Source organism: Engystomops pustulosus, chromosome 1 (assembly GCF_040894005.1).
Source record: "Engystomops pustulosus chromosome 1, aEngPut4.maternal, whole genome shotgun sequence".
NCBI lineage: Eukaryota > Metazoa > Chordata > Amphibia > Anura > Leptodactylidae > Engystomops > Engystomops pustulosus.
The window spans coordinates 148009006-148222048 of NC_092411.1; the positions used below are offsets into that span (position 1 = coordinate 148009006).

At 41.1% G+C, this 213043-nt stretch overlaps 4 protein-coding genes across 5 annotated transcripts in view; 2 read left to right on the forward strand and 2 right to left on the reverse strand.

Annotated features, from left to right (window-relative positions):
* Nucleotides 1-5525: 5525 nt before the first annotated feature.
* On the forward strand, nt 5526-39057 carry SIN3B (SIN3 transcription regulator family member B). Its single transcript, XM_072156615.1, has 20 exons — nt 5526-5786; nt 14369-14551; nt 15072-15178; nt 17339-17492; nt 17573-17821; nt 18141-18284; nt 18725-18844; nt 18928-19017; nt 19943-20061; nt 20786-20996; nt 21125-21241; nt 23081-23319; nt 25621-25804; nt 28935-29532; nt 30899-31068; nt 31335-31508; nt 33654-33746; nt 37228-37319; nt 37415-37619; nt 38060-39057. Exons 2-20 carry the CDS (start codon nt 14468-14470, stop codon nt 38288-38290), a joined length of 3381 nt encoding a protein of 1126 aa, XP_072012716.1. The 5' UTR covers nt 5526-5786; nt 14369-14467; the 3' UTR covers nt 38291-39057.
* Nucleotides 39058-53269: 14212 nt separating this feature from the next.
* F2RL3 (F2R like thrombin or trypsin receptor 3) lies at nt 53270-67623 on the forward strand. 2 transcript variants are annotated; one of them, XM_072156648.1, is made up of 2 exons: nt 53270-53318; nt 65563-67623. In XM_072156648.1, exon 2 carries the CDS (start codon nt 65652-65654, stop codon nt 66624-66626), a length of 975 nt encoding a protein of 324 aa, XP_072012749.1. In that variant the 5' UTR covers nt 53270-53318; nt 65563-65651; the 3' UTR covers nt 66627-67623. The 2 variants fall into 2 exon arrangements, with proteins under 2 accessions (XP_072012749.1, XP_072012742.1); XM_072156641.1 differs by lacking the exon at nt 53270-53318 and adding an exon at nt 63137-63274.
* Nucleotides 67624-69642: 2019 nt separating this feature from the next.
* On the reverse strand, nt 69643-172573 carry CPAMD8 (C3 and PZP like alpha-2-macroglobulin domain containing 8). Its single transcript, XM_072156629.1, has 43 exons — nt 171965-172573; nt 149459-149610; nt 141018-141040; nt 140006-140171; nt 139866-139918; nt 139208-139225; nt 136387-136441; nt 134138-134251; nt 133618-133702; nt 133334-133442; nt 131989-132216; nt 131671-131841; nt 131437-131565; nt 126969-127161; nt 123913-124076; nt 123096-123245; nt 122682-122843; nt 121183-121325; nt 119467-119529; nt 119127-119358; nt 118348-118501; nt 117676-117818; nt 115931-115982; nt 114231-114529; nt 113191-113416; nt 110776-110952; nt 108375-108456; nt 108132-108288; nt 107239-107313; nt 106927-107092; nt 106761-106847; nt 98930-99066; nt 98563-98718; nt 98406-98468; nt 92273-92481; nt 87926-88013; nt 81411-81485; nt 81073-81178; nt 76499-76609; nt 75370-75582; nt 73853-73927; nt 71763-71928; nt 69643-71151 (listed from the first exon to the last, which is right to left on the reverse strand). Coding segments are annotated over exons 1-43 (5487 nt in total). The 5' UTR covers nt 172024-172573; the 3' UTR covers nt 69643-71150.
* A 28671-nt stretch (nt 172574-201244) lies between these two features.
* HAUS8 (HAUS augmin like complex subunit 8) overlaps nt 201245-213043 on the reverse strand; it is a 59088-nt gene continuing 47289 nt past the window's right edge. Inside the window, 5 exon segments of the mRNA XM_072156749.1 lie at nt 201245-201618; nt 203933-204074; nt 207050-207191; nt 210961-211119; nt 212846-212920. Coding sequence (XP_072012850.1) covers nt 201489-201618; nt 203933-204074; nt 207050-207191; nt 210961-211119; nt 212846-212920 — 648 coding nt within the window. The 3' untranslated portion in view covers nt 201245-201488.

Genomic DNA, 213043 nt, shown 5'->3' on the forward strand with positions numbered 1-213043 from the left:
GGTTGGACTTGCTGCGGCAGGATACCACTAGGTCGCTCCCAGGTGTGACTAGCCCGCGGTGGCAGCCGAGGTCGAGGTACCTTAGCGGATGACAATCTCGTAGTCAGGTTCAGGCACAGGGTCAGGGCAGGCGGCAGAGATGCAACGTCAAGTCCAAGTCCGGGGTCAGCAACAGGAGGTCCAGGCAGGTGGGAACGGGAACACAGGCACACGGAACACTATGGGGCACAAAGATCCGGCAGGGGACACAGGAAGAGGCAGGATTCTTAAAGGTGAGGTGTTCAGCCAGTGCATCAATTAGCGGTGCGCTGGCCCTTTAAATTTTAGACAGGAGCCGCGCGCGCCCTAGGAGGCGGGGACGCATGCGCACGGCAGTCCGGGGAAGAGCAGGAGCCGGGAGAGGTGAGTGAGGAGACCAGGCTGCAGCGGGGGCACACGGGGGAGCACCCGTGACAGCCCAGAGCCCCTCAAGTTCATTAGCAAAATTTAAAAACAAGGGTATAAGAAGCTAAAAGAAGAGGATCCTGCCAGAGGAGGCACACACCAGTATGTCAGTGTGCTTAGTTTACAATTCTTCACCCTGGTGGTAGATCCCCTGAAAATTAAAAAAAAAAATAATAATATGCAGACTTTAGAGGAGACAGTAATCAGACCTCAGACCACACAATAAATCTTAAGACCCCACATCAGACAACAAATAAAGTTCCAGACCCCAGATGAGACAAAAATATAATGTAGACCCCAAACCAGACAATTAATAATAAAGCAGACCCAGAACAAATGATAATAAAGCTAACCTCATAGTATGCAATTAAAAATAATACATACACCAGGCAAAATGCACACCTTGTCAGAATTTAGGGGTAATGGACCCACTGTACCCCCGTGAGCAATGATGTAAGCCAACACCTGGTAGCGGAGTGTAAGTGGTAGCTGGTTTTCACCAGAGCCCGCCACAAAGTGCTTCTGGTGGCAGCCAAGGCGAGGTATAGAATCATGAGGTAGAATTGTGGTCAGGGACAGGCAGGAGGTCAGGACAGGCAGCAAGGGATTAAAGTCAATAGCAGAGCAGTAGGTCAGGGCTGGCAGAAGAGGAACGTAGTCAGGAACAGAACCGGGCCACAACAGCACAGAGATCCAGCAGGGGACACAGGGAGGGGCCGGGAATTTGACTGGAAAGGCCGTCCAGCGGCAATTGTTGGCATGCTGGCCCTTTAAATCTCAGAAAGCCACCACGTGCATGCCCTGGGGAGAATGGGACCGCCGCAGGAGCCAGGGAAGGTAAGCACTGCTGCTGGCTTGGATGGGTACAGATAGGAACATGGGTGCGCCTGTGACCCTAGGCATGGATCACAGGAGCACCCGTGACACACCTCTTCTTTCTTCAGACCCTTGCTCCACTTCTTTACTAATGGAGATTTCTCTTCTGCTTTGAGTGCACATCTACTATGGGTTCTGATGCCGACCCTTCCAACCCAGAATGACTTAATAACTAGGCACCTGTATGCTTTTGTGTTTTCATAGTCATAGTGATAGTGCTAGTAGTAGGGTGGTGGCTGCATCTTGTGTCAGAAAGCTGCCTTTTCATATTAGTCAACTTCAGGGGTATGTATCACCATCCTTGAAGCACCATAAACAACAATATAGCACAAATTACCATGTAAAAAGAGATACCATAAGGCAACTGTGGACCCTAAGCTGTATGAAGACTGTGACCACAAATGCCCAAAACTCCAACTCTAAAAAAAAGGAAATGTGGTAATAACAGAATTACTGTTATACAGAATCAGTATTAAAACCTTGCTTTTATATCTGTGTCTTGTGAAGTTTGTACTATCATGCTGAGAAGGTACTAAATTCTATGTGGTGAATTTCAGTCAGCAGTCTGAATAGTGCTCCATTTGCTCAACTACTGGCTCTCTGCAATCCTTGCTCTGAACATGCAAAGGTTAAGGCTCGCTCACCATCAGAGCCCTATCTCTCTCACCTAGAGAACTCTGATAAACCCAATGTGCACTATTCTCATTTGCTGGTCAACCAGTTTGTATTGCTAGCTTCCTCTCAGTGCTTACATTGTTACTCTGGTTTTTAGATATTGGCTTACATTCTCCACTATTCTCCTGTTTATTCAATTTTGTAGTTTACTTGTTACTTACTCAGATTGTTGACCTCAGCTTTTTGTGTTGTTTGTCTGTCTTGTTACGTGTCTTTACTTTGGCGCTGGGAGACACCCAGTTATTGGCCAATGTTTAGGGTGCACCCAGTAAGCAGGAATGGACTATTGGAGGACTCACTGTCCTTGTCCATATCCTGCTCCTGCATATTGAACAGGACCCAATCTTACTGCATACAAGTAGATACATTATCAGACACAAGATTACTACATAGATAAGGTACCAAGGCTACCATATAAATAGAGTGTCAGAACCTAGTTTAATGCATACATATTTTACCTAATTTTGGGCTGGGTGACCATAAGAAGGATCCGCCATTGCTACACACCATAAAATTGTAGAAATGTAAATCTGAATCATCAAGCATAAATTCTGAAATCATAAACGCCACAATTTAGTGAGCAACATGTACAAAAAAATTAAAAATAAATGAAAAAAGCAAGAAGTTCTTAATTTAGTATCAGAATTAATGAGTACAGTGACACTTAGTGGCCAAAACACAGCACTGCAAGGCTCTATCAACTTTAAAACACATATACACAGTAGACCAATGACAAGTTTGGTAATACCCATAATATATCTGCAGAAATTTTAGAGGTTATTCAACTTCTCAAAGTTTCTGGCTCAATCCTTAAACAAACAAGTTAAAAAATTCACTGTTCTCCGCTCTTTCTGTCTTCAACCATCTGAATCTTTTAAAGGGAACCTGTCACCACATTTTTCGCAAGTACAGCTGGTGGCAGGTTCTCACTAGTAACTAACTAGTAACGAACCCCCTAGAAACTAACTGACACCTTTCTTTTAGCTAAAAATTGTTCCCCTCAGATTCCCATATATTCAACTTTATAATTTTACCTGGTGTCCAAGCATGTCTACAGTGAGTGGAGGAGGATGTGGCTGTCACGGGCTGAATCATGCAGCTCCTTCTCGTCCTTTCTCTGCATGCAGCAGTAGCAGTAATGTCATATGACATCATCACATGTCCTTTAGCCTCTTAACCTTAGCAAACTATACACCAAGCACACATCTTAGGAAATCACAGAAAATAATATCACATGAAATCACAGCAGCCTGCATGGAGAGGAGTAGAAGTCCATGCAGGCTGCTGTGATTGTATTATGTGTTCAGTTTGGGGTACATGGGGTACAGTTTGCTCATGTAAAGAGGCTAAAAGTACTGTGATGATGTCACTCTGGTCCCATGACATTAGGTCACGTCCCTCGACTCAAAAGATGCATAGGTACCAGACAAGTTTATAACAATTTTTTGCTAAAAGAAGGAGGTCAGATAGTTACTTGGGCTTTATAGGAACCTGTCACTAGTTGTATTTGTTAAAAATGTGGTGCCAGGCTCATTCCACAAAAAAAAAAACACTCACATGTCCAAAAAAAATAAAAACTAATTGGCTTGTAAAGTGCAGCTTGGGCTAGGAATGAAAAAAATAGAGACATGTACTTTCACTTCTAAGCTCAAAGTCAAACTGCCCCTGTGTGTTGCATGCCCAGGGTCAATTGTAGCATTTTTGCTGCATGAGGCGAAAATTGAAAATGCTGCCCCCGCCCAATGATGCTACCTCACACACTAATAGTCATGAGACAGAGACATTAGTGCCATCCAATATCTAGTACCTTACAGGTGACGATCTGCTCCATCAGGAAGAGGACTTCTTTACGATTTCTCCCGGCCATTGTTTATCTCTGCTGAATTCACAGTAAAATGTCTTCAGTTCCATGCAGCGGAGTTCGGGAATTTACTGGACAAAAACTTGAATTGCGTTTCTGTACCAATGTTTAAGCGTTCAATAGAGTGGGGACGGAATGTTCTGCATTTGGTTCTTGTAAGCTCATAAGATGACATATAGTTTGTTGGTCAATAGATAAGTCAATAACATTATCTACATTGTTAAATATAGGGATTGTATTATTATCTGACATGGTCGTTTGAAACGTGTCACCCATTTTTGCTAAAGTGATATCACTTGTTTTCATTTTTGTTATGGAATCAATAAATTTGGATATTTTTCCATTGAGCTAGTGCTTACATTTCCTTTTTTTGGATAGCCTTGGATCCGGAACAAGCAATTACTGAACAAGTCCTGCACAGCTGAGTCAACTATGTGAGGTAAGGTGGGTGAGTTACAGCACAATTTTTTTTCTTTTTGTTCATTACAATAGCCAATAGTACCAGCCCCATCCCAAAAAAGAGACACATAACTTGCCCATCTTGGGCGCAGTTTTCTCTTGGCACCTTCTTTTGTCCAGTTCTAGGTTGAAACAGGCGACAAGTGATGACAACAGGCAGCAATAGGCCCCTGCAGCCTTTGACTCGGAGTAGGTGCCTCTGTCATTCGATATTCACATGCTGTGAGATGTAGAGCACATAGTTTAAACCTTCTGTGCTATGCTATTACCCTCTACGATTTTAACAACCAAGCCTGGGAGAGCCATCCTGTTACCCACCCATGGGTATTTCTGTATTCAACTAGTGCAGACGTTCATTCTCTACAATGTGTACACCTTAGGTCTAAATTAAGGAATTATTGCAAAAATTGGAAAATTCCAAATCCTTTCAAATGCTTTCACCCAGGAGACTTTCTGGAGACCCCTGATTTCTAGCTACATGCAAAGACCGTCTCTCAGGCATGCAAGTCCAGTCTAGACCTCCAAACGGCAGCGGACATCACTCTTTTTCTGATATATATACGCTTCATGAGTTGTGGCGATCAGGTTAGCAGACACTTTTAAAACTCTGAACCTTCCCCTCTTTTATTGGTCTACATGATTGCGCTTGTTAGCCTTCCTAGCCTTAGAAAAGATTTTGAAATGCTTTAAAGGTTACAAAGCTTTCCTAATGCTGTTTTAAACTGTTTGCGACAAGCAGTTTCTAAAATGGTGTGACTTGTAGTTTTCTTTTAGAAATTAATTGTTTCTTGAATGGATTGACTGCTAACGTCCTAATAAAATAAAAGAATGTTAAAAAAAAAAATGTCAGCAGAGACAATTTTTGCTTTAAAAAAAAATTATTGATAGCTATTTGGCACTTCCATGTTAGTGGCAAGATGTGGTAACTGGTTCCCTTAGGGTCGAATGTAGGCACTAAAGTGCTGTAGGACTAGTGGAAACATAATCCACACCATAGTATGAAAAACAATATTATGATACAAAGGGAATGTGCAGATAGATATCTCAACATATAATAAATGTTTCCTATTAAAGCAGCCAATAGGACCACATCTTTTATTCCCAAACGTGCTATGGAAAGATTCAAAGTGCAGTCTGATTGGTTATTACTAAGAGCAGAAACACTCTAAACGCTTGGTCCAATGTCCGCAAGGCTGCTCGCTGAAGGTCCCGCCCCCTTCCCCGCGGATAGGCCGGCCCTTGTTACAGCGCTCTCTACCTCCCTGCGTTCTTCCGATGGAATGTGCGACGTGACGTCACGCTACGTGCACTGACGGCGGCGGTGGCGGATTTCCCGTCGTACCTTGTGTCAATTTGGAAGGCTACGGTCTATTCACGGTGGCAAAAGGGAGAGCGGTGATGACAGCGCCTCTGCTAACAAAGATGGCGGGGAAGGCCGAGAAAATATAACATCAGCCATAGGAGAGAAGAGGTAATGAAGGGTCCTTATCGGAGGCGAGTGAGACACAACAGAGAGGATGGAGATGGAGGACAGTCACAAAGCGACACAATGATGGAGCCCGAGCGGCGGAGGCTGTGTGCGTTAGATCGAGTCTGAACAAGAGCAGGGCATTGGGAGAGTGTATAGTGTAATTACAGTATTGTACTGTCACTACCGGGGAATGGAGCCGTGGAGTATCGTCCTGTATAGCGCCACAGAGGGGCAATGATGTGGCAGAGAGGGTTAATGTAAGGCAGCATAATCGCAGAGAGGGTACGTTCAGTTTTTGATGTCCAAAGCAGAAGTGGAGTGAACAAAAGAGGAGTAGTAACTCTTCTCAATATGGTCTTACCCAATATCAACCACTCCTGCTTTTGGCTTCTAAAACTGCATCTGAAACACTTAACGTGTGAATGCACCTTTAATGGGCTTCGGGGTGGGTCAATGCATCTGTGGAAATGTCCGATTGTCCCTCAAGAAATGACACCTTTAACAGCTCAGTATGAAAAAGTAATTGGATTCAGAAAATGGACTTTTGGTGAAAGTTTTTTATTTTTTTTTTTATACACAAAACCTATACAAACTTGGTATCCCCATAAGAGTAAAGATACATTCACATGAGTATGTGCTTGTCCTGGAGAGGAGGGATGAACGTTGCTCACCCCTCCCCTATCCATAGGAACTGTCGCCGCACGGTCACAAACACAGGGAAAAAGAGAGCATGCACTGTACCGCTGCTGAGTTGTCATAGCAGTCAATGGGCACGTATATATACATTGTGGGGATGTCTGTATGCCCCCCTAAAGGGGATGTGTCATTTGGCCCACACAATGAAATCCGTAAAAACCAAACCCACAGAAAATGTTTTTGTTTTTTTATCAATTTTTATGCATTTGGAATTTTTATCCAGCTTCTCAGAACATTGCACAGAATATTAAATGGTACCACTAGGAAGTACAATATGTTCCACAGATAACAAGCCCTCATATAAATAAATAGAAAAATAAATGTATGGCTCTTTGTAAGTGGGGATTAAAACAATTACAAAACTTTAAGGGGTCTTACTACCGGTAGTAACCAACACCCTAGATGCAATAACAGCAGTACAGCACCAAATGCCACCCCATAAATGGATACCAAAGTGCAACAATAACATTTACAGCAAACAATAATGGAGAGACCCCAGAGCAGATCATGACAATAATGAAGAGACCCCATAATTGAAAATAATAATAATACTGCAGAAAACTACAAATACTAGAGACCTTCAGATAAGACTCCACTCCACTATGTGTGCTGCACTGTTTGTATGCTGGTTATTTACTGCTGGGGGCGGGCTGGTTAATTACTGCTGGGGGCGGGCTGGCTAATTACTGCTGGGGGGCGGGCTGGCTAATCACTGCTGGGGGGCGGGCTGGCTAATCACTGCTGGGGGGCGGGCTGGCTAATCACTGCTGGGGGGCGGGCTGGCTAATCACTGCTGGGGGGCGGGCTGGCTAATCACTGCTGGGGGGCGGGCTGGCTAATCACTGCTGGGGGGCGGGCTGGCTAATCACTGCTGGGGGGCGGGCTGGCTAATCACTGCTGGGGGGCGGGCTGGCTAATCACTGCTGGGGGGCGGGCTGGCTAATCACTGCTGGGGGGCGGGCTGGCTAATCACTGCTGGGGGGCGGGCTGGCTAATCACTGCTGGGGGGCGGGCTGGCTAATCACTGCTGGGGGGCGGGCTGGCTAATCACTGCTGGGGGGCGGGCTGGCTAATCACTGCTGGGGGGCGGGCTGGCTAATCACTGCTGGGGGGCGGGCTGGCTAATCACTGCTGGGGGGCGGGCTGGCTAATCACTGCTGGGGGGCGGGCTGGCTAATCACTGCTGGGGGCGGGCGGGCTATTTAATGGGAAGCTGTAACCAGTGCATTTCCCACGCTAGGCTTATGCTCGGGTCAGCTTATACTTTAGTATTTATGGTATATGTATTTCAGCCAACCTTTTTGTTACACCCTGGTCTATAGAGCTGTTTAACCCCTTGTGACCAGGCCTTAAAAGGCCTTACTGACAAATTTCCATACTTATTTGTTTAAGGGCCATATTTCCTATTTTTTTGTGTGTGCAATACTGTAAACATTTGTGCTGCTTTTGTTTTTTGACACATAGCGATAGTTAAACAGTTAAAGGATCTCTTTTAATTTTTAGTTTTTTTGGGGGCAAAAAGTTTTATGTTTTCTTTTGTAATATATAGTATACCGTATATACTCGAGTATAAGTCGACCCGAATATAAGCCGAGGCCCTTATTTTACCACAAATAACTGGTAAAACTTAATGACTCGAGTATAAGCCGAGCATGGGAAATGCATTGGTCACAGCCTCCCAGTAATGTAATACCCAACGGCCTCCCCATATAATGAAATGCCCTGCAGCCTTCCCCAGTAATAAAATGCCTGATGCTGCCCTCCTCCCTGCATAAAGCCTTAAAACAGATTTTAATCTTTAATGTTTTTAGGGGAAAAAGCTATTGCTGAGGGAGAATACAGCAGATGTTAACTCTCAGTTCACATACTGTACTCACCAGGACAGCTTCTGCTCTAGCAACAGTTTTCTGGGCTTGCTTGAACAGCCAATGGTCAGCGCTATGCTGCTGATAGCTTTCCTCTGTAGTAGACTTCAAGGCTGTGTTAAAGTCTCCAATGGCGCGATCGTGGCCTGATAAAAAAAAATTCTCCTTTTGCAGTAAGGAGATGGATGGCACAGGAGGTGTGTGTGCTCTGGACACCCTTTCGATCCCATCTTCCCCCATAGTGTGAGGCTCGATTACAGCCACCTCGGACCTCCTTTCACGCTCCTGTCACACTGCTGGGCACCTGCTCCCGTAACACAGGCGCCATCCCCTTGTTCTCTTTTAGCGGTGGCACTCTGCACCTCCGCCATACTACAGACCCTGTCATGAGCGCCTAAGCCCTGCAATCATTCATCCCTCTTGTCCTTAGCGCGGGCCCGCTACAGTGCAGCCGACACGTGTTTGCTGTGTACCGGAAGCACAGAGGTGAGCAGCAAAACACTTCCCTGCTCCCTGTCTGGGGGCAACTATGGCGATGTTTTGTATAGCGTAATGGGGGATTTTTTTATTTTAACCCCTTCAGATATATCCTTCAGTGAGCTATGAATGGTGTATGGAGAGGGCTCGCGGGCCCTTTTAAAAAAAAGTCTGAAAAAATAAAATATTAATTCAAATCACCTCTCCCTAAACTAAATCAACAATTAAAATCACAAACACGTTTGGTATCGCTGTGTCCCAAAATCCCCGATCTATCAAAATATAGAAACTGTTATTGCCGGTGGTGAACCACATAATGGAGAATAGTGCCCAAATATTCGAAACGCGACTTCTATATCACTTTACATAACATTAAAAAATGTAATAAAAAGTGATCAAAAGGTTGCATAGTTTTTAAAATGGAAGCAATGAAAAAATCTTGCAAAAAATGACACCTCGGCTCCGTACACCAAAGAATTAAAACGTTATAAGCGTCAGAAGATAAACAATTTTTTTTCGTACACATTTTAATTTGTGAAAATGTATTAGCCCCTTAAAGACGACCTGTGACCCAGTAATTCGGCACTAAAACAAACCTCCGATAACGCTATCATTGTAACACTGCTACATTAGTAAGCAGCTCCTAGTGCCGAATTTCTGGGTGACAGGTCCTCTTTAAAGGAAACCTACCAGTTAGAATGGCCGGGGTAAGCTGTAAGTACCGAGCACCAGCTCAGGGTGAGCTGGTGCCGGTACTTACTTTCGTTAGTGTTATAAACCGCGGTATCGCGGTTTTAACACTTTTTAAACTTTAGAGCAGAAGGGGCTTCGGCGCTGCGTGCGCACGATCGTGCGCGCGCCTACATAGGAAATAGCGGAGATGTTGCGCGCGCACGGTCGCGCGCAGCACCGAAGCCCCTTCTGCTCTAAAGTTTAAAAAGTGTTAAAACCGCGATACTGCGGTTTATAACACTAACGAAAGTAAGCACCAGCACCAGCTCACCCTGAGCTGGTGCTCGGTACTTACAGCCTACCCCTACCATTCTAAATGGTAGGTTTCCTTTAAGGACGCAGTCTCAGTTAAGGCTCAGTCCTTTTTTTAAATTTGACCAGTGTCTCTTCCTGTGGTAATAACTTTTCAACACTTAATGATATCCCTGTGATTTTGAGACTGTTTTCTCGTGAGACATTGTAGTTTATATCAGTAGTGTCATTTTGGTGATCAGTTTCTTTTTTGGGGGGCAAAAATGCAATAATTTAGGGAAAAAAATTGAAAAAATTACATATTTCAAAGTTTCAAATGTTTTTGGTAGAAACCTTTTGCCATTGGTCTTCTTTCTAAGTTTCTAAGTGTGAGAAGGTTTCAAGTTTTAGTAGCAACTTCTGCCAGTTACCTCGGTTAGGGCAATACCCCATAGGTGGCAATAATCTTTATGGAGACACGGCAGGGCTCAGGAGGAAAGGAGCAAAATTTAGGTTTTGGAGCTCCGTTTTCACTAGATTGGTGTTGGGGGTGCCCCTGAGGTACCGATACAATAGAAACCCCCAAGTAGTGTCCCCATTATGGAAACGGCTACCCTCAAAGAATGTATGTAGGGTTGTTTGAGCGTTTTAACCCCTAAGAAGCTGGCTCAAATGTAATACAAAGTGAGTAAAGCAGAGTAAAAATTTAATTGTAATTTATCAAATATGGCATTGTAGTGACAAAAGCATTTTGCCCAACTCGTACCACTGGGGAAATACACATCAAAAATAATTCAGCGGTTTACCCCGGTTAGGCCAATACCCCATAGGCGGCAATAATCTGTAGGATGGAGACACGGCAGGGCTCAAAAGGGAATAACTTGCATTTGGATCACAGGCATCGTTCCCATTGTGCCCAGCTCCTGCCACGAGACACAAACATCCCAAAAATTCATGATCTGCGTTTTCCCGGGTACAGCAATACCCCATATGTGGCAGTAATCTACAGGCTGTGCACGTATAAGGTATGCATAGTACATCAGGATAACAACATGGTAAACTAAAAATCCAGGGATGTATGATGATTTCTGAAGCAATCTTTCATACATAGTCCTGGTTTTTCTGGGCATATCTGACAGTGATAAATGGTGTCCTTCCGAATGCCTTTTTTGGAGCACATCCTGCACCTTTTCTGTGTCTTTCTCTTCTTGGCAGTTTAAGGAACTTCTTCTGGAAAGTGCTGCCCTGGTACAATCCGTGATGTGGCCTCGCTTCCAGCAGTGCTAGCACTCCCCCCTTCCTGTTCTCCAAAAAGAAAGTTTTTTTTTATTACCACCTCTTGAAATTCCAGGAAAGTTCCCCTCTGTCCTGCAAATTGATGTAGCACATAAGAATTATTTAGTGCTATGCGTGATGTGCACGGCCATCTTCTTGTACCACTCCCTTGACTTCGCATAGCGTTGCATGGCTGAAGCACCAGGTTCGACAAGTCCACCCCACCCATGTACTTGTTATAATCTAAAATACAGTCCGGCTTGGGGGTTTTTGTACTGGTACCTCGTACTGGGACAGTGGTGGTGGTGTGCCCATGTCTTGTGGCTACTACAAGGACCTCTCTCTTGTGCTTGTACTTAACAGACAATACAGAGTCGCTGCATAGTGCCCTGCTCTTGTGCCTTTTAAGTTTTTGCCTAAGCAGTGACTTATGGAGACCTCTCTGATTTCTGCCGCATGCTACAGTATTTCTGGAAGCAAGGCACTTGAACAGGATAGTGCTGGTGTAGAAATTGTCCAGGTAGAGGTAGTAGCCCTGGTCCAGTAGTCGGGGCACCAAATCTCACACTATCTTCCCTGTAACACCCAGGACGGAGGTGGGGGTCATTCTGGGAGCACTATAGTGAAGTCCTTCCCTTCATATACCCTGAACTTGTAGGTATACCTTGATATACTTTCTCACAGCTTATACATCTTCACGCCATACCTTGGCCTCTTATTGGGCAGGTACTGGCGGAATTAAAGTCTCCCTTTGAATTGTACCAGGGACTCGTCTATGCTCACTTGTCTAGCAGGGGTATATGCCTGGGCAAACTTGACACTAAAATCATCTAATATGGGCCTGACCTTAAATTAATGATTATAACTGGGGTCATCTCTGAGTGGGCACTGTGTGTTGTCGTCTAATGCAGAAACTTATGGATGGCTTTGAAGTCCCAGGCACAGAAACCCTATCTATTTTTCATATCTCAAGTGTAAGCAGAGTTGGGATACATTGTGTTGAAAAACTCCCCCTCCTTTTTTTAGAACACCTGAAGATGAACAGAAAAAATAGAAATGTGTAGGCTATCACAAAATCCAAAAATGACGATCTATTAAAATAATTATCCCATTTGGTAATGCCATAATGGAATTTCAAAAATAAAAATCCAAATGGACGCTTAATTTGTGCAGTTTTCACCCATAAACATTTGGAATGTTTTTCTTTGGGAATTTTTAGGATTATTAAATGCTGCTACTAGGAGTTACAATTTGTTTTACTGAAAACAAACCCTCATATGGCTTGGTAAATGGCAAAAATAAAATTGTGGGTTTCTAAGTTGAAAGGGAAAAAGGGGAGAGGGTTATGGTATAATTAAGACAGTAGAGAGTTGAGCTTCTGCAGAATTTATTATGGAAGCTGCTAAAATATCTAATGATGTCTTTTCAGAGCTGCAGGAGGAACCTTAATCTACCTGTTCACACTCATGGCAGCATCTTATTCCCATCTGCGTTGTGGCTTTTATAACATTCTAGACAGTGCCAGCAATGGACTCCTTTTAGTCTTTATTGGGTCTTTATAGGGCTCCACATATCTGTGCATTGTTTTGATGTTCTTGCGTTGGATGTCGTGTGCCTGGGGATGAATAAATCCTTCAGGTCCATACAGTTGGTACTTGCTGACATGCCATTTTTCTTTACACTGGGTAATATGTGACCTACAAACAAGCATCTGTAATGTTAAAAGATTTGATCAGCTGACAAGCAACCATTTGCCTGCCCTTAGATATGGGACGGTTATATACGTGACTCTTGTTAAATGATAGTTTAGCCTTTTTACACCCAATTGTTTTGTTCCACATGTAGGAAACATTTTGGCAAACATGGCATGTGAAAAATGGAAGTGCTGCAGATGCTTCTAATTGGAGCAACCTTTCACGCTTTTAAAGCTTTTACAAAAACAAAAATCCCAGAAGTCATTTAAGTAAATGAAACCAAATAACTACCCTCTACCAAACGCACTGCTATAGTTCATGAGTTCATTGCTTCTTGGTATTATCTAGCACAGTGATGGCGAACCTTTTTGAGCCTGAGTGCCCAAACTTCAACCAAAAGCCACTTATTTATTGCAAAGTGCCAGCGCAGCAATTTAGGCAGTAATTTATTTCTCCTTGTTCATTGACAACTTTCAATCCTTCAGCCTCCTAAAGACACCAACGCAGTTGAAAGGAGGAGGGCAAATTCATCTATCATTGTAGGAAGATTCTGCAGGAAGAGTCTTTGAGTTCTGTCTGGTGAACTTCATGCTGGAGTGATGGCCTGGGTGCCCACAGAGAGCACTCCGAGTGCCGCCTCTGGCACCCGTGCCATAGGTTCGCCATCACTGATCTAGCAGCACAGTGGGGCAGATTTATAAAGTGTCTGAAAGACAGAATATTTCTTGTTGCCATGGGCATCTGTGCCATTATGTTGCGCCTTAACAGGCTTGTCTACTTTTATAAACAAATCCGCATTTGTGGTTTTGCACTTGAGTAGAGGTAATAGCTGAAGCCACTTGCCACTCTTCTCTTAGGTAGCCCCTTTCTAGTCCACATTTTGGTATTTGCAGCTGTTCACCTTTTCAGATTAGATCAGATATAGTCCATGGTCAAGAATGCTTTTTCCCCGCTAATGTCATCTAGGCTCTGGTGTGTGTTTGCAATTCCACTGCACATTCTTGCTACACTTGTTTCAAGAATAACTTCTTCCTACTAGTAAAGTCTGTGTTCTGTAAAGTCCATAGTTCACTTCTTTACAGATCAACAGTTTCTATAAAGAATGACAAAACTAACTGCCAGAAGGCACTCTGCTTTGCTCCCTCATTCTGCATTACCTGTTCACAAACTGAATGCATTGAGGTAGATTGTAGCTTTTCTTTTACTAAGGCTATATGTGTAGGCCTCAAACAATGGACTTGTGGCTCATCCGTGTCTGAGGTCTATGGGGCAGTGGAAACCAAGGCATTGTGTATAACCCCTTTGAAATAAGTGTATCAAAAATCTACGTTTGTATACATGTAGCGTTAACCCCTTCTGGTCTAAGAAATTTTAGGTCCTTAGGACAAGGCCTGATTTTTAAAATTAACATTTACCTTCTGCTTCTAACCTAGTTGTAATGTGAAGGATTTAGTTCCCTTTCATAGGAGCAACCCATTTCCCCTTTCTTTGTATCATGTCTTCTAAGTGGTCAGTGGGCATGTAATATCTTGCTTGGTGCCACTATTTGTTTCTTATACGTTAATGAGGAGCATATTAACTAAATGTACTCTTGCCTTCTTCCTTTCTTTAGTACCATGCATTCTGATATCTGAGTGCTCCAGCTTCTTTGTGGGTCTTTGGTGAACAAGACTTTTGTTTTCGCTGCTCAGAATTGATTTGGATACCAGAAATGGCAAGTAGCAGTGGAGGCAGTGGTGGTTGCAAGCCGAGCTCGAACAGCTGGTCCAAGTCACAGGAGAAGCTTCCTGTACATGTGAGTAAATGACAAATTCTGCACCATGATGTCACCTTACAGACTTGTGTACACCCAAGCCATGACTTTCAGTAACTAAGATTATGGTTATTGCTGATATTACACTACAAATCTTTCACATTGTTGGGCTACATTCACACTGCCGCATGGGGGACGTAAATACGGCCGACGTATATACGGCCGATATACTCCCCCCATAGACTGCAATGGGCGCACGGCGCCCTACAGGAACATGCGATATCCACTCTCACACAGATGACTTAAAAAAAGACTATTTTAGCTGCAAACACCTGCATTAATAGAACCTGCTTTGAGTTTTGCGACAGTCATCTTCCACATGGGACTGTAGAAACATAGACTTGTGTATGAGCCCATAGAAATACATGGGTACATGTGCTAGCTGTGGAAACAACTTTTGTGTGCAAGAGGCCTTAGAGAGAGAGGTTTCCACTTCACTATAAGCTACTGGTAATCATTTTGTAATGCTAATAAATTCATATTTTATTTTTGTTTTCATAAGGTTGAAGATGCCTTATCCTATCTGGATCAGGTGAAAATACGCTTTGGCAGTGATCCAGCTACATATAATGGATTCCTTGAAATTATGAAGGAATTTAAATCTCAGAGGTAAGCAAACTTTAGTAAAGGTTTTTTTTATTCTAACCCTTTGCCTCACAATGATGTTCCCAGAGGTCATGGCATGGTAGCAGTTGTAAGAAGAGAGCTCATGGGCTGAGCCCTCTTCATAAACATTGGTTGTTTGTTACATAACACAGCTAACACTCGCATTTGGTGCTACCGCTCATTGTGGGTGATTACCATTTAAATGCCGCCACTGGAATTTAAATGCCTGCAGCGCCTGTTCCCTACCATATTGGACCTGATAATCATGACAGGCCTGTCCAGTGACACAATGGGGGTCATTTACTAAGCGCCCGATTCACGTTTTCCCGACGTGTTACTGGAATATTTCTGATTTGCGCCGATTTCCCCTGAATTGCCCCGAGATTTTGGCGCACACAATCGGATTGTGGCGCATCGGCGCTGGCATGCACGTGACGGAAATCGGGGGCGTGGCCGAACGAAAACCCGACGGATTCGGAAAAACCACAGCATTTAAAAAAAAAAAAAAAAAAAAAAGTGTCGCATTTACCTTCACTAGGAATAGGCCGGTGAACTTGAGGGCATTTCGACGGACCTCGGGGAACTTCAGCGCAGCAGCGCCACCTGGTGGACGTTGGAGGAACTACCTTAGTGAATCCCGGTCAGACCCGAATCCACCGCAGAGAACGCGCCGCTGTGTGCCATACATACATTGTGTAGCAGTGTATGTATGGCACACTGTTCTAGACCAGTAGTAAAATCCGTATCAAAGTGTCCCAAAAACAAATTCTAACGGATATTTACGACGGTCAACCCATAACGGAAAATAGGTGATAAAAGGTCATACAGTCCCCAGAATAGTAGCATTGAAAATGTCAACTGTTCCCGCAATAAATTGCACCTTACGTGTCGCCAGAATACAGCGAAAAGGAGAATTTTTTTTGTATGAAAGATTACATTTTTTTAATCTACTAAAACAATATAACACCTATATAAATAAGGGGCCTGAAAAAAAATGGCACAAGTGTGTTTTTCTGTTGTTTGCGATGCATTTGGATTTTTTTCCCCAGCTACACCAAATACATGGCGTTTTAATATTTAACCGGTTAAGGACCGGGCCCTTTCCCGTTTTTTCATTTCCATTTTTCACTCCCCACCTTCAAAAATCTATAACTTTTTTATTTTTACACGTAAAAAGCTATGTGACGGCTCGTTTTTTGTGTAACAAATTGCACTTCATAGTGATCGCATTGAATATTCCATGCCATGTACTGGGAAGCGGGAAAAAAATTCCAAATGCAGTGAAAATGGTGAAAAACCGCATTTGTGTCGTATTCTTGTGGGCTTGGATATTACGGCTTTCACTTCACGCCACAAATGACGCATCTAATTTATTCTTTGGGTCAGTACGATTACGATTATTTTTTATTTTTACTATTTTTCAGACTCTCTAGGGTACTTTAACCCTAGGTTGTCTTATCGATCCTACCATATACTGCCATACTACAGTATGGCAGTATATGGGGATTTTACTCCTCATACATTACAATGTGCTGATAGCACATTGTAATGAATGGGTTAACCCGAAGTAGCTTCGGGTCTTCGTGAGACCCGAAGCTACCATGGTGAAGGGGATGAGGCATAATGCTCCAAAAATGAAAAAGAAACTGGCAAATTGCTTTGAAAATATTACACCTATTTTCTCCGCCTCATCAGTTTAAAAAATGGCCTGTCATTAGTTTTTTGTGAACCCATAGACTTCTATTACCTTCCGTGATCCGCATCTGTGAAAATAAAAATCTTTATCACAGACAATGATGTGGAAACACAACCCCAATGTGAAAGAGCCTTAATACTGTCTAGTCTATAACTCTGGTCAGGAAGTAAGAGTTCTCCTTTCGGAGACTGCCAATTAAGGCCACCATGTAGTTGTTTGGAGTCTTATAGCCATGGATAGTCCACTAAGGGGATTATGGGAAAATATGCGAAGTTTTCCCGGATGGGATAAGAAAAACCACTGCACTGTCTTCTCTTTAAGACACTTTTGATATATCTACCCCGGATAATTAAAATATCTCCTTTGGGAATATAGCCTTGTTAGGTACTGTTTCTTTTTGTTACATCTGCTGCCTGAATTGTTGTCCTCTGGTTATGCTTTTAATTTTCCATTTTAAATTCCTGAAGCATTGACACACCGGGTGTAATACGCCGTGTCTCCCAGCTATTCCACGAGCACCCAGACTTGATGTTGGGCTTTAATGCTTTTCTGCCCCTGGGATATAAGATTGAGCTTCCCAAGAATGGCAAACTTGTTGTTCAGACAACACTGGCTAGCCCGGTAAGTCAGAAAACTATAGTTTCTAGTTCCCCCTTATCTCCTTGAAGTACCACCACAATAAAAATGTATCATTTCCAAAGGCATCCGCTGATTCTGCTTCAAGCAACATGCCCAGCTCTCGAATCGTGGTTCCTCCTGTGCCTGAAAATTCCCATAGTGATGTGGTGGAGGAGCCTCGCCAACAGGAAAAAGAAAAGACTACAGCCCCTCCAGAATCAGACTCACTGGAGTTTCACAATGCCATTAGTTATGTTAATAAAATAAAAACCCGCTTCCTAGACCGCCCTGAAATCTATAGGTCTTTTCTGGAAATCCTGCACACTTACCAGGTAATTACCAGGTAACTCTTTTCCTGTAGTGTAGAATATAGTTCTGGTCACACTTGATTCCAGATGCTGATTTTTTTTCAACTATCTTCCTGCAGCACTACTCTAATTATATCTATATAAACATCTTAAGCATCTGCTGTATTTCCATAAATAGTTTTTTCTTATGTGGATACAATTATGTGGGTACTATTTTTTCAGTTTCTTACCTTTTTAATTTTATAAAATGGGTAAGCAAAATCATTTTATAATGAAAATATACTGGCAAAAAATATCTTCTACTGTTCTACCATGTAATATACACTGTGTACGTTTTTGTTAGAAGGATCAGTTAAATCCAAAAAGCCGCCCCTTCCGTGGAATGTCAGAAGAAGAGGTGTTTACTGAAGTAGCTAATCTTTTCCGTGGACAAGAAGATTTGCTTTCTGAATTTGGTCAGTTCCTTCCCGAGGCAAAACGATCCTTGGTAAGTTGTTTGTCTTTTTATTTTTAACCCACCCACAATTATCAAATAAAAAGTGTTTTTCCAATTTAGCAAGTTATCCCGTCTACTGGTTAGGGATAACTTCCAAATCAGTAAGCGTCCGACAGCTGGGACCACCAATCTTGAGAAAAGGTACTCTCGGCCATTAGGGAAACGGGAATTCTGTCCTCACTAATGGGTGGAGAAGCAGGCCGAGCATTTATCTGGCTACTCCATTCAATTCTATGAGAGCAGCTAAAGATTAGCGAACACTGCGTCCCATTATTGAGAAGGCATTTTTGTGCCCATAATTGCTTGGGGTCCTGTTCTCATGATCAGTGGGGCTTCCAGCTATGGAACCCTCACCCGTTAGGTAGTTATCCCCTATCCTGTGGACAAGTTGGGACAACCCCTTTAATCTTCATCTTTTTATCTTCTATAAGTTCACAGGAAATGGCGCATGTGAGCTTGGTAGCTCAAGAAAACTTGAGTATCAACGTAACCTAGAAAGTAGAAAACGCTCCAGATCTCTACTTTTACGCCCTATGTCTTGTCCTTCCAAGGTAAAATCCCAATATTTTCTGTGTTATTTATATTAAACTTGTGCTCATCAAAAAATGGTTGATCTTCACTTATCCTTCAACAGAAAAAGATGAAGATGCGAAAGTCCAAAGACCAGTCAGTGGCAAGTGTGGGCAAGTATGGTACACTTCAAGAATTCTCCTTCTTCAACAAGGTAAGTGGACACATTTTAATTGGTAATGTTTGGCATGCTTCTATTGGCTTCTATTGGCCTTATGTATACATCTTTTGTTCCAAATATAGTGTTACTTGTATTAAAGTAGCATGGATAGCAGATAGCCTTTATAACACTTAAGGGACATATACCACCAGGATGAAGGAATGTAAACCAAGCATACTGGTGTGTTCCCCTTCTGGCAGGATCTGTTATTCTTCTAATGTGTTTATGATTTTTACTGTTTATATTTATGTCAGTTCTAGGGAAAGGGGGGTGATTTGAATTTTTAGGTTTTTTTTACTATAAATTTTTTTTTAACTTTTTTTTTTATTTTTACTATTTTTCAGACTCCCTAGGGTACTTTAACCCTAGGTTGTCTGGTCGATGCTATCATATACTGCCATACTACTGTATGGCAGTATATGGGGAATTTCCTCCTCATTCATTACAATGTGCTATCAGCGACCCAGTTAAAGAAAATTTTTAAATTTTTTTTTATTATGTTTGCATACTCAGTTCATTTTATCACAACTCCGACTTCACCAAAATTGCCTCCAACTCCACACCCTTACTCCGCACTAGATCTCTGTACAAGCACTAACACTGATTCTGTGTCCTGATTGGTTAGGCTGTTTGTTCACGTGAATTCCCTCAGTGCTCTGGCCTCATGCCCTTAGCTGATGTCACAACCAGGAACTGTCCGCCTACTGGGGCTAGGAAGAAGTCAGCATGATGTAGCCATCATTGAAATTGTTGTCAAAGGCTCTCTCCAGCTGTGCTAAAACTGCTTTTTGCCAAAGAGTAACTAAGTTACTTAAGTTATCAATGAAAATGCATTCTGGAGGCACAGGCTGCGAAAAATAAATGTGAACTTTGTTCCTTGGAGAGTATATAATGTTTGCTTTTTTTTTTTACTTTAAAGGTTCGTCGAGTTTTGAAGAGCCAGGAAGTTTATGAAAATTTTCTCCGCTGCATCTCCCTTTTTAACCAGGAACTTGTATCTGGCTCTGAGCTTTTACAGCTTGTAACACCATTTTTGGGGTAATACTACAACTGTAACAATATTATTTTTATAATAATTTTATCAAAGAGGTTGTGCCACTAATTATAGCGGGTGTGTCTGATGGGACCCCAACTCTGCTTCCCTCTCCCTGGAATATGACATTTATTTTCCATTTTGTGTGGATAGGAGATTAGTGTACTTATTGGGAAAGCTCCTTTCAGGTTGATCTTTAATTTCACCAGTTTTGTTTTTTTTCCTTCAGTTTTTGTGAGCCAATACAAGGAGTGGTCAACCATAGAAAACAGGTGCAGATCTTTCCATTATACCATATCTCTATGTAGTATCACACCTGGATTTGGTTGACATTCACTGATGCAAAAGAAGTTATGAACATTCTCCGATATTGTATACACACAATATGGCACATAATGCCTCAGACATAATTTTAATATTTTGGTGTAACTGTCCACATAATCTTAGAATTTCTATTCTATACAATGAAATTGTGGAAAGCACTAGTTATGAATACATTAAATTGTTGATCCTTGCCCCTGGCATCTAAGAGCACTGTGCCAAGTACAAATGTTTTTGTAGTACAATAGTACAATATATCTAACTGTAGACCAGAGAACCTTTTATTAAATGGGGTAGCCAGTAAAACAACCATTGTTTTTCCCATTTCTCATTTGGGGCTAGCACAAGTGTCATTTCATCTATATATAGATCTTAAACCTTTTGTGATATATTGTCTTTCTCCCACAGTAAATTCCCAGAGCTTTTTGCTCAATTTAAGTCTTTCTTGGGTGTCAAGGAACTCTCGTTTGCTTCTCCTGTAACTAATGATCGTTCTAATGAAGGGATTGGCCGGGAAATTGACTACGCCTCCTGTAAACGCATTGGTTCCAGTTACAGAGCACTTCCCAAGACCTATCAGCAGCCAAAATGCAGTGGTAGGACTGCTGTCTGCAAAGAGGTATGTACACTGTAGAAGTCTACAAGAAAGCATTAGTTGGAAAACAACTCTAAAGCCTCATATTTTGGATTCCAATATATCACTGAATTGCTTCTAAATAAATTTAAAATGTATTCAATTTTCTGCAGGTGTTAAACGATACTTGGGTATCCTTTCCTGCTTGGTCTGAAGATTCTACTTTTGTCAGCTCTAAGAAGACTCCATATGAAGAGCAGCTTCACCGTTGTGAGGATGAAAGGTTTGAGGTGAGTGAAGAATGCTAAACAGGAATATTAGTGTGAAAATTCTGTTTTTGTGTAGGGTTGGTGCTTAAGTCATGTATGATTGCTATATATCTCATTGTTTCAAGCTATAGTTTAGCAAAAGGGCAGGGATTAGTAAAATAAAAAATTTTTGTACTTGCCCTGCTCGAGGAGTGCCAGGGAAATGACCATAGCGGTTTTTAAACCAAAACACTTTTATTCCTTGAAAGCCACTTTATCTTTAGGTCAGGAGCAGTGTTAAAAAGTAGACTTGATCCTTCATGGGAACAGTACGATTCTGTAGATCGAGCTTGAGTGGAGAAACTCAGGGTCATCTTGGGGAGCTCCTAAGGCATAGTACAAATTTTGCTCTGGGGCCCACAGCTTTAAGCCTTAGTTTTGTAAGTGGGTTATACTGCACATGCGCGCCAGTGGAAGACCAGTTGAAATGAGATCCACAGCAGGCATTCTGCTGAAGAAGAACGGTTTGTATAGCCAATGAGAGGAACTTAACAAGACTGGGTGCATCATGCAACAGTCTTGTCATTCCTCTCGCTGGCCCACAATGTTATAGATTTACTGAGGGTTTGGGCACATACTTTGAACATACCAATAGTTCCTCCCTGATACTTGTTAGCTATAACCTGGGCCAGGATTCTTGGCTGCTCCCTGTCCCTCCACGCCCACTTATCAAAAAATGTTGAGCGGAAAACTCCAGAAAACTGGTGTACAAGCATGTATTTTTTTTATTTATACCCTTATTAAAGGATATTTGGAGATGCAATGCACGATAGATACAGCACATAAACAGTGGTCTTGCCGGACTCCACATAAAAGGGGAAAAGTACAGAGCAGAGTACAGTTATACAGCTTGCATACTTGGTTTGCTACCGTATCTGGATAGTCTCCACAGTGTTAAGCATGTTTATCATACATGTGCGAAATGTACCATACAACAATGGGTTAGAGTAAAATTTAGCACATGCCCTTGTAACGGCAAACAAATTGAAACATAAACAGCACAAAGCACCCACCTACGCACCTGCACCATATTCCCAGCCCAGGGTCAGGCAGTCTCTAATGGTGTAACTAGATAAGGGTGAGAAAGTCCCATACATTTGAGAGTGTGGCTAGGATGGAATTAGGGAACCGCAGTAGAGTGAGAGTCAAGCCACTTGTCGTACAAGGCATGTTTATGTTTATTTTTAATGTAGGGGAAAATGAGCCATACTTTTGGCTAGAGGCAATCCCCCTTTTAAATAAAATATGCCATCAAAATTGAGCAAGATAAACCGGGGACACTTGCTTATACAAACAGGTTCTGTGACTGTGGTAATCTTATATTTGTCACAGGGGGCGTTACTAGAGTCCCCTAATGCTGTAGCCTCACATGCTGTTACACTGTGCAGGAGAACTCCCCCTTCCCAAAACACCCCCGAACTGAAGTAATTGCATGACAGCAGTTAGTTTTAGCACACAGTGGGAGGGAAAGTGTCCCTGCACACTGAAGCAGCCTAAAAGCTGCAGTATGGATGGGCTTTGGTAATGCCCCCAAGAATACTTCTCGATCATTGACATAAAGAATTATTATTGTAAGAAAATGATGACGTGCATGGATCTACGAGTAAGTGTCAATGGTTTATCATGATGGGTTTTGATGGTAGATTTCCTTAAGATCCCTTCACTGTAAAAGTGTGTTTCCAGTAGAAGATCTAATAAGATATACTACATGACATTCCAGAAATGTTTGCTCCTCATCCATTGCACCAATAGTTTATCTGCTTTTACTATTCCTCTTGCATACTTTTGTCATTCTCATTGTGCTTTGTTGTTCTTCCACAGCTGGATGTTGTCCTAGAGACTAATTTGGCAACAATCCGTGTTCTGGAGAGTGTCCAAAAGAAACTCTCTCGTATGTCGGCTGAAGATCAGGAGAAATTTCGACTAGATGACTGTTTGGGAGGCACCTCTGAGGTTATCCAGCGGAGGGCTATCTATCGTATTTATGGGGACAAGGCTCCAGATATAATAGAAAGTCTAAAAAAAAATCCAGCCACTGCAGTACCTGTGGTACTAAAGCGGTTAGTTAATTAACAAAGTTTAATACAGATTGGCACTTGTAAATGTACACATAACTACTAAAGGTCTCCCCCCACATCTCTGGATGGAGCAGATAAGGTTCAAAGAAGACTAACATTCCACTTTTAAAGCAGTTGCATTATTCAGCTGAGCGTAAATTCACTGATGAATATCATGACATTGATCACATGGCCAATTTGTGGCTTAGCCCCTTGGATGTTAAGGGGACTGAGCTGCGATGCCAAGCCAATCTGCTATATTTTGCATGCTATTGTGCCTGGAAGCTATTGAAGAGGCTAAAGTCTGATACCCCTTCCTCGCCAGTCTTTCCTTGATATTTTTTTCCTACAGCTAGGGTCCCATCAAATAACAATTTTGTATTATAACTATATGTTGCCCATTATACTTATAATTCCTCCTATTTCAATGTCATTACTTGCTACAGCAGAAATATGTGGTATAGTGGACTTATAGTGCAGATGTATAGTGGATGTAATAATTGTGTTTGTAAATTGATGAAGCAATCAGCTACAAGTCCAGCACAAAGTGATAGGTGGTAAAATAGCTTCTCTTTATTATCCAAGGGGTGAAACCATTGTCTGGAACACACAGCTAGCGTCACAGACCGACGCGTTTCGACACCACAGTGTCTTTATCAAGGTCAGACCTTTGTGCTGGACTTGTAGCTGATTCATTAATCTACGTATATGCGGTCGGGCTCCAGACCAGTCTGCGCACTCTAGTGAGAGCCGGGATCAGAGATACCTGTTGCCTGCTGGATTTTTCTGTAATAATTGTGTTTACCAACTCTGGTGTCAGGTATCTAAAGTGTAGTAGAACATGAACAAAACAGTCCCTTACAATTTGGCGTTAACTGTACTCTCTTAAACATGCCAAGTACACTTGTATGGAATATACTTGAGGTTTACAAACCACCACCAAGAAACTCCTGCCCAAGTTCCAGACCCTATGTGATTATCATTTCTGCCTCAGCTGAAGATACTCTCCCTACACTTGAGCATGAGGGTTCATCAGAACATTAACCCCATGCTACAAATCTCCATAGTACACGGCAGGTGGCAGAGTGAGTATAAAGAAGGCTCATGGGCAGAGCCCTCTGCGTACAGCACTGGTGTTTGCTGCTTATTGTTCCCGCATCGCTGTCAGAGGAATTTAAAAGCTGGCAGCACGTGGACATTGCCCTATTGGCTCAGATCCAGAATCCCTGTGATGTCATTGGGAAGTGATGATCTGTAATCATGACAGCCTGAAGTCTATATAAGGGCAAATGACCTATCTATTATGCATATGTATAACAAAGTTCCAGTCGCACATTGATACAGATGCATAGCAAAGTTGCCATATGCTGTTATATAATAGTATTGCAGTATTTGGTAGAAACAGTGAGACCCCCAAGGGTTAAAGTATTCTGGCGCAAAAATTACACTGTGCCCAGCTTCATAATTTTATTAAAAGTTATTGAACTTGGTATTTCTATGTCATACTGAGCGACACAAAAAGGAGTTATCGTCTGGATTGCAAAAGGCTTTTTCTTTTTTTTTTTTTTTTTTACATGCCAATTCCACACATGACCCTCCATCTTCATCCATCTTAGGGATGGGTGCAGTAGCTGCTGATGAGTATGAAGGCATTTCTGAATCCGAGCCAGGGCTTCTTATTTCATGAAAATGGTGCAGAACTTCTCATGATCTGTGGGGGTCTCATCACTGACTAAGGCTGGTGCCACACACACCGCTTTGTCTGCGTTTGAAATTAAATTAATTCAAAACACCAGCGGCTCGTTCCCGATCGCAGGAGTTTCCATAGAAACGCCGATGCGATTGGGCCGTGGGCCGCCCTGGTGGGCGCGGCTTTGTTTGTGTTTTCAAACGCAGACAAAGTGGTGTGTGTGGCACCAGCCTAACTTGACCTTTATATATAATAAAAACATAATAACCTAAAGTTATCTGAAGTATCCTAATGTTACCAGATTCTGATTAGCTTCTCCCATGTTCTTGGTTGTCAAATAATAGAAACTCTGCAAGTGATCTACACATGTCATGTAATCTCTTGTCACCAATTTTACAGATATTTTACTTTTTTCCATGTCAAGCAAAGAACTCAGTTCAGTTCATGCTCAGTACAAGAACTCTTCATAAATATATTCTCATACCACTGCTTTTGTGGCCCTTCCGTAGCCTAAAGAAATGTCATTCTAGTATACCAGTGTCCAAAGATTACTATTTCACCTTTACCCGTACCAGAAAAAAAACTGTTAAACACCAACAACTCCTGTTTTACAGATTGAAAGCAAAAGAGGAGGAGTGGAGGGAGGCTCAGCAAGGATTCAATAAGACTTGGCGGGAACAGTATGAGAGGGCATATCTAAAGTCTCTGGATCATCAGGCTGTCAACTTCAAGCAGAATGACACTAAGGCTCTGCGCTCAAAGAGCCTGCTCAATGAAATTGAGAGCGTCTATGATGAGGTGACATGTTTTATTGAATTTGCCGTTGTATATTTAACTGATGGTGAAATAGGGTATCCATTTAACAGAGCCTAGTTTCTGGACAGGTGGGATTACCACAAAAACAAATGTTCCAAGTGCTTGTGCTTTGCCACTCATTTTTCACTCAACAATTATTAATTACACCATTTTTTACTCACATGGAACTCTAATATATGGATTCCCATATACAAAAATGAACAGTTGGTGAATGTATGTTATTACCCACTGAGTAGGGAACTGCATCGAGTCTGTACTATCTATCTAGGTTTTAACCCTATCTTTTGCTTTGTTTTGGGGGGGACCTTATATTTTTATCTAGTACCTAATAAAAGTTAAATTTTACTCCCGAATGAACGTCAGTGAGCTCTTCACATGGAACTCTTCAGGGGAATTGTTGAGACCCCCACCTCCAGTCCAGCAGTTATCCCAATAATGCATACCTTTTTTCTTTTTAATTTTAAAGGGGTATTCCTATTTCAGGAAATTAATACTTCGTCACATGCCTGGTGCGGGTGCATGGAGAGGGCTTACGGGCCCTCTCCAATGCTGGTAAGTCTTTGTTGCATATTGCAGCAAAGGCTTACCAGTAACACCCGCGATCGGTGCCAGCAGTGTTTTCCCGCTGATCGGTGCTGGTGAAGCCGCCGGCGGCTTCAAAAAGATGACGTCATCAGGGAGTGGCGATCCGTCGCCATGGCAGCCTCAGGTCTGCCGAAGACCCGAGGTTGCTTTGTGTTAACCCATTCATTACAATGTTCTATCAGCAAAATCCCCATATATTGCCATACCATGGTGTGTGGCAGTTTATGTTAGGATCGATCAGACAACCTAGGGTTAAAGTACCCTAGGGAGTCTGAAAAAATAGTAAAAATAAAAAATTTAAAAAAGTTTTTTTTAAACCCCTTAAGGACGCAGGGTTTTTCCGCTCATTTCTCACTCTCCAACTTCAAAAATCCATAACTTTTTCATTTTTACGTGTACAGACCTGTGTGAGGGCTTATTTTGTGCGTAACAAATTTTACTTTCCCGTGATGTTTTTTATTTTAACATTTCGTGTACTGCAAAGCTGAAAATAAATTCCAAATGTGGAAAAATCAGTTTTTTCGACTTTGACTCTGCGCTCCAAATAACACGCCTACTTTATTCTTTGGTTCGGTGCGATCGTGGTGATACATAAATTTATATAGGTTTTATTGTGTTTTAATACATTTTCAAAAATCTTCTGACGCTAATAACTTTTTCATACTTTGGCGCACGGAGCTGTTTGAGGTGTCATTTTTTGCGAAATGAGCCGACGTTTTCATTGCTACCATTCTGAGGCCTGTGCGACATTTTGATCATTTTTTATTTCATTTTTTATGTGATGTAAAAAAGTGTAAAAGTCGCATTTCGGACATTTGGGCGCCATTTCCCGCCTCGGAGGTCACCGCCGGCCCTAACAGTTTTTATATTTTGATAGATCGGGCATTTTGGGACGCGGCAATGCCTAATATGTTTGTGATTTTTACTGTTTATTATGTTTTATATCAGTTCTAGGGAAAGGGGGGCGATTTGAATTTTTAATATTTTATTTTTTAAACTTTTTTTTTTCTTTTTTTTTTCCCCACTATTTCTTAGACCATCTAGGGTACAGATCGCTCCTATCATATATTGCAATACTTCTGTATTGTAATATATGGCATTTTTGCAGCACATTCATTACAATGAGCCAATGGCTCATTGTAACGAATCTGCAGAAGCCAGATAGCCTCGGGTCAACCGATCGCCGCCGGTGACAATGAAAGGGTTAAACGCCACCGGCGACTTTGCCGGTGACAATGAAAGGGTTAATATGCAAAAACCCCCACCCTTGTAATGGAAAATAGCGCCAGAAGTCGAAAATGCCACTTTTTTGCCATTTAAAAAAATTATATAAAAAGTGATCAAAAGTTCGTGCAGTCCTAAAAATGAAAACGTCATCAAAAGTCACAAAAAACGACACCTCCCAAAGCTCTGTACACCTAAGTTATTAGCGCCAGAAGATCCAAAAAATTTTTTTGTACAGACGGTTTTAATTTTTGTGAAAACATTATAAAATTTATACAAATCCCCGTAATCGTACCAACCCAAAGAATAACGTAGACATGTCATTTGGGGCGTACAGTGAAATCCGCCCACAAGAATACGGCGCAAATGCGTTTTTTTCACCAATTTGACTGCATACCATAAATACCACGATTTTGAGGTGTAATTTGTTATGCAGAAAGTAAGCCATCACACAGCTCTGTACATGGAAAAATAAAAAAGTTTCTGTATCAATTCCTCACGGTTTTCTAGATCTCTGCTTGCTGTGATTCTATAGGAAGCTTCTATGTTTATTTCCTGTGGACAGAAATCTGACCCTAGCCACACAAGTGCACGGCTCGTTATATCACACAGCTCTGATTACTCTGTGACATAACGAGCCGTGCACCTGTGTGACCATGGTCAGATTTCTGTCCACTGGAAGTAAACATAGAAGCTTTCAATAGTGACAGAAAGCAGAGATCCAGAAAATTGAGGAATTGATAAAGAATGTATATTGGAAAATTGTATAACTTTTTATAATACAAGTACAGGCGGTCCCCTACTTAAGGACACCCGACTTACAGACAACCCATAGTTACAGACAGACCCCTCTGACCTCTGGTGAAGCTTTCTGAATGCTTTACTATAGTCCCCGGCTGCAATGATCAGCTGTAAGGTGTCTGTAATGAAGCTTTATTGATAATCCTTGGTCCCATTACAGCAAAAAATGTTTAAACTCCAATTGTCACTGGGGCCCAAATTTTTTTGTCTGGATCTACAATTATAAAATATATAGTTTCGACTTACATACAAATTCAACTTAAGAACAAACCTCCGGACCCTATCTTGTACGTAACCCGGGGACTGCCTGTAATAACATTTAATTTGCTGAACTGGGAATACCCATTTAATTGTAATGTAGCTTGTTAGTTTAGATGCCAGGAAACGTATCCATTGTATAGAAACCGGTGATTGTTGTGCGTTTTTGTTTTTAAAATCTTTTTCCTATGTCTCTAGAAGAGAATTTTGTTCACAAATCAGTAACAATTCTTCCTCTTTACAGCATCAGGAACAACAGCCAGAAGGCAGGACAGCTACATCCAGTGGGCCACATCTTATTTATACATATGAGGACTGGCAAATACTGGAGGATGCATCATCATTGATAAGCTACTATGTGAAAAGGCAGCCAGCCATCCAGAAGGAGGATAAGGATACTATCCGCCAAGTACTACATCAGTTCATCCCTGAACTTTTTTTCTCTGCTTCCTCATCCTCATGTCAGTCCTTGTTCAGCGCCACCACTGATGAAGGTCTAGCAGAAACTACTCCAGAACCCTCTGTAACTGAACTTCCTGAGCGACGAAGGAAGGCAGCAAATCCTGGGGTAACCCCAGAACCTACTACACCTACGCGTTCTCCTCCTGAGCCGCCACCGAAGATGACGGAAGAAATGTACAGCTTGTTCTTTGCTAATAATAACTGGTATTTCTTCTTTCGGCTGCATCACACACTTTGCTCTCGACTTTTGAGGATCTATCGACAGGCACAGATTCAACTTCTGGAATATCGGACTGAAAAGGAGCGAGAAAAACTACTTTGTGAAGGCAGAAAGGAGAAGTCAAATGGTCCTGCCATGGAACTCCGGCTAAAGCAGCCCAGTGAGAATCCATATTGTGTTTGTAAAAGCTGTACTGTTAGTGCACGGATGACTAGACAGATGTATAAATGCCTAGTGGCATAATATCCAAGGTTTAGTTAGTTGATCTCCCTTCTTGCTTACCCTTAGGACCTACTTATTCCACAAAAAATTTCAGCAGTTGTTTAATAGTATGAAGTCTAAATTGCTTCCATTCAAATTAATGGCTAGCAGGATTAGCCAGGAATAAAATGTCTTCCCATGAACTGTTCTTTGCCATCTTCTGCAGTCCCTTACAGTTGAATGGAGTGTGCATTCACAACCACCAACTCATTACCCAATCTTATGTATGTGGGAATCCTTTGTTTATTGGATCTGTCACTCCGGCTAAATTACCATCTAGGTTCTGTGTGTGTGTTTGGCTGTATTGGACACACCCCTCCTAATTTTATAGGGAGTGTGTACTAACACACACTCTTGTCAAAGGTTCTCTCAACTTTCAAAGAATTTGATCTGTCTTTCTCATAGATCATTCATAGGCTGTTGGGGTTTTTGATGCCCCTCCGCCTCACTACAGATGGCTCTGTGCGTAGTGAAATGCATGTGTCAGGTTACTAATTAAATTACATGGGTGTTTTGCTACCCCATACAGCCACCGCATAGCAGGGCAACATGCAATTGGCTAAAACTGATCGGTGGTGGCAGCAGCAGCAGTAATATATTACTGTAAGCCATGAAACCACTAAGGCTGGGGTCACACCTTGATTTAAAGATGTGCTCAGTGCATATGTCGGGAAAGCTCCAAGCGTATACGCTGTGTGTACACTGACATATATTACCAGATGGAGGCGTAGTTGTTCTGCTCACTTTATGAGCCATCCTTATTGGCCACATAATACTCGAAGCCTATGGGGAGCGAATGCTACGTCCGCCAGCTCCTACTAAGTGGAAACATTGCTCAGGAAGGAGTGCACTGGTGATGTCACTGTCCATATAAGGACAGTCATGTCACTGGGGAAGCACCCCTTACAGCAGCAATCACCAGCTGCTGCCGTCGTACACTCTTCCCACCCGCATTCTGGGGGGAGGTGGAGTCATTGGGCACCATATCCCACTGTATAAGCATATGTTGTAAGTACACATCTGCCAGCCGTGTCTTCAAAACGTATGTAAAAACAAAAACATTGTGAACCCAGCCTTATACTATAGGTCAGCAACCACAGTTTGGCTACAGTAGTCACATTTAGCATATCAGTATACAAAGAGTGTATTTTATTTATTTCAGAATATTCACTGATTTTGTTGTATTTTTAAACTTTTAGTTTATGTTAAATTTTAAATGTTTTTGTGCACACGTTTTTGAGTTTTCACTTAGATTTTTATTTCAGGTGAGGTGGAATTAGAGGAATATTACCCAGCATTTTTGGATATGGTGAGGAACCTTCTAGTTGGAAATCTAGACCCCACACATTATGAAGATACTCTGCGAGAGATGTTCACTATACATGCTTACATTGGCTTTACAATGGATAAACTGATCCAGAACATAACTCGACAGGTGACTGACATTAAATTTACCTGTTATGACCATTTCTCTATTAAAGGGTTGCCTGGATTAACAATAATGTGACTTTGGCTGCTGGCCTCAGATGTCCCATCCAGTACATATTTGGTTGCAGCAGTCATCTAGCATGTCCCCATTACTGGAAATCGGTCACACTGCATTAAGCCAAATTCTGGTTTATTCCAGACAACCCATTTTATATGGTAACAATGTCATGAAATTCAAATTTATGTCCATAATTCTATTTCTTTCTTTCTTAGCTCCATCATCTGGTGAGTGATGAGATCTGTTTAAAAGTGGTGGAGTTGTACTTAAGTGAGAAAAAGAGGGGTGCAGCTGGAGGTAGCTTGGTCACCCAGTGTGTCCGAACATCCAAGGAAACCAGTTACCAGTGGAAAGCAGAGCACTGTATGGCAGATGAGAATTGCTTCAAGGTAATTACAAACACCTTACATAGTACTTATTAGCTGCAAGACTGAAAATAAATTTGTATTTCAGGATTACAAAAGGCCTTGTAGTACTGGGACTGTGGCGTAGTGGAATGCAGCAATCCTGGAATAGAAATGAATGCTATTTTTCACAGACCTGCTACTTGAATAAACAGGCCGCATTCAGACGACCGTAGAGGGACGTACGTTTGTTGCCACTATTCACCATAGTAGTTCATTGGAAGAAATACGCGCACGGGATAGCGTAGTATGTTCTTTGTAACTGGAATTTTTTAATATAAAATATACTCACAAAACATGTAGTTAAAATGCACATATAAAATTGTAATCAGAACGCCAGCTTCACATATTCGCCCGACCTTGGGTTTCGCCAACCTCTTCCGGGGCATTGTAATATATGGTGTATTGTAATAATATGATGAGCAAATGATTCTCAAGATGGAAATTTCAATTATTTCTGGAAATACTCTTGTGTGGTGCCCCTTTTGTGATGCCCAGTTTGTGGCACTGTGAAATGTCGGGTCTCTGATTAGGAAGCCATGTTTCCTAACGCGAGAACCCAACATTTAATCCTAAACACTAGCCAGAAAATACAGCAGGGCTCTGCAATGATACAGCATCATGTGGATTTCAGGCAGAACTTGGAGAGTTACAAAGCATGTGCTAACAAATCTAGTGGCTTGGAGGGGAAATAGAAAACCTAAACTATTTTGCAAGTGACCCTAGTTTGCAAACTACATCCCTCAAGGAAATAATCAAGGGGTATAGTGAGCATTTTGATCTAACAGTTGTTAAAAAAAATTCCTTTTGCCAAAATGAATTCACAACACAGGTTGGACATAAATTGTGAACGTGTTGCGCATAAGGAGGTGGAATATACTAGGTGTCCAACTAAAGTGTTGTCACTCTGAAGTTCTCGGAGGTCTCGTAGTGGTATATAGTTTCCTTCCTAACCCCCTTTTGGAACAGACTCTTTTCAGAGTCTTTCCCTTAGAAGCAGACTTGAGGAATTCACTGGGAACATGTTGCCTTGGCAAAACACATGGGGAGGTACTCGGGCCCTGTCCTCATTGTCCAAATATTAGTAATATGATCTGGCATGACCTGCACATTGGAACAGCACGTAAGAGTTGTACAGTGCCACCTGTACAATGTGCACAGCCAGCGTTTTGTACCATAACTTTGTTTTCCATAGGGTGCTGTAGGGCTTCAGCACCTTCCTAAACCAAAACAAACAGCAATAAAACACTGAATCGGCTAACACTATTCAAGAACAACCAAATTAGTTTCTTACGAATATCAAACGACCTCAACTTGCATTGCCCTTATACCTAAATGATTCTTTTCCATGTCCGCAATGTAAGAAAATCAGTTTGTAAACTTGTATGCAGCTCATCTGTGTCAAATTAATAATGTAGTCCTACATATGCAGTGTTCAAATGTTTTATACAGTGCCTTGCTGGAACATTAATGGAGAGCTCAGTTACATCATTCGGCACTTGATGTCATGTGACCAGGGTGATGTCATCTGAGGTCTTTTACCCCCTAACATTTGCAAAATCATATGTATCTAATTACATGAAATCACTGCATGCCTCCATGGAAACATCCTGTGATTTCATGTGATCAGATGCATATATGTGAAGGACCTTAGATGATGACACCCTGGTCTAATGACATGAAGTGCTGAATGGTGAGAAGAGGCTTGGGACATGGTGAGGAACCACTGGATGCGGCTGAGGAGGTCATGCTCCCTATGAATAGCCGGTAATAGAACAAAGTTTATTTTATGGGCATGTGCGGGGAAACAATTTTAAGCAAAGAGAAGTTTGTCATTTAGTTAATAAGAGCCTAAGGGAACCAGTTACTAGCTGTAATTGTGAAAATTGTGGTGACAATTTTAAACTGCCCTAGAGTCTCTGGCAGGTAGCATGATATGGGCGATTCCACTTCTGGGACTGGCAAACAAGCTTTGTCATCTCAGATGGGAATAATACTTTGTTTATTATACTAGTCTTGACAGTGTGGACCCATAGAAAGTTCCAACATGCCAACTGAGTATTGAAACCTTTATTCCATGCTCTTTTTCCTTTGTAAATAACAACAGTTAACTTCTCGTTTCCTTGTTAGATGATGTTTCTTCAGAGACAGGGCCAGGTAGTCATGACAATTGAGCTGCTTGACACTGAAGATGTGCAGACAGAAGACCCCACAGAAGTACAGGTAAGAACAGTATGAGGGAAATGGTATATTATACATGCTAGGAGTGGAACAATATATGGGGATCTGAAAACAACCTCCTAGTCTAAAGCCTGTTTGTTTTGGCTGGGTAGTTATTTGTACATGCAATTAGTATGGCTATAATATTAGCAGGTAATGCTGCTAATATTTTGTATTCCACCATTCACAGAGAGTTGCATTATGAAACTCACTAGTCCCTTAGCTTACCCACATGTTTGCTTTTTTTATGGCTTAATCACATGACCCTGAGACCCTGATCTGCCCGAACAATTTGCAGACAGATCACGGCCCCCATTGAGGTTTATGGCACCACTTGTGGCACACGACCATCTGAATATGGCCTTAGGTTTATTCATGTATTTTAACCCCTTAAGGACGGAGGGTTTTCCGGCTCATTTCTCGCTCTCCAACTTCAAAAATCCATAACTTTTTCATTTTTCCGTGTACAGACCTGTGTGAGGGCTTATTTTGTGCGTAACAAATTTTACTTTCCCGTAATGTTATTTATTTTAACATGCCGTGTACTGCGAAGCTGAAAAAAAATTCCAAATGTGGAAAAATTGAAAAAAAACCGCACGTGCGTCACGTTCTTGTGGGCTCAGTTTTTACGACTTTCACTCTTCGCTCCAAATAATACGCCTACTTTATTCTTTGGTTCGGTGCGATCGCGGTGATACCAAATTTATATAGGTTTTATTGTGTTTTAATACATTTTAAAAAATTAAACGAATGTGTACAAAAAAGAAAAAATTTTTTTTGCCATCTTCTGACGCTAATAACTTTTTCATACTTTGGCGCACGGAGCTGGGGGAGGGGTCATTTTTTGCGAAATGAGGCGACGTTTTCATTGCTACCATTTTGAGGTCTGTGCGACATTTTGATCATTTTTTATTTCATTTTTTATGTTATGTAAAAAGGTGTAAAAGTCGCATTTCGGACATTTGGGCGCCATTTCCCGCCTCGGAGGTCACCGCCGGCCGTAACCGTTTTTATATTTTGATAGATCGGGCATTTTGGGACGCGGTGATACCTAATATGTTTGTGATTTTTACTAGGGAAAGGGGGGTGATTTGAACTTTTAATATTTTATTAATTTTTTTTTATTTTTTAAACTTTTTTTTTTCTTTTTTTTTTCACTATCTTTTAGACCATCTGGGTACATTAACCCTAGATAGTCAGATCGCTCCTACCATATACTGCAATACTTCTGTATTGCAATATATGGCATTTTTGCAGCACATTCATTACAATGAGCCACTGGCTCATTGTAACGAATCTGCAGCTGCCAGATAGCCTCGTGTCAAAAGAAGACACGAGGCTACCATAGCAACCGATCGCCGCCCCCCGATGACGTTCGGGGGCGTGGCGATCGAAAAAAAGATGGCGGCGCCCACGCGCCGCCGTCTTTTAAACGCCGCCCGCGACTTTGCGGGCGGCGTTTAGAGGGTTAATAGCCGCGATCGGTGCAAGCACCGACCGCGGTTATTAGCGGTGGGGGTTTTGTGCAATATGCAAAAACCCCCACCTCTGTATGAAGAGGACTCAGCCCGTGAGCCCTCTTCATACAGCCCTTATACCTCTGCGCCGTAGAGCTACGGCGCAGAGCGTTAAGGGGTTAATACATGAATTTCTCAGAATGAGGCTTACAATAATGTGCGTGGTAAAGAAATGCCCATTTGTATGTTTGAAACAGTTTAACATTCTTGGACATTCTGCAACAGCTGTATGGCAAAAATATACAAGGAGAAGGTTTAGGAAAACCATAGATAGATATTAATTTCTCCATTTATACGAGAGCGGTTCAATAAGTACCCATGTTTGACGACAGAGGGTGCTCCTGCGGGAAGTTGGTGTTATCATCGATGGCAAAACAAATTGCAAACTGATTAATTAGTTTGAATTTGGCAGCCATGTGAGTAAGACGTGTTTCCTGATTTTTGCTAAGATGGACAGAGAGCAGTATCGTTCAGTAATTTGCTTTTTGTTTTTGATTGGGAAAAAATGCGAGGAGATAAAAGCAAAGTTGGATGCTGTGTATGGGGACACTTTGCCATCTATGACCACAGTTACCAAAAGAAATAAAAGAGATGAGGCAGCACTTCTGGAAAAAGCTAGGTGTTTATTCACCCAATGTGGAAGGTGCGATGTTTCAGCCCCTCAATGGAGCTGTTTTCAAGCTTGAAAATGGCTCCATTGAGGGGCTGAAACGTTGCACCTTCCACATTGGGTGAATAAACACCTAGCTTTTTCCAGAAGTGCTGCCTCATCTCTTTTATTTCCTTTGGCAATAGTTTGCTTACCTTGAGTCCGGTCAGCGGAGGCTTGCACCCACACTGGGACCCTAGTCCCCTCCTTTACAGTGCTGCTCTACCTTCACAGTTGTATGACCACAGTTAGATATTGGTGCAACGAATATAAATGTGGGCGAAATCATTAAAAAAGTCCAGGTCATGATACTCGCTGATCGACAAACGAAAGTGCACAAAGTAGCAGAGGCCGTAGGTGTGTCAACCGGAGCGGCAATTTAATATTTTACACGATAAGTTGGCAATTGAAAAAATTGTCGGCCCAATGGGTGTCTCGATTGCTTGCGGTGGACAACAAGCGGATGCTAACTTCGAAGCAGTGTTTGTAGCAATTTAAGCGAGATCCAAAGGAGTTTTTACGTTGAATCGTCACCGTTGATGAAACCTGAATTCATCATTACACACCAGAAACCAAGCAACAATCCAAACAATGGATTTCTCCCAGTGAATCTACTGTAAAGAAGACGAAGACGGTCCCATCGGCCGAAACGGTCATGACGACGATTTTTTGAACGATCACTGGACAATACTACAGTTATTGGACCGCTTCAACAAAAGATTTCCTATCAATTAGGTTAAGAAATGTCCTTTCTAAAATTACCTACCTGAGGGAGCTAGTAGTTTTGGGGTAAAATCTGGATACAGGTTCACTTTAGTATTCCCACAGAGAAATGATTCACAAATTTACTCAGGATAACAAAATAAGGCATACAGGGGGAGGCATACAGCAGAGGTGTGTGTGTGTTATAGGTAAGTTAGCAGAGCTAAGAGTGTCATTGTGGTTTATAGCCATCTCATTGGGTGTTCTGTATTTGTCAGATACTAGCATAATGTTCAGAAGCTAAATGAATGTGTAGATATACTCTGGACCCTGATACAGCATCTCATGGCATGGATGAATTATGAAGTGTCTGCTTAGAGAGTCCCCACCCACACTCTGGAATTTTACACTGACTGTCAATCTTGTAAAATTGTGAAGTGAATGGTTAAAATGATCTTTGTGTAAACATCACTAGGCGATTCAAATTTGAGAACTTACATTAAAGGGTGCCCATGAAAGAATGTGTGACGCTTATTGCACTGACCCCTTTCTTTGATACTCAGGATCTGTCCCTAATTTGCTTTTTGTCATGTACTTTTCTTTGTATTCTTTGCAGCACTTATCCAACTATGTGGAACAATTCATTAATGTAGATGAACAAAACAGCCAGAGTGAAGGATTTCTGCTGAAGCCAGTGCTTCTACAGCGGTAAGTCATAGTTGAGCACTATGCTCATTTCTAACAATTTAGTTCACCTCCTCTTGGAGTAAGCCGTATATATTGGATTGAATTGTCCTTCACAGAAATATCAGACATTTCCAAAGATGGCAGTGTAGAACTATGCGAATGATGAAGGATGAAGTGAAAAGCTCATGGAAAAGGCTGATGGGAGTGGAAAGTGCCAACAATATGGACTGCCGCTTTAGACTTAATAGTCACAAGATGATGTTTATAGTGAACTCGGAAGATTATATGTACCGCTGGGGAACACTGACTAGAGCCAAAGAGGTATGTAAACTGGTAAAAGCCTAGGATTTAAAAAAGGTAGTTAACCCCTTAATGAAATGTGACGTATCTGTACTTCACATGTCTGTTTAGGGTATATGGAGCTGAGCCCTCTCCATATGTAGTGGGTATAACCTGCATTATGGAGCTAACACCCATAGTTGACATCAAGCGCCACCATCTAATGTGGTCATGGTGCCCCCATCTTGGGTCCAATTGGTGACTAAACAGCCTTGGCCTTTAGTTGGTTGCCAGTGAGTTATAAAAAAAGAAAGCTTCCTCCCTTTGTCAACTTTTTGTTGCTATTTCTTACGAGTAAAGGAGTAAACCCGAAACAGCATTCCAGCCATAACAGTGCTTGAGCCCAGCTATGACTTTGTGGCTTCTCCAACCTGGCAGCAGTGTTTGTTCTAACTGTAACTTTTTTGCCCCTTAATGTGTAGTTCCAGCCAATGGTCTTCCAGAAGCACCATGAAAAGTTTGCTGCTTGGCACAACAGTTGGCTTCAGGAGAACGTCAGTCCCAGAGCAGCTGAACTGGTGCAGGACTGGTTGACTGGAGAAGAAGATGAAGAGATGGTTCCTTGCAAGACTATCTGTGAAGTCTCCGAGGTTCATGGCATGACGGTCACCAGATACAGAGTGCAGTACACACGCAGAGCCTCCTCTCCCTGACATAGGCACTTGTTTTCCTGTCTGCATTTGCTGCTGAAAAACTTTTTTTTTTTTACAGGGCTTGTCTTTTGCTGTTCTTAAAGGGGGGGGGGGTGTCTGACACTAGAAGACATTTATTAAAACCAGTGCCATTACTCTGCAGTTTGTGCTTTGGACACTTTTATTGACTTTCAAGTTCTGCTTCACTGATGCCAAATGTGCGCTAAAGAGGGTCAGCAGACTGGTACTATCAGGATAATTTACATCTGGGGTTGGCTATGGTTACTGATGAATTAAGTTATGGATGGTAAGAATTTCTGGGACTGAACAATTCAATATCAATCCTAAAGGTAATGATGGTTCTAGGGGCATGGGACATTTTTGTTAAAATGATGAAAGTGGTGAATTTTTAATGGTCCAATAATTTCGAAAATAACTCCATGCATTAAATGACAGTTTCACTTGGTGGTAGTGCCTATGCATTTAATACTGCCGACTTAACAGTCTTTAATATTTAAAAAATTATGAAGCGGTGTGATTTCCTTTAAGAATGATCCAAAACGCAAGTATTAACCTTTTTTTTTAATTTAAGGTAAAGCACTTGAAATCATTCAGAATGAGAACTTTTACCCTGGTACCCATTAATCTTTGCACTTTCCAAGCCCAGTATTTCTCAGTAATAATGAAGGGTTGTGGCAGAGTATTCAATAATACAGCAAATCTATAAAAAAAATTGTCTATACTGACCTTATATAATGGTTAAAATAAATCAAGTGCTGTAAGATTAACATTGTACATGTGTGGTTAATACATTATACACTTGTAATAAAGGAAAACTTCAGTCAAGAATAAAAATTTCCTGTATGTATTGTCTACAAACTGTAGAAGGTATGTGCCCATTGTTTGTTGCAGTGTAATTGTGTGGTGTGTTTCACCTTTACAGCATAAAATGTAAATAACAGAGCTGGTACAGCTCAGATATCAGAGGAGGGGACAGCAGGGCTAGTTATCTCTAATCATTGTTTCCTGCAGTCTAGTCCCCCCCCTCCTCCAGGATAAGAAGACTGCCTAATGGTGACTATACATATGTGTGTATGAGTGTAGAAATGTGTTTATACAGTGAGTACGGAAAGTATTTAGACCGCTTTAAGTTTTTCACTCTTTATTTCATTTCAGCCAGTTGGTAAGATCCAAAATTACTTATTTTTGCTCAAGAAAATTTGAACTATAACATGGGCATAAGTGTTAAGCCTCTTTGCTCAGTATTGAGTAGAAGCACCTTCTGAACTAGTACAGCCATGAGTCTTTTTGGGAATGATGCAAAAAGTTTTTCACACCTGGTTCTGCGGATCCTCTGTCATTCTTCCTTGCAGATCCTCTCCAGTTCCCTCATGTTGGATGTTGAACATTGGTGGACAGACATTTGCTTACTGGGTTTAAGGCACAGTTGTTCTGAGGCCACTGCCTTGTTGTTTTACCTGTGTGCTTAGGGTCATTGTCTTGTTGGAAGGTGATTCTTTTGCCCAGTCTGCAAAGGTTTTCATCCAGGATATCTCTATACTTGACTGCATTCATCTTTCCTTTAATTGAAACCGGTTTTCCTGCTCCTGCAGTTGAAAAACATCCCCATAGCATGGTGCTGCCAATACCATGATTCACTGTTGAGATTGTATTTGAAAGGTGATGAGCAGTGCCTGGTTTTCTGCTAGTATACTGCTTAGAATTAAAAGAAATCTACCACTAAACAAGAGTAAAAAAACACCTACACCTACTCCCCTACCTCCAGTGCTGGTCCTTTTAATAATTTTGCAGAGGAAAAAAAAACAGGTCTATGTCGCGCTGCTTTTTGGGTACAACGATTTTATTCAAGGTACAAGAGGTGACTGGACAATGCGTTTCTGGAATGAACCATCCCCTTCATCAGGTCCAAAATGAATTTCCTGAATGTTATGCATCCCAGGGTCTTCACATAGTAATGAGTGAATTAATGTGAACGAGACCTCTAAGCTTTTCAAGACAGGAATTATAGATGTACCAATTAGCGGGCACTTCTCGTGTCACTTTTCAGAGAAATTCTAAAATTCTTAAACTTTCTGACCTCCCTGCATGGACTGACCTGTTCCTGCTGGTGCATACACTGTGGAAAGGTATTGTTTCTGCCTATTCATCCCTCCTTTGCCATGAGTGGGGACGAAAGGGGAGAGATATTGGACATCACTATGGACAACTTCATTGTATGTTTAGTCCTTGTGGTGGTGAGTAAGGCCTCAACCAGGCATTTTTAACTGGTCTGATAATTCCTTATGTTATATGTTTTCTAGAGGGAGTCCCTTGTAAGAAAGCATCTAGGAAGTAAAAGAATGTAGAGTTTGTGGGGAGAGCCTACCTGCCAACTATTCTAAACCGACATGTGAATTATGTATCCCACAGGTGGTGGTGCAGGACCACGTAGCCCTATTAGAATCTATGCACACCCTCATACAGCAGGAGGTGTGAAGATCAGTAAGGTCCTCTAGGAAAGCAAGCACCCCAGACTCCCCGTCTACCACTAGAAGGTTGAATCAGAAACTGAGTTGGGAATTATTTCTGAAGATGAAGAGGATCAGTCAGGGAGACTGTTCTTCCCTGTGGAACATCCTAAGATTGTAAGGGCCACTATGGAACTAGAAGAGGAAAAAGACCAGAGATCAGTTCAGGATATCATGTTCCAGGGATTAGGGGAGAGGAGGAGGAATGTGTTGCTGTACACGAAAATTTTTCGTCCCTCATAAAAGCTGAGTGGAAGAGGCCAGAGCAGATATTTGTACCGAGAGCAGTTAAAAGAAAATATATTTTTGTTAATAAAGATGTAGAGCACTGAGACAAGGCCCCTAAGGTGAATGTAGCCATATCTAAAGAAAAGCCAGAAAGCCTCAGCATTTCTAGCAAACGCTTCCGTGGACACGCTCAGATTATCAGCCAGTTCAACTCTCTCCAGCTCAGTTAGAAGGGCGCTATGGCTTAAGGGATGGAGTGGTGATTTAGCCTCAAAAATTCACCTCTGTAACATCCTGTGTGAAGGTGAATACATGTTTGGTAGAACAGACAAAATCCTTGAGAAAGCCAAGGGGGGGGGGGGGGGATGACTTTCAAGGTTTATAGAATAATGGGAAAAGATCTCGGGAAGTAAATTGGCCTTAAGCATGATCTGAGAAGGCCTCAAGTTGATTTTCAAGTCAATTCGCCCACCACAATTCAAGATTACCATGGGTCTAGGAAAGTTGGCTCAGGAAGCTATGGAAACAGAAATACAATCTCTAATAGCCCAAAATGAGTTCCTTTTGCAGGAAAAGATTTTATTCAACACCGTATCATGTGAAAAAGCTGGATGGTTCTCTATGAACTATAATATAATCTAAATTACTCAACAAATTTCTCAAGATAGAGAAATTTAAGATAGAATCCCTCAGGACTACTATAAACCTTCTTTACATAGATTGCTACATGGCATCAATAGACCTTTCAAATGCCTACTACCATGTCCCATCCACCCAGAATCTCAGGTGTATCTGAGGGTAGCTGTCTGGATGAAAGGATTCCTTGTACATCTCGAGTTCCGGGCCTTGCCTTTTGGGGTAGCAGTAACCCCAAAAGTTTTTACAAAAGTAGTTTCCAAGATGACGACTTTTATAGGGAGGGAACAAGGGACCTTTGTTCCATATCTCGATAACCTACAGTTGTCCAAGGTTCAGGAGACATAGAAACGTCTAGGTTGGCTTGTGAACATCCAGAAATCGTCTCTAATGCCAACAAAATCAAAGATCTTTCTGGGGCTTCAACTAGACTCTTCCTGTCAGAGATCCTTTTTACTGGAAGGGAATGTAGAAAAACTCCAGAAGACAGTTTGGTCTTTACAGTCTCCATACTTAAGTGAGGTGATGACCCTTATAGGTTCCAGCAGTCCTTGGGCTAAACTTCATACTCGTCCCCTGCAGGTGTTTGTGCTAAAGGAATTGGATGGTCGGGACTCCAGCCTGGAGCGGAAAATAGACCTTCCCAAAGACATTCGGGACTCTCTTCTCTGGTGGCTACAAGAAGTGAATCTTCTGAAAGAAATTTCGTACAACGTAACACCAGTTGCTTTCATAAACCAGAAGCCAGTCGCAGATGAACCTGACTTAAGAGATCCATGAGGTAGCGGAGCGACACATAATGGGAAAGGACAATGTGAGGGCAGATTTCCTCAGCTGTCACCAGTTGAACCTGGGGTATGTTGCCTCAGAAGAATATTTATGATGGTGAACCGTCTGTAAGGGATCTCAAGAGATCGACCTCTTTGCCACACGAGAGATTAGACAGGTCAGAAAATTCTGTTCCCTGAACAGGAAGGGCTATACATGGGCTCTGGATGCCTTGTCAGTAACCTGGAAGTTCAGTCTTGCCTATGAGTTTCCTCCCTTGATCCTGATTCCAAGAGTCTTGGAGATAATCGAGCAAGATCATGCAAGAATAATTCTTGTAGCTCCCTTCTGGACCAAACAAGCTTGGTTCTCGACTCCAAGAGACTCCAGACATACTATTTCAGCGTCCGATATTACATTCAGAAATCAACCATCTGCATTTAACTGCATGGAATTTGAGGCTAGTACTACTCAAGAAGAGGCTTACTGAAAAAGTACTATATACTCTGCAGAAGAGTAGGAAGCCAGTAACCTTGGGTATATATTTCTGAATCTGGATGGCTTTCTTCAGGTTCGGTCAGGAACAGGAAGTAGAACTAGAGCATCTAGGTATAGCCGGTATTCTAGACTTCCTCCAAGCAGGTTTAGAGAAGGGCCTTTAAGCGGCAACACTCAAGGCACTGGTTTCAGCCATGAGCTCACTGTTTGATAAATCTTTGACATCACATCCCTATACAGTAAGATTTATTAAGGCAGCTTCCTGATTAACACCATTTAAAAGTTCCTTAGTTCCCCCCATGGGATCTCACTGCAGTATCAAACCCTGTTAATGAAGCAACCCTTTGAGATTGTTCAGATAAGTGACTAACTATCAAAGCAGTATTTCTAGTTGACATCAGGTCATCCAGAAGAGTAGGGGAAATATCAGCACTATCATGTAAAGCCCCTTGCAATCATATCCTGGATAATAGAATAGTGTTATTTACTGAGCCGGCATTTCTACTAAAAGTAGCGTCAAAATTTCATAGTTCTCAGGAGATCAGGTTACCCTCCTCTTGTGCGAATCCAGTTTCAGACAGGGAAAAGGAATTCCATACATTAGATGTCAGGAGAACTGTGATGGCATACTTGGATAGGTCAGCTGAATGGAGACAGTCAGCCTATTTTTACATTATGGAAGACATAGGGGTAGAAAGGCCTCTTCAACTTCTATTTCCAGGTGGATCAAGATGGCCATTACATCAGCCTACATGGCCTCTATACTGCTGGTGCCAGAAAGTCTGAAAGCTCACTCCACCAGAGTGGTCTCTCCTCTTGGGTGGAGGTGTCCGTGAGTCAGATATGCTAGGCAGCAACCTGGTCTTCGCCACATACCTTTTTCAAGTACTACAGATTAGATGTGGCAGGTGCACATGATTTTTCTTTCGGTCACAGGGTGCTTTCTTCAGTAACTCCTCCCTAATTCTTCTGTTACTTTCTTCGGTGATGGTGCTGTCATGATGAAGGGGGAAATCGGTAATTACTTACCGTATAGGATTACTTGTATTACCTGTATAGGATTACCCTCCCCCTCCCTTTTTTTCTGGGGAAGGTTCTTTTTCTATTGTTTCACCTTCATTCATACTTCACAGGTGTAGAAAAAGAAAATAGTTAGTGTAAATAATTGCTTATATGTGTGCAAATTAAATGTTAAGTCTTGTACAGCCTCTGAAATACACTGAGGTATGGATGGAAGGTGTAGTGCTTTAAGTTTTCTGTCCCAGGGGCCGGACCCCTCTCTGCGGTGATGGTGCTGTTGTGGTTCCAAAAAATACAATTACCAGTAAGTAATTACCGATTTGTTGATGAGTCTGAAATGGGTGCCTTTCACATAGTGTGTTCTTGGACCATTCTAGAAGAGTTTTTAAACGCATTGGAAACGCATGGATTTTTGTACATGTAACCATGCGTTTGGCTGGTTAGAACCTGTTTTTCTTCATTTCTGGAAGTGTAAGTAGCTGTGAAACTGACAAAAATTGATGCGTTTTTGGTGCGTTTTTAAAGAATGATCCAAGAACGCACCATGTGACAACACCCTAAAAGTGGTCTACAATTTTAAATAAATGTGGTGCTTGCCATTTAATACGCAAATTAGATACAGATGGCCTGTTTGTGGCCACACATGCCTGCTGGTCTCAGTGGGCTCAGAAACCTAGTGCTTCTCTATGGTCACACAAAGGCAAGTTTTAGTTCCTTGTATACCAACTTTCTGTTTAAATAGAAATAGAGGCTTGCAGAAATCCTCAGAACCTCCTATTGTAGCCTGTTCCAGTTATCTTATAAGGCTGTATAAAAACAGAGTTAGGCTATATTCACACTGCCGTTGCCCGCCCGTACCGTAGCGGCCAACGGCAGTGTACGGGGAGAGGAGGAGGAGGTGAGCGCAGCTCACCCCCGCCCCTCTCCATAGCAACCTATGGCGCACGGCGCCGTATTACGGGAAAAGATAGGACAGGTCCTATGTTTTTCCCGGGTACGGAACGGTACGGTGCCGCACGTGTGCTGCACCGTACCACTCCCGTAGGGTGCCGTGCGCCCATAGAAGTGTATGGGGGACGTATATCGGTATATTGTGAGCCAATGAAACCCTGCCAGGATTAATACATTATGAAAAAAAATATGTGCTAAGTCATTGTATAGACCAAAAGGGATTCCAAAACCCCAGAATAATGACATCCTCAAGTTGGTTAGCAAGGGAAATGCAGTTCCTTTCATGTAATCTAGTTGAGAAAGTGAGGATTTGTAATGAGAAAAAAAACCTCTGGGTGGTAGTTTGGTTACATCTGTGTATGCACATGGTTAGTGTTTGTACAGAATATGGAACGCACTCAGAGTAAGGCCTCTTGCACCCTGCCTTTGTGGGGGGGATGTATATGCAACATCCCCCACTAGGGCTTAGCCTTTGGTATTCTGGGCCCCAGGTGCCTCCAGGCCCCAAGAAGAGTGGCTGGCGGTTGTGGCCTGAGGCACGCTGATGTCACGGTGCTTGGTATGGGGACCAGAGGGCTGTCCTACAGCCTGGCAGGTCTCCCGCAGGCGGTGTGTGCTAGAAATATGGAGGGAGAGGCTGATGTACTGGTTCTCCCTGGGGCAACCCCTAAGTGTAGGATGAGTAATGGATGAGCCCGTGATGGTACAGCCGTATCCAGGGATCAGGCAGAGGCAACATTGTGCAAAATAACTCACGGTTCTTTATTGAACAACAGCAGGCAACGCGCCTAAACGGTCTCACAGCAGATTCTGATTACAGGAGTGGTCACGGAGAGTGGTCCTCAGGAATAGGTCGTCAGCCTGGTGGTAGATACGGAGCTGTGTCCAAACTATGGAAGCTGCAGCTCTGCATTGGAGTCTCCTGACTCTGGTCCTTGGATTAGGTTAAAGGAAACCTACCCATTGAAGTGGCAGGTTTCGGATGGAAATACCGAGCACCAGCTCAGGGTGAGCTGGTGTCGGAGCTGATTTTTGTTAGTGTTTTAAACCGCTGTATTGCGGTTTAAGACACTTTTTTTAAACTATATAGCCGGCACAGGGAGGTACGCGCTCGGCGCTTACCATGCGCGTGACCACATAGGAAGTGAAGGAGAGCCGCGTGCATGGTAAGTGCCGAGCGCGTACCTCCCTGCGCCGGCTATAAAGTTTAAAAAGTGTTTTAAACCGCAATACAGAGGTTTAAAACACTTACAGAAATAAGCTCCGGCACCAGCTGGTGCTCGGTATTTCCATCTGAAACCTGCCACTTCAAGTGGTAGGCTTCCTTTAAGTGTCAATACTGAAGGTGTACTAAACACTGTCTCTCTCTTCACTCTGTCTCTGCAGACTGACCATGTGTTCTAAAGTCTGTAAAACAAGTGGAGTGATCACTTGCACCATATCTTGTCCAAATGGGTCTCTAATTTGGGAGAATAGCATAAACCTCTTCCTTAGTGTCCAAAGCTCAAATGAATCAATTTATCAAGCATGATAAACCAGGGGCACTTATATATCCCATTACAGTGACTGTGGTAATCTTATATTTGTTATCCATGGCCTCCTTCCTTCTAAAATCAACTTTTAAAACTGTGCTAATGAGCCAAAAAAGGCCTATGGGCTTGTTACAGTTGCGTGCTGTGCTCTGGATTCACAGGCCGTTACACTGTGCAATAGTTAGCTAGTTCTCACAGGTGAACTACAGGAGTTGGCACTTGGCTGGGAGCTATGATTAACCACACCCCTAATCATGTAGCTCTGTCCTTTATGTGATAACACCCCCTTTAAACCCCCTAAAAACTTGGGTTAATATGCAGTGGAGATTGTTGGCTTGCAGTCTAAAAACGATTCCCTATGTAATTACATAGGGAGCTGTTCAGGAACCAGAAGAGCCTCTCTCTAATGACCCAGCTCACTAAAAACAGCCGGAAGGACCACTGTTGAGTTTTGCCCCTGTTCACACAACCTCAGGTTCTCTAATTACTTTGTGGATTTTATTAGTGAGTTCAAAGAAATCACACCAAGACGAAGTATGGTATAATATCTCAATCTCTGCGGAGCAGTGTTGCGATGCAAGGCTAGGCAGATGTCAGATGCTTTATTTGCATCACAAAGGATTATACAGAAACTTTCAGTGGGGCAGGACCTGGGCTTGGTTAGTTAAAGATAAAGAAGTAATGTCCATAGTTCATTGGTTAGTAAATTATCACATGGGCATCGCAGAAACAAAAGATGTCTCTTTCCCTGGAATAGGTAGTATTGTAAATCAGCCCATGGAGTCTTACATTCTTTTTGCTGCACAGCAGTGTGTTATTACACTTATCAATCTTCATCCACAGTTGAGCGTCCTCTGAGTTTCAGAATTTAGCAAGCATATAAAAATAAAAGCATTTTTATAAATTATACAGCAAAACTTCACACCACTACTTTGCTGCAGCAGGTCTCACTCTTGCCCTCTCCCCCTGCATTGGCAGTAATCTCAGCAGTGGTGAGAATACAGAGAGGGCTTCTTCAGACTTTAACAGCATATGATACACAAGAACATGTTTTTGTTTTGTTTTTTTGACGGTGTGATTTGCCGATTTTTTTTTTTATGACTTTTGAGGTGCATTTTTAAGCAAGTATGTAAGTAAGGGATAGTTGTACCTTGACTTGCACCTAAAAAGTCTCTAATTTGTTTAATAATATGGGGTGTAATAAGGGACAAATAAAATAAAAAGCCCTGCCCTGAATCCCTGCCAGCTGTGTCCCCTGGGTGTGTTCATCTCGGAGCCAAGTCCTCCACCCCTACTGTGTAAAATACTTCACTTCCTTCACTTTGAAAAAACCCTGCATCCAGTCATTGCAGATTGCCATAAGAAGAAGCAGAGGTGGGGAGGCAATGACTAGAAGATATTTTATTTTAAAGTGAAGGAAGAGAAGCATTTTATACAGGAGGGGCGGGGGACCCAGCTTTGTCATGAACACACCCAGGGGACAGAGCTGGCAGGGAACTTGGTATACTTTAATATAATTATTATTTGATCCACACATGAAAGAATTATCATAAAAACGGTTTAGGTATATGCTATTAATAAGTCTTCATATGTTCGCATAAATGAATGTATTTTCCCCAAAAATGTAACCGTTTCTAAATGTCACTTCTATTTTGTTTTAACCCCTGTGAAAAACTTAAAGGGTTAATAGAAGTTGTTTTACATACGTTGAGGGGTATAGTTTCTATAGTGAGGTAATTTTTGGGGTTTTACTATTATTTAGGCCTTTTCAAAGTCACTTGAAAGCTGAGTTGTCCCTCAAAACGTGAGTTTTGGCTAAAGTTCTAAGCCTCATAATATCCTAGAAAAATGAGAGGATGCATAAAATATCACTCCGACATAACTAACATTTCCGGAATGTCTGCTTTATCTTATTTTTTGGGTATTTTAACTATCTGCTTGGAAAGCAGAACATTTAAAACTTTTTTCAGAATGAAACGCAAAACTTATCACTTAAATTTTACAACTAGCTTGAAGTACAACATCTCATGAGAAAACAATCTCAAAATCACCTGGATTTGTTAAAGCGTTCTGAAGTTTTAATCAATTATCGTGATACATGTCAGATTCTAAAAATCCAGTTTGGTCATTAAGCTGAAGACAAGTGCCAGTGTTAATAATATTAATCTCTATTTATGTAGCCCCATAATATTCAGCAGCGCTTTACAAATCTAGGGGATATATACAAATATAAAATATAGTGTACAGGATGTACTAAATGAGTGAGGGCCCTGCTTGCAACAGCTTACAGTCTATGAGGATGAAGGGGTACATTATTACCTTTATTGTTTCTTGCTGAACTATCATTTGAGAGAGAATTCCATTTCCATCCTTATGCAAATTTACATCTCCTATGCACTATAGACTTGCACATCAACACTACATCTGACACAATGAGGGTCATTTACTAAGGGCCCGATTCGCGGTTTCCCGACATGTTACCCGAATATTTTCGATTTGCACCTTTTTTCCCTGAATTGCCCCGAGCACCGGCGTGCACGTGACGGAAATTGGGGGCGTGGCCGAACGAAAACCCGATGGATTCGGAAAAACGCCGCATTTAAAAAAAAAAAAATTTCGCTCGACACGCACTTACCTTCACTCGGCCCGGCTTGGTGAACTCCAGTGCATTCAGCGCAGCAGCGACACCTGGTGGATGTCGGAGGAACTGCCTTAGTGAATTGCTGGAAGACCTGAATCCTCCACACAGAACACGCCGCTGGATCGCGACAGGACCAGGTAAGTAAATCTGCCCCAATGAATAGCATTCTCCCTGAAATTGCATATATCTGTAAAACATAAATAATAATATTTCTTTATTTATATAGAGTGCACACAGATTATGCAGCGCTGCACAAAGCATGTCAAATTGAACCCTGTCCCCATGGGGCTCACAATCTAATCAACCTACCAGTATGTTTTGGAGTGTGGGAGGAAACCAGAGGACCCAGAGGAAACCCACACAAACACAGAGAGAACATACAAACTCTTTGCAGATGTTGACCTGGGTGCTGCATGTTATGTGGAAATCCATCATAATGACAAAAATCTGTGAATTTCTTGTAAGATCTTTATGATCTTATGAAAAAGGCTCCTGTAGTACTTGTAACATTTCACTTTCACCAATTTACACTCTGCTTTTACGGTGCGTTCACACGTTGATGTTAAAACTGCATTGCAATCAGCTTTGAGGTGGTTTTAGGTGCAATTTTGTCAATTTAACAGGTGAAAAACATGAACTGAACGGGTGAAAGACATTTGTGGAACAGGTTTCTCCTTCAAAATCAAATTCACTCGTTCACTTCATGTCTTTCACCTGTTCAATTGACAAAACTGCACCTAAAACCACCTCAAAGCTGATTGCGATGCAGTTTTAACTGCAACGTGTGAAAGCACTCTTACTTTAATCCGTTAAAATTATTGGTAATTTAGCTCTTTCTTCTTTTGACACAAGAGGGCAGTATCTCACCAGGTCAAAGTGATGATTGTATAGTGTTATCCACAACTAGCATTACTGGAGCTCTAAAGTTTCTACAGTAGTATGTGGAATCCCAGAAAACAGAATAGAATTTACATCAGTCATCAATAAATTTATACATTGATTTATATGTTCATCAGTCCAATAAATCTGTGCCCCAGTTAATTCCTATGTGTACATCTAATGAACTGGCAATGAGATGCTAATAATAATAATAATTGTTTATTTATATAGCGCACACAGATTACACAGCGCTGCATAGAGCTTCCCAAATCAGTCCCTGTCCCCAATGGGGCTCACAATCACCTACCAGTATGTTTTGCAGTGTGGGAGGAAACCCACGCAAACACAAAGAGAACATACAAACTCTTTGCGGATGTTTACCCTGGGACTTGAACCCAGGTCCCCAGCGCTGTAATGCTAACCACTCAGCCACTGTGCTGCCCATATATCCTTGCAATGTGCTATGTTCAAGCATACATTGCTTGTTCAGCTATTTCTCTAGACTCCCCTGAATGGGATAGAAGCTGCTGCTTACAATGTCCAATATTTTAGTTAAAAGGCAATCATGCTCAGCCTCCGCTTTCTGTTGCCAATACCAAGGTGGTGTAAGAAAACTTCATAATACGCCATTAAAAGCTGCAAAGAGCACAGTCTGAAGATGAGACCACATGGATTAACTGCACGGCCATCTAGTTCCATGGTTTGAGTAGTAACTACTATAACAGTGGTGCTTCTAGTTTCTTCACCTAGTTTCTTCACCTAATTTGCAGCTATTTCCATCCATTATAGGACCTTATCTGGATTTATCTATAAGATGAAGGCCCATGGAGTAACATTAATGGTAAATTAAACTCTTTCCATTTCTAGTTATGTCCCTTCTGTGTCCGCACATTACCCTCTTCTAGTCACCAGACCTCTATGATGGCTCCTCACTGTCCCCAGGCCTGCAGGGCCATGACTCATTCAATAAACCATTTGCTTTTTAAAGGATACCATGGGATTGTTAAGTCACTGGTATCATCTGTTTCCATACACACAGGCAAGTTTTGTATACAATGTCAGTGCTTGTGAAAATGGCCCCCCTGAGACCCGGCTCATACAAACAGGCCTTTGTTAGGGGCTGTAGGGGGTGGATTTACATGCTGGTCTGGTTCACATTATAGTCTCCCTGTCATAAGCATATGTGACACTCCTTCCAACAGAGCCACTCTACACCAAAATGACCTAATTGTGAGGCTATATTTATGTAAATGTTCTTATAAAAGCAAAGAAAATTTAATGTAGTATGACTTCACAAGCACATGCCTGTACCCTGACCTTCAGCTGATAGCACTGTGGTACTTTTACACTTGATCAAAATCCCTGCATTTTCTATCCAAGCTTTTCTTTACATGCCTGATTTAGCAGGCAGAGAGGGCCTGTAAACACAATTATGTGATGCTGGCCAGGGGCCCTGGCAGCTCAAATTCTGGGCTATTTCCAGGTTACAGTGACCCAGGAATTTAACCTCTTTTTTTTTAACATAAAATAGGTTATGAGGTCCAGGTGAACAATTCCTGAATTTATTGTTGCCTTTGTAGTGCACTCTGTAGTATGGTACCTTTTGAAGTGTAGTAGCTTTTGCCCCATCGAGAGTATGAAGCTGAGTTTTAGACTTCGCTGCTTTATGCCCATGTGAGGAGAAGGGTAAACAGGAAGATGTGAGGCTTACTCCATGACTTTGATGGTTCCATGAACCATCAAAGTCTGCTGACATTCATCTGACTTGGCTGCTTCTTGGAGACACGTACATTTTTAAACTTTATTTTATACTCAATGGTACAAAAAATCTATAGGACCCTGTAGTCATGTGGCTATCTCAATACCCGATGACAGGTATTCTTTAAGTGTTAAAATTACATGAATGCCTATGTACAGTATTAATTGCTGGAATCATCTGTGGGGCCAAAGTGGTCTGATCTTGATCTAGACCTAAGCAGACCGGCATATCTTCAAATTAGCTCAACTAGTTTCCCCCCACACTCCAAAACATAATGGTAGGTTGAGTAGATTGTGACAGGGACTGATTTGGCAAGTTCTGTGCACCACTGCGTAATCAGTGTACGCTATATATTGTATATATTCGAGTATACGCCGACACAAGTATAAGCCGAGGTACCTAATTTTACCACCAAAAATAAGAAAACACTATGGACTCGAGTATAAGCCGAGGGTGGGAAATGCATTGGTCACAGTGCTCCCAGCATATAGCTCGCCAGCCCCCTGTAGTATATAGCCTGCCAGCCCCTTGAAGTATATAGCCTGCCCCCTGTAGCCTATCGCTTGTCTGTAAAAAAAATGAACTTTACCATTCCGTCGGCCCGGGCACCTCCTCTTCAATCTTCATGTGCGTGGCAGGTCCACGACAGCTCCTTGGGCAGCGCCTCTTCTTTCTTCATAGCAAACAAAAGTAAAAAAGAAAAGTAATACGGCTCACCCCGATCTTTAGCAAGTCCTCACACATGGGTGACAATCCATAAGGAAATCCTCAATCCTGCAGAGTGCTTTGCGCGTGGCCTGCCAGGACTGCAGGTGAAAGTAATCCAAAGTAACAAAGGGTCGCGGCACTTCTTAAAAAGCAATATATTCTTTATTTCTTCATTTTAAAATTGCAGGGGACATGGCAGAGGTTTTTTCTACGCGTTTCGAGCGTTAGGTGCTCTTAGTCATGGCATGCCTCTGCCATGTCCCCTGCAATTTTAAAATAAAGAAATAAAGAATATATTGCTTTTTAAGAAGGGCCGCGACCCTTTGTAACTTTGGATCTTCTTTCTTCGTGCCGGCGCCAGGTCCACGTCAGCTCTGTGCACACGGCCCGGCCGCCGCACAACTGTGATGTCAGCCTCTTTTATTAACTCTTTCCAGGAGAGAAAACGACTTCCCATGTATATATATCTTAATCTATCCATCTATATATATTTTTTTTCCTTCTACAGATCTACTACTCTTGCAAGATTACAAAACACTTTTCTCTATTCAAATAAGCTTATGCTTTTGCCATTTCCAATGAATTCAATTTTCTACTTACTGCACTTCTCATTACCACCCATTTTAACCATAGAAAAGTGTAAATAGAAGGAGCACATTTATGTCAAACTACCAATACTTTTTTTCCTCTCACTCAATGTTACTTTTGGCATGGAGTGAAGATAGTGCATGCTGTGCAGTAAAATCACAGTGGTAGACTTACATTTCATGAATCCTGTGTACAGGTCATAGACATTTAAAAGGTTCCATTGGGTGTTTGGTATCAAGTAATCATATGAACTAAGCCCATCCCTGTAGAAGAAGTAGGTGGAGGGGGATGCAGAAGTCAACAAACTGATCTGGTGAGGAATTGTTTGCATGTTTTTGGCCCTTGGATGTAATGCCTCTGGAAAATTGTCAGTGGTTTCCTGGCTGACTCATTCTGTGTTATCACTTCCGGATGTGTGCTAAAGGATGATAAAAGAAATAGCTTAGGGAAAAAAAACACAAGTCTTATTGCAGAGTGTCAGGCAGTGATCAGTCTTCTAAGTCTTAGATCATTTGTAGAAAGATCATTTAAGGTTGGTTACACACAATGACGTAAACCAAAACAAGCTTTGTGTTTTGTTTTAATAATGAATTGAAGAACGTTATGTGCTGAATAATGTCTAAATAAAGCGGTCATGGGTCTGTTTTTTTGGTACTAAAAACCTAGCTGACAAGAGACTGCTTCATAAGGTGCCCATTGGGGTTAAATGTATTGGAGAAGTTTAATGTGATAGATATACATGTGATAGAAAAAGTGTCTCACTTAATGCCTTTGGTCAAATCACCTCCCCACAGACTGGTATTATTAACCATTGTTCCCATTAAAAAATGCTAAATAAATTATACATATAGTATTATAGAATACAGCTCTCTTCATCTTACTGGAAATTCAGCCACTAAAGGGATTGCCCAGATTGTGGTCAATGAGTGGCCATTGATTGAGTGCAGTAGTCGCACAACTGCCATCAGTTCTGAGGCTACCTCTATCGTGTAATGTACACATTTACAGCCAGGGGTGAACCAAGCATGTCTGCTGCCTGAGGCGAGCCATAGAGAAATTCCCCCCCCCATATTTGTAATATATCAGGGAATGTCAGGACCAGATCCATCATATTGGTTTGGTGTAAAAATAAAGCAATCCAAAATTGATACAGCGTGCTGCCATACAGTATAAGATAGATAAGGTGTATCGTACCGCCATGTAGTATAAAATCCATACAGAGTACCGCCATGTAGTATAAAATGCATACAGCGTGCCGCCATGACGTATAGAATAGATACAGAGCACCGCCATGTAGTATAAAATAGATACAGAGTACTGTCATGTAGTATAAAGTTCCTACAGAGTGCCGCCATATAGTATAAAATGCATACAGCATACAGCTATGTAGTATAAAATAAATACAGAGTACAGCCATGTAGTATAAAATAGATACAGAGCACCGCCATGTAGTATAAAATGCATACAGTGTACCACCATGTAGTATAAAATGCATACAGCGTACCACCATGTAGTATAAAATGCATACAGCGTGCCGCCATGACATATATAAAAGATACAGAGTACTGTCATGTAGAATAAAATGCATACAGCGTACAGCCATGTACTATAAAATAGATACAGAGTACTGTCATGTAGTGTAAAATGCATACAGTGTACAGCCATGTAGTATAAAATAGATACAGTAAGACTATACAAAAAAGTTTGTTCAGCTCACCTCTTCCAAGCGATTCACTCCAGCGCACGGAGCAGCAAACAACCCCACGGACTTCGGGCAAACAACTCCAAACGAGAAAAAGGCACCAGCGCTTCAGGAGATTTGGAATATAAAATGCTTTTTTAATTCAATCCGGATAAAAGCTTACACATGGCATGGTACATAGGTGAGTGGACCAACAGGTTGTAACCGACGCGTTTCGCTCTTTACGAGCTTAGTCTTGGTTTTACAAACCTCCTGTTGTAGGAGAGCTATTTAAAGATCGCGCCTCAGGTAGGCGTGTGACGTCACCGGCACGTGATATGAATCACATGACCGGACCTGAACACTTCCTTCGGCATCTTAACTATTTCTCTTAGGACGCAATAAAGTTTAAAACATTGTTTGATAAAGATAAGAACAATATATCACACAGGGTAAGATGATTACGATGGTTAACATGTGTATACATAGTTTCAAATGGAATTGGCAATCTATGACATATGCACGTATGGCAGTAGCGATTACTATACAGAAAAGATTATGTTAAATGCTAGACAAATAATGATGGAAATAGTAATATAATAATACTACGATATTAGTCACAGAAAAAACTAAATTATTCATAGCATAAGATTAAATCTTGGCGCAGGTTCAGACCCATAGGTTGTGTTGTTTTGAGGATAAACATCCAATAGGTTTCCCTGCTCATAAGTTTTTTCCTATGGTCTCCTCCCCTATCTGGTCGTTTAACCTTTTCTATGCCTTGCCACATAAAAAATCTGGTGTCACCATTGTGCACATCTCGAAAATGTCTCGAGGCCGCAGACAAATTGGTTAAATTGCTATTTTTTACATCGGATATGTGTTTCCTTATGCGGACTTTAAGAGCATTAGTGGTGCATCCCACATATTGTTTGTTGCATGAGGTGCATTTAATGCTGTATATGGCAAATGATGTATTGCAATTCAAATAAGTAGTGATTTTGTAATTATTATCAGTGGTGCATGAGGAAAAGGAGTCAGAAACGCATGCATATTTACATGCTATACATTTTAGATGTCCACATTTGTGGCTTCCCAGATGTTGCAACCAGGTATATTTCTTGGGATTCGTGGTAACGCTCTTAAATAAACTAGGAGACAGCATAGACCCAAGGGTGGGGGCTTTTTTAGAGATGTACCTGATTCCTTTAGTGAGACACAATTTCACATCTTCGTTCTGTTCCAGGATAGGTAAATGCTTTTTAATGATTCTTTTTACATGGTGAAACTGATTACTATAAGTGGTGGTAAATGTAATAGGTTTGTCAATTAGTGTTTGGTCTTTTCTTTTAGAGGAATCAGATAAGAGTGTTTCTCTATTGACATTTGCAATTCTTTTTTTAGCGTTTATTAAAACATGTGGTTTGTATTTTCGATCCCTAAACCTCTTTTCCCAATCAAGTGTTTGTTCATTGAAAGTGGAGTCTAAGGAACTGTTCCGACGAAGTCGAAGCAATTCGCCATAGGGGATATTGTCCACTACATGCCTGGGGTGACACGATGTGGATAGTAAAATTGTGTTACCCGCGATGGATTTGCGGTATGGCGATATATGTATATTGCCATCTTTCCCCCTCAAGGTGACATCCAAGTAATTTATTTCTGTTCCTCCAAAAAAGTGTGTGAACTTTAAGTTCATATCATTATGATTTAAATAAGAAACAAAACTCTCGAATTCATGACTTGATCCTTCCCACACCCACAACAGGTCATCTATGAAGCGACCAAACCACTTCACAGACGACCTGTGTGGGTTGTGTTCTGAAAAAATATACCTCTTTTCCCACTGTATCATGAATATATTCGCAAGGGAGGGGGAAAATTTAGCTCCCATAGGGGCCCCCTCCACTTGCAAATAAAATTCTGAATCGAACATAAAAAAATTGTTGGTTAATAAAAATCTTGTAACCATAATAATGTACTCCTTAAGTTCCGGGGAGTAAGTGCAGAAATCATTAAGGTGTTGGGTGAGGTATACCAATGCCAATTCATGTGGTATAGAGGAATAGAGAGCGACTACGTCGCATGAAGTTAAACTGTAGGTGTCTTGCCACTCCATATTATCCATAATTTGTAATAAATGCTTCGTGTCTCTCAGATATGTGGGTGTGACCATTGTTAGTGGCTGTAAAAGATGGTCAAGCCAATCTCCCAGTCGTTCCCCAAGGCCCCCAATGCCCGCGACAATGGGTCGACAGGGAGGGGGAAAAACCCCTTTGTGGACCTTAGGGAGGGAGTGGAAGACCGGCATGATCGGGTGTTTGTTATAAAGATATTCTTTGAGTCTAACGTCTAGCACCCCCAAAGCTTCCCCCTCCTCTAAGAGTTTCATCAAAGTGTGCTGACAACTGGACGTGGGATCCATGGTAAGTTTACGGTACGTATTACGATCATTAAGTAAATCTTCATTAAGTTTTTTATATAACGAGGAATTCATAAGGACAATGGATCCTCCCTTGTCCGCGTTTCTAATCGTTAAATCCTGATTGTTTTTTATATCTTGTAGGGCTTGTTTTTCTACATGTGTTATGTTGGATCTAGTATGAATAGAATTACATTGTATTTTAAGTGTGGTTAGCTCCTTCTCTACCATGTCTTGGAATTTATCCATACTGCCACACCTGGAATTTACAGGGTAGAAACTAGGATTGCTGGTTAAGAAGGGTTTCATTGGTGTGTCCTTAATAGCCAACGATTCATTCTCTAAGATTTTGAGATTAAGGACATTAGTTTGATCTATAAAATCTACCAGAATATTCTCTTTTGGCTCATGTGCAACAATTGGATAATCACTGTCGAAAACATTTTCTGCAGGCTGTGTGTCTTGGGATTTGTCTAAAAAATGCATTTTAACTGTTAAGTTTCTAACAAATTTATTTACGTCTAATAAAGTCCTGTACACACACACACATATACATATACACACATATACTTATAGGCAAAGATAGATTACCTTTACCTTTCTTTTATGGTCTTGGTAAGTTCTGCCTTGTCCTGGAGCAGTTTCAGTGTTGGGGGGGGGGGACAGTCAGGACCGCAAGAGCGGGGGAGGGTCAGAGCCGGGAGCAAGGGTTTGGGGTGGAGGGGTTATTTGAGAGGCGGGACTGCGGTCGGAGCCGGGAGCGAGGGTTTGGGTGGGAGGGGGGTTTGAGAGCCGGGACCGCGGGAGTGGGGTTGGAGCCGGGAGCAGCGGGGGGAGCGGCCTGGTGTGGGGAGCGGGAGTATGCGGGGGAGGGAGTGTCGGCCAGCGACTGGAAGCATGGTGCTGGACGGAGCACTGGGGAAGGGGGGCGCATGGTGCCAGAGGGGAGCAAGGTCCCGAACGGAAGGCTGCAGCGCGGTCCTGTTCGGCGGCAGCGGGGTCGGGAGCGCGGTGCCGCCCCCTTGTCGAGCAGGAGGCGCACCGCCTGAGGTGAGCTGCTCAACTCCCCTCATGGCAGGTGCACCCCTGTCTACAGCACAATCCAGACAGTATGGGGAGGGGCGTGTGATTGACAAACAAAACAAAACATTGGGCATTTGTTACCAATTGGATGCATTTGGGCTGAGCCCCTTTCTGTTATCATCCTGGATTGCATTCTAAAACACAGCCTATAGGCTGAAATGTGGAGAAGAAGCTACTACTTTATTTGTTTCAAAAATGATTAAAAATCAAGCAGGTTGTAAAAATAATTTTTTTTTGTAAAAAAATTATTCCTCCATCATGTTAAAACATTACATAGCATATCTGTAGTTCATACATAGCAGCAAAAAATGTTTACAAAGTGATGGATTTCTAACAATTTTTGAAGCATGTAATTTGCTGTACAGCCAGAGGGCATATCCCTTGTACTTGGGCTAATCTGGGTCAGAACACAAATACTCACATGTGTGGTTGCCTTCAAGAAGCACAATACTTCATTGCTCTTTATACTTTATTTGTATCTTTATTCTTACTGTCACAGGGGCGTAACTGGTCGTCTGTGGAGGCGACCGTACCAGACTTCATCAAATACATGAATGATAATTCTTTGAACTTGTTCTTCACCCATTATTGGAATAAAGATAGTAGTACATTTTTTTGGACTTGTATATTTTCAATGTAAATTCCAAAATCTTTACTAAAACCTACCGAAAACCCACAGCAGTTAATTGGATTCTATTTGGGTCTTCTTGCCTTAGCATACATACTTTAAAGTGGGTTCCTCAAGGTGAAATGTTTTGTGCTAGACGCAATTGCTCTACCACTGAGACATTTGAAGATGAAACCAAGCTGTCCATGAGGCTCTTCTGACAGGACTACCTGGTCAGACAAAAAGGGGCTTTCCACTGTGGTGCTAATCTATGTATGTGTTGCAAATATGTTTATCAAATATGTTCTATTACTTCTAAAATAGAGATAAAGAAATATCATGTGCAAAAGTTTTTTTAACTGCAATACTCGATCAATTATTTAGAGAGTTGAATATACTATATACTGCTTGTGAACTTACCTGCGTTGGCTGTACTAGTAGGCGGTTAAAAGAAAGAATTAGGGAACATATCGGAAGATATCCAACCAATACAAATATCTCTAATGTCTAGATGTTTAGATACACTCATGCAGGAGATTTGACCAGCATGAGATTTTGTGGAAAGAGTTAATAGACCCTGAGAGGAGGATACCTTAGATGCCTACTTCCTTACAGGGAGGGATATTACAGGGAGGGATATCAGATTTTGCAAATGGACTGCATTGCTCCAAAAGGTTTAAACATATGAAATTATTTAATTTTAAATTATTACATTTTTTATTGTATTTTATCAATTCAATTTTGAATATATTATGTCTAGTTTTGGACATGTTTATCTACATGTTGTAGGCAGGTGATGGGTGGAGCTTTGCTGGGCTGGAACTTTGCCTGGAAATGTTTGGAGTCAGTTCATGGGCTGAGTCCTCTCCATACCTGGAGGGTGTTTGCTGCATATTGCAGTAAAAACCCACCGGTATCGGTATGTGTTTACACTGCCATCGCTGCCGGTGGCTTCAAAAAGATGGTGCTGCATGGTAGTCCCCTCCTCATGCTTTCTTATCTTTTTTATACTCAAGTAAAGAATGATACCCAGAAAATAATGTATTAATCTATATTCTATTCTATCTATTTCCCTCTGTTGGTTACAAAATTCTTGTCAACCCTGTTCCTAATCTGTCCCTGCATCTCTTCATTCCTTGTCTAGACCCTCCGCTACAGGACTGTTTCTAAAGATAGAACATCCTGCACCTGTACCTTACTTTCCTATTGGTGATTGATTATATTGGACTGGTTTCCTACAGATGACCGCAGCTGGTTGACACTATTAACAATAGAGACCCATGACACCAAGCTTGGAAATGAAGTATTTAGCCAAGTTTTTTAGAGCTTAGAAACCTCTAGTTTTTAGTGCGGAGATCTAGGATTTTACTGACAGAAAAAGATCTAAATGTGAGTAACTTTAGTTATAGCTAAATAATAAATAGTATAATTCATATACTAACATTAGAATATTAAACCCCCTCGCAATTGAATCAACCCCTTGAATCAACTGAGACTGTTTATCCATTAGAGCCACAACGGAGAGGGCCATATTTAAGTCAGCAGCACATCCTATTGCTCATGTAATGACAAGGAACTGGTCGTAGCATCTGGCAGTCAAGTCATCTATAGACTATAAAATACATTTTCCCTTAGGTGTAGTAAAATATTTAAGCCCCTACAAAATTAACCTGTTGTTGTAACAAGTCAAACATTTATGCTTACACCTTTCCTCAGCACTAAAAGGGATTTAAAGGTGCCGTTCAAAACTTAATCCCATGCCTAAAGAATGTGAGGCCTCAGCATCAAATGAATAGCTACATATACATATGATAATGAGGCTCTGGGACTCCTGTGGCTGCCCCAGCGCTCTCCTCTTACCCTAACTATGGACTGCTTCAGCCTTGTCCTGCCCAGCATATGCCCCAGAATACGTAATGACTGTGTTGTCTCTAACAGGCAGAAGTAATCAATCGCTGCACCAGCCCTTAGCTGCTGTGGCGGAGTCATCCAGCTTAGGTTTATTAGTCCTGTTTGGACAGTACAGGCAGCCCCTGTGTATGTGGAAGTAATGTGTTTATGTCCGGCAGCAAGGACACAAGATATGTTTCTGCATCTGTGTTGCTACAACATTCTCATGGTATGTTTGGTTCACAATTCATAAAAACAAATGGTAGATTTCCTTTAATGTACACTCTGCATCCCATATTGACAGAAAGAGATGTAGATATGTTTGCTAATTTATTAAAGAAGAAAAACTGAAAAATCACATGGTCATAAGTATTCAGACCCTTTGCTGTGACTCATATTTTACTCACATGATGTCCATTACCTTCTAATTCTCCTTAAAATGGTTCTAATCCTTCATTGGAGTCCAGGTGTGTTTAATTAAACTGATTGGAATTGATTAGGAAAGACCCACACCTGCCTATTTAAGACCTCACAGCTCACAGTGCATGTCAGAGCACATGCGTATCATGAAGTCTAAGCAACTGCCCAAGGAGCTCAGAGACAGAATTGTGGCGAGGTACGGATGTGGCTAAGGTTACAAAAGAATTTCTGCCGCATTTAAGGTTCCTAGAGCACAGTGGCCTCCATAGTCCTTAAAAGGAAGAGGTTTGGGATAACCACAACTCTTCCTTGACCTAGCAACCAGCCGAACTAGGCAATCGTGGGAAAAGAGCCTTGGTGAGAGAGGCAAAGAACCCAAGATCACTGTGGCTGAGCTCCAGAGATGCAGTAGGGAGATGGGAGAAAGTTGCACAAAGTCAACTATCACTGCAGCCCTCCACCATTTGGGGCTTTATGGCAGTGTGCGCCGATGGAAGCCTCTGCTCAGTACAATATATATGAAAGCCCACATACAGTTTGCAAAAAATCCATGAAGGACTCCAAGACTATAAGATTCTCTGGTTGCAATAAAAGAAAAGATGAATGTGGCTATCCTGGATGAAAACCTCTTCAGAGTGGTTCACCTTCCAACACGCCAATGACTCTAAGCACAAAGGTAAAATAACAAGGCAGTGGCTTCAGAACAACTCTGTGACCATTCTTGACTGGCCCAGCCAGAGCCCTGACCTCAACCCATTTCTGGAGTGAAAATGGCTGTCCACCAACGCTCACCCTCCAACCTGAGGGAACTGGAGAGACTTCAAGGAAGAATGGCAGAGGATCCCCAAATCCAGGTGTGAAAAACTTTTTGCATCATTCTCAAGAAGACTCTTGGCTGTACTAGCTCAAAAGGTGCTTTTACGCTATACTGAGAAAAGGGTCTGAATACTTCTAACCATGTGGGATTTCAGTTTTTCTTGTTTAGTAAATTACCAAAGACCTCTACATTTCAGTTTTTTTCTGTCAAGATGGGGTGCAGAGCGTACATTGATGAGCAAAAAAAAAATAACCTTTTAGATCTTACCAGTTGGCTGCAATTAAACTGTGAAAAGTTTAAAGGGGTCTGAATATTTTCTGTACCCACTGTATATGTGGACAGAAGTGCACTACTACTCCTAACCTATATATCTGGGCATAGCACACTACTACTACTCATATCCTATAAATATAAGCATAGTACTACAACTCCAATCCTGTATATAATAGCACAGCACTAATTCTCCTATCTTGTTTATATGGGTATAGCATAGTGCTACTACTCATATCCTGTATATATAGGCACAACACTAATACGACTCAAAAAAATAATAGGTTAATCAATATAAGTGGGAGACTTTCCTTTCATATCCACCAACATTTTAGCAGGGCTCCAAAAAATTCAGGGAGCAGTAGATAGAAGTCATAATGGCCCTGGTCAGATGAAAGAAACAAAATGTGGATGGCTGAAGTTACATTGTTATATATCATTATCTAGAACCGGTATCTACCATTGAATAGAACCGGTATCTACCATGTATGGTCACTGTTTGGTGGTAATATTAGCATTACTGGTTTTGGGGCCATCTCGAGAGGCTTTTGCCCCCGCTATCCTGAACCCATAGCTAGGTCACTGGGTGTGTCCAAATGCTTTTGTTTAGATAGCATATAGACACATATACTGTATACATATTCCCATGTGATACATTCTATGAAATAAAATACATTATTAGACTTTTAATTTGCATATTTCCATATAGTTGGTAAGTGATGGAGATGATTCTTGTTACTGTACTGGAACTGAAAATACAACGCAGGAATTTGTTCTCAAAGGAATAAGTAAGGAACACATTCCTTAGCTTTCACTGTTGCTCTACATCCTACTAGGATGTTCTCTACATTTGCTTCACATAGACCATTCCACCTCCCCCATATAAACACTGCTATGTTTCCTCTCCTTTTTTTTTTTATAGTACATAGGAAGTGGGTAATTGTCAGTGTAGCAAGGTCCCTTGTTTTCTCGTTTTTAGCAGATCCCTGACAGCATGGTCTTCTCTAGCTGCTTGCTCTCCAACCCCATCCTGCTCCTGGCTTTATGGGTCAGGTCTCTGGCCACACAAGATTATGATGGTATGTATGACTTTTGGTAATAGATGTCTTTGATGTAACCATGTAGTATAGCAGTGTTGTCTGGTTATGGTACCTGATTCATGAAAATAGTCTATTGCGGTAGAATAATTTTTCTGGTCAAGTCTTTTTGCAGTCTAGGCAGAAACCCGAAATTTAGGTTTTTTAACATTTAGATGTCCTCCAAATCACAAATGCTTCAAATGACCACTGCTGTCATTTCTACTGTGAGCATGCTGCTGGGAATGTACATTTCAGATATTACTTTTTGCATTATATTATTTATATTCTTAGAAAGTATCTAAGGAGTCTATAAGTTAAAGTCAAACAAAGTTTATATACATAAGATTAAGACACCTCAAAGACTCTATGAATAAGAAAAACAATAATTGCATGCAATACTTTTTGTATCCTTGCAAATCAAAAAAATATACTGCACACAAATATTGGTTCTTCACAGCGGTAATAATTGGAAAGAGATAACAACACAAAAAAAGTGGATGACACATGAACCATACACGGATTAGACACGGAACAAAACAACCGTGTGGATTTTTTTAATCTGCTACATATGGATAATATATATAAGGATAGGTCATGTTATACAAAACAACAAATAAAGTACCCGAATATACTCGAGTATAAGCCAAGTTTTTCAGCATGAAAAATGTGCTGAAAAACCCTAACTCGGCTTATACTTGAGTCGGGAAAAAAAGTGTACTCACCTTCTGAAGTCCCCCGGCAGGTCCTCCTCTATACAGCGATGTTCCGGCATCGGCTCCGTGTCCCCGCGCTGTCCGTCACAGGGATCGTGACCTCAGCGGCTCACTGACATTCTACTATGTGCACTGGCTCCTGATGTCATGGTGACTGCAACGGATAGCGCGGGGACACGGAGCCAATGCCAGAGCATCCCTGTATAGAAGAGGCGTCGGAAGGTGAGTACATTGTTTGTTTTTTTCTCACAGGCATTATATTGGGGGCAGGGGCTGGCAGGTTATATACTAAAGGGGGCTGGCAGGCTGTATACTACAAGGGCAGGCAGGCTACATACTACAGAGGCTGGTAAGCTATATACTACAGGGGCTGGCAGGCAATATACTACAGGGGCTGGCAGGTTATACTCTACAGGGGGCTGGGCTGGCTATATGCTACAGGGGCTGGTAGGCTATATACTACAAGGGGCTAACAGGCTATATACTACAGGGGACTGGCAGGTTATAAATACTACAGGGGGCTGGCTGGCTCTATACTGGGGAGGCTATGACCAATGCATTCCCCACCCTCGGTTTATACTAGAGTCAACAGGTTTTTCCATTTTTTTGTGTTAAAAAGCAAGCCTCCAAATACTGCGCTGTATTGTCCCTTCTACTAGCTTCAATGTCCCCTCCTTTGTAGCCATCTTGCAACACCTACAATGTCCATTATACCAGCAACAATTTACCATATGCCAGTCAGAATGCCCACTTGAGCCAGACGCAGAGCTTTCTTCCCTTGCCTTGGACCATTCTATGCTTGCAGTATCTATTCCAGGATTTAAAGAGGACCTGTCACCAGAATTTTACCACCCTGACTAACAATGCCTGCTGATAAATGGTTACATGTCCCCCCATATTGCCTAAAATTAGCTGCTAGTGGGGCATTGTACCTTAATTACAGCCATATTTCTGATATTCAAATTAGCGTTTGTGATTCATGTCTGGTATCTGTGACTCTTCTCCTAAGCTGCCAGTGAACCATGCCTCATATTTTAACTGTGTCTCTTCACATCACTGCCCTGCCTCCTTGTATAGGGATCGTCTGCTAATATTCAAGTACAGACATATTAAGCTCTATGTACATTTGAAAAATAGTGTCAATTTTTTTACACAATGCCTTATCTTACATTTATGACACATGGCCAGAGTTACATCATCGCAGGTGCTTTAGCCTTCTAACAATAGCAAACTGTAGATCATGTATGTGATCACATGAAATTACAGCAGCCTCCATGGAGGATGAGGAGGAGTAGAAGATGTCCATGGAGGCTGCTGTGACTTCATTTGATCACATACAATACAGTACATGTACAGTTTGCTATTGTTAAGAGGCAAAAGGACCTGAGATGCTATCACCCTGGTCACATGATATGAACAAGGAGGCATACGGTATGGGGAGGAGTATATGGGAGGAGCTGGCTGAGCAGGAAACGCCAAAATAATAGAGTGAAATTGAAATGGTCATAATATTTTGTTTCTGATATTGTAATCCATTATTTAGTGGTCTTACATTTCATTTTACATTGTTTACAGATTATTCTGATGAAACAAATATATCCGATTTTGCATCATGTCCACAACCACGCTCCTTCAAAGGTGAACTCAACGACACATTTTTAAAAATGTCTGCATCATCGAAAGATCATCTGAATAGTTCTATAACGGTTGTGCTCATACCTTCCATCTACATGGTTATATTCATGGTGGGACTACCAGCCAATGCTATTGCCCTATGGGTTTTTGCTACCAAAGTCAAAAAGATGACATCTACGGTGTTCCTCATGAATTTGGCTGTGGCCGACCTCTTGCTTATATTGGTTCTGCCCTTTAAGATACTTTACTATTATTTGGGAAACAATTGGATTTTTGGTGAGCTGATGTGCAGGGCTGTGACAAGCTTCTTTTATGGTAACATGTATTGCTCAGCCTTACTTCTGATGAGTATCAGTTTTGACCGTTACCTGGCGGTAGTGCACCCTTTTTTCTCCAGAACATTCAGAAGCAGGATTTTTGCAATTGTCATTTGTTCTACTTGCTGGCTAATAGCCATGTTAGCTACCATTCCTTTAACCACTATGCAACAATCCTACCGCCTTCTGGAAACTGATCTTACATTGTGTCATGATGCTCTTCCGCAAGATGAACAAGCAGAGTATCTGTTTTATTATTTCATGTCTGTTGTGGTCTTGTGCTTTATTTTACCTCTAGTAATTATTGTATTTAGTTACACTGCTGTAATTCGGGAACTGATACTAAGTGGAGAGAAATACACCTATGCTGTAAAACTAAGTGCATTGGTGTTATTTGTAGTGATCATTTTCTTGACCCCAAGCAATGTGGTTCTTCTAATGCATTACTCAGAGCACTGTCTTCAAAGACATGAAGACCTTTATGCAATCTATATGGTCTGCCTAACTTTGAGCACCTTAAACAGCTGTGTGGATCCTTTCATCTATTATTATGCTTCTGAGGAATTTCGTGACAAGGTGAGAAATAAGTTTAGGAAAAAATCTGCAATATCAATAACCTCAGTAAAAACGTCTAAAGAGACGCTACCACCAAGTTACCACAACTATCGGTCTCATTCTGTGCTGTGACTTGTCTTTCTGCTCAAGAAAAAGTTTTGGACAGTTGGTACATCAGTATCTGTAAAAAATAAAAAAAAGATGCACGGCATGGCCTACATACATTCATGACCTAGTGTTTCCCCTTGTATGGCAGTTCCATGTGACACAAGAACAGGAGAACATAATGAGAACATTATGCAGATGTCCTTGTGTGTTGTGTGAGGTTTTCAGCAACTGGAAATAAAAATAATGGGATGCTTTAACCCCATTCAGGACAAGATTATGGGCACCTTTTATATGCAATAATTTGTATGATTAATTAAGTTTAATGTAGATAATAGGAAAATAAAATAAAAGGTGCATTTATATTTTAAAGGGAACTTGTCACCACATTTTTTTACAAATACAGGCGGTACCCTACTTAAGAACACCCGACGTTACAAACGGAGCTCTGGATGTTGATAATTTACTGTACTTTAGCCCTAGATTACAATAAACAGATGTAACAGTTATCACAGGTGTCTGTAATGAAGCTTTATTGTTAATCCTGGTTCTTATGACAATCCAACATTTTTAGAATTCAATTGTCACAGAGACCAAAAAATGTTTTAGCTTTTGGTTTGGATTACAATTATGAAATATACAGTTCCAACTTACATACAAATTTAACTTAAGAACAAACTTACGGACACTATCTTGTACATAACATGGGGACTGCCTGTACAGCTAGTTGCATAGAACCCTATTAATTAGCTGACACCTTTCTCTTAGCTAAAATTGTTTCCCTCAGATCCCCATACAATTATACCTGGTATAATTTTACATGGTATCCAGGGATATCTGTAGCAAGTCGAGGGGGTGTGGCCTCCTCAGGCTGCATCCAGCAGTTTGCTTATGTTAGGAGACTAAAGGACCTGAGATGATGTCATCCTGGTCACATGACATCACTGCTACATGCTGAGAAAGCATGGGGATGAGTTGCTGGATTCAGCCCTAGGAGGCCATGCTCCCCTCAACTCGTTATTGATATCCCTGGATACCAGGTAAAATGATATAGTTGATTATATGGGGATCTCAGGGAAACAATTTTTAGTTAATAGGGCTCTAGGCGTACCTGACACTGTTGGAATCTGTCACCACATTTTTCACAATACAGCTAGTCAATTAGTTGGTAAAACTACAGTAGAACATGACTTTGGGGTATTGGTGGATGGTAAACTTCATTTTAGTGAGTGTTATTTTCTGACCCTACCTTCTATGAAAATATATTCTGGTGGTTACCTTGAATTAAAAAGTTGCAATAAATTTCAGGCTACAATCTCTATTTCTTCATTTATGTTAACACCCCCCTGAAGAAGTTTCTAATTGTTCATAGTTTTAGACTTTTCTTAGTTTGATTCCATAATGATGCTACCACCAATAGCTCTTATGAGACAATGTATCTTTATTCATGTATAGATTGTCACCTCCCCAAGTTTTGTGCTAATAAATACACAATGTCTTTAGAGCAGGGATTACAAACACACATATTGTCCAACTTAAACATTTCATCTTGCAACTTTACAGAGTTAATTTTTCTAAATGTTTGCACTTTAACGTCCGGAAAGTGAGAACTCTCCTTAAGGAGACTTTACACTGACGAGATGCAGAGACATTGAAAACATTTTCTACAGTTGGGAGTCTGTTCCTTATGGGAAAGATAAACTGGTTTGGCTTTTATCCAGCATTATGTCATTAGGCTTCCTAAAAATTCATGCTTAGATGTTAAAGGAAATCTACCATCAAAGTCAAGTATGGATAAACAAGGGAAACTTGCTCACAGATCCAGGCACTGGGACTGTGGTAATCTTTAATTATGGTAATTATGCTAATGTGCTATTAGGGGCATTGCTAGTGCCACTTGGTGCTGTAGCTTCATAGGCAGTTACACTGTGCAAGAGCCAATGAGTGCTAAAACTCACTGCTGTTATAAGACTACAGCAGTCAGAGAGAGAGGGAAGTGCTGACAGGACAGGTTGATACATGCTTCTGCACAGTGTAACAGCCTGTGAAGGTACAACACAGAGGGTCTCTGGTAATACCCCCAAGAGCCCTTCTGGCTCATTAGCATAATTGTAAAAATTGGTTTTAGATAGAAGGAGGTTATGAATAACATATATAAGAAGATTTCCACAGTCACAGTGTCTGGATCTATGAGTAAGTGTTCTGGGATTATACTTCAGTTTTATGGTAGATATCCTTTAAGAGGGGGCTGTCTTACAAGGTAGCCAAGAGGCAATTTTTTCCTTTTCCGATCCTGGAAAACATATTTGCACTTTATCAAGAAATTGTAGGTTTAATATACTCAGTTAAACATGGCATAAAGAGTTTGTAAACAATTTATTGTCATTGATGAAAAGATGCAAATGTGAGGACAATAAGTAATGCTGCACTAATACAATATAAAATTAAATCCATTTAATATACAAATCTACCATGAACAAACATACAAGCTTATGCATTTCAGACAGCACCAGCAGCTTCAATAATACATTGTACCAGGCCTTCCACATGTAGGTCACTGGTAGCACTCAACAATAGATGCTGCTGGACACAAGCAAATGATTAAACTACATTTTCAGTGTATAGTAAAAATTTCAAAAAAAGTTCCAATGGTTAATGCCTATTTTCTTGCCTAGTCCCTGTACCCAAAACAAGTTTTTAACAAATACATCAACTTTGGCAAGAAAGAAAGAAAAAACAGCTTATGTTTAACATTTAATTTATATACAAGTATTAAGAAAGACAGTAGAATTATATATAATTTAACATACTATTTATACATTAAGTTATGTTTAGAAGTGAATATCGTTGTAAAGTTAGAAGTCATTTAACTCAACATACCCAGATTGGCATTAGTTCTATAAGGGGTAAACTCTTCATGAGCTATTTAATGTTCTGTTCATACTTGTGTTGTGCTTTCCAACTAAAACTGATGGACTGGGTCATATTATTCAGGTTTTACTGAGGCTTTTGTTTGCAGTGCTGCCAGATTTGAGCGGGGGGGGGGGGGGGGGGGGTCAGGGGTTCTGCAGCAACGAGGGGAGTTGGGGTGAAACAATATGAGGGGGAGACGTTGGGCACAGTATGAGGCGGCCAAAATATGAGTGTGAGCTAAGGGGTGCAATCTGAGTGGAGCTGCTGAGCAAAATATGAGGGTGGCCACAATATGAAGGGAGGAAGGGGGGATTATGCTGTGTGTGGGTGAATTAAGGGGTTGGGCAAAAGGCTGGACTAAGGGGGTAAACCCAATTTATGCATCCCTTTTGTGCATGAACAGTAAATGCACCACAGAGACCCATAAAATGACCTGGAAACTGGAGTGGGAGTGATGCAAATGACGCAAAGAGTCTATGTACTATTGAAATTCATTTTATTTTATTGTTCCAACAAATCGCTCAATCTCTTCTACCTTAGTTATCTGGTTATATTCAATTCAAAGGTAGAGGGGCATATACAGTATATAACTACAGTGGAGCCTATACGGAGGAATCTGCATAGCTCTTGTATATACAAAGCATTTGGATACTGAAGCAATAAAATTGGTGTTATTTGAACATCTATGTGTACTTATCCCAAAATGTAAAATAATAAAAATGGAATGTATATTAAAAGTATAAAGCACAAAGCATTCATATACCTTTGGGCTTATCTTTGTATGACGTTTTTACTTTTATTTCTCGTAACTCCAGCACCATCACTCCCATCTGCCCTGTTTCTAGTCCCAACCAGTCCAGAAACATGTTCATGCAACTGCTACATCCAAATAGTGTCCACAGTAGTATATAAATGGCATATGGCCATTACGGACAGCGACTGTAGCATGTATTAATTACCCAAAGAATTTGCAGCTAAACACGAAAGGCAGTGTGAACTGCATTACAGAACAGAAGCTTTAATGTCATAGATCCTAACAGAAACATTTAATCTGCACATGGGATTTATATACATACACAAGAAAAAGTAAGACAAATATACAAATGCAACTCACACAAGTAAAAGGAAAGACAGATGACAGAGCTGGGACCTTATTATAGGACTGGCTGTGTCTTGTCTCTGGGGAAGACAACGTTTCTTCCTGCGATTCATGCGAGCGGTTGTGCTGATGAAGAACATCTGATGTGTTTGCTGAAACATGTTTCGGCTTAAACATGAAACTTTTAAATTTAGATTGATTCAATGGAAAATATGAAGGAGTTAGTGGCGTAAGCAGGGATCTGCTCATAACTCGAGAGGTTATAGGAGGTCTCTTGATTGTCAGTAGGGGAGAATTTCATGACATCTTACGTTCAGAATGGTCTACTTTTGTAACATCTCAGTTATTGGTGAAACTACACTTGAAAAGGTAAAAGAAAGGAATAAAAGAAAACTGAGCTGTTTTAGCGTAAATAATAGAATTCCAAGTATGTTTTATAACCAGGTAGATATTTTCTATGTCCTGTGTGCGCCTGATACTATGATGTCTACAAATAAAAACATTCTTCTTCGTTTGAAATTTTCTTGGACACTTCATGCTCTGTGTGAATAAAGAATGTGACAATAATACCAGAGAATAGTAATATAAGTATATAGCAATATAATATTCTAGAGCAGTGGTGGCGAACCTATGGCACGGGTGCCAGAGGCGGCACTCTGAGCCCTTTTTGTGGGCACCCGGGCCATCGCCCCAGCACACCAGACAGGACTCAAAGAATCTTCCTGCAGTTCCAAGCAACTTAAAAGATGCTGCTTTCAGTCATATTTTGATACTGACTTTGCTACTTGGGACTGTAGGAAGAGGGAGAATTAGACAGGGTCGAATTATCTTTGGTGGACCTCCTGTTGGCCCCATGATTCTCTATGTACAGAGGGACACTGGAAAGAAGCTAAAATTATGAAACTTTTCCATCTTTCTACTATGTTGGTGTCCTCAGGAGGCCAATATGATTGAAAGTTGTGGAACAGGGAGCAATAAGTTACTGCTTTAATTTTTGGTTGGCACCTCGCGATAAATAAGCAGGGTTTTGGGTTGCAGTTTGGGCACTCGGCCGCTAAAAGGTTCGCCAACACTGTTCTAGAGTAATAATTCCAATTATACTATTTATTCATCTATAGAAGTGATGTAGTATGCTGAATTATTGCCTTTACCATTCTGTGATCGACGAAATATCCACTTTGCCTGTGTCTTCATCCATGGTAGAGACAGTTGTGAGTTCCACGGCAATGCCATCATCATTTTCAACAGCATATGGATCTGTATCGTACTCATATGAATAATAGGAATCTTCCGGCTGGTGACTCAACATCTCTTCATCTATATAAATAAAAGAGATAGGTAGTTATTTGGTTCTTGCTTTGGTAACCAAAATTTCTGCACAATTGCTAAAGCTTTTTGGCTCATATAAGCCAGTTAACTATTAAATTTTAGAGTTGCTAGACTAGGTTTTGTTCACATGTAGCAACAAAGAGGATGAATGCTCCTTGGGTGAGGAGGGGTTCAAGGTTTGTTTTGTTTATTTATTATAGTCAGTGGTATGTATATGAAGTTGTAAGGTCACGTTTACAGCATTGCAACAGGTTTCTGTTTTGCTATTTCATTATGTAAGGGAAATGTATTCTTCAATATCGGCTGGGATTGTCAGTCTCCAAGACTGTGATAACTGTCATAACAGGACTTTTAAAACCTGGAGGGAGGGTTTAATTCAGATACAGTAGTATTGCAGTATACAGTCGGTCCCCTACTTAAGGACACCTGACTTACAGACGACCCCTAGTTAAAGACGGACCTCTCTCCCCAATGTGAGCTTTGGTGAAGCGCTTTGAATGCTTTATCAGACTGCAATGATCAGCCGTAAGGTGCCTGTGATTTATTTTTAAGCTTTATTGATAATCCTTGGTCCCATTACAGCAAAAAATTCTGAAACTCCAATTGTCACTGGGGGGAAAAAAAAGTTGTCTGGATCTACAATGATAAATTATACAGTTCCGACTTACATACAAATTTTACTTAAGAACAAGCCTATGGAACCTATCTTGTATGTAACCCAGGGACGGCCTGTACTGTATGAGGAATTGTAATGTGCTAGTGGACTGGCCTTTACTAAATTCTACACCCAGTTAGTTTATCACCTTTTGGTACATATGAGCTCAGAAAGTAGTTACATTGTGATGCTGCCTATACAGGACCAGAGTAGGATACCACACATATAATGTGAGTGATGTAGGGTTAAGGCATAGATTGCTGTAAACATATAGTGAAATCTTACGAGGTCTGAAGTAAAAGCCTAAATCAATGACACTAGAAAAGTAAAAGTCTACTTACCGACACCATCCCGACACGCGTTTTGGCTCGAATTGCCTTTGTCACCCCCAGATGAAGGCGATTCCAGCCGAAACGCGTGTGAAGGATGGTGTTATCCTCGGTATTTGAGCTCTGTGTGGTAATTTAATCGGTAAGCCTGCCTTCTCTTCCCTAAGTGTTACCGATCTAGCTCTTATTTGTGTCACAGTATGTTTTTACCTTGAGATTGTTGCAGTGTATACAATAACTCTTTGTACACCCACATGATATACAGCATGTTATTAGTACTGTCCTGTACAGGCAGCATTATTGTACAATCATCTTTGTCCTTAGATCATTTTGTACCAATAGGTAATATCTCTATAATCTATGTGTACCATCACCTATGGCCCCATATGTTTGTTGTTATTTACCTTTACCGTATGTTTGTGGTTTGTCTGGATATACCGTCACCCATATTTTTATGGACAATTTTGGTAATGCTTCACCTCCAAGTGAAGATATCTCCAGGAACACTCATTATGTTTATCTACAGCTTACTACACTAAGCTAGGTTTGAGTCATTAGCAGACCACATCTACTTTAGATAAGGTGAATTAAAAATGCTGTAACTGTTATTAACCATCTCTTACCAGACCAAGTGGCTTAGTGGTAAGGTACTAGGTTTGGTGAGCCCAAACTATTATACAGTTCCATTCTTCCATTCAGTAAAATGACCAAATTCAACCTTACGATGTAAAAAGGGACAGAATGAATTTTCCAATATCTGAATGTTGTTTCTTGCCTATGTACTAGGTTTATTCTTTCTCACATATGCCATCTAGAGTATGCAGTAATCTGGTCAGTATAACTTTTCTATTTTATACAAACATTATTAAGTACATTATGCTGTTCATTGATTTATTTTCATGTGATAAACCATACATACAACTCCAACCTGTTTTATCCTGGGATGGCTCTTGGTCTGGTATTGCCACAGTGAAAGTTTCCTCTACTGAAGTATTGTCATCTCCTTTAAACAAGAAATTATAGTGTTACGGTCATTGTAACACATATCACACAACCAAATGATGATGTGCATATATTTACCCCTGATGAAGCCTATAAGTTAGGCGATACACAAAGTTTTATTGCCTATGTGTTGTTTCCATCCATAAGTGTGTTACTGAAATTGTGTGGGGTCACCTCTAATGTACTGTTTGGCATTTATCCCTATATAATACTTACATTTATACACTTACAAGGTCTTTCCCCTCACACAATTTCAATTTTTATACCTGTTACCTTGCTTTTGTACATGGAGCACACATTTCATATTGGCTTTTTCTATCATGTACACTCGTCCATGCACAGTGGGTATTTTTATCACGATTTGTGTTTTTAATTGTTTTTAATATTCTATTTTTTGTTGCTCAATAAAATTACTTGATTACTTGTATGTATTCTCTTTTTCTTTGTTCTTTATGTACTGATGTGCATATATTTATTATCATATATTTTTCTAATATACAACCTTTTTTGTACAGATCTTTATTATATTAGTGCAGTGACCTGTGTTTTTTTTCGTTTTGAGAAAAACAACCACAGGAGACCTGCAATGGATTACATATAGCAGAAGTCATATGTCTTTCACACTTGTTATGTGACCTCTGGCATCCAGTTATCTGACCCTATTTCTTCTGTATGTACGGTAATTTTTTTGAATTTGTAATTTTGATAGTTTACATTATTTGTAACATGACATAAATACCTACAATCGGGTAGCCATGTAACAAATCAAAGAGAATCAGACAGCCATGTTAAAGATCTAGAGACAGGTAAATGAAAACATAAAAACTTTTGCGGAAGAAAAAGCTGAAAAATTTTGTAAAAATGATAATTAAAACAATTCAACTCTAACTGTATAAAAATGTAGTACCACTGAAATGGTAGGGTGAAAAAACATAAAAAAGTGCTTGGACATTTTGGTCACTAAGGGTTTTTTAAAGGTAATCTATCATCAGTTTTGACCACAATAAACTACAAACTGTGCTAAGTATTAATAACAGCATGACTGTGAAAAGTGAACTTTTAATCCAGATTTACAGCTCCTGCAAGGGCTCTGAGTGGGTCTTTCAGCATGAAGAGCTTTCTGTCCTTTGCTCTGAACTGTTCCACAGCCCTTTGCCTCTGCTCGGTGTGACTGATGTAAGTATCCAAGCAAATTCCCTTTACATCTCCTACACATAGCAGAAAGGAGGTGCTGTTGAGCAGAACAGCGCAGAGAACAGAAAGCTCTTCAGGCTGAAAGACCTGCCCAGAGCCTGTGCAAGACTTGCAGAACTGATTATAATTGTTTATTCACTTTCCACAGTCCTGCTGCTAACAACACACACAAAGGTATTGTTACACATATCTCCTGCATTGTCTGCATTTTTGTATGTACAAAACTGATTCCTTTTTATTGTAGCTTACCTGGGAGGCAATGTGACATTGCCACACGCTCTATCCTGGTGTTATTTCTGCAGGCTGTAACTTCCATTTGACATTGGTTTTGATAGAGGACACCATCAGATCCACACATTGGGTCATCATCATACCCACAGTCTCGATAACACAGGCAACGTTCAAAATGTTCTTCCTCAGGGCATGGGTATCCACTTGTACAAGGAGCAGCAGGAGTGAAACCTAGAAAGAAAATACATATTCCACATATGACCTATATAGCGCATTTGTCTGTAACATAATTTCACACATCAATTTCTTCAATAACTTTGGTAAGTGCCATTTAAATTAATCAGTAAGGTTTAAGGATGTATTCACTTAAAACCACAATAAAACCATATTATTGAAAATTGTCAATGACAAGTAATTACGGCGTTTCTCAGATACATAGGTGATTGTATATATATATATATATATATATATATATATATATATAATTTATAGCAGTACAAACATAGACATATCGCAACTAAAAGCTATGCTAACTACAAATGGGGTGCCTCATGGTATGTAACAAATTGATCAACAGATGCCAAATGAATGTAAAAAAAATTATGATAGTAAAACCATGCTTATTTTATAGATAGAACAAAGGACAATGGCCCAATTTCAGTGCTGCAGTTGAAAGGGGTTGTCCGGGTGTTTAAAAAGATATACAGGTGGCCTGGGGCGAGGGGGGGCTGTAAAAAAATGCTTTGCTCAGACTACTTCTGCCCGCTTTGCATGCCCACCCATCAGCTGCCACACCTTATACGCATTGACACTAATGCTTCATAAGGTGCCCTGGCAGTGGACAGGTGCCATGTAGGCAGAAGTAGTGCATGCCTGCCTCTGTAAACAAACAGGAACACACCACCAACTGACTACATCGAGGGACAACAGAAGCAATGGAGGAGGTTTTTTTTAAGCTCCTGTATATTTTTTTAAAACACCCGGACACCCCTTTAAGGTAATTTTGAGGACCTTTTAAAGGAACTGATGGGGCTGTTGTTTATATGTGCTAAAAATCAACACACCTTGGGCTGCTCCCTAAATCTCCCATATTATAATCAGCTATTCATGGTCATGCTTAATAGTGAATAAGATGTAGCAATCTCACCAGTCCACTGATTCATAGAGGTCTCCACTTCATTACATGTGGTACCATCGCACAGCTCTCGGGACAGTGGACTATTTTCACTGGCATTATAGAATCTGGTGGCTTCAAAAGCTGTTGGAAGGTGACATGCAAAAAAATAAAAAATAAAAAAAATAAGAATCACACATTTTATATATTTTTTGCATTCAGCTCACAATTGAAGTTTTGATAGAGTTGAACATTGTTGCTAACACTAGGCATAATGGTTTTCTTAGTGAAATTGCGGATATGGTGGGCAATAAATTCTGATTAATGTAACTTTTACAGCATATCAACTTGCCTAAAGATAGTACACATTTAATAGCTGTTGACCATACAATCACTCAGCCAACAGTTATTCCTTCCAACTCCCCTTGAAATTGTAGCTCAGACAGGAACATCAACAATTGCTTGACACCTCTTTAAAGGGAAAAAAAGGATTAGTCATTATAAAATTCCTCACGGTGGATTTCCCCTTTGCCTGACATTATTGGAGAGATTTATGAAGTGGCGGTGCTCCAATTCTAGAGTTATTTGCACAAAAAAACTGTCAGAAATGCATTGTGTCACATTTATAAAGAGGTTTGCACAATTTTTAGGCAGTTAACAACAAGTAAGAAAAGGGGCATGACCTCGAAAGCCAAAAAATGGTTGATGCGCAAGAAAATTGTACAGTGAACTAAACCAACTAATATATTGCAAAGTACTAGATTCATAATCATGCATTAGACACAATGATAAATCTGGTACAGCAGAATACTATCTAGTCATACTCTGCACCAGGGCCAGGACAAGAAATTGTGATGCAAAATTGTGCCCCCCTGTAAAATTATAGAAAAAAGGGGCAGAATCATGGCCAAATGCAATGCAATAATCTACAATTAGACCTACATATATATATGTGTGTGTGTGTGTGTGTGTGTGTGTGTGTGTGTGTGTGTGTGTGTGTGTGTGTATGTGATGCATTGTGATGAAGACACATCATATTTAACCCTTTATATTCCGTTAGCTTGCACCCAGAATTAAAGGGGTTGTCCGAGTTTAAAAAAAAATATATATGTGGCTGGGAGTGGGGTTACTAAAACAATAAAGCTGTACTTACCTCCCGGTGCCCTCCTGTATCCAGCGCTGCTGTCGCTCCGGTCCGGGGGCCATGTAAACAAACATGGCCGCCGGAGCAGCGCTGGATTCAGCTTCCGGCCGGATGCGACAACCTTCCGGTCCCCATACACAATGCAGTGTATAGGGACGGATAGGCGTACCCGGCCACGGCCGGCCGGAAGCTGAGACCAGCGCTGCTCCGGCGGCCATGTTTGTTTACATGGCCCCCGGACCGGAGCGACAGCAGCGCTGGATACGGGAGGGCACCGGGAGGTAAGTACAGCTTTATTGTTTTAGTAACCCCACTCCCAGCCACATATATTTTTTTTTTTTAAACTCGGACAACCCCTTTAAGTATTTTTGAAGTGCTTCTCTGGATTATATATATATATATATATATATATATATATATATATATATATATATATATATATATATATATATATACACATACACTGTATTCAGAAAAGTCCACAGCAGAACAGGGTTTAAAATAAGGGTGGAGCGCATGACCAGAATTATCCATGCGCATGCGAAGTAGAGCAATGGATAGCAGGGTGCCATCTTTGTAAAGGGCAATCGTGCAATAACGCCAGTAATCTATCACATCGACAGTGGGTCAATGACCCAAATACATATCTAGGGAAACTTAGAACAGCATTTACAGTGCCTAGTCAAAGTTAACTGCAGAGAAGACCGTAAGAACAGCAAGAAAGAAACAAGAATCAGAATAATAAAAAGAAACCCTTGTGGTAAATATTTCCTCTAAAAGTTTATCTGACATGGAGATATCTGTTTTTTTGATTCTCTTGCCATGGGAATAAGAATATGTTTTAACGAAAATTAAATAAAAGTTGTTTTTATCTGCAAGTATTTCAAGGAGTTGGCTGAGTGCTGAAAAAACAAATTTTTTCCCCATATCCGTATTGAGCAGGGGTTTATCCTCCAGCCCTTGTTCACATACAGATTGGTTCCAATTAGATTTGGATGTTTACAACTTAATTCGTAATTTGAAATTGAAATATTGTTTCCACACTCATCCACAAAGGCCATCAGAAAATGTACTTGACTTTGATCCCAAACGCTTTGATTTATTTTCCAAGAGTAAGTTTGTCCCAAATATAGAGATAACTGTGCAATACATACAATTTATGGGGCGGTTAAGAGAGACATAGAAGCATTGAGGGCTGAACATAATAATTTTGTGTTGAAATATCCTAATTTGACTTCTGGTGAAATCTCTGCATTGTGTGGGCTAGTCCGTGACAACAACCTCACCATCAAACTTGAAGATAAGGGTGGTGCAGTCATGGACACATGAAATCCAAAATGTGAAATAGGATGTCAAATTGACATGATTATAAACAAGGTTTTAATTGATGGTGTCATTAATGACAAAATGGCAAAGTACTTGACGGCAGAAAATCTCATTACACTGGTATTGTATACACTACCGAAAATTCATAAGTCGTTGGATACTCCACCAGGGAGACCCATGGTGTCTTGTAATTACTCCATCTTCTCCAAAATTACAGTTGTTTTGGATAGAGGATTAAGGGTGGTTGCAACGTCTGGTTCTTCTTATCTAAGGGATACCTCACATTTTTTTGTGTAAATTAGATGAGATTAAGGATATGGATTTTGAAAATATTCGGTTAGTTTCGTTTGATGTTACCTCATTGTATACATCAAATGAACATGTACATGGGTTGGAGGCCATTTCTAAAAAAAAAAAATAAGTAATTCTTCCTTTAAAGATAAAGAACAAGCTTTCCTTGTAGAATTATTAAACCTGGTTCTATATAACAACTATTTCTTATTTGGAAATGATTTTTTATGCAATTACGTGGCTAATGGGGCCAATATTGTAATGACAGTTCTAGAGGAAATCCACATGTATGTGTCCCTCCACTGGCGGGTGGCGATACATAGATGATATGTTCCTCCTCTGTGTTCCTCCTCTGCACAGACACTCAGGTACAACTTGATGAAGATATCAAATTTACAATGGTGGATTCAGAAAAAGAACTCCAATTTTTAGATTTACTTGTAAGGAACACAGGGAAAATATTACCAAAGACCTATTTATTAAATCAACAGATAGGAATAATTTGTTACATTTTCAAAGTAGTCATGTCTCTCCTTTTTAATCTTATATTATCCCAATTAGACCTCTATGAAACAGCCCCTGTAACCTTCATTCATACTCACATACCATTACTAATTCCTTTATTCCCATTTTTACATGCTGCGCCCCCTCCCTGATGTGATACTTGTGTTAAACTTCTATATAGTTTGATTAGTCTGTGTGCCTCTTCGCCACAATACAATTTTGTGTCTACTATGACCCCCTATGTTTCTGTTCCTAAAAAATATTAAAACCTGTATCACCATTTTTTTTTATTTTGATTCATTACAGATTACACTCATATACAAATGCTTATTATGTACTTATCATCTACAGTATTCTTACATCATTCCAGAATTCAGTTTATATCCCAACATTAGAACTTCAATAGAAGAAAGGAAAGGAATTGTTACACAAAATAAGTGACAAAAATAATAATAGCATTAGATAAAGGATGTTTATTATTTCAATTCATTATTATCCCCAGGATCCTGGCCAACAATTCCATATGGCTTCCAGAGTCCTAGATCTAATAACGCCTCCTTTCCACATGTACCATTTACTTCCTAACGCATTTACAACATTTATTACATTTATTACATCTCATATCTGTCTTCCAAGTTCTGCTCGTTTCTGCTTGAATAACTGAGCCAAAGCCGTCTGATATCACTGGCTGTCTGCAAAGAGCGGGGAGGCACAAAGGAGTGAATACCAAGTGGCGTACCAAGTCGGACCCCTCGTCGCTTCGGGAGAGTAATGAAGCAGACGGCCGCACATGACTGTTCAGCTCCATAGTTCTTCTTTATGGTGGAGCATCTCTTCATTAGGCTTAAAATGCTAGTATTGCACTAAAAAAGACTTAAAATATGTTAATTACCCCAGGGCGCTCCTGTGCTTGTTCCAAAGGCCACCAGGACCTGGTTCGGCTCCTAATTGTGCAGGATATCATATCCACTCACTAACTCCCATCCCCCTGCCTAAAATCCAGTCACCCGGCTCCTGGGAAACCATATACGTGCAGTCCGGCTGAGGTGGGTGCTTGATAGGAATGAGGACCACGTATGTACAACATTTCCCGAGAGCTGGGTGACGTCATCGTTTCTCAGGCAGGGGGATGAAAGGGAGTGGGTTTTTAAAAGTCATTTTTTAGAGCAGTACTGGTGTTTAAAGCCTAATGAAGAGATGTTCCACCATAAAGAAGAAAAGCCCAACCTGTAAGTGTAATTTGTTTAAATCAAGTGGTAGCTTTCTTTTAAGACACTAGTTTTTGTAGCACTTTGCTTTAGGAATAGGTAAACACTTATACTATATTGGCATTGCTACTTACTTGGCTCGTAGTAATCATATATTTTCACAGGAACTGGTGAGGTTTTTCCCACAATGTATTCCCTGAATGCTTGCATCTGTATACATGTCATACACTGACTTGGTATCTGGAGAAAAATAATAATTGTGAATAAACTGTGCACAAGTTAAGATAAATGGCTGTGGAAAAGGTTTTCCTGGTCTTATTAGACAATCCATATATTGGCTCCATATAAACGTATCATGCATGGAGCACAAATATGCTCTGTGTGCAACCCCCCTACAAAATCCCATTTTAATTCTGTAAAAGGTGTGTGTTGCAGAAGAAAGATGCATACCATGCAAATGTATTTTTCTCACCTCATCAAAATAGAATAGGACCTTTCTTCCTTCTATCTCGTAACGTTTAAGACCTATCTGTTTATTCAAGAGCAGCTGAAACATAATAATAACTGGTAAACAACAAATATGATATGCCATATAAAAGTTAAAAATAACTTTTGAAATGCCATTTAAAATATAAAAAGTACCATTATAATATGAAATGCCATGTATGAAATATCATATGTAATAACACATGGTAATAGACATTTAAAATGTTCCATGAAATATCACATGAAAATGCATGATTAACGATAGATATAAAATGGAATGCAAATAATATGCAGTGCTAGTGATAAAGATTCCTGGTATTGTGTAAACATACAGTATTGGAGTATTTGTGCAATTTGCAACCAGTAATAGATGACTAGAGCCAGCCAACAATTTCTTAAGTTCATGAGTTGAGGCATGAAAGAAATGTGATGGATTCTGCTAACTACCCCCTAAGATACCTAATGAGGCCAATAAAAAAATTCCTTTCCCTGCTGGGTCCCCTACATATTTCCCGGATAAATCTTTCCAAGAGGGCTCCGTCTGGGCTGTGGAATGCCCAGGACACATTGTGGCATGTGGAGCTGGAGACATCAGGCTGTCCCCCTCTACGTTAACAAAATCATGCTCATTTAAGCTCAACTTGTAACAATTTCAGTGCTGGTCTAAATTAGTGACACATACAAACAAATGAGAGGCAGTTTGTTCTGTACACCTTTAGAAAAGGCTCGTTGCTTTAGTGTTCAGCAGCTCAAATATATTTCATAAGAAAATCCCAACAATTACAAAACCAATAGGATAGTATTGTTATCAGGAAAATGGTATATGAGGAAATAGTGGTCTCTGACCACGCCTTAGTCATGATTATACTAAAAAACCCGGAAAGGAGCTCTAGACATATTAAACTCAACCCATACTGGATTGCGTTGTTAGAGCCTAAGCTGGATATGGTTGGGAAGTCGGAATGGTTTTGGACTATGAATTTAGGTACAGCTGACCTACTTACGGTTTGGGATGCTTACAAACTGTATTTAAGGGACATATATTCTAAACATATTAAACAGGCAAAGATTCAATTTGGGCTAGAAGAGCGGAAACTGAAAGAAGAAATGCGGGCAGCGGAGCAGGAACTACTGATATCACCAACGGAGAGTCTCAGGGAAAAAGCCTCTAATAGCAGGGAAGCCCTTAATAATTTCTTAACACAAAAAGCGCAACATAAGTCCTTTTTTAGGGACCAGAATCAATTTGTAGAACAGGGGAAATCCAGTAGAACTTTAGCTAGAATGATCCAGTATAACAGGAAAAATAATACAATATCCGTGCTCAGGGGACAGGATGGGAAAATAACTAGGGATTCATCTGAAATAATACAAATTTTGAGTAAATTCTATGAGGAATTATACCAATCCAATTCTAAAGCCCCGATTGGGAGGATTAAGGAATACCTGGGTAAGTTACAGGGCCCAAGGATTTCCCAGGAGGACAGGGAAAGCTTGGATGCCCCAATATCTGAGGACGAATTAAAGATGGCACTTTTCTCCTTTGGTAAAGATTCCTCCCCGGGATCAGACGGAATCCCATTTGCTCTATATAAGAAATATCATGGCGCTTTACTCCCTAAATTAGAGAAGGTGTGCAGGGAAATATTTCAAAGAGGGACAGTATCGGGGTCGATGGCAGAGGCAGGTATTGTATTAATACCACTACAAGATAAGGATCCTCTGTATGCAGCCTCCTACTGCCCTATCTCGTTGCTGAATACCGATGTGAAACTTTTGGCTAAAGTATTGGCGACGAGACTACAAAAGGTAATTAAGGATATTATACATAGAGATCAGAATGGTTTCATTCCTGGCAGGAGCACGGGGGACTGCATCCAGAGGATGCACTCTGTCATTGAAATGGGGGAGGGGGAGCTCCGCTCCATCCTGTCATTGGATGCTGTTAAAGCCTTTGATAGGGTGGAGTGGAGCTTCCTATGGGAGACCCTTGAGGGATTTGGAGTGGGTCCGGCCTTTATTGGATACATAAAATGTTTATATAATGCGCCTGTGACCAGAGTGAGAGCAATGGGAAAAGAATCGGAAGCTTTCCTATTATCTCGGGGAACTAGACAGGGATGCCCCCTGTCCCCCCTTCTGTTTGCCATCTATATAGAACCGCTGGCTATTAAAATCAGGAGCGAGGAGGGTGTGTGGGCAGGGGGATGTGGGGACCCCCAAGACAAAATATGTCTATATGCGGACAATCTAGTCTTGTACCTAAGCAAGTCCCCTACCTCGGTACCCAAAGCTATTCAGGTAGTGGAAGAATACGGGGGTTTATCGGGACTGGAGGTAAACTGGAGCAAATCCGTTATTATGCCCCTGGACTTAGAAACTAAAGAGTGGACGAAGGAGAGCTGTGAAATACAGTGTAAGGAAAAATTCCGCTATTTATGAGTTGAAATTTCCGGAGATACCTCAGAATTCTATAAGCTGAACCTGTATCCTTTGATTGGGTCCCTGAGGGCAAAAATTAAATGTTGGAGCAAGCTGCCATTTTCGCATGCGGACAGAATCGGGATTGTAAAGATGATAGTGTTGCCACAAGTTCTATATGTTCTGTCCTCCTCCCCTATATGGATCGAGGACTCTTACTTTAAGCTAATGGAATCCATTTTGAACGAACTTATATGGGGTAGAAAGAAGGTGAGAATGAAAATGAAATTCCTGTATAGCCCAGTTGGAGAAGGAGGGTTGGGGATCCCCTTTTTTAAAGGATATTTTATTGCTTCACAGATCGCTCGCCTTGCAAAATGGAAAGAGTCACACTGGTTAAACAAGGTGGTATTAAGTTCACAGGGCAAGGTGAAATCTATCTTTGAGTTTCTGGAAAGCTATCTGGGGATGGAAGAACCTTTTAATAGATGGGCACTTTGTGGAGCAATAACAAAATCCTGGAAGATATACAAAGAATTTTTAAATATTGTTGGCTTCACCGAAGAGGCCCCTATCTGATTTAACAGGAAATTAATAGAAGCAGACAAAATTCCGGATAGAATATTTTGGGTAAACCTGGGGATTAGACAGATAGCACAGATTTGGGAGGACGATAGGGTAAAATCATTTAGCAAATTACGGGATACATATGGTCTGAGAGACAAAGACTGGATCCGTTATTTGCAACTTTCACATGCTTTAAAAGAGGATGCACGTAGGTTCACGATAAGATACGAAATTATTTGTACACATCAGCAGATAATGTCATAGATATCATATGGGCAATGTGAAGCTTTGAAATTTTTGTATTTATATGAAAAAGTATGTGTGGAATATTTATTACCCCATCAATGATATCAAAGGGGGAATGTATTTAATGTATGTATAACTTTGACATCTGCATGTAGAAGTTTATGTGTAACTTTTAATATTTTGTATATTTTGTACAATAAAGCTTGGAATACTTATACAAAAAAAAAATAGGATAGTATTGGATAGTATAGACTCCCAAATACCGTCACCTAGATATATAATATGTAAGTACCATCAGTGACAAAAGTCTTCTATTTTTTTCTGGTTAAAAAAGATTCCTATATAGAGATAGGGAAATATCATAGATAAAAACCAATTATTGGTCCATACAAAAATTTACAATACAAAAAACAATCTCATTCACTCATCTCATACCTTAAAGCATCAGAGGCCCTTGATGTTTACACATAGAAAGAATATCAGCAAAAAAAGTCTAAATGAATGGGTAGATCAGTATGAGTGGAATATGTGAAAACATAGGGCCACATTTATTAAAAATACTGCACTATGTGCAGTTTGCCTGTGTAGTGTGCAGGGTGCGCCAGAAGCAGGATTTGTGGTGCATATTTTGCATGAATCTGGCGTTCTCTGCACTTCTCAAACAGAGTGCAAACTTTTTTTTAATGCATCTTAAACCCCATAGTGCAATAAGATGTACCCATACTCACCGGGCGTTTGATTCACAATCGCGATCAGTGTCAACTCTTTGATCGCCACCGAAAGCTGCTGGCGGCATTAAAGAGCCGGCGGCGCATGGGCGCTGCCATTTTGGCTCCAATCGTCGCTCCCCATGACATCATCAGGGAGCGGCGATTTGTTCCCATGACAGCCTCGGGTCACACAAAGATCCGAGGCTGTCATGATCTAGGCCAGTGATGGCGAACCTTTTAGAGACCGAGTGCCCAAACTACAACCAAAACACACTTATTTACCTTGATGTGCCAATGTGCCATTTTAAGCAGTAACTTATTGCTACCGGTTCTTCCACTTCTTTAATTGTATCGGCTGCCTGATGCCACCAATACAGTTGAAAGAAGGCGGGCAAATTCAGACTATGATTGTAGCTTCTATCCAGGGTGTCTCTGTTTAGGAAGAATGGTCGGGTCCAGCAGGAGGACCACAAAGATAATGCACTTCTTTTAACACCTTCTCACTTTTCAAGCAGTTCCAAACAGTCAATGAAGTGTCGCTGTAAAATAGCGCTGAGCGCAGCATCTCATAAGTTGCCTAGGACTGCAGTAAGATTTAATGGATTTTGTCCTGTTTGGTGAACTCTGTCCTAGGCTGATGGCCTGAGTGCCCAGAGAAAGGGCTCCGAGTGCCATCACTGATCTAGGCTATCTATTACAATGTGCGATTTGCACATTATAATAGATGGTGTGCAAAATCCCCATATACTGCCATACTGTAGTATGGCAATATATGGTAGGATCAGTCAGAGAACCTAGGGTTAAAGTACCCTAGGGAGTCTGAAAAATTGTAAAAAAATAAATAAATTTAAAAAAGTAATCCCCGCGTCCGAAAATACCCAATCTATCAAAATATAATAACGTTTTTTCACTGCGTTTAACCTCGTAATGGAAAATAGCACCCGATGTCGCAAATGGTATTTTTTTGCCATTTTGAAAAATATAAAAAATTCAATAAAAAGTGATCAAAAGGTCGTAAAAATAAAAATCATAGTCATAAAAATAGAATCATTGAAAACGTCAACAAAAGTCGCAAAAAATTACACCACCCACAGCTCCACACACCGAACTATGAAAAAGTTATTAGCGCCAGAAGACAACAAAATGAAGATTTTTTTTGTGTACAGGAGGTTTTAATTTTTGTAAATATATGAAAACATTATAAAACCTATATAAATGTGTTATCCCCGTGATCATATTGACCCAATGAATGAAATAGAAATGTCATTTGGGGCGCACAGTAAAAGCTGTAAAATCCAAGCCCTCAAGAAATGGCGCAAATGTTTTTTTTTCATCATTTTCACTGCATTTAGAATTTTTTTCCCGCTTCCCAGTATACGGCATAGTATATTAAATACCACCACTATGAAGTGCAATTTGTTGCAGAAAACAAGCCCATACAGAGCTCTTTACATGGAAAAATAAAAAAGTTATAGATTTTTGAAGTTGGGGAGTGAAAAATAAAGACGCAAAAACGAAAAAAGGGCCTGGTCCTTAAGGGGTTAACATAGGACATGCAACACACTTCTGTCGGACTTTGCATGATAAATATGGCACTTTCTGTGATAGTAACGGTTCATGCACCTGCGTTTGCATCACATGATCATGTGATGGCATATGTTTGCTTGCAGCCCACACCACCCACCAGATAATATCAAGAGACCTAAGCTCCTTGATGTATCTGCTGCAACAAGGGGTGTGGGGCGTAGCCGCTATCATATGCCGACACTGGGGAGATGGATGTGGAAAGTACATAAATCTCCCCCTATGAGCAAATTCTACAATATTCTTGTTATAATTCTCTGCTCTTGAGTGTCCTCCAGTTTTGTAAATGTTACTTAATGCCCTTTGAATGAACTAGCTGTTATTGAATGAACTAGCTTTATATCTTGAGTGTTCTTTTAATTCCTGGATTGTTTGCGTAATGTCATTTTCCTGGGTTAAATCAAGCAATACGAATTTACATCCAACAGAAACATACTGCAACAAACTGGTCACATATAAGATTTCCAAGGAGTGTTTAACGTAACCCAATTAAATCCAGATGTGCAAAACCATGTGCACCTCTAGGAAGTTGTAAAAGTAGCTCCCACCAGAGCAGATCATTCACCCTAATACTTCTAAAATGTACATTAAATGCCTTTTACCCAGCAGGAGACCAAGAGCTATCTGAAAAAATATCCATGCTTCTCTAAAGAATTAGCCCAATCCCCCTGGACATGATTCAGTGAATTCTCCAAATACCAGTACATTTTTCTAAACTGCAATTTAAAATCTGTTGTTTATGTTGAATGCATACTGTATTAGATAATGTTTAAAATTATTAAATCAGCAATTTGCTAAAAAAATGAAATAAAATGAAATATTGCTAATCAGATACATATCTACAAGGTACATGGTGTTCCCTTTAAGCCGCAGCACTAAAGGACTTGAAAAATGCTGCCAAAAACCCATTGTGCTATATCTAGTATATTTAGTTATGATGTTAAGACATGTTTAGGCAACTTAACTATATTACCTGTTCCAAACTCTCAATATCTGCACGAAATCCTGAAAGCAGAGACAATTCCAGAACAGCCATGTTAGAAGCACCAGAATGGAGCCATCTAGATAAAAGAGATTAGGGGTTAGTAAAACTACCAGAAACTAAAAATAACCTCATTGTCAGCAGGTTTACACGTATAAAAATCCTAACAGCTCTTTAAACATGACAAACATCAGATCTTCTTAGTTTAAAGATTTAACATGTGCATAGACAACAGGTTGACATTAGTACCGTTGCCCCACCACCACCACCTTTTTCAAATCTAACAATATTGGTATCAAACGTTTGATGATTTGTGCAGTAGAAATTTTAGTTTTTGCCACTATCATTTTTTAGATATTAATAAAAACTTCTAGAGGTCATGAGAGGTCAACTAGCCCCCTCCCCCACATTACGCAGTTCAAACAAAACTGGTGCTAATCAGTTTTGCTACATTTGTGCTGCTTTGTATGCTGAAATGTTTGTGCTGATTTTGTTTTGAAGATATTAATGAAATTGTAAAGTCAAAAGGTAAACCAGACCCTCCTGAAACAAGTTAGACCCCGATAAGGGGTCTGACTGGCAGGGGCGTTGCTAGGGTGGTAAAAGATCTGGGGCACGGGCCCCAATGCATGTGTATCAGACTTTTAGTAATGCCCCCCCTGTACATAACCCCTCACATGTGCTTGTGCCAATAACAACTTTACTGACAGTGTATACAGCTACAGAAACCACAGGGGAAACCCCTACTTTTTCCCTCCAGTGACTGCAGGTGATGCAGTCCATCTTCTCCATTAGACATCACCACATCTTATCTTCCTCATTGTCCCTATATCTTGGACAGTGTTATCCTGCTGCTGCTCCTAACAATCTCCCCCAAATACTGTAAGGCTTGCATTTAAAAACCAGGAGCTTGTTACCCATCACACTGGTCTCACTAGAAACGCAAATGAGATCAAACCGAGGCCTGTCCTAGTGCCACATGTGAACACGCCCCAAGAAATGTCCCCAACACAGCCCCCCAGTAACATGCCCCACACAGATACCCCTAGTAACATGCTACACACAGCCCCCTGGTAACGTGCTACACACAGCCCCCCAGTAACGTGCCCCACACAGGCCCCCAGTAACGTGCCCCATACATCTACCACCAGTAATGTCCGTCATACAACCACCCCCGAAATGTCCCCCATACAAACCCCCGGTATTGTTCCCCACAGCTACCCCCAGTAATGTGCCCCCACAGCTACCCCCAGTAATGTGCCCCCACACAGCTACCCCCAGTAGGTAATGTGCCCCCACACAGCTACCCTCAGTAGGTAATGTGCCCCACATAGCTCCACAGTAAGTAATGTGCCCCCACACAGCCCCCCCAGTAGGTAATGTGCCTCACACAGCCCCCCAGTAATTAATGAGCCCACACACAGACCCCCCAGTAGGTAATGTGCCTCACAAAGCCCCCTAGTAAGTAATGTCCCCCACACAGCCCCACAGTAAGTAATGTGCCCCCACAGCTCCCCCCCAGTAAGTAATGTCCCCCATACAGCCCCCCCAGTAAGTAATGTCCCCCACACAGCACCCACAGTTAGTAATGTCCCCCACACAGCCCCACAGTAAGTAATGTGCCCCACAGCCCCCCCCCAGTAAGTAATGTCCCCCACACAGCACCCACAGTAGATAATGTCTCCCACACAGCCCCACTTACCTCAATGATGCAGGTCTATGTGTTCACTGTGTGTTTCCCCGGCAGGTCATGTGACCATAACATCATCACAGGAACTTCAGAGTATTATTCCTCCAGAGGCTGCAGACCCTGCTGGGGAAAGCAGTGACTGCACTCCTTCTCATCACGATCTGTGGAGATCGTGATGAGAGAGAGGAGGATGCGCAGGGGAGATCCGGGGCTCCAGCCAAAAGATCCGGGGCACGAGCCCCGGATCTTTTGACCTAGCGACGCCCCTGCTGACTGGGGTACATTGGATCCCATTGGACACCCTGCTCTCATGATCTGAGGGGGTCTTATCACCAAGACTCCCACAGATCAGCAAGTTAGGCACTATCCTGTGTTTCATGGGAAAACCCCTTTAACCGAATCAAACAAAACTGGTGTCAAACATTTGTGCAGAAAAAATCTTAGTCATTTAGTTTGTTTTTTCCCAGTTCATCCTAAACAAGACCTGGTTTATATTTCATTTAATCCATGTTACAATTAATGTATTCATGTTTATACTTCCACAATTATTTGTAACTAATTGAACAGAAACGATCACTAAAAAAAAAGACGGTCAGAGACAGTCACTGAAAGAGACGGTCAGAGACGGTCACTGAAAGAGACGGTCAGAGACGGTCACTGAAAGAGACGGTCAGAGACGGTCACTGAAAGAGACGGTCAGAGACGGTCACTGAAAGAGACGGTCACTGAAAGAGACGGTCAGAGACAGTCAGTCACTGAGAAAGACGGTCAGAGACGGTCACTAAAAAGAGACGGTCAGAGATGGTCACTGAAAAAGAGACGTTCAGAGACGGTCACTGAAAAATGGAGAGGGTCAGAGACGTTCACTGAAAAAGAGATGGTCAGAGATGATCAGAGACGGTCACTGAAAAAGAGATGGTCAGAGACAAATAGACACAGAGACACTCAGACATAGAGACAGTCAGAGACATTCAGTCAGACAGAGAGATGCAGACACAGTCACAGAAAGACACACAGAGACTGTCAGAGAGAGACACACAGAGACTGTCAGATAGTGAGAGACAGTCAAAGAGATAGATAGACATAGATGGTCAGAGAGAGACAGTGACAGAGATGGTCAGAGACAGAGAGGGTCGGAGACTGAGACAGTCGGAGGGTCGGAGACCGAGACAGTCAGTGACAGATAGACACAGAGACTCTCAGAGACAGAGACAGCCAGAGACATTCAGGGAGACATAGAGAGACGCAGAGACAGTCAGAGAGAGACACACAGAGTTAGCCAGAGAGAGATACAGAGACTGTCAGATAGTGAGAGACAGTCAAAGAGAGAGATAGATACATTATATTTTATTATAGCTAAGAGCAGTTATTTACTATCCCAGGCAACGGCAAGAGCTACAGCTAGTATATGATAAAAAGCTTCATAACAGCTGAATTTTCAAAACAGCTGTTCTCATTCACAAATGCTTTCATCATTAAGGGGAGGAGAAAAAAAATCATAATTTGATTGAAAAGTGGTGACTTCAGATAACTGGAGAAATTGAATTTTAACTATTTTCTATTAGCGTCAGCTCAGATTGAATTTGCTAACATATTTCGTGTAAAAAAACACAAAACAATACAAAATAACTGCCAGATAATGAACATTTACTTTGATAAAGTGCATTCAGGAGTCCTTCTGCTACTTTGTCCAAGTACTGTACAGCCAAATAAACAATTGAACACAAAGGGATTTGTAAACAATTTCAGTCATGAGTTGGTAACAATTGAATAATTGAAGCTTTTTTTATTTCTCTTTGCTGTATGTCCTGCTCATAAACACATCAATAAAGGTGCAAACCCCATCTTAGTTTAACCTATTAGCTTTAAGAGTCAAGGCAGGAGCCTGCAGATAATATTCTTAAATACAAAGCAAAGCCAAAAGTGGAATAGTGAAATTTACAGCAGGATAATGCGTGAGGCTAGAAAATGCTGAAAATAGCTGAACTTTGCCAACCTCATCTGCCAGTTTATAATGAATTTTAGATACAAATGCTTAATTGCTGAAGTACGAACATGAATACTGTACATTTATTGTAACATGGATTAAATGGAATATGAACCAAGTCTTGTTTAGGAAGAACTGGGGAATAAACAAACCTAGTGACATATCTCTGGTTTGATCACCAAGGATGGCTAGCACATTGTACAGTTAAGCATGTACAGACCACTCTGATGACCTCTGGAAAAAAATATCAATACCTTAGAAATAATAGCAGCACAAAATGAAAATTTTTGCTGCACAAACCAGAACAAATATTTGACACCAGTTTTGTTTAATTCCGCTAATGTGGGGGGCTGGCTGACCTTTTGACCTTTACAATTTTATTACTATCTTCACAACAAAAGCAGCACAAACAAAAATTGGAGCAGCACAACACAGCTCAAATGTAGTATAATTTATTGGCACCAGTTGTGTTTGATTTGGGTAATGTGGGGGGAGGTAGTTGACCTCTGAAGACCTCTGGAAACTTTTAAGAATATCTTTAAAATGAAAGCGGCACAAAGAAAAATTTCTGCTACACAAACCAGCACAAATGTTTGACACTGATTTTGTTAAATTCGAACAAGGTAGGGGTCAACTTCACTCAAGTCGTTGTCATTCTTACCTTGTGCAGGCCTCCAAGGTCACTTTGTATTCCTGATGGTCCTGATGTGAACCAGGATCATCATCATCTGGAAGTGCTCCCTCTCGTAGAAGTGTTTCGGGGAGCCCAGCTTGTCTCCGATCCCTTTGTGGCTTAGGTTCTTTGAGATGGACTAAAAGCATGAATGCTGGCTTGATAACAGGGTCAGGAACATTGTAATGAACATCGATCTGTAATAAATAGATCAAGAAACTACATGAATTTCACACAATAGAAATTAAAGACAACACCATACATTGCCACTCAGAGCAGAGTTGTGGATTAAAGGGGTTGTCCACTTAGTATCTGTTAGTATCACAAAGAGTAATCAGAGATGTGTGCTAATAACAGCTTGTGCACCTGTGTGACCTCACAAGACCATATACAGATGCACTGGAAGTAAACCTAGAAGCTTCCTATAGCAGGACAGCAAGCAGAGATCTAGAAAACTGGGGAATTAATACAGAAAGCAAACTTTTCCTTACACAAAGCATATCAACTATTTGCTGAAAGTGGACAACCTCTTTATGGGGGTCCCTACATGTATCTGTGTCCCCAGATATGTCAAATCCATTCCTGGCTATTGCTGCCTTCAAACCCTTAGTCACCCTTAAAAACCAGTTAGTCATCTCAGATACTAAAACACGTGAGTAATCATTTTTCCAAAATAATTTGACTGTAATTTGACTTGCAAAATGCTTTATTCATTTTGGCATTTTCTATTCTTTTTTTTCTCAGATGTAAATACATAAATATAAATAAACAAATTACACAGCAGAAATAACATATATTACACACAGTTAACACTTAGTAATATTGCAGTCCAAAAGAATTGATTTACGTGTATCTATTTTCCAGGGGAAAAGTCAATCATGGTCTAGTCAGAATATTTACAAAGGAATTATGTAGGGTGTTTTAAGGGCCATAGTCCGCTCATAATGCATGAATGGCAGCTGTAAAGAGGCCAAGAGTGGACCCCTGAGGAAGCCGCGATACGCGGCGGAACGCGTGGGGCGACTTGTCCTGGGTCCACATCTCCACCTCACACACCTGGTAAATATTGCAGGCTAGATGGGTGTCTAGTGGGCATGCCATCCACTTTCAGCCACTCCAGCGCAGAGGATTCACATGCACTTTCGTGCTCTTATTTCTACATATCCTCGGGCTGGACTGTCTGACAGTTATTTCACCAACACCTTTTCCCACAGACGCATGCTTGGTCTACACATTATTATTCTTCAGTGGGATGGTTTATGTGAGGCCCAGGTCTGGTTAAACCCGACATTATCAGGTGTCGGGCTCCAGTGGATTTTGTATATATGGGTGCACCAGGGTGCATTCCTTTTTAAATGATTTTATGATATTTTTGTCCTGTTTACATTTGTCTTGTGTCCAAACTTCAATAAAGTTACTTTTCATTGATTTGCTACTTTACACATGTTGTTTTCTTCTCATTTAATGTAGCCTGTTTTTGCATGTGTGTAGCCCATCGATTGGGTGTTCTCCAACAGTACAGATCCCAATTCTGTATACAAGCCAAGAGTGGACTTAACCGTCCTTATAGAGGGAAAGTGTTTTTTTTTCTTTTTTTTTTTTAACTGTATTTTTATTTTTAAACACATTAAAGATACAAACATTTACAGGTTATATAACATTTCGGATTTGTAACATACCGATACAATAATAAATGCAATACAGACCTTTGAGCAATGAAAGGATTAAACTAGTTCCTCTTTTAAACATTGAAGAGTTTACAAGCAACTGTTTTGGGCTTACGGCCCCTAATAAGACATAAAACATCATAAGCACAGAACACACACATCTGGGAAGGAACAGGGGTGGGAAGGGTGGTGGCCTCAAATAATTGAAGCCTATCAGAACTTCCGTGCCCGGGGGCACAGGCAATTTTCCTATAGGTTCGTCGCCCAATACAAGTCGGAAAGTGGTTTTCTAACAGACCCCAAACTACCTCCTGAATATTCTGGACTTTCCCTGAACGTAGAAAGAACTTTTGACATCAGGAATCTAAAGAGATTCTTAAAAAAGTCTTGCACTTTGATGGAATGAGAGAAGACTTTTTTACATTTATAATCCAACCTAACTGATCGAGAATCTTCTAAACCCAGAGAAGTTGAGAGGATACTGCCTCTTCTAAATTAACAACCAGAATGAAATCGTCTGTATAAAGGACGAAAAAATACCATTTAAAAAACACCATTTTGGATAACTTTTGGGGCTATAGAGATTCTGAAGGGACATAATAGTAAGTGTCAGATAAATCTACTGACTTCATGAAACAATCTGGGAACAGTAAATTTATTGTTGACCTTAAAGTTTTCATTTTTAATTTTTCGATTAACAAAAACATGTTCTGTTTTTTTTTAATTGATTATGGTGCGGAGGAATCCGTCCGGTTTATTGGCATGTAAAAAAGTTGAGTAAAAACCCAACCCCCTTTCTTGGACAGGAACTTCCACCAACACCAACTTTAGTAGTAGAGTCTTCACTTCTGATTGTGCCTTTTGTGCCTTGAAGCTTGATGTCTCTGTGGTCTTGAACCTTTCTAGGAAGAGGGGGTGGATAGAAAATCAAGTTTCATATATTTCTTAATGATACCCAGAAGCCACTTGTTGTTGGAAACTTCCCACCATTCTGGCTAGAAATGAGAGAGTCTGTCCCCCACAGGATCTCTGGCGTCATTGCTGTCCGGATCTCTTGGAGGGGTCCTAGGGATGGTTAAACTTCTAACCTTCTTCCTTTTTATCCTGGGGCTTCTAGTTGGGAGTAAATCTTATTTGTGGATGAAAGAATCTATTCCAAAACTCCTGATTGCTTGGGAATACCTTTTTCCTATCAGCATCTCTGTCCAGAATTTTGTCTTGGGTAGAAACAAACAGGTATTCGCCCCCAGATGGAATGGCATGCTGGTGACTCTTAGATGCAACATCCCCATTCCAGCTTTTTAACCAGATGGCTCTACTAGCCGAATTAGAAGGGGCAGAGGATCTTGCTGAAAGTCTAAGCAAGACTTTTCTTGGGCTATATCCTTTTGACTCTTTCCTCCAACTGAGACAGCCACATAAGAAGCGACCTTGCAACGCATATGGCACCAATGTTGGGTTAGAAGGCCACTGATGAAACATCCCAGGATCTCTTCAGGAGGAAGTCAGCCTTCTTATCTATTGGGTCTTTAAGAGACCCAGCATCATCAAAAGGTAAAGCGGAGTTCTTTGAAATTTTAGATATTGTTATATTGCTCTAGCAATCTTCGGCAGTTTATCCAAAATCTCTGCTTCCTTATCAGAAAAAATATATTTTCTCCTTACAGCATGGGGAATAAAACCTTTTTTCTATGGTCTCTTCCACTCGGTCCAAATAAGCAACAAGATATTTTTGTGCCGCAGAAAAGGCACACTTCTGCTTCTCTCCTAGTCCCTGGAACATCACATCTTGAACGGAACGATGTTCTTTATGCTTTTCAATTTCCATAGTTGACCGACCTAATTTAATTAGATGGTCAGCATTTTTCACTCCCTCTTTAGACTTTGAGTCAGAATCCACAACAGAGTCAAGATAGATTTAATTGTTATCTGAATAGCCTGATAGATGGGCCAGGAGAATCTGAGGTCTTAGCAGTCCTCTTACTAGCTCTCTTTACTGAGTTGCGAATCTCTTCATGAATAAAGGTTCGCATGGAATCGAAAATAGCTGAAGATTCTTCTGCTACAATGTGTTGTATACAGGCATCACAAGTCGGTTTTTCATAGGACGATGGCAAACTATCCTCACAAAGCCTACAAACCTTATTCTTAGACTTTTTAGTGGCTTTTTTACTGCACACATCTTCCCTCATGGATTCATCCACTCCAGATTCCACTGGTTCCATTCTTTCTTGGTTGAACACAGAAAAAAAGCGGTCAGACACAGACACGATGGGAGTACAGGCTTGATACACAGCAGGCAGATCCAGCAGGCTAATATATACACGCAGGTCAGCATACATAAGGTATAACAGCACAAGTGTACATTTAGATCAGTACATACTGAGCTGAAGAAGCAGGAGTGGGAAGGAACAATCCTGTGGTCGGTTCCCTCCTAGGTGCCCTACATGGACAGAAAACCACACTGAGGAGAAGTAGGAGGCAGAGGACTTTTAAAGTCTGGTTTTCCTGTCCCTGGTGCTGTCCCAGTGGTGCTGTTGTGGTGAGTGGGTAAGTTAGATTTTAGTCTCATCTTTAAATTGTGCCACAGGTGCCCCTGCGACCCATGTTCCGAGTCGCAGATGCACCCGTGTGCCTCCCTGTGCCCCGGAGCACAGGGACTCTCTTACCTCGCCACTCTCCAGCGACAGTCTCCTCGCTCCGGTGCGTGCATTGCCGCCTTCTAGGGCACACGCGCCAGCCATCTAAGATTTAAAGGACCAGCAAACCAATTATTGGTGCTGGCCGACGGCCTTCCCAGATAAATTCCCGGCCTCTTCCTGTGCCCCCTGACGGATCTTCGTGCCTTAGAGAAAGCTTGCTCCTTGCGTTCATGTTGTTTTCCCGTTGTGACCATCGCTCCGTTTCTGCCAGCCCTGACCTTCTGCTATGTCCCTGACTCTGATCCTGTGCTGCCTGTCCTAAACTTCTGCCTGACCACCACTCCTTGCCCGCCTTCTGATTCTGTACCTTGTCTTGGCCACACAAAGTCGTGTCTGTGGAGCGACCTGGTTTTACCACACCACTGCAAGTCCAACCCACTTTGCGGTGGCCTCTGGTGAAAACAAGGTGCCACTCCGCTCCCAGGTGTCAGCTTACATCATTGTCCACTACCCCTGGTTCCTGACATACTTCCACAAGCTTTGTAGCTTCTTAACATGTAGTCTTGCTTTTTTGTGATTTGTTCTCAGCAATAGTTGTCTCCCATTGAATCCAGATGGTGCAATTTGACAATGATACTAATCAATCTGCTTGGAGATCTTATGACCTTTACCTTTAACATGCTTGTCTATAACTTTTTTCTTAGCTCCTGAGACAACTCCTTCGTTTCCCCTGGTCCACGTGGAGCATGGTACACACCATGCCACCAAACAGTACAGTGAGTAGCTGTAGCCCTATTTACAGGCTCACTGACGATTACAAGATTATAGAAACCTATGATGCTAATTAGCGGACACACTGAAATTCAACCTATGCTTACATTTTTTAAGGGTACCATCATCATTTTCATGAGTTTTATTTTTTTTTTGTCAAGTTATTTCTATGACCATGGGGGGCTTTTCTTTCACTAAACGAAGGGTACCGGAAATTTTGTACATGTGTGTATATAGTGTACCTAAGGCACAGAGTATTATAGCTTGCAGCTCCTTACACATTAAACACTATTTCAGAATAAAAGGCTGTGCACCACTTCTTGTAGATAATGCAATTCTTTAACGATAAACGGTGTTACAGTGGACGTTACTGTGTAATGGATATTGAGGGACGCTTAGCGTACTAGTGAGGCCGTTCCTCATATCCATTACACAGTTCTCGTTGTGTTCGAGAAAGGTCCAGGCTGGCCGAAATGTCCACCGTAACACTGTTTGTCGTAAACAAAGAATTGTATTATCTAGAAGAAGTGGTGCACAGCCTTTTATGCTGGAATTATATCTTTTAAGGAAGGAACCATCTATATAACATTAAAAGTAAATTGTCACCAGGAACCTTAGACAGCTTGCAAAAGCCTATTACAGCTGCATTGCATATTTGCCTTTCTGCCTTTTCTAAGCATTTGCATAACAATATAATTTGTGTCTTATAACTTCCATTGAACCCTAACAGAATCCTCTCTTTAGTCCCAGGGGTTGGATTTGGTTAGGATGCATTTAAAAAAACAACACGTCACTCCTCAGCTCTCAGCCCACAGCTTTGTGCTCTTGTATAGCTCCTCACTCCTTCACAGAGCTCATAGCGTGGCAAGCTGATATCAGTGGGGAGGGAGATTACATATTATATATTATATTATATATTGTAATTTAGGTGCTTATAGAAGGTAGAAAGGCATATTTACAATACAATGTAATGGGCTTCTGCAACATGTCTTTAGGTCAGGTTGCTTTAAACACCATAGGACAAAACCAATACAATTTTACCTGCATTAAACAGCAGCCCTCCCCTTTTGCACTAACAAACAGTCCAGTCGGGATAGTGGGAATCTGAAATAAAAAGAAAAACAACTCATTGGTAACAAAACAATAGTAAATGTGGCCTACACCATGTATGGAAAGAGCAATTCATGTTTTTGCTCACCACAGCTTTCTGCAGGATCCTTTTGTTCAGTCTGTGCAGCTCAAAGGTCTCTTGATAGTCCAAATTGGTTGATGCTAGCGATACTGTGAGATTGACACCACCGATATAGGAAAGGATTGCATATTCAGCAAGAGCTTGTAGCGCAACACATGTGTCCTAAACAAAAAAACATGCATACAAGTGACAAAACTTTAACCTTTCCTAAAAGATAAAGGATCTACCTCATGACCCATGGTGAATTCACAAATATTGTTTTATTTTTATGTTATCAACTTTCTTTCATTGTTCTTTCCTTTGATAGGGAAGACATTTTTTATTCTATTATAACCAAGTTAACAAATGAATTCAATAAAATTGAATGACTAACCTGTGTTGATGAGAAGCCCCCCAAAGCATTACGTTGCTGGGAAAGCCATTTCACAACTGGAAGAGCAGATGCAACATCTCCAAGAAGGGTATAAGTTAGCAAAGCATAGGCAGTCATTTCCACCTCTGCAGAGATCACTGAATGAATAAATAAAAATAATAAATTATTTTCAGACTATAAACTGGAAAAAGTACCAAACATGTCCATAGGCCTATTCACCAGACAGAGACCATTCATCAGTTTGGTATGTCTCACCCTTCAAGCTACCCTCCACTGCCGGTAGAAGGTAAATTAGGGATTGCTTAGGGATGGCTTTCATTCCTCTCCTGTGGTTTATGTGTAAAAGTAAGCTGAGATGCTTGTCAGCCAAACAATACCGTAATTTGACCGGATTTACTATTCAATGACCCTTGTGGTTACACATGCCAAGTGACAGATATAAAGGTAGACTACAACATATAATTTTACAATAATTAGCCTTTCAAACAATACTTTGGAACTATCTGACTGCAACTTACATTTCCCTACATTTTTGTCTTTAACCCGAGTCCATAGGCTAGCACAGTGATGGCAAACCTTTTGGAGACCGAGTGCCCAAGCTACAACCAAAACCCACTTATATGTCGCAAAGTGCCAACATGACAATTTAAGCAGTAACTTATTGATCCCACTGTATCACAGATTTTAATTGTATTGGCATCCTGAGGACACCAATGCAATAGAAAGATTATTTGGATTGTAACTCTCCTCCAGGGTCCCCTGAAGAGTAAGAATTAGGGGACCCAGAGCTGAAGCTTCAATGCCAATCCATCTCTATCGACACCTTCTCGCTCCTCCTGTAGTCCTGGCAGCCAAGGATGTTGCTTTGAAATTGCGCTGAGCATGGCATGTCCTGTATTGTATTGACCGCAGGAGGAAGCCTGGGCCTGGGTGCCCACAGAAAGGGCTCTGAGTGTCACCTCTGGCACCCGTGCCATAGGTTCGCCATCACTGGGCTAGCATATTCATGTCGGTTCCTCAAGCAACTGGACATGCTAAAACTCTCCAAGATCCTCCTATCACTCTATAACATATATTTATTCAATGGAGCAGAAACCAAATGGCAACCCTGAGGCAAAATTGCCAGCGTTGCTGAACAGCATTTGAATAAAAGCCTCTCCAAGGAAGACCTCCTGACTAACAAGCATGAAGTTTTCACTTTTACATCTGCACTCACTTCTGCAAAACAATACTACTTCATTTATCTCATATTTAATTCAGAACACAACCCCACCAACTTTTTCATCTCAGAAAGGGCATTGCATCAGTCTTCAAAAAACAAATAAATACCATCAGGGATAGCTTCAACTTTAAATCCCTGCACTAAGATCTGCGTCTCCTTTATGACCAATTTACATGTGTTCAAGCTTCTACCTTACCACTTGTGCTCTTGACCGATCCCATCACACTTTTCCACATGAAAGACATGGATATGTGTTAAAAGTGGAGAGAGTACTCTCCCCTAAATGTTTCTTATGGTACTTGCAGTTAGGGAATGCTTGTGGAGTAGAGTATGAAAGGAACCCGGTCACTCTATATTGTGGTCTTTAACAGACAGTGGCATGATTGGATATAACTGATGTACTCTTATTACATATGGTAGATACACATTTAAACACTGGAAGGCTGCCATCTGAAGGAGATATCTTCCTTTTGGAGACTTCAATGATTAGAGCCAAAAACCAACGTATAAAAGAAGTGGCTCCATAGAATATGTTTGGCATAGTACACCGATGAAAATATGTTGACTAGAATGTGATGCTAGATGCAATGATAGCACAGGGACTTTATTTCCTATCAGGAAACAAAATAGAACTCCAGCACACCTCCAACTCATTGTGTCTCACGCACGGAGCCGGCAACGGACCCACCTCATTTGGAAAGGTAACGTAGCAAATAAAAATAATCCAATGGTCCAGCCAGGTTCCAAGGTGTATTCAAATTTTATTCAATAATGGTATCAAAAAACATCCACAGTGTAGATTCCAAACCAACCTATAAAAGAAGTGGCTCCATAGAATATGTTTGGCATAGTACACCGATGAAAATATGTTGACTAGAATGTGATAAGTCTGCTAGATGCAATGATAGCACAGGGACTTTATTTCCTATGGTGTGCTGTGCAGATTTTTCTTTAGTAAGAGTCCTTTAGAAATACCAGATTGGTGCTGCCAAGATAATGCTCTCCAGAAGTTGGACACCTGGCGGTTAGTGCATAATTCTACAACACAGGCAGTCCCCTACTTAAGAACACCCAACTTACAGATCACCCTTAGTTACAAACGGACTTCTGGATGAACAGTAAACATCACTAGATACTTACTCCTCTCCATGTAACCCCAAAAGTGGTACTACTAATTATTGCTGTGTTACCCACAGAAAAGGAGTTGCTGGACCAATGGATTTCAGCGCCAGGGAACAATCCTGGCTTATGCAGGCGAATCAGGTGTTTGGGAGTGAGCCCATCACACTGGAAACAGAGGGTCAGAGGGATGTATGTGCATCTCAGAGTCACCTTAAATCACTACTCCACAAAAAGACACGGATATGGTGGAATAAAATATCACTGGAGAAATATATCCAACAAGGCCTAGTGCCAAGAGGTCTACGGATACAGGTTTTTCCGTCCTTTCCTGTCGAAGATGAAGATATGATCTTGAAATGGGAAGCAAGCTGTACGGAATGTTCTATGAAATTTATGGGATTACTAATCGAGTTGAACAAAAAAACACTCACAGAAATCGATGCAGAGATTGACACGGTGAGGAAAACTCTAGTTGAGTCGATGACGAAGGACTCCCTGATGGCGTTCAATCAACGCTTGGATGAAGATTTTAAAGAGTGGGAGAAAAAAATCCAAGAGACAAAAGCCAAGAAATATACAAGAGACGTAATGGACTTCCAACAAAAACGGATGTATCGCTGGCGTAAACCACATTTTACGCGCTTTAATCGAAGATCCATGAGCCGATCCTCATCCTTTTCAGCTAATGCATCTTTGAATGATCACACTGAAGGTGCAAATTACAATGGACGAGGTCGACAAGGTCAGGGTGGAAAAAGGAAACTAGTCCAAAATCAACCAGAAAGCAAACGCAAACCAGAGACACGAAGCACGACCTCTAGTACAACCATGAATACCCCAGCGAGCACCCAGTTAAAGGTAATAAATCTAACTAATCATGTACTGTCTAGGGATGAGATGCAAGTGTTAGAGAAAGGATTAACCTTCTCCCCCTGTGCCCGATTTAATGCTTTTACAGCCATAAAAGATTTGAACATCTTCGCACGGTCCCTTATTTATAAAAAATGGTTCCACCTAGAAGACCCAAAAGAGATCTTTTCAACTACTATGGAACAAGAGGCCGTGCGGATCTTAGAAGAACTGGAGGAAGAATCGAGAAACACAGGATCTATTGAGGGTAAGATTCCGACTTGCATCCGCCCCAAATCTCGCAGATTTCCAACCTTGTCCGCCTGTCCAGCTGTAGAGCTTTTTGTGAAATTAGTCTCGGAAGACTTTAAACAAATCCCGAAGGACATACAGGGATACAATCTAACCCCACAAATGCGCAAAGCTCTCAATCGCCTTAAAAAATTAGACGATACAATTATAAAACAGGCGGACAAGGGGGGAAACGTTGTATTATGGCCGAGAAATATGTATGAGGCAGAAGCCCAAAGACAGCTAAGAGATAAAATGTGCTACAAAAAACTGACCTTTAACCCGACCGGTAAGTTTGTAGAAGAATTACATAACATATTACAAAGAGCAACAAGGTCCAAGACCATATCCAAAGAGTGTGCCGAAGCCCTGTTTATCAAAGTACCGAAGACCCCAACGTTGTACCTTTTGCCAAAAGTGCACAAAAACTCAAATAATCCCCCGGGTAGACCAATTATCTCAGGGAAGGGGGGACTAACGGAGAACATTGGGAAATTTATAGATCATTATCTTAAAGATATGTCTACCATCATACATTCGCGATACATCAGAGCTCTTACAGAAGATAGAGGGAATCCACATGGACGAGGATATGATTTTAGCCACACTTGATGTGGAGTCATTATACACAAGCATCCGACATCAAGACGGCCTTAGGGCCGTACACTTTTTCTTGAGGACCACCACTTTGGAGGAGGATATGAGAAACCTGATCCTCCAGCTGCTGGAGTTCGTCCTCCTCCACAACTTGTTTGTGTTTGGGGGTTCCTTCTACCTACAGCTCCAGGGCACGGCTATGGGGGCGGCATGTGCCCCCTCATATGCCAATCTGTTCCTGGGGCTGTGGGAGAGGGACCTCCTCACGGGTGATCGGGATGTCGCCATGGACCGCGTCATATTTTGGGCGCGGTACATTGACGACATCCTGATCATCTGGAGGGGGTCGGCCCAGCAGCTCAGATCATTCGTTCAGACGTTAAATCAGAACGATCTAAATATAAAATTGACATATAAGTGTGATCAAAATAAGGTGGATTTTCTTGATGTTATTTTAGAACGTGATAACCATGGATACCTTCAGTCGGATGTATTCAGGAAGGAGACTTCGGTGAACGCCCTTTTACACGCATCATCTTCCCATCCTCCCCAAACCATTAATGCAGTACCAACGGGGCAATACCTACGAATGAAAAGAATCTGTTCTACAGAAGAAAGCTTTGAGAACCGAGCACAAGAATTGAGACAGAGATTTCGAGATCGAGGATATAGCCAAAGATCATTTAGAAAAGCTTACAATAGGGCCAAGTCCACCCCAAGGATCGAACTTCTCTACCCAGAACAAAAGAAACAGGAGAATCAAAAGGTAAGATTCATTACAGAATATCACTCCCACTGGTCACAGATGAAACAAATCCTGGATAGATACTGGCCGATTTTAGAATCAGATACCACCATACAAAAGTATATCCCACCATACCCAGGGATAGCAGCCCGTAGAGCCAGAAACCTAAAGGACATACTAGTGAAAAGTCACCACATAATGAAGAAAAATCAGACCTTTTTAGACAACAAAGGTCCGAAATGGGGCTGTAAGCCATGCGGCCGCTGTGTAGCCTGCCCCAATATCATCCGGACAGAAACATTCACAGACTCAAGAGGCGAACAACTGTACAAGATCACACATACCATAAGTTGTAATACAAAGGCAGTGGTATATCACGCCACGTGTCCATGTGGGATGATATTTGTAGGGCTAACGACAGGGGAACTGAAAACGAGAGTACGGGAACACGTCCGTGACATACGGGCCGCAAGTGATCCAGAATTCAGTACAGATGGCCTTCCGGTGGCCAGACACTTTAAGGACTTCCATGAATGTAACCCTAAACTGCTACGTGTCTGCGGCATCGATCACATCATTAGTGACATTAGGGGAGGACCAGTGGCACAGAAATTGGCACAATGTAAGGCCAAATGGATTTGGACCTTACAAACATTGAGCCCATTGGGACTCAATGAAACTCTGAGTTATGCATCATTCCTCTGACCCTTGACCTGGGCAAGACTGGGTCTTTTAACCTTTTTAAGAATTGTAATTGTTGATTTTGTTTTTAACAGGTGTTTATGTCTTCTAGATTCTTCCTGTGCTGCCTGTAGCAGGACTATGATATCCTCGAGAGAAATGTGACGCGTCCAACACTTGACACAAATACATCCTATGGACTGCATACCGTGAAGAGATGATGATACATTGATCCAATTGGCACATCGGCTTTTAATCGAAGTGATATATAGGTTCCCTGTTAGACATCAAAGTATGGGACCATACGAACTATCACCCCATTCTAGAATACCATGGCTGTCAACGAAACCAATCAAGAGAAGGTGACACTCCCTTCCACATAGACACACACTGACTAGCAACACTTTTGTTTTTTACCACAACACAACACACATTTCCCTGCCACACCCCATAGTTCACCAGTCACAGTCACATCGTCACTAATGCACACACCAGCAATCCACCCCCTCTGTGCCCCCCCCCCTTCCTTCTCACCCCACTTACCTAGTTCCACACACACACATCCCCTCCTTCTCCCCCTCTCCCCCCTCCTTTGTCACATCATAATTTTGGTTTTATACACATACACATTTTTTGATTTTGTGAGTGTTGAGTTGCCCTAAGGAGGATTAATTGCACATTTACACTTCAATACACATGATACACTCCTACACTTGACACTACATTTTTCAGAACACATACTCCTAGGTTGCGAGTCGCACCATAGAGCATACCGCAGAATGCAGACACCCGTTTTGAGTTTCGGTTCCATGATGTATATACTTGTGGCCATGGACTGTTGGTCAAATGTTGCTGATGGTAACCCATGGCAAATTGTAATAACCTCATTCTCCTATAATAACATCAACAATGTTATCATTTGCATGTATCCATTTACTTGGCACCATACTACTTTGTTAAGGTACAAATGTCAATAATTGTAATCAATATGTATTTTCCTTTATATACTTGACCATAATTGGCACGGCACTCAGTTAAACTGTTACATAGTCTCCTATATGCACAATGGGCTTGCAGGTCACCTCACCTACTTACACAATATCCCTCCGGTGTGCGCACGCGCATGGTACGATGTCCCCGTCTCTCGTCTGAGGGCTCGCCCCAGCTGACTGCCCCGGAGTGACGTCAGCGTCACGTGACGGGTCATGTGAGCGGGGACGGACCTCGGGCAGGAGGCGGCGCTTCCCCGTGCGACGTGCGCCCAATAGTTCCGCCGGGATTACATTTTGGAGTCCACAGGTGAGGGTCCGTGCAGCCCATAGGCTACAAGGCTCATATATACCCGATCTTGCCAGTAACACACACATTCCCCCAGACGAAGGCTAGCGCCGAAACGCGCGTTGGGGATCATCCGGTCCGTGGTACACTTGGGACATATCAGACACTAGGGGTAAGCAATGTTCTCTCCTGCTTTCTGAATGCACCTTGATTTAATATGGAGACATATACCTTTATTGTCTCCCAATATGCACTAGCACTTTGACTGACCTGTTGAGACACTGTGGCAATTTATCATTTGCATTGTGCACTTTACGATATTAAGTGATTGGGCTGTACATCTTAAAACAAGTACAATACCACAAACCCATGAACTTGATACCTTTGCCCCCCCACTGATGTCCCCACGGTTATCTGACCTATCCATTGTTATGAATTTCCATCTTCACTCCCATTCCGATACCTGCATTATTTTCCCTCCCCCCTTTTACCTTGTATTTTAATATATATCTGTAATGTTCATGTATATATCCAATAAAGACGTTGCTACTTTATTCTCATGTGTAAATTGGCCTAATTTCTAAATAGGTTTCTAAATGTTTGTAATTTACTATACTTTAGCCCTAGGCTACGATACACAGATGTAACAGTTATCAAAGGTGCTTGCAGTTAAGATTTATTGTTAATCCTGGTTCTCATGACAATCCAACATTGTTCTAAAATATACAGTCCCGACTTACATACAAATTCAACTTAAGAACAAACCCATAGAACCTATTTTGTATGTAAGCCTGTATATGCTAAATGATTACATAGAGTGCTTATGCTTTATGCAAGGAAGAAAATCCCCTTAACTGTAAATCCCTCTAATGGTCCCTCTGTTGCCCACTGGGCAAAGCTAATCAATACAGATATTCCTCTGTATAAGTGTCAAGTTAATCACTGCTATTATTCAAAATGGGATAGGAAAAATAAAAACTTAAAAAAGGTGAAGATGGCAATTCATAAGAATTTTGATGTGTTTATTGAAAATGTATATGTTTTACCTGACTGTGATAGCCCATCATTAAAACCCATGAAAGTGTCCTCTTCTGCTGCCAATGAGCCAGTTAAACTCCAATGAGTAAAGCCATCTTGAAACAAGAGAAGCAGATTGATTAATCATAGACTGTAATAAATAAAGTATTTCCAGAGGTACGGAGGTGCAGATACCTTTTGTTATAGCCATACTGTTAAGTCTTCTGAGAGCCACAGGAGCAAAAGTGCTACGAAGCAGTGTCAATGCATATGTAGTCAAAGCTGTGGTATAAGGGTCATTTGCAGAATATAAGTTTGTCTCCAAATATGTTTTAGCTTTTGAAACAGAAATTCTTTCTTCCTGGGAAATCAAGTAAAAAAAACACCGGGTGCTTGAAAAAAAGAACTAAAATGACTGTAGCATATTATGTGAAGCTTTACCTAAATTCTCTTCTACTCATACTCATACTTGGAAGAAATAAATAAAATGACGACTTAAGGACTTACCTCCGATGTGACCCCTGTCTCCAGAAGGGCTGCTGCAACATATGCCGTTAGAGCTATTTTCCCATGATTCCCACCCTGAGCAAATAGAAAGAAAGAAAATTTTTTTTTTTATATATATATCTGATGCTCATGCTGGGGTTGTTTTGGAAAATTTCAGTTGTTGCTTTCAATTTACTGGTCTACAGAGGAAATGCTCTGAACAGCCTTCAGGGGAGAATTAGGAGAACGTTAATGCTCTGGAACTGAACACTGAAAATGACACATTAAATTAATAAGCAGAAAGATTTGCTGAGAGAGATTTTCTACAAACTATAAAAACCATTTTTATATAACATATGATTCAGTTTTTTCCATGGTGGCTCAGACAAAACTTGTTTATTTTTTCAGTCAATTTTTCCAGAGAGAACATAGGGGCACATTTACTTACCCGGTCCAGTCGCAATCCCGCGGCGCGTTGTCCGACGCTGATTCGGGTCTGCCAGGATTCGCTAAGGTCCGTGCGGCCGATATCCGCCGGGTGTCGCTGCTGTGCCGAGGTTCGCCGGAGTTCACCTTCTTCGCCCCTGTGCATGTAAGTGCTGATCTTGCGACACAAATTCTTTTTTAAATTCTGCTTTTTTTCCGAATCCTTCGGGTTGTCTGCCGGCAACACCCCCCGATTTCTGTCGCGTGGAAGCCGGTGCCGATTTGCCAAAATCCGATTGCATGCGCCAAAATCCCGGGGAATTTCGACGCAAACCGGAAATAATCGGGGAACTCGGCGAGAGTGCGCGATTCGGACGCTTAGTAAACGAGCCCCATTGTGTTTGTTTTTATTGTCCCATTAAAATGACTTTGCTGTAGGTTTGGTATAAATAGAGATTTGAAAACTGTTTTCCTAGACATGTGCTTACCTGAATATCCTTGTTTAGAATTCGACCCATTGCTGGAAAAGATCCATCTTTCTTTTGGTGCTGGATAATCCAGTCTTTTGCTGCTAAAAGCTCCAATGGATCAATGAAGATGAAAACTCGAGATTGTGCAAATGATTTTAACACAAAAGCTGTAAGCCTGAAAAAAACGCCCGAAAAATGAACATGCGCATATAATGGTTGTAATTAGACAATTTACATGTTTCTTTGACTTCTTTTTCTTACCACATACTTCCAGATGAATCCCTCTCTCCAAATGCACTGTATGAACCATCCTGTCTCTTGTATGTCAGCTGGCGTTGATAACCTGGAAAGGAAAATAAAAGTGAAAATCACTGCAAAGTTCTATACATTTAGCTATAAATCCTGAAGGTAAATCATCTGCAATCTAAGGTTCAATCAATGAATAATAAAATTAGATAAATTAGATATTTCAGATATATAAGAAGTTGCAAATATTAGCACAATGCAATGTGACTATTCTACAACCAGTTGTCAAGCGGCTAAACTTTCTGTGTGGTCCTAGCCTTGAAGCATCATACAGTGATACCATTTTGTGTATTTGCAGTAGGCAAACTTTCTAAAATAATTCTCAAGTTTTGAAACAATAACTTTAAGAAACAAGTTATTCTAGTCTAGTTGCCCACATTGCCCAACAAAGTTAAATTATGCATATCTGATAATACATTTTTTTATATTTTTAGACAGTTCCATCTAAAATGACACCAATGATTAATGGTCTCTCTTTGAGCCAAAAATGTCAGCACTTTACACATCCTAAGCAATATCCCTTTCTGGAAGTGTACACCCTGTTAAGCCTTGCCACTGGTCAAACTTAGTGTGATGTATAGCCAGAATTTCAGCCGTTGTTGATGAGCCTCTTACCAAAGCACTTCCACTAAACACGACTAAACAATAAACAGTCAAAAAAAATTACTAAACAGTGTAAGGGGGATGAAAGTGACCTTTATGCCTTATTCACAGACTATCACAATATGGTTTATTCTACTCTGAACTGAATAGTTTGTACCTTGCAAGTTCCCATCATGTGTGTGTATCACCATGGCCGGCGTCAGCAGCCGGCTTACCCGGGCAAGTGCCGAGGCCCCAGAGCTCCAAGGGGGTCCACCACCACGATGGACCAGAAACAGTGGCATAACAACAACAGCCATATTATGTGCCCCAGGACCCATCCCACTAGCTCCCCTGATTGCAGGCCGCATAGGAGGTGGGCGGAGAGGTAGTGGGACAAGCCCAGGGGAAAAGTATTATTCAGAATCCCATCCACTCCTGTCCTGCCTGGCCCGACGTGCCCCACCCTGCCTTACCCTATCAACCTCATGTGTGGCGCAGCCGAAGCGGCAACAGGTCCGCACACCTCACAGGCCTGTCCACCCTCTCCTACCTGGTCTCCTCGCTGAGAGTGACATCCAGCGGGGGTGAGTATAATTGCTACATATGTAAATGCATGTATATGTGTATATATGCTGTATATGTGTTTGTGTGTATATATGCTGCATATGTGTTGTATATACTGGATGCATGTATATATATGCTATATATCTGTGCGTATGTGTTGAATATACTGGATGCGTGAGTATAATTGCTACATATGTACATACATGTATATGTGTATATTTGCTGTATATCTGTGTGAATGTGTTCTGTATACTGGTTGCGTGTATATATATGCTGTATATCTGTGCGTATGTGTTGAATATACTGGATGCATGTGTATATATGCTGTGTGTATGTTGTACATGTTGTAAATTTGATGTGTATATACTATATGTGTGTATAAATGTAGGAATCTGTAGACACGTGTATGAGTGTAAAAATATGCATGTGTTTTTGAGGGAAAGGTCTGCTGTGGATCCTAGCCTGGGATCAGAAAATGTAATTACATCAGCGACAGCATCCTTGTCGATGATGTAATCAAAATATATCATTGTCTCTTGTGTCCAAGCTCAGGTGACAGGGTCATGCCGCCACATGAGTTCACTTTTAAGGGGCCCACTGAGGCTCTATCGCCCAGGGGCCCACTGAAACCTGGAGCTGGCCCTGTATATCGCCTCTGTGTGTTGATTTTATCATCTTTGTAAACTGTTTAATGGATTGTATTGGAGCACAGCACAACCAAACTTAGCCAGGAAAGCTGTCAATCTTGTTAGGTCACGTTCATTACTCCTCCCTCTGGAATAAATGGCGAATGAGAATAGATGGTGAGAGAGAGAGGATGATCCTGAGGTAAAAGTTGTAGAAAAGAATAAGGACAAGGTCTAAAAATGAAAGAGAAGAAAGTTAATTTACATCAGAAGAATAAAATAGGGACAAGAGTCCTACATTAGAGATGGAAGGCCAAGTCTGCTGACAGGATTGTTAGAAGCAAAAGAGAAAGATACAGATATGTTTGAGGGAAAAGACTAATGTGCCTACACTGAGAACTGTATACAGTTGACAGAATTATTTAAACAAGTTAAAAATGGTGGAATTATTAGTCTGTTGATCTAAGTTGTCTGAATTATTACAGTGACTAGCCAGTTGAATAAAAATATAAAAAATTCATCCATCCTGATTTCATATTATTTCTATGAAAGAGTTTCTACAACAACATTTCAAAACCTACCTTGGAGCAGGTAGTCCACAGCTTCATTCTCTACCTCCTGACATAATTGCTTGGTTTTCTGGAGATACTTTAAAACAAATACATTTGGGGCAAAATGTATCATATTTTGTTCCCCACATCCAAATGGAAGACGAAGGAGGTTATCCAAGTTGCTAACAGTGGGGCCCATCACATCTCCTAAGGCAAAAATTCTGTATTAGTAAGAACCAAAGAAAATAGATTTTTTCATTATCCTCCTTTACTATTACAAGAGAGAGGCTTAATAGGCTAACCCACTGGTAATTATTCCAATGTTGTTAAAGGGGTATATTAATTTTAGCAAATTACTGTTATTTTTTGCATGATGAAAAATTATACATGTTTCCAGTATACTTTGTATCTATTCCTCTTGGTTTTCTGGATCTCTGCTTGCTGTCACTCTATAGAAAGCTTCTATGTTTAGTTCCAGTGGACAGAAATCTGACCATGGTCACACAGGTGCCCGGTTGTTATTACCAGAGAGTAAGCAGAGCAGTGCACCTGTCCTCTAGAAGTAAACATAGAAGCTTTGTATAGAATGACAGCAAGCAGAGATCTATAAAACCGTGAGGAATTGATACAGAAAGTATATTGGAAAATTTAAGAGGGATATTCCAGCACTCTATTTTCTACAAGAACGTCTCAGTCGTCCGACAGCACTGTTTGATTCCCTGCACCGGGAGCTGCACGAGGTTTTGATGTCCTACATGCTGCGAATCCATATGTGAGTGAGTGGATCCTTCTTTTTCTACACCATTGTTCATATTGGAAGATTGTATAACTTTTCATTATACAAACAATGACATTTATTTGCTGAAATGGGAATACCCCTTTAGGTTCACATTGGATTGGATTGTTTATGAAGATGCTATTTAACCCCTTAACGCTCTGCGCCGTAGCTCTACGGCGCAGAGGTATAAGGGATGTATGAAGAGGGCTCACGGGCTGAGTCCTCTTCATACAAAGGTGGGGGTTTTTGCATTTTGCACAAAACCCCCACCGCTAATAACCGCGGTCGGTGCTTGCACCGATCGCGGCTATTAACCCCCTAAACGCCGCCGGCAAAGTCGCCGGCGGCGTTTAAAAGACGGCGGCGCGTGGGCGCCGCCATCTTTTTTTCGATCGCCACGCCCCCGAACGTCATCGGGGGGTGGCGATCAGTTGCCATGGTAGCCTCGTGTCTTCTTTTGACACGAGGCTATCTGGCAGCTGCATATTCGTTACAATGAGCCAGTGGCTCATTGTAATGAATGTGCTGCAAAAATGCCATATATTGCAATACAGAAGTATTGCAGTATATGGTAGCAGCGATCTGACTATCTAGGGTTAATGTACCCTAGATGGTCTAAAAGATAGTGAAAAAAAAAAGAAAAAAAAAAGTTTAAAAAATAAAAAAAATTAATAAAATATTAAAAGTTCAAATCACCCCCCTTTCCCTAGAACGGATATAAAACATAACAAACAGTAAAAATCACAGACATATTAGGTATCGCCGCGTCCCAAAATGCCCGATCTATCAAAATATAAAAACGGTTACGGCCGGCGGTGACCTCCGAGGCGGGAAATGGCGCCCAAATGTCCGAAATGCGACTTTTACACCTTTTTACATAACATAAAAAATGAAATAAAAAATGATCAAAATGTCGCACAGACCTCAAAATGGTAGCAATGAAAACGTCGCCTCATTTCGCAAAAAATGACCTCTCACACATCTCCGTGCGCCAAAGTATGAAAAAGTTATTAGCGTCAGAAGATGGCAAAAAAATTTTTTTCTTTTTTGTACACATTCGTTTAATTTTTGAAAATGTATTAAAACACAATAAAACCTGTATAAATTTGGTATCACCGCGATCGCACCGAACCAAAGAATAAAGTAGGCGTGTTATTTGGAGCGAAGAGTGAAAGTCGTAAAAACTGAGCCCACAAGAACGTGACGCACGTGCGTTTTTTTTTCAATTTTTCCACATTTGGAATTTTTTTTCAGCTTTGCAGTACATGGCATGTTAAAATAAATAACATTACGGGAAAGTAAAATTTGTTACGCACAAAATAAGCCCTCACACAGGTCTGTACACGGAAAAATGAAAAAGTTATGGATTTTTGAAGTTGGAGAGCGAGAAATGAGGCGAAAAACCCTCCGTCCTTAAGGGGTTAAAGGGTATACATTGATGTAAAGAGTTTTGAATATAAAAACATATCTGAATGCACATTTGAATACATTTTACACTCTTCTCCCCAGAAGAAGCAGAAGAAATCATATAGATTTTTCTAAACATCTTATTCAGTAGATTAAAGTAAACTAGCTTTTAAATAATGGACTATATCTAACAGGCCCTTTGTGCTTTATGATAATACTTGTTTGGTTAAAACTCTATTAATTAAAATAAAAATATTGACCTATGATAGAAGCTGTGGCTCTCTCAGACCCTGGAATGACATTGTGTGGGATTCCAAGGGTAAAAGCCTCATTGTGGTTCTCATCTGTCTCTTCCTTCCTCCAGATCTTAAACTCCCCCATGGAACCCCATCCAGTCGAAAAGCCAATGAACTTCACATCCAACTGCTTTCCAGCTTCCCACTCCACGATAATAGAGTCATTGGAGCCTTTGGTGCCGTGTCCTACCTGAGGAAGGAGGAGACAGAGAAGAAAGGAGGTAGGTGGCCTTCAGCCACAATATTTGGCAACCATTTCAAAATAGACATTATTTTGATATCATGAAATAAAAAAAATCATACTGTACAAACTATTATTATTATTGGTAGTCAAACACAGAAACAAAACTATTATGAATATGTATAATATCAAATATGTTAAATGGACCCTTTCAATATATAATTATTTGCCATATCACAAAAATATGCCTGTCTAAGCAACAGTTAAACATAATTCAACAGTTTAACCTAATCCAAAAGCAGCAGACAACAGAAACAGAAACAATAGAATTCTATGTTGGTAAAAAATATTAACCAATTTTATTCCATGTACCAATACAATATACCAATACAATACATCAATTTGGGACAACAGTGGGACAATTCCTACTCAGGGACAAGGAAGCCCAGGGACAAGGTGAGTACAGTACAGTATACATAAGCCCCCTCTAATATCCACCCCTTTAATAACCTAAGTATAGACTAAGTAGTCACAACAGTATGTGGAATATACAAAAGGTGAGTCCAGGTATCTTAAAAAACACAGCACAACATTGGAGGTAGCTTCCACTGGATGTGGCAAGAAATGTGATTGTTAATATTAGTACACCAATAGACAAGTTTAGGGGTTAAAGATAGATCTTGGGGAGCCACTAAAACCACTACTATTGAATCAAATGTATGTATTGTATTGTGATTTTGGATTGGTACATGGAATAAAATTGGTTAATATTTTTTACCAGCTCCTAATGTTTCTGTTTGGTCTGCAATATAAAATTATTTACCTGAATAAGACCATTTTTCCAGCTAATCCAAAATGCTCGAAACTCATCCCAGGATAAAATAGCAGGAGTGTTTGCACTGGATACAGGTTCTCCCATTTTGCTGGTTGTTATCCAAGTTCTAGAGTTCTGTTGACCACCAATAACAATCTCTATCATTTCAGCCATGTCATGGGGTCCTGATGATAGCGCCACATGAGCATCATTATGTGCTTTCACGGTCAAGTCAAAGTGTGTCATTCTTTGTGGCTTTTGTACATACTGATACTCAAACTTGTTGGGAGTAGAAATCTGAATTTTCTCTAGGCCAAAAAAGACACTGCATAAATTCACAAGGAAGTGTATAAAATATAATAGTATTAAGGAAAACTAAACAGCATTCATAACAGAATTGTAATTACTTCTGCAATTGCTTCTTCACATTTCTATTGTTTAGACTTTTTATCTTATCTTGGTATTAAAACTAAAAAAAATAAAAAATAAAATCTCCCTCTTCTCTACTAAGATTGTACTAGGATAAAAAGATATTTAAATAGGCAATCCAATGATTTTTTTCCATTATATTCCTAGTTCCCCAGTACATTCAGTTCAGAGAGTATTACCTTATTTAGTTGTAGCATCCCATCTAAAAATCCCTAGTCACTTTGGTCATCTAATCTCATAGTGATCTGGTAAAAATTAACTGGATTTTTGTACATGACCAGTTGTCTCTCTTCATGTTGATTAACTATACCACACAGCCACCCAAGGTTCTAGGTGCCATATCTCATCCATTAAGGACGTAACTCCCCACTTACCAATTATGTTTCCCTCCTTTACTAACAGAAATATTTTACATAATGGTGGTGTATCAGCACATTAGCTCACATTTATCAAAACTGCACTATGTGGACTGTGAGTGCACCAGATTCATCTTCATTAATATGATGCATTAATCTGGAAGTGTGCACCACGTGCGCAGACACGTTTTAAATACATGTGCAAGCATATTGCAGGTTCTTTTCAGCGCAAAGTCAGACAGAAAACTGGTGAAAACACTTAAATAAATGTGGGCCATTGTCTGGTTTCTTGTACTACTGTTGAAAAAAAAAATGTTGTGGCAGTTGAGACAAAAAAAGTCTTAACTGTGACAAAATTTCTCCAAAACTAATACAAGAAACCAGACAACATGGAGATAAATCCTGCCAATGTCCTGTTTACAAAAAACTTGATGATTACTGGGGCCTTAGGCCTAGCCCAAACCCCATGTCTTCTTTTTGACCCTGATGTATCATTTATTTAAAGCAATATCAGCAATCACATGTCTGATCATTTAGTGGAGTAACTAGTAGAGACAGGGACACGCTACTTCTGAATGGGGTCCACTTCCCCATTACAAAAAAATATACATATTTGTATATTCACATACCATATACATAAATACAGCATAAATGTACATTTAGTATATACATATATACAGTATTTATACACACCAAACACACCCAGCATATCCAATACCACAGATGCTATGTGTGCTACCCATGTAGTTACGTCACTGTAATCGTAATTTCTCAGCAATTTCTGGGTGAGTGCTTGTTTTTCCTCAACATCACCATCATACATTTTTAAATTACAGAAAAAATGAGAAGTAACTTAGTGTTAGGTATGAAACAACACTATACATGATAGGACATAGTGATTTCAATTTCATATATTTTACTTACCATTTGGGCACAAGAAGACACTGTACGTATATTCTCGGGCTAAACCCTCTGGCTGGAACAGAAGACAAATATGTTTCTTGTGAAATTTGCAATGCTACAAACTATAAGACTTGTAAGTAAATCTAAAGACAATGGGGCAGATTTATTGAGAATATGAGAAACTCTACTAAAAGTGCTTATGCTGGGTGCGACGGATTCATTAAGAATGTGCGTCAGAAATCATGAATATGGCGCTTCCCTGTACTGGCCCGACAGAGTTCACCAGCTTTTTTGTGATGCATCTTTAATGACAGACTTGTTAAATAAGGCGCACGGTACGAGTGAGCACCGGAATGCCCCCTAAATTGTGTCACATGACTGCGCCACAAAACGATTGCGTGCAACACATTTGTGGTGACGACACTTCTTAAATACCTTTGCAAGCAGTTTACACCTAAAAGAATGTGCCAAGTTCACCAGAAAACTGGCACAAAGCCCTTAGTAAATGTGCCCCAATATTTTTGTTCTACTCAAATAATCAAGCATTGCACAAAATTTATAAGCCAACTATAGAAACAGTCAGTAAAAAAAAATTAACCAATTATTTTAAACAAAGATTAAGAATATCTACAGTTTGAAATATAACAGGCCTATTACATCCCCTAACCTTGCCTCACATTTACCCTGTTTAAATAAACCTTCTCTGTTTATTGCCCCCCCATCCTCAATGTCATTTTTTTATGTCTAAGTTTCTCTGAATGACCATGCACTTTGTACCCCATGCCTTTATTAAAGTCTGCTAGTCTTAATGAGTCACATCAAAAAATCCAAATGACGTACTAATTTGTTTAGTTCTTCACATGACTGTTCAATGACATTTACCTACAATTTTACCAAAGTCCAAGTATGGTTCCTTTTATTCACCCAAATCACAATGCTTTAAAACAAATGCTTCTTCATTATAACAGCAACAAAATCCTGTGAAATGGAGAAAACTATATAGAGATATATAAGAAGATATGAAGATGTGTAGTTATATCTTCATATATCAGTATTTTCTGCCTGTAATGAAGAAGCTTGTATGAAGATTTTAGGCAAAGCATATCCTCCTGACAGGTGAGCTGGGGCTGTTGCCTCATATACCAGGGCTCAAATCCCATCAGGGAAATATTGCCTAGAACATTTTTGGCAATTCAGGAGCATTGTGAGTGCCAGAGAGTACAGGAGACTGTCCCTATGTACAGATGAGAGGCAGAACACTTCATGTCAGAAATAAATGTCCTGTCAACAAGGAGGCTCAAAAACGTTTTGTTCATTTGCTAACATTTGTTCAATTGCAGATGTTTATTTCCTCACTAGAAAACACTTTTAGATCTCATCATGCTAAAACTCATAACAGACATGTCAATGAAAACATGCATCTGTGAGAAATTGGAGAAATAGCAGCATGCCTTTTTACATTCCCAGTATTCATGGCGTAACTTGAGGCATTATAGAGGGTCCCTCGGAAATTCTCAGTTGTCTAACCAGACCAATGGATAAGGAGCATTCACTCAGAAATAAATGAGTGCGTATTTTTGTTTTATTGGTTTATTGAGGTTCAGCTCTGTCGTTTACTGAATGAGAAAATGTTGATTTAAGAATATTAGGAAAAGAGGAGACAGCAATTATATAGTGTTTTAGGCCCTTGCTTGTAAAGTAACTGTCCTTCATTTCAGTATTTAGGTATTCAAATACTGACGACAAATAAGAAACAAGGTGCTCACCTCAACAATTACACTTCTACGGACAAAATCAACCCCAGATGGAGATTTTCTCTCACCATACACATCTTCTGAATATTTGCTGTTCTTAAGACTACTGCTCACTTCTCCAAAGCAGTTCATTCCTGCATAAGCCAGACCTCTAGCTGGGAAAAGAGATAACAAATTTTAATAACTTATTCCACTACTCAATACCTCGGGTTGCTAAATTGTACAAGAGTGATAATGTTTTGATGGCACAAGCATTTAAAGAAATTGTCTAGTATATTTTAGTTTCAGGGGTGCAGTTTTATGGCCTTTATCCCATGATTTGAAGCATAAATGCCATGAAATGTACCATATGTATATTTCCTGTTGGAGACCTGAAAGGGGAGTAGCAGCCTGTGAGAAGAAGAAATAAATGGGGCATGCTGGAGACAGAAGGAGATATGGGGGGCAGGGTGGTAAAAGAAGGGGGAAATGGAAGTGCAGGCTTGGTAACCTTTTAAAGCTGCAGCCCTTTTGTATTTTTGCTTTTCTTTTTTTTATAACCTTTTATTTTTATATTTGGAGGGCTTGTTTTGTTTTTTAAAAAAACTGTAACTTTTAGTGGCACCATTTAATAATCTTTGCTATGCACTGGGAATCTGTAAAGAAAATTCCTAATGTAGTGAATTTTGAGTCAAGTTGGATCACCTGAAATATTTGCATGTCCTAGTTCAGAAAATGAGAACACTGCTGATGTGGGTTTGGTCTCTCCTGAAGCCACACATAGCTTTCGAATCAGATGCTGTTTTCCAGGATATCCCACAAATTTTACACCCTTTGTAATAATAATCTTTATATGCACCTAATAGGAAACACAAGATTATTATTTAAATAGCAACATTAAAAGAAAATAAGATGTAAAAATTTATGTATTCAACGCAAATCTTTGTCATTTCAGGAGTACAAAATGACAGAAATAAATAGATTACGCCCACATTTATTAAAGTGTTTGCACCCGTCCTACTTTGCAATAGAAAGAACGTGCAAACTGCTTATGCATGTATTTATAAAGTGTCTGCACTATTTTTGTGTCGCGGCTGCATTGTGTCCTTCAAGATAGAAAAAATGTGCACCAAAAGGGATGTGTTAGTACTTAGTTGGACCAGGCGCCAAAATTCTATCCAACATGTGACACAATTGAGTCTACGTCACAATTCTGTAGCATGAACTAAGTGCACCAGAAAAAGATGGTACAAACTTCCCGTGCAGTTCAGTGGGCCCCAGATTCATGAAGACCGTGAACCACAATTCATCTGGCGCACCCTGCACACTTCACTTTGTTAAATGTGGGCCTATATGTTTGATGTATGAAGAATCTGTGTTATCTGATAACTTAACTATTGGATATTACTAGTAACCATAAAATTGAGATGTATTATTATTAACAGGAAATAATGACTTCCCCACACAATCAACAAATTTCTTACCTCAACAGTGATCGGAAGGTAATTGTAGACTGTAAGAGGAATCTTGACCTGCTCTCCTCGAATCACATGGTAGGGCAATGTAAAGTCGATAAAAAATGGTTTAAATGTTTTTAAATGAGCCGTCTTAGCCATTCCTAGTCCAGTTTCTTCTGAAATACCAATTACTTCACTTATCCAAGTTGTTATAGAGTCTGGGACTTCTACACGCAGTTCTCCCTCCCCTGTAATATCACTATGTGACAAAAAGGAGTTATTTGTTCAATACATTTTTCTTTTCATTTCAGATATAATGACCTAAACATTATTATGGTAATTTCTTAGCTTGATGCATTTATAGTACCTGACGTTAAAACAGTGCCAGATCCAAGTTTCAGGAAAGAAAGTCCTTTTTCTCTTCTCAAATCTAAAAATAAGAGATACATTATTTGAAAAATAATGTGTATAAAAAAGATATATAAAAATAGTATATACATGTAATAAGGTATATCTAGGGGTACTTATGTGATAAGTGACATGGTCAGAGACCTAAGGAATTTTCAATTTAGCGTTGCATGTGAATGGGCTGTAAGATCAGTATTGTACACACTGTATTCTCAACACTGAAAATGCAAAAGCAATAATAACAAGTCATGAGATTATACCATTAAAAGAAGTAGTATGTGCTACTGGCATCTACAAATTATTTCTTTTACCTTTGGGTCTGTACAGTCTAAAGGAGGCTACCTATATAGTTTTCTTGTGTTTTTATACCTTAAAAAATGTAATTTTTGGATAATAAAAATACTATTACTTTTTATACTTTGGTGTATGGTGAATTTTTTTTGGCCGGATCAGTTGATATTTTCATTGATACCAATTTGAAACAAATGATTTTTTTTCCACTACAACATTCAGAGTATGAGAGTATTATATTTTGATAGCCCAGGCCTTTTTTGGCTGTGGGAAAAGGAGGGGGAGTTAAACTTTGAGTGCTGATAACATCAGCAAATTATGTCATTTTCAAGCACCTAGCTCCAATCCATAACATGTGGCAGTTGCATAAAATTCATATCATACCTCAAAAACTGATTTGTCTTAGGATATGATTTTGCCACGCCTTTTCACATGATACTTATTGCCACTTGTCGCAAATGTAGAGGGACATAATCCTTGAATTCATAGACCTTGATCTACTATACTGGCTGATAATTATGCATGTACAGAAAGCCATAAATATTCAATGTTACATGTCCCAGCATTTATGGTAACAAGGAATACAGAGGCGGACCTTTGAGTGGATGGTCCAACATATAAGAAAAATGGAGTATAATGATCCATTCTGTACTGCAATTGGAGATAAAATACCAACCTAGGGCCCCAAATAGTGTCTACAGAAAGATCAGAAAGATCAGAAGATCTGTTCATGACACTGAGGTATAAGCCATACGACTAGCAACGGGAGATCCATTAATACTGCTCTAAAAGCCTATCATGAAGTCAAGTTGGATGGCAATGGAGCCTAGAATGAAGATTTATGTATTTCAGCCAACTTTTTTCGCAGATACAAAAGATAGCCAGAGATTCGTTTTGAGACCATGTGAACGACTCCAAGAAAAGTTTTACATGAGGGTATATTAGGCCAGTCCTACTCCCAGGAATATGACGTGGGGTGGCAAAACATATAGTAACAAAAGCCTTCTTGTCTTAATTCCAGGTCCAATAACAATTACTTTTTTGGTTGCAACCATTGGTCATGTCCCCATCAAGCATATCTAGGACTTTTGTCCTTTTGACATTTGTTGGCATTTGCAAAAGAAGTTGCCATTATCAGATCTTGATGATGTGTTTGTCCAAGTACATTAAGTATGGCAGAATTATTCAGAATACCCCTAGTGAGAGCTTTCCAAGACAAGTATGTGCGCATATTTTCACTCATAATCAATTTTTCACAAAATTTAAACTATTAAATGTCAATTAAAAGGAAACTATGTGTGGTCCAAATCCATAGCATCCGTGCATCAAAATTTGCTACAGTTTTCAGATATTTATACGCATGTTTGCACATGTGTTTACTCACCTAGGAGTATATCTTCCATGAGAAGATGCAATCAATGTTCCTGTGTGTGGCTGAAAAGCTGGAACAGCTTCATCTGTGTACATACCATCACTTTGCCGGTGATTTAGGCTGACGATGTCTGTCATTACAACCAATCCTGACTCCTGTGAGATTAACCCCAAAAAATGCCATACAGCATTACAAGATATTACCATATTTTCTAAAAATGTAACCAGTAATAGACATGATGTGTTAGAATTAGAAATAATAACATTATAACAAGTATGATATTGTATGTTTACTTTCGTGCAAGTTTAATAACATCCAGAAAAGCAAACCTTAAAGTTAACCTGTCACCAGGAATGTGATTTGTTGCTGATGACATTAGCCTATGGCATGCTGATTATAAAAATGCCTTTGTCAGCATTCTGAATCATGTCAGTACTTTATATAACTTTAATTCACATTACCTGGCTCTGAGCAGCAGTTCCAGGGAAGGAGGGGGGTCTGCAGCCTGTGTGTGCCTGTATCTCTGTCTCCTCTCCTCCACACATATGCAGCTCCCTCACCCCTCCCCACTTCCTGTCATGTGCATTGACCAGCCAGGGGAGGGACACACAGGCACACACATGACTTACCACATGCTGCTGGTAGGGTGTCAGGTAATGTAGAATAAACTATTATAAACTACTGAAATGATTCCGAATTCTAAAAATGGCACTTATAAAATCAGCATAACATAGGCTATTGAAACCTGTCACCAGCTAAAATGACATTCCTGGTAACAGGTTCCTTTTAAGATCCATCAATCTGCAATATGTTGGTGTATTTAATGCCAGATTTCTGAAAATTGTTTTTAAATGTAACTCTTATTTTAAAACTTTTTCTTTGACTAATGATTTTTTATCCATACTTAGTACAGGGGCATAACTACCAGCAAAGCAGCTGCTATGGGGCCCTTTTGGGATAGGGGCCGTCCAGTTTAGCACACAACATCCTAAACATCCTAATGTAGCAGCAGGACCTTGACTGCTTCTGTATAGAAAGCTGAAGATCATAAAGCCCAGTGGCAGGGTCGCTGTCCTATAGGGGTCCCCTGCCAGTGGACTCCCTAAAAGATTCAGATGCTGCTGACTTACTTCTGAATAAGTCTGTAGCAGCTCCGGTCCCCAGTGTCATCTCTACTTCAGTTTCATATAAGTCTGCACTATGTCCCTACTGTCTCCTCCTCCTGCAATTTGTCCTCTTTTGCTGTAGGGGGAACATCCCTGAGCATACACTCAGCAGAGGCCGAGGAAGGGGGAGGAAGTATTGCTGCATACCACTCCCATTGACATCACTGGCCTATGCTGAGTGAAAGGGAATGTAAGGAGGGTGGGAAAAATGTAAATGTTGCGCTTCATTGGAAAGAGTTTCCATTTTAAAAATTTTTTATGGGGGCCCAGAGTTACGCTACTGACTACAGATACAGATGACACTTTCTGTGATAAAATTTTTACATTTCAGGATTAGCCACTTACTGTAAAAGCAAATTGTGCATCTTTAGTAATATCCCAGTGCCATGGAAAAACTGATGAACGCCGCCGCCTTTGGGAGCCTAATCCTGGCCACCAAAAGTGTCCTTCTTCCTTCCCTGTCCCAAAAGCATCAGAGACATCAAAGGTTGCTAGCTCTTGGAATATCTGTAGCAGTCAAATGATACAATTAAAATGAATTAGTTACATGATTTCTTTTGTGAATTTTGCATACATGATGCCTGATGTGTTTTGGCCTAAATGTCAAAAGCATACATAAAAACAAATATTATGATATCAAGAATTTGGAAAACCCCCCATTAAACTAATTACGGAAAGGCATGCAAGGAAAGAAGAAAATCAAATACTGTTTGAGAGGGTTTTTTTTTTAATAAAATGAAACTATTCTTATGTACTAACCTGTTCAGGAGTAATTTGGAAACCATTACGCAAAAGGTATAAACTCTTATCCACGGTGGAGACACACACACAGCTGCCTCCAGTAGCCTTTACTTTAATATCAATCAAATCACCAGGTTTTGAGTTATTAGAAGAAAGGGCCACAGACACCTTTAATGAAATGGAAATAAATATATGTTAAGTAAACTATGTTGAAATTGTAATATAAATTGTTGATACAAAGAAATTATTATGAAAATGATGGTATCCCAGCAATAATATAGTTGTACAGTGTATACTGTGCAGATGGAGGCAAATACTATGCCTCTGCTTGCCATTATATGTCTATGGGTATGTTCAGCATTCATTTATGTGGGGAGCTTTCTCATGTCAAAAGATCTATCTAAGAGAACTATGTAACAGGGAATTTATTACTCCTATTATTTTAGAGAGTTTTGGAAGCTGTCAAAAAATTCTATATTTATACTTACATTATTGAAAAATTCAGGAGAGCCAATATCTAATAACTAAAACTTCCAAATACAGCACATAAATTAAACGATCATGTCTAACCTAGAAATCTAGCAATTTATGGTAAATATCACCACCAATGTAGATAGTAATACTAATAATTCCTTTATTTAATAATAATAATTCCTTTATTTATATAGCACACACAGATTACACAGCGTTGCATATAGCTTGGCAAATCAGTCCCTGTCCCCAGTGGGGTGGACAATCTAATCAACCTACAAGTATCTTAGATATTTAAGATTCTTAAGAATTAAAGAATTCCATTGAAATTACCTGGTTCTCAAAAGAATTCCATTGAAATTACCTGGTTCTCAAAAGCTGGTTTTATCAAAATTTGGATGCTGTCAGTTACTCCTTCTCCATTTTCCCTTACATAGTAAACCAACAAGTGGCTCAGGGGGGCCATAGTATGGGTTACAGGGAAGTGAATGTGCGTCATCCACACCTCAGAGTCACTAGATGAGAGATCTGTTGGAGATTGAAGAAATAGCAGCTAAAACATTTTTAATGGGCATTTCAAAACAATCCAACAAAATATCATGCCCTGATGACAGAAATGTCAAAAATACAGCAAAGCCTAATGACAGCAAAGGGGAAAAAAAAACAAACTGGTTATGCAAATAGATCAGAAGTAAGGATCTTTTGGAATGTAGACCTTTTTGAAAACCCTTGTGACTGCAAAAGCAGGTCAATCTATTCCATGAATTTGGTGAGAAGGTGTTGAATACTGTCACATTTCAACATATAAAAAAGACATATAATGCATGTTAGCTTTGCAAAAACACATTTCAACACAATTTTGTTACACTTTGGGTTCCCTACAAACCGCATTAATTGCCATATGGTTTTCACTAAGAAAACAAAATACTGTAACCATTTATACATGTGTTTTGTGACAACCATTTTTATGGAATAAGAAATAACATAGAATACTACAATAGTCTATGCATAGAAACTGTTAAAATCTGTCAAAATGCAAAACTATAGACCAGTGATGGCGAACCTATGGCACTAGTGCCAGACGAGGCACTCAGAGCCCTTTCTGTGGGCACTTAGACCATCAGTCCAGGACTGAGTTCACAAAACAGGAACAAATCCATTAAATCTTCCTTCAGTCTTGGCAATTTATGAGATGCAGCGCTCAGCAATATTTTACAGCAACACTTTATTGACTGTTTGGAACTGCTTGAAAATTGAGAAGGTGTTGAAAGAACTGCATTATATCTGGAGGTCCTCCTGCTGGACCCACCATTCTTCCTAAACAAAGAGACACTGGAGAGAAGCTACAATGATAGTCTGAATTTGCCCACCTTCTTTCCACTGTATTGGTGGCCTCAGCCGGCCGATACAATTAAACAAGTGGAAGAACAGGTAGCAATAAGTTACTGCTTAAAATGGCACATCAGGGTAAATAAGTGGGTTTTGGTTGTTGTTTGGGCACTCAGTCTATAAAAGGTTCGCCATCACTGCTATAGACCATTGAAACCTTTGAGTGCACCAATGTACACACATACATAGGTAAGCAAAATTATTTGTCTAAGAAAGCTCAAAACTCATTAAATAACTATGCAAAAATGATAAATTTAAAGAAGATACTGAAAGATTATCAAAGAATAGAAAATTGTATTTTTCATTCCTGGACATTACACATTTTTGTCCAATTAGTCATCTATTTTAGGACTCTCCCAATCATGGTAACATGTTACGCTGTGCTGGAGCACTCCAAAGACACTGGAGATCAAAATTAGACAACAATGTATGCTCACTAGTTTTATGATCAATATTTTTTTTTGTCACAGATCCAGGCACTAATATTTATATATAAATAATATTTGGTGTCCATGGCCTCCTTCCTTCTAAAATCAACTTTTAAAATTTTCTGTGTATGGAAATTATACCTGTTTATTTTATGATCTGCAAGTCAGATACTTACCAGATGGATCTTTTGTGTTATATGTAACTAATGGCCTGCGAGCCGTATCTATGTACAGTGAATGTTTGTATAAAATAGGAGGAGTTACCAGAGTCTTAGTATATTGTGCTGATGGTAGTTCCTTTAAAGAGGACCTTTTATCAACTTCAACCAATTTCTGTGTAATCAATGTCAGTTATTTAGACAGTGATTGCTTGTAAGCTGTGAAGGATGAAAGAAAATTGCATTCTGTGCCAGAAACAGTGGAGTGGTAGATATTAAAGGATGCAAAGCGTTGGCAAGATCGCCACTAGGAATTTTGGGCCCCATCCACACTTTTGTTCCCATCTTACACTATTATGCCCCATCGTATATAAGTGCTTCATAAATTAATTCTCCTATATATAGTTCCCTGGAATGAATTAAAGCAAGTACAGCACCCCCAATTTATTATATACACTGAACTCCCTGAATTGATTACATACAGCGCCGCTAATCCATTAATTATGGGTGTGTTCATATGACTAAGTTTTATATGCCAATGCCCTCAATAGATAGGTAGCCCCTGCACATGCCCCTTGTAGATTGGTAGCCTATGCCCCCCATACATAGGCGGCCCCTGCACATGCCGCTAGTAGATAGGTAGCCCTTCACATGCTCCAAGTAGATAGGTAGCTCCTGCACATGTCTCCCAGTAGATCAGTAGCCCTGACCCTTGCCCCAGTAGATAGGTAGCCTCTGCACATGCCTGCCTGGTTCATTAGTAGCCCCTGAAAATGTCCCCAGTACAGAGAAAGTCACAACACCTGTCCCACCGGTATGTATGCAACACAGAACAAGCCCCCTAGTATATATGTAGCGGAGCACATACCCCCCAGTATATAGTCACAGCACATCCCCCCAGTAGATGGGTAGTTTCCACACATAGGCCCTGCACATGCCCCCAGTATAAAAGGTAGCCCCTCCACATGCGCCCAGTATATACACAGCCCCTGTACATGTCTCCAGTATATAGATAGCCCCAGCACACAAAAATAAATGAACTCCTAACTAACCTTCCCATGTGCCCACAAAGTTCCTCTCCTCCACGGGATTCCTAACAAGTAGCGTGGGCATAGCCAGGTCTGTGTACTCTGCCCCAGCACACACTATGACATCATTTCACATAGTGTATATACGCAGACAGAGAATACTATGACATCGTGTTACGTCACAGTGTCCGCAGGCAGAACACACTATGCCGTCATGTCGCATCAGAGTATGTGCCCGGGCAGAGCAGATGGACCTGGCTCTGCCTGCGTTACTTCTGAGCGATCCCAAGTAGAAGAGGATCTCCCAGAAGGCAAGTCATTGATTTTGTTGGCGTTGCTGGAGGTGATGAAAAGTCATAAACATAGTAACAAAAACATAAATGCAATGAATCAAGAGTTTGCTTTCAGGAAACATACCTGCTCCATTCTCGGAAGTCTCATTGAAACCCTGGTCAAAGGTAACTGAAGATGATCTCTTTGCTCTCTGTAGTGTAAGATTTGCAGATTGTTTTCCAGAAAGCACTAAATTTCCGCGAGATGCCACCTCATAATGCAAAGTGAAATTACATGGACATGTGGACTTCAAAGTGATCAGGGCATCCTCGCCCACCTGCCATCATGAGGGGTGAAACAAGTGACAAGACTCATATTGTATTTTGTTTTCCATTGTGTGCAAAACAGTCAAATAAAAAAGCCATACACCTCTGAGTTTGATTTGTAACGATAAAATGCTCTTTACAATGATTTTTAAAGATGGCAGAATTCAGAAGCTTATAAGAAAACCACTTTGATAATGTTCTTAAACTAAATTTTTGTGTCATCTTTTAGAATATCCACAACTGAAAATTTACTTTGAAAATGTTGAGATTTTTGATTAAAGGGGTATTCTAGTCTGGGCATCACATTCAATTTAATTAATCCGCGATTTATATACATTTCTTTGATAAGATGTTATCATAAAAATGTTACCTTTGTGAAGAGAATTTCTCATAAATGTAGTTATTTGGTCCCTTAAAAACACGACTCTGTCCTTAGAAATTATCTTCACACAGGAACGTTTTTTTTTAAATAACATCCAATTGAAGAAATGTTCACATATGGCAAATGAATTAAATTACATTTAAATGCCCAGATGGGAATACCCCTTTAAACCTGCATTTACAAACATTTAGTCAACAGATTTTCTCAGTGTTTAGATGGCTTTAAAAAAATTGAATGTTGCTGTACATGTTAGTATATGCGAGAAGTCCTATCTGAACACAGACACCATCCTGTTTTCTCTACCTCTCTGCTGCCTTCTAGGTTACTAGTGCTAAAGCCATACACCTACAGACACGATCCTGTTTTCTCTACCTCTCTGCTGTCTTCTAGGTTACTAGTGCTAAATCAGAAGAACCACACATAGGCAGCTAGAGATTGGACCATCTCTTACTGCTGAAAGGACAGTATGATTATTCTTATCACTATACAGGCAGTCCCCGGGTTACATACAAGATAGGGTCTGGAGGTTTGTTCTTAAGTTGAATTTGTATGTAAGTCGAAACTGTATATTTTATAATGGAAGTTCTAGACAATTTTTTTTCTTTTGCCCCAGTGACAATTGGAGTTTCAAAATTTTAGGTGTAATTGGACCAATAATTATCAATAAAGCTTCATTACAGACACCTTACAGCTGATCATTGCAGTCTGGGACTATAGCAAAGCATCCAGAGAGCTTCACCAGAGGTCACAGTGGGCAGAGGGGTCCGTCTGTAACTATGGGTTGTCTGTAAGTCGGGTGTCCTTAAGTAGGGGACCGCCTGTATTTTATATAAATGATCATAAATGTATAGCCAGTTTTCCATCATTATAACTATCTAACCAATAATCATCAGTAGCTGTGAAATCCCCCAGTGAAAGATTTTGTAGTGCAGTCCACAAGTTGCATTATCAGGAAGTAAGAAGGTCAAATAAAGAAATCTGTAGAATTCAGAAAAAATCCCTCAATCTAACTGACAAGATGAGCCCCTGGAATTTTCAGATTGAAAGAAATAATTAAGTTTTACTGAATGGGGCACATGTATCATTGTATTTCTGTTGCCACTTTTCAAAGTTGCCTGCAGCCACCACATTTGTGTGTTCTTATGTATCTCACTCTGGGATACCCAAAAACATGTACAGTACAGACGAAACGTTCAAAGAGTTTTCTGTATTTTCCTAACTATAAAAAACTGTAGATTCACACTGAAGGCATCAAAACTATGAATTTACACATGTGGAATTACAGGCAGTCCCCGGGTTACGTACAAGATAGGGTCCGGAGGTTTGTTCTTAAGTTGAATTTGTATGTAAGTCAAACTGTATATTTTATAATTGTAGATCCAGACAAAAAGAATTTTGGCCCCAGTGACAATTGGAGTTTAAACATTTTTTGCTGTACTGGGATCAAGGATTATCAATAAAGCTTCATTACAGACACCTTACAGCTGATTATTGCAATCTGGGACTATAGTAAAGCATTCAGAAAGCTTCACCAGAGGTCAGAGGGGTCTGTCTGTAACTATGGGTTGTCTGTAAGTCGGGTGTCCTTAAGTAGGGGACCGCCTGTATATACTTAACAAAAAGGTGTGAAACAAATGAAAATATGTAGCCACCTTTTGCTTTGATTACTGCTTTTCACACTCTTGGCATTCTCTTGATAAGCTCAAAGACCTGAAATGGTCTTCCAACAGTCTTAAAAGGAGTTCCCAGAGATGCTTAGCATTTGTTGGCCCTTTTGCCTCCACTCTGCGGTCCAGCTCACCCCAAACCACCAAGATTGGGTTCAGGTCTGGTGACTGTGGAGGCCATGTCATCTGGCGTAGCACCCCATCACTCTACTTCTTGGTCAAATAGCCCTTTACACAGCGTGGAGTTGTTTTTGGGGTCATTGTCCTGTTGAAACATAGATGATGGTCCAACTAAACGCAAACCGAATGGAATAGCATACCACTGCAAGATGCTGTGGTAACCATGCTGGTTCAGTATACGTTCAATTTTGAATAAATCCCCAACAGTGTCACTAGCAAAGCACCCTCACACCATCACATCTCCTCCTCCATGCTTCACGGTGCGTTCCAGGCATGTAAAGTCCATTCATTAACCTTTTTCTGCGTCGCACAAAGACACTGTAGTGGGAACCAAAGATCTTAAATTTGGATTCATCTGACCAAAGCACAGATTCCCACTGGTCCCTTGTGTTCTTTAGCTCAAACAAGTCTCTTCTGCTTGTTGCTTGTCCTTACCAGTTGATCTTAGTTTTTTTTTTACCATGAACTCTGCTGCACAGAGAGATGTAGAGATGTGTCTGCTGCTAGAACTCTGTGTGGCATTGACCTGGTCTCTAATCTGAGCTGCTGAGCTTGCAAATTATTGCTATTGTTTGCATGATGGAAAATGTATTACTCTGTGATACTAACGAGCCGTGCACCTGTGTGACCATGGTCAGATTTCTGTCTACTAGAAGTAAACATAGAAGCTTCCTATAGAATGACAGCAGGCAGAGATCTAGAAAACCGTGAAGAATTGATACAGAACGTTTATCTGAAAATGGTATAAAAATTCATTATACAAACAATAACATGTTGCTGAAATGGGAATTCTGAGGCTGATGAACTTATCCTCTGCAGCAGAAGTGACTCTCGGTCTTCCTTTCCTGGGGTGGTCCTCATATGAGCAAGTTTCTTTGTAGCGCTTAATGGTTTTTGCAAACTGCATTTGGGGATACTCAAAATTTGACCAATTTTTTTGGACTAACTGACCTTCATTTCTAAAAGTAATTATGGCCACTTGTTTTTGTTTACTTAGCTGCTTTTTTCTAGCCATAATACAAATTCTAACAGTCTATTCAGTAAGGCTATCAGCTCTGTATACAACTGACTTATGCACAACACAACCCCATTTATAAGGCAAGAAATCCCAATTACTAAACCTGACAGGGCACAGTTGTTGTGTGAAAACCTTTTCCGGTGACTACCTCTTGAAGCTCATCAAGAGAATGCCAAGAGTGTACAAAGCAGTAATCAAAGCAAAAGGTGGCTACTTTGAAGAATCTAGAATGTAACACACATTTTCAGTTGTTTCACACTTTTTTGTTATGTATATAATTCCAAATACTTCATAGTTTTGATGTCTTCAGTGTGAAGCTACAATTCCTATAGTCAGGAAAATACATAAAACTCTTTGAATGAGAAGGTGTGTCAAAAATGTTTGGTCTGTACTGTATTTTTTTGGTGATGTGATTTGGCACATTTTTTGAGACTTAGGCACATGTATGGAAGTAAGTACGGGCCAGTACTCTGAAGAAGGTACAATTCGAAGAAAACATCTGTCTTGCATCAGACACTCACACCGGTGAACTTCATAACACCCTGGCATAGGGAGCAAACAAAATGTGCGAATACTCCCAAAAAAGGTGCAAAAAATGTGCACAAAGAAATGAAAAAAACAAGTCGAAATAAAGATAAATGTTCTCTGACTTGTAAATACAGATGGACAATGCATATAATGAAAGAGGGATAAAAAAAAATCACCAAGTAATTCTTTAAGTATTTATCAATTTTCAGCTCATAGATAAAATGCTGGCATTTATTAAAAAAAGGCTAAAATGAATGCTCAGGAAAACTGCCCCAGGCTTTAGACATCATAGGCAAAGAAAGGCATATCATAATGCTCATAAAACATTTATTGTAATTATCTGTTAGAACTGTTATCATAGGTGCAATGTTTAGCACTCACACTTTTCTTTGAAATGAGTATTAATAAATAAATTATAGTTTTTCTATAATTTAGTAGTGCTAAATAGCTCTGAAATGCTAGTGTTCTCCTGCAGAGGAAGCCATGATAGCTTTGTACTCCCTGTACTCACCAGCAGCGTTTTTTCTGGAGGCTGAATAAGAAGGTGGCACTTGCTTGGAGAATACCAACTACTTATAGACAGGTAATTTGGCAAATATTGCTCTTCTGTTGATTTTCCATCAATGACTGTAACTTTAGACTGGGAGGAGGTGGAGTAGGATAAGAAGAAATTAAATCGAAATATTAATTTATTTGTTGGGTCTTACTTGCCAATAAAAAATTAATGTTTCTGCATTATACTTACCTCAAGCCATACATACTGAGCTGCTGTTGGAATAGATGGTATTTGAAACTCAACTAGACCATTTTGAGATACAAGCTCACTGGTAAACACGTTATCTTTTGGAGTAAGTTCAGCTTTGATTCGTACAGTCACTCCATCTGCAGGACTTCCATCTGGATATGTAACTTCAACCTAACCATCAGAAGGATTTATTTTTTATTATTTTTTACATTCACATACATCAATGATAAAAATAATTAATAGGTCAGGTAGACATTATTTTGATTTACCAGAAAGACAATGCTTAAAATGTAATCAAATACTATATTCATAACTTACTTTTCCTTGGTAAGGGAGGCCTGGTTTGAACTGTTTCCGTGTATCTTTGGTATATTTGATATCAATCAGTTGCTTTTGCACTGGTGTAGTGTCATCAAAAGTGACCTGTTTACTCCCATCCACAGCTGTTACAGTCGCCCAAATATTCACTGTCCCACGAAAATGCTCTGAAAAGTCAACTGGCATCATATCCTTGGCACAGATGTCAAACATTGCTGAGCCATAGATCTGCAGATTGTAAAACATAACATTGGTATCTACAGGGTTACATATATATGTGTAATTATGGTATGAACAATAATTTCATTGTTTATCTTCGCTCTGAATCTATTCTAACAATCGAAAACACAATTCTAAACATTTCAATAGTGAACTTAACCTGTATTTCCATTGTAAAGAATAGATGGAAAATGTAAAAGCAAATATTCAAACTATCCAAGATTTCAAAGATATTATATTATTTATTTCCCACTTAAAAAGTTCTGAGGGAATTAAGCCTTTAAAGGATCCTTGTCAGGTCAATAAAATAATCTAGCTGCACATACTAAAGGAAGCAGCTCCCTAGCCCTCCCCCAGTTATAGCACTGTTACATTTCTAGCTTTATCAGAATATACCAAAAAGCTATGAAACACTGAGGTACGTGGACCTAGCTTCCTGCTGTCCAGCTTATTCAGCCAGCGGCCCTCTCTTTTCAGCATCTCTTGGGGGCTGCCACTGCCACACCAGATCCCTGTGGTGCCAGGCTTGATGCTGCAATCACCGCCTCATCAGACCAAACACCCCCCTCATTAATATGCCGGACGGTCGGAAGATAGGTAATGTCGAAACGGAGCATTTCGTAGCTAATCATTGTCTTCTGAAAAAGCTAGAAATGTAACATTGCTATTACTGGGGAGGGCTAGGGAGCTGCTTCCTTCAGTGTGTGCAGCTAGATTGCTTGATTGACCTGACAGGGTCTCTTTTAATCACCAAATTGGTATTTTGGTTCTCTCCCACTTTATCTTTAATGTGGTAGGTAGTTTAGAATGAACCTAAATTTTACTTCAGTCTGGCACATAAAAATGTAGTGAGGACATCATTGATTTGGTAGTTTACGTAACTGTTTTAATCCCTGGCCCACCCATTTACCTGTAAACAAGTTAATATCTACGTAGGAAGTCTGTAAGAGTTGAAGGTTTAACAATAAAATTACCCAAAACAAAATAGTCAAGCAATCTAGCATCACTTGTCTCCAGTACTGGTAAAATAAACCAAGTAAGAACATGATGTAGAGCTGTCATTTATAACATGTTCAATGTTAGAAATCTGCAAGAACCTGTTTGATAGAATTATACAATGTCTTACCTCCATGGATTTAAGCACCTGGTGTCCAATTTCATGTCTGTAATACCCAGCACCCATCACAGTCATATTGATTGTTACCAATCCTCTCACAGGCTTCCCAAATGTATATCTAGAATATGAGATTTTTTTTAATACAACCCTGAAGAAGCCACTTTTGGCTTAGTCATATTATTCCGGTTGACATTGATTTGAATGAGTTTTTATGGATGTAGCTACATTTATATTAACAGTAGAAAGATGATTCTCTTCAGATATTTTATTACCAATACTGTCACTTACTGTACCTTGCCAGGACTTTTCCTTTTTCACAAACATTTATATCCCGAATAAAGGATGGAGGATTTATAAGCAGCTCAAACTTTGGAAGCACTGAAAAAATATTTAAAATGCAACTTTATTTGTATGCATATAACTATGCATATGACATACAGTCATCTAAAATGATTAATGAACACATACTGGGTTTCTTTATTGTACTTTTATTATTTCTATAGCCCGAAAAATAAATAGGATATAACAGTTTAAGATAATGAACTTTGTCTACTTGGTCTGAATCACAGTTATTTGAGAGTTAGACTCAAGGTCAGGGTATAGATTCAAGGCTGCTCTTGTAAGTAACAGTCCCTGTTCAAAGGGGTTTGATCAATCTGAACTGATGCATATTATATCAAATGATTTAGCTTCCATAGGGATACAAGCCAGTCAATACTCTAGGCTACATGCACTCCCCCAACAGTCATGTGCTGTGTGAGGTTACCCTCTCCTACTGTTGCAACTCTTCTTACTATAGCAATTTTCACTCACCATACTTCTGTACAGAAAATGACTTGTTAAACACATGGCCTTGAGTTTCTGCAAAAATCAGCCACTCCCCAAACACAGGTTGATCAGATAGAGGAAAACTCATGTTGATAACACCTGTAAAATATAATAAAATATAAACATGAAAACAAAATGTATAATATTAACCCTTTCTAGACTCAAGGACACGGCCCCCTCTGTCAAATCTGCCCTGTATCACTATAAGTGGTTTTAACTTTGGAACGCTTTAAAATATCCACGGGATTTTTACATTGTTTTCTCGTGACGCACCGTACTTCAAATTAGTTTAAAACATTTTAAAAAAATGGATATTTGGCCAAATTTTCAAACGATTCGCCATTTTCCAAGGTTTTCTACTTTTGAAGCAGATTTTTTGGGCCATTTACCATACCATAAAAATAATATGTTATTTTTATTCTATGGTTTACCACAATTACGGCGATACCACATTTATATGGCTTTTTAATTTTTTTCCTAATTTTACTAAAATAAAAGCTAATTTGGAGAAGCATAAGGTTTTTATTTTTTAGCTGAAAAATCTGGTTAAAGGCGTATTTTGTGCAAAGTTGTTCTTTTTAGCGGCCTTATTTTGGGGCGCATAACATTTTTGGACCACTTTTAACAGCAGTTTTTTTAAGAGTATAAATAAACAAGGATCGTTTTCTGAAACTTTTTTTATTTTTTTTACAATTTTTTTTATAAAACTTTTTTATTTTTTTTACAATTTTTTTTACAGTGCGGGTCCAATAATAATTCTGTTATGTTACACAGATTGTTACGGATGCAGCAATACCGAATATGTGTTTTTTTTGGTGTATTTGTGTTTTTTTATATGTTATTAAAGGGAACCTACCATCCCGATTCTACCTATAAAGGTAGAAGGGGTGGTAGGTGGATGGATGGGACATGAGGATAGCCCTTTTTTGGGCTAATCCTCACGTCCCGGGTGTCTTTTACAAAACTTTATTACATCTATATGCAAATTTTTTTATGTGGCTACTGGGGCGTGGAGTAGCCGGACATTAGGCTACTAGTCGCGGTTACTCCACGCCCCAGTAGCCGCGTTACTCCACCTACCAGGAAATCTTCGGCGCGCAGCTCCTGGTAGCTGCGTGCCCTCGTCCGAGTCCCCCGGCTACTGCGCGTGTGCAGTAGTTCCGGCCCCGGAGCCACGGCCGCGCAGCCAAAGGCCTGCGTTCTGCACATGCGCAGAACGCAGGGGACCCAGATGAGGGCGCGCAGCTACCAGGAGCTGCGCGCTGAAGATTATCTGGTAGGCAGAGTAACGCGGCTACTGGGGCGTGGAGTAGCCACGACTAGTAGCCTAATGTCCGGCTACTCCACGCCCCAGTAGCCGCATAAAAAAATTTCCATATAGATGTAATAAAGTTTTGTAAAAGACGCCCGGGACGTGAGGATTAGCCCAAAAAAGGGCTATTCTCACATCCCATCCATCCACCTACCACCCCTTCTACCTTTATAGGTAGAATTGGGGTGGTAGGTGCCCTTTAAGTGTTTGTAGGGGAATGTATTATTATAGGGGCTTATGTTTTCTTTATTAATTTTTCTTTATTTTAAAAATGTTTTCAATTGTTTTTGTACCTTATTCAAACTTGGATTTGAAACAGTGATGCTCTGATCGTTGGTAAAGTCCAAGACACTGCACTGCAATACTAATATATTACTAAGCAGTGTAAACTGTCTGAGTAGATGCATGTGCACAGTTTACATCAGGCAGCCACAGGGCACTCGGCAGACCTCGGGCTGCTCTGCAGTGGATCAGATACCCACGGCACCAGTGCCTCCTTTAAATAAAATGTCCAGCACTGCCCCTTTCATAATAAAATAATAAACTTAGTACTCGCTTCCAGCGCTCACCCTCCTCTCCTCCTCTTCTAGCTTTGCTCGTCTTCTAAACTTAGCTCCGGCAGTGCTTACACAGGCACGTGCATCTGCACAGAGAGCATGGATGTGCCTCTGCCTGCACTGCTTGGGAGTTGGAAGATGTGAGAAGAAGACAAGCCTAGGGAGAAGAGGATCCCTTGGGTGAGTGCCAGAGGTGAGTACTCATTTTTTTTTATATATTCAATTGTAAGCCGAGTGGGACAAAAATTGTGCTGAAAAACTTTGCTTATACTAGAGTATATATGGTACGTCGTTGTTGTTTGTTTTAATAAAATTTTAATAAATATGTTTCTCTAATCTATTTTGATACCAGCTATTTAACTCACCACAGCAGATTGGATTTAGATGCATCCACTGAATAATCCTAGATCCACGTGCATCCTGAAATCAGAAAGCACAAATTTATTTAAAACCTGAGACAACCTACCATGAAAGAAGAATAGTGAAAAAATCAGGTGGCACTTTATACATGTAGACCTATATGTAGTTTACAAATAATAAGTCACAGGATGGAATAATTATTTTTCACTTGCTTGGTCACTGTAAATTATTCCAACAACATAGGTCAACGGACCAATTAAATTAATTTAATGTGTCTGAAGAAGGGCGCATTCCACCGAAACGCCACAGGACACAGCTCACCTCCAGTCTCGTCTGGTGTAATGTCTCTGCCCATTATCCATTGTGAGTTGATATACTTAACTATTGGAAGACTGCGATACTTTTCAAAGAAAATGGATTAAAAAGCTATTTATCAATTCTGTGTTTCCTATAGTGTATGACTCGGAATGGACTGTGGATTGGTATGAAAAATTGTAAAATTAGAAAGAAGTAAAATAATTTTTGTATTATATGATATTTTTCACTAAAGGATATGAAAAGTCAATTGCTTGCATGGTGATTTGTTTTTGGTTGTATACTGATGATTTTGGAGGGAGGTGGGGAACTCTGAATCCATGCAATGCTTATATATTTAGACTTTCACATATACCCAAGATTTTGACTGAATTGGTCTGTAGTGGAATCCTGTTGACTCAGCTTACCAAAACTTTGTTTTTTTCTTCTAATTATTACAGTGACAATCTTTGACCTGACCTTCTGACCTTGTTTCCTGCTACAATCCTTGACCTGATACCAGCTGTCTGTTGCCAAAGTTAGAACCATTTGATCATGTTTTCAATTAGACCTTTGACCCAAATACCTGACAGTGTATGGGGGTCTGTCCTTAGAAAGTCCTTATAACTTGTGAAGATTAAGGCGAATCGAGTAAGAGTGGAATCTAAGCACCACTTCAAAAGTCCTTCAAAAGAAGGTTTATTTAACCATTGTACACAGATAGGCAACATGTCAGTTCCACAGCAGGATCTTTATAAAAGGGAATTCTCAAGCCTTTTGCGAATGACTTTGTTGTGTACTTGATATGTTGAATTGGTTAATCAAGTCTAAGGACATGAATCATAGTATGCCCTGTTGTAAGCTGAGTACCCAGTACAGTATAGGGGTTCAACTCATTTTACCATTTGCATCCCCATCTGTTTGATTTTTAGGTTGAAAAGGGAGATAACACCCAAGTACAAACTGAGCTAAGTATACAACTGATAGTAAGGGTGATATACACTCACCGGCCACTTTATTAGGTACACCATGCTAGTAACGGGTTGGACCCCCTTTTGCCTTCAGAACTGCCTCAATTCTTCGTGGCATAGATTCAACAAGGTGCTGGAAGCATTCCTCAGAGATTTTGGTCCATATTGACATGATGGCATCACACAGTTGCCGCAGATTTGTCGGCTGCACATCCATGATGCGAATCTCCCGTTCCACCACATCCCAAAGATGCTCTATTGGATTGAGATCTGGTGACTGTGGAGGCCATTTGAGTACAGTGAACTCATTGTCATGTTCAAGAAACCAGTCTGAGATGATTCCAGCTTTATGACATGGCGCATTATCCTGCTGAAAGTAGCCATCAGATGTTGGGTACATTGTGGTCATAGGGATGGACATGGTCAGCAACAATACTCAGGTAGGCTGTAGCGTTGCAACGATGCTCAATTGGTACCAAGGGGCCCAAAGAGTGCCAAGAAAATATTCCCCACACCATGACACCTCCACCACCAGCCTGAACTGTTGATACAAGGCAGGATGGATCCATGCTTTCATGTTGTTGACGCCAAATTCTGACCCTACCATCCGAATGTCGCAGCAGAAATTGAGACTCATCAGACCAGGCAACGTTTTTCCAATCTTCTACTGTCCAATTTCGATGAGCTTGTGCAAATTGTAGCCTCAGTTTCCTGTTCTTAGCTGAAAGGAGTGGCACCCGGTGTGGTCTTCTGCTGCTGTAGCCCATCTGCCTCAAAGTTCAACGTACTGTGCGTTCAGAGATGCTCTTCTGCCTACCTTGGTTGTAACGGGTGGCGATTTGAGTCACTGTTGCCTTTCTATCAGCTCGAACCAGTCTGCCCATTCTCCTTTGACCTCTGGCATCAACAAGGCATTTCCGCCCACAGAACTGCCGCTCACTGGATGTTTTTTCTTTTTCGGACCATTCTCTGTAAACCCTAGAGATGGTTGTGCGTGAAAATCCCAGTAGATCAGCAGTTTCTGAAATACTCAGACCAGCCCTTCTGGCACCAACAATCATGCCACGTTCAAAGGCACTCAAATCACCTTTCTTCCCCATACTGATGCTCGGTTTGAACTGCAGGAGATTGTCTTGACCATGTCTACATGCCTAAATGCACTGAGTTGCCACCATGTGATTGGCTGATTAGAAATTAAGTGTTAACGAGCAGTTGGACAGGTGTACCTAATAAAGTGGCCAGTGAGTGTAGACTTATGCTGTGAGATTTCTAGATGATAGGGGCAGCATAAGATGAGCTCTGTAGTAATTTATTGGAGAAGGTAATAATGGAAAATTTGAGTGTTGCGGAATATCTCACAAGTAGAAGAGTCACAAAGAATCTGCAGTTATAAGGATGGAGAATGACACAATCATTTTTATTTTTTAGAAAGCCAATCAAGAGAGCAGAAGAAATTTGGGAAGTGAGGTAAGCAAAGCTTGCAAATGTTTAGACAGTCAAAAGATTGTACTCTAGTCAACCAAATATAATAGTGTTACTATTTTGATGGGTCATAACTCACCATTATATAAGCTTCAACCTAAAACAAAAAAAAGGAATAAGTATGAGAAAAAAGTGATTTTTTAAATCAATAAAACTAGGTAATATGAATAAACATCAATGTAAGTGGCTACAGTGCTAAAAAGTTGAACCAAATTTTGCAAACCTATGACATCCCTTCTCTAGTCAAGCTAGAAGGGGTTGGCCAGGATTTACTCTTCATGGGCTATTTTCACGATATGCCATCATGTTAATGGTGGGTGCTGACACCTGGTCCCCACACCTATCAGTAGTTTGGTGCCATGTAAGCACAGGGACACAATGCCAGAAGCATTTTGCTTAGTGTCCCTGTTGAAACTTCCATGGTCACTATAGCCAGGGCTTCAATTCACTATCAAAAGGAGCTGTCGGCTCTCTGTCCCTGAATTTAAGGGCTCAGAAGAGCCTAGCTGCAAGAGGGGCCAGGCGTTGAAGTGATAAGTTATATCCTAAGGATAGGCCATCAATACAAAATCTTTATGGCAATGATATATATTATTGTATATTTATATATTATTATCTATTATAATGCAAATAGAGTGCCCGGTATGAAAATACCATTGGAGGCATGGGTGGGATTTGGGGTCATCATAAGCAAATACTCTTTCTGCTTGATTTTAGAACCTTAGCAACATTGTTACCTTTTCTTTTGCTGGGCGCAAATCAGGTGTAACCATGTACATATTGATGAGCACTAAAGACAGGTATTAAAGGAAGACTGTGGGTTAATACACCATTACTGAGGAAATATTATGGCAGAATACATACATACATTTCTTACCTTGCTGTTTGGGTTTATACACTGGTTTATCAGTCTGTATAAATAAGGATAAACCTCTGCTGTCCACAGTAATGGTTGTGGAGTTGTGGAAAATGAAACTGCCATCATCTAAATGACAATTTCCCCAAACTTTTAGATGAGCTTGTCCTCTCAGTCCTGGTGGAACCTGTGAGAGGGAGAAAAACAATCACTGTAGGAAGAAGAGCAGTCAAACAGAACATTACTAAATAAAATACCAATGTACAGAATAGTGAAGTTTGATGGAAAAAGATACTATAATAGTAATTTTATATAAAAAAGAAAAATCTACTAAACATGACTATTCATTCTAAATGCAGCAAACTATAAAAGTCGTGATAAAACATTTTTTTTTAAATAATTTGTCTCTGATGAAGTCAGGGGCCTACCAATGTAGGACCTTCATGAATTTAGAATGTTCCAGTGGAATACTAAACAGTTAATGCAATAAACATAACATCTTCTGAATTTTAGAAATGGGTGGCAAATGGGTTAATTTAAATTCAATATGTAATCCTAGGAAGTGAACAAAAATGTTTAAAAGTGAAGCTGACAGGCATCCATTCCATTTCTTAAATGACGAATATGTGTTTAAGGCGTCCCCTTGCTTACACTTATTCCCTCATGGCTCTTTTCCTGCCAAATGGATGCATTAGTGGCGCCTTTTCCTCTGTTCTCTAACTCTTTATAGAGGAGGGATTGCATAATAAAAAAGTAAATGCAATGGAAAATTTGGGCCATTTAAATGTTCATGTTTTAGTGAAATAATTATCTTTCTAAAGTTGTGTGCTAATGCATTAAACGTTATTGGGTTTTTTAATTTAAAGTTTTCTCGTACTGGTAAAGTGTGGGCTTCCAAAGCAGAGTTCCCTTTTTTAATTCTTCTCTTAATAGATAATCAGTTAAAGGAAAATATTTTAGAAAATCTCCATTAACACAGAAAGTAAAAATTGAACTGTGATTAGTCTCTTAGTTACTCGAATATGACACTCACCTTGATTTTAACTGTGCCTTTATCTAAGAAAAAGAAAATATTGATTAAATTGTGAGTATTGTGAACTACTATAGATTAGTTTTCAGCAAAAAATACATAAAATAATTCTTATTTTTTACGAGAAATGATGTACCAAAATGAGAGACATGATTCTTTTGCAGTAAGTTGAGTTCTGGGATCAGTTAAAATGTATACAATTAATTTGTGCAAAAGTCTAATCTGATCAATCTACTATTTTAGCTGGAACATTCCAGGTGAATAGATTATACCTGGAGCATTCTCGGTGAGCTGCGGCTCTCAAACAGCTGATGGGGCCACTCCCTCCCTCACATGCAGTGCTGTGGTCGGGCCGGGCAAATAACTTCCTGCTCCCTGTTTATAGGCTTCCTGCACCACCTTCCCTCCCTTATGCTTTGATATGATAAACTAATCTTATTTTATGGATGCAGAGTGGAGGGATCACAGTGCCCCAGCAGCCCTTTCTCCCCTGCAGATTCCTGGATAGACCCACTGGTCCTGTATACTGCAGTGTACACAGAGCTGCTCTACCAAAACAGGAGGCCACACCTACACAGAATAGCACTGGGCAGCATGGAGGAAGAAGACGAGCTGAGGGGAACTTCTGAGTGGTGGAAGTGTGTAGGGCAGCAAATACTTGTGTGTTGTAAATGGGGTGGCTTGTGTGTGTTGTAAATGGAGGAACCTTGTGTGTGTTGTAAATAGGGGAGGTGTGTGTGTTGTAAATGGGGGAGGCTTGTGTGTGTTGTAAGTGGAGGAGGCAAGGCTTGTGTGTGTTAGTTGGGGAGAGGAGGCTTGTGCGTGTTAGTTGGGGAGAGGAGGCTTATGTGTGTTGAGAGTTGGGGAGGGGAGGCTTATGTGTGTTGTGAGTTGGGGAGGGGAGGCTAATGTGTGTTGTGAGTTGGGGAGGCTTATGTGTGTTGTGAGTTGGGGAGGGGAGGCTTATGTGTGTTGTGAGTTGGGGAGGGGAGGCTTATGTGTGTTGTGAGTTGGGGAGGGGAGGCTTGTATGTGTTGTGAGTTGGGGAGGGGAGGCTTATGTGTGTTGTGAGTTGGGGAGAAGAGGCTTATGTGTGTTGTGAGTTGGGGAGGGGAGGCTTATGTGTGTTGTGAGTTGGGGAGGGGAGGCTTGTGTGTGTTGTGAGTTGGGGAGGCTTATGTGTGTTGTGAGTTGGGGAGGGGAGGCTTATATGTGTTGTGAGTTGGGGAGGCTTATGTGTGTTGTGAGTTGGGGAGGGGAGGCTTATGTGTGTTGTGAGTTGGGGAGGGGAGGCTTGTGTGTTGCGAGTTGGGGGAGGAAGCTTGTGTGTGTGTTGCGTGTAAGGGAGCGGAGACTTGTGTGTTGTCAATGTGGAAGGGGAGAGTGTAAAACCTGTTCAATAAATGGGATTCAACCATCATTACATGGCTGCAGAATGACATAAAACAGACAAGAGCTGCTACAGAACCTCATGAGACACACCTAAGCTGGTGAAGATACCCCTGAAAAACCTAAACTGCTGCCACATCTCATAAGACACTTCGCGCCGAAACCAGCCACACAGCCTTCAACACCGGGAACACCGTCCTGTGTTTACCCTGAACCCCGGCGATCCTGTGTTCACCCTGAACACCGGGAACACCGTCCTGTGTTTACCCTGAACCCTGGCGCTCAAGCAATTATCACGGACCTGAGGAAGGGGGTAGACCACCCCCGAAACGCGTAGTCCTTTTTATCCTCTAAATAAATAATATCTTGCACTCCACTACCGTGTCGGATACAACTCAATTGGGGCAGCGCGTCTTATACCAACCCGGTTTTTTCAAACCTTTACATCCCTGTGATTCCCTATCCGGCACTACCACTGTACCGGACCCCGGGAAGACGCAGCACACCCTAGCCACAGCTACCGGAGAACAAAAAGTATCTACTCTAGACGCATAAGACACAAGGTGTCTTCAGGTGAGCAGATACTCTCTAATACCTCATCTCACTTATAAGTGACCTATTGCACTAGGGGCGCCGCCCGTGTCTCGTTCTATTTTACATCTCATAAGAAACAACTAAACTGCTGCATACCCTCATAAGGCATGCCTGAGCTGTTGCAGAACCTCATAAGACATGCCTGAGCTGCTGTAGAAACCTTATTAGACACATCTGAACTACTGCAGAACCTCATTAGACACATCTCAGCTGCTGCAGATCATCACAACACACACCTCAGCTGCTAAGGAACCTCATCAGTACACACATCAACAAATGTAATCCCTTGCTTTTCTGCACCTATCCCTACCAATTCTACCAATTGCTATGACTTACTTATCATTGCCTATGGTTGGTTGACTCTGCCTACTTTTGATGGCCCCTGTTCATGCGACTTATATTTTCATCACATTTTGGGATAAAGGCAGGGCCATATTAACCACTAGGCACTTAGGGTCTGTATCTAGGAAATCTAGTTAAAAATGGATCATCCTCAGAAGAAGTATTTTTTCCCCCATTTATTTGTTTTATTTTTATTTTATACATGGGAGTGGGAGAATGTCTTCTTTTAAATGAATCTGAAATTGAGTTTCTAGGTGCCATGGATCCAGAGATATTGAGTTTTAAAGTGAGATATTAGGTGAGATTTTTATTTATAAAAATCACTCCCGACGGCATTTTAACAGTTAATATCTCCGTTTTCCTGACACTTTTTAGATTCAGCACAAATTTAGATTCATATAAAAGAGGAGACTCTCTTCTTTCATAGAGAAAAAGAAGTGAGGTTCTATGTGTCACAGAGCCAGAGATACAGCCCCCTGAAGTCCCCCCCCCCCCCCTCCAAATTCTTAGTCTGCAGCTACAGGGAGAATTGTGAGAATACTGGACACAGGAGCTGCTGCACCTCACAGATAATGGAAATATTCACTTTATAGGTTACTACATTTTGATAAGGGATAATACAAACTAATATTCATGCTTTTAACCCTCTCCTAACCAGAACTATCGAAGAACACACTTTCTCTCTTATTGCCTTTTATTTCATGATAGTTTTTTTTGCGAAAATTAACTGATACAATTAACATTCGATCCTTTTTGCCTAATGTCGCTATAATAAATTAACACCGCAACCCAGAACATGTCCTTATATGTAACACCAAACACACACATGTTCTGGAATAAAGTTTTTATTTCACACCATCCTTACCATTTCACACCTATGTTATGAAGTTATGAAGCGCAGAGGGTTCTGTTATTGTGCTACTAATACAATGGCACAATCTCATTAGCTTGGTTTGGATATACAGTTATTTATTTGGGTTACCATTGTGTAAGGGAGGATACAATGATAGATCTGTGTGAAGCTCAGTGCAATTTTCAGCAAAAATAGTTTGATATCCCCTGCGGATTTAACGTTCCCTTTGCTGTATATTTTGGTGAATATACACATGTGGGGTATCTAGTTATCTATCTCATATAATGTGATTATTTATATATCTCACTTTTTCTCTATCTATTTTTCAATCAATCTTCTATTTCTCTTCTACTGTATTTATCTACTGTATATGTACTCTACTTTATAGTTCTGCATCTAGAAATCTCTATCATCTTTCATACTGAATTGGGGGGACAATTCGAATTGTGTACTTTATACATCATTATTGCTCGGCCAATATCTATAACAAACACCAGAAAAGATAGATGCATATACTGGACCAATGTACAAATGTAAATTTTATTAATCAAAGCAAGACAAGACAAAAAGTACAATAAAAACACTAAAAGGGTACAACAATAATATGTACCCAGCTCTTACGGGTCCAAGAACGACCCAAACCCCCCTGATTCAAAACTGCCCACCAATACAATATATTGGAGTATCAAAAACTTGCACAGTAGAGTAGACAGATACATAAAAACCTGTGGTGAACAAATGTGAGTGAAGGTATAGAATACCTGCCCTACTGATACAATAACCAGCTAAATCAACCGCATGAGAACAAGTGTTCAGGGTAATGGAGGTGGACAGAGAGCCAGAAGGGTGGAGAACCCCGCGCGTATCGTCACTGCAGGGTGACTTCCTCAGGGGTAAGTGAGGATATCGGCCAATATCATTATAATTACTCAGAAACAAAAACATCATAATTGTCAAGTACAAACAGGCACTTAGTGGGGGGGGGGGGGGGGGTCCAGACAGCACAAGCTGTTAATATGGGACATATGCATGCAAAAACTGCACAAAATAGAGGGTTTGTGTGCAGATAAAAAATTCATTTTTATAGTAGGAAAAGAAATACAGTTACTGGAGCATCTTTCAGTTTAACACACTGTTATGGAGACCTTTTGTGAAATACAATGTTGTGGGGGTACTTGTAGTTGATACACAATGTTATGGAGGCACCTTTGGCGCGCTGGCCCTTTAAATTTCAGAACTCTGGCACGCACCGGAGCAAGGAGACCGACGGTGGAATGTGGACAGGTAAGCAGGACAGCACAGTTAGGCACACTGGTGCCCCTGTGACCCGGGATATGGGCACTTGTAATAATATGCACAGAATATCTGTAGTTGGTTTAACTCTTGGCTATCTATATCCCAAGCAGCTTTTCAATCATGTCAGTGTAATAGTCTTCCCTCAGCTCTGATCACATGTAAGTCTACAGCTCTCACAGTACTCTTCAAAGCCATTTCCATTAGCAAGCAAGGAAGAAGAAAGTGCTTACTACTGGCCATGCTGCCAACAGTGTGAGAGAATGCCTCAGTATGAACAATATATCAATGCTAAATGATCTTAATCCTCCAAGAGGAATGTGGACGTTAATGTACACTCTGCACCCCATCTTGAAATGTAGATGGTTTTGCTAATTTATTAAACAAGAAACCCCAAAATATCACATGGTCAAGTATTCAGACCCTTTGTTCAGTATTGAGTACTCTGGAAGAGGTTTCCATTCAGGATATTTCTATATTTGGCCGCATTCATCTATCCGTCAATTGCAACCTGTTGTCCTGTCCCTTCCCCAAAGCATGATGCTGCTGCCACCACCATGTTTCACTGTTAGGATTGTATGTGGTGGGTGATAAGCAGTGCCTGTTTTTTTTTCCACACATATCACTTAAGACCAAAAAGTTAAATCTTCAAAAGCTCAATGTCTCTGAGAATGTGTTTTTTTTGCAAACTGTATGTGGTTTTCAAATGTCTTGCACTGTGGAGAGGCTTCCATCGGCACACTCTGCCATAAAGCCCCGACTGATGGGGGGCTGTAGTGATAGTTAACTTTATGAAACTTTCTCTCATCTCCCTAATGCACCTCTGGAGCTCAGCCACAGTGATCTTAAGGTACTTCTCTAAACACAGCTGGACTCCAATGAAGGAGTAGAACCATCTCAAGGACGATCAGAAGGAAATGGACAGCATGAAAGTTAAATATGAGTGTCAGTGGAAAGGCTCTGAGTACGTATGACCTTGTACTATTTCAATAAATATAATATAATGTTTAATAAATTAGCAAAATATCTATATTTATTTTCTGTCAAGGTGGAGAGTGTACATTAATGAGAACTTGTTTGATTGCCAATTGGCTGGAATCAAACAAAATAAATATTCAAAAGTAGACTGAATACTTTTACATGTGCGCACAATTTACATGTGACAAATGCAACACATGTCATTTAATCCTACAAGACCTTTAAGCTCTACGATTGGTTCTGGGAAATAAAAGTGGCAGGGACAAGACTGCTGCACTGGCACAGGTACATGTAAAAAATGAATAAGTCTATTATACGTCTGCTCCGGGGGTCTCCACTATAAAAAGTCCGCTCCAGGGGTCTGCTCTGGGGATCTCCTATATTATCGATCTGCATTGGGATCTCCACTATAATACATCTGCCCCAGAGGTCTGCACTGGGGATCTCCTATAACACTGATGGCAAACCCTTAAGTGGCCAAGTGCCCAAACTGCAACCCAAAACCAGCCTTATTTATCGCAAGGTGCCAACCACAAATTAAAGCAGTAACTTATTGGACCCAGTTCTTCAACAACTTTCGATCATATTGGCCTCCTAAGGACAAGATGGAAAATTTGCATAATTTTAGCTTCTTTCCAGTGTCCCTCTGTACACAGAGAATCATGGGACCAGCAGAAGGTCCTCCAAAGATAATTCATCCCTGTCTACTCATTCTCCCTCTTCCCACAGTCCTGAGTAGCGAAGTAAGTATCACTTTAATTTATGATGGAAAGCAGCATCTTTTAAGTTACTTGGAACTGCAGGAAGATTCTTTGAGTCCTGTCTGGTGTGTTGGGGCGATGGCCCGGGTGCCCACAGAAAGGGCTCTGAGTGTCGCCTTTGGCACCCGTGCCATAGGTTCGCCACCACTGTCCTATAATATAGATCTGCATTGGGGTCTCATCTTTTAAACTTTTGCTCTAGTGTGTGTGTGTGTGGGGGGGGGGGTCTTCAGAATTATTATCATCTGGTTTGTGCACTGCATTTCCACTTTGTTTTGGGGGTTTGTATTAGTTATTGTAAAAATGTAGTATTTGGTTTCTGGGGAGTCATTCGTGGTGTGGTTTTTGCTGCATCTGGGGTTCTGGTTACCAGTGTGGTTGAGTAGTATGACAATGTGACCTTTGGACCAATAAAGATTGTGCATTGCTCTGCTCTAGAACTATAATCTACAGTATGACTAAAGTTTTGCCATAATGTTCACTGGAAGTCTGAGACACACCTGCCTTTCCACTGGTTCAGGCAAGTAGCATATATAGCGGACTTCTATTACAGCATAAAAAGATTATAAAAGTTCATATTACTAAACCAACAGAGGAGATGAAGTATCATAGTATATAAGGCTGGAAAAAGACGCAAGTCCATCAAGTCCAACCCTTAAGAATTAAATAAATGTTTTATCCCCATAACCCGTGATATTTTTGCTCTCCAGAAAGGCATCCAGGCCTCTCTTGAACATGTACACAGAGTCAGCCATAACAACCTCCTGCGGCAGAGAGTTCCACAGTCTCACTGCTCTTACAGTAAAGAACCTTTGTCTATGTTGATGGTAAAATCGCCTCTCCTATAGGCGTAGAGGATGCCCCCTTGTCCTGGTCACAGGCCTAGGTATAAAAAGATCTTTGGAGAGATCCTTGTACTGTCCGTTCAGGTATTTGTACATTGTATTGAGGTCTCCCCTCAGTTGTCTTTTTTCTAAACTGAATAATCCCAAATTTTTTATTCTGTCAGTGTATTCTAGTTCCCCCATTCCCCTAATAATCCTGGTTGCTCTCCTCTGCACCCGTTCCAGCTCTACTATGTGCTTTTTATACACTGGTGCCAAAAACTGTACACAATATTCCATGTGTGGTCTGACCATGGATTTGTATAAGGGCAAAACTATGTCTTTATCATGAGAATCTATTCCTCTCTTGATACATCCCATTATTTTATTTGCTTTAGCAGCAGCCGCCTGACTCTGGTCTCTAAAATTAAGTTTACCATCCACCAATACCCCCAAGTCCTTTTCAGCTTCAGTTTTACTAAGTAATTGACCGTTTAGAACATAAAGTATCCTAAGGTTAATAAAAAACTCTGAGGCAAAACAAGCTTTTTACTATTCTGTACAGAGACAGACATCATGCTGATTCTAGAAATTTCAGTTCATTATTTGTAGAATTCTTGTTGTCCATGGCAGCAGATTAAAACCCATGCTGTTCAAGGAATTCCCTTGAATCAGGAAAGTCAAAACATGTTGCATAAACTGTAGTCTTATTTTCACCCAATCACATACTAATGCAAGAAGTGCTTCTGTCTGTCCCTGAATTAGGTTACATTTGAACATATACATTTTAATTTCAAAGGGAATTTTCAAAAATTTTCAAGTTATATAAGTTTCAATACACAATTAATATGAATAATTTTGGTAAACTGCAAAATTGTTTAGGTTAGAAAAACATAAAAGAACAGAAGAACAGAAACCAGACATTCCCATTTAGTAAAGAAATTGTACTTGGTCATGTTTGCCTTGAGTGTAATGCTCATTACAGCATTTTATGGATAAGATAAAATATCCTTGACTGTGCTTCCATGAGGTGGTTAGGACTTAGAGAGTTGTGCTCTGTTTTGAAAACTCCCATTTGCTAGGGAGTAGAATTAGAATATTTCCATCTTGTCTAGAGTTTGCTCAAATTGTTAATCTGTTTGTTCCATCTTGTGCTGTACAAAAGAATTAGGTGAGGCTACTGCTCCAGCCGATTGTTTTACCACAAGACATGGCTGATCCCCTTTTATTCATTTTTATTTAACATGAGAAAAATTAAACCAAGGGAAGGAGAAGATGAGAACCCTAAGGGAAGGGATATTTTTTATTATTGAGTTTCAATAAAAGAGAGAATAGAGATCTCTTAAAATAAATATAAAAAAATTAGATCCAATTTTAAAACTAAATAAAATTAATAATTATGTTACATACCTAGTACTGTTCCATATCCAGATGCTACAGTCTCCCCCTTCACCACCAACTTCACCTGAACCTTGGTTTCCAGTGGTGTGTTGAAAATGGTGACACTAACTGCCTCTTCGACACCTGATCGGAAAACTGAAGGAGCGGCTATAAGGTAGCCCCTAGCATTAAGAGGATAAGACAAATATGACAAAAATGAAAAGAAACTACACAGAAAACAAATATTCATTATACAACATATATAAGGTTTCGTGATAAGCTTAAAAAAGTAAAGATTAAAAAACTATTCCACCAAAAAGCCGTTTCATTTGTTTCAAATTTTTATACTACTAAAAACATACATTCCATTACCACTGAGTTACCTGGAGACATGTTCTGGCAATTATGTTTGTGGGTTTTTCCCCTCTAACATAAAAGAACAGGACAAATTCTGAGTACTGTAATTAAGTGCGGAAAGGGTTTACTTCAAAGCATGGTAATAGGTTACAATCAACCTTTGGGCTGTCTTGTAGAATAAAGTAAGGGTATGGATAATCCCAGGCCTGTCAGCTTTATGCACAAGAACAATTCACAAATGTGTATAATGTGTGGACATACAAGGGCTATGAAATGCAAAGTTTTTATTAACACAGAAATGTCTACTTCAAGAACATGTATGGTACAACTTACTTAAATAGGACCTGACAGATTGATTTGAGACCATAAACCAATTACAGGTCTGTATGGACCTGTGGTTTAGGGTCTCAAAAATGACCTATATGAAAGCTGTGCATGTTTTTTATTTACCTAGATGTGAGTCTGATTAGACACATTGGACTCACATCAGCAGATTCTCTGGCTGCGCCTTGGCAAGTGAAGCTAGGATAATGACCCAGCTTCACTGCTTATGCGCTATAACTACGACATTTGCGCAGTGAAGCCAGGGAGTGCTACAGGGGCTTTACTTGTTGGAACACGCAGGCGTCCAGCCGAATGAGATCACCACAAGTGCCTGTAGGTGGTTTAGTGTCCCAAATCGTCCTGACAGGTTCCCTTTAAGAAAAATTAACATATTTTATTGTAAGTTTCAGTGAAGTTTGCTTGTTTCACATGGTATGCCTGCTTAGTAGCAGAGTTCCAATGTAGTAAAATAAATTAAAAATTGTATCCAAATTGCATCCATGACATTTAAAGTAGTTTAAACGGTTGAGCAAATTTCTTGCAAGTTTCAGCAAACACCACACCCAACAGCAGTTTAATGGAGGTTAAACAAGTAATAAACCTAATACACTAGGTCCAAAAAAAATTTAAGTTTTGATCTGGAACCTGGAAAAGCCACACTTAAAAGCTTTATCTCCAAGGAATCAACCAATTAATATTCCTTGTTTCAATGTTTAGGTGATATCCTACACTAGGGAGCACAAAATCTTAGCGAAAACTGCAACACAATATTACACAATTTTATCAATGGATGTTGTGTTGCAGACTGCACTATTATTTTGTGCTCCCCAGTTTAGGATATCACCATAGAATCATTAACTTCTTAGTAGTGTGGTCATCAAACAGAATCACTGAGAAGATTGCACATTAGATGGAATTCATTAAGACTGATATTTTGAATGCCAGTCTTAAAATTCCCTCCTGCTACTAAATGGCAGCCCAGATCTACTAAGAGATGCCAGCCTTTTAGTAGATCCAGAAGGCATCTCTGCCAGACCTGATCTGGAAGAGATTTTAGCGTTTTTTTCCAGTGGAGACTATAGTTAAAGGGGTTGGCCACTCTTTTACATAATTTGCCCAAGTTTCTTTACTGCCTTTATAATACTTCCTGAATGTTCATCAAAGTGATTCAGCACTCCTGCTACTTCCTTTTGTGCTGTCCTTTTGTGCATTTATTGAAAATATTTATTGAAAAGTGACCTACTCCTTTAATACGGTCTACAATTATCTACCTGTGATCTTAGATTATTCTCTTCTTTAATTTGAACCTCCCACTCACAACTCCAGGACTTCTCCTGAGCTGCACCAATTCTCTGGTATGCTCATTCTTTACTAATCCATCCTGTAAATGCCTCTGGTTGGTTACTTGATAAACACCAAATAACCAAATCATTTTCTAACATTTTATGATGTTGGTTTGTCTATGCCATATTCTCTATAGCCATATATTTTAACTTTTACATAGTCTTTATTGCTGGGCTGTAAAACAAACCCATAACCACAGTTAGGGAGATCTGTTCTTTGATGGATACAAACACATCTCATTTGCTTTCATAGTGGCACAAACCTGTAAAACATATGAGAACATATTTACTTATATTTATGTCTACAATGGCTGAATGATTACACTGATTACTTCACTATAATCTCTGGAACTTTTTATCATAAGTATGTGAGTAATGTTGTGAATCAGATACTTAGGCAAGTGTGTATAAATAGTTATGGTTTCACAAAGGTGTATTATCACAGAAACATTGCCATAATAAACCTCCACTTTAATTGACACTGAAAACTGTAATGCTTCCTGTTTTCAGCATATATAGTTTGTGGGCCCTGCACCCCTCTAAAGGAGAGTTCTATTTACAGTGTTGACTTGGACATTGTTACTTAAAATCATATTACAAAATCAAGTCCTGTCTTCAATTAAATAATAATCAAGCCCACAAATTAAATTGCAAGATATACAGTATGTATGTCAGATACATTACTAAGGTGGTGTGAGTGTACAGTTTTAGTACAGTTGGAACAAGATATAACTCAACATTCAGAAAAATGCAGTAATGTCAGGATTCAGAGTCTGTGGACCCTATGGACCAGCCATGGAGACGGTACTAGCCAACACCTAGGACCAGAGTCTAAGTGGCACCTGGTTTTCACCAGAGCCCGCCGCCAAGCGGGATCGTCTTGCTGCGGCGGGGTACCACCAGGTCGTTCCACAAGTGCGACTAGCTGGCGGTGACAGCCAAGGTAGCAATACAGGAGACAGTCCGTACCCGGGGTGACAGCGGGAGAACAGCAAATGAAGACTAGGACTCACAGCAGGAAAACAGGTCTGGCCATCAGTAGTTGCAGGAGATGAGAGCCACGGAGCGTTGCATTAAAGTGTGCCCAGCCACACAAGAAGAATGTCCCCAAGACAGAATCCTCTTCCTGAGAGCAGGTCTAGAATATGTCTTGCCAGGGAGGTAGCTGCTGAAGATCCACCGGAGTTGCAACAACAGTCTCGTCGGGAGAAATTATGTGCCGAGAAGCTGGTTATTATCCAACAACATGCGAGCCACGGGACAGGGCGTCAGCCTTGACATTCTTGTCAGCCGGACGAAAATGAATCAGCAGGTCGAAGCGAGAGAACAATGACCACCAGGCTTGCCTGGGATTCAGGCGCTGCGCTTTCTGGAGGTACAGTAAGTTCTTGTGGTCAGTGTACACACTAACGGGGTGGAGAGCTCCTTCCAAAAGATACCGCCATTCTTCCAGAGCAAGTTTGATGGCCATCAGCTCTCTGTCTCCAATCGAATAATTTCTCTCAGCTGGAGAAAAGGTCTTAGAAAAGAAGCTGCATGCGAACGTTCGGGCCTCTGGCCATTTCTGGGTGAGCACCACCTCAAGATGAAAGGGTTTGTTCAGGCCTAGTAAGTACAAGAGCCGAGGCAAAGGAGACTTCAACTTGGAGAAGGCCTCTTCAGCTGTAGGAGACCAGGCACGAGGATTGGCACCCTTCTTGATGAGTGCCACAATGGGAGACACCAGAGTGGAGAAATGCGGAATAAACTGCTGGTAATAGTTCGAAAAACTCAGGAACCTTTGTATGGCTCAGAGGCCTTCTGGGCGTGGCGTCCATCTGGAGACCTCTGTCGGAAATTATATAACTGAGGAATGGAAGGCTGTGCTGGTGAAACTGGCATTTTTCCAGCTTGGCGTAGAGATGATTGGCATGAAGTCGACCAAGAACTTGACGTACGTGTGTCTGGAGGGTACTGGTCTGGAGAGTACACCAAGATGTCAACTAGTACTTCACACCACACTAGACTAGAACAAGAGGGATAAAGTGCATGTGACACTGTATTTTAGAATTAAATAAATAGTCTTTATTGAATTACATCATTAGATAAAATGTATAAGCATAAAAGGATGGCTACAGGAAAGACACAAGATTTGAACAGACCAGGTAACACAGTACACAGGAGATCAGTAATTTGTTTGTAAAGGGCAATATAATAACATCAATGAAAGTGTACAACAGCGATGTATAAACCGATCCAATCCAATCCTTCCACGCGAACAGCACATATTAAATAACTTTGTAGTATATATTAACCACACCTAATGTACGTTTGTGAGAAGGATAACCTGTGAACCATAGTTACCCGGCGTTTGAGCCCCCAATGCGGGTTAAAATGCACATTGGGGGCTCAAATGGCAGATGATTGCTTGCTCATGTCCCAAGGTGGAAGAAATAAAAAAAAAAAAGCAAAAAAAAAATTATTCAATAAAATAGGGGCTAGATGCCGTGGACGGCGGAGGAACTACCTTGATAGAACCCGGCCGGACCCGAATCCAGCGCAGAGAACGCGCCGCTGGATCGCGAACGGACCGGGTAAGTAAATCTGCCCCATAGTATCACTGCGCCCGTAACAACCCGTAGAATAAAAATAAATTATTGAACCCGCACGATGAACGCCGCGTAAAAAAACTGCAGTAAACAATAATTTAGTATAATTATAATTTAGTAAAATATAAGAAAAAAATATCTAAAAGTATGGTATCCCCGTAATCGTATTGACCCATAGAATAAAAATAACATTATTATTAGCTTTTAGGAAGATAGTTAACCCCTTAAAATCTTTATACTAATTACCGTAAATCAAAATGGAGGTGAAATTTAGAATGGTCAAATTTTGTCGGTTATATGTTTATTTAGCCCTGAAATTTACACATTTCCAAAAGATGATGTGATGGCACCACTCACTATCTGAAATTTTCGACACAGACGCAGGCAACCATGGCACCCAGAAAAAACTAGTATTTTTCGGCAATGCTCCAGGATTGCTGAACATCTGAGGAGAAAATTGCACACATCTACAAACGTTCTACACTTCATATTTATGCTAAAAACCTATAACTCTGCCTTTCACCTTGCTAAACAGGCCTATTTTACAAATCTAATGTCCTCTCTCTCTAACAACCCCAAAAGGCCACTCACTCAATCCATTCACTCCAATAATCCCCTTCCTTTCGGTACCTTATCTTCCTTTGAGCCAGTCACAGAGGAAGAAGTCTCCAGGCTCCTTTCTTCTGCTCGACCCACTACCTGTGTCAGTGACCCCATCCCCTCACATCTCATTCAGTCTCTCTCCCAAGAAGTCACTTTTCACCTCACTAAAATCTTCAACGTCTCTCTTCTGGTGTTGTATCCTCTTCTTTCAAGCATGCTGTTGTTACCCCTTTACTAAAGAAACCTTCACAGGACCCATCCAATGCAACTAACTACAGACCAGTTTCTAACCTCCCTTTTCATCTCCAAACTCCTGGAACGCCTGGTCTATTCTCGACTAACCCGCTATCTCTCAGCTAACTCCCTCCTTGACCCCCTACAATCTGCTTTTTGCTCTACGCACTCTACTGTAACTGCTCTTTTTAAAGTCTCCAATGACTTACTCACTGCTAAATACAAAGGTAACTATTCACTCCTCATTCTTCTGGATCTACCGGCAATGTTTGATACTGTGGTTCACCAGCTCTTCCTCAGGATGCTTCGCTCCATTGGCCTAAAGGACACTGTACTCTCTTGAAACTTAATCTTTCTAAGACTGAACTTCTTGTCTTTCTACCATCTACTAACCAACCCAACCATGATTTTTCCATCTCGGTCTGTGGGATCACTATAGCACTGAGGCAGCAGGCTGCTGTCTTGGGGTTGTGTTGAACTCTGACCTGTCCTTTTCACCATATATTCAATCTCTTGTTCGCTTCTGCCACATGCATCTAAGAAACATCTCCAGAATCTGACTAACTGAAACTTCTAAAATGCTAATTGTTGTGCTGATTCACTCTCTACTAGACTACTGTAAGTCTCTACTAACTGGTCTTCTACTCACTAAACTCTTGCCTCTACAATCTATACTTAACCCCTAGGCGCACCGGGACGTTATAGTACGTCCTAGGGGCTAGATGCTAAGCGCACGGGGACGTGCTATAACGTCCTGCTTCTGTCACCGGCTCACGAACGGAGCCGGCACCAGAAGCAGCGGCTGTCAGCTGTCTATCACAGCTGACAGCCTGCGCTAACACCCGCGATCGGAAGCAGCTTCGATCGTGGTTGTTAACCCCTTACACACCGCGGTCAAGCATGACCGCGGCGTGTAAGGGTGTTTGCGCTATGGATCGGATCCCCCGTGCCGCATACCGGGGGATCCGATCCACTTCTGGGTAGCTCCAAGGACTGTCATGTGCCCTGGAGCTGCCCGCTCTCCCTGTAAAGTGTCTGAGCATGCGCCTGCATGACTAATGATGAGAAATATAATCCACATTTGTGGATCAAGTCTCCGAATAAATACGCCTGCTCTGTGAAAGTCTCAGGGTCTACATCATGAAGACCAAGGACACACTAGGCAGGTCCATGATACTGTTGTGGAGAAGTTTTTTGGGATTTGGATACTGTGACACAGTCAGGGGTTTGTTGCTGGATGGGAGGTATTATCCTCTCAGCTTGTGTTGCTCAGAGTAATGCAGCAAGCTGAAATCAAGCACCGGACCAAACTTCAAGCACCGGTCCAAACCGGGTTTTCAGGGTGTTCCAGCTAACAAAGCTGAGCTGGAAGTGTGCACAAGAGAGTGGAGTGAGCTCTAGTCTCAGAGGGAGAAGCTTGTTCCAAGAGCAAACACGTGTCCTGTCTAGGAGGACAGGTTGGCTGTTTTGGACTTTAAATGGACTAAGTGCTATGCAGCAGCTTCTGCAAGGTGTGAACTTACACCAACAATTTGGACTATTTGTGAAGACCCTGCTACTGGGTGAGAAGGCCAAGCCTGGTCTGTATGTTTATGTTTTAAACAAGCATGAAGACAATGCTGGATTTTTGTTCCATTTGTTTTGTGGTGTGAATAAACACTGAACTGAACTGAGAACTGTCTCTTTCCCTCTGTCTGCGACCGCTACCTAGCTTATACCTGAGCAATACCCCACAATTGGTGGCTTGGAGCGGGCAAAACGCAGTGAGGGTGGTGCAAAACCGGAGTTTTTTTTCTGGGCACCATTGCATGTCGTGGATTAAACCTGCAAAGTTTCAGCTAGCATCACCGGACAAGATGGAGGAGCTGATTAAACAACTTGTGCAAGCTAATGTTCAACAGCAGATGGCACACTCTGAGGCTATGCAGGCCCAGCAACAGACTAACGACTTACTGCTACAACAAATAAAGGCGCTGCGTGAGACTCCAACAGTGGTGACCCAGCTACAGCCTGCGGCCAGAGAGAGAGTCCGAACTGCGCTGAGAAAGCTGACAGCGGAGGATGACGTAGAGGCCTTCCTGGCGGTGTTCGAGAGAACGGCAGAGCGTGAGGGGCTGCAGCCTGACCAGTGGGCTGAAGTGGTGGCCCCGTTCCTGACTGGCGATGCGTTAAAGGCATATTTTGACCTCACTCAGGAGGATGCCCTGGACTACAAGAAGTTGAAAGGTGAGATCCTGGCACGCATGGGAGTCAATGTTTATGTGCGGGCCCAACGTGTATATCAGTGGGGGTTTGTGGAATCCCGAGCTGCCAGGTCTCAAGCTTATGACCTACTGCACCTGGTAAAAAGGTGGCTTCAGCCTGAGACTTTAACCCCAGCCCAAATAGTGGAGAGGGTGGTGGTAGACCGTTTTGTGCGCACTCTGCCGGTTGCCATTCAGCGCTGGGTAGGTCAAGGTGACCCAGGTAATTTAGACCAGCTGGTTGGTCTGGTCGAACGTTATATAGCCACCCAGGACTTTGTGCGGGACTGTACCCCTACACGTAAGCCACCCCGTCCCTCACCCCCACTTGCAGTGACTGAGGAAAAGCCCCGACCTTCTGCTGGGAGTAGCTCCCCAACGATGTCCAAACAACGTTCCACAAAGATTCGTGAGATCCCCACACTCCGCTGTTGGCGCTGTCATGTCCTGGGACATGTGGCTGCAAATTGCCCCTTGGCCTCCGAACCTATGGACTGTGGGTACGCTCGCCGTACTTCCTTCTATGCACGGCCTGTATGTACCGCTGACGTCCTGGATGCAGATAGGGCACCTCCCATGTGCCCAGTGTCCGTTGATGGGTGCAGGGCTAATGCACTACTTGACTCAGGGAGTCTAGTGACCATAGTACGGGATACCCTGGCGCTACCCTCTCAGTTCACTAGTCGCAAGGTTCGAGTATTGTGTATTCATGGAGACTTAAAAGATTATCCAACCGCACTGGTGGTCATAAAAACACCTGCTGGGAGGAAAGTCCACGAGGTGGCAGTAGCATCAAATCTGCCCTATGACCTAATTATAGGAAGAGACTTTCCATTATTCTCTGCACTATGGCCATCGTTACTGCATGTCAGTCCCCAGGGGTCAGGGAGAGCAATAGCTGAAGGTCATGTTCCAGACCTAGAACCAGAACCTTGGGAACCCGAGGCGGAAGGGCCAGCGGTAGGGGTGACCGCCACTTCGGTGGATGATGGGGAGACACTACCAATGAATGTAATGGTTGGGGAAGTAGAGGACTTGCCGCCAGGCCCTGAATTGTCAGACTTAAACGTCTCTGGTGACAATTTTGGTACGGCGCAACTCCGGGACCAGACTCTGTCCCGAGCCTGGGGGAATGTGTTAATGGTTGAAGGTGAGCCACAACAACCAGGAGCTGAGGCAGTTTTTCCTCGTTTTGTGGTTCACCATAATTTACTGTATCGGGTCACCCAACTACGGGGTGAGAATGTTGAACAATTAATAGTGCCTCAGGCATATCGTAGGATGGTACTGGATCTTGCTCACCAACATGTTTTAGGTGGACACCTTGGGCCGCAGAAAACCCAGGACCGTATACTACAGCGATTTTACTGGCCCAGTGTGTTCAAAGAGGTGGAAGAGTTTTGTAAGTCCTGTCCGACCTGTCAAATAACTAGCCCCCAGCAGCACTTCCGCAGTCCCCTAGTACCCCTCCCAATTATCGAGGTACCTTTTGAGAGAATTGCCATGGACCTTGTGGGTCCAGTACCTAAATCTGCTAGGGGTCACCAACATATTTTAGTTGTCCTTGACTACGCAACCCGGTATCCAGAAGCAGTGCCACTGCGTCATACCTCTGCCAAACTTATAGCTAAGGAGTTAATGGAGATGTTTTCAAGGGTTGGGATACCTAAGGAGATTCTGACAGACCAGGGGACTCCCTTCATGTCGAAGGTCATGAAGGAACTCTGCAAGTTGCTGGGGATTAAACAGTTAAGGACTTCAGTTTACCACCCCCAAACAGACGGCCTGGTGGAGAGATTTAATCAAACTTTGAAAAATATGCTGAAAAGAGCAGTGTCCAAGGATGGAAGGGACTGGGATCTGCTTCTGCCCTATCTTATGTTCGCAGTGCGAGAGGTGCCCCAGGCCTCTACTGGGTTCTCGCCCTTTGAATTACTATATGGCAGACATCCCCGAGGTTTGCTGGACGTGGCCAAAGAGGCATGGGAGCAACAGCCCACTCCGCATAAGAGTGTCATTGAATATGTCACTAAGATGCAGGAGCGGATGGAGACAGTGTTGCCCCTTGTCAGGGAACATATGGAGGCGGCTCAGCGAGCCCAGAGTCAGGTCTACAATAGAGTAGCTAAGGTGCGGAGCTTTAACCCAGGAGACAGAGTCTTGGTTTTAGTACCAACGGTAGACAGTAAGTTCCTCGCAAGGTGGCAAGGCCCTTACGAAATTCTGGAAAAGGTAAGCAATGTAAATTACAAGGTACATCAGCCAGGGCGACGGAAGCCAGAGCAGGTCTACCATGTCAATTTGCTAAAGCCTTGGAGAGATAGGGAGACCTGCGTTGGGAGCACCCCGCAGCCGGTATGTTTAGGGGAAGGGAAACCAGTACCTCCAACTGTTCCCGGGGAAGCGGCTGCCACAGTGCGCATTGCTGACAGCCTTTCCCCTAAACAGGCTCAAGAGGCCAAGGAGTTCATTAGTCGGAACACGGACGTGTTCTCTGACCTCCCTGGACGTACTTCCGTAATCCAACATGACATTGTCACGGAGCCCCAGGCAAAAGTCCGGCTAAAGCCGTACCGGGTGCCCGAAGCTCGGCGACAAGCCATCACGGAGGAAGTACAGTTGATGCTGCGGCTGGACGTAATTGAAGAGTCAAGAAGTGAGTGGGCAAGCCCAATAGTTTTGATACCCAAACCAGATGGGACGCTACGTTTCTGTAACGATTTTCGTAAACTGAACGAAGTGTCCAAATTTGATGCTTATCCCATGCCCCGGGTGGACGAGCTAATTGAGCGCTTAGGACAGGCCAGGTATTTTTCTACCTTGGACCTCACTAAAGGGTACTGGCAAGTGCCCTTGACGGAGGCTGCCAAGGAGAAAACTGCCTTTATCACACCTGAGGGACTATTTCAGTATAAAGTGTTACCCTTTGGCCTGCATGGCGCCCCGGCCACGTTCCAGCGTTTAATGGACATTGTGCTTCGTCCACATCGGCGTTACGCGTCAGCGTACCTCGATGATATTGTCATTTTCAGTGCTGACTGGGAGAGTCATCTGGCAAAAGTGCAGGCTGTAGTAGACTCCCTCCGTAGGGCCGGGCTAACTGCTAACCCAAAGAAATGTGCCATAGGGCTAGAGGAGGCACGGTACTTAGGCTATATCATTGGGCGTGGAGTCATCAAACCCCAGATGAATAAGGTAGAGGCAATACGGAGTTGGCCACGACCTGTCACCACCAGGCAAATAAAGTCATTCCTGGGGATGGTGGGGTATTATATGAGATTTATTCCCCATTTTGCTACTGTAGCGGCTCCATTGACAGGGCTCCTGAAGGGACGTAAGACAGTGATGGTTCGCTGGAATGACCAAGCGGAGAAGGCTTTTTCCGCTTTGAAGTCGGCCTTGTGCGGGTCACCAGTCCTGGTGACACCCGACTTCAAGAGGGAGTTTGTAGTACAGACCGATGCCTCTGAAGTGGGCCTCGGTGCTGTACTATCTCAGGAAATTAATGGGGAAGAGCATCCTGTTGGGTTCCTGAGTCGCAAGCTCACCCCAGCCGAAACCAGGTACAGTATAGTGGAGAGGGAGTGCCTAGCCATCAAGTGGGCACTCGAGTCTCTCCGCTATTATCTGTTGGGGAGGAAGTTCCGACTGGTGACTGACCATTCACCTCTCAAGTGGATGAGCCAGGCCAAGGAGAGGAATGCTCGGGTCACCAGATGGTTCTTGTCTCTACAGAACTTCAAATTCACAGTGGAACACAGAGCAGGCCGGCTACAGGGGAATGCAGATGCCCTGTCCCGGGTGCACTGTCTGGCGAGTGTTCATCCCCTCAAGGTTGAACAAAGGGAGGGGGTATGTGACACAGTCAGGGGTTTGTTGCTGGATGGGAGGTATTATCCTCTCAGCTTGTGTTGCTCAGAGTAATGCAGCAAGCTGAAATCAAGCACCGGACCAAACTTCAAGCACCGGTCCAAACCGGGTTTTCAGGGTGTTCCAGCTAACAAAGCTGAGCTGGAAGTGTGCACAAGAGAGTGGAGTGAGCTCTAGTCTCAGAGGGAGAAGCTTGTTCCAAGAGCAAACACGTGTCCTGTCTAGGAGGATAGGTTGGCTGTTTTGGACTTTAAATGGACTAAGTGCTATGCAGCAGCTTCTGCAAGGTGTGAACTTACACCAACAATTTGGACTATTTGTGAAGACCCTGCTACTGGGTGAGAAGGCCAAGCCTGGTCTGTATGTTTATGTTTTAAACAAGCATGAAGACAATGCTGGATTTTTGTTCCATTTGTTTTGTGGTGTGAATAAACACTGAACTGAACTGAGAACTGTCTCTTTCCCTCTGTCTGCGACCGCTACCTAGCTTATACCTGAGCAATACCCCACAATACAAAAAAAAATTCATAAACTTTAAACATCCCAAGGAGAAGTGTGCAAATGATCATATTGATATGGAAGGAGTACTAGACTACACCAAATCTACCAAGACCCGGATGTCCCTCTGAACTTTCATCTCAAACAAGGAGAGGACTGATCAGAGACAAATATTGAAAATTCTGCCCTCCGCCATTGTTACCACCTACAACACTAGTAGTCAGTCAATGACACAGACATTAGTTACATCTGGTACTTTACAGGTGATGAACTGCCCAATCATAATAATAATAATTCCTTTATTTATATAGTGCACACAACTTACACAGTGCTACACAGCCTTACAATATAATAGACCTGCCAGTATGTTTTAGAGTGTGGGAGGAAACTGGAGGAAAAGCACGCAAACATGGAGAGAACATTCAAACTCTTTGCAGATGTTGACCCTGGGGCTTGAACCCAGATCCCCAGCGCTACAAAGCTGTAGTGCTAACCACTAAGCCACCATGCTGCCCACAAGAAGAGGATTGCTTTACGATTTCTCCCGGCTCTGGATTATCTCTGCTGAATACACAGTCAGCTCCATGCAACAGCACCCATAATTTATTATATATACCACACCCTCGTAACTACAGCACCCTGCTAAATTATATACCTTCCCCTAATTCCCCTAATTTAACTGCCCCCATATACATACAAACAAATTAAATTATATACAGTACTTCGCCAGCAGCACACATCCTACCCTAGTAGTACACAGCCTCCCACCAGTATACCCAGCCTCCTTCCAGTAGTATATACCCCCTCCCCCAGTAGTATATATAGACATTACCCCCACAAAAAATCATTAACCTGGTACTTATTTCCAGCCCTAGTGCTCCCCTGCAGCTCCCTAATAATAATAAATAATTCATTTAGATAGCGCACACGATTACGCAGCGCTGACAGCTCATCACCCTGAACACACCAGAACGCGCCAGAAAAAATGACTTTTTCCGTCTGCTCCGACTCTTCTCCGAAAAGGGGCATGGCTTTGGCGGAGTGGAAACACAATTAATATGTGTCGCAGCCCTTTTTGGGCGCTGTAAACTGGCGGAAAGTAGACCAAAAGAAAACTGGTCTAGCAGGGACTGTTGGACACATTTCTGGTGCTCGGGACAGATTTTGGTCCCAGGGACAGAAAATGGTCTCGGCGCCAGAAATGTCTCTGCACAGCTCCACAATATTAAATGTGTATCTTCTTTCCCAGAGCAGGTCGGTAACAAAGCCAATGCAGACACCGACACTTTAAGTAAATGTCCCCCAATATCTTAGTTCTAGAATCTTCCCCCTAACAGCTCCTGACCTGGAGAGGGCGGTATTCACAACTACGTGCCTGCCTATGCAGGGGTGTTGCACATATATATATATTTATATGCTGAACATCTGTGTGTAGGTTGTACATACTGGATGCGTGTGTATAATGTGTATATACTTATGTGTGTTTAAATGTATGAATGTGTACATACGTGTATAAGTATATAAATGATTGTGATTGTGTAATTGTGTGTGTATAAATATGTATATATTTTTTAAGGGGAAGGGTGCCCCATTCAAAGGTCTGCTATGGGGCCCAGCCTTTGCTGGCTACGCCTCTGCCCTACCGCCTCTGGAGCTACACCTCTGGGTCAGTTCACCTGGGGGTTCAGTTATTTTCCTAGCCAATTAGAGAAGCAATGGGAAAACCACTTACTCTTACTGCATGTAAAGGTACTCTGGGCTTTCAGATCTAGTTATTCTCCTAATACTAAAAGAAGTAATTGGGGAACCACAAACCATTCCCCTTACTGTTTTTGCATATACGACAAGAAAAAAGATGGCACTAATACAGGCGCTGATAGTGAGTAAGCAAAGACAAATAAAAATTATATTGATTAAAATTTATTAAAATGTATAACAATAAAAAGCATATAGCCTAAAGTAAAGGTACAAAATGTTTCAGGTCCCCAATGACCCTTCAACAGATACAGCGTGTAGCATATATGATCCTATTTGCCTCTGGTTCACTCAATATTCAAAATTTATCAGCATGGCTGTGAACTAAAACTTATATTTTTATTAGATATACCTTAAAATATACAAAGGTCACAGGTTGTGAATTCTAAAAACAACAACACCAGGGATACACCATCAGATAGGGATCAACGCCTGGGGCTCCACACCAGGGACCCAGTAGATGACCCTACACTTGGGTTTATCAGACTATTTACTTCACCCCAAGGGATGCTCCTCTACATTGGAGACCCCATGTTTTATTGATTCCACCGCAATCCCTCTGAAGAACCTACAGCAGGAAGAAACGCGTCAGGGAAGGGGAATGCAGGGTGTTTTTTTTTTTGCTTGTTTTTTTTTTTTTTTCTAAACTAGGGCAGGTTATTGGGACTGCCCTTGTCAGGGCGGGAGCTAATCACACCTGGGGACAGGGACAGTTGTAGCCTTGTTACAGTTCGTGACGTTTTTGGTTCTAACATATACAGGTATGTCCTTTACCATCTTAATGCTCCCGTCAATACACGTACTTTGGAAACAGCACAGCTGACCACTGGACACAACTACAGACCATTACCAGTTGTGGTAAGAACCATCTTTTATTTCCTCTTTGCAAGGTATTTTTTGGATGGTATGGTGCATGGCGCCGTGATTTACAGGTACGTGGTATCCCCATTGTTTGATCCACAACCGTTGGGGGTTGTGGTGATCAGTATAGTCGCCTAGGTCGGCGTCTATAGTACGGATTATTGTTGTTGTTTTTAGAATTCACAATCTGTGACCTTTGTATATTTTAAGGTATATCTAATAAAAATATAAGTTTTAGTTCACAGCCATATCTGATAACCTAACTACAGGCGTTCCCCTACTTAAGAACACCCGACTTACAGACAACCCCTAGTTACCAACGGACCTCTGGATGTTGGTAATTTACTGTACTTTATCTTTAGGCTACAATAAACAGCTATAACAGTTATCGCAGATGTCTGCAATTAAGCTTTATTGTTAATCCTGGTTCTTATGACAACCCAACAATTTTAAACTCCAATTGTCAAAGAGACAAACAAAAATTTGACTGGGGTAACAATTATAAAATATACAGTTTCACACCAATATTTCGGAATCCAGCTTTCCCCCCTGCCATTGCTGGGGAACTTTCACCCGCGGGGAGACAATGTTACCATTTCTCAGTTTGAATACTCCCAGCTGCGGTCCTTTATACTCGGTCATATGGAGACTCTCACAGGGTCCTGGACACACCCATGCCCCTCTCCATGGCGCGGCTCCCCCAGCCCGAACTCACCTCTCCACACTCCTGATTCCGTCCGGCCTAGGCCTTTTGTGAATCCCTGCTCTCTAGGACATGCATGCGCTGGCACTCGGAAATTTAAAGGGCCAGGGCACCGGTGATTAGCGTTGGCCACTCCTAGGATTTCTATTAAATCCGGCGGCTCCCATAACTTCTCGCCGGATCTTTGAGCGTAAGCCATATCGAAAACCTTCCTGCGTTATTCCTGCTCCTGTGTGTTCCGGTGTTCTGGTGTTCCAGTGTTTCTGTGCTCCCGTGTTTTCCTGCATTCCCATTCCCATCTGCATAGACCTCCTGTTGCTAACTCCGGATTTGGACTTTGACCTCTTACCTCTGCTGCCTGACTACGAGACTGTCTCCTGCCACCAGCATCAAAGAATTTGCTGTTTCATCGTGTTTGCCTGTTGACTGCTATTGAATAAAGAACTGTAACTGGCCTGGGCTGCTCCTCTATGGGACAGAGGTGAGCCAGTTATGGCCTCCTACACTGCATTCCTGGCTGAGTTCCGGTCTGTGTTCAAGGAACCCGCATGAGCCTCCTCAGCTGAAACGGCGCTGCTGAACTTGCGCCAAGGAGACTCATCTGTGGACGAATATGCTGTCATAATTTAATTTAAAGTTCCACACCCTGGCTTCCGAGCTCTCCTTTAACAACGCGGCCTTGTCAGCAAAAAAAGGACTGTCCTCACAGGTCAAAGACGCATTGGCCACCTGTGACCTGCTGGCTACATCATCCTGGCCACCCACAAGTCCGGCTTCCACGGCTGCCTCGCTTGGCTCTGGTTTTTCAAAGGCCGCTCCAGCCTCCAGCCGCACAGTCTGCAGTGGAGCCTATGTAAATCGACAGAGCGGCTAAGGAACGTTGCAGACGTTGTCAAGAAAACCTCTGCTTGTATTGTGCCAGTCCCAAGCACTACATCGGGGCTTGTCCTGTCCATCCCCAATGTCCGGGAAATGCCATTTAGCGGACAGCTTCTCTCTGATCCCGTCCGGTACCGCATAGACTATCGCGGGCTGAATAAGGTCACGGTTAAAAGCTGTTATCCCCTGCCGTTGGTTACAGAATGGTTCCAGGGTGTTCTCCAAGCTGGATCTCGTGGTGCTTATAATCTCATCCATATCCGCAAGGGTGACGAGTGGAAGACGGCGTTCAACACCCGTGATGGCCACTTTGAATATCTAGTGATGCCATTTGGACTATGTAATGCTCCTGCTGTCTTCCAAAAGTTTGTGAATGACATTTTCAGGGATCTACTGTGCTCCTGTGTTGTGGTTTACCTCTACGACATCTTAGTTTCTCTCCAGACCCATCAGTCACATGTATGGCAAGTTCTTGGCCACCTCCGGGCCAACTGTCTCTACGCTAAGCTCCCTAGGGTGCGCACGCGCTGGCCACTTCCAGGATTTCTATTTAATTCGGTGGCTCCCATCACTCCCTGCTGGATCTTTGAGTGTAAGCCATAGCGAATTATTCCTGTACCTGTGTGTTCCGATGTTCCAATGCTCCTATGTCTTCCTGTGTTCCTGTTCCTGTTCCAATCTGCATTGACCTCCTGTTGCTGACTCCCGATTTGGACTTTGACCTTCTACCTCTGCTGCTTGCCCTGACTGCCCGCTTGAGCTTGACTACGAGAATGTCTCCTGCAAAGGTACCTCGAGTTTGGCTGCCACCGTGGACTAGTCGCACCTGTGGAATTGGTGAAGACCAGGTGCCACTTAGATTCCAGTCCAAGGTGTCGGCTAGTACTACCTCCTGCGGTGGTCCAGAGGGTCCACTGATCCCAAACCCTGAAAGTTAGAAGGTCTATTTCATTTGGACAAAACTCCAATACACGTCATTTCAAAAATTTACTTCTTTCTCTCACAGGGCTTAGATATCTCAGAGCTAATTTTGTCTGGAGCTGGGATAGAGAATTAGAAATCCCCCAAGATCAGGAAGACTGGCAACGCTCTTTAAGTTTCACACATAAAATGTCTACAGCTTGCGCTTCGCAGGAAAAGGGGTACAAAGTGGTCTCTAGATGGTACCGGGTATTTACAGTGTTATATAGAGCTTTTCCTTCTGTACCTCCTGTTGGCGGTGTGGGATGTGTACTGGAGATATTCTGCACGTGTGGTGGATCTGTGAAAAACTTAAACCGTTCTGGGACCAGGTATTTGGTGCATATCAACAAATATCTGTAAAACAGGATGATCTCCTGCAGTGGCATTAGGTACTCAAAAGAAGGATATCCTAAGGTTCTGCCTGGTTGCTGTTTGTCTCTCACCCATCAGAGTGAGCTCAGGAAATGTCGCATTTATTTCATATGGAAGAGTTGTCAGCTGTTACACCAGACACCCATGAGAGATTCTTGATGGTATGGAAACCTTGGATACGTTTTCGGGAGTCCATGGAGTATGCAACCCTGTTTGGAGAATAGATACACTGACCCCACCAGTCAAGTCTTTTCTTCCTTTCTCTTCTTTTCTTAACTTTTAAGTCCTCAAGGGAACCTGGGTTAACTACCTCTGCCTACTCTTTACTTATTCCTAATGTGTGCCCCCTCCAGGCCACCTCTAGATTTTTTAATAAAAGTGAACAACTCCTTTAAAGTTTCCTCAAGACTCAAAGAAGCCAAGCAAGACTTTAACATGGCCACTCTGCGGACTACTTGCTTTTTCAAAGAACCCAGCTGAAACAATTAAAACATGTCCATTTTCTGTGATATTAACTTGTAAACTATTCAAACATGCCTACTAACACACAATATTACCACCAAACGCTCAGTTCGCTATTGATTTTTCATCAGTGGGAATCCCAATGGTTGATCACCACAGACTACCTTCAAACTACAGATATCCCTATGCCCAACTCTGACATATGCCACTTTTTACACATATCAAGTAGGCCAATAGGAGTCCACAAAATATTCACCACATAGAATATGTCTTCTTAGTGAGTTTTTTCTTAGAATGCCAGATTCTGCTGTATTATTCATATGGCAAAAAGAAAACTGCATAAATTCTCTGATAAAAGCCATCCAACTTGTATAGTGGAAAAAAAAGTATTTAGTCAGCCACCAATTTTTCAAGTGCTCCCACTTAAAAAGATGAGAAAATAAGTACAGGCAGTCCCTGGGTTACATACAAGATAGGGTCTGCAGGTTTGTTCTTAAGTTGAGTTTGTATGTAAGTCGGAACTGTATATTTTATCATTGTAATCCCAGCCAGAACTTTTTTGGTCTCAATTGGTCTCTGACAATTGGATTTTAAAAATGTTGGGTTGTCATAAGAATCAATATTAACACTAAAGCTTCATTACAGACACCTGTGATAACTGTTTCAGCTGTTTATTGTAGCCTAGGACTAAAGTACAAGAAATTACCAATATCCAGAGGTCCGTTTGTAACTATGGGTCGTATGTAAGTCGAGTGTTCTTAAGTAGGGGACCGCCTGTATTTGGTCAATAGGTTTATCACAATACTTTGCCTTTGTAGGCAATGACAGAGGTGAAACGTTTTCTGTAAGTATTCTTAAGGTTGGCAGAGACTGTTGCTGGTATGTTGGTCTATTCCTTCATTCAGATCTCCTCTAGAGCATTGATGCTTTGGGGCTGTCGCTGGCCAACACAGACTTTAAACACCCTCTAAAGGTTTTCTGTGGGGCTGAAATCTGGAAACTGGCTAGGCCACTCCAGGGACTTTAAATGCGTCCCACAAAGCCACTCCTTGTTGCATCAGAGTGCTTGGAATCATTGTCCTGCTAAAAGACCCAGCCATGTTTCATCTTCAATGCCCTTGCTGATAGAAGGAGGTTTGCACTCAAAATCTCAAAATACAAGACCCCAATCATTCTTTTATGTACAGAATGAGTCGTCCTGGTCCCTTTGCAAACTGCCCCAACGCATAATATTGCCACCCAAATGCTTTACAGCAGGTATGGTATACTTTGGATACAGCTCAGAATTCACTATCCTCCAAATACAACAAGTTGTGTTTCTACCAAAAAGTTATACATTGGCTTCATCTGACCATATGACATTCTCCCAATACTCTTCTAGAATGTCACAATAATCTCTAGCAAACTTCAGAGGGACAGTCTGATACTACAGGATCTGAGTTCCTGGTGGGATAGTGTGTCACCGACCGTATCCCCCTACGGTTCTGGGATTTTTGCTCATCGTTCTAGTGATCATTTTGATGAGATCATGGACGCATTAAGACGCACTAGCTCCGAAATGCGTCCATCTATTTTTGTGATGCACCCCAGCTGAAATAAAAGTCAAGCCTTCTTTACAATACAGTATCAGTGTGGTTCGTTTGAGTGCCTCTGATCGTTTTCTTGTTGCTATATATGGTTAAGGAGTCAAGGACCTAACAGCGTGCACCACCACAAGGTTTTAAAACAAGCTTTGAAAAAATAGAATTTCTTAAAATAAAAATAAAACGGGCTTTCTAGGGCAGTGATGATGAACCCTATGCTCAAACTGCAACCCAAAACCCTCTTATTAATAACAAAGTGCTAGAAGGGCAACTAAGCCTTAATTTATTGCTGATTTTCTGCTGCAGCTTTCAGTGGTATCAGCATCCTGAGGACATCAATACTGTTGGGTGGGGAAAGTGGATTTTTCATTGTAGCTTCCCTGCAGGAAGAACCAATCCGGATCATGAGTTTCAATACCTTTAATGATAATCCAACTGCACCTTCTCACTTTTCCTGCAGCCTGGTAGTCATTTAAAATGCCAGTGAGCACGGCCCATCATGGGTTGCATTGGACTGCAGGTGAAGGACCCCTGCCTGGCAAATTATTTGCTGGAACCACAGCCCTAGTGCCCTCAGAGTGGACTCTGATTACCACTTCTGGCACCTCTGCCATAGGTTTTCCATTGCAGCTCTAGGGTGCAGGCTCATACAATATACTGCTTCCCAATAACAACCTGCCTCTGGATAAACAGCAGGCAACCAATCTGTGTGGAGATGACTCCACTCATGAACCCTCTCCACACATTCTTAACAACAATGGGATAATATAGTACATAACATATGCTTAAAAGAGACCCTATACTACATGCAAAAATCAGCAGAGCAACCACTAAATAGGGGTCCTGCTGTAGAATCCTCATGTATTGAGGACAAAACAGATTGAATCTAAGTGTTGCAGTGGCCGAGTCTACTTTTCTGATTTATATATTGTAGTTTGCTTGAAATCAATATTATGGGCATGACCCAGTTTTGAACACAGTTTTGCAGTTGGATAGATAACCTTTTTTTGTCTGTAGTATACTTTGATACACCGAGGAGTTTATGGTCAATTCATAAACTGTTTCATCTCTATGCTGATGATACCCAGCTCTATACTTCTTCTGCACATAACATCACCCCTAAACTAATCGAGAACAATAGTGATGGTCTCTCTGCTGTCTCAAAAGAAGAAAGGAAATAGTTGAAAGATCAGGAGCTCCAGTCAGAATCATTTTTTCTTTATGTGGTATTATGTCTAAATGCTTCAGACCAGAAAACTGCCAAAACTACTTTTATAAAGGTCATACTTAATTTGCAGTGATTGGCCTGCTACTTGCGCTCTTAATTTTTATGAAAGCTAAAGGTGTACTTTATCACTCTTTACTTTTGTATTTTGGACTAGCTTTTGTTACATTATTTATAACATTGTGGAATCAGTTATGTGTTATGTTGTCTATCTGAAGATTGTACTTATCTAAGTAAAGAGCCTTCCAAGGACAAGATGAGGGTTACTGTTACATAAGCCATTTTTGTTTTATTCACATCTAGTTTTTTAGTTGCAGTATAGTTTTCTTCTTTCTCAATAGATTTAATGTTTACTTTCTTGGGAACCTCAACTAAGTATGATTATAGCAACAAGTATTCAATTAGGTTAACTTATCTATTTACCAAGAAGTATGTAAAAAGTGACATTGTTTTTGAAAAATATGGCAGTATGACAATAGTTTGCATTTTACTTAGTGTGTAGCACATGTCTGGCCTCCCCAGATATGTATTCTCACAAAGATTTCTATACAAGTTCAGAAGTAACTGACATGTCATGGGAAATCAGACACAGGTCTCCTTGCAAGTGAGGAAGCAAGACAACAATTACTTAATTCTATTTCCGTATAAGGGTCTTCTTCTTATTTCCTGCCTTATAACGTATTAATGGGGAACAAAACCAGCTGACATCACCTAGAATCCCTGATTGTGATGCAAATATAACTGGGTGTCAGATATAGATGTTTAATTCATAATGTTGCATAGTTTTCAAGATTCTTTGCACCCATCATAATTCATGAGCCCGATAGATAGTAATAATTAGTTATTCATAGCATTAGCCAAGATATCATACAAACAGGACAAAGGTTTAGATTGCTGCCCTAGAATTTAAACAACAAACAGATGTGGTAGATGAATGAGAAGCTTAATGCACTGCTATGATGTTACCACGTGAGTGCATCACTGCTTGCCGTTCCTTACTCATAGTCCACATTGCTCTGTCTTGGATGATAATCTCATGCGTGTTACATTGCTGTGATTTAGCAACTGTCATTTAATCATTCAACCATGAAATCTATTTTGTGGCCTCAAAAGACATTTGGATACTGAACACCTAAAACATAATAAATGGAAACAAGGTGTGATATGAAGTCTAGTTTGCATCCCTTTTGGTGTTACATGAGTGAACTCAAGACAACAATCTTTAACCTCAAAAAATATGTGAGCTTTGCAGGTTAAACCTGGACTGTTAAAAAACCTGCATATTTCTAAGCACCTATGTAACATATTTTAAATATGTGTAAAGATACGGTGTATAGCGTATAGATTACAAGTTTGGTCACAACAATCAGCTACATATTATTGCAGTTTGTATCCTTGTAATTTAATGTTTGTCTAAATTTTGGATTGAAAGTGTCTGCGTTAAAATGAAAGGGCTCATCAAAGTGTTCTAAAGGCCTGTCAAACATATTTATTACTGAAAGAGCAAATATTACTACAGCGTATAACTACTTTCAACTTTCTTCACAAGCTTTGTAAACAGACAATAGCAATGTCATATAAAGTACTACAAATGTAACTTCTATGGGATTTTGTCGTTTCAGACACATTCATAAAAGACATACATTAATTCATTATTATTCAGGAATACTTACGGATTGTTTTGTGCTCCAGTGAGGCTGCAAAGAATTCCCAAAATCCACAGTAGAAACATATTCAGCAACAAGCACAATTCAACCCACAAACAGGACTTCACCCAGCGCCCCTACAGGGGTAACTGTCTTCCTTTCCAAGCACACAGCAAAGGAGGGGTGAGTGTGCCCTGGGGGTGGAAGAAGCAGTGTGTGCTCTGCTCGCTCTCTCACCCCCTCCTCAGTTTGTGAAGGATTTAACCCTTGTTCCGACTTGCCCTTATGCAATGCCTGCAACTGTAAATATTCCTGTCTACCTCTTCCCCAAACAATCTTGAAATTTTGCCTCTTTCATCTGCTTCATGTAGATTTTATCAGCAACTTTAGCACTTTCTACCGGTATCTTTAGCTCTCTTTCTACTATAAAGCATTGTGTAAGAAAGTACATAGAAATATGTCCTATACTTATGCGGTATAAAGTACCAGTCTGTTACAACGTTGCCCCTAACTAAATTTCCTGCTCCACTCCTTTCTTGTGTGCTTCAAGGATAAAGCTAGAATAGGCATAATGATGAAGTATGGCAACCAGTCTTTTTATAAATATGTGAGCTCTCTACTCTGGTCATTCCGAAGGGAGTGTAAGTTTCACCAGCCAAGCCCCAAATTAAGGAGGGCTGGGCATTCAAGGAGGAAAAAAGAAGGAGGGGGTTTGGTCCTATAAATCACTAGTAACAGACCTTTTAAAACAAGATATATGGCACGTTCCCCTTTCCCTCCTCCCTTATTGCTAACTAAATGAATGACCTTAAGCTAGAGGGAGAGGAGGATATTAAAACAGCCCCTAAGGGAATTCCCTTTCATCCCTCATGGTATTCTTTTTTGCCAGATTCTACTCATACTGGCTTTAAGGAATGCATGAATAACATGGGATACTGCTGGAATAGAATGCAAGTATCAAGCACAGCTAAATTTTACAGTAGGCACACATAACACATGTGATGTTTTGTGACAGTGATTGATGTAGGTTTAGATACAAACAGTTGAGATTAGTTAATAATGTGAAAAATCACACTAAAAACTGTCACAAATGTTAAATACACTTGGGGGAAAATAAAAAACCTTAGAGTAGGGGTCAGGAACTTTTTTGGCTGAGAGAGCCATAAGTGCCACATATATTAACATACAATTCTGGGAGAGCTGTACTACATGCTTTTACAGTATATAGCCAGGCAGCCCCCCCAGTATATAGCCAGGCAGTACCCCCAAGTATATAGCCAGCCCCCCTTGTTGCCAATTTGGCAAGCTCTGTGCAGCGCTGCATAATCTGTGTGCGCTACATAAAGGAAATATTTAATTAGTACATTGTATATTGCCAGCCAGCCCATCCCCAGTATACAGACAGCCTGACACCCCTGTATAAAGCCAGACAGCCCCCTCCAGTATATGAACAACCCCCTCTGTATATAGCCTGACCCCTAGTATACAGCCAGCCCCCCCCCCAGTATATAGCCAGCCAGCCAGCCTACCCAAATTATAGCCAGCCCAGGGGCGTAACTACAGCAGTAGCAGCCATAGCAGCCGCTATGGGGCCCACAATATCAGGGGCCTGACTTCTTCCGACCTGACACTAAAGAATGAAGAATGTGCACCATTATATGGTGTGTATAAATACAGTATGTTATGTGTGTATGTAAGCTGTATGTCTGTATATGGCACTGTATGTTTGTATATGTAATGTGCATATGCTATATATGTGTGTAACAGTGTATAAATGTGCACTTATGAGTGATGAACTGTATGTTTATGTATATAGGAATGTAATATATGTATATTTTAAAGCCGACAGGGGGTCCCCCTCAGAAGTCTGCTACAGGGCCCTGCCTCTCCTAGTTACGCTACTAAGCCAGCCCCCTATATATAGCCAGCCAGCCCCTCCCCAGCATACAGCCAGCCAGTCCCCCTAGTATACAGCCAGGCCCCCCAGTATATAACCAGCCAGCCCCCCCAGTATATAGCCAGCCAGCCCCCCCAGTATATAGCCAGCCAGCCCACCCCCAGTAGCCAGCCAGCCTACCCAGTATATAGTCAGCCCACCCAGTATATAGCCAGCCCCCATATACATAGCCAGACAGACCCCCAGTATATAGCCAGCTCCCCCATTATATAGCCAGCCAGTCCCCTGTATACAGCCAGCCAACCCCTCCCCTGTATACAGCCAACCCCCTCCCCTGTATACAGCCAGCCCATCCCCTCCCCTGTATACAGCCAGCCCATCCCCTGTATACACCCTGCCAGCCAGTCACCTTGCCGATGCTCCCCCACATCTCCACTACTTGAAGCAGTCTGGCCAGGGGTTCACATCTGGCTTGTGAGCCATAGGTTCTTGACCCCTGCCTTAGAGCAACATAAAAAAAACTGTTAAAAAGAATTGGCATTTCAGTAGAGAAGCCAATAGTTAACACCACCACAAAATAGGTTCCACAGCATGCAAGATTTTTATACAAATTCCAGACACTTAAAGAGATGTGGTGATTTTAACAGTGCTGCAGCTTCAGAGGCTGTTACACTGTATCTCCTACTGCTCTCTCAGCACTTCCCCTTCTCTCTGCTTGACGTAATTATCACTGAAGCAGAATAAGTTTCAGCAAACGGTGGTAGGGGAAAATGTTCCTTAAGGTTCCTAGTGAAACTACACTAACAGCCCCGGGAGCCGTTCAGGCTCACTAGTATAGTTTTGTCACCTTTACGTTGCCTGCCTCTATAAGCAAGTAAGTAAATGTTCCTGGTTTTTCATGCTCGATTTTGATAGTAGACTTCCTTCAAAATAATATCTAGTGAAACTACATTTGCCTCCTTCCAAAATATTTAAAATGCATTTTCAAAAAGTGGCACTACAAATGTTAAAAGGAAATACAGTTTTTTCATGCAATAATGATGACATATCCATAGAACAGATCCTCCTCAATATCAAACTGATTGAGTTTTGGGTCAAACAGCCTGCACCCAGAAACAGGAAGCAGATCATTTTGCTTTCCCTATAGTAGTTAGAGCTGGATACTATATTTATTAGAGTAGGGTACCCGTGGGCAACTCACCAACAAGTTCCAGGAGCCGATTTCTAATTCACTTGATAAAGGGGGAGAAAGAATTGGCCTTGCAGAGTGCCTGCCGTCCTTGACCCCCTGAACCCATACCATCAGATTACGTGATTCTTACTACACACCTCTCTGTCCCGATTGGCAGTAAACCCCTTTTTGCATCTTTTAGAACTGCAGCATTTCGTCTAAAAATGCAACTGAGGCACATGGCTCCGCCCATAAGGAATTTATTCATGCTCCTTGGCCGACTGGCACAGTGTTAAGAGAGCCGGTGACACCACTGGCTCTCCCTCTGCAATTCTTGCGCTAGGTGCAATCACAGCAGGATGCAGAGAGGGAATGCTATAATCGTGCATAGTGTGAGAACTGCACAGGGAGACCAGTTAGCCAAAGAGCATTATTACTAATCGGCGGAGCTCATTTGCATATTTTTTAAAACTTTATTTCAAGAAATGCTGTGGTTCTAAAAGATACAAGAAGAAGTTTACTACCGATAAGGACGTGATGGGGAGGAGAGTAATAAAACCATGCCCCCTCAATTCTCAGGTTCCTGTGAACATACATTCTTATGAGCCACACTAAATATGGGGAGCGAGTTCCCCTACAGAAAGATTTCTTGTTCAATCCCTAAACCAATTGGTTTAGCTGAAAAAACTTATAAAATTATGATAATGAGGCTATTACCCTAATTATGTTCTCCTCCAGCATGCATAAGGCAGCCTCATCCAGTCCTGATAAGCCTTCCCAAGAGTCTGTGACATCATCCAGCTTTCCCAGTATCCCATGGGAAAGCTGGGTGCAGGCTGGCTGTCATACATAAACACATTACTTCCACATACCCGGAGCTGCCTGCACTGCCCAGACAGGACTAATAAACCTGAGCTGGATGACTCATACACAGCAGCCGGGGTATGGTGCAGCAATTGATTACTTCTACTTGTAAGGGACAACACAGTGATTACAGGGTTCTAAGCTTATGCTGGGCAGGACAAGGCTGAAGCAGTGCATAATTTGGGTAAGAGGAGAGCACGGAGCAGCCAAAGGAGCGACAGAGCCTCATTATCATAATTTTATCCGTTTTTTTTATTAATTTAATTTTAAGCTTTAAACCTAGGGATAAAGGAATTACCAGACAACAATATAGCACAGCACTTCCAACTCATATCCTGTATATATGGGCACAGCTCAGAACTACTACCCCTGTCCTCTATACAAGGACACAGCTCACTACTACTCCTATACTGTATATATGGGCACAGCTCAGAACTACTACCCCTGTCCTGTATATAAGGACACAGCTCACTACTACTCCTATACTGTATATATGGGCACAGTTCAGTACTCCTATCCTGTACATACCTGGGTACAGCTCACTTCTAGTAATGATAAAGCCAGGTCCATTGGGCATAAATTGAGGATTTTCCGTTCATATCTGTCATCATGCACAGCTCTGTAACATGAAAGTGACGGCTTTATCTTGTCATACACTTCAAGGAAACCTTTTAGATGTATTTGGGACACTAAACTATCCACAGGTCCTTATGGACTGGTGGTGTAGAGTTGCAAATTGTCCTGTATGAGTACTGTTCATGACCACAAAGTTTATACTTGCCTTAGTCCAGGGGAATTTAGCACCTGTGTGAAGCTGCTATTGAAGCTGGAGTAGTTTATCCTAGCTTCACTGCACTGCACTATGAAGCCATAGTAGTACACCTTTGCTTCACTGCACTATGAAGCCAGAGTGTTATTTCAGAGGCATTGAAAAAGCTTTGAGAAAGGTGGTGTCGAGAGCTACAGATGTGAGCCCTATGTGCCTCACCGGACTCGCATCTAGGACCTGTGGTCAGTTTAGTGTCCACCCAATAGGTTCTCTTTAACACATCCAATATGCAGACCCAGACCTTATCCATGCCTGAGAAGAATCATGCACTCCATAGAGCAGGGGTGTCAAGCTCTGGCCCATGGGCCAGTTTCGAGCCACGGTGTAATAATATTTGATCTGCAAGAAAATAACAAAATGTATACTAGCCAGCACATCCACCATTAATACTTCAAATCCCACAGTTCTCTCCTGGTGCAATGGCACATCAATCAGCTGCAGTGCCCAGGTTAGGGGTGGCCCCAATGCTATGCTGGTTCCGCCAGGCACCGCCAAGCTGTCACTTTGTGTTGGTACAAAGCAATACAAGCAAATCAAAGGGCTGACTACTCCAAACTCCTCCCTGGTAGAAGAAGGGTTAATGCTGAGGAAAGGCCTGGGCTAGGTGGCCCTCTCTTCCTCAGAAGGCTGGTACTCCAAACTCTGGTAATAGTCTAGGAGCCCATGGTCTATGGCAGAGTATCCCTGTAGACACAAAGGGCTGAGACTATTCTCCTTATATACTTTCAACCAGGGAAGGAGTGGTTACATTTTAACACAAAAACAATGTAAGCCTATGGGAAAATACCTTATCATTGAGTCTGCATAATATTCTAGGGCAGTGATGGCAAACCTATGGCACGGGTGCCAGATGTGGCACTCAGAGCCCTTTCTGTTGTCACCTGGCCCATCGCCCCAGCACACCAGACAGGACTCAAGTTGCTTGGAACTGCAGGAAGATTCTTTAAAAGATGCTGCTTTCAGACATAATTTGACATTTACTTTGCTACTTGGGACTGTAGGAAGAGGGAGAATGTATAGACAGGGCTGAATTACCTTTGGAGGACCTTCTGCTGGCCCCACGATTCTCTGTGTGCAGGGGGACACTGGACAGAAGCTAAAATGATGTAAATTTTCCATCTTTCTACTGTGTTGCTGTCCTCAGGAGGCCAATCTGATTGAAAGTTGTTGAAGAACAGGGAGCAATAAGTTACTGCTTTAATTTTTGGTTGGCACCTTGCGATAAATAAGGGGGGTTTGGGGTTGTTTTTTGGGCACTCTGCCTCTAAAAGGTTCACCATCACTGTTCTAGGGTATAAACAAGTTTCCAGATAACACATGTCTGTTTTTCTTCTGCAAAACAACATATGGAAAACCACTGACTTTTCTGAGAGATAGAGATACACAGTGATACTCTGTGTTCATTACCCCTTTCTACTAGTCTATACCAGATACATATATTCATTTTTTTTATTACTGTAACAAAATACTATAGATTAATGCAAGTTAACCCTTGATGTAAAATAAAGTAAGAAGTGCCGAGTTCAGAAGTGCCCACTAAGTCACATGTATTAGCGACTTCATACTACCAATGACATCAGGTCACACCTCCCAAAAATGGCCAAAAGCACCAGCTTTATAGAAAAATGTGAAGCATAAAGGTTCGCAAATATAAAGGGCAGGCTCATTTGTCTTGCGTGCAGATCTAGTGTAGCTGTAACAAAATATATAACTGAATATAACATAGAAAGTCCATTGTGAAAAAACTTAAGGACAAGTACAAGGACCTTGATACATTTATTGTGGCACCAGAGATTGAAAAATTAGTCCAACCTGTGGAGAGGAGAGGGTCCACATTACAAGCCAGACACAATGCCACAAGCTCCATATCCAAGCTTCTCCAACCCTCTATGTGTGCCCCTGATATAGAGTATGCCTGCACTCTGTGAGCAGCAGGCTCTGAGTGCAGGCATCCTGTATACAAAGAGTAGTGCTGTTCAACTTTCCTAATACCACAACCCGTTAATACAGTCCCTCCTGTTGTGTTGACCCCAACCATAATATTATTTTCATTGCTACCTCATTACTGTAATTGTGCTACTGTTATTAATTGTAATTGTAGTTAAGTGATCCCCCATTAGCAAGTGGGCAAAGTAAGGCCTACAGTAGCCACAGTGATCCCCCAGGAGTTGGTACTTCCATTACATACTTCCTATTTGCACCTACTGGAGCTGTAATGCAAGAGGCACGTCATGACATTAAAGGTGTATTCCCATCTGGGCATTTACATTTAATTAAATTCATTTGCCATATGTAAACATTTCTTCAATTGGATGTTAACCCCTACGGGACTCAGCCTCTTTTGGCCTTAAGGACGCGGCCCCATTCTTCAAATCTGACCTGTGTCACTATAAGTGGTTATAGTTTTGGAACGCTATGAGATATCCAGGGGATTTTGAGATTGTTTTCTCGTGACACATTGTACTTCAAATTAGTTTAAAAATTTGGATGATATCTTTTGTGTTTAGTTATGAAAAAAAACTAAATTTGGAAAAATTCTTTATTTTCAACGTTCTAAATTCTCTACTTTTGATGCAGATAGTCATAGCTCCCAAATAAATTCATAACTTACATTTCCCAAATGTCTGCTTTATGTTGGCATGGTTTTTTAAGATTCCACATATTTTACTAGAATGTTATGAGGCTCAGAATTTAGGTATCATTTTTCACATTTTTCAACTTCTAATTGACACTGAGAGGCCTAAATAATAGCAAGACTCGTAAAATACCCCATTGTGGAAACTACATACCTCAACGTATGAAAAACCACTTTTAAGAAGTTTGTTAACGCTTTACGTGTTTTATAGGGGTTAAAACAAAATGGAGGTGCAGTCTGCAAATTGTAATATTTTTTCACAATACACTCATTTTGGGTGGAAAATTAAACATTTACAATGGATTAAATGAATAAAGGCTCCACAAAGTTTGTTACCCAATTTCTCCCGAGTACACGGATACTCTATATGTGGTGGTAACCTGCTGTATGGGCGCACGGCCGGGCATAGAAGGGAAGGAGGCGCCATCCAGATCAGATTTGCTATGTCACATTGTACAGGCTATAATTTTTTTCTTTTTTTAATGTGGACCTATAGGAGCTTATTTCTTTTGCCACATGAGATGCACTTTTCTGGTACGTAATTTGGGGGAATCTATAGGCTAATTGGTGAGATTTTATTAACTCTTTGTTGGTGGAGGAAATGAAAATCATCACTTTTCAGGAAGATTTTTATGGGGTTTTTTTTTTGGCTGTTTACCATACCATAAAAATAGTATATTATTTTTATTCTATGGGTCGCCACGATTACAAAAAGACCTCATTTATATAGATTTTTTATTTTTTTCCCATTTTTAGTGCATAAAAAGTAATTTGGCAAAAATGTTGTTACTTTTAGCATCACCGTCTTTCATATGCATAACTTTTTTATTTTTCGCCTCACAAATCTGTTTAAGGGCTTATTTTTTGTGAGAAGGATTGTTCTTTTTAGTGGTCTTATTTTAGAGTGCATAACATTTTTTAAATCCCTTTTTAGAGCATTTTTATAGGGTATTAATTGAAAATGATCTTTTTTCTGGAGCTTTTTTTTGTTTTGTTTTTTACGGGGTTAACTTTGCGGATCTAATAACGATTCTGTTTTATTATGCAGATTGTTACAGACGCAGGGATACCAAATATGTGGGGGTTTTGTGTATTTTATTCAATTGTACTGAATAAAAACCAATTTGGAGAAAATCTTGTTCATTTTAGCATCATCATCTTTTCATATGCATAACTTTTTATTTTTCGGCTGACAAATCTAGTTAGGGGCTTATTTTTTGCGAGAAGAGTTGTTCTTTTTAGTGGGCTTATTTTGGAGTGCATAACAATTTTTAAATTACTTTTTAGAGCATTTTTTATAGGGTATTAATTAAAAATTATCTTTTTTCGTAATGTTTTTGCGTTTTTTTTTCTACGGCGTGTACCGTGCGGGTCCAGTAACGATTCTGTTTTATTATACAGATTGTTACGGACGCGGCAATACCAAATATGCGGGGTTTTTTGTGTTTTTTATACTTTATTAAGTGTTTTTATGGGAAAGTGACATTTTAGGGGCTTATATTTTTATGTATTTATTTTTTATTTATTATAATGTGTAGTGTTAAGTGTTTTTGCATATTTTTACTTATACATACTTGAACTTGAACCAGTGATGCTCTGATCACTTAAGTTCAATACACTGCTCTACAATACTATTTTATTGTAGAGCAGTGTAAACTGTCTGAGCAAGCTTGCGCATGCTCAGACAGTTTACAGTCAGATCCGGAAGGGGTCTGACTGCCATGGAGACCGGGCAGCTCCGGGGCACATGCCAGTCCTCGGAGCGGCCCAGAAGTGGATCGGATCCCCCGGTAAGCGGCACGGGGGATCCGATCCACAGCGCAAACACCCTTACACGCCGCGGTCATGTTTGACCGCGGCGTGTAAGGGGTTAACACCCGCGATCTGAGCCGGCTCCGATCGCGGGTGTTAGCGCAGGCTGTCAGCTGTACTAGACAGCTGACAGCCGCTGCTTCTGGTACCGGCTCCGTTCGTGAGCCGGTGCCAGAAGCAGGACGTTATAGAACGTCCCCGTGCGCTAAGCATCTAGCCCCGGGGACGTACTATAACGTCCTGGTGCGCCTAGGGGTTAATAAAAAAAAATGTTCCTGTGTGAAGATAATTTCTCATAAATGTAGCCATGTTGTCCCTTAGAAACGAGATGGCTTCCTCGGATACGACCACCTCACACTCTGACAGCGGTGGCCAGACATGCGCTAGAGTCCTGGAACATTTTTTTAATAACATCTAATTGAAGAAATGTTTATATAAGGCAGATTAATGAAACTGAATGTGAATACCAAGACGAGAATACCCCTTTAGTCTTTGACCAGGTGCAAGCGGATGAGTCATCACACCTCACCTGCTCCTTATCTGCTATCACACAGACCACACAAAGAAAGCTCCACTGCCACAAGAAGTCAGCACTCTACCCTGTGGGGTCTCAGTTCCTAGGTTGATAAAACACTAATTTCCAATGATATTAGGCGACCATTGCTTCTCAACTGACAGGTTGAAAAGCACGGATATAGAGGATCCTCTTCATTGGCTGCTGCCAGATACTTCGGGATCTGCAGTTGGGTATTGACAGTTCAGGATGCGGAAGTGTTGAGTAAAGACTGGACACCAGATGAATTCAGGAATATGGCCCTTAACCCATTACTTTCTAAGACCACCAGTAATGTTCAGATTAAAGGGAACCTTTCAGCAGATTCTTGTATATTTGCATATAGGCAATGGTTGACCTTTCTTTTCCTGTTTGCCTATAAGGATAACAATATGCTGGGCAGGGGAAGCTGAAGGAAAGCTGCTCAGAACTCTTCTCTATGGACCTGACTTTTCTTAAACTATGTGAAGCATGTTATGATCACAGATTAACTTTTACATATTTACAATTATAATGAGGAGCCCACCATTTCAATCTGCCTCACCACGAATCAGCTGACAGGTTCCGTTTAACCTCTTTTCTACCAATGATACTACGGCCCCAAATGGCACCTAAATGCCTTGTCTCAACGTTGGTCACATCTGCAAGTTCACAACACGAATTCCCATGTTAATAATTTAGTATCATAGTCCATGACACTGATACTTTAACAATTCTCCCCATAAATTATGTTGTTTTAGAGATAGAAGCTACATGAAGCAGGGAGCAGCGATGCCCCCCTCTGGATTCAATACTTATCTGTAGGCAGTTTAAACTTGGCAGTGGTTCAGATGACCACTGATACTTCTCATCCTTTCTCCTTACTTCCTAATATACTTTTTACTCTAAGATTCTGCTGAAGCTCAATGAGGTGTAGGATTACATAGACATTTTATGAAGTGGGGGGAGTATAGAGTAGAACAACATTTGGGTCTACAGTAAGCAGGGATAATTTCAAAAGGTTACATAATGACCAGAAGCAGTGTTAAATGAAATTTCCCTTCACATTCACAAAAATGTGTATGCCTATTGTTTAAAAATTACACTTCAGAAAGTTTTGTAGAAAACTTGATCATAGTATACGATTAAAAGATATGGGCACTATCTTCAGTCCCTGAAGACTTGGTTTCCTCCTGATATGCGAGCAAGCAGGTGGTTCATGTCACTAAACTCTCTCTTCTACAACCCATTCTTAATGAAGTAGTCAGGCTAGTCTTAAAAGCTGAACGCTACACAGATTTCTCCTGCCTTTACCAGTCACTTCCCTGGTTGTCTGTCTCCTTCCGAATACAGTTTAAAATAATCACCCTAAGCCACAAAGTTCTGCACCATGCCACACCTTCCTACTTCTCTTCTCCAAATCTATTACCCTACCTGTGTTCTTCAATCTGCATGCAATCTAAGATTACTCTCTTCCTTAATTCAAAACCATCACTGGCGTCTCCAGAACTTCTCCCGAGCTGCACAAGTTCTCTGGAATTCCCTACCCCAGGTTATCATACTAATACACAGCCTCCAAAGCTTCAAAGGTGCTTTTAAAACCCATCTCTTTAGGCGAGCATCCCTAACAGTATGCAGCTTTGTACTAACCCGCCCTGTGTATTCCTCCCATCTGTAATGCATTTAAAACAAATGCCAAGCTCCAGGCTTCTCTGCAGTCCATTTGACCTTGGATTCTGTATACAAGATCATGGCTGATTACTGGTTCAAGCAGCAGCATTTTTAATTATTACTATTTTTATTTAATTCCCTTATAATGAATGGCTGGACTGTTATACAAGCTCTTATACCTCCTATGTGACCCCTTCATCCTTTAACACTATAAAGTCCATTTTATTTGTAAAGTGCTACAGATGATGGTGCTATATAAATAAAGATTAGAATTATTACCATTTAGAACATCTGTTAATGCTGGTTCAACACCTTTACATTTGATCTTGCTTATCTGCGGATGGCTGCTGCAAGACACAACAAAGAATTCTGGTGTTCCACACCAATAGGCCTGGGAAATTGAAAAAAAACAAAAAAAAAACAAAAAAAAAACAGTTCTCTCATTGAGCAAGGCCTCAATGTTTACATATAAGATTTCTATCTCCTTACAATTCCAAGAATTGCAATGAACTTCAAGATTTTCTCCAGGTGGCACCATACTCCCACAAAGCTACATAAGATATTCCTTTCAGTTTCCGATGTGTAGCATAGAGTCAGAGTCTTGTGCCCTTTTACACCTCCAAATACAACTGGCTGTCTGATGATTAGGGATCTGTTAAATGTACTTTCTGCTCTTTATAACTATGGGGCAGGTGGTTGTGCAGCGTTTATTCCACACCAGGCAGGGCCTGCGCTCAGCCAGCCGTGCCCCCCCCCCCTTCTCACTGGTGTGAAGGTGGCGGAAAGGGCAAAATAATCGCAAGTGCTAGCAATAATGGGTTTAAGCTTTGAGCCATGAGGATTGAGACGATGTGAACCACAGAGCACGTGGTAGATCTGAAAGATCTGGTGAAATTAGACTTTCAAAGTTCCAGAGTTGCATTTTGTTTAAAAATCGCCATATGGCCAAGTTTATGCTTATTTTTGCATTCCTTGAATAAAATATTATTGAACAGAAAAGGCATAGGCACTTTATCGTGTGCATAGTTTTATTAAGTTTGGTTTAGGGACGATACAAATTGAACAGTACATTTTTTACTACATACCTTCCAATAGTAAAACTGACTTAAAATACAGAATTTTGTCATTTTCTTACAGTCTTTGTTTTAACTGCTTTTATATTCCAGGTCTTCCTTTGGTAAGATACCATATTAAGAATCTAAAAAAGGTTCTTGGAAAATTTAACTGATGTAGGTAAGAGGGGCTGTTTCAGATTGTTTGTTGAGGCAATATTTTACATCCACTCCATGAAAAAAAAATTATATATATATATCAAATTATATATATATATATCAAATATCAAATAACAAACTACAACCTGAAGAAAAATAAACATTTAAATGGAATCTACCACCAAATCAAGCATGATAAACCAGGGACACTTGATCGAAGCACAATGACTGTGGTGTTGCTCTTAACCGTTTTTTTCATTTCCATTTTTCACTCCCCACCTTCAAAAATCTATAACTTTTTTAGTTTTCCATGTAAAGAGCTGTGTGATGGCTTGCAGCAAAGACTTACCGGCTATAGAGAGGGCTCCGCTCGTGAACCCTCTCCATGCACCGGAACCCGGTTGTGAACCGGTTAAAGGGTTTTTACCCACGAAGAAAAAAGTTAGGGCCTAACTTGCGTGTCGAGACTCCCACAGATCACGGAAACGAGGGATCCGATGGGGTCCCAAGTACCTCAGTCGGACCCATCGATGCTCCGTCAGATTAATGGAGCAGACGGCCGTGCATGACCATTCTGCTCCATTAATCTATGGAGCTGACAGAAATTGCTGAGCACTGCGCTCGATCTGACGGACCCCTAGTTTTCGTGATCTGTGGGGGTGTCAGCACGGGAAAGGGTCTAACTTTTCTTCATGGGAAAACCCTTTAAATTTGTTATCCATGGCCTTATTAGCTTAATTTAAAAAGTAAATTTTAGAAGCAAGGAGTCTGAGGGGCTCTGGAGACATTACCAGAGCCCCTTTGGGTATGAATACAGCTTGTGAAGCTGCATTACAAACTGTGTTCAAATTTAAGTGAGGCAACAGGTATGCACCAACATTGGAAATGTGTAGAAGAGACCAGCGATTTCAGTTGAGAAATGCTTTAGTCTGACAGAGCAGGCCCAGGATTCAGGCATTTTTGAAAGTAATCAGTGACTTCGCAAAATACAAAAATAACAAAATATTTAAAATTACGATTTTAAGGCAGAAAACAGTAACAAAGTAGAAATGGTACATAAGTTACAAGTTATATTTATGTATGAGATAGTCTAGATAATGGTCTATGAAATTATGGTAGTCTCACAATCAAAGCTGTAGTGGATGGTGAGAGATGGAACCCGTCAAAAGTTGAAATGAAACATCATTTAAAATCAACATGGCATTGCTGCTGAAGACTAGAGTACCTCTAAGAGGCTTGTTATTCTGTACCCTAGAATGTCAATGTCCGCCTTTTAATAAGATGGAGATGCCTTGCTTCAGCAGACAATTAATTGACTTGTGAAAGTATGGCACGTCATTGTCAAGCTGTAATTGACGCTCTGGAAACATGACTAGTTTATAAGACATTGACATATTTATGGGGATGCACCCTCCACAGTTGATTATTGAAGCACAAGCCAACACTTGTGATGAGGAAATCGCCATTGCATGTTTCTACTTAAAATACCCAACTTTCATGATGTACACTGCTCAAAAAATAAAGGGAACACTCAAATGACACACCCTTGATCTGAATTACTGATTGTTCTGTACAAAGTTGAATGCGCTGACAACCAAATCACAAAAAAATAATCAATCAATGGAAATCAAATTTATTAAGCAATGGCGGCCTGGATTTGGAGTCGCCCTCAAAATTAAATTGGAAAACACACTACAGGCTGATCCAACTTTGATGTAATGTCCATAAAACAAAACAAAATGAGGCTCAGTATTGTGTGTGGCCTCCACATTCTTGTATGACCTCCCTACAACACATTGACAACTCAGACAACTGGCAGGTAGTGCAGCTCATCCAGGATAGCACATCAATGTGACCTGTGGCAAGAAGTTTCGCCGTCAGCGAAGTGTCCAAGAGGTTCTACCAGGAGACAGTACACCAGAAGATGTGCAGGGGGTGGTAGAAGGGCAACCACCCAGCAGCAGGAATGCTACCTCTGCCTTTGGCAGTGCTCCTTCTGTTCTACCTTGCACAGAGCCCTGCAAAGTGACCTCCAGCAAGCCACAAAAGTGCATTCGTCTGCATAGACTATTAGAAACTGACTACATGAGGATGGTATGAGGGCCCAGCGTCCAAAGATGGGGGGGAGGGGTTGTGCTCAAAACCAGGATTGACAAATTCACCACTGATGCCCTGTGAAGGTTCACACTGAGCATGTGACAGACGTGACAGTATGGAGACACCGTGGAGAGCGATCTGCTGCCTGCAACATCCTTCAGCATGACCAGTTTGGCAGCAGGTCGGTAATGGCATTAACCCCTTAACGACGCGTGTATTACTAGCACGATCGTGGGTGTTAAGCGGACAGCACATGGGCACTACCATATTGGCTTAGTTCGTCGCTCTGTGCGCTCTGTTCGTCGCTCTGTCATACAAAGATCTGAGTGTCTGATTCTAGGCTATTACAATGTGCGATTTGTACATTGTAATAGATGTGGAAAATCACCATATGAAGTATGGCAGTATATGTTAGGATCAATCAGACAACCTAGGGTTAAGTAAAAAAAAATGTAAAAAAAAATAAAATCAAACAGATAGGTACTGCTGCGTCACAAAATGTCCAAAATATATTAAAATACATTCTCAGTGTTGAACCCCGTAACAGAAAATAGAGACCAAATGTCTGAAACGCTACTTTTGATCAGTTTTTATAAAATTTATAATAAAAGGCCGTAAAGTCCTCACACAGCTCCGTACACCAAAGTATGAAAAAGTTTAGTGCTAGAAGATGGTTTAGATTTTTAAAATGTATCAAAGCACATTAAAACCTGTATAAAAGTTTAGTTTCCCTGTGATCACACGGACACAAAGAATAAAGGGGACATGTCATTTGGGGTGCAAAAAAAAGTTTAAAAAAAACACTTAAAAAAGTTCAAATCACCCCTTCAAATCATGTTAGGTATCGCCGTGTCCTGTGGTAAATCACATAGTGAGAAATGGCGTTGAAATGTCCAAAACGCCACTTTGTCATTTTTCAACACATACAAAAATAATAAAAAGGATCAAAAGGTCATAGAGTCCCCAAAATCGTAGCAACAAAAACATCATCATGTCCGGCAAAAAATGACACCTTGCATAGCTCCATGAAAAAGTTTGCACGAAAAAGTTATCATTGGCAGAAAATGGCAAAATGTTTAACCTTTTTGTACAATTTTTTTTAAAAAAAACAATGTATAAATTTAGTATACCTGTAATAGCACGGACCCAAATAATAAAAGGGAGGTGTCTTTTGGAGTAAAAGTCGTAAAAACAGTCCACAAGAAGATGTTTTATCGTCAAGTTCACTGCATTTGGATTTTTTTCCCACTTCCCAGTACACGGCATGGAAAATGAAATACTGCCACTAGGAAGTACAATTGGTTACGCAGAAAACAATTCCTTCCCTGCATCACTACTATGCTTGCAGTTCCTTTAAGTGTTAGTATATGCTTGTGTATGATTGATTGATTAGCTAATAAGCCTGATTATTTTATGACTTTTCCTTTTTATGGATGGTACTGTATCTTTTTTTCATTCAAAAACAAATTATTATTGCACCCACAGCTCCTATTTACTTTCATGCTTTGCGTTCATGCTGGGATAAACAGCTGATCAGTGAGATGGTCGGGGCCCATGGACACATATCGATGGCTTTTTCCACAAGACAGGCCAATATAAATTCCTGGAAAATCCTTTTAAGGGTTTAAATAGAATATATAAATCCTTTACCCAACAGTGCAAATGTATTTGTGTTGCTAGAAAGCATATGGAGGGAATTTACTAATTTAAAACCCAGATGAACTATTTAGCCCATCAGAAAAGAACATTTGTTAAAGTTTAATTTTTGCCTAAAATGACATGTTACAGATGAAAACAATTTCTTTTGAATAGAAGTCATTTCCGAGATCCAAATTAAACAGATTGCGGCGTATCCCCCAAACTCTAAATTCCCTCATAAATGAATTAAGAAGAAAATCTGTGGCTGCCAAGTCTTAAACATTTAGGTCATACCTCATAGTGCCACGCCTTTCAACTTCATTCTGTTAGGAGAAATGGGCCGAGTGGAGCAAAGTCCCTGCTAACACTTCCACATAACAAACTAAATCTTTAATTCACAAAAATAAAATTTCTTTTGTGTTAACTTTTATTCATGTTGTCAATAGTACCACTGTATTTAAATTGCTAAACCATGAAGTTGTTAACTATTCTGTGACCATATTGCTCATTTTGAGTATTAATTTATAGTCCCAGTACCTCTATAAGCATTATACAGGATATAACTTTTAAGACGTATAGATACACATGGAATCAAGACAATATAAAATGGACAGTCTAATAAGAAAATCTCACTGCAAATCTAATACACGATTACAGTCTTATATGGGTTCATGCACCCAAATTGTTTTTGGACTTGTGGCTTGCACATGCCCCTATTTCTATGGCTAATCACATGGTCGTGTATTCGACAGCCCCTGGTACCTGGCTGAACCCGAACATCAAAATTCAGAACAGGTTCTATACCTGTTCATTGCCATTTCAGCAAACTGCACATACCATTGACCCATGATATGCAGTTATAGGCGACAAATATAAAAGTACAGAGAATAAGGAGATTTAGGGTTAAAAGAAAAAGGAAGCGTCCACCACCTTATAACATGGTAGCTTTCCACTGACTGCACAAGAATCCAGAGGGAAGGCTTTATTCTGTATGCTTTGGCAAGTATTCTGCTCTTGGACATACTGAGTAATACAACAGTTTCCAATGGCCCTTTTACTGGAAGTTTATTATTACCTCAGTTTATTCAGTTTATTTACCTAATCCGTTTCTAAAAAAAAAAAAAAAAAAAAAGTCCACAAATAGGAGGGTAGTTTGGACCCCCTCCCAAAACCACTTGGTCAGTTGAGAAAAAGTACAGAGGAAGTGGAGGACCAATATAAAACTTAACTTTTAATATATATTGGATTAAAAATACGATAATAGGTTCAAATTGGAGTATAAAAATAACAATGGTTGGATAGCGTCTTTTGCATATCGGTGCTCACAGATGTACAGTGGTATAGACCAATAACATGTACCAGGAAAAAAGACAAAAAAGTGGAGGAAAAAAATGTGTAGGTACAATAACTCTGACAAAAATGAGACAGGGTATTAGGGGAGGCACTCCGAGGCTATGGAAATGGTAGAAATTAGATAGCTAACAACCCAGGTTATTTTTATACTCCAATTTGAACCTATTATCATGTTTTTTTATCCAATATATATTAACAGTTAAGTTTTATATTGGTCCTCCACTTCCCCTGTACTTTGATTGATTGTTAAACAATCAAACATTATGGAATTGATTTCTGCTTGGCTGCTGCTAACAGAATGCAGTTTTGAGCAATTTTAATGTCCATTTCACAGGCGAAGTAGTAGCACATAACTTTAGTGACACAATCCTTGACATCTGCAGTTAATATAATGAAAAATCACATTCATAATTGTCAATAGCGGCATCTGCTGTCCATATAGGTCCAGTGCATTGATAGTCCAGAGTAAACTAGACTTAAGAATACAGGGATTTAAAGTGCTGCAAGTTTTTTGAAAGTATTGAAAAGTAAAACAGTACAGAGTTTGACTAGACAGTCTTCTGCTACACCAGATTTATTCCTGATGATAGATCTGGTATAGTGCAAGACTGTAAAGTCTTACTTTGTGCCATGTTTTAGTTGGTATTATCTAGCTCGCTAAGGATTTTTGAACGGTCTGCATGACCGCCTGCCAGATCGCAGTGACGTATCCGGTGGTCAGGGGGGCTGGTCATCGGCGGGTGAGCTCACCCAATGATGCTCATTGAAAAAGACTACCTGGGACGCAAACACAAGCAGAAATAGAACCGGCGTATTCTTTTGGGTCTTTTGCAGTCCTTGCATGCACGGGACTATGAAATTAACAGCTGTGCGAATGACCCCCTAGAAGCAATCTAGCTGTAGAGAATACAGCTATCACATGTCCTAATTTTCTTGTCCTGTGCAGGTAGCATTAGACTGGTTTTTAGAGTGATTTTTTTTTTTTTTTTTACCCATTCTGGCTTATGGACACATACAGAATGGTTCAATAAGGCATCTGTGAAAGAATTGTTTTCTCTTCCTGTCTTCAGTAATTTTTCAGTGTGTTTTTCCACTGATCCAATGTTATCGCTTAACACATAACGAACAGGTTTCAAAACTGATCACTGAATGGGTTCAGTGAAAAAAAGCCAATGGACCACATGACCATGCATAAAACATTCATCTCATATGAGATTTAAATAAAATTGACAAAACAGAAAATATATATAGATATCAGTTCAGCGGGAAGCTACCAGGTAACACTCGTATCTACATCAGGTGCCTTCCTGTATTATAACTCTTCTCGTCGGCAGAGTCATTTCCAGACTTGGCAGTTACATTTCTCTTCCAGCAGTCAGCCATCAAACTGCGTTAGAGATAAACTAAAAAAAATAAATAAAAAAAAGTGCCAGAAAAGTGGCGCAATTTGCAAAAACCAACCAGTAAAAAAATGTATTAAAAAAGTTACAATGTCCCCTGTAGGGGTGACCTATATTGTACTTCTGTTGGTGGTGTCCCTTGTTGGCTGACCATTCAACTGTTCTAATTAGCATAGTCACATCAGCTATTAGGCCCCAATGATCACATATTTAAAGCAAGCTTAGATTTTCATAAACATAATACTGTATTACTCCATTCAAAACCAATGATTAAGGAGCATGAAGCCTCCCCCATCATATGTCTTCCTATCTGCTGCTACAGCAAAATACTGTTCATCCAAACTAAGCATTAATGGGGTCCTGGAACCAATTTTGGCCACAACCAACATCTGCACCAAATTGTATTCGCTCATGCAGATTTCCTGCTATAAAAAAAAAAAAAAATACTAACAAGTTAACAGACTTGAAAACAGAAAGTTCACGCATTCATCTGGATTCTAACAAGATTTTACAAATTTCATTCTCTGTCCATATTGAGGATCCCATTCTATGCTCAAGAGTTAGGAATATTAGCAATACAGGCAGTCCCCGGGTTATGTACAAGATAGGGTCTGGAGGTTTGTTTTTAAGTTGAATTTGTATGTAAGTCGAAACTGTATATTTTATAATTGTAGATCCAAACAGAAAAAATTTTGGCCCCAGTGACAATTGGAGTTTAAACATTTTTTGCTGTAATGGGACCAAGGATTATCAATAAAGCTTCATTACAGACACCTTACAGCTGATCATTGCAATCTGGGACTATAGTAAAGCATTCAGAGACTTCACCAGAGGTCAGAGCGGTCTGTCTGTAACTATGGGTTGTCTGTAAGTCGGGTGTCCTTAAGTAGGGGACCGCCTGTATATATTATATATACTGTACATAAACTTTCTTTTAAAGAGCCCATTTTTTGACATGCATTTGTAACAAGTCAGAAGACTGGTCAGTTGTGCCAAACCTCCAGGGCAAAAATGCAACTACATGAGGGCCCTTCACTTTATGCTCGAGTTGATCACAGCTGAAGGCAGATAGCACAGCACTTCTGCCCTTAAAATTATTGATGTAGTTAGCTACCTGCCCTTGGAGCACCCAATGATCATAGTTATAAAAGTGCTGAAGTTCTCGGATTTGGTCTGGTTACTTTGGAGAACCTGCAAGTGATGAATGGGCTCCTATAATTGCTGTGCATCTATACACCGTGTGGACAGCTCAGAACTAAAAGCCAAGCGATGGCAATTCAGCTGCACTGCTGAAGAACGTTTTTATACTGTCATTTATCAAAAGGTGCTTGTGAACTCTAATATTCTTGGCTGTAATTTTTGAATAAGGGTCTCCACTAAAAGTTTCTTCTTCAAAGCCAGCCAAAAAACAAAATTCCTCTTTTGGAAAGGAAAGATTTTGCTTTCAACATAACAAATATTAGACTGGGTTTTGTTACTGTAATATTCTAGTTTTTTTTTGTGTGCGATCTAAAAAGGAGACGCTGGAAAAGAAATATTTAAGGAAACATGACCAGTCCTGTAAAAAGAACATAGAAACTGTTTCAACAGATAATTAAAAAGGAGAGATCACAGAGCAGTAGAAACACTTGTAATCTATGAAGATAAAAAGCAGCTGTTCTAAAGCAGATGCAAGACACCCACTTCATAAGAAAAACAAAAATACAGATTTAAGATGCGGTGTAGCTTATGTACATTGAAGTAAAACCAGTTTATAAATAAGATGAGTACACAGCACTAAAATGTAAATCTTGGATTGTTCAGTTTTTGGAACATTTCCCAACAAAATATTGCTTTGTTGTATTTTAAACCATTTTATTAAACAATTCAAATTACTTAAGGCATCAAAAATATTAAAGAACTGTACAGAGATCATCACTTCCATCAGTAAATATTAAGTGCCAGAAATTAGTTCATTAGTTACAACTAGAGATGAGCGAGCACTAAAATGCTCGGGTGCTTGTTATTCGAGACAAACTTTTCCCGATGTCTCGAATAACAAGCCCCATTGAAGTCAATGGGAGACTCGAGCATTTTTCAAGGGGACCAAGGGTCTGCACAGGGAAGCTTGGCCAAACACCTGGGAACTTCAGAAAAGGATGGAAACACCACGGAAATGGACAGGAAACAGCAGGGGCAGCATGCATGGATGCCTCAGAGGCTGCTTAATCGCACCATTATGCCAAAATTATGGGCAACAGCATGGCCATGACAGAGTGACCGAATGAGGCTAGATAGCATCTAAAACATCCAATAATTGACCCTGACACTATAGGGGACGGCATGCAGAGGCAGCGTCAGGCTAGAGAGTGTCATGGCGACATACCCTAAATCAGTGATGGCGAACCTTTTAGAGACTGAGTGCCCAAACTACAACCAAAACCCACTTATTTACCCTGATGTGCCAGTGTGCCACTTTAAGCAGTAACTTATTGCTACCTGTTCTTCCACTTCTTTAATTGTATCGGCCCCCTGAGGACACCAATACAGTTGAAAGAAGGTGGGCAAATTCAGATTATCATTGTAGCTTCTCTCCAGGGTCCATTTAGGAAGAATGGTGGGCCCACTAGGATGACCTCCAAAGATAATGCACTTCTCACTTTTCAAGCAGTTCCAAACAGTCAATGAAGTGTCCCTGTGAAATAGTGCTGAGCGCAGCATTTCATAAGTTTCCTAGGACTGCAGGAAGATTTAATGGATTTGGTCCTGTTTGGTGAACTCGTCCTAGGCTGATGGCCTGAGTGCCCACAGAAAGGGCTCTGAGTGCCACCTCTGGCACCCGTGCCATAGGTTCGCCATCACTGCCCTAAATGGACTCAGGCTTCACCAAAGGAGGTGAGCAAGAAGCGCTGAAATGATTTCCTTTGTGAACAAAAGGGTGACGGTATATTTAGTTGATAACACAGCATGGTGGCGACATAGTGACCAAGTTCCATAACGTATCTGGTGAAACACCCGAAAAATGAGCCTGACACAGCTCTTTTGATAAGGGGACGACATGTGGAGGCAGCCATGGAGACGACTTCCATGATTAAGAGCGACAGTATGGGGCATTCATATTGCGCTGCTATGATTGCAACTTTATCTGGTGAAACACCTGAAAATTATGCCTGACACAGCTCGTTTGATAAGGGGACGATGTATGGAGGCAGTGAAGTAGTAGTAGATTAAAGGTGCTGCAGTTAAAACTATGTTAGTTGGATCTTGGGATGGAGCTGTCGCTCCGCTGCCAGGCGAGCTTTCGCCTATCCAAGCCCCTGTCTCTCGGCTACTCCCCAAACAGCACTTCTAAGAACCTTTTGTATAAGATCAAGTGTAATAGTGTTCTTATAAGTTTGGGTTATGGCGGGTGAGGGGAATGTAAACAGATGCGCAAGAAGCGCTGAAATAATATCGGTAAATGATAAAAGTTTGCCAGTATATTTTGTGGATAACACAGCAGGGTGGCGACAAAGTTAACAAGTTTGATGTGGAAGCCATGAAAACAACCCAAAATTCTGCCTGACACAGCTCGTTTGCTAAGGGGACGATGTATGGAGGCAGCTATATGGACGACTTTTGGAGGCAGCTATGGCGATGACGTGTGGAGGTAGCAATGGAGACAACGTGTGGAGGCAGCTAAAAAGACGACATGTGGAGGCTGCAATGGAGACAATTTAATTTGGATAGTGCCTGTATGTGGCAGTCCAAAAAAGTTTTCAAACCAGAGGAGCAGGTAGGTGGTCCTCCAGAAAAATTAAATAGATTGAGTGCCTGTATGTGGTACTCCCAAAAATTGTTTAAAACTGAGTACCGGGTAGGTGGCCCTCCAGAAAAATTAAATACATAGAGTACTATAGCTAGAGCCAGTTGGCCCTGGCAAAAAATAGCCAGTTTCCTCTGCTTTAGTGTACAAAGAGGAGGAGAAGGAGGAAAATGAGGAGGAGGAGTGCATAAATTATTCAGGTTGAGCTTCCTTCACCTGGTGGAGAATGGAAATCCTGAGAAATCCAGGCTTTATTCATCTTGATAAGCGTCAGCCTGTCAGCTGACGCTTATCGGTGATGATGCCACCAGCTGCACTGAAAACCCGCTCGGACAACACGCTAGCGGCAGGGCAGGCAAGAACCTCCAAGGCGTACAGCGCCAGTTCGTGCCACATGTCCAGCTTTGAAACCCAGTAGTTGTAGGGAGCTGTGTGATCATTTAGGACGATGGTATGGTCAGCTACGTACTCCCTCACCATCTTTCTGTAAAGATCAGCCCTACTCTGCCGAGACTGGGGACAGGTGACAGTGTCTTGCTGGGGTGACATAAAACTAGCAAAGGCCTTGTAAAGCGTACCCCTGCCAGTGCTGGACAAGCTGCCTGCTCGCCTACTCTCCCTCGCTACTTGTCCCGCAGAAGTTCGCCCTCTGCCGCTAGCGCTGTCAGAAGGGAAATACTGTTTTAGCTTGTGCACCAGGGCCTGCTGGTATTCATGCTTTCTCACACTCCTTTCCTCTCCAGGGATGAGAGTGGAAAGATTTTGCTTGTACCGTGGGTCCAGGAGAGTGAATACCCAGTAATCGGTGCTGGAATAAATTCTTTGAACGCGAGTGTCACAGGATAGGCAGCCAAGCATGAAATCTGCCATATGCGCCAGAGTACCAACGCGCAAGAATTCACTCCCCTCACTGGCCTGACTCTCCATTTCCTCCTCCTCCAACTCCTCTTCTTCTGCCCATACACGCTGAACAGTGAAGGACTGAACAATGCTCCCCTCTTCTGTCTCGCCAACATTCTCTTCCTCCTCATCCTCCTCCGATATGCGCTGAGAAACAGACCTGAGGGTGCTTTGGCTATCAACAAGGGAATCTTCTTCCCCCGTCTCTTGTGACGAGCGCAAATCTTCCGACTTCATGCTGACCAGAGAGTTTTTCAACAGGCAAAGCAGCGGGATGGTGAGGCTGATGATGGCGGCATCGCCACTGACCATCTGTGTTGACTCCTCAAAGTTACTCAGCACCTGACAGATATCAGACATCCACGTCCACTCCTCATTGTAGACTTGAGGAAGCTGACTGACCTGACTACCAGTTCTGGTGGAAGTTGAAATCTGGCAGTCTACAATCGCTCTGCACTGCTGGTAAACTCTGGATAACATGGTTAATGTTGAATTCCACCTCGTGGGCACGTCGCACAACAGTCGGTGAGCGGGCAGTTGGAGGCGGCGCTGCGCTGCCCTGAGAGTGGCAGCATCTGTGCTGGACTTCCTGAAATGAGCACAGATGCGGCGCACCTTCGTGAGCAAATCAGACAGATTGGGGTATGTCTTGAGGAACCGCTGAACTATGAGATTTAACACATGGGCCAGGCATGGCACATGTGTCAGTCTGCCGAGTTGCAGAGCCGCCACCAGGTAACGGCCGTTGTCACACACAACCATGCCTGGCTTCAGGTTCAGCGGTGCCAGCCACAGATCAGTCTGCGCCGTGATGTCCTGAAATAGCTCTTGGGCGGTGTGCCTTTTATCGCCTAGGCTCAGTAGTTTGAGCACCGCCTGCTGTCGCTTAGCGATGGCACTGCTGCTGTGCCTAGAGCTACCGACTGATGGCGCCATGCCCACGGATGGTAATTCGGAGGAGGTGGAGGAGGGGTGGGAGGAGGAGGAGGCATAGTAGGCCTGAGAGACCTTGACCGAGGTAGGCCCCGCAATCCTCGACGTCGGCAGTATATGACTAGCCCCAGGGTCAGACTCGGTCCCAGCCTCCACCAAGTTAACCCAATGTGCCGTCAGCGATATATAGTGGCCCTGCCCGGCAGCACTCGTCCACGTGTCCGCGGTCAGGTGGACCTCGTCAGAAACGGCGTTGGTCAGGGCACGGATGATGTTGTCTGACACATGCTTGTGCAGGGCTGGGACAGCCAACGGGAAAAGTAGTGGCGGCTGGGAACCGAATACCGAGGGGCGGACGCCATGAGGTTTCGAAAGGCCTCGGTCTCTACCAGCCTATAGGACAGCATCTCCAGGCTAAGCAGTTTGGAGATGTGGACGTTGAGGGCTTGGGCGTGTGGGTGGGTTGCACTATACTTCCTTTTGCATTCCAGCGTTTGGGGTATGGAGAGCTGAACGCTGGTGGATGCTGTGGAGGATCGTGGAGGCGAAGATGGGGTTTTCGTACAGGAGGTGTTTGGGCCGGGGTCCTGGGCAGGGGGCTGACTAGCAGATGACACAGGGGAAGGAGCAGTGGTGTGCCTGGTCGGAGGTGAACGGGCTTGGTGCCATTGAGTGGGGTGTTTAGCATTCATATGCCTGCGCATACTGGTGGTAGTTAAGCTAGGAGTGGTGGAACCCCTGCTGATCCTAGTTTGGCACAGGTTGCACACCACAGTCCGTCGGTCATCCGGTGTTTCTTTAAAGAACCTCCAGACTTCTGAAAATCTAGCCCTCGCCATGGGAGCTTGACTACGTGAAACATTTGGCGCTGATGCACCAGCTATGGCTCTGCCTCTCCGTCTGGCCCCACCACTGCCTCTTCCAACCTGTTCTGCTATAGGACTCGCCTCCGTCTCAGAAGCACTGTGTTCACCCAGCCTATCAACCCAGCTTGGGTCTGCCACCTCATCACCCTCCGATCCCTCAGTCTGCTCCCCCCTCGGACTTCCTGCCCTGACAACAACTTCACCACTGTCTGACAACCGTGTCTCCTCATCGTCCGACCCCTCTTTACACACTTCTTCCACTTCGTCAATAATGTCATCATCACCCACAGACTGCGACCGGTGGAAAACCTGGGCATCGGAAAAGAGCTCAGCAGCAACCAGACAAGTGGTTTGTGACTCTGGGAAGGGTCCAGAAACTCCTCAGAGTATGCTGGTTCAAATGCCAAATTTTCCTGGGAAGGAGGCCGAGGTGGAGGAGCTGGTGGAGTGCTGATTTCGGTGACATGGGTGGACTGCGTGGAAGACTGACTGGTGGACAAATGGCTAGAAGCATTGTCCGCAATCCACGACATCACCTCTTTGCACTGTTCTGGCCTCAACAGTGCTCTACCATGAGTCCCAGTAACTTGAGACATGATGAACCTAGGGAGTGTAGCTCTGCGGCGTTCCCCTGCTCCCTCATCAGCAGGTGGTGTCTCACCCCGCCCAAGACCACGGCCTCTGACCCCTGCAGTAGTTGGACGCCCACGTCCACGCCCTCTACCCCTAGCCCTCGGGTTAAACATTTTCAAAATTAAAGTGTAAAGTGTAAATTTCTTTTTTTTTTTTTTTTTAAACAAAACGATGCTATCCTATTGCTATGGCTAGTTTCTAACCTACACTGACAGAACACAACTGGATTTTGTGCTATGCCAGATGACTGAGTTATGAAAGTAAATAAACGTAAAAAAATAAATAAATGAGCAGACTGTGCCTAATTCAAATCAAACCCCTAATAAATTGTCCCACTTTGGTGTTTGAGGTGGATATGTGTGTCACTAAGAGCTAAACACAACGGTCGCAAGTCTCCCTGCAAATTCCTCACAATATAGTACTAGCTGCCTGCACTACTAGCAAATAAAAAAATATATATATATAACGTTATTGTAGCCCTAAGAAGGGCTGTTGGGTTCTTGTAGAATCACTCCTGCCTAACACTATTCTAATAGAAAACCCTAACGCTTTCCCTGACCAGCAGCAGCTCTCTCCCTAACGGCATCCAGACAGAGAATGATCCGAGCAGCGCGGGCAGGGGCTAGTCTATTCCAGGGTCACCTGATCAGGCCAGCCAACCACTGCTATCGACGTGTAAGGGTACCACGTCATGCTGGGTGGAGTGCAGAGTCTCCTGGCTTGTGATTGGCTCTGTTTCTGGCCGCCAAAAATCACAACGGCGGGAGATGCCATTTTCTCGAGCTTATTGCCTGATGCGATTAAATTAAAACAATTCAGCTGCAATTCATTTTTAAAAAAAAAAATCGGGTGCTCAACCTTCAGGTTTGTTAAATCCTATTGCATATAAAGATCAAACAATGGTGGCACTCCAAGTTCAATGCAAAAAGAATTCTTTTATTCCAAAAGCACTTTTGGAATAAAAGAATTCCTTTTTCACTAAACTTGGAGTGCCACCATATATATATTACAGGCGGTCCCCTACTTAAGAACACCTGACTTGCAGACGACCCCTAGTTACCAACGGACCTCAGGATTTTGGTAATTTTCTGTACTTTAGTCTTAGGCTACAGTAAACAGCTATAACAGTTATCAAAGAGGTCTGTAATGAAGCTTTAATGTTAATCCTGGTTCTTCTGACAACCCAACTTGTACATAACTGCCTGTATTTAAAAAAAATTATCATTTTGCAATACGTAATTGTGATTCGCTCATATTTTCCTTCCTTTTTTCTGGGTCCTACAACCATTTCTGTTTTTGTTCTGTGAATTCTTACCTTCCAATAAGCCATATTATGCAAAATAAAAAAGTGGCCAACCCCTTTAATGACAACCGTATCAGCTTTTTACAGCAGCCACACTTGTGATGCGATTTTGTTGAAAAGCATTGCATGCCAAGATTGCAGTACAATGAGTCCTGCTGGTGCCGGCACTGGGCTGTTCTATCACTTATCTTGCCACTCCACTGCTTCAATCATAAGGCTGGTCTGGTTGCACTAGAAGAGACTCCCTCTTTTGAAGCAAATCTGATGCTTTCCGCTGATGCATCCAGAAGAAATAGGGCCAAGTGTTTATTGTTGACCAGAGTACTCTTTAAGATGATTCCCCTAACCAATGGAAGAGTTCTAGCAACTGAGGTACCTGTAAAATTTGTTTTCAGGGTATACAGTCGTTCTTCCAAGCCTTTTTCAATAGGCAATCTATTTTGAGATCTACTGGATTATTTAACTGGGTAGTCTTCAATTTGGGATAATATTATTCTATAGTTTTATTAGAATTTCTTTTTAATCCCAGAATCCTGTCACATCCATGCAGCTCAGCTTTCCTGGACTGCCCCACTTGGATCAAATGCAAAACAAATTGGGACACAGTGCATCAGATCTCAGCACCACCTACCTCACAACCAACCCACCCCCACCCCTCCCCCAAGAGATTGAGAGGAATGCCTTTTAACCTCTCAATCAGGTCACCAGGCATCCTGTAGGGGCCATCATAAGGGACAAAATATAAATCGAAAATAAAAAAAACAAACAAAAAAAAAAACACTAACAGTTCAATTCAACCCCTTTCTCAATAATACTGGTATAAATAAGCAAAATCATGGTTTGGCATCCATGGTCCTAAAATGCCCCATCCATCACAATATAAAAAGGAGGCCATACAACAGTGTTCCCCAAGCTTTTTGTATTTGGGGACTGGCTGCACCTAAAAAAAAAAAAAAAAAATTTCCACTGGGGCACACAAATACAAAGACAGCTAAGGGGACATTATAATATTTATTTCTATAGCAACCCCCACACACCTATAATGCCCCCCTGGGCTTTTCACTAATAAGTCCCCAGCAATGCTCCCCACCCTACACAATGCAACTTCCCCAGCATAGTTCCTCCATTAATGAAATTCATCACCCCGAATGCAATGCCCACCCACTCATGAAATTCCCTGAGCAATGCTCCCCCCCCCCAGAAAATAAAGACAAAACTTACCTCCCGTGCTCCTCTTCACCCCACGGCTCAGACTATCTCCGTTCTGGTTCCAGGCAGAGGCACGTCTCTGCCGTGTGCTGGCACGCACCTGCTATGATGTAATTAGTCAGTGACACGGCTGCATCATACCGGGTGCACACCGGCAGACAGAGACATGCCTCTGCCTGGAACCTGAGCAGAGTTGAAGTTTGAGCTGCGGGGTGAAGAGGAGAGCCGCAGGTAAACTTGGAAGAAGAAAATGCTTAAGTCTTTGGTCGCAGCCCGGGAGTTCAACGGCCTGGTCTTGGCCATTCTGGATCTTGTTAACTTAAAATAAAAAACTGCCCAAAACTGTATCAATAAAAACGTTTGCCATTTCATAAATCCCCCTGGTCTGCTTCATAAAATAGGGTCTGCCAAGTTTCAGCCATGCTGTAAATCCACATGAAAGTCTCGTAAAGGACAATGGAGCACAGGATACACAGCTCGGTGGATAGGGAATAAGTAATGCAACGCCTTTTCTATGGATCATAGGAAGAGGTATGTTGTGTTTTAAATATTCACAATTTGCAAAGGAATTAAATGTTTTATTTCCTTTATTAAATAAGATAACATTTTATTTTTTGCCTTAACTGAAATATATATAAAAAAAAAAAGTATAAGTCTTAGAAGTGTTCCTTTAGACATCACTGCAAGAGAACATTGAAGTGGGAATACCACTTTTACTCCACCCAATCCTCCATTCCGAAGAAAGTTGCTTAATTCTACAAGGTTGACATAATGGTGCAGGTTGAATAGGGACTATTCAGAATCACGCAGGATTTAAATAGTCTGGTCAAAATAAGACTGCCTTAAAACTTCTGTTGCAGAATTTTCCTCCACCAGCTTTTGGCTTTGTAGTGATACTTCTTTGTTCATTTTAGAAGACAAATCCAGAATTTGGTGCATACTCCTGCAACAAGAGGTATGCAGATAATTAGATATGGAACATACATCAAAAATGTAATGGCTGTAATTCCATAAAACTTAAACAATGATTGGACAGAGAAAACCTAGAGAAATAAAAGTAGCTCATGTGGCCAAAGCTATATTGTCCCTTAGAAATGAGATGGCTGTCCTTTGATATGACCACCCCATCACTCTGGCCATGGTTGCACAATTGAGGTGCCTGACCACCTGACCATTCTTTTAATCCAATTAAAGAAATATATGTATATGGCAAATGAATTGTCAATGCACAGAGGAGAATACCCATTTAAACTCCTGCTCATCTGTCACTCAGAACAGTTAGATCCTTATTTTATAAATCAAGGATTACTTGGCAAATAAAGCACTATTCGCCCAGAAAAGCAAAGTTCTTTGTGTATTAAAAAAACAAAGTTCACATGTAACAAACTTGCACAGACTCGAATACCACTATGATGTGCACTGTGACTTGGGAGAGGAATACAATTACTTCCATGCGATGCCATTGAAATCTAAGATGGCTAGTAAGATTCAATACATAAAACTATAATGCTTGAAAAGCGGAGACTGTCAAAACACTGTTAACTTTAAATCAATCGAAATATCACAAATGCTTATAAATATACAAAATGTTCCACAGTTGAGGAAGATTGATTTTTAAGAATCCTAATGCTACATGATTATATAACACACTGTCAAAAGCAGGTTTTTTCTAGGTTTTTACAAATTAGGAGATGGCTTAATTCCTTCGGAATAGATGGTGTATGAATCCGTAGATATGTGACGGTTATGTCACTGTATCCGTATAAAATACAGTGGGCTGGTAAAGGATGACTGGCTGATATATGGCTGACAGAATGCCCTTCTCACTGGTTCTGGTCTGCTTAGATACTGCATGTACAGTATATACTGCAGCATATGGTGAAGAACAGAAATACTGGAGAAAGACATGCTCTATATTTTTTTTTTTACGTCTCGCTCACGGTATGGTGGACAACACGGCCATGTAAAATGGATGGCCGTATTGCCCACTTAAAGGAATGTAGCCTTATTAAAATGGTACATATGATTGAGTGTAAAAGAGGCCTTACAGGCATACCTCTCTGCCCACTGTGAGCTCTGGATGGAGCCCCCCCCCCCCCCCCAGCTTTTTCCCCATTTAGGATTTATTTTTTACTGTGACCTGTTGATCCAAGGTTGTATTTATCAACTATTAAGAAAAAAAAAAAATTCTGTTCTGTCATGATGCGTGGCTTTCTGTTGCAGAGGCTAAAAAAGTATTGCACATGTTAGATTGTAACAAATAACATTTTTGTATTTAGCAATTAATCAAACTCGCCTTTATGTACAAAACCTAGAAAATTTTCGTTATGTTATTTGAAAATTACAATGTGCATAATGATCCGATTTAGTTAGATCGCATTCCATTAAATTAAACTGTAGGAATGTCTTCCTTTTCTGCATGTCGATTCCGACCATGGCTCAATTCTTTGTGTGTACACATATTAACATATATGTCTATTACCATATATACTGGCATTGGTGCCAGCCCCCATCCCCCAGTATATAGACAGCCAGTCTCCTGCCCTCCCCCATTTTTTTATACTCAATTATAAGTAGAGTTTTAGGTTTTCAGCACATTTTTTGTATATATAATTACCATATAAGTATGGTATTTGTACAAAAAAAAAAAAAAAAAAAAAAATATATATATCACTCCATAATAAAGGTTACGTACAAAACTAAAACAGATTCTATAACTTGGAGTCTCATGGTTTCAGCACACGTACCTGGAAGCGTACCGTAATCCCTGCTTTTTCACTATACAATTTACCCTGTGGCTTCCTTTCATTTTCATCCTCCAATTAATAAACATGCATGCAGTTTTATCTTTTTAACACATTGGGGGACACGCATCCCTCCCTCCTATTGCTTCCCTTTTTTGAGAGACTTTTTGCACTTTGCAAAGTGGTCTGCCTCAAGGATATAATGCAGTGTGCCATATTTATCTTTGTAGCCCAGATGTTTATTCAACTTGTGAGACTTTTGGGCTTGGAATTTCCCCATTCTTGCCCCTAATAAGCTTAGGATACATTGCAATGATTAAGTAGGCCAACTTCAGGAAACTTGAGAAAGAGGCAGCCGAAAAACTATGATACATGTGCCCCATTGATTTAAAAACCCAGAAAAAACAGACTGGCGGGCTGAATGTGTGTTACCCAAATATGCCAAATGTATAGATGTACAGGTTTTGTCTATTGGGTTTTATTATTTTACAATACAATAAATTGTCCACCAACCGTGAAAGCTCCACCTCTGTCTTCCGTACAGTATTTTCTAAGTTTTTGACCGTGTCCATCAAATCCATGCGGTTATTGGTGGAGCTTGGAGTGATATCTTCGAGTAGAGATTTGGTAGAACCTAGATGTTTCTGAATGTCCTCTGAAATACATGGAAAAAAAAAATCTCATCAAGTTTATGTAAACAGGTCAATTTGTGAATGCTTTTGTAAAAGTCTGAAAGAGAGATACAATTAAACTCTATTTTTATGGTTTTACACAGTATAAAGGTAAGAAGAGCATAGATACATTTTAAATTCCTCATCCATATGTATAGTACTACAAATTGCTAAAGCTTTTTTTTATAGGGGGAGTTTTGCCATGTCAATACTTGCTCAGTTTTTGATGACCAAGCAAGTAGTTTCAATGATAAATATTAATGACCTTCCTAAATCTTCCAACCAGTCTTCCCTGCAACACAAAATCCCAATCCTCTAGTTTTCTACAAATGAACTTGCCTGCTGCTTGAGATCACTGATTGGCAGAAACAAACTAAGACTGCATTCACACTACCACAAGGGGGACGTATATACGGCCGACATAAGTCCCCCATAGACGGCAATGGGTGAGCGGCGCCCTACGGGAGCGGTACCGTGCGGCACCGTACTGCTCCGTGCCCCGTGAAAAAATAGAACGTGTCTTAGGCTGGATTCACACGACCGGTGCCCGCCGTACCGTAGCACGGCGGGCACACGGCAGCGCGCGGGGAGAGGAGGAGGGGGAGAGCGCTGCTCACCCCCGCCCCTCTCCATAGGGATATATGGCGCACGGCGCCGTATGCCCTGAAAAAAATAGGACAGGTCCTATTTTTTCACGGGGCACGGAGCAGTACGGTGCCGCACGTGCCGCTCCCGTAGGGCGCCGCGCGCCCATTGCCGTCTATGGGGGACGTATATCGGCCGTATATACGTCGGCCGTATATACGTCCCCCTTGCGGTAGTGTGAATGCAGCCTAAGGCTGGATTCACATGACCGGTGCCCACCATACCGTGCACACAGGCACACAGCAGCGCTGCTCACCCCCGGCCCTCTCCCTAGTGATACATGGCACACGGCGCCGTATGCCGTGAAAAAAAAATAGGACATGTTCCATTTTTTCACAGGGTATGGAGCTGTACGCGCCCATTGCCGTCTATGGGGGACGTATGTATCGGCCGTATATACGTCCCCCTTGCGGTAGTGTGAATGCAGCCTTAGTGTTACAAAATGCCTCAAGGATTCTAGAGAAAAATGGTAATATTTTATGGTTTCTCAATGATGGTGCTGCACATAGATGATCAACAGGTTTGGCAGCTCAAATACTTATAACATGGCACCCCAACATCCGACCATCACTTCATTTTTCTTCAAGGGCTCCTGCACCTCCTTTTGGGAACAGCCAAAATGAATAACAAATTGCTTTGGTGTTTTATGGACAGTTTAACATTACACATTCAAGGTGGTCACTCATGGAACTGGGTGGGTACTCACGAAATGTCCTCGAATACCTTGAGAATACTGTAGTGACACCGATGCAGAAACATCCTGTTTAATCCCTGCTCCAAGTGGTTTTGCTCAAACAATTATAAAATTCAGGACCTTGGGAAAGCTGGGTTGCACGCTGCTTGCTTTTCATAAACACATTACACAAAGCTGCCTGAACAGTTTAGACAGGACAATTCAACCTGAGCTGGATGTCTCACAGCCGCTGGGGGATGTTGCAGAAAATGATAACTTCTGCCTGTCAGGGACAACACCGTGATTACATAATTCTCTGAAGCAGTGCATAATAAGGGTAAGAGGAGAAGTGCGGAGCCAGGCACTGAAGTTAAAGAGCCTCATTATCATTCTTTGTGTAGCAACAGCATTCTCAAGGTAAAGTTTAGTTCACAATGCATGAAAACATGCTAGATTTCCAGTAGAGGCGGTCCCCTACTTAAGGACACCCGACATACAGATGACCCCTAGTTAAAGAGAGGCCCCCCTGCAATGATCAGCTGTATAAGTAAAGCACTCCAAGAGCTTCACCAGAGTCGCAGTCTGGGACTAAAGAGTCTGTAATGAAGCTTTGTTGATAATCCTTGGTCCCATTATTGAAAAAAAAAATAAAAAATTAGAAACTCAAAGTGTCTATCGGGCAAAACATTTTTTTTGTCTGGAACTACAATATATACAGTTTCAACTTGCTTACATATTCAACTTAAGAACAAACCTATGGAACCTATTTTGTACGTAACCCGGGGACTGCCTCAGGCAGTCCCCAGGTTACATCCAAGATAGGTTCTATGGGTTTGTTCTTAAGTTGAATTTGTATGTAAGTCGGAACTGTATACTTTATAATTGTAACCCCAGCCAAATTATTTTTGGTCTCTGTGACAATTGGATTATAAAAATGTTGGATTTTCATAAGAACCAGAATTAACAATAAAGCTTCATTGCAGACACCTCTGATAACTGTTTATTGTAGCCTACGGCTAAAGTACAGTAAATTACCAATTACCAGGGGGCAGTTTGTAACTAGGGAGTCTGTAAGTCGGGTGTTCTTAAGTAGGGGACCGCCTGTACTTAAATACAATTAAAATATTCATGACCATATTTAGTTTTTTTGCAACTTTATGTATACCGTACCCTGGTTGGCATAAGATTAATCAGGTCATCCTGCTGGCATTTGATATGAGCTTCGTATTACATTGCTTAATTATAGAAACATGCTCCGGTTTGATAAACAGTGCTGTGCAATACTTCAGCATAATGGAGATTCCCAGCATGGTGTACAAAGAGTGGGCAAAGTTATGCACAGAATTCCAAAACTTTTAACAGCTCCACTCAGGCAGAAAGGCAACAAAATGAATTCACACATAGCTTTTTTGTGCCCTGTCCAAAGTGTTTTAACAAGCAGAACTTGCCATGGAAAGGGCTTATTGCAACTGAGCCCCGAATCACTTGTTCTACTCCTTGTTTTACTATCATCGAGCTGGCTTTGGAGATCAAATGGGGGAAAAACCCACACAGCAAATATAGAACTAAAGATTACAAAAAAATGTATACAATAGAGAGCTAGATATGAATATAATCTCAATTGCAATAAACCGTTAATACCAAGAAATCTCTGTCGGGTGCCAGTGATATGAATATCTTGTATAGGCAGCTGATGTCTTGTGCAATCCAGAGCTGTGGCAAACGATGTGTAATGGTCTTTGAATTGTGTTGTGCTGGCAGCAGTGGGAGCCAAAGCCTCAGCCTACAGAAAATAAAAGAAATTTAAATATAATGAATGCTCAAAGTGATTGTGTTGGGGCAAAACTTGCTTTACCATTAATTACAACCAACTTCTATCAGAATTTTATTTTTACATACAGTAACCTATTAATAGGATGTACAAGTCACACTGGACTTTGTCCTTTGGGACCTACATTATAGAAGAGCTCCTCATTAACTATTAGAGAAATAATGTATAACATTACATTAAGATTCTGACAAGCTGTAGCAATTCACGTGTACTACATGTGGGGAGGAGTATTTTAAAAGCATCTAGGCAGAATTTAAAGCAAGTTGTGAAAAGTTTTAGAATTTTCAATATCCACAACTTTTACATTGGATTTCATCTTTTGTCTAAATATGCTACAGAAAAACTCTGGCATGTGTGGCATCAACAGGACATGTGGCTATTTCCTGGTTTGCAAAAAATGAAACAAGTGTTGGCTGCCTATGATGATAAACAGGAGGCAGATTTTGACACAGATTTCTGTTTCTATTGACACACAGACTGTTTGTAGCCTTGAGAATCATTAATTCTGTGGCTATTAGACTATGAGTGTGGATTATTTAACCTGTTTGGCGCACAGCGTCCTATATATCGGACGCAGTGCTGATGCCGGTTAAGCTCAAGATCTGAGCCGAACCGGCATCAGGACACACGGGGTGTTCGCGTGGCCATAGGAAAACCAGACAGATTCAGAAAGAGTGCGTAATTAAAAAAAAAATTGTGTCGCAAGAATAGCGCTCACATACACCGGGACGAAGAAGGTGAACTCCAGCGGACTTCAGCGCAGCAGCGACACCTGGTGGATATTGGGCACAAGACCTTCGTGAATCCTGGCAAGCTCCGAGTCAACGCCGGACAATGTGCTGCGGGATCGTGAATGGACCGTGTAAGTAAACGAGCCTCACAGTGTCAGCCTATGCACGTGCATAGGCTGACACTGCTAATATGCTTGAATACATGACTATTGCAGAGTATTATCATGAAAAAGCAAGTCAGATGATTGCTTGTTCATGTCCCATGGTTGCAATAGTCAAAAAGTTAAAAAATAAATAAATAATTTCATAAAAAATAAAGTAATAAATCAATAAAATTGCCCACAATCCCCATAAAGAGTCCTATAATGCTAAAAAAAGGCTAAATCATAAAACAAACCCCACATATATAGCATCACCGAGTCCGTAACAACCCGTAGAAATAAAGTAAATAATTATTGAACCTGCACGATGAGCGCCGTAAAAAAAATAACTGTAAAAACTGTATAAAAATTATGATTTTTACCCATCGAATCCCACAAAAAATGCAATAAAAAGTGATAAAAAAAAACATGTACTCCAGAATGATACTGTTGCAAATTACAACATGTCCCACAAAAAACAAGCCATCAACCAGCTGTGTAGCCAAAAAAGTAAAAATGTTATGCCACTTGGAAGACAGCAATGCAAAAATGATAAAACCTAATTTGGGGGGAAAAAAAATCTATTTGGCAAATTTAGTAAAATGTAAGTAAAAAATAAATATTCAACTATGGTATCCCCGTAATCGTACTGACCGATAGAATAAAGACATTATTATCAGGCTATACGGTGAACACTGAGGGGGAAAAAAAAAAAAAAAAAAAGTTAAAAAATCCAGTACAGAAGAATTGATGCCTTTCTACTTCTGCCCTTAAAAATATTCCAAAATTTTCAACAATAGGGGATACTAACTGCAAAATGGTTACACTGGAAAAAGCATCTCAACCCGCAAAAAAAATAAAAAATAAAAAAAAATAAAAATGTGGTTTCTCTTTTTATCTTTCGGAAATGTGTAAATTTAAGGACTAAATGAACTTATAACCGACACAAATTGACCAATCTAAATTTCACCTCCATTTTGATGTAATTACTATGAAGATCTCAAGGAGTTAAAAATCTTCCTAAAAGCGGTTTCTGATAGTTTGAGGGGTGCAGATTTGAAAATGGGTTGACAGTCCCCGAGTTACATACAAGATAGGGTCTGGAGGTTTGTTCTTAAGTTGAATTTGTATGTAAGTCGAAACTGTATATTTTATAATGGAAGTTCTAGACAATTTTTTTTTCTTTTGCCCCAGTGACAATTGGAGTTTCAAAATTTTTGGTGTAATTGGACCAAGAATTATCAATAAAGCTTCATTACAGACACCTTACAGCTGATCATTGCAGCCTGGGACTATAGTAAAGCATCCAGAGAGCTTCACCAGAGGTCACAGTGGGCAGAGGGGTCCATCTGTAACTATGGGTTGTCTGTAAGTCGGGTGTCCTTAAGTAGGGGACCGCCTGTATAGGGGTTTTGATGTTAAATATGTAAAATTTCATTCAAAACATTATTTATCCCCAAAATGTTCAATTCTGAAAATACAGAAAACCGATATGCGATTTGTTAGCCGCATGACATCAAAATAAATTACCCAGACATTTCAAAAATTATGAATATGTAAAGTATTTATTATTATTTATACCCAATGAACTTTTTGCTCATTATTAAATGTTACATCCACAAACTTTGCCAAGAGTGCAACGTGCAATATATAGAGAGTATAATACGACCCGTAAAAAATACTGAGCATGTGGCAGATGTTGAGAAAAATATCTCCAGTTAGTGTAAACATTTTTTTTTGGTGGTGACCAGTCTACACGAATAATAAGAAATGTTGAAAAGGTTAATCTACCCCTTAGAGGTGGAGATAGTGCCTTCGTATTCTATACTTTGTTGGTTCCGTTATTTAACCCTCTTGGGTTTGGATACTAGGAGCCCAATATTCTCAGAACGGACATGTACAGAAATGTTTGTCTATATTGCAAGTGAATATGTTTATTTTTCCTACTTTTATTGTCATTTGCTCTGTAAGAATTGAGCGGAGCAAGAGGCCTGCATTTACACTTGATTACTATATGCACCCATTAGCGTCTCATTTTAAGGCGTTCCTTGCTTGTTTTCCCTGAGACTGAATGTGTGTAGTTGAAAACATTGATTGGAGAAATCTGCATTTTAGAGTTTAAAAGAAGATGAAATAAACTGACAGTTTTATATTTTGAATGCTGGATTACCTTTTTTGCTTCCTGTGCACTGATTCCAAGATGGGAGGACTGCTTGGAACTTTGTTACTATATTTAATGTACATTGACATACCATTTTCTTTGCACTTCAGAAATACTTGATAGAGCACCAAAAATTATTAAATAAGCTTTAAGAAAATAAAAAAAAAAAAATGGAAAAAATACTGCCTGCATTCAGCTCCTCAAAAGTCAATACTATCAAAGCATATTCATGTGTTAAAGTTTCCCAGTCGAAGTCCAGACCTAAATCCTATTTGAAGATGTAGCACGGTTTGAAAATGGCTGTGCATGAACATTCCTAACCAATCTGATTGAGCTGTAAGGAAGAAGGGGGAAATTTCTCAGCCGCTAGATGTGCAAAGCTGGTAGGGACATACCCCAACAGAGGTCATTGGAGCTAAAGGGGGTCCTACAAAAGTACTGAGTAAGGGGGCTAAATGCATAAGCAGGTCTCAATTTTCAGTATGGTACATAAGAGGGCAGAAAACTACCTGCATGCTGCACCATGCAAGCATAAGTATTGGAAATAATTAGATTGCAATTCAGTAAAGTTAAATCCACTAGTGTCTTTTAGGTGCATCAGTCACTTATGCTCTCATTTTGAGGTCTTTTAGGGCGACTCCCTTTTCCTTTTTTCCCCAAAACAGAGCAATATAAAGCAATGTGCATACCTGCTTATCAAGCAAATCATTTAGTTGTTCTTCCCTTTTGATCAATAGCAGTTCCCGTTTAAGCTGATGCACCTTCTCCTGAAGTTGCATCTTCTCTTCATGTACTAGAAAGAGGTTTCGTTCCGCTTTCTCTTCTAGGGATCTGATATTTTTCTGCATCTGAAACAAATAGGAGAAAAAAAAAAAAAAAGTTGTAACTAGTCTTATGCATCACAAAATATCATATACTACATATACGTCGGTGTATAAGCAGAGTTTGTACAAGAGTCAATAATAAAAAAAAAAAAAAAAAAAAAAACCACTTGCATACTTATCTTCTGGCGCCCCCGATGCTTCGTGCAGCTAATCTTTCTCTTATCTGCTGTATTAGCCGGCAGAGGAGTGGCCATGCACTCTGCCGGATGGCACACACTACGACGCGGCAGTGTCACTGCTGTTTATGTCATAGTGTGCACCGGCTCTTGCAACAGAGAAGAAAGAAGGAGAGCCGCAGGGGTGGAAGCATCAGGGAGCCGCATAGAACATCAGGGACTGCCTGAAGGTGAGAATGAAAGTTTATATTTTTTCTATGTGCTGGACAAACTGGGGATTGGCTGGCTGCTACTGGGAGGCTGTGACCAATGTATTTCCCACCCTCTGCTTATATTCAAGTCAATAGGTTTTCCCAGTTGTTGCTGGTAAAATTAGGGGCCTCCGCTTTTACGGTATATTTTTGTTTGTTTTTTATTTCACATTTTATACTACTAAGAAATTGCATCGCGAGTTAAAAGAAGGCACAAGTGCTACTTCAGCACTATACAGTGAATATATCAAGCTAGGCAGTACCAGCTTGGCTATTCACTGTATAGTGCTGAAGTAGCACTGATTTCCTTCCTTTAACTTGCCATGCAATTTCTTGGGATAGCTGGTTTTTTAAGCTAGTACATGTCCCACTATTTATATAGGCTCATGCCCGTGAATGATCCCCACCTGTAGTCTTAGCTATCGAGGCGTGAGAGTTGGTCATTCACCAATGACAGTGAGGCAGCAGTGATGGCGAACCTTTAAGAGAGAGTGCCCAAAACTGTAACCAAAAGCCACATATTTTTCACAAAGTGCCAAATGCCAATTTAAAGTAACTTAATGCTCCCTGCTGTGTCACAGATTTGAACATACTGGCATCCTGAAGACACCAACACAGAAGATGGAGAAATTCTGATTATTATTATTGTAGCTTCCCTCTAAGATTCCCCTCAACAGGATGAATCACAGGCCCCAAGAAGGGGCTTCACTGATAATCCACCTCTGTCCACACCTCCTTGCTCCTCTTGTACTTCAAGTCACTATAAAATGGTGTTGAAATGGTGTTGAAATTCTGGGCTGCCTTCAACTGCAGGAGGAGGAGAATGGTGACCTTTGTGCTGGGTGATGGCCTGGGTGCCCAAAGAGTGGGCTCCAAGTGCCTCCTCTGGCACTCGTGCCATAGGTTCGCCACCAATTGTCTACAGGAACTTCACACATTGTGGACAGGAAGCCTAAATTAGCTTTTGATATAGAACAAATAAAATTAGATGTGTTTTTTCAAACACTTACCCAGGAAGGATGAAAAGTGTATGGTCATAAAGGGGATAAACATAACCACAAAAGAGAGAACACTTTTAGATGGTTTAAATATTCATTGTGCTTATATGAACAGGGCTAAATTTGAATGGCAACATTTGGATACTGGCTAGTTGAAAGTCTCATTAATACTGTACGGTTGCATTCACATGGATGACGAGCTGCAGTCTTTGGATGGTTTAATTTGAATTGCAGGTTCCCTATAGATAGCAAGTGACTAAATTAAGTCTTTAACCTAAAGGATATGCAGAGAGTGCTAAAAACACAGAGAGCCAAGAAGACTTACCTTTACAGTTAGATATGTATATATCAAAGTCAGTGATTCACACCTGTCCATTAGGTCCTCAGGAATGGTGCTGATCTATTAGAGAAAGCATAGATGGGATAAAAAAATAAAATGGTAGAAACCTGTACGTAAAAGCAAACCAGTCACCATGAAAACGTGGTGTAATATTATAGAGCAGACAAAGCTTAGAAATAAATC

Bases quoted from the DNA above. Each gene is read 5' to 3' on its own strand.
- SIN3B (XM_072156615.1), top strand. From the start codon at position 14,468: ATGGCAAGTAGCAGTGGAGGCAGTGGTGGTTGCAAGCCGAGCTCGAAC. The intron at 19,018-19,942 runs GTAAGTGGACAC...TTTACTTTAAAG, and splicing joins AATTCTCCTTCTTCAACAAG to GTTCGTCGAGTTTTGAAGAG. The intron at 20,062-20,785 runs GTAATACTACAA...TTTCTCCCACAG, and splicing joins CTTGTAACACCATTTTTGGG to TAAATTCCCAGAGCTTTTTG.
- F2RL3 (XM_072156641.1), top strand. From the start codon at position 63,190: ATGGTCTTCTCTAGCTGCTTGCTCTCCAACCCCATCCTGCTCCTGGCT. The intron at 63,275-65,562 runs GTATGTATGACT...CATTGTTTACAG, and splicing joins GGCCACACAAGATTATGATG to ATTATTCTGATGAAACAAAT.
- CPAMD8 (XM_072156629.1), bottom strand. From the start codon at position 172,023: ATGTTTCTACTGTGGATTTTGGGAATTCTTTGCAGCCTCACTGGAGCA. The intron at 134,252-136,386 runs GTGAGTTAAATA...TATATTTTACAG, and splicing joins TCTAAATCCAATCTGCTGTG to GTGTTATCAACATGAGTTTT. The intron at 106,848-106,926 runs GTATCTGCACCT...TCTTGTTTCAAG, and splicing joins CAGTATGGCTATAACAAAAG to ATGGCTTTACTCATTGGAGT.